The following is a 243,793-nucleotide window of genomic DNA, read 5'->3' on the forward strand; positions in this document are numbered from 1 at the left end:
ATGCTTCCTTGAAAGATAGAATGTTTCAACTTCAGAGGACATGGATTCACAACAAACAAAAGAAGAAGTTTCTTCTCATATGACCCCTGTTTATGTCAACTTGACAAAAATCTAACAAGCATGTTAGTCACAAAAGCAAATCAAGAAGGAGCTCGACAGCTGCGCACAGCCTCCCTCTGTGTGCAACCTCAGTTGAAATTCGCGTCTTGGTTTCATTTTGTGAGACAGGATGACTCACTGATCCTAAGACTCACCATTTGACTTGACTAGCTAGCCAGCAAATTGCTTGGTTTCATCTGACTCTACCTATCAGGGCTGAGGTTGCAAGCCTGCAACTGTGACACCTGCCTTCTTTTTTCCTGGGGTGTGGCCATCCTGACTCAGGTGGCTCTGCTTGCACAGCAAGCACTTGAGTCACCGAAGTCATCTATTTCCCCAGCCCCAGAAAAGATTTCAAATTCTAATTTTCCTCCAAATATGTGTGGATGACTAGATGATAAAAAGACATCACAATAATTATGATCATGAGATGTTGATATTTTCCTCATTTCCATAGTTTATTTTTAATATTAAAATATTGTTTCTGATTTCACCTTCCTAAAACCAAGCCCTTCAGTAAAGACTGGCTTCTGCTTTGCCTCTTTCAAGATTTCTAGAGAGTTGAGAATGCAAAGAAGTGCCCAAGCCACATGCCACTTGCCCCCACTTGAGTTCTGGACCTGGTTTGCAATGTTATCCACTAACAATTGAACATCACTCAGTGTGACTCACAGCAATATTCCTTTACTAAAGTTAGTTTTCGTTCCTCCCTGGTCACTTTGGAGCCTTTTTGACTTTATGTTTCTTACCCATTACTAGAAGATCTACCTTGAACCTTGGTTTCTCTACCTATGAAATTAGTTCACTGGTTCATGCCACTTGACAAACTATGTTATTTTTGTTGTTCCGACCTAAATGCTTCCTGATTAAGGAGAGTTTTCCAAAGCATAATGCTATACAAATGAGAATCTAAGTTAATTAAATTCGGTTACATTAAGCTAACCATAAAACTCCCAATGTGTACAAAATGATTCATTCCAGCAAGCCCTATTTAATAACACTAAATTGTAAAGGGTTATGAATTAAATGCTGTGCCAAACAATCTGAAGACTAACGAAAACTGAATTGCAAAAAATGATTATTTTTTGCTTATTCTTCCCAAAGAAGATATTCTTAAAGTCTTGGGATTTTTTTTCTTCTCGTATATTACAGGAAACTGCAATGAAAGAATATCTCAAATTGTTGTAAAATTTGAGAAGTGGAACAGATATTAGCATTGCAGTAGGAAACTGGCCTCTGGATTGATGTCTTCCCAAAACCAGGACTGGGGCTTGACTAGAGGGTGAGGTGAAGGCAGCTTTCCTGTAGATGTAAATTGATCTTACCTGTAATGAGCTCATAAAGGCTTCAAACATGAAAACACATTTTTTCCATAGCAGTCTCATGACTGATGAAGAATCAAGAAATATATAAACAACATGTTCATCACTTTCTGCTTACAGATGTGTGCCACCACTTTGAACAACAGTAGTCACTAGAGCGGATACTCAGAATGGACAAGAAATAAAAGTGGAAATAAACAACATGTCTTCCCACAGGAGCATAAAATTTGAGACAACCTTGAAGATGATTCTGCAGCTTCATATTGCTGCCATTGAGAGAGGTTGAGACATAAGGCTTAGTAAAGAAAGCCATGTCCAGAGCAGAATGCTCAGTGTCAATCTGTATACAGCACTATGTATTAACGAGAAGTTGTAAAGCTTTGCAAATAGAGATAATGAAATTCTACCAGATTATAAACGATATACTTATGAGGATTTTTTTTCATTTGCTGATCTGTAGTTTCTAAATGTCTACAAGGCGTAAGGATTTCTTTCTAATATAACTTGAACGTGAAAATTTCAAATAGTTTGTTTACAATTCTAAGTTCTTGTAAGAATTACCTAAACATTTTCCAAATAACTGTATAAATTGCAAAACTAATAAATAAATGGGCAGATAATGTGGAGAAATGTCCCAATCACAACACGTCACAGTTTTACTCATACAGACTCCACTAAGAACACTAGGAACTCTAATCAAAATATTTGAAAATGAAGCATTCTAAGTGATTTCAAAAGACTGTCTACTTCTGAAATAAATATAATTTGATGTTTATTTCATAAAAGTTAGCATATAATAAGTCCTTATTATTGGTTTGATTATGCCAAGCATCTGTTCTGCATCAATTAAGAATATCATCTGATTTTGTTCTTATACTGTTTGTTATTATATTTATTGATTTATATATGTTGAATCTACCTTGCATTTGTAGGATGAAACTTAGTCACTATGTATCAACTTTTGAATGTCTCAGTTTGTATTTCACTGAGTGCTTTCATCTAAATTCATTCAGAAATTTGGTCAATTGATCACCTTTTTTGCTATACCCATATTTAGTTTTGTTATCAGAAGATTACTGTCTTCATAGAGTTTGGATAGTGTTCTCTCCATCTTGACATGGAGCAGTTTGAGAACTACTAGGGTTACAGCTTTAAAGTCTTTTTTTTTTTAGACTCAGTCTTGGTTTTTGTGCTGAATTTTTTAATTATTGTCTCAATTTTATTGGGTGTTACTCTATGTCTACATATTTCTATTTATTTTTTGGTAGATCATTAATGTTTAAGACACATATATTTCTTCTAGGTTTCCAAGACTTAGCAACATGAAAGTTTCCAAAATATTGTCTAATTATTCTCTGAACGTCAATGGGTTCCCCTATAACATTCTGATCAATTCTATGGATTGTTTTGATCTCCATTCCATTAATTTTGACCCTACTCTTTTTTATTTCTTAGCATCGACTACAATTGGATTTGGTTTTATCTCCTGTTTGCTTATTTATCTGAGGTCTTTTAAGCATTTAAACGGTGAAATTTCCTCTTCGAACTGTCTTAGCTGCATCGTAGATGTTCTAGACTGATCAGTGGGTGAAAGGTGGGAGGGGGAAAGGAGTCAGGCAATGACTGGACACTTAGAAAGGTAAGTGCCCTGGTGACAAAAGTCTCCCTGAGGCCATCCCCAAGCAGATGGAAACTTGTCAGAGAGAAATGTCACTGAATCACAATGAAAAGGTGTTCATTTTCATGTGATGGGTGCCCAGTAGGGTGAAAGAAGCTGACTGGCACACTGGTGTCAGTGTGACTTTTGTAGGAGCAGTAGGATCCAGGAGCAGAGACAGAGTCAGAGGGAGAAACAGAGGGAGAGACTCCAGTGGACCAGTGAGAGAGACAGAGACTGATCACTCACTCTGAACTGGCACTTTTTAGAGTAGACTAGGAGAGACAGGGATTTAGAGCAGACGGAGGAGGAGCAGCCAGAGAGGTGAGCTCCAAAATTTGGAGTCGAATATGATGGGTGGCAGAGACCAACAGAAACAAATGATTTGAACCTTAGAGTCGAACACACACCTTTAAATCACAGCATTCCAGGGGCAAACGCAGGCAGATCTCTGTGAGTTTGAAGCCATCCTGGTCTACAGAAAGAGTTCCAGGATAGCCAGGACTACACAATTGAATCCCTGTCTCGAAAAACCAAAAACCAACCAAACAAAAAGAACAGTTTAGTTTTCTTATGAGAGCCCCAGTCCCTTGGGAATGGCTCATTGTTTCCCTCCTGGGTTTTTGGTACCAGATATAAGCAAGGAATCAGAAAAAAAAAAAAAAAAAAAAAAGACCAAAATAGTTGGTCGGGGAAGGTTTTATTGTAGAAGAGAGAGAGAGAGAGAGAGTGCTCAGAGGCCCCTGGTAGAATTAAAAGCAATGAAAAAAAAAAGAATAAAAAGCAGACTGGACATGGTCAGGACTGTCTTCCGGAGGAGCTAAATAGCAGGACTGGTGGGGTGGGGCGGGGTGGGGATGGGGCAGGGTGGGGTGGGGCTCGGCACACACACCTGTTGTAAGGGAATGAATCTGGGAGGAAGGACGCCTGTGAGCTGTAACAGCTTGGGAGCTAGCGTGGTGAAGGAGCAGAAGGGCCAGGTGGATCACCTGGACTTTGAAATGCATTGACAAATATGTGTAAGTAGGCATTAAAGGAGCCTGGAGGCCTACAAGGGGTTTGATAGGCAATCACAGGTGGAGAAGGAGCCTTTTTCTGGCAGGCAGAAACCTGCTTCCGCAGGTTCCTGGGGAATGCTAACCATGGAATTTTATCTAAGTGCCAACAATTCCTTCTATAGCCCAACTTGAACTGTATCTAGAGTGTATTTTTGGACATATGCACTTCCCTTTGGAATTTGGGAAACAGGAGTTTCCTTTGAAACTTATAGGTGTGTTATCATTTTTGTTTAACTGTAGAGAAACTTATCATTCCTGAATTTTCCTCCATGGTTTCTTCAGTGATGAACTCTTCTTCCAAGAGTGTATTGTTCATTACCCGTACCTGTTCAGTTCCTCTTGTTGGCAATTTTTAGTTTTAGTTTTACTGCTCCATTAAAACATACATCTAATTTGATTCATTTGTGTTTGTTAAAACACGCTTAGTGGTCTACATTGTGATCTTTTAGAATGGTTCTGTGGGCTGCAGAGAAGAAAGTTTATGTTCTATGCCTGTTAGGTGGAATATTCTGTATCTACCTAATAAACATAATAGATCCTTAGTTGTTTATGTCTGAAGTTTCTTAGTTGCTTTTTATCTGTAGTATATATCTAACAATAAGAGAGACAGTACACTTTCTTGAGATCTACTAAATCATGCACAATGTCTAAGAGAAAAGGAGCCTAAAAAAAAAAAAGAAAGAAAAAGTCACTAGTAAAAGACAAGAAGATATTGTATCTTATGAGGTCATCATGACAGAACCATTGGACAGGTTTTGATAAACATTGCAGAGCTGTGGATCATTGCAGGAGACAGTCTGCACGAATCTGAACTCTTGCCAAGAAAAACCTGTTTTAAGGAGAGAGTACCATATAATAATATAACTAAAGCTTGATGAACATAGTAAAAGGAAGTCAGGGTGAGTCCTACTGTTCACTTGAGACCAGTCCTTTCAAAGGATCCTTCCTCTTTCCTGTTTTCAATTCAAGACTAGAGTAGGGTGGTGGCTCTCTGAGTCATAAAGAAAATGTATACTTCAGATATTTAAGCAGAGAACAGGAATAAGGAGGTAGTGGGTTTGCCTCATTGCACCCTACTCCAGATTGTTGAGAGACAACAATTTCTGTTCCATCCCCACTTCCCACTTCTTTTCTTCAGGCCTTTAATATCATAATATTAAATACGTCTTGTTCTGATTTTTTTCTGTGGTCTTTCTCTTATGTACATTTGTCAGAGAATTCATCTGAATAGGGTAGATTATAACTAGAAAGGGTCACCTTGGGCAAAATTTTATGAACAAAAAAATATAAATGAACAATTTCCATAATATTATTCATACTCTCTTTTATGTAGGAAATTGTCTTCTATGTGGTCTCTACTTAACCCAATGCAGGATTCTGTGTATTTAGAAGCCATGCCCTTAGAATAGATAACTGGTCAGGTTTTAAAGTTGTGAACATTTTACCCTAAATTGGTGAAAATGGAATTTAATATGTAAGATGAGTAAACAGAGAGATGCAAGAAATAATTAATCCAAGAGGTTAACAGGAATGTATGGGAGACATTGACTTAGGCATAGACCTTGCTCAAGGTCCCAAAAGGTCAAGCCCTGTGGTCACCATCATTCACATAAAGTTTCAAGTCTTCAAACTAATGCTAAGTTGTTTATCTGTCCTTATAATAAATTAGGAGAGAAATGATAGCCAAGGCCATAAGCAGGCCAATCAAGATAAGGAAGTCTACTCTGCTTTCACTCTCTTTCATAAGGAAAATAAGCTGAAGCCACAGGATACCAACCAATACGACGTCTGTATTGCACTGTTTCCTTGTTCCTGTGCCAGCCACTTCACAAACACTAAGTGTCCTGTCATGAAAAGTGGAAATTTTTTTCCACATCTGAAGATGAGAGTCCAATTAATGAATTTCCATTAGGTGAAATTGTGTGGGGATGTATAATTTTTAAATGTTTGTTAATATCCTATTTGTACATAATGCACTGTTATCACATGCACCCCCCCCACTCCTTCAGCTGGTCCCCTCCTACCCTCATGTCTCTCTTGTCTTCTTAGGATTTAAAACATTTTTCTTTATTTCCTTTTTGCATTTTTGGGGAGAGGGCCACACACATGTCACTGCTCCTGTGTGTTCATAATCATAATAGTAACGTCATACTCTGGTGACAGCACTCCTCAACGCTCCTTCCCACGTTTGGTTTCTGAAGACATTCCATCATCTCTTCTGTGATGGAAGGTAGTCTAGTTGTCTCATTTGGGGTCAGACCCTTATCTGTGAATGATTCTCAGCACTTTGGCCAATTATACGTCTCCACTTTGAATGTCACCTACTGCTAAAAGAGGATTTCTCTGACCAAGTCTTCACTAGTCTAGAATTTCAAACAAATCCAACTTGGAAGTTGTTGGCTACCTCAGAACACTCATGCCTCTACTGCACCAGTGGGCATTTCACCAGGTAGTTCAATACTGTATCACATAAGGTAGATAGCCAGGAGTAATATTTGATAACTTTTGTACACCAGTAGCCTGCATAGAATCTTCAATCACAGTGAGTGCTAGTCAGCAGAAAGGGAGCTTCTGGCTCTGGTGTGGGAAGTCCTTCTGTCTGTGTGTTGATTTTATTAATAAATAAAGAAGCTGCTTTGGCCTGTGATAGGACAGAATAGAGCTAGGTGGGAAAACTAAACTGACTGCTGGGAGAAAGAAGGTGGAGTCAGGGAGAAGCTACGGAGCTACCCACAAAAGATAGTGATGCTGGAACCTTGCCAATAAGTCACAGCCATGTGACAATACACAGATTACTAGAAATGGGTTAATTTAAGATGTAAGAGCTAACCAATAAGGAGCTAGAGATAATAGGCTAAGCAGTAACTTAATTAATACAGTTTCTGTGTGATTATTTCGGGTCTGGGAAGCCAGGAACGAATGAGCAGCCTCCAACAATGCAGCTCAGTTCCATTTTGGTTTCTATGTCCGGAGTGTATGCAATCATCAGGAGGAGACACTTGCTGCCTGGTTCTGCTACGCACCAAGAACAAAGACAATAGCCTGTATTATTTTGTGAGTTTCTACAGGCTCCCTGACAACAACCCATAGGGAAGTATTCCTCAATTGGCACTGGGCACCCGGATTTTGTTTTAGAAACCTGTGACTTCTGGTATTCACCACCAAATCAGAGTGTTTCCAATAATGCTCATTTAAACAAACACCATTGTTTTAGTTAGTTATGAAATGTTTCTAAATTTCTAAAGGTTTCTAAATTTTTTTATACATCCTCCGGTTTAGTTGGTCCCTCCCCCAATTTGCATCTTTTCTTCTTCTCCTCCCATCAGCTCTGAACCTTTCCTCATCGAGTGTCCTCCGTGGCCCCTTTCATGCTGCTTGTATTTTGCTAATCATCCCAGCCAGACATCTTTTGATTAAGGAAAGTGGTCATAGGTATTATCTTTCTGAAATTAAGGTCTCAAAAATAATCATTAACTAAGGGTTACAACAAAACATAGTCTCATTCTACAGTGCAGACTGGCCTGGACATCACTTTGAAGCACAGTCTAGCCTTGACTTTACAGTGATACTCCTACCTCAGTCTTTTGGGATTTCAGGTGTGAGCTACCATGTCTAGTTCCCATTAAATAAAACTTAAACATTATACAACTGTTTCTAAAACTCCCTTTCTAATGTGGAAAAATATCTGATCTTTACCTCGGGAGAACATTTGTATCTGCTTTTACTCAGAAAGTCACTTTCCATTCTGCAATTCTGTTTTCTTTGTCCTAGAAAACTAAACCCTCTTCCAGTACGGAAGCCACCTCTGAAAGTTCCTCTTCTCAACAAGTTCGTTTGAAGCTACAGTCCTTTGAGACTGAAAATGTGCCCTTTCCTTAATTATTCCATAGTCATTCATCTAATTTTGATATCATTTCTACAAGAATCTACTTTCTGAGTCCCACACTTGATCATTAAATTGTCTGTCTCACTTCTCCACTTGGTTCTCTGATATCTCAAATGCATGACCAAAATGGATTTTTCAATTATTTTCTGCATTAAATTTCTAAGCTTACTAAAGTCAAGGATCATCTATCCAGTACTTTAAAGAAGAGAGTGTATCTATTAGTAAATTTTACCTGTCTTAGTCCTGGATCTAGCTCAGTTTGCTTTCCTCATTTATCAGGTTTCAAATCAAGTCTAAACCAGTTACACCTATCTCACCTGGACTATAGTGTTCTCCAAATAGTTTTCCTTTTTCTGTTTCTCAGTTCCTTAATTTGTTTAACCATATTCCCTAAGAGTGACCTTCAATGTAGACAGGTTCTCACCAGTCTTTTGTTCATAAAGTTTCTGTGACTTCTTAGGTCATTGAAATGTACCTCCTGACGACCTATGATCTGTACACTGAATGCCCCCTCCTTAACACGTCTTCATCATAATTCTTTCACTGGGCTCCAGTTACTCTGGTCCTTCTCTTCTTTCTTGTTGGCTACAAACCCTCTCTCTCCTCTGTGTTTCTGTTCCTACTCTTTCCATTTGGCAGACTGTTTTTTCCAGTCTTCCCTCAGCTGTTTCTTCCTTTACTTCTTCAAAACGCTTTAAATTGGCAAGCACTCCCTCAGCCACCTGCTTAGGTTCTTCCATTACATATTAACATTGATATTGCATAATATGAAACACAGTCTGTAGCTATATATTTACTTGCTTACTGTCTTTGCTTTCATCAGACCATGAAGCTCACATGTGAGGATTTATGATCATTAAGATTCCTATGCCAGGAATTACATTCACTGATGGTCATCCATCAGGACTGTATTCACATATGAGGCCTTGGGTTATACTGCAACATTCCCAGTACCTAGCACAGTGCCTAGTCTAGAGTAAGTTTCTGCTATTGGATATATGATTAGTTGTAATAGCACCTTCATATGATTTCATGTTCTGAACTTTCTCAGTTGAGCTGGCTTTAAATACTCTCACTAGTTATTTCATTTATTTCTATATCACACATATACATATTGCATTAAATCAGTGGGGAAAAATAATTATGTGCTCACTTTCTGAAAATGTTACCCATTTTTGCTATTATAATTAGCATTATAATTACTGTAATAGAACTTTGTCATTTAAGGAAACTTACAGAGGTAGGAATCCCAGGATTGTAGCTGCTGAACATTTTGTCCCAGGGGATCACAATGTTTCCTTTGGAAATATAACATAGTAACTGCAAAATAAGTAATCTTAGATAAATTAGTCAGACCTTTTCATTTTTTAAAGAATTTATTTACTTTTGAGATGGAGTCTCCCTACATTTCCCAGGCAAGGTTCAAGAGATCCTCTTGCTTAGCCTCCTGAGTACATGGGATAAAGGGACAGGACACAGACACTGACTGGGTCATACCCTGTCAATGCTTAGGAAAGAAATACTCTTTGTGAAGCCCAGTTTCTGTCATGAAGCCCCTCTCTGGGGTCAAAGACTCCTTTTGTGAGCTTGACACTATTGACACTATTGAAGTCTAATTTCTTGCCTTAGAAATATTTTCCATTATATCTACTATGTGTTGAGATTGTCGGGATCCCAAGATGCCCATTAGAAGATATGTTTATTGTACATATGACATCTTACATCTAATTTGGGTCAAAATTTTTAATTGACTCATCTATCAATGATAGTAATAAAGTAACCAGTTCTGTCAACTTAAGAGTGGCAGCCAGAAACTCATTTTTTTTTTTAGTCAGAGATTTATTATCAGTACTTGGGTTATGAATTCCAAGGAGTTTTCAAAAAATAAATTTATGAAAACCCAGATTCCTAAAAGATGGATTAAAAAATTTTTTAAAGTACATTTTTATTTAGAAAATAAGTGAAGACATTAACTCTAAATGAGGAATAGACATGAACAAAGAGACCTGAAGCACAGTCAAGGCCATAACAAACCTGATCTTACAGCTAGTAAGAAGTTGGCTTTGGGCAAGATGATGTTCTGAGAGTATGACAGGATTTGAATAATCAATACTGGCATCTTGTGGAAAGCCAGAGCTGCCCACGCCCTCAAGTATATCAGGGCTCTTCTAGAGCAGACATGACATGGCGCTTAAGGATCTCTAGCCAACAGGACTGTCCATGCCCTCGAGTAAATCCGGGCTCTTCTAAAGTAGACATGGCATGGTGCTTAAGGCTCTCTATCCACAGACTCCAGACTGCTGTAAGGCTCAACGTAGGTTTCCAGAGTTATTTTCTTTACCTGTGAAGAGCTTCCTTTTCTCTCTCTCTTCTTTCTCTCTTCTAAGTAATTCTTTCCTTCAGTCTGCCTCAGTCTGCTAACTAGCCCCTGTTCCAGGAAGGTCTCAGCAATATTTGCTCCAAGCATGCATACAGGCACAGAGTGAGCCAAAGAAGACATAGATAGAGGTGAGGGGGTGGGGAGGATAAGGGCTCTGGCTGATACAATCAGTATGGTTTTTCACAGAGGAGACATTGCAGATAGCTCAAAGTAAGACAGGGTAGGATTTAGCTATACAAAGTCAAGGCCTGGAGTTTACCGTTAGACAGGACACCAAGGGCAAAGAAAATTGATTTTGCCTTTAAGGTGCTTTTTGTTCTGCTCCAGCCCTTCTCCCCTAGGTATTCTGGGGCAGTGCTTTTTAAACTTTCATGTATACATGGATTAGCCGGAGAGCTTGTTACAGTGTAGATTCCAGTCCAGCAGGCAGGTCTGGGGCCGGCAGAAGAGTACATTCCTAACAGGTTCCCAGGTCATGCCAAAGCTACCAGTCCAAGAGGAGAATTTCATACTGTACAGTACAGTAGAGGGCAATCACTTCACCCCTCCCTCCTACTTCTCCTCCCGGACCTCTTCCACCCTCACCCCACCCACCCCCAAACTTCCTCTTCTCTGAGAAGTATTCTTTAAACAACTATGTCCCAGACCTTATGTTTCCAAGACTAGACAAGAGCTCTGAGGGATTTCAGGGTGTCTGCATGTGCAGCCCCCTTGGGTCTGAGAAGCTGAGCTCTGAGGGATTTCAGGGTGTCTGCATGTGCGAGAAGCGGAAGTCTGAGGGATTTCAGAGTATCTTCATGTCCACCCTTCTAAGGACTGAGACTCTTCAGGGAAGCAGGTGGTGTGAGGTTTTTTTCACTGATATTCCTACACCAGATTCAAGGAGCATAACAGAAAGGGAATTGCTGCCATGAGCAGCATAAAGACCTCTCCCCTGTCTCAGGTTGAGCATGGACTGTGTTGTCCTGTCATCTCTAAAACTTGTGGCAGAGAAATGCTGAGACAGTATTTGTGTGGCTAGTGACTCATGTGTTTCCTGGCAGAATCGGAACTTCTTTGTTAGAGCATAGTCTAATGACTCTTGTGGATCACCGTGGGGACAGCGTTGTTTATACTACAACTAGGAATCAGCAACCAGCATGGTTCATTTACCAAATTGAATTTATGTTACAAGCCATGTTCATGCTAAGGTGAATAGTTCACATAATTTTTTACAAATTTTAAGTTTTCTGTTACACACTGTTCCCTCAGACTTTTAATTCAAATAATTCAAGAAATATTGGATGACAGATGTATCTCAGTGATAGATCAGTTGCCCACCATGTCTGAGGCCCTGCTGTTAGTGGGGCATGTTTGTGGAAAGAGCCATATTTAACTATTGGTTACCAAAATTTAGTAGTTCCTGTTTAAGATTAACTTATGGTAGAGAAGCAGTTTCTTACAAGTCTTCATTGAGTCAAAACCTAATAAGCAGGGGGCTGGAGAGATGACTCAGTGGTTAAGAACACTGATTGCTTTTCCAGAAGACCTGGGTTCAATTCCCAGCATCTACAAGGCAGCTTACAACTGTCTGTAACCCTAAGATTTGCCACTCTCACATAGATTTGCATGCGAGAGAAACACCAATGCATATACAATAAAATAAACAAATTATTAAATAAAAACTAATAAGTACAGATGCTAAAATCACTATTGTCAGAATCTGCCTGCTTTGGCTATTTATTTATTTATTTATTTATTTTTGAGACAGAGTTTCTCTGTGTAACAATCCTCCCGACTGTCCTGGAACTTGCTTTGTAGACCAGGCTGGTCATATACTCACTGAAATCCCCCTGCCTCTGCCTCACAAGAGCTGGGATGAAAAGGCGTGTGACACATCTGCTGGCTGGCTTTTCTCTTTAAATATAGTAACAGGTGGAGACATTGGGACATCTGAACCGGAAAAGTGGAATATTCTCAGAACACTTTCTGGGTATGTAAACTTGTTTTTATAATGTCATGATTGTCTCTGGTTGATAAAATAGATGGCAAGTAGCAGAGGTAATGCTTCTTAGAATTTCCTTGGAAGAGAAACTCCAACTACATGATTGATTTCCTCTCTATTTTCTCAGTAACCAAGATAAATGGTTAGGATATTGAAGTAGCAATGCTCATGTAGAATTCTGTGTGCCAAGTACCACACTAAGTGTATTATATATGTTCTCTGGCCCAATAAGCCACCTGTGGATAGTAATATGAATACTTCAGAGATAAGAAATCCCACAGAAAATTGAATTTGCCCAAGATTCTGAAGAGCTGATCCAAGTTTCAAACTCTAATCTGTCTGGTATAAAATCCATGCCTTCCCCATTACAGCATGCTGCTTCTGCACACCAGTCACTGGACATCTCTTCTGAAGGAAGGACTGCTGACTTCTGTGTCAGCAACTTCAGGAAGAAAGGGCTTTCGTGACTCATGATGGCAGGAATGTGAATGAGCCAGTCCCATTGTACCCGTGATCAGGAAGCTGTGAAAAATGAATGTTAGTGTCCAGTTTACTTCATTCATTCTTTTATTCATTCATTCACTCATTTATTGATTTTTCAAGACAGGGTTTCTTTGTAGCTTTGGAGCCTGTCTTGGAACTAGCTCTTGTAGACCAGGCTGGCGTCAGAATCACATAGATCTGCCTGCCTCTGCCTCTGCCTCAACCAGTTTCTCCTTCCTCCATTCCTCCCAACTTTTTCTATTTTATCCAGCCTGGGACTCCAGTCCATGGAATACTGTTGTCCACATTCAGCATGGCTCTTTACACTTCAGTTAACTCCCTTACAGACAGGCCCAGGACTTGACAATCAAGGTTAATCATTACAGGTAGTACGAAGACCTTCAAATTCTCTCTGAAGCTTTTTGTACTTTCTGTATACCTTCTACCTTGGTTCTGCTTACTATGGCTGTGGTGAAATGCTAGGACCAAAGCAAGTTAGATACACTTGCACATCACTGTTCATCATCAAAGAAAGTCAGGATGGGAACTCAAGCAAGGCGGGAACCTGGCAGCAAGAACTGATGTAGAAGCCATGGAGTGGTTTTGCTTGCTCATTGTGGCTTGCTCAGCTTGCTTTCTTATCAAACCAGGGATGAAACCACCCACAATGGGTTGGGCCCTCACCCTTAAATGACTGATTAACAAAATGCTCTTCAGGCTTGCCTATAGCCTGATCTCATGGAAGCAACTTCACAGTTGAGGCTCCTGCCTCTCTACTGACTCTAGCTTGTGTATAATTTACATCAAGTTAGCCAGTGCACCTGCCCAGTAAAGCGCACGCTACTTTCTCTGCCCAAAATTCTATCTTTGCTATTTTTTGGCTCAGTTCACCATTGTTTCTTGAAAAATTCTTTTCTTTGTTTACCATTCTACTCTAGACTTTTCAAAACCTGGTGTGCTTTTTGACTGTAAAATTTATCGCAAAAGTAATTTTATATTTGCCTATACATTTAAATATCAAATTGCTTATCTCTAAAATTAACTATCTTTGATCTTTAATGATACGCCTTAAAAGTGACATGCAATTGTAATTTGTTGCTGGGCTTCTGTCTCTGTGCTAGGCATTGTGTGAGGACAATTTAAGGCCTAAAAGCTTGTTCTCAGCACTTGAGGAAATATAAGTCTGTTTGAAAAGAAGCAGATAAAAGACAATTGTTACAAAATAACCAAGTTCAAAGTACAAACATGTCTTCTTTCAAGATAAAAATTTGCTTTGCTTTCATCTCCCTTCTCCCAAGGTACTTTCTCTGTCTCTAGTTAGTATTGGCCTCCGCCCTACACTGGCATACGAACTCTGATACATCTTAGAAGATAAAGCAATATAATCAGAGAAGTAGAAAGGACTCTGCAGAACAGCGGAAGACCCACTAACCTGTGAGAGAAGGAAATATAGAACTCAAATAATGGCCTGGTCCTTCAGAAACTGGCCAGAATGGTGCACTGAAGTTCATAAAATTTGATGTCAAAAGTCGATATTTATTGTGGTTCTTGAAAGCACAGAAGGAATGAAATGATACCATGAGTACAATGGCATCAGAATACTGTACCATGAAACCATAAAAAAAAATGGGGACAAGTTACAAACCGGCTAGGATAGTCATGGTTAGATAAAACTACAGACTACGATTAATTTCTCTGAGAATAGAACAAAATCTGAAGCACAAGTCTATCTCAACTCTGAAAGTTTCTTATATTCCAGCAAATAGATGTCACTGGATGTGAAGGATTTCCTTACCGATTTACAGGAAACGAAACATGTACCCACAATAGCCACCAACCTGTCACTAGCCGGGAAGCCTCCTGCTACTGCCAAGAGAGCCACTCTGAAAACAAAACAGAACCTAAAAGGTTAGGAGAATCCGTAGTTTTGAAAAAACAATAACAAAGAATCAAAGTATAAGCATGTGTGTATATTTCTTGTTTTGTGCACCAGAGGCTCAAACGTAGGGCGTTGTGTATGAGGAGCAGTCACTCTTCCGCTGGACCCCACACGACAGCTTTTTTTTTTTTTTTTTGGCCATGTTTCGTCCTCTAAGTATTTATTATTTATTATTATTCTCTGAAATAATAAATTGGACTTTTAATCGTAGATGTCTTAGAAGAGCAGTCAGTTTCCCACACAGAAGCATAGGTTAATCTAACAAAGTTATTGTATTCAGTTCTCAGTTGTAATACACTAAAGTTGCATTGATTCTTAGATATGGGGAACAATAGACAAACTAAGTGAGAAAAACCAAGGAAAGAAGGAGGGGAACAGCTGAGTGGAGGGGGGAGGAGAGTGGGTGGATGGGGAGAAGGAGAGGAAAGAGGGTGAATGGGAGAGGAGGGAGGAGAATGGGGGAGGAGGGAGGAGAATGGGGAGGAGAGTGAGTGGCTGGGAGAGGAGGGCAAGAGAGTGGGTGAGTGGGAGAGGAGGGTGGGTGGATGCGTGAATGTTGCAGGGGAATGGTAGGAAGGCAAAGAGAAGAAGAAGAAGAAGAAGAAGAAGAAGAAGAAGGAGGAGGAGGAGGAGGAGGAGGAGGAGGAGGAGGAGAGGAGGAGGAGGAGGAGGAGGAGGAGGGGGGGGGGAGGAGGACTACATTCTTCTGACTCTGACCTACTACTTCAGGATCAACTAAAGTCCTGCTTCTGTTCTCCCACGGAGAGGAAGAGGGACATTTTCCTCTTCCGTGTGACTCCCAGGCACACTTGGTACCACTTTAAAACTGAGAAACTTAATAGATTTCTTGGGGCTAGATTACTGACATCACTTTTGTAGGAAAATGAGCAGCCTAAAGAATAGATTCTTTGGCTACTGGAGGGTAGCTGATAGCAGCAGATGCAGAGACCCACAGCCAAGTTGAAGTTGAGATCTCCATTTGGTCTCTCTGCTTGGAACTCAAGAAATCCTTGGAAGAGAGAGAGGAAGAAATGTAGAAGCCAGAGGAGTTAAGGACATCAGGAGAATATAAGTGACAGACTTCAACCTAGTAGAGCTCACAGGGGCTCACAGACGGAAGTGACCATCATGATGCCCGCATACAAATAACTTTAAAAAATAGATACTTCTAGGTCTACAAACACTAATTTGAAGGGATATAAAAAAGCAAAATTGAAGCCAGTGGTGGTGGTGCACGCCTTTAATCCCAGCACTTGGGAGGCAGAGGCAGGGGGATCCCTTTGAGTTCGAGACCAGCCTGATCTACAAGAACTAGTTCCAGGACAGCTAGGACCATTACATAGAGAAACCCTATCTTGAGAAAAAAAACAAAAACAAAAACAAAATTGAACCATATGAGATTTCCAATATTCAATAGTTTATGCTAACAAGCATGGTAGTTAGATACTGTTCAGCTTAAGAGTTAGTAAGTTGATAGATTCCAAAGTTGTTTTTTTTTAATCTAAATTCATACCATCCAAATGAAAATTTGAGAAGGTATTAACTATGCAGTATAGAAGAAGGTTTTAAAATGTAGAGATTAGAGGTGTTTTTAGTTCTATATGTATAGTATGATTTATTGGCACCATTATATATTAAATGAAGATATTAAAACATTGTCCTGTAACAAGATTAATAAAGACCTATAGACAGAAATTGGGGTTCAACCTGAAGGTCAGAAAAGCAAAACAGCCAGCCACTGGCTCTTACCTCTACCTCAGTCTGAAATGGTGATCCTGCCTCCAGGAATCTCAGAATGAGACTGTGTGTGAGAGCTGTCTCCTCCTGTCTTATATTCCTCTCTAGGGCTGGCCTTAAAAGCATGCACCTCTACCACCAGGTTTCTATGGCAAAATAGTGTGAGTACTGGGATTAAAGGTGTGTGTCACCACTGCCTTGTCTGTAATCCTCACCAGTGTGGCTGTTTTACTCTCTGAACTGCAGGCAAGATTTATTTATTAAAATACAAATAAAGTATCACTACACTGTCCTATGACATTAATCCCACTTATCAAACTGTGACCATGTCAATTCATTCTGTGTGTTTGTTTATTGGCTTTTGAGATATGGTCATGTTATATAACCCCTGAACTCATGGCAAATCCCCTGCCTCTGCTTCAGCTGTGCTAGTATTAGAGGCAGGAGTCACCTACTCAAATCTGTTCAATATTTAGACAGTGCTTCCTCTACATACATCCTTACAGGACCTACAACATAGACTGAGGTTCACAGTGAGCGCTGGGGCACTGTAGATGAAATCATTGTTTTGCATCACTTAATACCCACAAAAGGGTCTGGTGTCTCCTTGCAACCATGACATTGCCTGTCCCACAAAGGAAAAAGAAAAGGCCCCTTTTATGTCTTCCCTCTTTCTCACAATGCTGTCAGTTAGAAGAGTTTTAACTTGGCAGTTTGTTGAACAACAGTGTCTTTTTTATTACTTTCATTTCAAGATTAAACTTCAAAGACAAAAATAAGATCTGTGCTTGCTGTCATCCACTCGGCCATTTCTGTAACTCTGTGCAAGGAAAAGACAATGCTATCTTTCTACGGGGTGGGAACTGGCTTCACTCTGAGATGAGTTCCTTTGCCATGGGTTTAAAAAATACCATTTGACATTTACTCATACAAATTTTAAAATGTGATCATTTTAATATTTAAGCTGAAAGACAAAGTGCATGAAGCAGTTATTTCAGTCCCTAATGCGCACGCTCACGGTGCACACATGCATACACACACATTATCAAACACAAGCAAAATATTTTTCTTGTGAGCCCCTCCCTATATAAATGTTTACATCCTGTTCTTGTTCTTGATGACATTATTATTATGACTTTTAAAACAATAATTCTTAGGAACTAGCGGAGGTGAACAGAGACCCGGAAGATTTTGATGATGGAAACTTTTCTTTATTTTGTAAATATTTATAACTACCTGTTTGCGATAGGTCCTGGGCTAGGTACTTCCTGGTTTCCAGAACTTCTGGAAAGCTTCTGTGTAAACACTCAAGCATTTTTTTCTCCCTCCTTTGAGAGTTCTGCATGCTTAAAATACTTCCAATAGATAAAGGGTAGTCTGTTCTCCTTGAAAGGAGCAATTGATGAGCTCCTCTGTAAAGAGACTCACCACAGGGCACCGAGGGAAGCCCCAGGTGTCTAGCTGAAGCAGACACTACGCTGACAAAGTGTTCCAGAGTTAGAAGGCGCTTTGTACAGAGAGCACAGTCATCTTATATTGACCTTCAATACTGAGGCGGAGAGGGATTATCAGCGGATCTTAGTAAACAGCTGAGCTCCTCAACAACTGATTCCAGAGTTTTATTAGTAAATTCAGATTTTTTTAAAAAAAAAGCTTTTCAAATGGATGAAATTTGCTATTTTAGACAACTTTTGTACTGCAGCTAAGACTTCTTATGTTGAGTCTAGCTTTATTTATAATGATCACGGTCAGTGCTTTCCTATTGCATAAACTCTCACTATTAAAAAAAATCAAAATCACATATAACTTCTTCTAAAACCTCTCATAAATAACAAGAATTGTCTTCTAATTCACAGCTGAGGAAAAGAGCTTGGAAGAGAAGCCAATTGCTCACCATAACTCTTGATGGAGGCATGCCTGGGACTGCGGCAAAAACACCGTTTATCACCTTTTGGTGAAAAGGTAACCCAGCCATGTCTTTCTGAGATAGGCAGTATGTGGATGGCTTTATCAGGGAAATGCCTCTGATATTCATAAAACAGTGACCATGTCATAACCAATTCCCATTCTTCCCCTCCCACGAACATTCCAAACTACTGCTCAACACATCTTCCCAGAAGAGTTATCTTTGGATTATATAGCTTCCCCCACGCCCCAGCATCTCAGCTGACTCCAAAACATTCTACCAAATAAAGTGCTGCCATCACAGATTGGCAGTCAGGACCTCTGAGCCCATCTTGTTCCATTTCTCTGAATGTACTACATCCTGCTGCTTTTACTCCAGCTAAGTAGGGTCAGGCCTGGATGAGGTAGGACACAAAATGGAAAGGCTGACCAAAGAACTCGGCAATCAGTTTAAAGTTTTAATGCAGTATTTAAAAAGAAAGAAATCAATGCAAAAGTGCATGATAAAAATATCAAAATTTTAAGTAAAGGCAGGACTGGTACTATGGGGGCTTCCATTTGCTTCGAAATCTAAAATGCCTTGAAGGGGCTCTCTGGCAGCTAGATTGAGTCTAGCTTATCTTGCAGTGGCCTCCCAGTCCGATGTCCGTACTCCTGAAGCGTCCTCACAGTTAGTTCTCAAAGCCCCTTTCCGCACTAGTTACCTCTCTGAATGTGCCAGCATTTATCCTTAGCTTGCTTCTGTCAGGAAAACCTATTTCCCCTTGCACTTTGAAGGCAGTCTGAATCATCTTGGATCCTTTCCAGCACCTTCCCAAACCACCCTGGGCAGGCCCTTAGCATCTCTTTGTAGAACTCTGGTTCAAACTGGCTGAGCAGCCACTGGACCCAGCCATGGATTTTTGGTCTAGACTCTAGAATGTTGTTGTTATTGTTGTTGTTGTTATTACTACTTAATTCTATGGCAAGATTCAGTAACCGCAATATTTTGCATGAAAAAAGCTATATGTCGACCAATTATTTATTTGTTCATAAAATAAAATCCAGCAAACCCAGGTCTAATCCTTTCATGATAGCAGTGGGCATTTCTAGCAGGACAGCTGCGCTGCCTGGGGAGCTCTCTTAAACTGGCCTCCTCCTTCCCGCTTCCCTCATTTACTGGGCTTGCCAGGCCCCATTAGCTCTTGGATTTTGTCACCCTTGGTAAGCTTGGGACCGAATAAAACCCCACCTGCTGGGCCCACATTCCTGTAGCCTGTATTTTAGTTGTCCTTTAATACCGGCTGGCAGAGGCTCGCAAAATCAGCCCACCTTTCCAGCCCACAAACTTCTCACAACCCTGCGACTCTCACTGCCTTGCTCTCGCTGACCCGCGCCCCTGGGCCCGCCTCCACTTGTCCCCTGGGCTCCGAGCCTGAGGCCCATCCCCCGAGCCCTCTGCCACCGATCTTTGCCCCGGGCCAGGGCGCTCTGGCTCGCCCACGGCCGCACTGGGCATGCTCATAGGCAGCGGCGGGGGCAGGTTGGCTTTGCTAGCTCGCACTCGCGGCAGCGGGCTGGCGCGAGGCTGCAGCTGGAGCTCCGGTGCCGGGACTTGGAGTTGCCAGGAGTTTCCCCGACCCCTCCCTCCTCGCTGCGCGGCAGCAGGAGCCCGCGCGGGAGCGGCAAGCAGCGAGCAGACAGCCAGCCTGGTCCGCAGCCCCGGTCTCCGCGCGGGGCAGCCACGGGGGAAGCAGTGTCTCCGGTTGGGACGCGTGCCGCGCACTAGGCACCGCCCGAGCACGAGCCGGGCTGCACGGTAAGCTCGGGGACGCGGGGAGGCCAGGCCACCCGGCGTACAGTGGCAGCTACCGTAGCTGCCCGCTGGGATGCGCGCTGCGGGGCAGGCGCCGAGGGTAGGCGCGCGGGAGAGTGGCGCGAGCAAGTTGGAGGGCGGCGGGAAGAGGGGGCTGCACGCCTGGCGCAGCTGCTTTGTGCGCGCGAAAAGGGATCTGGCTCGCTGATTCTCCCCGAACCCGGGACCTGGAGTGCAAGAAATTTTGGTCTTAGCCTGGAGGACAGTTTCCTTTGAGAAAGTTGGTGGCAGAGCGGAGCCCTTAGGTTTGCATGGCAGGCTCGACAGAACGGCCCCCAAGGGTGCCGCCTGGAGACTTTGGTTATGGAGAACTCTGGGTCGCTGCGCCCCTAGTCAGAGCTCTCTCAGCTGAAATTAGCGAATCACCCCAATCTATGAATCCTGCTGTCTTCTAGGAAGATCGTTGCTGCCAAAACTGAGGCAGATACTTCTTGCGGGACAGGCTTCTGGCCCCCATATCTTTTTTGCTCCTGTGCCTAACCTAAGAAATGGTCAGGGGGCTAGGTCAAGGCTTCCTCTGAGCTCCGGTTTTTTTTTTTTTTTTTTTTTTTTTTTTTTTTAAAGAATGCTCCAGAATTCGGCTCAGGCATGTGGCAGGTCTGGGGTAGAAGTTAGCTTGCTTCCCCCTGCCCCCCCCCCCCCGACTTTTCCCAGGTTTACATCATTACAGACCCCAGGACCCAAAGGTCAGTTAGAGAGTTTAGAATGGTGCCCAATTCTTCAGGAAGAGTGCATGGGAGCTTGTTTGCCTTGGACTTCACAGCAACCCTCTCCTGTTTCTAGCATTCTTCCACCCGGACTTTGTGGGAAGGAGTAAAGCCGGGGCAGAGGGCTGTCTGCTTCATTACATTGGCTCCTAAGGTCTTTTGGGAGGCTCAAGGGTCTGAGCCTGGTTGTAGCATAGTGCAAGGATGTGGAGAATGTCTGTGTTCGTTCGTCCTGGGTCCACTTTTTTCACTTTTTGTTTTGAGTTTTAGGGTTTTGCCTACACACCAGTCAGAGCGGAGTTGTCATAACAGGGTGGGGTGTTGGGAAGGTGGAGGGGGGGGGGCTGAAGTGTGCGGAGGAGCTTCAGCCTGGGCTCTCAGTGGTTGTTTGCCTTGTCTAGGAGGCTGCTATGGGAGGAAGCCCGGAATGATTATGCAGGCTAGAAATAAGCCTCTCTCTCTTTCTTCCTTCCCTTTTTGATTTTCTCTTCTACCTTTCCTCGCTTTTGGCTGAGCACCTTGGCTGGTTGGTGTGTGAAGTGTGTAAAGGGGCCCTGTGAGGAAGTGTTAGTGTTTTAGGACCACACCGTTTCTGCTGTATGCTTTTCTCTTGGGTTCTCCCTTGGGGAGTGCACATTTGGGGAGAATTTCCAGATGTCCGGATTCCATTGGTGGGGCTATGCCACACAGGTTCTATAGTCAGACAGACAGACAGACAGACCAGAGCCCCAGATTTCCCCGATGCCAGGGCTGGTGGGCAAGCTAATGCCACTCTGAACTTCACGGCTTTTCTCATTTTGTCTTTGTAACAAATAGGAGATGGTGGTGACACTATTGCTCTCCGTGGCATTTGTGAGCCTTAAATGGGGCCGTGGAAATGGAGAGAGCTAAGGAAACAACAAGGCGGTGTCTGCACCTTCCACATTGTCCCTCCGTACTGTATCCAGCTTTAAAAAGTCTGTTTTTTCTTGATGATGACAGAGCCAAGCCTCCTCCTGCTATGCAGTCTTCACTACAAGGTTTAGCTGCTGACGATTTGCACACCTTGCCCAGCTTTTCTTGGGTCTATGGGTTGGAAATCCCTCTTTTCTGTCTGAGGGAGGCAGTGTGGTATAATGGAGGAGAAGGTGGGGCCTGTGTTAACACTGCTCACAGGCCTGGGGCCCCAGAATTGTCTGTGTCAGCAAGGCTTTCTTTCCTTTGTGATTCGAGGCTGGTGAGGAAATCAGCAAATCCTGCCTTAGAGCTCTCTCCTCATAGTGACCTTGAACTAAGGACTCAACCTGTCTTTGGTAAAAACAGTCTGTGAGATTAAACACCAATTTAAGTGGCAAGGACGGGAGAGACTGCATGCCACCCAGTTAACACGGATTTAATGAGGGCCCTGAGCTTCCCTAGAAACACACTCTGAGCCGAGAGCAGAGCTTTCCAAATATGAGCATTAGGCCTTGCTAACCCGTAGATTGCTGGTTTCCACTTTCAGTCTCTAGGTTTAGAGCAGAGGTACAGCAGTTTGTGTTTCTAACTAGTCTCAGATGGTGCTGGGCTGTTCCCATGTCTATAGAATCACGTATTTGTATAGGAGGAGAAAGAGATGAGGGCTGTTCCAAATTGTCAGGATTTTAGTTCTTCATAGTAGAAGCAGGGTTTCTTAATTGCTGTAAGCATTTTAAACTCCAGGACGCGTGCCAGCTTCCCTTCCTCATTTTACTGATTCTAGTCCCTTTTCGGATGCACTATTTTACGAAAAGATAAGATTGCCCCTTTTGGTAGACATGGTGATCATGCTTTGGTGGAGAGAGATTGGTGATCCTTATATGTATACAAATCTCTGGGACAGTCTCTTGCTTATAATTGATGTGGGAGGCTCAAGTCCAGTGTGGGTGGTAGCACCCTGAATGGTGTTCCTGGGTTCTTTAAGTAAGCAAGTTGAGCAAGACATGGCAGCAAGCCAGTAAGCAGTGTTCCTCCAAGGATCCTGCCTATGTTCCTGCTTGAATTCCTGCCCAGACCTCCTTCAGCGATGAACTGTGATTGGGACACGTAAACCAAATGAACCCTTTCTTCCTCAAGTTGCTTTTGGCCATGACATTTCCTACAGCAACAGAAAGCAACGTAGCACGACAGGTTAAGTCCAACAAGTATTCTGTTTCTCTTTTTGAGGCTCTTGGCATTTAGTTTGCACACAGCATTGGTGGCTGGAACGATGTGGTTTAAGGGACAGCTAAAATGACCAGAATGCACATTTAAAAAGGAGTTTTACTGATGCTTTCTCTGAACACACAGCTTGCTCGGGCCTTCTAGAAGTGGGAAGTGGACCCCGTGCCAGTTGACCCATGGTGATCAGACTGACTAAGATCTTCCATGTTTTCTGAAGGATGATGGCCTTGGCAGTGACCTACAGCTTTCAGAGGCTGCTATGCGTTATCAGCAGGGTGCCAGAGTGAATTAGCTTTTTAACATTGTTTAGACTCAACCAATCCAAACCATTTTTCCTTGTCTTCCACACTGTGGATGGTCATGTGCAGGGAGATCTTACTATGACTTGCAATGACTTGTTATGACCTAGATAGATTGTGTCTGCATTTTTAACTAGTTTGTATCAGAGAGTCACCAGGAGCCTCCTTGAGGCAGGACGGTTTCTGGGGAAGAAATGAAGTTTATATAATACAGCACCCAAATCTGGGCATGTGACATCAGTTAGCACTTTCACTACTACTTATGTTGCCAGGCCAAATGGAATCCCGGCTAGCCCGCCCTCAGCTTTATCTTAGCTTTCCATTTGTGCTTTGTTTTAGCATTAAAATGATTAACAGTGGGGAAACTTATCAGTAGATCAGAAGCCTATTCAAAAACTCAAGTGTGCCTCTCAATGTTTTAGTAGATAAAACTGAAGGCCCGAGCCTGCCTTCCTGACTGCAATCAGCACCTAGAGAAGGAGCAGTTGCCAGTCTTAAGATTCAGTGGTTCTCCTAGCACGAGCCATGCTCCAGCTTCAACCCTCCTCCCCATAACTTGATGTGTGTATTTTGGGTGGTACGCTTATTTTTGCTGCTATTCTGATTGTTTTCTTTCAGGAGTGTGAGTAGTCCCTTTCTTGACACTGTTGTTGACTTTGCTCAGCAGGAACTCCCTGGTGTCTTTGTTTTCTTAATACGTCTATTGTGCGACAATCATTATCATATTTCATTTCTCCTTGGTTGTCACTGTCGGTGTTGGGTCACAGGGAGTCAAAACCCAGCACCATTCTCAGCTTTCCTGAGGGCGCTTTAAACAACAACAAAAAAGTCCCTGGAACACTGTACTAGCTCAGTTCTAAAATACATTTCTGTGTTATTTGTTCTTCATTTCAAAACTTCTTTAAAAAGCAGACAGCATTTACACATTATGCGTCCATGTGTATTCTTTTTGGTAACATGCTAAGAGTGTCTACCAGCAGATGACATTAGAAAACAAAGCAAATAGACTTTATTGTCTCCATATAAAGTGTTTTCCCCTCAGTGCTGTCCTGCTGATAGAATTGAGCAATAATTGGATTAGCTCAGCAGTTCTGAGTGTGTTGGAAGGATGCTGTTGGGGTGGATGTTAATAGGTGTGTTCTTCTAGAGCACATATCTGTTTGGGGAACCCTAGCTATTATTTTCCTCTCATACAGAGACGCTCAGCGTGTGCACCGTCATATCAAAGAAACTGAGGGGTACCCCATTGAATGCTGTCAATAGATACTCCCTCATAGTCATTCTAGACAGGATTTCCCATATCATAAGGCATTATTGAGTTTGTTTATGAATCACAGGGGATGTTCCACTAAATTAGGAAGTACTAACAATTCCAATATGCTCTATAATACTAGTACGGATGAAGTGGCCTCACCTACTATATTCCTAAAATGTTAGGGACATTTTCTGGATATTGGTTGATTAATCAGTTCTGTAAGGGATGACTGGCTTATACTGCAGAGGGAGAGTTTTAAGCCATGGTAGCTAAGAAAATCTCCAGAAAAAGGCAGAAGTGTGGTAGTGTGAATAGGGAACCCTACTCGTCTGCACACGCAGGACATTTTGGGTTGGTGGTATGATGCAGTAGGACCATGGGGACAAGCAGTTGTGTCTGTGTGAATGATGGTCAAGGCGCACAAAACAAGAAATGGTGCCTTGCTCAGCATGAGTCTTAGAGACCCTGTGGTGGTGGTCCAAAACACCTGTTCTGTGCTTTCTCGATTCTGAAGGAAATTCACTAAGGTTACAGGTAGGTTCTGATGATGGCAGGAGAGATGTTTGTGGGCGGTCGAAGGAGATTGCAAAGTGGGAGGACTGGTTCAGGGAGTGAGAGTGGAGTTGATGATGGAACACCATTGTCCTTGCACAGTGGAACTCATGCGGCAGCTCCATGGAAGAATGCTGGGTAATGAGAAGGACTTTCCAGGAAGAGGGTTTCTCCCTAGAGTTTCAAAAATAGCAAGAAAGAACTCTCACCATTCAACAATAAAGAGGCAAATCACCCAATTTGAAAGCAGATAGAAATTTGCATAGCTATTCCTTTAAAGAGGACTGAAAATTTGCTCAGTGCCATTAGTCAGCAAGGAAATGTAAATCAAAACCACAAGGAGACACCTCCCATCTATCAGAGTGACTGTGAGAAGACACAGGGAGTAATCGGGCCTTCACGGAGAGTATTGGTGGGATGTGAACTGTGCATGCAGTTTGGAAAACAGCTGGATGGCCCTTCAAAACGTAAAACATGGTCTACGAAAAGAAGCCCTCCCCTCCTAAGAATATTCCCAAAGGAAGTGCAAGCATGTCAAGATAAACTCTTAAGAGTGAATATTTATAGCAGCATTAGTCATAGAGCTCAAAGATGGTAAGAACCTTCCTCCATCAACCAGCAAATAAACAAGACAAAGTATGTCCCTACAGTGGCAAACAGTCTTTCTGTGAAGAGGAATGAAGTTTGGATTCATGCTACAGCATGGCTGAGCCTTGAGCCTACTCTGTGAAGAGCGGGCCCCAGAATTCTTTCTGAACTGCCCAGAAGAGAAAGCCCAGAGTGTTCGAAATGAGTGTGAAACAGGAAGTGACTCTGGTGAGCTTGGGGTTTTTCTTTTGGGGGTGATGCAATGTTTTGGAATTAGATGGTGATGGTTACATAATTTTTCGTAACTATTGAGTTGCATACTTTAAAAGGGTAATTTTTGTGGTATATGAATTACAGCTCAATTTAAAGAATAGAAAAAAGTGTGTGGTGGCCTGAGAGTTTTAAAAGGGGCCTAAATATCAGCTTCTGCTACTGGAAAACCATCTGGCTTACTTATTTCTCCGTATCTGTGGGACCTCTAAGGTCCTCTGTGAACTTTCAGTAAACTCCCCTCCCCCATATTGAAAGGATTTTACTCCTTCACCCCTGGGTCCCTGGTGAATGCCTGTTGTCTTCCCATCCCCTCCTGTTTCTAGATTCCCCTTCTGAGACAAATTCCATATTTGGGCTCCCTGATCCTCTTCCAGCAGAGGTTCTAATGATCTGGCAGCTCATACGTAGCGTCTCCCTTCAGATTTGACTCTGGTAGACATTAATGTCATCTACGGGTTCCTGGAATTCCGTCAAGATCTCCCTCCTCGATTTAAATCAAACTGTATTCAGACCTCCATGGGCTAAATCCTAGTGTGTGAGCATCAGTGTGTCTGAGCCAAGAGTTATGAAGCTCTAAGTATGTTTAACACCACTGGGGCTGAGGCAGTTGTCCTGTGGGCGGAGACACTCTTCCTTCTATCCTGGCTTGGTGGAGCAGTGCTCAGCAGAATGCTGGAAGTGCCAGGGGATCATGTTTGAATGCTGACTCCCGCTCAGCCAACTGCTGTGGCACTTGAGATTCTGCAGTTCTGTCCAACCAGGAGTTGACGCAGATGCTGTTTCCCCATGTGTCATAGTTAAAGTGAAGCTGATATCCTGCAGAGAAGGCAGCTTTGGGATGGGGTGGAACTGACTGTGAATCACAGCTCTGCCCTGTGTCTGCTACGGGACCTTGGCAAGTTAATTACCACATGGGCCAGTTTTCTTCCACATCACAGTAAGACAGAACTCACAAAAATGTGCTTAGCATAACGTCTCAGATTAACATTTCTTTTTGCTTTTTCCTTTCTCCAAGGGCCAGGAATTCCATGGTGAAAACTAAGGCCAAACAAAACAGTATATATATATATATATATATATATATATATATATATATATATAAAAGAACGAGTTGTGTGCATGGGTTGGTATAGGGAATGGCATATGAGATTTAATCTCAGTCCTCAGGGAACAATTTTCTATTCATATTACCATACTTTGGGTGTGGTTTCTGTCACTCTCAGCTGAGTCTGGGTCATTTTAAGTCATGATGAGTCTCTAGTCGGCTTTTGTGGGTCGTCTTTTGCTGACCAGTAGGCCATCAATGACCGAGCTGTCAGTCAGTGCCACCATTCCTTGATAAAGCGCAGATTTGCCCATCTTTGTCTTGCTGTCTTCTGCCTTTCTTACTGATACTAATCTCTAAAGCAAGGGAGGCAAATGAAGGGAGCAGATGCACACAGGTGTGCAGCCCCAGAAGATGTTTCGACGGTTAAGATGGCAAATATTTGCTTCCTGGTGACCTTTGGAAAGCCTGGCTGCTTCACTGCCTTCTCTGAGTCTGTTCACCGTGGGTGGTTAGGTGGAATTAGGTTAGTAGGGAACAACCGAAGAGGAATCCAGAACTAAAGCCATCACCATAGTTGTAGCTGGCGTCTGTACTGGGTGCTGTGTGGAGTCTCAGTGTCCTGTATGGTTAATTGACTAGGAATAACCCCTTCTGGCTGTCCACATGGGGGTTTACCCAACAGTTACCATGTGAGTTGGTGATTGTGGACTTTTGTTCTGCTTCCGTCACCTTCACTGTGTGCAATAGAAGCGAATAGGAAATCATGTTTATATTTCAATTTATAGAGCTTGATTGCTTTCTTTTGGGAAACAAGATAGAAGTACGATCTTTAAGACAAACAAATCCAGTAAATCTAAACAGTTTCCAGTTGTCACAGTCTGAGGATCACTGCTTTTGTAAGGGTGACAAATGGATCCCATGAGACCCTGTCCCACATTCTGTTTGGCTCTTGAAAGTGGGAAGTGTCTGATTTCTGGGGCACGTGATGTGTGTGTTCTAGTTACTTTCTGTAGCTATAGGTATCTATGTTTTGTCTGGTAGGGCACAAATCAGTGAGGCTTTTTTGTTTTGGTTTTAGACTGCCTTGAAAGGTGTTGCCTCACATAACCTAAGGTGAAAGCTCATAGTTCCTGGTGATTGTGAAGTCAGTATTGTTCTTGATGAATTTAATCTACCCTATCATTAAATAGCAGCGAGGAAGCTGTCCTGCTCCTGAGGGGTGTAAATCTGGGTGTTCCTGAAGTCAGTCCTTTAAAATTAAATCTGTAGACAACTATAACAGTAATTACAAAACCAAGCAAGCCTCTATTTTGATGCTAAGATGTTGTGCTTGTGGAAGGAGCTCAGTGCTAGGAATGAGCATCTTTCTCCCCATTTTCTTCTGGTAAGTGCAAAATGAGACTGTCAGATCCCTTTCTAATATTGCCAGTTACACAGTGGTTTATCTTGTATTTAATTTTGGCAAAAGAATGAACCGAGAATTCTGAACTCAGATGCCTTTTTTGGGAACTGTCTTTGCTCTCCGGCCCCACGGAACTGAAGTCCTTCAGAAGCAGGAATAGGGATCTTGACATGTAGTTTGCTTGCATCCCTGCAGATACTATGCACATCTGGTAGACAGCAAAGAAACAGTAGTGTGTGGAACTAGACAGCTGCTTCCTTTCGGATTCCTCGTCACTGTCTAGTCTATTAATGATTCTGCCAGTGTTGCTTTCCTTATGTAACTCTTGCCTACAGATTATGTACGCCACGGTTTTGAATACTTTACAATAGATCCCCTTAAAACAGCCAGCACTTAGAAGTTTATAGAAATATGTAGCACTTTTATGTTCTATGCCTTTTGTTTTGCGTTTATTTTAATAGACAAGTGGAATCGTATGTGTCTATGGTGTATGACATGTTTGATATGGGTGTGCATTGTAGAATAACTAAGTCAAGCTCACCATGCATTACTTCCTGTTTGTGTCAGACAATTGAAATCTCTCACACAGTTTTCAAGTACACAACACACTGGTGTTGATGACTGTCATTTTGTTGAGTGAATCTCTTAAATTTATGTCTCCTAACTGAAATTTTTGTATCCTTTGACCAACATTTTTCATGTCCATTATCCCTTTGTAACCGCTATTCTATCCCATACTTCTAGGAGTTTGAAAGTATGACTTCTGACCCCTGGTTTTGTTTGTGAGATTTATCTATGTATGGTGTGTGTGTCACAGTAGCTTATTCATTTTCAACGGTAGATAATACTCCTGTGTATGGATATGCAGTAACTACATATGACAGATTTGAATGGTTTTCAACCCTAGTAAGAATACTGCTGATGTGAACGTTTGTGTTTATCTTTCTGGGTGACTATGGTTTGCATTGCTGGTTGAGTGTGTGTATATGATTGCTGCATCCTAAAGAGTTACGCGAGCTAGTTCCATGTCAACTTGTTGCACACTGGAGTTATCTGAAAGGAGGGAGCCTCAACTGAGAAAATGCCTCCATAAGATCCAGATGTAGGGCATTTTCTTAATTAGTGGTTGATAGGGGAGGCCCCTTCTCACTGTGGGTTGTACCATTACTTGGCTGGTGGTCCTGGGTTCTATAAGAAAGCAGGCTGAGCTAGCCATGATAAGCAAGCCAATGAGTAGCACTCCTTTATGAGCCACCGCATCAGTTTCTGCCCCCAGGTTCCTGTCCTGTTGAGTTCCTGTCCTGACTTCCCCCAGTAATAAACTCCGATGTGGAAGTATAACACAAACAAACCCTTTCCTTCCAGCTTGCTTTGGGTCGTGGTGTTTCATCACAGCAATAGAAACTTTTACTAAGACAAGTTAGTACCAGGATAGTTGGGTGCTGCTGTGACAGCTGCTGTGACAGCTGACTTGTTTTTGGAAAGATTGCGGAAGGACTTTAGCACTTTGGGCTAAAGAACAATTGAGTGTTGAGAGCTCAGTGAGCTGTTCTGTAGAAACTTGGAAGATAAGAATGTTGAGAGCAGTTCAGACAATGAAGGTCTCGGTTGTAAAGTGTAAACAGAGACTGCTTGTTCATTTCCCAGCTGCCCAGATCCGAATAATCACACAGAAGCTATATTAATTATAACACTGTTTGTCCTGTTAGCTCAGGCTTCTTATTAACTAACTCTTACATCTTAACTCATTTCAATTAATCTGTGTATCACCACAAGGCTGTGATTTACTGGTAAGGAAACAGTGTGTTCTTCTTTTTAGGTAGCTACACGGTGTCTTATGACTCCACCTACTCTTTCTCTATCTCTGTTTGGATTTCCCACCTGGGTTTCCTCTGCTAAGCCATTGGCCAAAACAGCTTTATTTATTACCCAATGAAAGCAACACAGAAGGACATCCCATGCAATCTCCCTCTTCTGTCTAAATAAAAAGGAAAGTTTTAACTTTAACATAGTAAAATTACCTATAATAAAATAGTTATCAAGCAAGAATTATAGTTACACTATTTAGTCCATTTACATTTGGCAAATTAAGGAAAATACTCTATCATTTATCCTATCTTTGTGAGTCTAAAGTTTTATATCTAATTTATCCTTTATCATAACTAAGGAAAACTATAACTGTAACTATCTGTCTTCAACTCTTCAAATACCACAGAAGGATATAATATTACCTAAGGAACAGGAAGTGCGTTGTAAGCAACTTCCAAAGTTCTAGAATTGACAGAGACATTTTGCTACCTGGCCAGTCACCCAGAGTTCTTCAGTAATGTTGGGGCATCCATCTTCAGCCTACAGGCCCATAGTATCTACCAGACTTTTCCATGAAGCAGGAAATTTGAAGATCTGTTCTGCCCTATAATGGCAAAGTTCATCAGTTGGTTTCTTCTGTGCCCTCAGAATGTCTGGCAGTTTCCTCTGTGAAGCAGGAATCCTGGAGGACCATTCTATTTTTTTTTTTTTTTTTTTTTTTTTTGGAAATTTTAGTAGTCTTGTTAAACTTTTCTGTGGTTCTGCATGTCCGGTTCATATAGCATACCATTAAGCTTTCCATGCAAGAGCAGTTCTTGTCCACATGGGTAGCCTTGTCACATTGAATGCACATTCCATAACGAATTTCTTCAGTGTCCATCAATGTCTCTGAAGTAATTGGTGCTGCCAGAAACAGACACGTCTCACTGTCAGTAAAAGTCTAAGTTCTTAAAACATTTTAAATGCTAAGTTCTGTAGGTCTTTGAAAGATTTGAAGAATACTCATCTGAAATATATCTCTGTTCATCTAGAAAACCTCACAAACATAACTACATTATAGATGACTATTAATCTGTATTTCTTACACATTACATTTTTTAATTAGCTGTACACAATACCTTAAACAAGAGCAGAAATAGTGTACATAGTATAACAAAATCAACCTCAAATATGTATTAAGATCCATACCAATGCAAAGAATTCATCTCTACATCATATCCTCCCCCCCTTTTTTTGAAATTGACTGTAACCATTAATCACTTTTAATCAACCCCTTTTAAATGAAAATAAACATTTATAAACAGTCATTTTGGGTATTTTGGCGGAGTTTTCTCCAAACTGCTTCCCGTTATTTGTTGGACAAATTATTTTAGGTTTCATGGATCTTTTGGGGAGTCTTGTTTCATCAAATCTTATTAGCCTTGAAGAACTCCACAGGTTCTGATCTTCTGTGGAAACAAAAGCAGAACCCCTTTTCCAAAGTAACATATCCTTAGAGTCAAAGTTTGAAGTCAAGATACGTTTATGTTGGTTTAACTTAGCATCCCCCAGAAACAAATGTCTCACTGCAGTCAAAAAAATTCAAAGAAAGTACAATAATTTGCATAATCTAGACTCTCTGTGTACATGGCTTATTTCTTTTTTACTCTCTTTATTCTTTTAATTTACTACTGTCTGTGCTCTTTCTTCTCTCTCCTAAGCCCATGTACTTTTATCCAACACTGTGACCCATTTAGAGGAATATGTCTTTATTGCTTGTCTGTAATTATTTTCTGACCTGAAGTGCTTTTTTTTTTTTTTTTTAATGCTAAGCAGGTGTGGCTTGGACCAACTCCACAGTCATGCCTGCTGGTTCTACTCCATCCAATATGGTAGAGGTATGTTCACTGCCTGTGTGAGTCGTGCTCACTGCCCCAGCTCCAAGGAAGTAGTGGTCTGTGTCGTGATTAAGCAACTAGTAGCACACTGCTAACAAACCCCATTTAAGTGCAGGACCTCCTGAAAGAGCCAGAGTTCATGCTGCCAGCATAAACCTGGAAGCTGCTGTATCTTAAAGAAGCCACACAAGTTTTTGTTGCTAATGCTGAGTCAGGAAGTCTTCTTTTAAAGGAAACACGCTTGCCTCTAGCAAACAGAGCCCACCTGAAAAAATGCTGCAACCAAGAAGCCGTGTTTAACTCTGTTCTTTTATGTTTAGAATTTCTTCCCAAGCTTTCTCAAGCTTTATGTAGATGTAGTTGACTCACTCGCCTAGACCCTAATAATCACAGAGAAGCTATGTTAATTATAGCACTGTTTGTCCTGTTAGCTCAGGCTTCTTATTAACTAACTCTTACACCTTAAATTAACCCATTTCTATTAATCTGTGTATCACCATGAGGCTGTGGCCTACTGGTAAGGGTCCAGTGTGTACTTCTCCTTTGGCAGCTATGTGACGTCTCCTTAACTCTGCCTACTCTATATATGTCTGTTTGGATTTTTCTGCCTGGCTTTATTCTGCTAAGCCATTGGCCAAAATAGCTTTATTAATTATCTAATAAAAGCAACATGTATACAGAAGGCCATCTCACATCAGTAAAGTTTCAGAGGGATAAAAGCAAAGAACCTACTGGACCTTTTGTGTGAAGAATCTGTTGTGTCTGGTTAGCTAGAGCTGAAAAGTTGGCTGTGATTTATACGAGTAAAAAGCATTAACTACTAAAGAAAAACTTGTGCTTTGCTGGGACAATGGATACTAGTCAGTGGGAGCTAAAGACTTTGTGATGATTAAAAGGAGACCAGCGTCACTGAGGTGAAATCTTCTGGGAAGTGTTTACTAAGGGTTAGCATGCATAATCTGTGCTCCAGAAGTGGCCAAGATCGTACCTCATTCTGGCAACCAAACTTGGTAGTATGAGAGTCACCCATGCGGTATGGGTTTTGAAGGTGTCAGGAGGTCATGGAAAGCAACTAAGACTTGTCATGTGACAGGGCAGGAGCTTCTGAAGAGAGGCCTAGAGAGGCTATTGGGGAAAGTGAATCTTAGTTACAGCAGAGACTCCAGAATTCAGTACCGTGGGGTGATCATGAAGAACAGCGGCAGTGGTGGAGTGGAACCAGTTGGAGTCCAGAAGACAAGCTGTGTGTGCTGCAGAGGGCAGAAGTGACAAACAACTTTGAGGATCCCAGAAGTTTCTGAGTGGATCCCAGATAATTAGACATTGAGTTATTTATGCTTTTGGAATTTGGTTTTGCTTCGTCCATATTGTGATTGTACCCTGATTCATCCCTCTGGAAGTAAGACGACAATATTTGATTTCTTTTGTTTGTTTTTATAGGACCTCAGAGTTGAGATGTTGAGTTTCAGAAGCCTTTGGATTTTACTGCTCCCCTGCTCTCTGAAGGGGATGTCTCAAGACAGGATTTCTCTGTTTAGCCCTGGTTTCCTGGACCTCACACTGTAGACCAGGCTAGCCTCAAACTCAGACTCTGCCTCCCCCCCAAGTGCTGTGCCACTACTACCTGGCTCACTCTTTGGGTTTTAGAAGAGTCTGGTGATTTTAAGAAGACTGAATTTTTAAGTGTTTGAATTTAAGACTGTGGGGCTTTTAAAATTTGGACCATTTATATTAATGTGTAATCTTAAGGAAGAACAAGAAAGGGTTATAGCTTAACAGCTATGTTAAGTTGACAAGGGATCAATCGTGATGTCTAGTTTTATGTCACATTGACCCCAGCTGGAGTGATCTGAAATGAGGAAACCTCAATTGACAAAATACCTCCATAAGATCTGTTTGAGACCTTTAAATTTTTTTTTTTTTTTTTTTTGTGAGATTGATGAGGTGGTGGTCATGGCTTCTGTAGGAAAAGCAGGCTGAGCAAGCCACAATGGAGCAAGCCAGTAAGCAGTCCTGCCTCCAGGGTTTTTGCCCTGACTTCTTTCAGTGATGAACTACAGTGTGGAAGTGTAAGCCAAATAAACCTCTTCCTCCCCAACTTGCTTTTGGTCCTGGTATTTGGTCATGACAATAGAAACTCTAATAAAGACATGAACAGTTTTCTATTATACTCATTTATACTTTATTAGATTTGAGTTTGAATTCTATAATTTTACCAACATTTAGCTTGGTAAGTCATTTTGGTTTTAGTCATTCTGATGTCTGTATAGGGCTTTATTATTATGGCATTGAATTATATTTCTCGTGTTACTGTTTGAAGCTTGACATGTTTTTATGTGCATATTAACAGTTGGATATATTCTGTGAAGTACCTGTTAAAGCTTCTTGCTTACTTTTCAGTTTGCCCACCCGGCAAATTACTGAGAACAGCCTCAGCATGAAGGTTCAGTGCCTAGTTATATCTCTTTATATTCTGGGAGATGAGGGCAGGGAGGGGTACGTAGAATCCTAAAACCCCTTTGTATGGAAAAAAACTCCCAAAGAGGTAGAGTTAACCTAGACAGTTATAAAGTTATGAGAGATTTAATCTATGGATGAACTTTTATTTTATAAGATTACTTTTGGAAGATGGGATAATATTGCTAAAGAACACTTTGTGTGTTCTTTTGAATAGTTTTCCTTGGTTTTAAAATGCTCTTGGAGCATGAATGTGATTTAGGGAAATAGCAATAGACTACACTCTAGATTAGCTCCATGGTACATTGGAATAACACACAAGACCATGTTCAATCTCTAGCACTGCGGAAACCAACAAAATACCACCTCTCGTGAATGTGGATGATCCTTCAACAGTGACTAAAGAAGGGCACTGTTCGTGTGACAGAATTTTTGTCTCTTTTGTGAGCACAAGGTATCTTAACAGAGTAGAGGAGCATTCCACTTCATCACTTCTGTAGTTGAAATAGCAACCAGAGGTGATTATGCCTAGAGAAGGTTTAGGGATAGAGAACATGATTCAGGAGTTGAGCCTAGCTGTGTTCCCATTTCCCTTTCCCCATCCTGCTTGTATTAGTCAGCTTTCGACTGCCGTGACAAAATGCCTGAGATCAGCAACTTAAAAGGAGACAAGCCTGAGTTTCCCTCTTCATGGCCGTCTATGGTCAGGTGGCCTTTTTGTTCTGGGCCTGTTGCATGGCATGACAGAATATCATGGCGGAGAGGGAGAGGAAGCCAGGAAGAAAAAGAGGAGAAAATTTCTTATTTTTGGATTTTTCGAGACAGGGTTTCTCCGTAGCTTTTGGTTCCTGTCCTGGAACTAGCTCTTGTAGACCAGGCTGGCCTCGAACTCACAGAGATCTGCCTGCCTCTGCCTCCCGAGTGCTGGGATTAAAGGCGTGCGCCACCACCACCCAGCTAGAGGAGAAAATTTCAAGGTTCCCGTATCCCCTTCAAAGGCCTGCTCTTAGTGACCTAAGTCCTTCCAATGGTCTTCAGGTAGCATGAACTTTTGGGGAACTCTTAAAGTGTTTTTTTTTTTCTTTCCCTTTGTTATTGATGTTGTTCCCTTGTTTTAAAAGAAAGAGTCTTGAGGTATATCCCAGGATAAGTTTAACCTCACTGTCCCCCACCCCCACCTCAGCTTCCCAAGTCTTGGGATCACTGCTATGTGTCACCATGTTTGGCCCATTGAGGGACATGTGAAATCTAGACCATAATATTGCTCCTCCTATGACAAATGAGAAAGGAATTACCTTTTAGCCAGATAGTCACAGTGAAATCTGTCCTTGTCCTGTCCTGTATAGTCTGTCTCAGGAACAGACTGAGGTTGAGTGGTGAGAAGCATCCTCCTGATACTCTGGCTTCAGGACACAGTGACTATGGCCGTGAAGGATTCTCAGGCCCTGTTGTTTGTATATGTTCTTCAAGGCTTTTCCATGTCCTGTCAGAACTGATTGGCTGGGCTGGAAACTTGGCTGTATCTGTTCAAAACTGGCAAATGCTACTCAGAAAATACTTCTGCCAGGCTAATAAACAAAGTCACAGTTGGAAACCATGTTCTATGTAGACAATAGTATTTTTCTACCTAGATATAAAATCTGACCATAGAGGAAGAGTATTGCTGAATTCTTTAATGTTTCTTCCTTACTGATCTTGAAAGCAAGTCATCCATTGCTCTTCCCTGAGATTGCGCGAGTTAATGTTTTTGGTGTGGAGTAAGGACTTATAGATATTAATACTATGTTCTGGGATAGTTTCTTTCTTATAGACAGTCAGCTGCCTTGATGTAGGAAGTGACTGGAAAAAGAGAATAGCCTTAACTATCCTTGGCTGGTTTTCACCCTTCCTGGACTCCTGAGAGCAAGGCCTAGTTGGAGTACTCCTAGGGCAAGAGAAGCCATCTGTTTTCTTGACTGCTCAGTGGGAACTCAGAATCCTGCAGAGTTCTCTGTAGACTCCTCACCAGTGAGGCAGAAGCCATGCTGTCCCTTTCTTTTGCCACACCTTTAATCTAAATTGCCTTGATTTTAAGAAATGATTTGTGCATATTTATAAAAACTTCCCTGGTAAGGGATTAAGATATATTCATATATTCTCTTCCTCTCTCTCTTCCTCTCTCTCTCTTCCTCTCTCTCTCTCTCTCTCTCTCCCTCTCTCTCTCTTTCATTCTTTCTCTCTCTCCCTCTCTTCCTTCTCTTCTTCCTCCTCCTCCCCTCCTCCTCCTCTTCTCCTTCTTCCTTTCCTCCTTCTCCCCCTCCCTTTCCTCTTCTTCCTTCTCCTCCTCTTCCTTGTCTATGTTTTTCTTCTCTCTTTCTTTCCTTCCTTCCTTCCTTCCTTCCTTCCTTCCTTCCTTCCTTCCTTCTTTCTTTCTTTCTTTCTTTCTTTCTTTCTTTCTTTCTTTCTTTCTGACAGGGTTTCTCTTTGTTACTCTGGCTGTCCTGAAACTTGCTTTGTAGACAAGGCTGGCCTTTAACTCTGATATTCTTCTGCCTTTGCCTGAACTTGGAGACCAAACCCAACGGCTTTTAGGTATAGAGAGATGTGCCTTTGCTGGGACTAAAGGCATGCACCCACCACTGATGTGGGATTCCCCTCTGTATGCTGTGAATATCATTGGTTAATAAAGGAACTGCTTTGGGCCTATAGCAGAGCTATAGTGGAACAAAGCTAGTGGGGAAAACTAAACTGAATGCTGGGAAAAAGGAGGTGGAGTCAGAGAGAAGTCATGTAGCCCTGCTGGAGACAGATGCTGGAACCTTGCCAGTAGGCCATGAGCCTTGTGATAAAATATAAAATAATAGAGATGGGTTAATTCTAGATGTAAGAGTTAGCTAGCAATACACTTAAGTAGTTGTCCAAGCAGTGTTTTAAATAATAAAGTTTCTGTGTGATTATTTTGGGGCTAAGCGGCTGGGAACCAACAAGCAGCCCCCCCCCCAACATACCACTACCTGCCTAAGAGATTTGTTTTTATACCACATTTAATTCCATAGAGGATTCCAGAGCAGGTGCAAAGAGGTGGGTGTTGCTAACACTTAACTGGTCTCATCCTCAATGGCTGTGAATAGCTGGCACGGGTATCCATCTAAACCACTTCCTTTATGATTACATTAACTTTTACGTGTGTAGATGTGTACATGGCAGAACTGGAGTGGCTGGCAGATGCCTCAACTTAATACTCATCTCCTGCCAAAAGAAAAATGAGAAAATAGTGCTCGGTATTTTTAATGTTGCAGTGAACAGAGGAAGCAGAAGATACACATTGTGATAGGCATAGTAAGGGCCTCTTGCATCCTTATTCTCTGGGAAGGAGTTAGGTCAGGTCCCAGTGATGGTGTTGGGTCAGTATGGTAAGCGCTGTTTCCCCGTAGATTGGCTGTGTTACTTTATAGCTGCAGTTGTCTACAGTTCTCTAACAGTTGTTTAAGCTCTTGGTTTGGGAATAAGGACATCACCCTAGTCACTGTGATATTAATTATATTAAGTACTTACAGTTGTAGACAGGTAGGTTTTAAGGACATTTTATGGATTTTTTGAATTCTATTATTTATATATTTTCTTTATAAACTTAGAAAGCAACACAAAAGGAGCTTGTCCTTTCATTCTTGGTTCATGTAGCCTTTAGTGTGACTCCTGAATTCCTTGAGCACTGTAATGTGCAGTCGTAGTAGTGAGCAACTGCAGAGTGTCATCAGAACCTGCAGCTATCACCCAGAAGTGTCTCTCAGTAGAGGCGTCAGACACGTATCAATAGGAACTATATTTCTAAAAGAAACTCCTACATTTTAAATCAGCTTAGCTTAGGTGAGGCATAGGAAAATGAATTCTAGTAGGTATTGAGAAAAAAACAGATTTTTCAAGAAGTCTATCATTGACATTTGAACAAGGGGAAAAGACAGTGGGTTTCATTTAAGGTCAGAGAAATATCTGTGGAGAGATACCATGTTTGTTTTGTGGGTAGCAGTGGTCATTTTAGCAGTTAGTATTGTTGGAGAAAAGTCTTGGAGCCCAACCCCAAGGCATGTAGACGTAGAGAGATGTGCTGCAGATCTTAGGAAACATCCTGAGGTCGTTCTGAGCCTTTAGTGTTTGAGTGCTGTTTTTTCTATTCATACCAAATTCAGCTTTCTTTAATCTGTAAGAGCAATGTAGTGACAGCAGTGCCTTAGGCGTCTGCCAGGGATACATATGAAAATTTGTGGAACCTGAAAGGTTTGACATGAATTAAAGGTGATCTTTAATTATATTTCTTCCTATCGTGCAGTCCTCCATACCACTAGTGGGCACTGTTGCTAAGTGGGCATAGCCCCCAGGATGACAGTTGACTCTTGGCAAATAAGGTCTATTTCTTGGATAAGTGCTCACCTATAGGTAAATTCCTACCTTCCTTCCTTGGTCCACATTCATCAAATATTATCTTTTATATTTATAAATATACAGTCCTTGTTACTTATCCCTTTGTAAGTGAATTAGTGGATGACTTTTGATTCATGTGACTCTGAAGACTGAAAAGGAGTGAAAGGGTCAGTCTGTTTTATTTTTTATTAAGAGTACGTTAGACTTCAGGGTCTGGCTTCCTCAGGTAAGTTTCAGCCTCAGGGTTGGCAGTGTGTCAAGGTTCTTGATTCTTCATAGAACAAAGAGGCCTGAGACCTGTAGCAGACTCCTGAACTGCCCTCTTAAGGTTCAAGAGTGACCCTGTGATGTATCTCTCTACTGTTAGAATGTTATCCTAAGTATGCCACAGCCGTGTTACTCTTTCTAGTTAATTTGAGATGAGGAAATCCTTGCTCTGCACTTTAAGACACACAAGACTAATGAACATACTGCTTGCGAGCTGCGTGCAGGAATCTTAAGAAAAACAATTGTAACACTCATTAAGGTAACTGAAGCAAATTTATTGGCCACTATCCTTTTATTTAAAATGTATTGATTTTAAAAAAAATGAAAAGAGAAATTTTTTCTCTCTACAGAAGATCTATTTTGTGAATATTATAAATTCACTGCTTTTAGCAGAAAAATTCCTCATGTATCTAATTAGATGTTTTAGTCTTCTCTTCTCCCCACCATTTTGTCTTTTTATGTAATTCTATTTTTTCCAATAGCAGCTGTATAGTTCAACCAGGACTCCACTTGAACCTAGGTAGGAACTGTAACTTTGTATAATTTAAAAATTTTCAAAGGTTCTTTATTTTATAGTCTGGTTTTCAGTTACCATCATTTTCTTAGACACTGTTACTTTGATTTTTAGTAACCAGATTAATTGTTTATGTATAAATAGGAAACCAAGCAATGACTTTGTCTTATTGTAAAATTAGTATGAAGATTTATAGCCTGATGGGTGTGGTGCTCCATGCACTTGAGAGACAGAGACAGGTTGAACTCTGGGAGTGTGGTCTACGTAGCAAGTTCCAGGCCGGTCAAAGTTATATGAGCCTCTGTATTAAAGCAAAACAACAAGGATTTATGGCTCTATAAATATTTTTGTTGAATTTGGCAATATTAAAAGTGTATCTGAATAAATAATTTGTAGTGTAAAATATTTTATGACTGTAAAGCATCAGTTATTTTGGTCTTTATGAGTTCTGTCCTTGGGACTTTTCAGTGTGTCTATCATACTGCTATGAATTCTCACAACAGTTCAGAACAGTTTTAACTCTTCCTTGGGTAGAAGTGAAACATTGATTGCATATACCGAGGAGACACCGATCTTCCTTTGAAGAGAGAGACCCTGAGTCATGCAGATGGACCACTGCTCTTCCAGAAAGCATGAGTGCTCTAGAGGCTCTAAGTGCCCCAGAGGAGGAGGGGTGGGGGAGGAGGGGGAGCCGATGACTCCGTCAGTCCTTGTTAAGCCCTGCTATTGTGGTGGCTATTGAAGCTATAGGAAATGTGATCTCTGATTGACATCTTTCTCTTCAGAGACTCTGCTCCCTGGCTCTGCACATTACATTTTGTTTTCTGTGCTGTCCACCGGGATGAAGAGCTCTCGAATGAATCACGTCTTGTCCTTAAGGTCATCGGGCTAGTCTCCTAGCAAGGCAAGAGACAAGTTTTCAGAGTTCACAGGGCCTGTGGTAAGAAGAGAAGGAGAGAGAATTGTAAATTGTGTTGGGAAGGAGTGGTCATACCTTCCTGTGCCTCCTCTGCCTGCTTGAGTGCCTTTCTAATCCTATCAAGGAGGGTGTTGTTCTGATGGCTGAGGTCAGGCAGGTGTGGTGGAGTGTACCGAGATGGATTTTTCTTCTTTGCTTCTATAGCCTAGTGGTCTGTCACTTTTTCATCATAGTCGGCACTTAGTACCGATCAGAAGTCCTTGAAATCATCCGCATCATTCATCTTTTGTCTATCATGAGATCTAGTTAAGGGTTTGCAACTTCTTTCAAATCATTTGTGAAAATCAAATGTCCACTCAAGGGAGAGGTGGCATGTATTACTGCTGTGCCATGCAGCTCCTCCTTATGTGTGGTTGTTTGTTTATATATCCAGACAACTTGGTTAATGAGACAGTAACTTGTAGTTTTCTGTCTTCAGCACACGGGTCACACCTTGAGTCCGTAGAAGGGGTTCGGTGGGTTAGTGGGTGCAGTATGCTGAAGGCACAGAAAGAACTCATTTTTAGCATGGACAAGAGAGTTGTTTTTGCCTTATCTTTCCTAACAATGTTGTATAGCAGAGGGTAGAGTATTGTGTTATGGAGAATGAGCATAAGACATGCTGTTTTTTTTTTTTTCAGAGTAGAAACTAAATGGCTGACAAGAGGTAATATCATAGTTATTTGGGATCTTTGTTGAAATGGCAAATTTCGCCTGTGTAAAATGAGATGATCATTTTGTGAGACATGTTTTAATTAATGTGAGGATTAACTGAGATTTTCTAGGTAATAAGCTTCCTGCCTGGTCTGCAATGAGGTCTCTTCGGGGTAAATCGTAGATTGCTATTAATGCTATTGGTCTCTAGTGTGTGATAGGATCAGATGGCACCTGCTACAAAGACCCAAGACAGCATTCTCCCTATTTCAGAAATAAAAATTCTTAAATTCTTGGGTAATCACAAAATAGGTGTCCAGGTGCTAGGATTTATCACAACTGAGGTCACATATCTTCTTCCCCCTTCCTCCGAATGCAGCTCAATATTGTTATGGGGAAGGCTGCTGGTTTCCTGGGCAAACTCTGCTCTTGCCGTCACCTGGATCTAAAAGAAATTTTTCACATGGGCTATTAACGTGGGAACCTTTCTGGTTGTTTCAGAGAACATAGGCTGTGCCTTCATCTCATTTTTTGGTACCCTGCAAACATAGATCTCTCTTGCAGTCACTCAGGGAATAGTATTGAGTGGTCATAGGTGGAACCTTGAATGGAGTATGACAGCTACTGATGAGCCACAGCCTTTGCTTTTCCTTGAATTGCAGAAGAGCAGAGTCACAGGGCAATGTGGAAGATGCTTCAAAGGCCTATGGAGTCCTGTATTTAAAAGAAAAACCGTAGCCTGGAATCTTATCAAGAAATCAGGGGCTAATTGTGGAAGAGAACATGATTGGGGTACAGCTGTATATGTGCTGTGTTTGAAAAGTAAACTTAAGGATAGGGTGCAGAGGAGCCAATGTCTGCAGGCTCACCCTCCAGCAATAACTTGTCTCTAAGTCTGGGAATGAATGGGATTTGTGGTTTAGGAAGTTTGACTTCATCACATGGGACTCCAGAGGAAGTCACTGCAACTTTCAGGGAACTGTCCCTTGAGATGTCTTACATTGGGTTCAGCTTGGGGGTTTCAAAATAACTTTCTCTTCCCTCAATTTCTTTTGTAGTGTCCCTAAGGGGTAGGTAGGCAATAAATGAGAATGGAGTTTCTGAATATCTGGAAACTTGATGCAATAGGTCTTATACTCAACAGTCTTAGAGCATGATGTCAAAACATTTAATAAGATGCTAAGAATGCTTAAAGGTATTCTCCAGTCTACCTGCCTTTTATATTCATGCCTACTGATGTAATTGCTAAATACCTTAAATTCCACACTTGTGGTGATCTAACAATTAAAGCTTGCCTCAAGATCAGAGTGCAGAGCTAGCCACAAGTTAGCCACAGAGGCCAGGCAGTGGTGACACACACCTTTAATCCCAACACTCTGGAGGCAGAGGCAGGCGGATCTCTGAGTTCAAGGCCCCCCTGGACTACAGATTGATTCTGTCTAAAAGAGAAACAGATCCAAGTGGTGGAGGCTCAAACCTTTAATCCCAGCTCTAGGCAGATGGAGACAGGAAGTGATATGGCTGGGCAGAGAGAGGCTATAAGGTAGGAGGAGACAGGAGCTCAGGATTCAATCTGAGGATTCTTGGAGACAGGATCTTGCCCCCTTGGGTCTGGGATTCAGTAGGGGTAAGAACTAGTGGCTGGCTGCTGTGCTTCTCAGATCTTTCAGCATTTACCTTGATATCTGACTCTGTTTTTTTATTATTATTAAGACCAATTATAATTCATGCTACACACATGCTACACATTGTTAACTTTGATATGGCTTTGATAGACGCCAGAAGCACAGTAGGCACCACCGGAAACTTACCAGCCTGTTTCTCAGCCAGCACCATCTCAGGGCTAGGAAAGGAGAAACGTTCTTTTCATTTTCATTTCACACGCACCTGTTGCACGACTTCTGTGTTCGGAACACTGCTCAAGGAACTGTGGAGAGTCCAAAATGGAAATAACCAAACTTATATGAATAGAATCCTGCCATGAATCAAGCCTGTCTTAATTCAGCTCTCATGTTATTAGTTCCTTAGCTTTTACAACAGAATTTTTACTTTTATTTTTTTTAGTGAATGTTGGGTCTTAAAATGAAAGGGCCCTTGCTCAGATGATGAGGGAGACTGAGCTTACACATTTGCCTTGCATTATTTTGTTCAGTAATTAGGTGTAAATTGGTACCTTTCCAAATGGTATTTTTGAAAAGACAAAACAAAGCAGCTATTAGAGGATCCTGTTTGTTTATTACAGAAGACATTTCTGCTTGATTAGAGGCCCAACAATGATCCTTCATAAATAACAATTGCTTGGGGTTCATAAACAGTCAGATGTGAGGTTTTTGTTTGTTTGGTTTTTTTTGCTTTGTTAACCTGTCCCCTACTGAGTTAGCAGTGAGGTTGGTAATGTAACAGCTTTCTTTCTACCACATCTAGTAGAATGCTTACTACAGAAGTATTTCTAGGAGCTAAAGAAAAGTCAAGTTCTTTCATTTATTGTACTTAAAAATGATTTATTTGTTTTCATTTTATATGAGTTGATGTTCACCTGCATGTGTGTCTGAGGGTGTCGGGTTCCCTGGAACTGGAGTTATACTGGAGTTACAGACAGTTGCTGAGTTGCCATGTGGATGCTGAGAATTGAACCTGGGTCCCTCTGAAAGAGCAGACAGTGATCTTCATTGCTGAATCGTCTCTCCAGAACTGAAAAATCAAATTCTAATTTTGTCTATTTTAGAATCTATGTTTTTAAAGGGATTTGCTGAACTGATTCATTAATTTTACCTGTTTATGAAAAAAGTTTTGGGGCACAGAGGGAATTCTATAGGAACAGGGGAACTAGACTTCCTAATGCATCTAGAGTAGAAAACAGACCCTGAAAGTTGACTGTTCTTCAAATTACTAACTGACTTTGGGTAATCTTTGAGACCTCTAGTTTCTTATTGTGAAGGGAGTTTTTCTGATTATGTTTTTCACAGATTCTGAGACATGTATTTTTGTTATGTTATATTGTAGCATGTCTAGAAACAACAGTTCACTGTATAGCATAGTTCAACTATGATGGCCGTTCCCTTAACACAGTCTTGCATCATGAATCATGTAGGCAGTGACTCTTTAGCTTTGTCAGAGTATGATAGTATTTGCCCAATCTCCCATGCTCTTATGTGAATTAAATAAGAGATAGCCTCTGGTTGTACTTAAAGAGCAGGGAAGGCACATTTGGGCATGCCTTGATGAAGTTTTTCTCTTTTGTGTTTGTTATGGATGCATTTTGTTTTTGTGCATCTTAAAAAATAAATGGAAAGGACAAAATTGAAAATATATGAATCCAAATACCAAGTAACTTTCTTGAGTATTTGAAATAGCAAATGAATTTCAATGGAATCTTAGAGTTGGTTTCCTGAAAGTTATTTTTTTTCTTCTCATATATTACTTGAGACATATTGGTCCTAATCGAAGGGATAGAGAACTCTGTGAAATATTAATGTATTTAAAGCAAAATAATCCCCATTAGATATTATACCTAGTAGGATATAATTTTTCCAAGTTAAAATATTAGTTTTTAACTATAAAAGAATCTTTTCATGGTCCTGAATTATTATTATTAATTTCTAGTGTTTTTATTAAGGTCTCAAAATGTTTTGGGGAAGCTTGCCATACTAGCATTTAGGTTAGGATTGAATGATAAATCCCTGGTTAAGATCACTTTTCCAGAGATAATTTAACTCCAAAGTAACACGTTGTCCCCTTATATTTCTCTTTCATCTTATAGTAAGAACTCTGAGGAGGGCCACTTTTAGGTAGGCCATTAGGTGGGGTAGTCAGAAGGTCATGGATTTTATTTTTGATAAATTAAATTTGCGATGAGTTTGAGGCATCCAAGTAGAGATGTTGAGTAGGCGTTGAGTCTGTGAGTCAGAAATAAAAATGTGGCATTTTGGTGTAGAGATGGTAGATGAAGTCTCAGTCCTGGATAAGATCACCTAGGAAACTAGGAACATTAAGGGGAGGTTAATGAGCCACCCTCAGCCAGCAAACTTGTTTAATTTTGAGTGTACAGTGTTTTAAAAATATTTGAATGAGTTGCTGCGGTGTGTGTTTATGGCTTTTTGGCTGCCCAGAATATATTCTCTGTGTTGTTAGCAGCAAATGTTCTTTTGAGACAATCTCCGACCTCTGGTTTCAGGCATTGGGCATTAGACACAGTTCTGGCTCTGGTTCCAAACGAAGTAGGTGACCCAGGGTGATGAGAGTGAGGGTGGTAAGATCTATCAGTAAACGGAGCCAACACGCCTGTTTTCTTGGTGCAAGCCCGAACTCCTGGGTGCTGTATGAAAATTCACAGGGTTGAACTTCTGGCAATTCCATTAATTCAAGTTCTTACTAGAGCCGCTAAAAGAACTCCTGGTTCAAACTGAGTTACACCCAAAGGAGAATTTAGTGGCTTATTTAACTAAAATCCCTAGAGCTGTGACTTATCACAGGGTTATTTAGAGTAATCTGCCCCAGCTTCCTATCTGGGGTCCTCTTCTTAGTTGTCCTGTGCTAAAGTAAACTGTCTATTCCACAGTGCCAAAGCATTTTCTGGGACCGCAAGTCCGTGTTCTGCCAGCTTTTGGCAAAACATAAATCTCTCTATAGATCCTCCATAGCCTTAACATTCTCTGTATTTGGGCTAACTTAGATTATAAGTCTAGTTTTGAACTGGACGTTGTAGGTAGGGACACTTGGGGTTGAATAAGAATGCCTTAGTGCAGAATTTGGTATGTCTATTATGTTTTTTTTTTTAATAAGGGAATAAAACTGATAAATTCACACACGCACACACACACGTATCAGTCAGTTCTTTACAGTCTATTAAAAGATAATTTAGTAGAGTAGCTTACAGGCACTGATTCCAGTAGTCCAACCATGGCTGCCCCTCAGTGGAAAGGAAAAGAATTAGGTAGTTTTTTAGTCCACTATACTGGATGTCTCAGTAGTACCAATCTGGTGCAGCTAAAAGAGCTAAAAGAATCCCAGAGGGCTCCTAGAGAGCCACTGGTCCTCAGTCTCTATTGGAGTCTGGAAGAGTTTCTGATGTTAGGGAAGAAATGCCTCAGCTACAGGATCCATAAACTTGGCAGCAAGAGTGGGAACAAGCAGACAAGAAGTAAAGGCTTCCACCTTCCATGTTCTTTAATGTGTGCTGCCACCAAAAGGTGTGGCCCAGGTTTCAGGTGGGCCTTCTTCCCTCAAATGATCTAGTTAAGAAAACCCTTCGACATGTGTCCAGCTGCTTAGGTTTTGATTACAGATGTAGTCAAGTTGGAAGCCAAGAGTAGCCACCTGGATGTGAGTGGTTGACAACTTAAATGGTTAGCAGAACAAAGGGGACATTGATAATGAGCCAGAGGAGGTGGAATGGAGTGATATCCCAAACCCAAATGGAGTTGTTGGCTTCAGACGAGAAGAGGGAGCAGAATCCAACAAACGGCAGAAGCTTAAGGTTGGTATCCATGTACCTTAGTCTAGTAACAGTGGCTCCTCAGAAAGATGGTTTTCTTTCTGGGTAGCAGTCTGAGAATGGGGTGGCAGTGTGTGTGTCAAAGGATAGAGGTTTGACAGTGGTGGCATCATCCAGCACTGCTGAGAGCTTATTTAGAGCTGCTACTCACATACGCTGAGTGACATAGGCTGTGAGTGTCTTTCTCTAGTGCCCGGGTGCTCAGTTCTAGACCCAGAGCTGCGGTTGGCATCACCTGATGCCAGAGTTGGGTGGAAAGTGAGCAAAGTCAGTTTAGGACATTTGGTAATAGTGTCATGGGAAATGTGATGTCAAGAGATGGCCTTCCGGAAGTAAGGTGGTAAGAATGGACATGAAATTCAGTGTCTAACGAGGCAGAGAGTGTGATTGCCGTGAGAGGGTGATGCCAGGGGGTTTGGATGGTGAAAGTGTCTCTGCTGACATTAAGACTAGGTAAGAAAGAAAGTGTCTGACTAGCATTCAAATGAAGTGATTGGGTGGCTGTTTACTAAGAATTTATTTTCCGTTTCTTCTAAACCTCTTGATTTTTGTTGTTAGTGAAGAGAAACATGGAAATGGTTTTGTGCCCACCTGTCTGTTTTTGGTGTGTATACTAGGAGCAATGTTTTCAAATGTGTCTTTAATCACCGTATGTTGCACTGCTAAAGGAACTATTGTTATATCGCGCTCAGTAGAGGATTTGTTACTTGATTTTGCCTTATGTGGTCATGCTGCTTCAGAAGTCAGAACCTCCAGAAACAGGGCCGGTTTTAGCCGAATATCCTGCGGCACTGACTGGGATACACACAGAAGGGAGAGTAAGAAGGAAGCCATGCGGAGACATCTGTTGTCATGTATGAAGTGCTTGCCGGGAACCGGAGCCAGGCAAGCCCCCGACTCGGGAATTTAACTGAGCTCAAATATTCCTCAGAATGTAAGCAACCCAGCCAGCACTGCTTACACATGAGAGGGGTTTGAAATAGTTAAAAAGGCAGAAAAAGAAAGAAAAAGAAAAAAAAAACTTGGGCTTTATACTATAATTCTAAGTTTAATTGTTTCAAAACATCTAGAGTGTGATGAAAATCCTCAGCATGCCAAAAACTATCATCAGGAAAAGAGACAGAAGATCTTCCACATGGAGTCTTTTAAACACTATTCAGCACTCATTACCAAGTCTGAAAGGGTTAGTGAACAACAGCAGTGGTGGTGGCGATGATGGCAGAGGCAGGGGCGGGGGCAGTTGTGGTGGTGGTGATGGTCTAGGTGATAGCACTCAGTGCTCAAGGTGTTTGCCGTACAGTGCAGTGTTCTGATGTTATAGGAGAGCTTTGCAGCCACTAGACAGTTCAGTTCGATCTGTGTTGTCTAAAGCTCTTTTTATTCTTCCTTAAGGAACTTTCTTGTCTGCCACTGATTTTGCTTTTATTTTTTCTTTTCTCTATCCTCGTACATATTCTTCTCCCCTCCGTGTCTCATTACCTCATCCCTTAAAAAGAATTAATCAAACGAAACACAGACATATGAACACGAGAAAAACAGAACCCCAAACACATTTTCTTGCATTTGTGTTTTGTGGGATTGCTGCTGTATTTTTTAATAGTGTCATAGTTTATTTGGGTTCTGAGAAACTATACTTACCCAAACTAAGATACAAATCACTGCATTAAATAATTCGACTTAATAACCTTTTTAAAACGATTTTAAATGATTTTTAATTATGGTCACTTGTGTGTGTTTGTGTATTGGTATGTGAACATGAGTTCAGGTGCTTGCAGAACCAGAGATATTGGATCTCTCTAGAGTTAGAGTTATAGGCAGTAATAAGCTGCCTGGTTTCCTGCCAGAGCAGTAAGTGTTCCTAACCACTGTGCCATCTCCCCACTCCAAAGACTTAATAATCCTGACAGCTTCTGCTTGCCCTGAGGTATTCAGCAGTCCTGATACCTGTATTCTGGGGCTTCAACCCTTTGGGGAGTGCTTCCGTTTTCTCCAAGGAGAAGAAGGAGTCGTTGATGAGTGTAGCCCTTCTGCTACTCTGTTTTTACTCATGTAATAGTGTCTGTCCCCAAATGGCTCAGTTGCCTGCTTTGTTCTTTGCATTTTCCTGAAGACATGTGTTTAGTCAGTTCTGGTCATAAGTAGCTGTTTATTCTTCTGTGTTTTCATGAGCATCCTCACTAAGTATTTTATATCCTGAAAAATGGTCATGTGAGGAGTAAGGCCACATAGTAATGCTTCTTGGCACCACCAGAACAGAAGGCAGCTGAGTTCAATAAAACCAGCCAACCCTCACTTTCTGAAGAGCTTTTAGAAAGTTAAGATCAAGATTAGGGAGACTGGGCATAGTGTCAAACACCTTTAATCCCAGCACTTTCAAGGAGGAGGCAGGCAGATCTCTGTGAGTTCAAGGACATCTTGGAATGACGTAGTGAGTTCCAGGACAGTAAGAGATTAACAGTGAGACCCTGTCCTGAAAAAACAAAACAAAACAATAAAAGAATAATGAGCATAAAACCCGGCACAGAGCTGTGTGTTAATTTGTGGTAGATATTCTTATGGGTACGGGTTGTCTGATCAGGAAGTGTATATAATGGAAATTTAGAGTTTTTGGTTTTATACTTCTTATTTATCTATTTATTCGTTTGTTTTTGTGTTTAAATTAGGATCCTATCTTTAAGGCTAGAAACACTGCTGTCACAGGAAAGGCACTGGGGGCTAGGAAGTTTGTGACTGCACCCAAACCAAGAGAAGTTGTTTACATTGGCAGATTATAACTAGGACTCAGGTGTTTGGAATTTGGAACCAGGTTTTTCTACCACATCAAGGTAAATGGTTCTGCATTTACAGAAGTCATCCTTATGTAGAAATGTGGAAAGATAAGAGGAAAGAGCTAGACGGTGTTATGTGTCAAAGAATGTTGTAGTCCTGGGTGGTGATGCCAATGAACAGCCTCAAATCTGTGCTCTGGTGTCCTGAGAAATCTGTGTTCTGGTGTCCCATTACTCTCCGATGGTTGCCTCCTGTATCTGGTACTTTTTAGCAAACTCTGTGTCGGTATCATGGAGAGTTTCTTCCAATGCCTGGAAGGAATCTTTTCTTCACTCTCTGTGAGATGCTCATAGATCAAGACACTTTTCAAAAAAATTGGTAGAAACATTAGGTAAGTTGGTTAAAGCAAAGCAGAAGAAACCCCTGTTATAGCCCTCAGGTGCTGTCTGATAATAATTCTTAGCTTTTTGGTTAGTTGGAAAAGCTAGTGGTTAGTTTATACACTCCAAGTGATTTAGCCAAGGGTAACAAAGCTATTAGTTCATATACAGAGGAGGGCAATAAATGGCTATTAATAGACCTGAAGGTGCCCTAAAACTTGTAACATCTCAAACTCCATATAACGCTGAGGCTATAATCAGTTAACCAGCCTTGAAGAATGTTCAGTTGAACTGCAGCTTCTTCTTGTGAATATTCATCAACACAGAGATCAGCCAAAAATGTGTTTTCTGGTTATACTAAGTTGGATGCTGTATATAATTGTATTGTTGCTATGGAACAGCCTGTTTTCCATCTTGCAGGTCTTTCCATAGGGAGATCTGTAACGACAAACATCTGGACAGAGGGAAAATTCAGGCTGGAAGCAGGAGCAGAAAGCAAAGGTGTGGAATTAGAACAAGCAGGTTGTTAGCTTAGAATCCATCCTTGATGAGTTAGATTCATCTCGGAGAGCTCAGCCACCTAGTCCCTGTCTGCTCCACTCAGCTGCCTGCTAAGATCCAAGGCCAGGGAAATATAACCAGTCCACAAAGTAGTCACCGGTCTAGAAGCTGCTTCTGTGAATGTTTGTTCATAGAGTCAGAAGCCAACTTCCTCCGACAGGCTGTTCTTTGATGTCCCAGGAGGAACTGCAAACAGGGAAGTAAGTCACAGGGAGGCACCTTTAGCCAATGAGTGTGCCTTGCTGGTTCCCGTAGAAGATCTAATCATTGAGTACACAACATCCTTACCTGACTTGTCATCTTTTCATCCCTGTGACTGTCCACTTTTTCTCAGGCCTCTACGACTTCCCCTCCTAATTTCCTGTCCTGACACCTTTAACTCACCAAGCCTAATCTTTTTAAACGTTTCCTAATCCCTTTCTTCTAAATGGATAATGGGAATTTAATATAACTAGGAAAGAAATCCCTCAAACAAAGAACTTTGAAAGTTAGGTCCCAAATTCTTTAGCTATCCTAGAATTTCAGAAATGATGTGATTTTGTGATTCTGGGTTCCAAAAGTTAAGAAACAGCAGCCATTCATGGCTAGGAAAAGCAAAGTAAGCTCTAACGCTGTCTTTATTCTTTCTTGAGAAAATGCTAGTTATTAGAGTGAAAGAAATCAAAATGTTGAGGTTTAAACAGCATTCACCGATAGAGCTTTATAAGCTTTTGCTCCCTAGGTTAAGAAAAGAGAGAAAGAAACGGGCTTCGGAGCACAGCAGAGCATAGTAGCAAGCAGGCCTTCCTCAGGATGCATGACCAGGCATTTGCGAGCCCCGCTACAACAAACCACATTACACCTCTTTATCTTTTATGGTGTGGCCGAGGAACTCAGGAAGGCCTTCAGTTTCCCAAGGTCACATGCAGCTACTAAATGACAAATCAGCAATTTTAGCCTGGACAATCTGACCCAAAGCTCACACTGTGACAAAACCAAGCCGCCTTGTAATGAGTCATTTGATGTTTTTCTTCATTGTGGGCAGCCTCTATAGTGTCTCTCAGTCAACAGGAAGATTGGCAGCTTCAGATTTTTTTCTTTTTTTGTTTGTTCATTTACTTTGCAGAATTAAAAAGGCGCTGTTTGGTCTAAATCAAGTTTAGTTGGAAGCACACGGCCAACGTAACAGTTGTCTATCCTAAATTTCTAACATTTTTCTTTTTTCCTGTTTATCATGAATGAAGAGTGTGCACGTTCCTAAGTAGGGCAATCGGAGAATGCATATGATTCAAAGATATTGAGTATATCTTTAAGAGGCCTTACCTAGAGGGATCATTTCCTCTCGAAAATAATAAGACCATTTTTCTATGAGAAGTGCATCTTCCCTAGGAGAGTATAGTATTATCAGGTGTTCAATCTTGGCAAGAAAATAAACTTCCTTCCTGAGCTGATGGAAGAAGAGGACTGGGGAAGGTGAGCAGAGAAAGCTTGTATGTGGAGGCAGCCATGCAGGACCCAGAAGCACCCCCTTCTTTAGGCCCAGACCTGTCCCCACTGTTGGCCTGAGCTTTGTGTGCTGACACTGAGGCTCCAGAAGAACCTGAGAAAAAATCCTCAAGTCTAGATTCTCCAAATCTAGTGTTTCTTTGTAAAGATTTCTCCTTAGTTTTGTCAAGGATAAGATAATATCTATCATCTACCTTCCCCAAACAAAACAAGGGTACTTTTTCTTTTATTATTTAGTTTTCAAGTTGACCAGGATAATTTGTTTCGGTTTTGTCTTTTTAAATATATTCTTTTATTTTGTTTTTGAATAAATTATCCTGTAGTCCAGGCTAGTCTCAAACTTAGAATCCTCCTGTCTCAGCAATGTGTTACCATATCTGTTTTCATAAGCACTTTAAATATTTCTTTTGTGTATGTGGGGAATTTGAAGTTAGATGTTTATGAACTGTGGTTTTTTTTCTCCGTATAAAATAGGATCTCTGTTCTCTCAAGGTTTATTATTAACTAAAGTTGAGAAGCTTTAAGCACTGCCCACTCTGTGACACATAACATTTTTAAGGGCCACTGAATAAAAGTAGACATTCATTTTCTTAAGAAGTTTGCCACTCAAAAGAGGAAAACAAATTCAGCCAGAGGGGCATGTACTGAAGCTTCCTGTGATGACAGAAAACAAAGTTCTCAATAGTTGGTTTTTGTAGTCACAGCAAGACGTCAACGCTAGCAGAAGCTCACTCATGGTCATGGCTAAGGATTTCAGCCAAGGAAAAGCCTGCATGGCCATGGAGTTGAGTGATGAATTTCCTACTCATTTTTTGAAGTCAGGGTCCAACAGACTGTTCAACGATGGTTCTTGTAACTACTTTATTTTAAATTCTGCATTTAATTGAAGAAAACTCTGGAGGAAAACATCCTGAGAGTCTATCAGTCAAAAAAAACAAACTAACAAAACAGTGATTTAATCATTGGCCTCTCATTTTTCCAGCACCTCGTGTTTCGAAAATGTGGATGGTAAAATCCCATAGGTTTTGTAGTAGCTGGGGCCTCAGGAATCTTTATCTTATTCAGTAGCCTGTCGTTTCATTGCCCTTCCCACTGCCAGTAGCTTATCTTGGCTACATTAATTTCTGTTTTTCAGGGTCATGGGGCAGTTTCCACAGTCAGAGCAGAGTCTGCTTTCAGAACAGCTGCCAGGGCCTTCAGAGCTTGTGCACATTGAAGAGAGGTTCGGTCTTATGTAATGTCCCTAGTACTTTTCCACGTCAATTAAATAGGAAATGTATACAAACAAATACATCCTTAAATTTCCTACTAAATTCTTTGAACAGATCCATCTCCACACAGAGAACATGTGGTATGTGTTGATTGGGTGCCTTGAAGTTATAGCTGGGGGATTCCAGGAATTTGGAACGCTGGTGTCACTAAGGAAAATGGCCCCGCCTTTCTACAGTTTGATAGCCTGTTGAGAAAGTTCTGCTTTTTCACTAGAGCCTGGAAGTTCCGGAAGGAAAGAAATTTTGTTTGTGGTGTGTTTTTCCATGAAGTGCACTCCTAGCTATAAAGTCTTACTAAAGGTAGTTAAATGCCTTATTAAGAAAGTTATAAATACACGTGGACTTTTTTATTTTAGTATTAAGTATATAGTAATAGCCCTCAGTAATTTGAATTAAGATTTAAAATTTGTATATCTTTTAAGAACAGAGAATATAAATGTCTGTCAATTAGAAATTGGAACAAATTTTAATTGCTGAATAGTTTTTTCATTTTTTTGTTTGTTTTTTTGTTTTGACACAGTTTTGGGGTAGTCCAGAAGTCTGTTTCTTTTTTGGCTTTTCTGGACAGGGTTTCTCTGTGGAACTAATTCTGTAGACCAAGCTGGCCTCAAACTGATGGAGACCTGCCTGCCTCTCAAGTGCTGGAATTAAGGGTATGTGCCACCACACCTGGCCAGAAGTCTGTTTTCAAGTGGGAAGATTCCTCATAAAGTGAGCTATACTTAACAATGTTTTGTGAGTGTCTTGGTTGAGATTTCCTCTGGTGTGAACACAAAATTCCCGTACTAAATCTGCAGGAGGAATCCACAATAGTAATGATTCCCATCAGACAAAGGCTATGACAGAACACGTGTGTCTAAGTGTGTTTCTGAAACACGAAAGGCTCTGCTCGGTGTGCACAGTGTCTTCGCGTATTCCAGAGTTAGCACACAGCTGGCACCTGTTCTGCGGAATCGTGGTAGACAAGGAACTGCAGATGAACAACGGAATACGTTCTAATCTTCCTTGCAGTGAGAATTTGGTCCTGTAATGCTGTGAACATACTGAAGACCATTGGTTTGTGCGTTTCATTTTATTTGGAGACAGGGTCCCGTTTTACAGTGCAGGCTGGCCTCAGTTGCATGGTGAGACCCCTACCCTGGCTTCTGAGTGCTGGGATGTCTGTGCAGCAACCTGTCCAGCACCTTGCACTCTTTCAGAGGATGGATATCATTTCACTCTGGAGAGCACCACTGCTTCTAGGAAAAGAGGAGGGATCTGCAGGTCCTGCCATGGTGTCACTGTTCAGAGTGTGGCAGTATGTCCTGTGGAGCATGTCCAGCATGTCCGCTTATGTTTTGGTGGCATTATGACTTGTTCTACATTTTTTTTGTGTGTGTGTGATCTCATTTGGTATGAAGAGAGGATGTTTGGGATCCGGTAACAGGAACCAGTGTAGCAAACCTGAGCCTCTCAGAGGGTCAGCATCGTGTAGGAGTGTCTCCCACTAGCACAGGCTACAGGGTACTTACTGCGTCGTGTACGTTGTCCTCAAACTGCAGTCAGTCTTCCTTCCTCAGTCTCCCGAGAACTGCAGGTTACAGTGGCTTTGGAGTGCCGTCTTTTAAATACTTTTTTATTTTAAATATTTTATTTAATATTCATATAGTCCTGTAATGTGTTTTGAAAACAGTCCATCCTCCCAGATGCTGCGAGTTCAGGTGGGGGAAACCATGCCATCCCTGTAAGATAGCATTCAACAACACAAACAAATGAGATTCAGAGGGGAAAGTCCTATGAAGATAAATGAAATCTGAAGCTGTGTGTTTAAATTTTAGAATACAAAACATCGAAGTGATAAGAATTCTGTACTTGAAGATTTCACTACTTGCTGACTTGTCTCAACTCTCGTATACTTGTGAAGTTGTGTGATACTTCTAAATCAGTCAGCACAAATTGCCTGGAAATGATGCTAGCTGTTCTCCAGGACAGTTGAAAATTCTTTATATGGAGTCCAGTAACTCTCGATAGAAATTTTATCTTAGTCTCTGGGTTTTCCACATCATCTGTGGGTTTAGTATATAATATGCACAGGCTGACTGGCAGGCCTAGTTGGCGGGGGCACTTTTGATAAGGAAACTGACTCATGAGACTCAAGACGAACCTTTTGACCAGAGCATGGTTGAAGAAAATCTTGAAAACTGAAAAGTGTGGAAGAAGATCTTAGAATAGCTTTTTTTTTGGCAATGAAAAGCCATTTTATGAATTATTAAATATTAATGTTTTCTGTTCTAAGGATTAATGGAAGTTCAAAGTGTTCTGCACATATGAAAACTTCTGATGTGTACAAAGTGTTTTGTGTAATGTATTGTCAAGCTTTAGTCTTTAATCACTATTTTGGTGGACTTATTTAACCATATTTGAGAGACAACAGAAGAGTAAGTAAATAGGATCATTATTGGCAAAAGATACTCTTCTTCATATGCCAAAAAGCTAACAAAGAGACAGCTCTATAGACAATAGCTTGGTGAATAACAGCATCCCATGATTATGGAATAGGCCAGAGTAATTTATCTGATCAAGTTCATGGGCAGTTGGGGAAAGCTGAACTTTTGCTGGAGCTACATTTTCCCCCCTTTTAATAAATTGTGACTACTTACCATGTGTAGAGTTAGGTGTAGTGTCTGAACTATTTGTTTATATGGGATTCAGATTTCTTCCTAATGTAAAGGAATTTCCATCTTTTCTCTCTGGCTTCATGGGGTGGGTGCTGGATTGGTCTGGAGAGGTCCTGGAGAGGACTCCTGGGGAGGACTCCCTGTGCTTTGTAGTTCTTGTTTGGTGACAACCACCAAAACTGTGTCCAATTCCAAGACTGTCCATTCTTGATTTATGTGCAGGCATTAAGACAATAACCTGGGTTTCTGGAAACTCTGCTGGAGGAACAAAAAGGAGTTTTAGTTTTCTGCGATGTTTGAGGGATTGAAAGACGCTGGGATGTGTTGTGAGGGTCACTTCTTTGTGACTGGTGCCTTCCACAAATGTTTACAGAGTACTTGTACCCAGAACTGCTTTGGACTGTACAGCATGCACACAAACCTTCACACACAGGGCTTCTGGTGGAGGAAACTGACACCCAGTATGAGCTAGAAAGAAGCAGAGAAGAAGGTGGGAATTATGCTGTGGTGAGAGGGGATGGGCTGCCAGTCTTGGTTGTGGTTTCTAATTGGACGTACAGGCATGAGGTAGCACAGAGGTAGGGCGTGACGTTCACGTGCTGTGACTGTTTATGCTCTTGGAGTGACTACTGCTGTTGTCTCAGTCAGAGCATGGCCCGACACCTGTGATTAGCAAAGCTGCCTGCAGAGTGACTCATGAGGGCTAAGTGTTTTTTGCTAAGATTGGCAGCCTTCGAACGGATACATGTAAAGAAGGTATTAATAAAGAGAAATCAACTGTCTGTGTTTATTCAGTAGGTGTTTAATAAATGATAGTCGGCACAAAAAACATTACGAGGAAGAGCAAAGCAAATCTCATGTCAAAGGAACATGTAAGTTATTATATTCATGGGACTGAGCATTGGACATCAGTTGTTTAATATCTGAGAGATAGGAAGAGTCTATAACATATGTTGATTCTTCCTTTTGCAAAGGCATGAGTTTAATTTGGATATGTTGGAAGGCCCATATGTAACTAATTTATCCAGTGTTTATCCAGTTGCCTGGTATCCACATGTTAATTGGCTTATTTTTGCCCCTTATTTGAAGAGAAACATTCATTCTTTGTGAAATATGGCTCTGAAGAAAACTACTTTCCAGTGTTAGAAAGTGCCAAGCCTAAGATGAAATGGATCTCGGAAAGTGCAGAACAAGATTAGATAGATCTTGGTTAGGAATAGAATTATGTAAGGCCCTCAAGGCAAGACTTACCACTTTTCTTCCTTTATGAGAGAAATGCTATGCTTTACTAACATTTGAGATCTGGAACATGAATCCTTCATGAACATGTTGTACATGGGGACCTGAAAAGGACCTTAAGGATGCCCTTGCTGGAAGCAGAGTTTCTTTGTTAGCTTTTTGTTCTAGATCCTAATCCCAGATTTTTCTTTCTTTCAGAAGTAGAGTATCAACTGTATTTGTGCTAAAGTCTTGGCATTTATACATCTGGGATCAACGTTAGCTATGCAGAAGAATAGTTACATACATTCATGTGCACACACATGAATGTACATGTATGGCTAAGAAAAATCTTCAAAGTGGAAGGAAAAGCTATAAGGTATAGGGAGAGAGGCTGTGAGCGTCTCCCTCAAATTCAGGTTTTCCTGCGGCTACAGCAAGAATGTATTCTTGCGTCTTTTGCAGTTATATGTAGCCTATGATTGATTAACCAGTCATGGTGCAGACAATATGTCCATCTGTGAATCTGTGAATGTGTGAATCTGTGGTTCCTCATGCGGAAGAACATCTCACTCACCCGCATTTTAAGAGCAGAGATATTAGACATTTCTGGTTTGTTTTGCCAGTGACTTTCTATTCCTAATACTGTGATGACGTGTGGTCAGCAAGAGAAGCGAAGGCTGCATTTCAGGAACTGAGCCTCAAGCCCGATTATTGAAGCTAGTTGTTTCAGCATGAAGGAGATAGTCCCTTGCAAGAGGGAGGTTATTGTACGCTTAGGCTGTGCAAATGTGTGTGCTGTATGAAGTATTAGTTAGGTCTCTGCTTCTTGCCAAACTAACCCCCTCACCTACAGGCATAGGGTAGATTCCAAGGAGCAGAAACTGATGCTTGGTTTTCTCTCCTTTTACTCAATTGTTCTATTGTTTGCCTCATAGGTAAATAATACCAGAGAGCATGAAATGAGGGGAGCATGGGTACTAGCCTGAAAGAGCTAACAACAGTATTAGCAAGTGAGACATTCAACTGGGGGTAATAAGTACTTAGTTTGAATTTCTCAAACAATAAATGATTTATTAGGAGCTACGTGATACCTTGACTTTAGGTGTTTTCCCTTTGAGTCATAATCTAATTAGGTTTATCTCCTACCTATTGAGGTGTCCAACCACAAAGCCTAGTAACAGCTCCACTCGGCAAGACCTTTCCCTTCCTCTATGATCTGTTGCACGTGTGACATTATCTGGAGCAGCGTGATGAAGACCTCATTTCTCCTTGGATTCCATTGAGCAGGACCTAGAAGAATCACTTGTGACTTTGCTGAGCATGTGAAGAGTGGGAACATAGAGACAGAGGCACTAGAGTGTGCAGTCTAAGAAAATCTTAGGCAGTTGGGCTTTCAACACACTTTTGCCCCCCTTAATTTGACAGTGAAAATTCAAAGATCAACCCATTTCTTCTCCTTTAGCTCTTCATCAATTTGCCCTTACGCCTTCATTGACTTATTGCTACCAATTTGTTTGCTGTTCCCCTGAGATCCTAAGTTGGCACATTTATGCTCTAGGGGTAGGCACCAGACTTCAGCCATCTTTGTGCTGTTCAATCTTCTGGTGCTGTGTTTTATGTGACTCAGGGAGTGTTTGCTGCATCAGCTGATTACTTACTTTTCTTATACTGGTGGAGCTTCTTGCACTAGTTTCATGTTTGGTGAATTGTTCTGTTCATGTTGAAAACTATATCCTTAGACTCATGTGATGTTTTATCTTGTTGTTTGCTTCTATGACACTGACCTGGCCTTGGTTGGTAGCAGGACTCACTAAGAATTAGGTTGAAGAAAGGAAGTGATGTTGTATTAAATGCTTTCTATCTAAGTGTGTTAAAGGTTTTATTTTTCCTAGATTTATTTTATGTTCTGCATCTGAGTGTATGTCTATACACCATGTGTAAGTTCGGTGTGCATGGAGGTCAGAAAAAGGCATCCCCTAGAGCAGGAGTTATATATGGATGTAGGCCAACATTTGGGTGCTGGGAGCTGAACCTGGGTCTCCTCCTGTAAGAGCACTAATTACTCTTAACCACTGAGCCATGTCTCCAGTTCCTAGCAGCTGTACCTTAATTTGTTCCAACATATGATGCTAGGTGCATGTCCTGGAAGACTCTTGACCACATTGCTTTTCTTTTCTTGGCAAAGAATCATCTCCATGCTACATGTACTATGTTGTCTAATTTAATAGAAGGAAGCAAACTGATATTTTCCTGCCTGTTAGTAAGATTTGTATCTTAGATCCACTTTGGTACACTGGAGAATTCTCTGAAAAAGGACTCATGTCATGTAATCCATAATTAGGCCTGTTTTCCTAATAAAAATTACAGCTGAAATCCTTCCCTTGGGGGCTTGTTATCCTTCTTCTGAAAGGCACATTTTAATTGTGATAATGGTACCAAGTGGCGACTTAGCAGGATTTAAGACAGTAAGTAGGGGAGATTGGGTGTCCTCCAGGAAGAGGAGCCTCTCTCCTTTGTAATTAGCTCCTCCCTGGCACCTCTGTTTGACCGTGCAAGAGTGGGGATATCACCCACCTATGTAGTGGTTGACCTTCCTTTCTACTCCAGATGAGAGACAACTTTAAAGAAACTGACCAGACCTTTCCATCCGATTCTCTTCCGGCTTTTGTAAGAATCTTTTCCCAAATGACAGGGAAGCAGAAGGTCATCTTCACATCTCTGATTCCTCCATCCCGACATTTAGTAATCTGCAATGTGAGTATTTCAGTGCTGGCTCATAAGCAGAAATTTCTGTCCCATCCAGGCCCATAGTCCTTCAGTCCCAACGAAACACACAGAGGCTTATATTAATTATACACCATTCAGCCTATTAGCTCTCCCACCTTAAATTAGTCTTGTCTATGTTTAGCCACATTGCTTGGTACCTTTTCTTAGTAAGGTTTTCTCATCCTGCTTCTATATCTGACTGGTATCTTTGTTTCTGCCTTTCCTCTTCCCAGAATTCTCCTAGTGTGGTTGCCCCGACTATACTTTCTGCCTGGCTACTGACCAATTAGCATTTTATTAAACCAAGATAAGTGACAAATCTTTACAGTGTACAAGAGCGTTATCTCACAGTTTAACTCTGGCCAACTTTGTGAAGACAGGGTATGATCATTTCTTTAACAGGATTTCCAAAGCCAGGATACAGTGGCATGGTGTTTACCCACAGAAGTTAACTTCAAAATATCTAATCATTTCTCTTGATAACAGGGAGCTTATTGTCTTGTCTCAGCAGAATCTGTCTGGTCACCTGTGAAGGAATTAAACACTCCCCATATCTAACTCTCTGTGTTGTGATACCAGCTGGGAGGTGTTTCTGTAGTGATAACTGCTTTTAGGAAACATGTTTAGAGAGCTATATCTTGCAGTATCAGTGTGCTGGGTTATAAACAAAAGTGAGTTTGTAATGTACGTAGATTATTGGTGCTCTCTTTTAACCATAACAGATGGCGTGAGTCCAACATTCATAGTAGCTAGAATTATATCACAGATGGCCCCTTGAGAAGCTAGTTTAGTATATGGCCATATCTCCTAAATCCACCTGGTCTTGTCTGATCTTGGAAGCTAAGCAGGGTGGGGTCTGGTTAATACACACATACATATATATGTATATATATATATATATTATCATAAACCTAGCAGAAGGTACATATTTGAGCAGAATAAACATATATAAGTTGAAACTTATACTTTATTGTAGAGGACACTATCATTCTTTGTCTTTGAAATTGCTATGAGGAAATAAATAAGAATAAACATAGATAAATTTAATAATATGTTTTATTATAGAAAATAGTGCTACCTTATCTCTTCATTGTAGTCATTGTGAAGAAAAATAAACTGTTATACTAGAAGTATGGTTACATCACTTTCTATTATGTCACATTCAACAAAAAAATATAAGATATGCCAAAAGAAAAGATAAAACCTCACAGGAAGGACAAAGTAATAACACAAAACCAGACTGTGTCCTGATGCAGATGTTGGGATTATCAAATAAAGAATTTAGAAAAAAAAGAATTCAGAAGACTGTGGTCTATTAAGGGCTCTAATATACACAATAAACGACTTTCAAGGACAAATGTGTGCAATAAGCAAGGAGATGAAAATTGCAGGAAAAGGTAGAAGGAAAGTGCTAGAGATAAAAGTGTGGTAAACGGAAATAATGAATTCTTGAGCATGGAGCAGAAGGCACATGAAACTGAAGGCCATTCTGACCACAACCCCATCCTGAAGCACTGGATCCTTGGAAAGAGTCATGTTATAGTCTAACTTCAGGTCTAGTTGCAAGGATTTAGACCCTTTGTTTCACAGTCTGTGACTTAGACTACCAGGAAGGAGTGAGAAGGCAGGGGTTCTTTTTCTGTTACAGTACTTGAGCATGTATCTCTGCCACTGACTTCTGTGGAAGATAATATGCCATGCAGACAGCAAAGAATCCTAAGAGCTCCATACACAAGGCTAACAAGGGTCCTTCATTACAGGGCATTCTGGCTCTGTGTCAATTATAAAAATAACCAGCCTTCTTCCAAATAATAACTAATGAAAAGGGGTTTTTTTGTTCACTACTGTGAGAGCAGGGAACATTTATATGCAAGACTTAAAAAGCTGCATATCCTCCACAGACAGCATTGTTTCTGTTCATTTTTGGAAATGGGTTAAGTTGAACTTTTTAACCTCTTAAGTATGACAGGTAGCATTGATGTTTGAAGACAATTCTTTGAAGCATTTCTTTATGGTAAAAGTAATATTATCTCCATATGGGTTTCTGTTTTACCCAGGAATGAAAAAAGGAGAACTCCTCAAGGTCAGGGCCTAGATCTCAGTAACATTTATGTCTTTAGTGTCTGCCAAACATTTAGTATTTAGCTATCCAGTAAATTCAGGTGGATTTGTAGAAATGTATGAGTCTTAACAAATGGGCCAGAGTAGCTTCAGAGTCCTATGCTAGAGACCAGCCCATGTCTCTAGCAGTGATGGCAGAGAGCTCAGTCAACACATCCTTTGGTTTTCCTTTAGATGAAGTAGAATTAGGGGTTCTATGACAACCAATGAGTGAGTTTTCTTTTTTTTTTTTTCTAAAGTTTATGTGATCTTTAGCCCAGTGGCTAAACCCAGTCCTCATTTTTTATCTCTAACTTATATATAAGAATATATGATATGGACATTATTGAAAAATGGTTTTTGTTTAAAGGAACCTCTTTTGTCTTCTGGACAACTGAGATGATCACCTTTTTATAACTTCGAAATGAAAAATTTTAATACCAGCTCATATTTTGCTTATCAGATTAGCAAAAGCCAGAAAGACTAATAATTATTAGTATTGAACTGGAAAAGAGCAATTACATACACCAGGGGAACTGTAATTAAAATTTGTGCTACATTATAGAGATTGGCCAAATCTATCAACATTCAAAGAATGCATCAGTTTTTACATAAATATTTATATAGACACAGCAACTGTCTTGTATCTTTTATTACTGAAAAGCTAAAATATATGAATATATACTATTAGAAAAATGGTCCTATTAAGTGACATATTTATATAAAGAAATAACATACTACACTTAAAAAATGAGGTATGTTCTCTCTTCCTCTCCATTTGCAAATAAATGTGTCTGTATATACATACTTATACCTTCATATACATGTTAGGTATGTATGTGTATATATATATATGTGTGTGTGTGTGTGTGTGTGTGTGTGTGTGTGTATATATATATATATATATATATATATGAGTGTTATTGTGATTCTTACTAATGTACCCCTGGAAATGTAAATTGTATATTCTCAGAAGTCTAGAAGATTACACAGTATACTTGCTAACAGTTATCTATGAAGGGCTGATTCTTATTCTGGCCGTTTGCTTCCATTCTTCATTTGTATTTTATAGTGTAAAGAATTATAAATATTTAGAAATATATGTGCACATGAGCAGAGATATCTGTGGACCCTTGGCAGAATTCAGGAGCATTAAGGGTTAGTTTGGTTGATGGAGGGAGAGAATTGGAATTAGAAATAAGAGAATAAGAAAACAGCTATAGAATGTCTTTGAATGAATATGTGATACTTAGATATTTTAAATAAACCATTTTATATAAAATATACATTTTATATAATAAATGCTTAAATATAAATAGAAAAATTGTTATAATGTATTTTATGTAATGATTTATATAAGTCATTTTCATCTTCAGCATCCTAATTTCTGAGAGTTTAGAGTGCAGGAATAGCCTCCTGGTCCTTTGTTTTCCTTTCTGTCCATAGTACCTGTCTCTCAGAGGACGTTTCCTTAAAACTAGGAGCAGGCAAATTAGATAAAGACAGAGCTCTTGCACTCTATGTCTTGTAGTTGGCAGGTAGAAGGTATCCCCACTGAGGGTTCTGCTGTGGCTCTGAGGCACGCCCAGGCCTTCAGGAGCTCACTAGTGTGTAACCACAGCATAGGAACATTCTCTCATTGTAGAAGATGGCAATCCTCTATTGGTGAGCTGGTGAGCTGACATGGCTTCCTTCAGCACTAGCGCTGTCTTGAGTTGGACCTGTTTTCTTCCTATCCCAGGTCTAGCTGCAGCATTCAGAGGACCTCTTTGCCTTATGCCCGTCATCTCGACATTCTCATCCTTCCCTGTCTTGTTCATTTCTTCTCTCTTTCCTTATTTTGTGTGAGCAGGCTGGATATTCTTGTCTGATAAAGAAAATTGTGATAGGTGACTCTTACTGACTGTGTCCTGTTTGTGTTGCTCTAACATTTTATGTAATCACTGTTCTCACACCCTCACAAGGTAGATGCTAATTTGTGGTCTTATGGATGAGGAAACTGAGGTAGACCGGACAAACAAACACTGTGTGAGGTCAAAGAATAGCAGAATAGTTGAACTGTGACTCAAAAAGGGCCAAGCTGTGTCTAGAGTTTTTCAGGAATTGCAGCCTGCGCTTGTCTCTTGTTGTTTGTCACTTTCCCCCTCCTGGTTATTACTTTGCAACAGAACAATCTCCATTGTTTGCTGTGCCTTGTGTGCTCAGGGGCTGTCCATGTCACCGCCCCACCCGCCTCCTCTCCCACTCCTAAAGATGAAATGACTAAGTCTGACTGAAAGTCACACCAGAAATGATTTTGAAAATGTTTTGAATGACCCGGTTATGATTCTAGAGATGATTAAGAACCAAAGGTTCAGGTATAGGAATACCCTATGAGACTGACATTTGCAAGTTTATCAAGTAATTTGGTTCTGGCCAGGAGAAAACAGGGCCCATCTTTTGATCTGTTGTCAAAGTAGAAGATAAGGGGTGATGGTAGAAAGTGGTGGTGATGTTCCAGCTACTTTAAGTAATATAGTGAGTTTTAAGAAAAAAAGTTTACGTTGGTTTATCATTTTACCCTTAAAATTAAAGTTATGGGAGAATTAAGTTATTTCTTTTATCTCAACTATTTGGGTTAGGGAGAAGGTAGATTCTAAATATAGAAACACACCTGCAATTAATACAGGAAATCTAGAGAGAGAGAAAAAGAGAAAAATGTTACCTTTCTGAAAATATTCTGCTCACTGAGACCTGAAAATCATGTTCAAACTTAGAGCACATGCGGTTTAAACCTTTTCTAAAACCTAGGGTGTGAGCTCTGTGAGAGGAGAACAGCGGGATAGCCTCACAGAAGCAATAAGCTCAGCTCACATGTCCCTCTTCCCGCAGAACTTACAGGCGAGCCTTCCCCAGAGGGCAGCTGGGACTAACAACATGGAGTTGGCTAGTATGCATTGGGTGGCCTGTGAAACCGCCCCTTCACTCTTTCCTTCCCTTTCCTATTAAAAAAAAAAAAAAAAAAAAAAAAAAAAAAACACAGGGGAAAAGAAACACTAACACTGTCCGTGTGCATGTGCAGTGGTTGCTGTGCCTTCAGTAGAGACGTGGTCTTGCTGTTGGCATTTAGGCAGCAGGACCAATGGGAAAAAGCTAGGGAAAGGTAACTGTGGTCACTTTCATAGCGAGGGACCTAAATGGTTCCTTTAAAAGAGAACTTCTGGGGTAATTATGTGAAATAGGGGAGGAAGTCCGAGTACACACATTCAAGGTATTATACCAGGGGCTGGGATTTAATAGCTCAGAATTTGGTTGGAAACACAGACCCATGAGCAGAAGATGAAAATTCCGAAAGTGTGCTTTTCACAGGGATGAAGTTGTGCTGAGGTACAAAAGGAGGGTGTATATTCTGACCTGATGAGAGACAGAAAGAGGAAAAATGTGCAAACTGAGGAGGTCACTAAGGACTTTCCATTCCATGTTGTTACTCTGTGTGTGTGTTTTGTTTTGGTATTTTTTATCTTGTTGATTTTCTTGTTTTTGTTTGTTCATGCTGATTTTTTTTGTTCTTATTTTTCCTGTTCTTTGTTTATTTGAAGGAGAGAAAAAACATAAAGTTGGGTATTTAGGGAGGTGGGAAGATCTGGGAGGAGTTAGGGGAGAACAAAGTATGTGATCAAAATTTATAGTATGAAAAAATTAAAGAAAAGTTTTATTTTGTGTATTTAAGTGTTTGTCTGCATGCATGTCTGTGCATCATGTCTGCCTCATGTCTGGATGCCAGAAAAGCGTTTAGACCCACTGGGATTGGAATTACAGATAGTTGTGAGCTGTCCTTTGGGTTCTGGAAATTGAACCTAGTTCTCTGAAAGAGCATTCATCATTGGAACTGGATGCTGAGCCATCTCACAAGCTCCCGTTTTCCTTTTAAAAACGTACTTAGTGTGAGTTTGAGTTCGTGAGAATTACAACATTGAATTGGTTGGTTTCCCTCTTACATAAAGTACAAAAGTCATCTTGCATTAACGTGTCTTTTGACTGGATTCATCTTGCCTTTGGGGATGATGAAAGCTAGGCAAGCTGAGCATCTGATAGACAGTGAAAGCTCTGTGTGTTTAAAACTCTGAACTGGCTGCCGTTATATACGTCCCCTTAATCGTGACAGATTTCTTATTCATGGTAACCTGTGTTCTCACAGTGACTTGGGCAGCTAGTAGACGTTTCCTCTATAAACACAGATTAAGAGACACACACTTGCAGTTTTTATCTTGTGTACCACTGAATGTTCTTGACTGTTAGATTCTTTTGGTTACATGTAAGAAACAGTTCTTTCTAATTACTGGAGCAAAGTTGAGTTTGTCTTGCATTTGCCCGTGAGCTGAGAGGCAGATGAGCAAGTAAGTTCTATGTGTTTCTTCTTCTTTTTAATTCTTTCTCTCCCCCCATCGTGCTGCTCTACCTATCTCTACCACACTGTCTTCAACTGGCAGGTGAACACTGTCTGTAATTTTGCACGTGTATAATTAGTCTCGTCTCCTTTCTTTGCTTTGTAATTCTGAGCAGATCTTCAGCTCTCACTACTGGCTTGCGGGTGGATGATGTGTTGTGTTTTCTGCCCATGGGTGGGATTAGTTGTGTTTCCCAGGAGTCTGATTTCAGAAGATAGGGCTGGCCTGACTTGTTTTTCCAAGTGAGGTCACACTGTAGATAGACTGACTCCTCTTGGCCACAATTTCTTTTCCCTAGCACTCAGTTTAGACTGAGAGGCATACCCAAGTGGTTCATAAAACAGGTCTTCCCCCCTCTTCAGAATCACAGAGTGAGACCCAAGGTCTTATGAAGCATGTCTTTTCTCTACCTATTGCATAACTCATTTCCTATTTGTGGTCCCCTAAATCTTCTCTAATACAATCGATCCCCATAGTAACACTGCATGCTTACTGCTCTTTATAAGAAGCAAGCAGTGATGATATAATCCAGTGATTGCAGCCAAGAACAGTTGGGTGGCTGAGGAAGGAGGTTTATAATTCCCTCTAAAATGGATTTAAGGCCTGTCTGAGCTACAAAGTAAGTTCAAGGTCAGTTTGGGCAACTTTGTGAGATCGCTGCCACTGCCATCCCCTCCTCCTGCTGCTCTTTTTCTAGGAACTAGAACTTGAACTTAGTCCATAGAATAATGATGTGTGTATGTCTGCCTTACTTACCTCGTGCTGTGATGAACACTCTTGATGCTGATTTAACAATCATGAGGAAACCTCACCTCTCAGTCTAGCTTGAGGAAGATGCACCATGCTTTAATCACTGGCTTAACATGTGCTCTGTGTAGAAATGCAGCCAGTGCCTAGAGATTAGCAAGCCCAGCTGAGCTTCTGAGGTCAAATGCTTGGCAATAGCTTTTCAGGAGGACCCTGACTCCTAGGTGCCCGCTCTTTCTCTGTCTCTTCTCCCATGAAGTGTTAACAGCCCCTTCCCACTGACTCTCTCTGGCTTGTATATTGGTCTGGGATTTTGGAAACACCTTGGAATCTTTTCTTATGCCTTTTCATTAGTTTCTCCTCTTGTGCCTTCAAATTGTTTTTGAAGATCTTTGTTGTTTCTTCTACTTTTCTTTCTCTAGAAGAATGTTTCAGTACTTTAATGACATGGCATATAATAAAATGGAATCTCAGCATAGTAGTTGTCTATCAAACCAGAATTTTTTTTTCCCCTCAGACTCCACTAAGAAGTTAGAGCATCTCAGTTTTGCCTTGGACCAAATAGGCATCCATCGGACACGGATTTTGTAATCAAACTTGTTTAGTTCTGGGCATTTGATCTTGGCCAATTTCCAGGTGGTTTCTAAGTTCATTGCTTAGAAAAGGGATGAAATATTTCATTTTCTGCACTGTGTTGTCATGGCTTTGACATTTAATCGCTTGCCTTCTCCAGCTCACAAAGTACGGCGAGCTGCCTCTACGTTTACACACCACTGAGAAGACTAGGATAGACGATGGGAACTGGAGTAGTAGCAAGTAACATAACCACTTCTCAGATAACTCAGCGTCAGTGCACCGTGCAGCCCAGAAGCACCCGGGCCATCAGCAAACACCAAATGACTTTGTGTTAATTAAGTCAGTGATTCTTTGCAGAGATGTGTCATGGAGGGCATTTATCAGCCTTAATTTGTTCTAAGTTATTTATCTTAATTTGGTGAATAAAAATTTCTGATCTGTAGCTCGGTTCTCTTTCTCCTTTTAACTTCCCAGCTCTACTGGCATGGGTTAGTTAGGCTTACCCTGTGGAACCTTCCCAAACGGGAGAGAGGTTTCTGTTTTATGGAAAGACACATGAAACACAGTCGGACCAAGTCCTAATGTGTAGCAGAAGGTAGTCACACAGGGACGAAAGCACACTGTCGTTGTCTTACATTGATCCTTTGGCATTGGTTAATTCATCACTCTCCCGTTATTTTTGGATAACCACTCAAATCTAAGACATTTGCTTCATAGGACTTCCAATACGGCTAGCTGCAAATAAAAAATAATAATAGAGTAAAAGGAACATAGCTTTCTGTAACCCGAGCCACCAGGTTTTAACCAGTGGTCCTTGGGATGCCAGTGCTTGTGCAGCCCCCCCCCCCCCCGCCCACAAGGTACCCTGAGAGCGTGACCCTGCTGGGCCTTTCCATATATTACTGGAGAAGCGGGGGTCTACTTGTAGCTTCGTAGTCTCATTAATAAAAAATAAATTAAGAAATGACTCAAGCCGGGCGATGGTGGCGCACGCCTTTAATCCCAGCACTCGGGAGGCAGAGGCAGGCGGATCTCTGTGAGTTCGAGACCAGCCTGGTCTATAAGAGCTAGTTCCAGGACAGGCTCCAAAGTCACAGAGAAACCCTGTCTCGAAAAACAAAACAAAACAAAAGAAATGACTCAAACAGAATCTCAAGGAGAATGTTACTAGGTTTTAGAAGGAAAGCCTCGAGGCAGGCAAGCTGTAATAGAGGAGAGAAGGGAGAGAAGCCATGCTGTTTTAGGTCAGCAGCACCACAGACAAGGGGATCTTTGGAGGAGTGAAGCCCTAAGTGTTAGGAAAACCACACCCAGAAAGGGGATAGAAAGAGGAAGAAAAAAGGAAAAGGTATCCTTTTTTGGAATAATCCCAAAAAGGAGTCCATAAGGTATGCCACAGTGTGGCTGTGTTATGCAACCAACTGTAAGGTCAGGAATTCTGGGGTGGAAAAGCAGATTATCTCATTAACATCACGCTTATTCCTCCCTTCTCTTTAGCATGACTCCAGGTGAACCTGCCTTCCTTAGGAGTGGCTCCTTAGCCAGGCTATTGACCAGCCACGCTGGAATGTTAAGCATCCACTCACCCAGGCCCGAGGTTGCATTCTCCTGCTAGAAGGAAATCAATTTCCCTTCATGGGCCTTTACTTCCACAGTGACACATGAAGTGGCTGTCCTATTTCTGGCTGAGATTCCTAGCACAGTCTTGGCACATAGTAGATACACAGTGACATGCTTGACTGGAGGGAGGAATGCATAAATAAGTGGAGTTTCTATGGAATGCCAGCGTTTGTGCAGAGACATTAACTAGGATGTCAGAGGAAGAGAACCACCAGGGTGGTATCTATAGTGCTCACGGAGATGTACCCTGGGGTCTGCATCTTTGCCTACTCACCCACTGATTTGTTCTGGAAAAGTATTTCTGAGCATATTTCTGAGCACAATATTGCTATTGTGCTGGGTGTACCTATTTGAAAGTATTTTTTTTTTAAATAAACATAACTGAAATGTTCTCCGCAAGTTTATACTAGTTGGCGACACATGAGTCTCCTGATAGTCCACATTACTCTCACCCCCTCACACATTTCATGATGTTCATCTTTGTCTCTCTGGGACCTGCACTTTTACAGCACAGCAGGCATGTTGGAAGACAGAGCAAGGAAGATGATTATATGATAAAAATATTTGCCATATGCTTGCTTTGTTATTATTCTTGCCTTCCTTTTATCCACCTAGAGGTAATGATTTTGTATCTCAGCTTCACTCTTCCATGATTCAGTGTTTTATGTTTGTTTGTTTGAATTCAGTTCTGATTTACTTTTCTGAAAAACTGTGTGCTTTGAATGTTCTGCATCCTGTTTACCTTGGTATGTATACCAGGCTCCACATCCTCAGTGACCAGAAAGCAAGAGACATACGAGTGGGCCAGTTGTTGGAGAACTAGCCAGATTGAAACCTGGAAGGCAGGCTGACTGAACAAGGAGATAGGCGGGCGTGGTGACTGGTCAGTATACGATCATGAGGACGGTGAAGAATACAGGCTTTGGGCTGCCAAATTCCCTTAACTTGCAAGAGAAACTGAAAATGTGTTTTACATAAAAATAAGTAATTTTTCTATGTTCACATACCAAGGCAATTTATTCTTGCAGTAGTCTTCATTTATACATTTGTAACCTTAATTCGGCCTTCCACCTCTTCAGTTAACCTCTTCACAAATGGGCATGAGTTATTTATTTATTTATTTATTTTTATTTTATTTTTTTTGTGTGTGTGTGTGTGTGTGTGTGCTGGAAAATAAACCCAGGGAGCCATATACATACTATGGAATAAGAATCTTATACATATTTTTTTCTTCCACACCCGCACCCCTTCAAATGATCCTCAGCACCAAACAGACATTCAAGGAAGACATCATGCTACTATCACACTGTCTTTTGTGATCACTTCTTTTTTCTTGGACTTTCTTAAGTATGTGGATTCTGTTCAGAAACTGCCCGATAGAGGAGTCACTGTGTTCTGCCCACAACTGCGATCTTCCTCTCAGGGCACACCCATGGCGCAGATCATAGGTAGAAGCCGTGACAGGAAATGGCCTACTAGGTCACTCATACAGAGCCAACAGCTTCCCCAGGCCTTCCGTCTGGCTTCCTACCGAAGTCAGCTGCCCGCATAATTCCTGCAAACTGGCCTGGTTAACTTCTTTCATTACATCTCAAAAATAGACTTAATAGAGCAAGTATTTCCTGACCACTGGTCTCTGAAGGATTAAGCTGGACCTGCCTCCTTTACCATGGAGCAGCAAATTCTGATGCTTACTTTAATCTGTCGCTTGCCCCTTTTCTCTTCATGTTTCTCCTTGACTATTTTATAGTTTGTCTGTGTTATCTAAACCTCACAAAAAGCCCAGTCTATAGTCATTCCTCAGAAAATGGAATGAAGAGAGTTCGTTCCTGTCCCCAGATGAGTTTGTTACCTCAGTTTAGAAAGGAATACTATATACTAGGACCAGAAACACTCATCAAGGCTGGGTAGATACCCAGTTTGAAGAACTTGGCCCCGAATTGATTTTCCAACCTGATAATTAGTAATGAGTGGCAATAACCCAGCTTTAGTCCTTTGCCTGGTCAGCTTCTCAGCTACTGTGTTGATTTGTGGTCTTGTTAGTTATTCTTGTGAATAAAGCCTTCTGAGAAGAAGCTGTGTCTGTAGAGAGGGACAGACAGGTTAAAATGTCAGTAGTGTGGAGTTTGGACTGTAACAATCCTTATCTTGGGCTAGCTTTAGCCCCAAGAATAGCCATTCCTTACTCAGCCTCTGTGTCAGAATAATGTCCTGTGACTAATAGATACAAACCTTCGGAGTCTGTTGACTTAGCAGACACACTGGCTTTCACCAACCAGAAGCTAAGAGTGCTGTTGATAGTATCAGGAGCCCACAGAGAAGCTTGCTCCGGTGTGCTGTATCCACCTCTCTGATCTCTCCATCAGTGTATTTTAAACTTGCCTTGCTCTATGACTTCCTTTGTTTTGTAAAACTCTAAAACTTAAATGGCTTCCACCTTGGAACATGGAATTTGGGGTAACCGAAATCCGTGTTCCTGAGCCAAGGTCACTCAAAGTGCTCCAGAGTTAGCTATCTTTTATTCTCTGTAAGAGGAGAACTGTGGCATTCGCGGTGACATTCTTCATACTCACGGGAATGGCAGCTCTCTGGATGGGAGAAGACTCCTTTGCTCATTATCTTCAGAATCTTCTGTCTCTAGAAAGGGCTGCCTCACCGAGTCAACGCGACATGTTCTCTCCCAGTTTTGTTCTCTGTGCGCATTTTCTTTTCACTTTTAAAAAATGTTCCTTCCGTTCTGCACCTTCTCAGGTCACAGCATTATTTTCAGTGTAGGAGATTTCAGCTGTGTGCTGTCAATTATTTTCTCTTTAGGCTGGCAATTTATACACCTAGATAAGGGCAGTAGGAGGAGAAGGCGGGCAGGATTGCTGGGGGCAAGACCCACTGTTTCCCTTTTTCTATCCAGGAAAAGTGAGGATATGTCCTCTCTCTCCTCACAGATGTGAAAGATGAAGCAGGGTGCTGCTTGAGAACAGTTCCTGTCAAATACATTGTGCGGGACACGTGTTGACAAATGCCCTCAAATATTCTGATGTGCCAACAGCCCGTCAAGGGCACGGCCCCTGAGGGTGGGAGCTGATTTCCACACAATACTTCACAAAAGTCCTGTGAAGTAGGTGCACTACCCTATTTCAGATATGCAGACACAGGACTCAGAAGTGGGGAGTTTTACCCCAATTCACAAAGCAAAAGCAAAGACTGGCTTAGATCCATGGTGACAAATGTAGATGCCTTTTTACTCTCCGTCAGCTGTCAGGTTGGGGTAGGAGAAAAGTTACCATTAGGCTTTGACCCCAGCTTCTTGATCACGTGGACTTGAATATCCTTCAAATTCAATTAAATTAAAAATGTCAATGAGAGACATTTTTAAATTTAGTGTTGAGTTCATTTTTAGGCAGTATTCAATTGAAAGATATTTCCCCCCTCATCATTATCAAATATTGTTATGGCTAGTTAGGTCAGAAGTTAGTTATCTTCTGGACCCTGTTGATTAAGAGGGATTGACATTGAATGACAGAACTGCCGATTGGATGGGGCAGACTCTGCATTTGCAAGTGGGCCTTGAGTCTGACCTGGATTTATAAATTATTCTGTAACAATCTGAGACAGTCATTAGGGCTCTCTCCCCACTATCTATTCCAACCACATAGAGATTTCAGTCTTTGGAAGCTGGATCCTAACCTCGGTATTCCAGCTTACTGCTTCTGGGGAGTATCAAGCGAACCTGTAAAGACTCTGCAGTTACCCAGCAGGACCTCATGCAGCTGCCTGTGGAAATCAGGGTAGTCCTACCATTTCTGAGAGCCTTTTAATAGAGCACTGATTACAGATTGCAGGCACCTGGTGCTGTTTTTGTATTGCGGCTGAAGGGTACCATTTCAAAGACAAGCACTGGGCTTGACTGATTCCTATTTCCTGCTCCATTGCTTGCCAGGAATAGGTACCAAGAAGCCCCTACAACAGCTGATCTGGCTCCCAGTGTGGAGACTACCAATGCCAAAGTGTTAATTCCCAGAATGATAATGTGCCCGTGAGTCGCCCTGAATGTACTCACCTGACAGTGGCTCAGAGCACCAAGGTTATGGAAGGACTTCTGCTAACTGGGGTCAGCCCAGAGATCTGTGGGTTGGCACTAGGCCAGAGTTATTCTGTGCTTCTTGGACTCCCCAGCATGGTCCACTTGGGCCTGTTCCACTTTAGACTTCAACAGCCAAATGAGTGAACGTAAACCGTGGAAATCCAACAGGAGAAGAGGTGCTGGCCTAAAATCAAGGCTTAAAGATCTATGGGCTTGAGTGAGGTATTGCAGGCTAGGACTTAGTTTGTGTCAATTCTCAAGGAAAAGAATGGACCTGAGCAGCATCGCAACTGTGCGGAATCACGCTTTCTCTTTGTCTTCTCTCCACTCTGCCAGCATCCCAACCTGTTCTCATGTCCACAGCCATGGGGCTGGTGTGATACTTTACACCCCCATATCATCCTTTTTAAATTTCAGTTGGAAGGAGCAGTATAGCGAAGTGGAAACCAGCATCTAGTCCACATTTTGGCTTTCTTTCTCCTTGGATATAAGACCTTGGAACTCAGCTTGTGCGTTAGATAGAACTGAATGGGATGGACAGTCACCAAGGTGATTCTGCTACTAAAACTTGAAGAGTCCAAATGTTCAAGATGCATTTGGACAGCATCTTTCAATCTAGATATTATTGTAGTTAGGTAGGAATGAGAAACACTGTCAAGGCAATGGTTGTAGGTCATGAAAGCCTTTCTGAGAGCCTCCTTGGTAAAGCAAAGTATATGAATACCCATGTGAAGCCTGGGGCATTGCTACTGACAAACAGGTTGCTTGAAGCATCACAGAAGAAGATAGACAGTGTAGAATGTAGGAGGGATGGCAACCAAGAAGGTCAATGTTGTGCTTTTGAAATGCCAGGAAGAGAGTCCAGTAAAGGAGCTCAAAGAGGAGTATCCCCCTGAGGACCAGCAGAAACCTTGGAAATCCTTGTCTTTTACAGTTAAGTCTTTTCCTCTTGGGAAAGTAGCTTACAAGCTTCACAAAACAGCCTCATGGCAACCATATGAGATCTTCTCTGGAACTGACTCCTGGATGGAATGAAAAGGAGGGAGACTCAGTGGGCATTGTCCTCTGCTGGCTCTAGTTGGTGGTCAGACCCTGGGAGAGTGGGGACTAAAAATGGCGGGGGGGAAATAAAGCCTCATGCAGTAGCCAACTTTATTCAGAGCATCAGATAATTTATGCTCAGAGTGTCAAGACAATCACTTGAGTAAAGTATACAATCACAAGGACAAGCCACATTTGGAAAAATATGTTTTTCCATAGAGGCCTATGAGTAACCACAGCCGAAGTGAGCTCATTCATACTGACTACACCTGGGAGGAGCCTGAAAACACATTCCAAGACAATTCTGTGTTTTGAAAAAATTGAGATCCCAAGATTCTTGTCTTCCTTTCTTGGAATTACTTGTAGGCACTCAGAACTCTCACACAGCTCCATGCTTGGATTGTGTTGTTTCTGGAGCAGGACACTATCGTAGAGTCTTGCTCTATGCATTATGCTCCAGTTTAAATTGGGTAATGAAAGTAAGTTATCTTAACAACACTGTGTGATAGTCTTTGCCAACTAAACTTGGACACATCCAAGATGAACTAGTAGCAACGAAAAATAACCAGAGCCTGATTTGTTATCTTTGTAGTTGCTGGACAAGGTTAACAACAGTGTCTTGTTCATCAGAAAGCAAAGCTGGTCAAAGGAAAGTCGTGAAATAATGAAGTTCGTTTTGATTTACCTAGAATGCGGTTCTGTGTCCCCCCTCCCTTCCTTTCTTCAGTACAAGGTGGTGCAGTTGAACAGATAGACACTCTTCTGTAATTGTGTTTCTAGCTTCAGATTCCTGCTTGCCCTTTAATGCTGTGGGTCTACAATAATTTACTTAACCACTTCTCTCATCTATAAAACAATTTCTCTTCTCCAGATATAAGCATATCTGTAAGGAATTTTAATACCAAATTCACATTTGTGCCTCTCGTGTCAGAATTTGTGGCAGTAGCATACAGCGGTGCTTGTGGGAGCTGGAGCAGGTCTGTCTGTCAACGTTCTCATTGAACTATACAGCCACAGAGTCATGAAGCCGAGCCCCGGAGACAGTAGTAAAGCATGGAATCAAAGCCTTGGCCGGATGATGATACAAAAATTGTTGACGAACCCAACTGTAATTTTCACTTAGGAAATTAGACATTGAAGGCCCTAGAATCTTGCTTTTTAAACCAACATGGTGAATATGACTAAAATGGACCCATGAAGTATCATGTTTTTATGGACTGTTCCCTTGACTGAGGAAGATTTCATGACAGAAGGTACCATTGGTGATATACAACTATAGAAAACACACTCCAGTTCTCATCCAAACTGTAAAGCAGGGGCATTTCCCAAACTGGGTTTTCTGATATGGAGTATTAGTGTAAAATTGATGATATGATGAAAGACTATTTTGAAGTAATTTAAAAGTAGTTAAAATCATACTGGTTTCATTCATACTTTAAGTATTTAGAAAGCTTGTATACATAAAAATTGGAAGTTAACTCTCAAAGTTTAGCTTTTTAATATTATAATTCAGGTGTATTTTGAAATAGAATTTGCTTAGTTGAGAAAACTTAAAATTTACCTACGATTGCAGTCAGTATCTGCTGTAAAAGGCGAATCCTATTCTTGCTAAAGATGTCCCCTTGTCTGTGTGTGTTTGTGTGTGTGTATGTGTGTGTGTCCGCATGTGTGTATGTGCATCCACACATGCGTGTGTGCTTAATCTAATCTTCAACACTTTTTTCTTTTTCTATCTTCTCTTCAGCATCAGTGAAGCAAGGGCAGTAATTCAGCAAGCATACTGAGTATAGCTCATAATTAAGTTGTTTGTGTATAGAATTGACCCTGTGTGGTTTTGACTTTGTTTGGACATGATTGAAATTGGCTTGGCCACTTCCCGTGTCCCTCATGTAGGTGATGGTTTCAGACCAAAGTACTGTTGCTGTTGTTATTATTAGTATTATATTTTGGTTTTGTCATACTGTTTGTTAATGTTAGCATGTGACAGTTTACAATACTACATCGTAAACAAATTTATAAACCAGGTCTGTGGCAGAGCAGGATTTATTTTTGACTATTAAACCTTTAAGAAGGATGGACTTAAACACATAAACAAGGAAAAAGGAGATGAAAGCTGTGTAGGTTTGTAACTGAAGTAGACATGAGACATAGGTACTGAGAATCCTGTGACTGTGTCTCCTACAGAGGAAAGTATATATTTAGGGAAAAGAAAGCCCACTCTCGTGCTTTAGTAGCCAATGATGGAGACTCTTCTCTCCTTAAAGACATCACTGTGGCCAAGGCTGCTGTCTGTGCTGGTCAATTGTCTGTGCGTACACTGTCCAAACATGTGTAGTTACTGGAGCAATTGGAAGCTGGTGGTGGCCAGGTGGTGACTGCTGCTGCCCAGAAGGAAATGTCCTCCCCCATGACAGTCTTCCAGCCCCTCGACCACTCACAGAATTAACCTTCCTCTCTCACAATGATTTGGTAATGATTGGAATCAAAGATAGTGAATCAAATCACTGAAGCCCAGTGAAGTGTGTTTTTATGGCTTTCAGGTTAGGGGGAGAATTGGTCTGAAATCACAGATCTTTATGGTAGCATTCTAGTTTAGTGACAGTGAGGACAGCAGGAAGATTCTGGCATATTTTCTTAGTTTGAATTCAAATAATGATATGAATTTAATAGAAAACGTGTTTCTAGATGTTTTCTGGGAAGAAGTATGTAAGCATGCTAGGCATGGTGGCCCACACCTTTAATCCTAGCACTTAAGAGGCAGAAGCAAGAGGCTCTCCATGAATTCAAAGCTAACCTGGTCTACAGAGGGAGTTCTAGGAAAACCAGCGCTACAATAGAGGCCTTGTTTTAAAGAAATCCAAATTGTTTTAAACAAAATCCAAATAAGAACAAAACATCAACAACAACAAAAAGACACAAGTGCAATTTTATATTCGGAAACTCATTTTCTGTTCTAGCTCCTTATTTTCATGCTGCACTATTTCATTCTTAATCTTCAAGTCCATATCTATGAGTCCCCCTTCACATTGTTCCATTTCCGTGTGTACGTGGTATGCATCTGTACACATGTAGTGTGTGAAGGTGCCTGTGTATGTGGGTGGGTGTGCACCTGGAAAATTATCTTGCCTCTCATTTAATGAGGCAGGGACTCTTAGTCAAATCCATAGCTCATTGATATGGCTAGTCTCCTTAGCCAGCTTGACCCAGGAATCCCATCTCAGAGGCTGGAATTATGGTGATGTGTGTGTGTGTGTGTGTGTGTGTATGTGGGTTCTGAGGATCTGAAATCCTGTCCTGTATGTTTGGCCCTAATTAAAATCAAAACATATGTGATGTTCCAATAGGTCAGTGGGCTTCAGTTCCTTTGTATTTAAGCAATGAAAACTTATGAGTGTTATCTTATCCATAAGGTGTTGCTTTTGAAATGAGCCTGAGGCAAGTTTGTGTCTATACTGCAGCGTACACGTTTCTCTGATAGTTGTTTCTGCCTCAGTGGGTTTCAGCTAAAACACTATCTCCACAAGAGGAAATTATAACACTTTCCCATAATCCGTAGCCCAAAAGAAATTGGCTAAAAATGGCATAATTTGCCATTATAAAAATACATATCTAATGATCCTTATTTGTAGACTTGAGATGATACATTCAGCAACTATCTTGACCTACATTTGGAATTGAATGTGGAAGTGTTTTGTAAATAGGGCTGTAGACACTTAAGGATTCCTTACTAGCGCCGTGCAGAGCATCTGCCATGGACACCTGCTCAGGAAACATTTTTATTAGTGTGTTTAACAAGGAAGTCTTTCAAGACAGGGGGTCACCGCCCCACCAAAAACAACAGTTCTAAACCTGCTTTTGCAGCAGAATAGACTGAAGACATTACATGCAAACAAGTCCTCTGGATCTCTGTGACTCAGAGACCCCAGATATAAAGTCTACTTGAACCCCCACATCCTATCCTGAAATGTTCCATCTCTACCAACTGCCACCATTCTGATTGAAGTTTTAGCTGGTGGTCAGATGACCCGTGGAAACCTGAGAATGAATTAGAGAGTTGTTTACAATAATTTATAGAATTCAGATGTGCAGCTGGATGTGAGACAGCTAAACAGTGGCTGGCTTGCTTCCTGATTCTTCTCCTTCTAGTCCACTGTACATTAACCTTCGCAGAATGACACTCAAAACATACATCTTCATGTACTTCAGAAAGCCCTGAACGAATAACGTGACACTTGACCCTAGATTGAAAATGATTCTCTCCCAGTAGTGAATTTTCAAGAAAGGCCTATAACTCCATTTTTGTGTTTGTGTAGAGGAAACCATCTATTTATGTGTGTTTATACATGAAACACAGCGAGGCTTTGCTAAGTAAAGCTGAGTATTATTCCTCCAGACATCTTCTGCTTTGCATGTGTACATTAATTCAATTTTTATAGTTCAAAAGATATTTAATAATTTGTATCATAATAGGAGTTAATAAAATCCTCCACCTTTAAGATTTTTTTAAAAAAAGTATTGAGTCACTGGAATGCGTGATCTGAGCATATTAACCTATTTAGCTCTTCAGGTCCTAGAGGGAGGTAAAGGCATCTCCATGTTGTATTAAGTCAGTGGTTCTCAGTCTGTGGATTGAGACCCCTTTGGGGTTTCACAGGGATTTCCTAAAACCATCAGAAAACACAGATATTTGTATTAGAATTCATAACAGTAGCAAAATTACAGTAATGAAGTAGCAATGAAATAATTTTGTAGTTGGGGGTGGTCACCAGAACATGAGGAACTGTATTTAAGGGTCGCAGTGTTAGGAAGGTTGAAAACCACTGAGCTAAGTAAACTGAGAGTCAGAAATGCTAAGATTTACCCATAAATTTCAGGCCTTATATCTTGGATCTGCAATTTAAATCTGAGCTTGTTTTATTCTGGATGTTATTGAGAATATGGCTTGCTTTCTTCCTTGGCTTTCTTTTCTGTGTTTCCCTGAGTGGGATACAAGAAAGACCTCAGAGCTAGAAAACTAGTATGTGTTTCTCTATTTAAAACAACCCCCCCAAAAAAACCCAACAACAACCCAACAAATCATAAAGCTGTCGTAGGCACAGACAATAAGACAGATGAATGCTGGGAGAAGTTCTTTTTGCCAGCTCTAGGGCAGTCACAGTGGCAGTGCAATGGAAACCAGGCACACCTGCACTATTTTCACTATGGCATAGCCAACATGGAGTGCAAAGACTGTTGTCAGAGAACAAGTAGATCAGAACATACATACATATATAATATGTAATATGCTTTATATATATATATATATATACATATATATATATTCTGTATATACACCTATTAGACCCATGATATATATCCTTAGTGCATGTGTCTGTATATCTTTTTGGTGCTAATAGAACCTGCTCTATTTCAGAATTAAAGAGAGAAAAAAATTTAAGCCAGGAAATTCCTTATATTTTTCCTACCAGGGGCTTAGAAATGTAGACAGGTATGATTTTGCCATTGGAAGGTATTTCCGTGGTCTTCCTTCATAAATCACTGGAATCCCAATGAAACTTTAAAATTATATTTATTATTTTAGGAGGTACAGCATGCCACAGTGATGCATGTATGGAAGTCAGATGCCAGCTTGTGGGAGTTGGTGCTCTCCTTCCACTCAGTGGGCTCTAGAGATCAAGCTAAGGCTGTCAGGCTTGGCAGCAAGTGCCGTTAATCATAGAGTTGTTTCTCTTGTCTACTAGTGAAACTTGTGATGTGGTCTGTAATCAACCCTTCTAGGCAGAGACCATATCTTGATTTATTATGGGATTCCTAATACCAAACACAAGGCATCATATAGCGGGAGCTTCTCTATCATGTGGTCAGCTTTTGGGCAGTTCCATCAAGCCTTTGAGCTACTGCCATGTCATACACTGTGCTGCCAGTCTGTATGCAGGATCTCACAGCACTCCACCCAACCTGTGTGGGCAGGACAAAGGTTTCTCCTGCACCTTCCGTTCTGATTGGTTCATGTGATGTTCATGTGTGTGCAGGTATGCGTGCATGTATATATGGAGGCCAAAGATCAATCTTAGATAACTTGCCGCAGGCTTTGACCCCCTGCTTCATTTTTAAGTTCCCTTGGCCTGTCACTCACTGCCTAGAACAGGCTGGCAGGCCAGGGATCTCCAGGTCTCACCAGCACAGCGCTGGGATTATACGTGCATGCCACCACAGCTAGCGCGTTTCCTTTCTTTTCTTATCTGGACTCTGGGAATCAAACTCTGGTTCTTGTGTCTTCATGAGCTTTCTCCGTGAGTCTAATTTTGAAGTTTTAAGTTGCCCGAATAAATATTGGTCAGAGATAAGTAAATTCTTACCTGTGACCACAAGGGTGAAGACAGTAGATTTGCCTAGGGCTCTGGAGCTGCGTTTATGTTCAGATTGATCTTGACCGAGAAAGACAGAAGCAGAATTAAGACCGTCAGGGAAGTACAACTTTGGGGAGCCATACGTAATGTGTGGGCTGCGACCGCACTAGTTCGTGTGCTGTGGAGGAACTCATGAACCATAATACACTGCTCCATTTTCTTCGCGGTTGCTCACCCACTACCAGTTTAACCACAAAGGTGACACATGCTGGGTAGCATTTCCAAAATAGTTAGCACAAGTCTGACATGGATTTAGAATTCCATGGCCATTGGGACTGCAGGAAAAAAGCGCAGATTTGGCAAGTGTCCAGATGGTGGTAGGTCTCTGCAGTGGAACATGGGACAGTAGGGCCCACTGCAGGAGTCCAGTAAGCAAGAGCTCCTTACATGGATGATGAGAAGTGGCTGAGCACTGGCGAAATCAATGCTCTTCTGTTTCTTATGTGGTGCTTAGGTAGAAGATGACATAATGATTTCCACTCTGAATGGAATTAGGAGAATGTATTTACATTGGAGTTAAAAGAGATCTGGAAGGAGCATAAAGAACTCCATTGAGGGGTTGTTAGTCAGTGGCAAGACTTCTCAACTGCAAGTGTTATTCCTGACAAGGCGGAAGAGGATGGATACTGTTGCCAGTTAGGTAGAGATTAGCAAGCCCCCTAGAGTCCACTGCTTGCTGTTCCTGTCACATTGGGCTGGGTGTTTCGGGTAGTGAAAAGCACATGCTCTTTCCCTTTGCATCTTTGTAGACATCCACTAGGAAGAGCTTGTTGTTAATGTCTCTGTAATTCGGAGCTTAAACTGCAGACTGAGCAACACTGCACCTGTGAACACTCCCTCCTCATTCCTACCAGCCCTACAGTATTGTCGGTTCCAACTTGCCTTTTCTTTTTCTTCAGAAAACTCCCTGCGTGCCCTCGTCGGTTTCTCTACAATGAGTGCCAAATCTGCCATCAGCAAGGAAATTTTCGCACCTCTCGATGAAAGAATGCTGGGCGCTGTCCAAGTCAAGAGGAGGACAAAGAAAAAGATTCCTTTCCTGGCGACTGGCGGTCAAGGAGAATATTTAACATATATCTGCCTGTCAGGTATTGAAAACTAAATATTAACATCAAAGCAACTTTTGTTTTAAAATGCTTCATCTAAGGCATTTGGTAGCGTCATGCTCATTTGGTAACATCGGCCTTTCCACTCTTTTCTCCTGTCTCCCATCCTTGTTTCCTTGTGCCTTCTCTGTTGTTGAGATGTCTGTGTACTGAAAAGATCCGGAAGTTCAGTCTTTCAGTCCCTGAAGAGTTTCTGCAGAGTTTGGCAGGCACTTTCTGATTCATTCCTTCCTTCAGCGGGAGTGGTCTGTCCTTTGGGAGTTTTGTTTTAGAATCCTTCTTTTGGATAATTGTTACCACTAGCAGACTGAGCTTCACTTTTTTTCCCTAGACCACTGCCAACAATTAGTAACAGTTTTTCTTGAGACAAATATTGCTGCTTTAAGGAGCAGGAGAAAGAAGATTTCCTTTACAAATCCTGCTTTGCCTGACAACCCCAGACATGTGAAAAATAACCATCTGTTTTCATAAGCTTAGAATTTGGTTGGATTATTATTTTTTCTTCCTGCTCGTGATGAGAGGAGGTCTCTGTGGGATTTACGGTGGATGCACACCAAGTTTTTTTGCGATAAAGTTGAGATAAATTTTCCATGAGCTTCCGAGTGATCCCAAAGCTAAGCACTGAGGGCATTTGTAATATTTCCCATGATATTTCTTACGATAGGAATGGATAAACTAAACCTACCACAATTCATTTCATCTTTTCTAAGATCTTTTTTGAGTTGTGGCTCGGGAATACAACTTTAATTTTAAAACCCATTTTTAGCTTTTAAGCAAAACTCAGCATCTGGTAAGTTAATCAGAATTAATTTTAAGGAATAAATGACTTTTCATTAGATAGATAAGGATTTATCACACTTAGATTAGAATAAAATGAGAACATAGCATTTTGATAAGCATGCCTTTATAATTGTTAGAAGAAAACTTTTATTCATTCAGAGAGTGTGGAAATCAACCTGGAAACACTATTCTCTCCTTCTTAAATAAGGATTAGGTTTGGAAAATATTTGTGTTTCGTTAGTATAATTAAGCAATGTCCAAATGGGAGTTAAAATAAGAAACAATGACTTAAGTTTTTTTAAAAAGAAAAAATCAGCCAGGCAGTGGTGGCGCACTCCTTTAATCCCAGCACTTGGCAGGCAGAGACGTGCTGATCTTTGTGAGTTCAAGGCCAGCCTGTTCTACAAAGGGAGTTCCAGAACAACCAGAGCTACATAGAGAAACTCTTGTCTCAGAAAAAAAGGAAAAAAAATCCTTTCTTTTCTTTATTGTGTGTGTTGGGGGGGGGGTATTTTCCTTGCCTGTATGTCTGTATGACATGTGTGCAATGGTAGCGTGTGTGTATGTGTGTTTGTGGGTGTGGGGGTGGTGTGTGTTTCTTCTGGCATGTGTGTGCAATGGTAGTGGTAATGAGAGGCCATCAGATCCTCTGGAACTGGGGATACAGACCTCTGTGAGCCACCATGTGGGTGCTGGAATGGAATCTGAGGTTCTGGAAAAACAGACAGTGCTCTTAATAATGGAGTCATCTCTCCAGCCGATAGGAACTTTCTCCATACCAGCCCAGGATTTTGTTGATAAGATCAAGGTATTAAAAGTACTTTTACATTTTAAATTTTGGACCCTGTTGGTTTTTTGGTTTTGTTTTGCTTATGAATACCAACGATGGATGAAGCGCATACCAGTGATCTTGTTTTGTATTTGGGTAAGCACAGACACATAATATTCTAACCCTTTAAAGCTTGTTTCTCTTCACTGCTCTGAGACTTCTTACAGGCACATAATTGAATGAACAGTGCACGGTCCAGAAGGCAAGTCGGGTTTTGCCAGGTATATACCTGTAACTGAAGGTCAACAATTTTCTTTGTCTTTCAGACTTACATTTTTATCTGCCTGATTCTAATCATAAAGTCTCCGAGAGTGGTAATGGGGTTCTAACAGGCTCATCTCAGGGAAGCGGTGTAACCATCCCTCACAGAGCTGGAGATAATGACCTGAGACTCTCAGCCGCATTCCTGTTACAGTTACCAAGTCCTTCAGGTTGGAAGTGTAAAATGACAAGAATTGTTTCTTCCTTGCATTCTAACAGAGGGGAATCCCTTGTTCTGAAAGTCTTCATCCTTATCATTTCTTTTTTAAATTGTGAGAAGCTACATAAAGTAGAGCTGACGTTTTGGCAGACAATAGAACGAAAACCAGGGCAGAAAACGGCCAGGTGGCTTTGACACACACATTTGTTACATTATGCTTTTTTCTTAAAGAACAAAGTAATAGCTGCCTTTATTTTCTGATTTATGTACAACTTGGAGGCATTTCGGTTCTGATAAAGTAATGCTTTAACTAACAAGTTAATATGTTTTATCTTTTATATGCTGAGTGTCCTGGGGGCTAAGGATACAGTTATAAGAAAAAAACATGTAGGCTAGGTGGGCTCTTGTGGATATTAGTTGCTTTTAAAAACCCACATATTAACATATTATAAACTATGAAGAAGGCAAAAAGGAAAAATGCAGATATGCATGTCTTGGGGAATTAGTCCTGTGTGGTAGATTGGGCTTCCATGCTTTGAACTGAGTTGTGGGTGGGCAGCACTCAGGCAGAGCAATGGTGGTCTCATCAGCATGCACGTGGTCCCTGGTTTCTCCCGTTTCCTCTGAGCTACTACGGGCAGCTCTTTGTAGCTGACCATGGGTAGGAGGCTTGAAATAAAAGCCCCTTCTTGCTACTAGTGTAAATTACTATGCATTCTGGGAGGTCAACCCCTTCACCCATTATAGCATGAAAATTGATGAAAAGCACCTATTCATTTATCAGAGCTGAATTTTGTATAAATCAGTGCAAGGTCTACAAATAATTTTTAACCATCCTTTCAGTACCATGGAGCATTAAATCAGAGGTTAAAAAAAAGAAGCTTAAAAATATGCACCTAGGCACTGATATATTAATATATTTTAACTAGTGCTTGTTCAGTTTCTTTCTGTGTCATGAATAATTTGTAATATGAGAAACAGAGGTGTGTGACCATAAAGATATCTATCTGTCTGTCTGTCTATCTATCTTTGTATCTATCTAAACTTTCCTGGATTATTAAGATATTATTTTGGAAGGAAAAAGATACTCAATCCAACTTACTCACAGTGAGATTACTGAGTTTGATAGTTTCCTCATGGTCACCCAGGTCTAATATTTTTGAGCTGGTCCATATCCTTAATCCCAGTACTTGGGACAATCACAATACCATGTGCATAGTCATACCCTCAGGAAAGCTCTCACAAACAATTGCAAAAAATCACTGACTTGTTTCTGCTCATGACAACCCAATATCATGTTTTTGTGCTTTAAGGAATTATGAGCCAAAACCTTTTTGTCTTTAATTACACATATGTCTTACGCATGGTACTTACTGTTAAAATATCAGTAAATCTTAAAAAGAGTAGTATGATGGTGAGTTAAAGAGCATACTTAGAGCAACAGACATTTTCCCAGCATACAAGACACTTCTTACACAGCAAATTGGACAGAATTTTCTCACCATCAAGTCTCACAATATTTAAAAAATTAATTTACTTTCATTTAATTTTTTTTCACTCCTACTCTGTTGTCCATAGCGGGCCTCAAACTCCTGCCTTCAAGTGATTCTCCTGCCTCAGCTTCCCAAGATGTTGGATCTATAGCTCCTGACTTTGTGCCTAGCTTAATGTTTTATAATTCTTGCTTTGGTGTATACCTGCCCAGCTGTTCAAGTCTCTCTCTGTGAATCAATTTATACTGTTTTTCCTTACTGATTTTTTCAAATTAAATTCCAACATAGCCACAAATATACTTCCCCCAGAATACAACAGAATACACATCATTAACTAGAGTTCAATATTTATTTACATTTTCTTTTTGTAGCTTTCATCTAGGTAAACTCTGAAATGGTATACAAATGCTTCCATTCTAAGATAGCTCTATAGTTGACATTTCGAACACATCAGTTCCCATTTTTTTTTCCTCTCAGTAATGATACAATGAAAAAGACCTGCGATAAAAATGAACAAGACCAGTAATGCCAAGTGGTGGTGAGCATGTCAAGGTGTGTAAGCTCTAACAACTAGGAAATCTGAGAGCAATGTAACTAGGTTGGCTGGAAATTTGGCAGTGTTCAGTGAAGTCAGATATATATATATTCCTATGCTAGCCATTCACATACAAGAAGTAAAATCCCAGGTCCACATAAAAGCTTGTTATGAATGTTCCTGTGTTTTACTCATCACCAGAAAACCCAAAGATAATTAAAATCTCCACCCACATGTTGAATGAGTAAAGCAATATTTTATATATAGGCAATAGAATTTATCCAATTCTACTAGTGAAAAGAAATGAACCACCAATACATGCAGCAGCCACATGGACAGGCAAGTGTGAAAAAAACCTCACTAGACTGTTCAAAACTAGAGCTGATATCCTCTTCTCGGTTCCTCATGGCACCGCCCACACTGCTGGCTAACGTTATGTAGTATGTGTTTATGGGAGACTGTTGTCTGGATTTATGATTTGCTGCTTGCCTGATTAGGTTATAGACTCAACTTGGTACTATTAATATATCCAAAGCATAAAGACACGACTTAGCTTCCCATGGTAATTTGAGTCTATGAATTAAATATTACTTTATTATTAGAATTCTGTTGACTGCTAAACATTCTGTAATTTCATCCTCACAACGTGTTTATCTAATCCCATTTTATTTTGGTATGTATAATATTTTATATTAGCTTTCATATTCATAAATGGATAAACTCTTCCTCTGGCTGCTACTTTGTCTCCACAAATGGGACACATGGAAACCAATTTTTGTGATCAGCACATTCTTTTATATATCTGTTGAAACAGAAAACCTTGGTTCTTTTCAAAATTATTGTTGATTTGTAGAAAGAACAAAATTGTCCTGTTAAAAAAAAGTTCTGAATACACTGTGATGAGGTAATTTATGTACATATGTTCCGTGGTAGGCTGTAGTATGGAGTAGGAGGATGGGAGCTGGTGATCCTGCCCTGTATCTCAGCAGTTCCTAACCCTGGGCGTTACTTGGATGTGGCCCCTTCCAGGATGCTCGGGAAGAAGTATTAAATGTGTGGGACTCTCGACTAAGGTGGAAGCATTTTCACTATGTAAGGGTCTTATACTCTGGATTGTCCACTGGAATATTTGACATAATGACTTATTTGGGGTACTCGATATTATTTTAAAAAGTGCTTTTTTGTTCCCCTACTTTCTTTAGCCCTGGTTAAGGTTCTACGGTTTTATCTGTAGTTCAATTGAAAATATATCTAGGCTGGGGCTATAGGCCCCCCACCCCTCTGACGTAGCTCAACAGGAGTGGTGTTGGAAAGGGCCGATTCTCCTGTTCATGATGATAGAGAAGCACCACTTTTCACACACTGAATCTTCCTACTTGTGTCTAAGGTGTGGCGCAGAAGGCTTATCTACAGATGTTGTAGCTGTCAGAGTAAGTTATGTTATGGATATTCGTATGTGCCTTCAGCCGTAAAATTAAGAAACTCTGGAAAGCAATGACATACCAAACTAAGTTTCCCTACTGTCTTATTTCTGTCACTTTCTTTGTGGTCTTTTTAATTTTTATAAACCTTCAATTTTCTCTGTCAGAATGATTATTGATAAATACTAGGCTAAAGTAGCAGTAGTGGCCATTGGTTATGGGGGATTAAAAGAGAGGACCTTCTCCTCGTACGCCTTCTGGGACTATAGACTTAGCCACTGAGATCACACATAAAGGCCTCTCCGAAGATCCTGCTGTACCTGTGTCAGTGGAGTCCCTGTAGTAGACATGGTTACATCCTTTCCCCTGCATTCACTCATTCTGCCCTTAATGCTAGGAAGTAGTTCTTCGTAGGTGAGGAACTGAGGACAGACATGAATTAGCTTGCTTACGATTGCTGACACAAGTACCTGGATTTGAACATGGGCAGCTTGATTCCAGTTTGTTTTCCCTCAGTGTCTGTGTTTTTTCCCCCCTTTTTTGGTAGGTATAAGAGTTGTGTGAGAAAAGAATTTGCAAACCAAACATCCTTCCTCACTGTCTATCTCAAGCAACTAATGGCCATTTCTTGGCTTTGCCTTGTTTCGTACAGGTGTATGCCTTTGGTTTTGGCTGCATGGTAAGATTTGTAAGCCAAGCCATTAAACCTGTGAACAGTCAGAGATGCTATTGGCAGATCTATCCGACTCTTAGAAAACTGATTACTTAGGGAAATTCACTATCTCCTCATAGGGACTTGTCTATGTACAAACCTGGTTTGTTCATTTATGTAACAAAATGGTCTTAGGATTCTAGATCATCTCTTGTGAAAATTGATGGTAATATCTTTTCTCAGGCCCATTGAGCAGAGGAGCCCAGCAATAGATAACTAAGAAGTGAATATGTACCCTCTCAGTTCATCTTCACACCAGCTTCTGTTATTTCTACTCTACAGATGGCCCAGCCAGGGCTAAGTGGATAAGTGCCCTGCACGCAGTTGAACAGCTAGAGAACACAGTGCTGAGACCACACGTGAGACTTTCTGCTCCAAAGTATACATACTTCTAAATATTTTTCCCCCAAGACAGGCCTAGGTCTGAGGAACAGGGTTCTCCCATTCCCTCAACACAACACGATAATGTTCGTTGAGCAGAATGTTTTGGTCTCTGGGGACTTAGAGGAAGTGCTGGCAGGCACTCCTGCTTTTCTAGTGGTTTAGCACGCCGGCAGAGTTTTCTTTTTCCATTCTCTCTTGTGTGTGTTCCAGGACCCAAAACCAGATGGAAACAAGGGAAAGCTCTTGACAGAGGCCAGTGCCAAAACTTTTCATTTAAAAAGGAAACGCCATCTGTGCGCTCCCCACCACCCAGCCCTCTGCTTCCAGGAGCGGGTTTCACAGCCAGCTCACTCACTCCTTCTGCTGTTGATGAGCTCGCACTAATTGCAGAGGTAGTGCAAGTGGTTCAGGCGTCCGGAGGCAGAGCTCCCTCTGGATTGTGGCTGACAAGAGCTGTAGAAATCTCTGACAGCGGCTGACCAAGCAGGCATTGTCAAATATGAGCACGGTTCTTTGTTTGGGGGGATTTTCTAAGTGTGTGAGCTTTGCTGTGGCGTGGAGAGTCTAACATCACCATCTGTGGATTATTAGTACACGGTGGGCAGAGACGTAGGCACTAAGGGTCTCTCTTGCACCTTATATTTCTACCCCTGCTATTGTAGAGCAACAAGCTGGGCATTCTACTGATGCCTGCTAAAGCATTGACGGCTGACTTTGTGGCCACCTTGCGGCTCCGTGTTCTAATCTCAAAATGGGAGTGATTTCTGTACTCAGGGTAGCCTAAAAGGCAACTCAACTCTGTGTGTCTGTACAGTGCCTGGTACATGGATGGGGTTCCACATGCGCAGTGCCAGGTGTGTCCTAGGCAATCTCTGTTAATCTGTGACAACATCAGTACGTGGGTCATGTGAAGCACTGTCACACAGCAGCTCGGATTCACTTACCTGCTGCTCCTCTGGGCCTCCCTGCTTCGGCCATCGCTCGCTCTCCTCGCCGTGGCCGTGGTCCATCCAACAATCCCTGTCTTTCCGACCCGTGCTTTTTAAGTCAGCTTCTCTTAAAAATCTTTACCCAGCCTCCCTCTTCCAATTCCACTACTAGGCAGCTTCATATATATTGTTCTATTTCAGGAATTTGGGCTGAAAAAAATATGTGGATTGCTGGGTATGTTGGGCATTGAAGTCAATTATGTTCAGGCCCCTGTGTCCACCTATGTCGGGAGTAAGAACTGGCTTAGTCCCTCAGGTTCCTGTCTCTGAAATGCGAGATGTTGTTTGCCTACACCTATCTTCACTACATCAAAAGAAAAATTCAAACAAAATAGAACAAAACATTCTCTGGGGTCAGTCAAGTGCAGTGTTACTCAAACAACTCAAGTGGGAGAGGCTGATATGGATGCCTCAGGCCCAGCTTTTCAGCCAGCTCGGGTTCTTGTTTATGTTTCTGCAACTTTTTCCTGTTACTCTGTGTGTGTGTGTGTGTGTGTGTGTGAGAGAGAGAGAGAGAGAGAGAGAGAGAGAGAGAGAGAGAGAGAGAGAGAGAGAGAGAGAAAGAGGTTTGACATTTTACCCTCGTTAGTTGTTAGTCATGCTAAGCATATACAGAGTTCTCCAGAAGATACTACAAAGGAACAGAGCCACAGTGCACTTGGCATGTTTTCTGGGACCATAGAGCTCAGGGCCAGTTAGCCACAGCGCTCTGAGCACAAGCTCCACCCAGCTCCACCCCGGGGCACTCAGCTCTGTTCCTATCAGCAGGGATCAGCAGGTGCTAGCCTCTCACAGGGATGGGCTGGTAGCAGTGATCTCTCTGCCCCCATGGCTGTGTTCAGGGTCCTCCCTCAGATCCCTGAAGCTTGAGGTGGGGATGGGAAGCTTTTTTTTTTTTTTTACTCCTGCTGTCTTTCTGGGTTCCACAGTCCGAAACCTGAACTCAGGGCTAACTCTGAGGTTTAAGCTGGATTGTGACAGAGGGGGGTTTCTTTGATTCTTCACAGAAATGGCCATTTCTCACGGTGAGACGCTGCTGCTGGTGCTGGTGCCTGTCTCTCAGTGTCCTTTGCATTCATTGAACTGCTGAGCAGAACATTTTATTCCACCTAATGGCCCAGTTACCACGAAGAAAACAGGGAAGTTTCTTTAGACTTTTAGAGGCATTCAAAATGAGCAATTTATAAAAGTTCCATTGTGACCCACGGTACAAAGCTGTTAGCTCAGAATTTTGAAGTACCTGAGTGTGTTACCTGAAGAAAGACTTTATATTATGAAGAATAAATGATCATTTAATGGACACTGACTACATCAGACCTTCTCCCAAATGCTCTTTTCTCACAGGAATCGTTTTCAGTCTGCCTTTCCTTCAAGAGGGCTATCAAGATTAAATGGAGACCGCATTTTGTGTTTTAGTCCTGACCTTTTTGATGCTGTTAATGCTGTCATTCCGGCACCCCCCCTTTTCAGCACACGTTATTTTTTTCATCTACCATATGTGGACCCCATGTGACTGAGGTTGTAAACCTCAAGTTAGACTGCATGCTCTGTTCATATCTGCTTAAGGAACCACACTGCTCTGAGAAGCCATGAGCACTTGGAAGTGGATTTAACATGCCAAGCTTGTACCTGACCTTTAATCCTTAAGATACACATTTCTGTTTTCATAAAGGAAATATTGGAGGGTGAGAGTGGCCTTCTTAAGCAGCAGCCACACAATTCTGACTTATGGTAAGAGTTTTTTATCTGTTAGAGAGATTCATGAAGTTTAGCTCATTTTTTTGAACAATTGTGCATGCACACACACATGTACATGTAATATACATGTATATGTAACATATATGCACATGTTGTGCTAAGACAAGTAATATACACTAGACAGAAAGAAAAATATCTGGTGGGAAACATGTACAAATCCTAACATTGGCTTTTTAATGTTCATGCTTTTCAATATTCCTTCATTATGATATTCTAGATGTGGGGCCATCCCCTGGAGTGTGGTCAGCGTATAGGAGTCACATACTAAAATTCTGGCTCTGTTTCCCCTGCAAGCCATCAAGTGTCCATAGCTCCTTGGTTAGGATGGGAGCCCATGAAGCACCCACCCTCATGCCAGACTCTTGACTGGCTTGGTCTTGTACAGATAACCACAGCTGCTGTGGACCTTCTAGTACCATGAAAGCTAGTCAGGAGGGAAGACGTTTCTAGTTGGGTACCAGCTCGATTCTCCATGTTCAGTAGCATAGTCGAGTTTTGCTTTCAGCAATAGAGCCTTACCTTCAGGTTGTGGAGAGTAACTAATAGCCTTGTCAATAGTGTGTGATGTTTAGGGATTTAGTAATATATAATTCCTATGTATTAGGAAGCTTCTATGATAATAGGTTTCCATATGACTTTTCAAGTGATCTTTGGTGTTAGTTGGCCCTTTCCATGTTGCCTCCTTTACCTTGCCTTCTGTGAGGTGTGTGTGTGTGTGTGTGTGTGTGTGTGTGTGTGTGTGTGTGTTTGAGAAAGGGTTTTCTGTGTAGTCTTGCTGTTCTGGAACTAGGTCTATAGAACAAGGTTGACCTCGAACTCACAGAGATCCACCTACCACTGCTTCCCTAGTGCTGTGATTAAAGGTGTGCACCACCACCGCCCATTACCCTGCCTTCCAATTCTCCCTTTTTAATACTCTTATTCTTATTTCCCCTTTCTCTCTCTATAATATTATACTCCATCTCCCTTTCTTTGGAAGATCCCCTTATTCTACCCTAGTCCCTTTATTAGCTACCTATAGCCTCTGTGATTATTCAGATGCATATCTAAAACTTAAAACCATACACACTAATCTCAGGAACCCACAAATATGAGACAACATGCAATATTTGTCTTCTTTAGGTCTGGTTGCCTCAGTCGGGATGATTGTTTCTAACCCTGTTCGTTTAGCTTCAAACATCCTAATTTCATTTTTCTTAACAGCTGGTTAATATTTCATTGTATAGATGTAATAAAAACTGAACATCAAGAAAACAAATTACCCTATTTAAAAATTGACGACAGAAATAAATGGAGAGTTCTTAAAAGATGAAACAAAAGTGGTTGGACTGAGAAATACTTAATGAAATGTTTAATATCCTTAGCCATAACGGAAATGCAAATTAGGACTATTTTGAGATTTCATTTTACTTCAGTCAGAATAGCCAAGATTAATAAACAAATGACAACTCATGGTGGATGATGCAAGGAAAAGGGAATGCTCATCCTTTGCTCGTAGAAGTGCAAACTTGTACAGCTGTTGTGGCAATGCAGGAAGCTGGGAACAAGTCCACCTCAAGACACACTCAAAGGACCATACAATCCACAATAGAGATACTTGCTCATTGCTTCTCTATTCATAATAGACAGAAATTGGAAACAGCCACATTACTCATCAACGGATATATGTATTTGAACTTCTTGAATGATTCTTACTGAAATAAAGTAAAATAAAATCAAAGTTCCAGACTCCTGACTAGAGTTCTCAGAGGTCGTAGTCTTGCCTACTGTACTAAAAACTCCTATCCAGTGCACTATATTCAATCTGTAAAGGCTCTGGCTTAAAAAGTAGATGCTTGATGTGGTGAGCATGGAAACACAAGGAATGCCCATCGTGGTGGCTAGCAACTAGTGTCTTTAAATGATGGTGTCAAATAATTGTGCCCTACTTCAGGTTGTCTGTTTTTCTGAAAACTGTCTGATATAAATTTTTTTGTTTCAGTTTTAATGTTTGTTTTAAACTGCGTGCAAACATCTGCAGCTTTGCTTTTGGTACCTTATCATCAGATTGGGTTGGAATTTATTTAGTTCTGATGCTTCTTGGCTTTTGTACAGTTTGTTTAAAAAAAAAAAAGGAAACCTGCATTTCCTTTCTGGACTTGCTTCTTATTGATTCATACAAGGGAGCCTCCCCTTTTGCTGATACAGCAATGTCCTTGGTTGCTGGATGGGACATTCTCTTGGGCCTAGTGGTTTTCCTTATTTGTACATGATTATATGTCTCTGTTGGTTGCTATACTTCATACGTATAGATTGCTTGTTTTAGGGTTTCTATGCCAAACTTCTTTAGGAAAGACTTTTTTTTTTTAACTTAAATTCCAATACAGTGGCCCCATACCCACATCCCCAGCTTATACTCCAAGATGTATTAGATATGCCATTCTCTCCAATGTCCCTATAATCCAGTTCAACTAATAAACTAATACAGTGAGAGATAAGAAAAACAATAATAAAGAATTATAACAGTATACTGTAAGAAGGTATTGAAAACCTGAGTTTATTTCTGGAATTTTCTATTTAATATTTTTTAACGGCTGTTTACTACCGCTAGCTGAAACCAAGGGAAGCTGACTCAGATGGGGAGGACCGCTGCAGTGTTTTGTCTGAGACGTTTAGTCTTGCCACATCTCCTAAGGAAAAAGTAAGTCACAGGCCTCTCTTTTTCCCTGGATTTTGGAGCTGCTACAAATGCCACTTTTTCTCTCTCCAGAAACACAAGAGTTGGCCCCGAGGTTGAACTCTATTTCCTTTCTTTTTATGCATTGGGCATCAGAACAGAGCCGTGTGTGTGTGAAGCAGACACCCCACCACTGAGCTGTGTCCTCGGCTTTGGACGGGAGCTTTTGAGTTTTAGGTTGTCAGGGAGAGCCAACCCTGCTCTGCCTGTTTCTCCAGCTTTCACTGGCTGCTCAGATGCCCTTTGCTTGCCAGCGCCTCTGCAGCTCATCATCCAGTCTGCTACTTCTTTATTCTGAAACCCCTCTTTCCCTTTCCTCACCAGCTCTAAAAAAATTCAGCTGCACACAAGGTCTGATCTAAGATGTTAGTCAGGGAACATTACAGCTCACGAGGCTTTTGCAAACTGCTATGTCGTTACTGATGGGCACATTTCCCCACATTTCCCCGGGGTTTGTACCTGTAGTAGGTTACTTTGGAATGTAGTGGTGCCAACATTTTGCATTTATGGAACAATGATTATTATCCATTCTGTGCTTCTCTAAAGTTTACATTTGGGGTTGGAACACACAATGACTAACGCCTAGATTGCCATTTGATCGTTGTACTTTTGTTCAGAACTTTTTGTATGGTGTGAGATTTACCTGTAATTTAGAAGGTAGCCTACTGGATGGACTTTGCATTTCATTTAGCTTCTTCTTTTTTATTTTTATTTTTATTTTTTAGTGTGTGTGTTTGTGTGTTTTAACAGAAAATAGTACTGAAGAAATAAAACTTGATGCCAAAGAGCCTTGAATTATGCATTTTTATAGATTGGCTCACCAACACCAAGAGCAATGCAAATGCCTCCTTCAGTTTCAGAAGCAATGTTTGTGTGGTTTTTAAAATCTCTACATAGCCAGGCTTACAAATAAATGTTCTCTTGCTTAGCACTGTGATGATAGGAGTCTTATTGCCAAGACTCTCAACATAATGTTTCAAACTTGCTTCCTTCCCAAATCTCATTTTATTTTGAGCTATAGCATAACTCTGTGAACAGTAAGGTCAGGAAAAAAAGGAACCTTTTTCTCTGTTTAATATATTCATTTCTGGAAATAGCAGGTCACAAGCAAGAGGAGAGTTTTGGAGAAATGACTTTAAATTTCCTTCTGACCACTTTAATTTTTACTTAGATGTAAGAATAGACCAGCGGTTCTCAAAAATCTTCAGAGGATGCTGCACTTGGTTTACACAAATCATCCAGGTTTTTACAAGGTAATTAACGAATTAGCATCACAGCCAGTTCTAGATTAAGAATGAAATTTGTCTTGAAATAATTCCATAGATTTAATTTACTCTTTAGATAAGTAGACGGAATCAACTATTGCTCCTGAGTCTTGTTTGTGGCTGATAGTTTGTGGAATATCATTTTTCTAAATTTTGTGTGGGTCACAGACACAGAGTTGTCTGCATACACTAGTAACTAGGAATACTATGTGAGTGATAAGCCACTTAAGTTAATCTCCATCACTGCAGCAGTACCGGAGTGGAGAAACATGTGGCCCAGTATGATTCAAGTAATAGTTCTGTGCCCATGATCCTTGATTTTCCATTTCTTGGATAGCAGTAGCTCAGGGAAGTAACCATATAAGAAGAGCAAGGACTTGGAGGAGAGAGAAACATGAACTTTCTTACTATAAATTCTGCGATGTTCACAAGGAATCCCTTGGCCATTTAGAGCCATAACTTTCACATATATAAAAACTGATTGTGAAACTGGTGTTTGGTGGGCACACCTGTAACCTTAATATTCAGAGGCTGCAATAAGAGGTTTTTTTAAGTACAAGTCCGGTCTGAGGTACACCGTTAGACCTGCCTAAAATGCCAGATCAAAAAAATTTTAAAAAAATATGTAAATATTTGAGTGCTATCATGAGACAAGCAGTGACAAGCTGATGGAGGCTAACCTGAATGAGGCTGGATGTGTGGAAAAGCTGAGGATGGTGGGCGGTTAGGATGCTGCACCAAGTGATGGTCCTACATTGACTGTTTATATCTCAGCCTCATCTCTGTAGTTCTGATCACAGAATATGCTCAACCTGTGTGAACTACTTTACTCTCTTGATAGTTAAAACACCTTTTACCTTGTGGACTTGGTGTGGAAGTTGTAGGAGACTACCAGCTCCTAGCCTGGTGCACCACAGACCTCAGTCAGAGCTAGCTGACAGTGCTGAATGGTGTGTGCTGTGATCTGGTGAAGAGTGCAGAACCCTGCAGAATGTGGTTCTAGTCTCAGGCATTTGAAGATCCACAGAAGTGCACTAAAGGCTAATGTGTAAGTGCAGAAGGTAGTGAGACACACCACTTGTTCTGTGTCTGTTACCTGCTGACACCCAGAGTGCCCTGCCCTGACCTCATCATGACAGAGGGTTAAGTTTTTAGCTTTAAAGGTGACATCAGTGTGTTGCAAAGCAAGACAACACAAATAGCTGCCTTATTGTTTTGTATGAGCTTTAGATTTCTTTTACTTTGATAACCAGATAAACACCTACTGTCGTGATTTGAATTAAAATGGTCCCTACAGACTCATAGGGAATGGCACTATTAGAAGGTGTGGCCTTGGAGTAGGTGTGGTCTTATTGGAAGAAGAGGTTTCAGAAGCTCAAGCCAGGTCCAATAGCTCACTTGCTTTTCCTTTGGATCCAAATGTAGAACTCTAAGCTACGTCTCCAGCACTATGTCTGCCTGCATGCCACTATAGTTCCTGCCATGGTGATAATGAACTAAACCCCTGAACTGTAAGACAGTCCCAGTTAAATGCTTTCCTTTATTAGAATTGCCATGGTCATGGTATCTTTCCAAAGCAATGAAGCCTTAATGAAGACTCCTAGCTTCCTGCTTTGTGTTAGGTTTTGTTTTTTTTTTCACTTTGTTTTTAAGCTGTGTGCTGTCAGTTCTTAGTTTCTTCTTCAAACATCTTTGTGGTATAGAGAGTCTTAAGCTCCAGTAAGCGATGAGCTACTGTACATCCAGTCCTCAAGTATCTTGAATTTCTTGAAGCTTGATAACATTCATTCAGGATATAAAAGAAACTTCCAAAACCAATTTCTGGCTTAACTTTTTTTTTCCATGTTCATTTTTATGCTAATGCTGTTTGCTCGGATTTTTTTTCCTCTTCAAATGAGGAGTTACTTTACGATGTCTCAGTCCTGGAGTGTGTCCTGCATATCTCCACATGCAGTGCACAGCCCTCCACTGCAGGTGCATCAGCTGCTGGATCAGGATGCTGAATTCCCTACTGAAGTCCTGTTGTTTACTATAGAACTGCAACCAAAGAAATACACAAAAGTCTATATTAATTATAAACTGATTGGCCTATTAGCTCAGGCTTCTTATTAACTCTTATAACTTATATTAGCATAATTCTTGTCTGTGTTAGCCACATGGCTTGGTACCTTAATTCTGACCCGTGTGACCAAATCAAAACAGGCAATGTCTTCTTCATGTTGCTTTACCCAGCTACCTGTCAGTTAAAAACCAAACTTCTCTTGTGCTTTGAGTCAAACCACCATGGCAGATTCTTAGACACCACCTGCGTGCGTCTTACACAGATACCATTGAGACTGGTTACTTCCCCTTTGTGTGCTGTTTCCTTAGCTCTGAGGCTGATTGCTGTAAAGATGAGAGGTAGCATGTGTGGGGCGTCTTACTTTTCTTCTGGCACCTGGTGATTTCGATTGAATAAAATCTGCTGCTATTATGGCTGTTATCTGCTCAGTTGGTTTACTGTTGTGTCGTTGGTCACTGTAACCTGCTGCAGAAAGCAGAATCCTACCCCCAGGTCACCTCCAGATTGCCAGATGCACCCCCACTTTCTCCGTACAGCTACCCTGTGCCACTGTTCATCACTGACCTGTGCCCAGGTGTACGGGTTATCCTAAGGGCTCAGACTCTGATCCCAGTTTACGGTGTCAGTTTAAATGTCCTTAAACATTGCTGACAATGAAAGCCCCATGCCATTCCGTGCTGGTTAGTTGGAACTGTCACCTTGACAATGTAGAAGCACCTGGAAAAAGAGTCTTAATGAGGACTCCCCTAGATCAGGTTGGCCAGAGGGCATGTCTGCGAGGGATTGTTTTGATATTTAGCCAGAGAAAGATGGGTGAAGAAAGCTAGCTGAGAGCAAACAAGCAAGTGGGGAAGCATCCATGTGCTCGTTCCCTCTCTGCTCTGGACATGATGTGAGGCTTTGAACACCTACTTTAACTGCCTACAGTAACGGAGTGTAAACTGAATTAGAACCAGATAAACCTTTCTTCCGTCGTGTTTCTTTTGGTCACTGTGTTCTATCACAGCAGCAGAAAGGAAATTAGAACACAAGCCTAGAGGACAGTGCACGGCAGACAGGGACTTTATATTCTGTGTTACCTGTTTCTGTCAACAAGGACAACAGCCAGGAGTTTGGGACGGAGGACAAAGAAAGGTGATGGGTTCTTCCTTGCTGCACTGTGCTGAAGACCCAGAGGCTACAGCAGGTGAGGGAACGGCATGAGTGGCTTGTGAATGAATGGTTTGGCATACCACAATCTTCCTGGTCAAGAGAGATAGCAGCTAGCATTTCAAGTGGCCACCTCATGAATCCTTCTATTATTTGGGATGGGGTAACTGTGTTAGCCATCCTCCTTAAGAAAGTTGTTCTCTTTTCCTGCCATACATTAATTATCGCGAAATACACTTATACATGCATGTATGGTTATGCACATGTGTACATGCACATAAACACAATTTTAGGGTCCAGGGCATGAAAGAATATGTAGTTTAAGATTTTAAATCTATGTTTAGCTTAGTTTGTAAAAGCTGATTCCATGGGAAATTCAAGGCTTAGTAAGATTGGTTATATTGTGTTCTTTAAGGAAAGTTAAACTTAGTACACACACAGTAGGGTAACAGATTGGGTACATTGCTTTAAATGGTCTCAGCTTGTTTGAAAGCCCACGACAATGCCCAACTTGTGAAAAACCTATTCCCACAGTAGGGTATACTTTCTTATTAGCCCTCGTCGCCATCTCCTCCCCTCTTCCCCGATCTGTTAAGGAACATTTTATGTGCAGTCCATGTCACCTCATCTCAGTCAGGTCCATTTTCATCGTGAAGATGTTGACCCCTGCTCTTAGTATCAACCTCTCTAAGCCTTGTCACCACCACTTAGTCTGAGTGACCATTTATCCCAGTGCTGTGCTGCCTTTGTTTTCTTAGTTGTGTAGGATAACTTGAAATCAGGTATGATGATACCTCCTGTAGAATTATTTTGACTCAGGATTGCATTGAGTATCTGGAGTTTTTTGTGTTTCTATGTGAATTTTAATAACTTTTTTCCTGTTTCTGTGAAGAATGACATGTGAATTTTAATGAGAGTTGCATTAAAACAATAGATTTTTTCCAGTAAAATAGCTATTTTCATAAAATTCTTCTAATCTTTGAGCACAGAATGTCCTTCCATCCTGTGGTGATTTCTTCAATTTCTTTCTTCAGTGTTTGACAGTTTTCATTGTAGAGCAATGTTGCTTCCTTTGTAACTTAATAACTTCTCTAGTTATTTAGTTACTTATTTCCTTATTACAAGATTTTTCTTTTGAGGCAGCTGTAGATGGGACTGTTGGCTGAATTTTTTTCAGCATATTTTTTATTAGTATATAGGAAAGCTAATGAGTTCTGTATGTTAATTTTCTGAAAGTACCAATCAGCTCTAAGAGTTTTCTCATGGCATCTTTTTGTTTAAGTTTGTTTAATTCGTGTGTGTGTGTGTGTGTGTGTGTGTGTGTGTTCACCAGCACACAAATGTCTTCTGGGGCTAGAATAGATTGTCAGATCCCCTGATGCTGGATTTATAAAGGAACCATGAGGATGTTGATATGGGTATTAGGAACTCAATTTCAGTCCAATAATGACCAACAAATGCTCTCCACAACTGAACCACCTCCAGCTCCTGGTACATGTAGGCAGAGGCTGCTCGTTCATTCCCAGCTGCTCAGAAATGAAGCACACAAAGCTGTATTAATTAAAACATTGCTTGGCCAATCACTTAAACATATTTTTAGTTAGCTCTCATATCTGAAATTACCCATTTCTATTATTTTATACTTTACCATGAGGCTCGTGGCTTAATTGGTGGCAAGGTTCCTACTTGCAGCTCACGTCTTTCTCTTCTGGAGGCTACATGGCTTCTCCCTGACTCTGCTTACTCTCTTTTTAAATCTCTGTTTGGATTTCCCACCTGGCTTTGCTCTGTTAAGCCATTGGCTGAAAGCAGCTTTATTCATTAACCAATAAAAGCAACACATAGACGGAAGGACTTCCTATACCAGGTACAGTCTTTATGATCCCTTTTATATGCAGTAATATCATCTGCAAATGAAGATACTTAGACTTTCTTCTTTCCTATTTGTATCCCCTTTATTTATACTTTCTCATGTATTATTACTCTAGTTAAGAGTTTCAGCACTATAAATAAGAGTATAGAAAATTGACATACTTGTCATGTTCCTGACTTTTCTGGAAATGTTTTGAGTTTTCCCCCCATTTAGAATAATGTTAGGTTTATGTTTGTTACATATAGCCTTTACTGTACTGTGGTAGGTTCCATTCATCTTTAATCTCTTTTGAGTCTTATTGTGAAAAGATGATGGGTTTTGTAAAATGCCTTTTATACATCTGTTGAGATGCATCTTGGTCACTGTACTGATTGGCTTTGTATGTCAACTTGGCAAAAATTAGAGTCATCAGAGTACGGAGCCTCAGTTGAGGAAATGCCTCAATGAGATCCAGCTGAAAGCCCTTTTCTCATTTAGTGATCCACGGGGCAGGCCACAGCTCTGGGTGGATGGTCTGGAACTACTGGTCTGGTTTCTATATGAAGGTGAGTTGAGCAAGCCATGGGAAGCAGGACAGTAAGCAGCACCCCTCCATGACCTCGGCATCAGCTCCTGCCTTCAGGATCCTGCTCCTTTTGAGTTCTTGTCCTTACTTGTTTCAGTTATGAACAGCAATGCTGAAGCCAAATAAACTCTTTCCCTCCCAACTTGCTTTTTTTTTAAACCACAGTAATAAAAACTCCAAGACTCTGCTGATTGCTGGTACTGGAACTTGATTCGATCACGTTTGTACCAGCTTTCTATTGTTGATGGTTTCCTTCACTAGTTAAGCTTTTAAGTCCTCTCCACAAGTTGGCAGCTTAGCTGGGTAGGATCTTGGCCTGAGGTTACCACTTCCATCATTTCATTGAAAATCAGGCTTTTTCTTAAAATTTTAGTCTCCTTGAACACAAGGCTTAGCTCTAGTACCCTTCCTGCTGCTTCTCTTCTCTCCATACCATACATTGTCTGTTTTTCAATGTTCAGCTTGCTCCTTTTCATTGTAGATATGCATGAAAGTTGATCACTAAATAACCACATGACAGGGTCAATACTAGGCTGTTTTGAAATATCCACTGCCAATGCCATAGATACAAACCTCTTCAGTTTAGCCCCAAGGAAAGAAAGCAGCTACATTCTTTGCCAAAATGTCTCAGGCATCATCTCTAGGTCAGTTACTGATATTCTTCTTCTGAAACTTCTTGCACTAGATCCCCACAGTTCAAATTTCCCACAGATCTGTCTTGCATGCTTTTACTATGATGGCCTATTAAATCCTGCATAAAGAATTCAACTACATTTCCAATCAAAGCTCCCAATGACTGCATTCCACTAATAAGCAACATATTCAGGCCTGTCAGAGCAATTCCTGTTACCCACTTCTGTCTCTGACTGTGTTCTGTTTATGTGAAAAGACACCATGACCACAGTAACTCTTATAAAAGAAAACATTTCTTTGGAGTTTCTTAATAGTTTTGGAGGTGTAGTCCATTATCATCATGGTGGGAAGCATGGGAACGCACGGACAGACATGTGCTGGAGAAGTAGCTGAGAGTTCAATATCTACATGACCAGGCAGCAAGAAGAGAGAGACTCTGGGCTTTGAAGGGGCCTTTTGAAACCTCAAAGGCCATGGCCATTGTCACATTTTCTTCAACAAGGCTACAGCTCATAAACCTTTCAAATAGTGCCACTCCCTGGTGATTGAATATTTAAATCAATGAGCCTATGGGGGACGTTCTCATTCTTACCATCACAAGATGATCATGTGATCTCTTTCCTTGAGTCTATTATGGAATGCATTTCATTCATTTATTTGTTTTTATTGAACTAAACCCATATTTGTAGAATGAAGGCAACTTCATGTTAACTGATTTCTCTGGTGTACTTTTGAATTCAATGCATAAATATTTTATTGATAATACTTGAATCTATCTTCATTGGGGGAAATTAGGTAATAATTCTTTTGTTGTTGTATCTTTATATGGTTTGTGTAACAAGGTAACATTTACTTCATACAAATGAGTTTGGAAATATTTCTTTTATATTTTGTAAAATAATTTGATGAATATTGGTGTTAACTTGCTTAACAGTCTGGTAGTATTTAGCACCTGATATGTCTGGATGGTTTTAGTTTGGAATTTTTTTTATTTTTATAGGTTCGATCTAACTATTTGTTAAAGATATTTTGAAATGGTTTTTTTCATGCTAATTTTGGTAGTTCATATTGATTCAGAAATTTATCCATTTCTTTTTATTTTAGATTTTTTAAGATAGTGAAATATAATTTTTAAAGATATGTCCTAATCATTTTCTGGATTTCACTGGTATTCACTGAAACATCTTTATTTCTGATTTTTTTTATTAGGGGTTTTCTTGTCATTCCATTGGTTAGTTTGGCTAAGAGTTTGTTGATCTCATTTACCTTTCCAAAAATGAACTCTTTGTGTCATTGAGCCTTTGTATTTTATTTCCTTTGTGTTAATTTCTTCCCTGACCTTAATTATTCTTTCCATCTATGAATTTGAAAATTGCTCTTACATTATCCAAGGCCTTGAGGTATATCATTAAATTATTTATTTGAAATCTCTGACTTTTAATGGTACAATTTTGACTTTGAATGAGATGACCCTAGATTATCATGCAACCAGGCCTTAAATTCCAACAAATGTGTCTTTATAAGAAAAATGTGATAATAAATGTCACACATAGAGAGTAGACGGTGATGGAGATGGAGATCAACATATTGCCACCAGAAGTCCTAGAATTTTGTCACTTCACAGAATCTGAAAAAAAACAAGGAACAAATTCTCCCCTAAACACAGAGGGACCATTGCCTGCTGATTTTTGATTTTGGACTCTTAACGTCCAAATCTGTTGGAAAATGAGCATATTGTTTTAAATGATTCATTGTGTAATAATTTGTGATAACACATTAACAAATTAAAGGTTGCTCCCCTTCAAGACACATAATATATCTTTGGACATAATGGAATCATTTGAAAAGTACCAAAGATACCTGCACACTCATACGAGCCAACAAAATTTTAACAGAATTTAAGTAGACACATTTGTATTGAGCATTTGCATATGCTTGCAAACAAGCAAAGAAATAAAATGTGTTTTGGGCTATCTCCTTATTTTTATAAGCTTCCTGATACGGTGTCTTTGTCTGGACCCCATTGCTTTTGAATCACATATTGTGGCTTTTGTTTATTTGAAAATTTATTGGCAGCATTACACAAATGAAGAAAGAAATCAACATTCCAACTTTCTTTTTTCTTTTAAGCTTAGTGAAATGATGAGGTGCTTATTTTATTGTGTGTGTATAATGAATATCAATAGTTTAAAAATATTTCAACCTAGAACCTTTGTTCTAATGATAATGAGTTTTAATTGTGGGGTTGGAAGGAATATTTCATCATGCGTAGTATAAAATGTCGCTTGCAAAGCGTGGGGAGTTATAATCTGTCACTTCAAAATGTGGTTTTATCTACAACTCTAAAAGAGAAATATGAAATGTTGAAAATGTGGTTTTAGTAAGACTTCTCCATCTCTGACTTTGAAATAAGATTATTATTTGACTCGATGGTATTTTATAAGGATTTTTAAAAATCTCTTAGTGAAAATTTTGAATGTACAGTCGTGGGGGGACGAATTTCGCCATCCTCCATACACTTGCTATTTTATTGCTACTTACTTCTCACTTTAATGCTTTTATGTAAATCACCTTTTTATTTATTCATATTTTATTGAGTCTATATTTAAATATATATTTAAACAGTTTTAAATGTAATCAAATTAGCAACATCTCAATAAGAGACTCAGTATTCAGCTTTCATGATTACCCTATGTGTATTTATATCTAAGAGACTCAGTATTCAACTTTCGGAATGCTCCATGTATATTTATATCTCATAAATATAATTAAATAAGTCAAATTTGATGAAACTAAATATTTGTTAGGTAAAATGTACAATACTCAAAAGAATAAAATCCATTTTATAGCAGAAAAAAACTGAAATATAGAAAGGAACTTATGTCTCTTCAATTTAGCAATTATATAAAATAAATAAAAACACAAAAATAAAAAAATTAAATTTTATTAGATGTAAACAATTCTTCTTCATGCCATTATTCCCCAGACAATATAGTATAGCAACTATTTGCTTACATTTTACTATGCTAGATGATTAGTTCTCTATAAATGCTGTAGAGTGTGTGGCGGGGGGCTTGTAGATTATAAGGAAGAACCATTGCCATTTTATTTGTTGATGTTAGCATTCCTGGATCTTGGTATCACTAGGGTTCCTGGACTCCATACCCTAGGATATCCAGGGACTACACAGTTGTGTTGACAAAGGTACCGTTTTCTTGATTTCTAGCCCTATCATTTAGATTTGCATTTTTATGGCTTTTCCTTAAGTATATACTGTTGAGTACTTGGCTTCTTCCTCTCATGGTTCATGAGATTCATTCACTCCTGTTGCGTTGTGTAGCTATAGTTTCTCGCTGTCATTGCTAAAGAGTGTTCGATTATACAGGGTTTCATTATGCTTCATGATAATGTTGATTGACTTTTAGAGGTGTTTTGTTACCAGTTTGGACTTTACAAGTTATGTTGTTCTGCTGTGCCTCTTTAGCTTTGTAGACACAGATATCCCGCTGTGATACTTATTATACTCTTCCCTAGAGCATACACAGCTCCAGTTATCTCATAGGTATTCATTTTTTAGTTTCAAATTATTTGAAGGTCATGGAAGTTAATGCATTTTACAAGTAGGTTATGATTTTTCTTAAGCTAAAATGTTAAGGAAATAGATTTTTGCTCAGATTAAAGGCTTTTTGTTGTTTGAGAAAGATTTTCTCTGTGTAACAGTCCAGGCTGTCTTAGAATTCTCTTTGTAGATCAGACTAGCCTTGAAGTCACAGAGACTTGCCTGCCTCTGCCTTTCGACTGCTGGGATTAAAGGTGTACGCCACCGTTACCTGGCAATTAAAACCTTTTTAATGTGTATATTCTATATGGACTATATTTTTATCTACAAATTATCTTGGGCTCATTTGTTTTGTCTGTCTCTGTCCAGGAAGCTGAGAAGGAAGAATTTGCCCCAGTTCCTCTGGGACAGTCTTAGAAATTTAGGTTGGTGTTGAAGAACACTCTTATGCTCCCAAATTCAGGAAGTCTACAACTGTCCCACTTCTAGAGAGTCTGCAACTGTTCTGGAATCTTTTTTAGTTTTTGTGTATATGTGAAATTGTGTAAATTGTGGAAAACTTCAGAAGTATTGAATAATCATTGTTCAGTTTAGAGGCAGAACTTCTTCAGTCCCATGCTTGTTAGACTTTTAGTGTTTATAAATAGATATTAAATGTTAAAATGGTGGCATCGTGATAAGGTGTCCAGCTGTTGTGGGGAGCTGCGGGCTGTGTTCCTGCCACCCCAGCTCCTGGTCGCCTAGATAGCTTATGCCCCAAAATAACAACACACAAACTGTATTCTTTTAAACACTGCTTGGCCCATTAACTCTAGCCCTTACTGGCTAATTCTCATATCCCGATCAACTCATCTCTAATAATCTGTGTAGCCTCAGTCTTACGGGGAAAGATTCAGCATGTCCGACCTGGCGGCTTGCTTCATTGCATCTGCTCTGGAGAGGAGCGGCACCGCATCTGCCCCAGAGAGAAGAGGAAATGGCATCTGAGCTCACTTCCTCTTCCTCCCAGCATTCTGTTCTGTTTACTCCGCCCACCTAAAGGCTGGCCAATCAAATGGGTCAAGGCAGTTTCTTTATTAGCCAATGACCTTCCTCCATCATCCAGCTCTAGACAGCTTTGTTTGCAAGATCAAGTACCTTCATTCTAATGTTACTTATCCTGGTCTTTTTATTGAACTTAGTCTCAATTCAGTACCTTTATGTCTTTTCCATCATACCATCATAGTTACTTTTGTTCTATCCTCACCTCTCTAGCCTCTTGCCCCTTTTATCTTCCACTGATGCTATCAGGTATGGAGGGGCTTTAGGATGTATGCAAAGATATTACAGAAGAATTAGGATTTGTTTTGACTGACTAAATCTTGCTCTCCATTTTCTGCTTCAGAATATGTTTCAGCAATATGGGGGAAGTCCTCCTCCAGTACTGTTATTATGTTATTAATGGTTAATTCATCACCAGTCGTATGACCTCTGTCTTATTTATATACAGGAAAGGATAGTGACATTTTTTTTTATTCCTCTTGGTGATAGGATACATTTTTTTCCTACAGAATTTGTTATTCATTTAGAAATTCTTGTGAAAGTTATATACTGTGGTTTATCAGTCTCTGGGTAATTCAGAGAAGGTCTAGTAGATAAAAGTCATTAAAGATGTTACCTCCTACTCATTGCCCAAACACAACTCTACTTGCTGCTTGTTAGTTGAAAGAAGGTCCATGAGCTCAGATGGCCATCCATGTGAGCGCCATGTCAGGAATTCCCCCTATGGTCTGGTGATAGCCCCATGCCACAGAACTGCTGGGTGCTGTGCCCCATCCTCAGCTTTTGCCACTTCCTAGAGAGTCTTTATATAAAACACCAGCATTCCAGACATCGGCAGGTAGGTATTCATTAAGAATATAAAGTCAAGACTTCTCACAATTGTTGGTGCTTCACTTGAGAATTCCTTGGGTCCAGATTCTGGACAATGCCAATGTCAAATAGACTCAGCCCCAGAGAACGATTTAACAGTTGCCACTATGCATTCCAAAATGGATCTTTATGAGTGAGTTTAGGGCTATGTCTCAATTATAGGTCCTTTTCAAGCATTCTTGCTTTCTCCATAGCCAAGTAGAGCTGGGACCCTTGTCCATTATCATCTTCATGCACATAGCACTATCCGCCTTTTGTGTAAGAGTAAGGTGAAGGATATCACATTTGGAGACATTTTTATTAATATTTTTGTATTACATTCATATTTCTTTCCATATTGGAAACTGATCTGACCTAAGAAGCCAGTAACTATTAGTAAAAATTGTAGTGGTATTCTTCAAGGCAGAAATCAATCTGTAAAGAAATGAGTTAATGTGAAAAGAAAATGCTTCTGAGTGTAGATCCTTGGTTGTTAAAAGTACATTACATTCTGAGAAATTGGAAACTGGCAAGATGTTTCTTTGACTTTTCAAAGTATAGCTACATAGAGAGATATGTAGGATTTGGAATTTTGGTGATTAAATTCTAGATATAATGTTACAAATTCTCATCTAGTCCGTTCCTATATACAATACAGTTGACTTTCCTACTCTCCAGCCTTTCTTTGTTCTCACTTACCTCCCTCCTCTGTATGTTAATCTTCTTAGTGTCTAGAAACAAATGCATTGTTTGCAGAAATGTCTCTGTTTGGGATATCTGATGAGTGAATTACATTCTTCTTCCCATCCCTGGCTTCTTCCTTCTGTGTTTGACAGTGGACTCTTGATGGTAATAATTTTTCTATGTCATTCTTGGGAGTATGTGGGCTGAGCCCACATATGGGCATATTTCAGTGGCATTCCACTGAAAAGGTCCTGGATGTCCTGGTTTATTTTTCTCTCTCTGCTTCTGTCATCACATTGTGCTCCTCGGTCCCTTGGCACACACAAAGCCATCTGTGTTCCCTTCTGTAGTTGTTACACCATGGCTGTCGGTACTATGAGAGTACAAGCTACTCAACCAGAGAGGCAAGAACCTATGAATTCTTTGTTTTCTTTGTACAGATGCAACTTTGGATTAAAATTGTCTTTCTCCTTGTTTTCTTTCTAGAAAACTTATCTCACTATGTCAATCAGGATTAAATTATTTAGGGGAGAATTTTTTTTTTACTAACAGATGGTCACTTTAATTCATTGGTTGCTAAGCCCTTGACTCATAGAAATCAACCACGACTTCTGCCTTTGTGCTCTTGGGTTTTCTCTTCTGAGCAATTTCTTAGGTCTTCATTTAGGTCTTAAATTTAAAAGTTTTGGTGTTTTGATTTAGCTGAATGAAGTCATGGCTGAAATCATTTTGGTTGTATGGCTTCTTTCTAAGGCTAGTTCTTCTGTATTGCACACCTTGTGCTTTCAAAAGCACTGTGCTTCTCTGGTTATCTACCATCCAACACTCGGTAAAATTGTTCCCATGTGCATATCATCAGCACTGCTGTATCCCTCATTGAAAAAGTTATCCATCCATTACAGACTGTCTCTGACTCACGTCATCTTCTCCTACAATCACGAGTACCTCATTTCCTCTTCTACCTTGTTGCTTACTTTGTTTTGTTCCTATTGCAAATCTCTAGCACCTTTAGCTCTTAAATTTGCAGACTCCTGGGTCTCTGTTTTGGGTCATCTTTCACATTCTTACATTTTTAGTAGGGAATTTTGCGTTTTTAAAGGCTACAGGGTAATGCTTCTAGTACTTTTATATGTAAGTTAAAGGGTAGTGACAACGGTAATATGAAAGTTTTCATAAATGTTCCAGAATACTGAATATAATAAAATTGTTCTGTTGGCAGAAGTTTCTGTCCCACCCTATCCCACAGTCGTTCAGTCCCAAAGAAACACACAGAAGCCTACATGAATTACAAACTGGTTGGCCTATTAGCTCAGGCTTTATTATAAACTAATTCTTACATCTTACATTAATCCATAATTATTGTCTATGTTAGCCATGTAGCTTGGTACCTTTATCAGTCAGGCATTCTCATCTTGTTTCCTCTACAGACTGAGCCTTTCCTCTTCCCAGAATTCTCCTCTTCTGGTTGCCCTGCTTATAATTTCTGCCTGGCTACTGGCCAATCAACATTTTAGTGAGCCAATACAATTGACAAATCTTTACAGGGTACAAGACCATTGTCCTACAGCACTGTTCTGTTGCTTTATGTTTTCATCTAATTTTCCTCAGTTTTTAAAATTATGGTCAAATTTTTGGTGATAACAAGAATTGTTGAATTTATCCTTCTGCTATTTTGTATGTTAAACATCAAAATTTTAATTCAATATTACTTGCTACATAGCCCATCTAAAATTCCATATATTCAGTCTATCAAACATTGGTGTAAATATTTTACAATAATTTTTGACCCATTTTATCATTGCTGACAAGCTCTTTTGATCACTTTTACGATCAAAATAGCTTAATGGTTGACTTGAACTCTCTTGAATTAAACTGTTTCAATCATTTTTAAGTCTGTTGTGTATGTGTCTGAAAGCCACCGGGTGACTAATTCTGGAGAAAACTTGTTAGATTATTTTTCTAAGTAAGTTGTTTTGGTGAAGAATTCAATGAGCTAGTAATCCCTTAGGACAGCACATAGCACAGTCAGTGTTCAATAATGGGTGCTATTATTTTGCAACATAGGAAATTCCTTTAATGAAGAGCGCACTCATTTATTATAAGTATAATGAAATCTAGCCTGATTCTCTACCCTACAATATTTTTTTTTATCTGTAGTTCAATGTCTTGTGAGTTCAGAATTAAGCAAGACACTCAGAATATAGAAAATTATTTTTTATTAATTATGTGAATCTGCAGAGGACAAAAGAGGACGTCAGTACCCTAGAGCTAGAGTTCCAGGCCATTGTGCGCTGTCCTTTATGGGTTCTCAGAACTGAACTCCATCCTCTGAAAGAAAAGCAAGAGAGTATTCTCAGCCACTGAGCCAAGCCAGAAAAAAAAAAAGGAAATTTCTTGCCAACCCTGTTGTAGGAAATACGTATAGGTACTCTTGAAAACAAAATTTTCTGGCTCATTTCTGTATATGTGAATGCTTGAGAATTATTTTTATACTTAATAAATCATGAGTCCTTGGAGGGAGATCTCTTAAACTATCATGTCATTCAGCGGCGACAGGTAGAGACATAACTCCAACTGTCATCTTCACCAGCTCAGTGAGTTGCGCTGACCTCAGCGTAGACCAAACAGAGATTTCTGGCTTTGATATGGAAATGTATTTCTGGTCTAGGCATTTTAAGCAGACTTGGAACTTTTTATTAAACATAATTTAATATAGATTTTTATCTCTAGAATTAGGAGAAAGGGATGGCCAGCAAGGAAGAAATGCCCAAGTGTGGCTTTCTTAGGTGTGTCGCAATTAAGTATCCTAGCATGGGTCATACATGCCATTTTGGTGTCTCTCATGGTAAGTCTTTAAACGAATGCTAAGAAACCTTCTGTCTCCCGTTTCCCTTCTCTTTGATAAGAGAGACAAGAGAGATGGTTACACAGATACTGTGGATAGAATGATAATCTCATACAAGAACCATAATCTGCTGGAGTTACACAAGGAACTTACTACATGTCCTTTCCCTGTAAATGGAGTTAGCAGTTTAATTCTAGAAAATGTGGGGTTTGCATCAGGGATTGTAAAAGGCCTTAAGCACTTGTTAATTGTGCTAAAAGCAATACTTTTCTAATGACACGAATTTTCAACCAGATTCCTGGGTGGGGAACTCCTTTTTTTCTCCTGTTTCTATAATCTTCCCTGTCTTTCTATCCTGCCTAAAACACTTACAAAGTGGTTCATTGAATTAAAGACCTTACATAGTCTTTTGTCCTTACATTGCCAATAGTAAACCAACCCAGCAAGAATCCCATCTCCAGTCATATCCTTTGGAAGTAGCATAGTCATGACAGGTCAGTAATCCAGCTCAGGTGACATTTGGATGCACCTGCCATTAAGCAGTGTATGGGATAGTCTAAATGCAAGATGGAGAAGATTCTGAAGTACTAATCGAGGAACAAAAGGAAGACTCAAGAGGAAGGTGATTGAGATCTGAGAAGAAGATAGGTTTAAGACCAGAAAGTATAGGGTATCAAGAAAAGAAGGTATTTATTAAAAACAAACAAACAAACAAAAAACACAGGTTGGAAAACTGGGGTAAGAATATAGTAGTCCCATGTTGGTTCATGGTCTAGAGTAGTGACAGAAAGGCTAGCTTTGATGTTGGTTTAAAATTCTTTGACAACTTAACTAGGTAGGCATGGAGTAATGAAGAGGGAAATCCCAGTGCCCCCCCTCAGTTTTGATCTCAGGACGATGAAGGCACACTATACTGTAGTCTTTAAAAATATTCACATTTTGAATGGAGCAACACTAGGGCTCCAGAGAAAACCCTCTCATGATTTATCATGCTCCCAACAAAGTTCTGGCTGTGCACACATTCAGCTGATGGGTTAGGACGGTGCGACCCTGATACGGTTAAAAATAACTTTAATTAGAATGTTAACCCTTGGATGTTTTAAATCCAGAAGGACTGATGTCCATGTTGCTCGGACTCTACCAGTAATCTGGGCTGTCCTGCCCCAGCTGCAATTGTTAGTGTGTTCCTTCTGTGGAGGTTAGCATGGCTCCTCACCTCAGAGATCAGCTGACGAAAATTCCTCATCTTGGTGTTTGATGAGCAGGCTGACTGCTGAAGAAAGGTGGAGAAATGCAAGGTCAGAAACAAAGCAGCAAATTCACCAAGACCCGACTGAAAACACAGACAGAACTCAGTGCAAGGTCATGATTTCTGTTTTAAATCTGTTTGGGGAGAAAGCAAAGCATTTGCAAGTTCAAGACAGTTAATACCAGAAAGCAACAGATGAATTCCAGTTAGAGCATAATCTGCCACTATTTTGAGTCACCAAATTAGCCTTTTTAAATGAGAAATTGTGTATTCATTCCAGGTTCCTGGTGCTTTAGAATCAAAGCCAGAGCTTGTACTGTCGGGAGTTTGTAATGAATTATTAGCAGGTTATTCTAATGACCGAAATCAGTTTTTACATCTCTATGGATGTTACAACCCAATAATACAGCATTACATTTGACTGAACACTCAGTTTAGTGCTGAATAAAAGCCAGCTTTCATTATTGGTAGAAATTACAATTTTAATGTCCTCTAGTTCAGAACGAAATCTGGCAGCTTCCGTTTAGTTTGCCTTTTAAAGGAAGAATTAAGAATCTAATTATGAAATGATGTAAGAATCATAAGACTGCTGGAAAATACACAGATTTTTAAGGTAACAACACTCATGGAGTATTTAGAGTGACTAATTTATCACCTAGGCTCCTCTTCTGCTAGCCTAACATACCAATGGCAGTTTAAACAAATCCAGAGCGTGTTTCCCCTTGGGCTCCAGTGATTACCATGACTCCTTTGCCGTGCTATGCTGTCTACCTTACCTGAATCTACAGGCCTTCCTTTGCTGGATTCTCTGTGAAGCCAAGGTACTTCCGCTGCCAGAACTCTTTCTTAAGGGCACCCTAGCTGTTAGTGAGATGGGGTTGAAAACAAACTGTTGATATCCTGTGTTTCACATGATCACCAAAATCAAGGTTCTGTTAAAGAGGAGATGGTGTTCTCTAGTAATGCTGCCCATCTCTGGTTCCTGAGGTTATCTCACCCTAGAAAGCTAATTTCCACGCTCCAAGACTTTCATTTTTCGCCTGCTCTACTCTATGGCACTTTTCCCCTACCAGGCACTGTGGGGAGGAATTGTTTCCTCCAGTGGTCTGGAGCTGTACCATCTACGCCTGCAGCCACAAGCTATCACTGTGTGGCTATTGATCATTTACAGTTAAAAAATAATCCCAGTTAAATGGTGCCGTAAGTCTAGACCTGTCCAATTTTGAAGATTTAGTGTAAGAATAAGAATATGAAATGATGTAACAAAATTTTTATTTTTATTGCATACCACATTAAAATAAGATGTGTTAGTGTTGCCTGTTTCTTTACAGCTGTTCATATATGTTTCTGTTAGAAAAATGACTTTCAAGTTGGATATTTTGGTACACACCTGTAATTCCAGCCCTCAGGTAGCTACAGCAGTGGTATTGCTATGGTTCAAGGCCACTCTTGGTACCTAGTGAGTATCAAACTATTCAGAGCTATATATTTGGCTGAAGAAAAGAAGGAAGGGGGGAAGGAAAGACAGATGTTTTTGTTTTTTTCTCTTGAAAACCAATGGTCTGAAATTTGTGTTTAAATATGTAGAGATACCTAGTATTCATGAAGTACACATCGTAAGAGTCCAGTAAGCATATGTTGAAAACTTAGACTAAAAAAGAATGGTCACTGTTAACAGAACAGCAGAAATTCCTGATTTTTACCTCTCACAGTTGACTATTTAAGCTATAACTTCAGAGAAAAGAGTATCACATTGAAATATGACTGAAGATACATTTACAGCCCCATGTAATTGAATCTGTTTCTGAAGCCTTCCATTTACTTCTGTTATTATAAAGGAACCTACCACCTTTTAGAGTGCCAAACCGCGCAAGTGCGATTGGAATCAAGACTTCGTACACCAGAATAGAAGGCGGGAAGATACCCAGACCCCCAAAGCTGCATTTTTCCATATGTCCAGATGGTTTGCCAGGCAACATGTTTGTCTTGGCCACCAGTGAACCACGGGAATGAAAGCTTTCAGTCATGGCAGAAAACTTTTTGGTGCTTGACTTGATCCAAACCAAATATTCCTCCTGAGATGAGACAAATGAATGCCTCATGATTTATTTTTTGTTCCTAGAATATCAAGATAGAATAAGAATTTATTTTCCACTCTCTTGCTCTGACACAGCATCTTCCTTTCTGTGTATGTGACTGCTTTCTGTGTGTTGGAATAGATCATATATGCACTATTTTGGTCAGCTTCCAAACACCAGCCCTCTCCCTTTGATATTGTCCCTACAAGCCTACTTAAACGTGGTAAGGTCCTTAAGACAGCAAAGGGACTTTTTAAATAGAAACATCCAGGCAGACAGAAGAGAACTGGATGTTAAGGAGTAAGGTGGATCCTTTTGAAAGCTTTGAGGCATGAGTCAACAGGGAGATACTCTCTGTTCTGCTACCAAAATGGCCAGGCCTGGTGTGCCTCCAGCACAGTAAGCAAATAGTTCTTAAACACCCAAACATTCACATAAGCTGACTTTTTGTTTTTGTTTTTTCTTATTAAAATGTCAAAGAATCTTTTTTTTTTCTGAACAGTCTGGGAAGAGATCTAGTATAGTTGGAGTTGGCCTAGAACAGAAGAAGTAGCTTCTGCTAATACAAATGAGGGTCTTAGGGGATTTCACTTCCTGTTTTAGCTTGACGGTAATACAAGGATCAGAATTACTGGGGAGAAGTAGAATCTCATAAAAACCAAATCTTTGGAAGACTAAGATTTTTAGAAGATCAAAGATTGTACGCTTAGCTGTATTTATAACAAAAGGTTCTTGTGGGGTTTCAGTGCTCACCATTCTGATAGCCACATTCTACATTTTCAGATCAAACAGCCAAATACCAGGATGTGGTTATTATATATTTAATTAATAAAATCAAGGTCTCTGACCAGTATGTGGGGGGCAGAGGGGGGATGAACAGCAGTGTTGAAAAAGTAAGTAGCTGGGACTGGAGAGTTGGCTTAGCAGTTAAGAGCCTTCACTGCTCTTCCAGAGGACCTGATGCTGTTCCAACTGTCCACGTCAAGTGGCTCTCATTGCTTATAACTACAGTCCCTCTAGGTCCAGTGCTGTCCCTGTCCTCTTCAGGTTTCTGAGTGCATGAATTGAACATCAACTTACACAGGAAAACACACGTACAAATAAATAAGTTCAGTTTTTTCTTTTTAAGTTTAAGCTGTTAGACTTGCCTATGGCTCTATGACTGTATGATGCCACGCTAACCTGGCACAGGGCCTTAGGGAATGGGGCGAGCCTGTCTCAGACACAGACGCACCTGACCTTGTCAAATTTCAGTTTGCAGTTTTAAGTCATGGAAATGTTACATACGCCTTGTGACTATACACACTATTCTGTTTTTCTCTAGTTTTTTTTTTTTTTTTTTTTTTTTTTTTTTTTAATCTTGAGCTAGGTCTCCTCTGGAGAAATAGGTACCAATAAGAATCACAAAATTACTTATATCCGGTCTCTTTAAGGATGAAAAATTATCTGGAATATCTTCATTAGAAAAAGATTATTTCCAAAATTAATATTGTACCTGAGAAAAGACTTGAGGCTATCCTCCAATTTCTGAAAGACACCAAAGACAAAGCAATGTAATTTAGTTGGAAGTCTGCATCTCCACTGTCATTGTGCCATCTACAAATGAAAATTTTATGTGCATTTGCTTTCTTATCTTACAGAATATGTGTATTTTGTGCACAATGCCCATCTGATTCACTGTAATGACTTCATTTTATCACACATATCTTTATTACTTCTATTTTCCTTCCGAATTCACTTTGCTCTTCTTTTGACTTAATTTCCTTTTTGATTTTGGTGAAGTGTTTTATTTGTATTAGTCATATACACACACACATATCTTTTCTCTGGTTTTTGCTTTTCCTTTGTTTCTCTGTTGTTTTGACACTTTTATTTTCATTTCATTCTCAACTTTATTTTCTACATCTAATTTTTTCTTCACTGCTCAAAATTCATTCTTTTTTTAATCTTTAAATTATCTTTGATTACTTTTTTCATTTTTTTAACATTTCTTTTTATTGAAAAAAAATTTTCCGCTTCCTCCCCACCTCCCATTTCCCTCCCCCTCCTCCCGCCCCTCTCCCCCTCCCCCCAGTCCTCTTCTCCTCCCTCACCAGTCCCAAGAGCAGTCAGGGTTCCCTGCCCTGTGGAAAGTCCAAGGTCCTCCCCCCTCCATCCAGGTCTAGGAAGGTGAACATCCAAACTGTCTAGGTTCCCACAAAGCCAGAACATGAAGTAGGATCAAAACCCCGTGCCATTGTCCTTGGCCTCTCGTCAGCTCTCATTGTCCGCCATGTTCAGAGAGTCCGGTTTTATCCCATGCTTTTTCAGTCACAGTCCAGCTGGCCTTAGTGAGCTCCCAATAGATCGGCCCCACTGTCTCAGTGGGTGGGTGCACCCCTCGTGGTCCTGACTTCCTTGTTCATGTTCTCCCTCCTTCTGCTCCTCATTAGGACCTTCGGAGTTCAAGGGTTGGCAAGAGACTTGAACTTGGAGTGGCTACCAGGTGCCCAGGGCAATGTCCCCAGTTAGTTCCTTGGGCACCTGAGGATAAGGAACCTGAAATGAACCTATCCTATAGCCATACTGATGAATATCGTGCATATCACCATAGAACCTTCATCTAGCGATGGATGGAGATAGAGTCAAAATTCATTCTTTTGTGTAATTTGGAGATTCCTTATTACACATTATCCAATGAACTTTGTCTCCCATTCGGAGTCTCTGCAGAACAGATTGCTGGTGAAATAATTTGTTTCACTGAGAAGCTGAATATGGGTGATAATGCTGTATCTGCCCTCTCACATTTTCATATTTACTACATGATATTTATTCAATAAAATGTTAGAATAGAACCAGGTTTCAGAATATAGAGCTCTAAATGCTATGAAAAGAGAAGTCTCACAGAGAGATGTCCTTCTACTATGTGAATATGGACATATATATATATATATATATATATATATATATATATATAATAAGCCAGGATTTTTCTTTAAAGAAGAATACCTTATTATTAACTAAGGTTTCTAAAGGAACTTTCATGGAAGCCAAGCAGTGATAGCATACTCCCAGCAGTTGGGAGGCTGAGGCAGGAGGATCTCCGAGTTTGAGGCCACCATGGTCTTTCTACAAAACTGGTTCCAGGACAGCCAGAGATATTTGGAGAAACCCTATTTCGGAAAAAAAAAATATTTCTTGGTGTTATTAATACTCAATATGTCTGATATTGTTTTTGATCCTTTAGTTTTCTTTTTAAAATTTGAATATTCCAATTATTTAAACTGCTTCACTGTAATGGTTTGATACAAGTATATAATGTAACCTGATCATATTCTCTGATTGTGATAGTTCATCCTGACTGTCAACTTGATTATATTGGCAGATGCCTGAGGGGATGAATGAATCACACCATTCTAGAGATAGTTTGATCATGAGGCTTGGGATTTAATCAGTGATGTAATCAATTGATAGAGTCAAAATTCAAATAGACCATTTGGAGGTAGGAGAATTGTAAAGAGTGGGTTCTGCCCTGGAGGCAAGCCTTGAGGATACAGATTGATTTGGCCTCTCCCTGTTGTTTTCTCTGCCAAGAAGTAAGGAGGTTTTCCTCTGCCAAGTTCTTCGGCCACGGACCCAGCCATCTTTGGACAAAAGCTGAAATAAAAATCCTTTCCTAATTTAAATAGTTTCATTCTGGTATTTAGCATAGCAATGAACAGTCTCACACACTTTTCTTGAGGAGTTTTATATTGGAGAATGATCTTATCAGTTTAATAAACAGTAACACTTACCAGAATTACACTCTTAGACTTCCTAGCTTTATTAATTGTGGGTTTTTTTTTTTTTTTTTGGTTTTACTCTGTCAGGGACTATAGTGGGTACATTCTATTCTGACAACATGTTGTTTTCCAATATTTTAGTTTGGGTTCTATATATCAATGAGTTTGATGTCAGTTCTAAATCTTTTTACCATGGTCTCTTGGTTTCAGAGTTTCTCTTCTTGCACAATCTAGATAGACTACATTTCCTCTTGGAGCATTCAGTGATTTTTGTCAAGAAGTTATGAGCTTGTTCCTCGGGTCCCTGTGTTCTTTTGTGTTGATGACAGTGTGCTTATTCTGTGGACATTTGGACTTTTTCCCCACCATAGCTATGTGACTGCTGCAAAGAGAGGCTGAGAAAAGAGCTCATCATTATTTTTGCTCAATCTCACATTAGAAAAGTATTTTTACCCTCTATTTTTATATTCTGAAGTCTCTATGTTTATTTTTCTTCATGATTTCTCCATTATGTGTATTAATATTCTGTGTTCCTTTGGGGAGGGGGCTTTTAAAGTATCAACTGCCTTGTGGAAATCTTTTGGGATTCTGTTACTGTCTCTTGTAACAGATCTTTCTTTCTTACTACCAGATTCCAAATACTGATACAGAGACTTTTTATTAAGTATAAAAGCTTTCCTTTAGCTTAGGTGTGTTCCCAACTAGGTCTTAAAACTTAAATTAGCCCATTTATATTGACCTACATTCTGCCACATGGCTCATTACTTCGCCTCCATATTATACACCCAACTTTCTCCAAGTTTCACAAGCGATTGCTGTCTCTATTCTCAGAGTTCTTATCTCTGCCCAGAAGGCCCACATATATTCTCCTGCCCACCTCTTAGTCATGTAGATCTTGATTGAAAGCAATCAGGGGGTGCCTTAGCATTGGCACATCTTCACAGTGTACAAAAAGATTATCCCACAACAGTTCCTGTCATGGCTTTGATATTTCTACCATTATGTTTACTGTCACTTTTTTTTTTGTCTTTGCTTGACCCAGGTTCAATGGCTATTAGTTTTTTGGACTGTGACTGCTCTGTTACCTTGGGGAGTATACTTACATCCATGAAAAATACAGGTTTTGTTGTAGAAATAAAGTTAGTCTTATATTTGGATTATGTACCTTTTGACTTTTCAAAATTGCTACATTAAATATTATAACCATCTTTGATAAAATATAAGATACAATTGAAATTTTCTAAATAAATTTATTTTTAAAAATTTAATAATGTCATGCATTCTTTAATATTCCATGAAATTGAGTATTCTGCAAAGATAGCACTATGCGATGAAACTCGATGAACTGTGTTCTTAGATTTTAAAGAAAACCCTATTTTAGGGGTAAATCTGGATAGGCTATAAAAGCATATAGCTAAGTTCTGTGGAAGCTCAAAAGATAGGGAGAAAAACAGGAAGTAACTCTTAACATGAAACTTTTTCATACTGGTAGGGCTAAATAGTAGCTTGTGGAGGATACAAAATATACTTAATAAAATGGCAGTCATTTTAACATATTGCTGCTTAAGAAACAAAGTAATGTTTTGGAAACTTATAACACAGTAGTTCTTTAAACGCCTGCAATCATAGAGGAGGAACAGGGAAACAATTAGAGGAAAGTAGTCATTCTATTTCATTGAACAATGTCCTAGGTGAAGTGGAGGTCACCTGGCCATCCTCTGTAGGGCCTTAGTTCTCTACCTAGGCCGTTAAAGCTAGAACATTTTGGTGCTGATATAAATTTCCAATTGGACGGAATTCCTCTTGTGTTATGTTTTCTTTTCTATTGAAATATCTAAATGGTAAAACAGACAAATGCTTATTAGCTTCTTTGGGAATTCAACAATAAAACTCCCTGAAGCTGCTGATGTGGGCACAAGGGCTCTTTACTACTGTGGACCACTGCTTTAAATTTCTGCAGACTCCTGGGAGAGACCAGATCATCTTCTGTAAGGGTACTGTCTAAGCTATGCATGGCCCCAAGCATATGCATGGAGACTTTCAGAAGTCTGGGCTTTTGCTGGAGTACAGTATGCCTTGAAGATGCTGAAGATACAAAACAATGCATGAAAAAGGAGTTCGTCATGTGGGCCAAATATCTGTGTAAGTGGAAGGTTGAAAGGCTTTTTGGGTTGCCTAAAGTTCTTAAGAACTTTATCTATGAGAGCCAGGGCTTTCCCAAGAGAATAACATCCCACAAAACTTCAGGTTTTGTTTGAGGTAGCATGTCCTGCTTGGGAACAGGCACAGACATTTCAAGAGTGGACTTTTTAGCTTGCAGCTTTCAGGATGTTCTGAATTGCTGTGAAGGGTTTTCCCTCCGTCCCTGCATTGTGCTTCCCTCTGTTGCCGTCATCATTCTTGGTCTTGTGAATTGATCTACTGTCATTTTTCTTAATCTGACACATGTTGAGATTTTTTTTTTTTTTTTTTTTTTTTTTTTTCTCAGTAATATTTCTTTTTTTTTTTTTTTTTTTTTATTTTTTATTCTTTTTTAATTAAAATTTCCACCTGCTCCCCGTTTCCCATTTCCCTCCCCTCCTCCCAAATATTGCCCCCTCCCCCCACTCCCCTCCCCCTATCCCCACTCCTCTTCTCCTCCCCCCACACCATTCCCCCTCCCTCTCGATACTGAAGAGCAGTCCAAATTCTCTGCCCTGCGGGAAGACGAAGGTCTTCTATCTACGTCCAGGAAGGTGAGCTTCTAAACAGGCTAAGCTCCCACAAAGCCAGTTCATGTATTAGGATTGAAACCTAGTGCCATTGTCCTTGGCTTCTCATCAGTCTTCGTTGACCGCCATGCTCAGAGAGTCCGGAATCAACCCATGCTTATTCAGTCCCAGACCAGCTGGCCTTGGTGGGCTCCTAATAAATCAGTTCCACTGTCACAGTGGGTGGGTGCATCCCTCGTGGTCCTGATTTTTTGCTCTTGTTCTCCCTCCTTCTGCTCCTCATTTGGACCTTAAGAGCTCAGACCGTTGCTCCAAATTGAGACTCTGTCTCTACCTTGATCCATCGCCAGATGAAGGTTCTAAGGTGATATGCAAGATATTCATCAGTATAGGATAGGGTCATTTCAGGTTCCCTCTCCTTAGTTGCCCAAGGTACCAGCTGGGGACATATTCCTGGACACCTGCGAACCCCTCTAGAGTCAAGTCTCTTGCCAACCCTAAGATGGCTCCCTTAGATAGGATATATACTTCGCTGCTCCCGTATCCATCCTTCCTATATCCCAACCATCCCAATCCCCCGAGCTCCTCCCATCCTCCCCTTCTCATATTTCTCATCCCATTTCCCCTTTGCCCCATGCCACCTCACCCGCAAGTTCCCATTTTTTGCCCTGCAATCTTGTCTACTTCCCCCTCTCCATGCGGATGACTATATGATTTTCTTTGGGTTCACTTTCTTATTTAACTTCTATAGGATCGCACATTATATGCTTAATGTCTTTTACTTATGGCTAGAAACCGATTATGAGTGAGTACATCCCATGTTCCTCTTTTTGGGTCTGGGATACCTCACTCAGGATAGTGTTTTCTATTTCCATCCATTTGCACGCAAAATTCGAGAAGTCATTGTTTTTTACTGCTGAGTAGTACTCTAATATGTATATATTCCACACTTTCTTCATCCATTCCTCCATTGAAGGGCATCTAGGTTGTTTCCAGGTTTTGGCTATTACAAACAATGCTGCTATGAACATAGTTGAACAGATACTTTTGTCATTTGATGTGGCATCTCTTGGGTATATTCCCAATAGTGGTATTACTGGATCTTGGGGTAGGTTGATCCCTAATTTCCTGAGAAATCGCCACACTGATTTCCAAAGTGGTTGCACAAGTTTGCATTCCCACCAGCAATGAATGAGTGTGCCTCTTTCTCCACAACCTCTCCAGCAAAGGCTATCATTGGTGTTTTTGATTTTAGCCATTCTGACAGGTGTAAGATGGTATCTCAAAGTTGTTTTAATTTGCATTTCCCTTATCGCTAAGGAGGTTGAGCATGACCTTAGGTGTCTTTTGGCCATTTGAATTTCTTCTGTTGAGAATTCTCTGTTCAGATCAGTGCCCCATTTTTTTATTGGGTTCATTAGCATTTTAAAGTTTAGTTTCTTGAGTTCTTTATATATTTTGGTGATCAGACCTTTGTCTGTTGCAGGGTTGGTGAAGATCTTCTCCCAGTCAGTGGGTTGCCTTTTTGTCTTAGTGACAGTGTCCTTTGCTTTACAGAAGCTACTCAGTTTCAGGAGGTCCCATTTATTCAATGTTGCCCTTAATGTCTGTGCTGCTGGGGATAAACGTAGGAAGTGATCTCCTGTACCCATATGTTGTAGAGTACTTCCAACTTTTTCTTCTATCAGGTTCAGTGTGTTCAGACTAATATTGAGGTCTTTAATCCATTTGGACTTGAGTTTTGTGCATGGTGATAGATATGGATCTATTTTCATTCTTCTACACGTTGACAACCAGTTCTGCCAGCACCATTTGTTGAAGATGCTCTCTTTTTTCCATTGAATACTTTTAGCTCCTTTATCAAAAATTAGGTGTTCATAAGTTTGTGGGTTAAAATCAGGGTCTTCTACTCGGTTCCATTGATCGACTTCTCTGTTTTTATGCCAATACCAAGCTGTTTTCAATACTGAGGCTCTGTAATAGAGTTTGAGGTCAGGGATGGTAATGCCTCCAGACGATCCTTTATTATATAAGATTGTTTTGGCTATCCTGGGTTTTTTGTTTCTCCATATAAAGTTGATTATTGTCCTCTCAAGATCTGTGAAGAATTTTGATGGGATTTTAATGGGGATTGCATTGAATCTATAAATTGCCCTTGGTAGAATTGCCATTTTTACTATGTTGATCCTCCCTATCCAAGAGCAAGGGAGATCCTTCCATTTTCTGGTATCCTCCTCAATTTCTTTCTTCATTGACTTAAAGTTCTTGTCAAATAGATCCTTTACTTCCTTGGTTAGGGTTACCCCAAGATATTTTATGCTATTTGTGGCTATCGTGAAGGGTGATGCTTCTCTGATTTCCATCTCTGCTTCCTTATCCTTTGTGTATAGGAGGGCAACTGATTTTTTGGAATTGATCTTGTATCCTGCAACGCTACTAAAGGTGTTTATCAGCTGAAGGAGTTCTTTGCTGGAGTTTTTGGGGTCGCTTATGTACACTATCATATCGTCTGCAAATAATGAAAGTTTAACTTCTTCCTTTCCGATTTGAATCCCTTTGATCCCCTTATGTTGTCTTATTGCTATTGCTAGAATTTCAAGCACTATATTAAAGAGGTATGGAGAGAGTGGACAACCTTGTCGTGTTCCTGATTTTAGTGGAATAGCTTTGAGTTTCTCTCCATTTAATTTGATGTTAGCTGACGGCTTGCTATAAATAGCTTTTATTATATTTAGGAACGACCCTTGTATTCCTAATCTCTCTAAGACCTTTATCATAAAGGGATGTTGAATTTTGTCAAATGCTTTTTCCGCATCTAATGAAATGATCATATGGTTTTTTTCTTTCAGATTATTTATATGATGGATTACATTGATAGATTTTCGTATGTTGAACCAGCCCTGCATCTCTGGGATGAAGCCTACTTGATCATAATGGATAATTTTTCTAATGTGTTCTTGGATTCGGTTTGCCAGTATTTTATTGAGTATTTTTGCGTCGATGTTCATGAGTGAGATTGGCCTGTAGTTCTCTTTCTTGGTTGTGTCTTTGTGTGGTTTTGGTATCAGAGTAACTTCAGCTTCATAAAAGGAATTTGGCAATGACTTCTCTGTTTCAATATTGTGAAATACATTAAGGAGTATAGGTATTAGGTCTTCTTGGAAGTTCTGGTAGAATTCTGCATTAAAGCCGTCTGGACCTGGGCTTTTTTTGGTGGGAAGGTTTTTTATAACAACTTCTAATTCTTCGCGACTAACGGGTCTATTTAGATTGTTCACCTGGTCCTGGTTTAACTTTGGTATATGGTACTTATCTAAAAAAGTGTCCATTTCTTTTACATTTTCCAATTTTGTGGCATACAGGTTTTTGTAGTAAGATCTAATGATTCTCTGAATTTCGTCTGTGTCTGTGGTTATGTCTCCCTTTTCGTTTCTGATTTTGTTAATTTGCGTATTCTCTCTCCGCCGTTTGATTAGTTTGGATAGGGGTTTATCAATCTTATTGATTTTCTCCAAGAACCAGCTTTTTGTTTCATTGATTCTTTGGATTGTTTTCTGTGTTTCTATTTTGTTGATTTCAGCCCTCAATTTGATTATTTCCAGTCTTCTACTTCTCCTAGGTGAGTCTGCTTCTTTTCTTTCTAAAGCTTTAAGGTGGGCTATTAGGTCTCCAATGTGTGCTTTCTCCGTTTTCTTTATGTGGGCACTTAATGCTATGAACTTTCCTCTTAGCACTGCTTTCATAGTGTCCCATAGGTTTGAGTATGATGAGTCTTCGTTTTCATTGAATTCAAGAAAGACTTTAATTTCTTTCTTTATTTCTTCCTTGATCCAGGTGTGGTTCAGTAGTTGACTGTCCAATTTCCATGAGTTCATAGGCTTTCTGGGGATAGCATTGTTGTTGAATTCTAACTTTAATCCATGGTGATCTGATAAGACACAGGTGGTTACCGATATTTTTTTGTAACTGTGTAAGTTTGCTTTGTTACCGAGTATGTGGTCTATTTTCGAGAAGGTTCCATGAGCTGCAGAGAAGAAGGTATATTCTTTCTTATTTGAGTGGAATGTTCTATAGATGTCTGTTAAGTCCATTTGATTCATTACCTCCCTTAATCCTCTTATTTCTCTGTTAGGTTTCTGTCTGATTGACCTGTCCATTGGTGAGAGAGGAGTGTTGAAATCTCCTACTATTAGTGTGTGTGGTTTGATGACTGCCTTGAGTTTTAGTAACGTTTCTTTTACATAAGTGGGTGCTTTTATATTAGGGGCATAGATATTCAGGATTGAGACTTCATCCTGGTGAATTGTTCCTGTTATGAGTAAAAAATGTCCATCTCCATCTCTTTTGATTGATTTTAGTTTGAAGTCAACTTTCTTAGAAATTAGTATGGCCACACCTGCTTGTTTCTTAGGTCCGTTTGCTTGATAAACCTTTTCCCAGCCCTTTACTCTGAGTAGATGTCTGTCTTTGTGGTTGAGGTGTGTTTCTTGTAAGCAGCAGAATGTTGGATCCTGTTTTCGTATCCAATCTCTTAGCCTGTGCCTCTTTATAGGTGAGTTGAGTCCATTGATATTAAGTGATATTAATGACCAGTGGTTGTTAACTCCAGTCATTTTTCCTTTCTTTCCTTCTTTCCTTTGGTAGTAGAGTTTGTGTGTTTCCCTTCTTCAAGTTGTGCTGGTGAAGGGTCATTAGATGTCTGAGTTATTGTGGGCATTGTTGGACTCCTTGGTTTGTGATTTTCCTTCAATTACTTTCTGAAGGGCTGGATTTGTGGCTACGTATTGTTTAAATTTGTTTTTATCCTGGAAAATTTTGTTTTCTCCATTTATAGTGAACGAAAGCTTGGCTGGGTATAGAAGTCTGGGCTTGCATCCATGGTCTCGTAGTTTCTGCAGTATATCTATCCAGGACCTTCTGGCTTTCATGGTTTCCATAGAGAAATCAGGTGTAAGTCTGATAGGTTTACCTTTATAGGTAACTTGACCTTTTTCCTTTGCAGCTCTTAATATTCTTTCTTTATTCTGTATGTTTTGTGTTTTGATTATTATATGACGAGGAGATGTTTTTTTTTGATCCAGTCGATTTGGTGTTCTGTATGCTTCTTGGACCTTCAAAGGAATATCTTTCTTAAGGTTGGGAAAGTTTTCTTCTATAATTTTATTAAATATATTTTCTGGACCATTGAGCTGTAGATCTTCTCCTTCTTCTATCCCTATTATTCTTAGGTTTGGTCTTTTTATTGTGTCCCAGATTTCCTGAATGTTTTGTGATGAGAATTTGTTGGTTATGCTGTTTTCTTTGATGAGAGTGTTTATTTTCTCTATGGTATCTTCAGTGTCTGAGATTCTTTCTTCTATCTCTTGTAATCTGTTGGTGGTACTTGTCTCTGTAGTTCCTGTTCGTTTATTCAAATTTTCCATCTCCATCCTTCCCTCGGTTTGTGTTTTCTTTATTACTTCCACTTCATTCTTCAAGTCTTGAACCGTTTCCCTTACCTGTTTGATTACTTTTTCTTGTTTCTCTTGGTTTTCTTGGGTATCTTTGAGAGATTTATTCATTTCCTCTACCTTTTTGTTTGTAATCTCTAATTGGTTGTGGCAGTTTTTCACCTCCTGTTTAAGGTCCTCTATTATTTTCATAAAATTCACTTTTGAGTCGAATTCTTCTAATTCTTCTGGATTAGGGTGTACACTTCTCATTTCGGGATTCCTGGATCCTGGTGATGTCACGTTGCCTTTCAAGTTGTTGGGGGAATTCTTGCATTGGCGCCTGCCCATCTTTTCCTTCAAATGGAGCCAGGAGAGGCCTGATGTCTTGGACCAGTCTTTGCTGTGACTAACTCTCTAGGTGTATCTCCTCAGTGTAGGGGCAGGAACCGTTCCCTTCCAGGTGAACTCCTCAACACCAAAACATGGATGCGTGGTATTCCAATGACCCGCGTAAAGAAGGCCGAATGCAAGGGGTCGGGCGGGGTCAAGTAGAACACAGGCGACACTGCAGTACAAGCTGGAGGTGCCTGCGCTCCCTTTCGGGGGTTGCTGAGGCCTGCCCGCTAGGCAGGCACTCACTGCTCTGGTTGGGTATCCTTAGTGTAGGGGCGTTTGTGCTCTCTACCGGGACCGTCCGCCCCAGGATAGTACACACTCACCCGTCCCGATGAAACTTCTGGCACCTACACAGGAACTCCTGGATGCCCCAATGAGCCAGGGACTAAGGGAAGTAGGGCGCAGGCAGAGCAGGTCCAGGAGATCACAGCAGAGACTGCAGCCCCAGCAGCAGGGGCCCGCTTTCCCTGGCGGGGACCTTGAGGCCTGCCCTCTAGTCAGGCACTCACTGGTCTGGGCTGGTAGCCTTAGTGAAAGGGCAGGAAACTGTTCCACAGCTAAGGACCTTGCAGACAAGGCAGGCTTGGGGGTGGGGGTGGGGGCGGGTGTGTAGGAGAGAAAGCCTTGCAGCAGGAGCTGGGGGAGGGGTGTTTGTGCTCTCTACCGGGACCGTCTGCCCCAGGATAGCACACACTCACCCGTCCCGATGAAACTTCTCGGCACCTACACAGGAACTCCTGGATGCCCCAATGAGCCAGGGACAAAGGGAAGTAGGGCGCAGGCAGAGCAGGTCCAGGAGATCACAGCAGAGACTGCAGCCCCAGCAGCGGGGGCCCGCTTTCCCTGGCGGGGACCTTGAGGCCTGCCCTCTAGTCAGGCCCTCACTACTCTGGGTTGGTAGCCTCAGTGAAAGGGCAGGAAACTGTTCCACAGTAAAGGACCTTGCAGACAAGGCAGGCTTGGGGGTGGGGGTGGGGGGCGGGTGTGTAGGAAAGAAAGCCTTGCAGCAGGAGCTGGGGGGGGGGGGGCGTTTGTGCTCTCTACCGGGACAGTGCGCCCCAGGATAGCACACACTCACCCATCCAGATGGGACTTCTCAGCACCTATGCCCACATGTTGAGATTTAATAGAATTTCCAACCTAACAATGGCTTGGATTGATATATAGTGGTTTGTTGTTTTTGTTTCCCCTCAGAGAGTTTTTAGAATTAAAAGCTGTCTTTTCTTCTTAATGCCAGTGAGGCAGATTATTAGAAATATTCCAATTCTGCCAGCACATGGTTGTCCTGAAGTACCTTTGGAGTGAATAAATTGAAATAAACAATGATTAGGTATGACAGCTGCAAGTGCCGTTGAGCCTGTGAGTTACTGACTGCATGTTTTTGCTTTAATCACTGAGATGCTAAATTATTTCAGCTATGTGTTCCTTGCTTCTATATTTGGGGTTGTCAGGATCTGAAGTGATTACTAAAGCGCTAGAAAGTGGTGTCAAAAACTGGGTAGGTTATCCAATTCTAATTTGTTTTCACAGTGTGAAGTTGTTAATAGACTCCTAAGCTGGTGGAAGAAGAAGTAATGTGCTTATGATCTAGAGACACTATTAAAATTGTAAATGAACAGATTAGCACATGGCTATGATGAAAATGAAAACAAAACCGAGAAGATAAAAACAACAAAGGAAAAGGAAATATTGACAGAGTGTAAGGTTAATGAAAGGTGAACTTCAGTCTTTCCACCTTCTAGAATATTCTCTCTCTTATCTAGATCTTTCCACAGTATTGCAAGTGTCCAGACACTCTTCTTTCCCTATATTCTTTTATATAGTTTGGGCTTGGTTGATAAGGAACATGAGAAGAGTGATCTGACAGATTAATCCAGTAGGGGATTATTATTCTAAATTCAGCTGGACTATTTTGCTATAGGCAGGGTATCAGGAGGCCCCTTTATGTTTCAGTTCTCTGCTGTCTCTTCACCATTCCCTCCACTCAATTGTCTTTGTATGAAGAGGTCTAAGGTTCATGAAGAAATTGAGAAGTGTGGTCTGGTAGATTAATCCAGTAGGGGATTATTAGTCTAAATCCTGGTGGACTATTTTGATATAGGAAAAGTATTTGAAGGCCCGTTCTCTGGTTTCTCCTTTATTTTCCTCCCCCTACCCAGTTGTTGATGTGTGCAGAAATGTAACCGGACCAGAGAGTAATTCAAAGGCTATCTGTGCAGTAAGCTAAGATAAATGAGAATTTGATCCCTGGTTGATTATATGTTCCCCAAAAATAGAAAGGGAAAACTTGTTATTAAAGTTGAAGACATAAAGGTTTAGGAATTTTTCACTCTAAATGTTAACATAGATTGCTGAGTGAGTGGAGGACCTAATAAAGAAAAAGAACCTCAAACATATTTGGAGCACATTTATGCTAATTTCTCCCAAAGGAATGCTTCTGTGTTGTGTTTCTTATATGAGAAGAACCGAGGAGACTAGAGTCTGTTGCTGCATAAACTTACGGAGAAAGACAGCATCAGAAGTGATGGCAAAGGAGCCAAATGTTCCTTGAAGATGTCTTTAGAGGAAAGGTTATTGGAAAGTACGACAGTAGTAGACGTAGAACCTATGATCTCATTGCTTGTAAACTTTTGATTGAGTTCACAGGACCAAGCATATATTGTCTCCTGTGGAAAGTGCCTCAAATCCCAGTCATAAAGCAGTTGGTTCCCCCCAGCACAATCATGCTGCTCTTGCACCAATGGATATATCTTGTCTGGAAGGTTGATATCATACTATGCAGGTCCAATGCCTGCCGAGACTGTTGATGCCCCTATCTCCGCTGCCTGCATAGCACCTTCAGGCTCTATGAATATTAACTGGGAGGGAAGAAGTTTTCTTCTCAGTCCCAGCTTGATGTCTCTGTGACTTGTGACTGAAGTTTGTGGCTCTTCAGCATTAGAGCTTTATCATGTAGTTCTGGTGGGCAGCTAAGGAATGACAACAGCCTGCATTCCATAAACAATCTTCTTGAAGAGTGGCTCCACATGCCTTCCACATAAGAGCATCTGCATATCATACAGCATGAGAAGAACATTAGACATTCACCCCCTGGTAAATCTCTATAGCTCAAATTTTTAGTAAGGATAGTCTACACACAAGATTTTGCTTAATTTTGTTCATCAAAAAATTGTTGATAGTGTTATTTTCTATTTACAGATGATCAATCAAGCGAAGAAAGGTCCATTTACCTATCCACATGTGCATAGACTCCTAGGTATAGGCTGGGATATGGGCATGCTCAGAGTTCTTCCATAACTCTGCTGGAAAATGCTTAGCGTCTACATTGAAAATATTTTAAAATTATAATCCATGACTTACTTATTATCAATATTCTCTTCTGCTGTAGTTACAGATGTTCTTAGCAGATACGAAACAATAGTAACCAAACAGATTGGAGCTTTTCATCCTATATATTTTTTCCATAATACAAGGAATAAAGTATGTAAAAGCTTAATTATTTGGCATGCTTATCATAAGGGATTTTTTTTTTTGCCCCAAAGGGTGTCCCTGATACTAACTCCGTGTGATGTATATGTAGAAAGATAGCTGTGTGAGTAGCCAGGGAGGTGTGAACATCTCCAAGACTCCAAATAGTTGTTTAAAAGTGGTTGCACCTCTCCTGAGCGTCCCTTACTTCACTGACACCCACTAGTTCCTTCGGGAAGGCTTTTTCTTTCGACAGTTTTCCAGGAGAACATTTTAGACTGATTAGACATCAAATAAATGCTTATTTATTCATGTAAAGAAGAATTAAAAGGAAAAAAAACATAAAATCCATTGCCAAAAGTTAACTAAAACTAGGCAGTCAGCAGAGCAAGGACGTGTCAGTGTCTACACTGCATAATGCTTCCACTTTAATGATACTGCCCAAGCTCTGCTCTTATGTTCCAAGCATCAAAAACACTGGCCCTTTTCCAGTTTTCTTCCTTGGTGAGATATTTCAGGGACTTTTGGCAGAAGAAAAAATACTGTTTCTATTTTTATTAGAGGTGGAAGATAAATTCCATGTAAGTTAGAAGTAGTGTTCTATTTGAATTCTTCTTCCCTCCCATTTCAATGTAGGGAAGGGATGGAGGTTTAGGACATTTTCAGACTGCAAAATATTTTAAGATCTATTTTGTGAACTTGTTTAGGGTTTTCCAAAGACAATTAATTAATTGATTACTCCTGTCAGACTGTCCTGTGTCTGTGTTCTTGTTCATCTTAAACAGTTGAATTTCTGGTTTCTGAGAAGTAGTTCAGGTAACCTGTAGAGATGGAAGGTATCTGACTGGAAAAATGCTATGGCTTCTCCTTGACATCTACAGGAAGAGTAATTGCTGGACAGAACAGGATGAGCTCGCACACACACACACACACGCACACACACACACACACACACGCCTTTCTGCATTACGATCTCACGCTATGTTTTCTGACCGATGTTACTTCTTTTGTATTTTACCTTTCATGGTTTATGCTTTGGGCAATATCAGGCTCTTTCAGTTTCACTAGTAATGGGGGGAAGGGTTCTGACCCCCAGCACCCTAGCACCTCTGTGTTGAACCGTTTACTGCATGCTTTGTGCTAAACTGGGAGCTGAGCCAAGGCTCTGCTCAGATTGATGTGTCTTATAGTGCGCAATAGAATCACAGATTTTGAATAAGTAAATAAAAATGTATTCAGAAGTCTTCACCATTTAGTGCAGTTCAACATGAATTTACGCATATGAATTTCATTATGGGTTTTAGTCATTATTCTATTGCTGTGAAGAGACACCATAACCAAGGCAACTCTTACGAGAGAAAGCCTTTAACTGGGGCTTGCATACAGATTCAGAGGTTTAAACCATTATCATCAAAGCAGTTAACATGGCGGCATGCAGGCAGGTCCTGGAGCAGTAACTGCAAGCTACATTTTGATCTATAGGCAAAAGGAGAGTAGACCACAGCCTGGCTCCAGTGACACACTTCCTCCAGCAAAGCCATACCCCCTAATCCTTCTAACCCTATCAAAGAGTTCCATGCCCTGATGACTAAGCATTCAACTATATGGGGACCTTTGGAGGACATTCTTATTCAAACCACCACAATATCTCTGTATTAACCATTAAATATTAGAAGATGTGACTTTATTGCTTACTAAATGCAATTATTATCCTTAAAACAGTACTAACTTATATTTTTTTTATATGCTCGCCACCAAACCTCAGACTGCAGTGAGCTCTTGTCTCCTGCCTTATATAAACCTCTCTCTGCCCAACCCTATTATTCCTGTCTCCATCTCCCTAGTGCTGGGATTAAAGGCGGGTGACTCCCAAGTGCTAGGAACACCTTTGTGTGAGTCATATCCCCCCCCCCTTTTTTGACAGATTCAGTCTCATGTAGCTCAGGGTGACCTTGAGTTCTGGGACTAAAGGTGTGCACCATCACTCCCTGCAGTGTGATCTCCAGGCAAGCTTTATTTATTAAAACACAAATAAAATATTACTGTAGTGTCACACATTTTATATGAAAGCAGCAATGATTTTTTTCTGTTTGTTTTTCCTTTATTGGGTAGTAGAAACTTATGTGTTTGCTATTTTTCTCTATATCTCTTTGTCAGAACATTTTGCTATAAAATTTAAAATATCGGCAAAAGGCAAGAATACCTCTTTAACAATGTAGCAACACAATTAAAGATTAGAACTTTGAATCCAAAGCAGTGGGAATCCAAGGCGTTCTTTTACTTAAATCTTTTAATGACCCAGAAACTCTATTACAAGGTCTTAAGCATATATTGGGGGTAGTGATAGCATACCATGACTCTTTAAAGGTTCCCCCTATTATGTAGACAGTTCTTAAGGTGGAATAAGCATGAACTATTTCCCAGGCAGATATAAAATAAAGGGCATGTCAAGGTCAACGAGTGGAAGGATTCATTTATCCAGCATCAGGGATTCTGTTGGAATGTGCAGTATCTCTGTGTACTTATACAGCTCGGTAAATTGCAGATACAGAAGAGTTTTGAAGTAAGCAGAAGTCCAGCTTCCAAGATTTAGCAAGGGGAAATGAGATTACGTTCACAGCAATGCTAGCCTGGTCATTGCAAGTAGAAGATATGCCTTTGGCTGTGCATTTTAAGATAGCTCGCCGCAGACTTTTCTTAATTCCATAGAAAACAGAATTTATTTCTATCTTCATGGAGATATGCATGACATTACATGAATTAAAAACATCAGAGAAATTTCTTTTCAGTCCTCAACCCATCCCTCTAGGTAGACATTTTACAGATGAGAAAAATGAAGTTTAAAAAGATTATGTGTCATTCTTATGAAACTGAAATTACTAAAAGTTAAAGAGACTCTACATTCCTATCTTTGTGCCCGTGGGTTTGTGTGTCTTTCAGTCCTCATTGGAGAAGTGTCTTCTTATAGTGATCAGTTCTTAACTCGGGAACTCACAGCTGGTAACAGTGCAGAGAAAAAGCATTTGTGGAGTGCTCAGACACATCTGGCCCTGTGAGACATCTGTATTCCATCCCCTTCTCTAAGGCTCAGAGACTGTCTTAGAACGGGGCATGAGAAGACTGTGAGAGCCTGAGACGTGGAGGATTGAAGCGAAACTGTCTCTGCTGAGACTAAACAAGATCAGTGCATCGTGATCTCCCAGCAGCTGTGGTTGCCTGCATGAGATTCAGCCAGGGAATATTCTAGTATGAAAGGCAGGAGTAAGACCCACCCCTGGCTGAGCCACCATGTATGGCTCCTGGAAGAGGCAAAGTCAGTTTTGTTTAAGGATAAAGGCTCTGGTAAGCCAACTACACTGTGGTGGTTGGCCCCAAACTCTGAAGTCACTGGGCAGCGTAACTTGGGACTGCATAGTATAAAAAAGTAATGGAAATAGAGTTGAGAGGGACTGGTGGTAGATCTGGGAGGACTGAGAAGCAGAAATATGGAGGTATATATGATCAAAATATATCACATGCATGTATGAGCTTCTCAAAAAGTTAATTTTTTTTTAAGTTGAGGCTATTTGAAATCCAGTTTGACATTTCTGGTTGTCACGCCCCATTTACTAAATAGCTAGTCCTTGCCATTGACATCTGTATCTTTCACACTGCCAACAGCTCATGCCATGCACCAGACTTCAAGGTTTCATGTTGACATCATGTTGGGTGGTCTTAGCATGCAGTGAATTCCCAGTAATAGAACCCCTTTTACTGTTTCCTAAAAGTTAGTGATATAGGTAACAGTCCTCACGAAAAGATGCCCTCCACTTGTCCACAGGAGTTTCTTGTGTTGTGGGAGAGATAGACCAAATTTCCTAAGGTTCTCTGTGAGCACCAACTCTTCTGGGGCACAGAACTTGCTGAGTAATAAAACGTTTTCAATTCATGTCAACTGTAGTGTGTTTTAATAAGGAGAACTGCCAAAAGCGTTTATTTACTCAGGAGCCTTGGGCTCTACTTTTATCAAACTAGGTAAAAACCAGTTTAAAACATCATCAACAGGGAAAAAATAATATTGCCTCCAAAGGAATGCCTTCAACTTTTTGAGCTGGAAATGAAAATATTAGATAGTATTGCTGAAACATTGACAATAGTTGAAGGTTTTCATGGGCAAATATTTTCATATTGTCAGAAAAAAAAAGCCACTGGAAACATCTGAGTGGCAGTGTCATAGCAAACGGCTGCACTGATGCATCCTTTAGACAGATGCATGATGTGGCGGGTATGTACCTTCTACCAGTACAAGGAGTCCTGAGCCCCTCTGACCCAGCTTTCCTAAGGACACCACCAGGCCCGTTGCTGAGCTCCAGGGTCCATTGAAACAAAGAAAGAGGTAGTGAGATGCAAGGCATCTGGGAGAGTTTAAGCATAAGAAAATGAGAAGTGGTGAAAGTTTAGTTTGTGGTAAATTTTGACACCTAGATGTTTAATGCTCCGTTCATTTACAGTAAGAAGATAAAAACTTGCTCATGAGAGTCATAATGACTAGATGTGAAAAAAGTCTGGAACGCCACACTTTCCCCCAAGGTTTCCTTCCTCCTGTTCTATTTCACACTCTAGTAGAGTGTGGATGGAGTTTTAATCTCCCAGCCTGTCCTTCCTATCAGCTCTGTAGCTTGTTCTCCATTACAGGCACATTACTATGATTTAATCTTAGAAACTGACGTTTTCTGAGAACTCAATCTTACAGCACTGTCCTAAGTAAGCACCTGCCCTGGTTAGTACTTCTCAGCTCAACACAAGTTTGGGTTATCTGGGAAGAGAGTCATCAATTAAAAATGTGCCTCTGTTAGATTGTCCATAGGCAAACCTTTAGGGCATTTTTTTGATCAATGATTGATGTGGGTGGGCTCAGCTCAATGTGATAGTGTCTCCCCTTGCTTGTAAACCTGGCTTGTATAGGAAAGCAGGCTAAAAAAGCTATGAGAGAAAATTCAGTGAGCCGTGTCCCTCCATAGTCTTTTCTTCAGTTTCTGTCTCCAGGTTCCTGCTTGAGTTCCTGACCTGACTCCCTAACTGTATATTATATGTTAAAATAAACTCATTCCTCCCCAGGTTGCTTTTGGTCATGGTGCTTTATCACAGCGATAAAACCCAAATTAAGACAGTGCTTATGCAAGTATATTATATACGTGTTTACCCAATCTTTCTCATCGCTTCCTCTGTTAGCAAATATGCACATATCAAATTCACTTTGCAATAAGAAAATTTTCCATTTCACCAACCCTCAAAATTAATGTACAAGGCAGAGCTACAGGTGCGCATTACATTCAAGGATTTATTAAAGCCTTTGGAGACATGAGGAGGGGGTGAAACAGATCTTTTTTTTTTTTGATTGCTATTTTATTTTATTTTTTACTGATTTTTAATGAGCTCTACATTTTTCTCAACTCTTTTTTTATTGATTTTATTGAGCTATACATTTTTCTCTGCTACCCTCCCTTTCTCTCCCTCCCCCTTCTACCCTCTTCCATGGTGCCTGTGCTCCCAATTTACTCAGGAGATCTTGTCTTTTGCTACTTCCCATGTACATTAGATCCATTATGTCTCTCTAAGGGTCCTCTTTGTTGTCTAGGTTCTCTGGGATTGTGATTGGTAGGCTTTATGTCTAAAAGCCACTTATGAGTGAGTACATATGATATTTGTTTTTCTGGATCTAAGTTACCTCACTCAATATGATGTTTTCTAGATCCATCCATTTGCCTGAAAATTTCAAGATGCCATTATTTTTTTCTGCTATTTAGTACTCCATTGTATAAATGTACTACATCTTCTATATCCATTCTTCAGTCAAGGAATATTTAGGTTGTTTCCAGGTTCTGGCTAATGATGCTGCTATGAACATAGTTGAGTACATGTCCTTGTGGTATGATTGAGCATCTTTTGGGTATATACCCAAAAGTGGCTTTGCTGGGTCTTGACGTAGGTTCTGCATTCTTGAAAAAGCTGGTGTATCTTTTTATTGATAGAATGCTCTTCATGTATTTTAGATACAGCTTCCGTCATCAGGTATGTGGTTAAGGAGTATTTTTGGGGGGGCTGTAGAGATGGCTCATCAGCAGTACAGGGTACTTGTTGCTCCTGCAGAGAACTCAGGTTTAGTTTCCAGCACCGACATGGTGCTTGACATCCATCTGAACTCCAGATCGAGAGCATCCAACACCCTCTTCTAGTCTTTATGGACATCAGGCACACATATGGTGCTGAGACATGCTTGATAGCACAACAATCATACATTTAAATAAAATCTAAAAAATATTTGATTGCATTATGTATATTAGTGGCAATGTTTCTAATTTTATGAAATTCTGTTCAACCTTCCTTTTTGTCTCTTGTGCTTTCAGTTTCATATCTTAAAAAGCAAGTTTTGATTCAAGACTCACAAAAGGTCATGTCTGCGTCCTTTCTTTAAGATTCTTAAACTTTTATCTCTTATGTTTAATCCTCAAACACATACTAAGTTTTGAAGCAGTGTGAGATAGGTGCCTCATATATGCTTTATGTATGAAGGTGAGTTCTCTCAGCATTGGCATGCAATATTTCTAAATGAACATGTTGAGTTCCAAGAGATGCTCTTTGAGTGCGGATAGTGTTCCTGCTGCCTTGCCTCAGAGAGACTGTGTTGTACTCTGTGTTTGCTATCTGCCATTTCGGCTATAGCTTCTTCTCATACCCTTTCCACTGAAGAATGTACAAGGCTGCTGCTGTCTCCCTGTCAGTTTCCAGTACCTTGTCAAATCATAGGCAAAGTACAGGGGCTAATTACACCCTTCTCCTTCAGCTTTTCCCATCCTTTCATCTAGTTTCTGTTTTTGTCTTTTATAAGGTTTATCTACAAAATCTTTATATGAATTGATGTGATTAAGAAAAATTGCTGGGCATGGTGGTGCACAACTTTAATCCCAGGACTGGAGAGGCATAGGCAAGTTGATCTCTGTGAGTTCAAGGACAGCCTGCTCTACATAGCAAGTTCCAAAGTTACATAGTGAGACCATATCAAACAAAAGAAAGTCATAATTGGAAATGGATTTTAGTATTAATAATTTTGGCTCTGTAGTATGGAGTTGCACAACACTTTGACTCTCTTCAAATGCTGGAGTGTATCAGGTGCACAATACTATTAATTTCTTTATTCTATGCTTCCTGCACAGAATATGTGCACACATTTTTTCATGACATGATGCTCGTAGAACGTATGGTCTAGGAAAGGTCATATTTTCCAGACAGTTAAGCAACTGTAATTTCTTAGGTCTTCACTCTGAAAAAGTCCATCACTGTAAGTTAGCAAACCATTATTTCAAACTTGAATATGCATGCCTATCAGTGAGGAGTTAAATTGCAGATTCTGATTCATTATATGGGTGGAGCCTGAGGTTCTGAATTTAAAGCAAGATCCCATATAGTACTGATGTCTTTGACCTCCTCACAGTCTCACACTTTAAGAAATAAATATTCTCTGATTGTGTTTGGCTCTTTGAAGTCATACTAAACAAGAGTCAGTTATCTATAACTTTTCTTTAAACAAACCAACAAACAAAACACTTCCAAAAATATAACATAATGCTTCCCTTGCACCTGAATGGAACAAATAAATCCATTCAAATATACATGCTAGTAGCCACAATCAGAAAATGTTAGGTTGGTTAAAGAGATTTAAATCTCTCCCTAGAAAAATCTGTAGACATCTTACTGTGAACTCCATAGCTGAAATGGCTGTGTTTAATTTTGATTGGCTGGAATTCTCCTCTGGTCTTTGTGTTCTCCATGTTGCACCTCACTCAAAGAGATGTTGCATTATCTGTGTTTAGATGAACAGAGTATCTAGATTTCCCTATCTGGTTAAACAATAAAATGGGGTAAGAGTTGGACTCCCTTTACCTGCTCAGTGTTACAAGCTTTCATAACAATCTGTCAACTTTGTGTGTCATTTTTCTTTGTAGCAAATTTGGTTTGTTATACAGTGAAAACTACTTACTCTTAACTGTCAGAGTTCTTCTGATGAAAACTATGGCAATTCTCCTAGTAGTCACTTAAAATTCAGCGTGAATGACACTTGAACATTGTTTCTTTCTTCTTTCTTCTTCTTCTCCCTCCTCCTCCTTCTCCTTCTCCCTCTTCCTCCTTCTTCTTCCTCTTCTTTCTCTTCCTCCTCCTCCTTCTTCTTTTTTTGTTTTTTTGGAACAAGGTTTCTCTGTAGCTTTGGAGCCTGTCCTGGAACTAGCTCATGTAGACCAGGCTGGCTTGCAGAGATCCTCCTGCCTCTGTCTCTGGAGTGCTGGAATTAAAGGCGTGTGCCACCACCATCCAGCGTGAACATTGGGGGATGAACACCTGTCTGTTAAATCCTGCCTGTACACCACTGCTGAAATGCTACTGAAGTTCTCAGGGTAAGACCACATTTCTTTTGGTTCTTAGGATTATTTGAGTTCTGTTTGTTTGGTTGATTTATATGACATCTATTGTGGTCTGTATACTTCAACCTAGGAAAGGAATGGGGGATTGAGTGATCAATAATGCATTTATTAATTATACCTTCACTTGATAAAGATTGTTTATTTTGTAATTCAGTTGGAACTAGTGCAGTAGATTTTGTGCTCACTGTTAAGAATAGAGTAGAAAGATGTAAACGTACCAGAACCTCATGCTTTATTCTAATTTCTGTGACTTAAAACACAAATATTTTTAGAAAGGTTTTCCTTGCCATAAGAAGTTAGAAACATCCCTTTGCTGGAACATAAAAAACAAAACTGCAAATAAATTATATAAATTCAGAAACAGAACTCAAGTCCCAATTCATCTAACAGTACTGCTGAAATTACCTCTAGTGGTAGGCCTGTTCTTCAGCTTTTGATTGGTTAAGACCAGTCCCTTAGTAAAACTAGGATAAAGATCAGCCCATGTTCTTAAGTTCCAGGGGATGAAGGAGCTCTCCCATTTCTTTGTTGCTGCTCTGTATCAGTCCCCTCTTGGTGTTTCTGTTACAAAACACCACCGGACAGCATGGTATGATGATCATACTTTGAATAGCATTAATCTCTTCTATTCAGTTGTGGATGGGGCTGATCCATGTGTTCTTACTTTTTAAATAAATTGGCCTTTAAACCACAACTTCTTAAACTGTAGGACATAACACCACAGGGTTATATAATTGAAACAGTAAGAGATTTCTGTATATCCATGACCAAAAATTAATTTAGAGTTGAATAATTATACGTTCAAGGTTCCAGCAGCACTTCCCCATGACTTATGACTTCTTTGCATCTGCCATTCTGAGCACACAGCACACACTTGGCACTGAGCAAAGCCATACAACAGCAACCCATTCTGCCTGGATGTCTCACCCCAGCCGTGGCCCAGAGCAGTCTGTTTCCAAAGCCTGTATCTCCTCCCTGGCTGTTCCACAGTTCGTTGCCAGGACACACTTGGCGGTTGTTCAGCTCAGTCACAGGAGATGTCCCATTCCTCTCCTCATCTATAGTGCTGGATCCTTGCCAAGGTGTCTTCCAACTTTGAGAAGCAGATAGTCAGCAACTTTTGTCATCTGTGATGAGGATAACCCACTGCTATGGTTCCTGTTGTTTAACTGTGAAGCAGTATAGCCATACAGAGGAGCACATGTGAAGTTAAGGTCTGGCAATATTCAAATCCTCCCTCCATCTCTCTGTTTCAGATACAGCTAAGTGCATGCTCCCAGCATTCCATCTCTTTTCTTCTTTCTCCTCCATATGTGACCTCTAGTTCTTCAAGAATCCCTGTTCTGAGATTCCCTTGTCATGAGAAATGTTGCCTACACTCTCCAACCTTTTCCCAGCCTCCAGGGCTCTGTGTGGTGGATCAGTGTCTGATGCCATAAGTTAAATTAGGAGCAGAATGTTTGATGATTTTAATAAGACTTAAGATGTCATCTGTGCTCTAGGAACTAATTATCATATATATGTGTTTCCTAATCCTGTGATCTTCTAGCTGATGTAAATTTATGAACTACAACATTTATTGAAAACACATATTTTAATATGGGAAATGTTATGCATTACTTGTCACGTGGAAGACATACCAGGACAGGATTAGAAGATTATATTCAAATAATATCACAAGTATTTGTACAAGTAACTCATCCAATGCTTTGATCCATTTGTTAGGTCGGTATTCAAAGGATCTGCTCTGTGCCACCATAGACCCTAGGCTTTGGAGGTACTAGCAAAAGTAGATAGCCTTGCTTTTGTGAAGCTTATAGCATATTTGTAAATAAGCAGATGAAAAAAACACACTAGACAGTAAAGATATATGTAACTGCATAGCAGAATAAGTGAAGGATTGGGGGTGGGGTCCCAGTTATATCTTGGACAGTTAGCAAAGACGTCTAATCAGGGAGCATGTGAGTAGTGACCTGAAGGAAATGGGAACAAACTACAGATGTCAGCAGACAAACATGTTAACGATTAGATTCACAGGACATCAAGTGGAAGGGTGCCTCACATGGAACCTTACACTGCTCCTTCATACAGTTCTGTGGTGTAGCTAATGGAGCTGCCATTTTATCCGTTTTGTACGTGGTGACATTAAGGCAAAATCATGACTCTCACAGTACCATGCTTGATAGTTGGTGACAGAGCCAGCAGTAACCGATCTTCTGTATCCTAGAACATTCTAGTTTAGAGGTACTACAATTTACTCTTTAATGTGCCAGGATTTGCAGTAGCACCATCTGGGATTACCTTTATAAATGATTCTTTTGTGGGATTACATAAAATGTTGGAACACCAGTCCCCATAACTATAAAAGGGGAGATGTAGCATCTTGCATTGAGAACCACAGGACAGTTGGGGCAGGCTCTGTGAGCTGTAATGCACTTGTACACATAATGTGCTGTCAGAAGACAACATTCCTGTGGCAAGGTGTCTTACTGGCCAACTAAAATTTGTAAATTTAATCTATTCAAGACAAAACTATATATCAATGTGTAATACTTTATATTTGTGATGTCTTAAGAATCAAAGGATAAACTTAAATATAAATTCAAACAAACCCAATGCCTATATTTTCTTTCCTGCTTGTCCCTACAGATAACATAGAAATGTAAGTAGGGCTTGATGTATTTAGCTGGCACTAACTCTACTACTATATATCTTACCTTTTCTATTTGAGTGCATTTCCTATTGTAATTTCTTGATTCCCTTTATGTTCTGCCAGTTCTCATTAACTTGTCCTTGAGCTGTGTAATCTTGGGCTTAGCTACTGGAGGATGATGGGGCTTGCCTGAGGTGAGATGTGACTACACACGGTCATCAGTCATTTGCAGTGCTGTGACTCAGCCTGTCCTCTGACTGTTTAAGGGATGTTAGATTTGGAAGAGAGAGCTTTGTATGTATCAGCACCAGCTGTGCTTTATGAAGAATCTGAAATAAATTCATCTGTTTCCATCAGAGTAGTAGAAGGAGGACCATTTTAGAGACAGAATTGAGAAAGCTTCCCAAGCAGAAAGGCCCAAAAGACCCAAAGAGTGATCTAATTGAGGAGCCAAAGATAGGCCAGAAAATATGGAATGGAGTGAGACTAGAGAAGGAAAGAAATTGAGGAGGTAGGTGGGTCTAGATCCTTCAAAGACAGGTCTGCCATACTCTGTACCGTTACTTTTATTACACACTTAGTAGGACATAGAAGATGGTTATTGCGTAAAATGTTACTTGATGCATTTGACATTCTGAGTGCCATAAAGATTGGGCACAGAGCTCTCACCTGGGAGCCTTATACAGATGTTTACTTGACCGAGTCTTATGCTATCTAGATGCCACAAGAGTGAAGAAGATGAGAGACATATTTGAGTTTCAGTATGGTGACAGACATCTATAATCCTACCTACTCCAGAGACTGAGACAGGGGGACAATTTGAATTCATTAGTTCGTAAACTAACCTAGGCAGCATAGTGATGTCCTGTCTCAAAGAAAAAGGCAGAAAGAGAAGGACAAGAACTATATGCAGCGTATACTGAGGTGGCACAAGTTTGCTAATGATTGAGTTGTGTGAGATGGTTAAATAAGGAGATTATAGGTAATTTGTAGATTTTCAATATAATCAACTGAGTTAATTAGTGATATTACTTACTGTAAAGTTATAAGACTAGAAAGGGTAAAGGCAAGAAATCAAAAATGCCACTGACTGAGTTACATACAAGAGGCCCGTTGCAGACATCCATGCAATGATGCTGGTTAGGTGGCTGTGACCTGGAGTCACTAGTAAGAGGGGCAGTAGATTTGCAGTGCTTTAACTCAGCCAATGCTCTGAAATGCCTTAGTCTTCTGCTGCTATTTGAAGCCTGGACAAAGAAAAACTTAGAACTCTTATCAGAGAAGGAAAGACAAAGGACTACAAACCTAAATGCAATGGTGAAACTTAAAAGAGGGATTAGTATCCACCTGTAGTCCATGGGCGAGTTGCCTATAACACTGTTGCCTCAATAGGAAGATTCAGGAAATTGCACGTCTGTGTATTCAGACATTTCACTGTGGTGACAAAGACCTGAGGAAAGCAATTTAAAAAAAGAAAACTTGAGACTACAATAAAAGCATATTGTTCTTACAATGGATTAGAGTTCCTTTCCCGTACCCTTGTCATACAGCTCAGAAGCACCTGTAACCCCAACTCCAGGGCAAGCCAGCCTTCCTTGGCACTACACATGAGTATACAAACATACATATACACATAATCACATTTTATGGAAGGAAGAATGATTTAATTTGGCTCACAGTTTGGGTATGAGTTAGCTAACTCTACTGTTTCCAGATTGTAGCTGATACAGGGAAAAGGAAGTTGCTCTCCTCATAGAGAAAATGCAGCCAGAGGCAGAAAGGACAGCAACAACTTATACAATTCCAGGGCATGCCACCTTCCTCCAAGCAGGCCCTACCTCCTACTTCCTATGACCCTCAAAAATGCCATTATACTATAAGTTTATCAAGGGATTATCTACTGAGTGGCTCAGAACCCTCATGATGTATCTTAGGGTTTCTATTGCTGTGAAAAGATGCTGTGACCCCACAACTATTAAAAAGGAACATATTTAATTGGCACTAGCTTATAATTCAGAGGTTTAGTCCCCTGTCATCATGTCAGGAAGCATGGCAGTAGGCAGGCAGACATGGTGCTAGAGAGGAAATTGAGAGTTGAACAGCAGACAGCAGGAAGAGGGAATCACACTAGGTGTGCCTTGAATTTTTGCAGCCTCAAAGCCCATCCGCAGTGGCACGCTTCCTCAAAAAAGACCACACCTTCTCCAACATGGCCACACCTTCTAGTAGTTCTACTCCCTATGGGCCTATGGGAGCCATTTTCATTCAAACCACAGTGTGAGGTGACCACCTCTCAGTGACTGGGGGCACAAGCTGGAGACCAAACTTTCAACACGTGAGCCTTGTGTTGGGGATACTGCATATCAGCGGTATAACTATTTTCACTCTTAAAAAGATATGATCATAAAAAGTATGAAGAGAGGAAGCAACCAAAATATTAACTTAGCATGTTTTTCCATTTTTTTCCTTGTGTCTCTAAGGCACTGTTTAGGTAATTTAGGTAATAATACAGGGATTTTAACAGCTGTGTATAATTTTCTTTATAGTCTCCTATATAATGGGAGTCATTTCCCATATTGCAAACTTTTAATTAAACATTTAATTCTTGAATATAAGTTTTTAAACTTAGTCTTTAAATGTTTCCAAACTTTTATCTTCACTATTTTTGTGTAGTTCCTACTTCCTTTGTTTTTTCTCTCAGAAGATAGAGTGAGGTAGGCTGTTCATCTCCTCAGTCTGATTACTATCCCCCTTCACATCAGTTTGTACAAAGCAAGGTAAAAGCTTGTCAGTTTGCCAGCTTGGAATTTGGATTTAGCGAGATTTCCCACAGTGAGGAGGACTCTTGATTTGAAATCCATACAGTCCTGCACTGTGTCTTTCTTTACTTTAAATGAAAATAGATGATGAATGTTCAATTCTCAGGTTAGGTTACATAACAAAACCAATCTTTTAAAATATCTAAATCAAATGACTTTCAAATAAGATGGCTACTAAAATAAACCAATGATATATATATATGTGTGTGTGTGTGTGTGTGTGTGTATGTATGTATGTGTATATATTATATATGTATGTATGTATGTATAATTATGAGATTCCCTAGGCATAGGAAGCTAAATATATTTTCTGTACACAAAAGATCATTATCAGTGTCAGTTGAGACAATGATTATTTTTGGCTTTTTCTTTGAATTGCATTATATAAATCTTTTAAATGGCCTCACATCTAAACCTAAGTAAAAGATAAATGCCATGCCAAAAAATAATTGATTTTGAAGTTTTTGTACTGCAGAGCATTATTATGTCTTTAGTTATGTGTATTTTAGCTTAAGACATTCTTGTCTAAGTTGAAAAATAATATGACATCTGTTTACTGATACAAGATGTGGATCGAGAAAAGACCATTCTAAGAACCTTCAAAATAGAGAAATACAATTGTCATTCATAAAGCCTTTTTAAAAATTAATCTGATTCTCTGGAAAAATAGAAACATATCTTCTATAAAGATTAAGTCATTGTTGTTAAAAAATTCCATTGCTAAAAATGGTAAAAAATTAGAGATAATCAATGGATGGTTCTATATCCACACGCAGGTCCTTTATTCTACTCTAAGTTTTACCCACTTTCTATACCAATTTCTTCTTGTAGAGGATAACTTTTCCTCTGGCCCGTTGAGCTCAGATCATACATGAGTGTCCCTTTGTATAGAAGAGCCTTGAGAAGCTCTCTGACGTGGGAACAAACATCTCAGGAACGTCTCGGAGAGCTGATCCAGTCTTGCTTTCACGCTGTGTACCACCTGAAGCTTCCATTTAGGAACTGGCTCACTGAAAAGTTTTAGATATTCCCTTTTCAAAGTCAAAGGATGAAGACAGACTGCTGCTTCAAAAGGCAACTGTGGATTGGAGTATAGATAGCACAGGACCTGGACAACAGCTTTCTTCTTCTGCCTCGAAGCTTTGCTCCTTAGTCCATGGAGCTCAACCCCGTGCTGTTTGCAGATCAAAAGAGCAGACTCCCCTAGAGGCTCAAGGGCTCCAAACCAGACAGGTGGGAGCAAAAAGCCAAAGACTAATAGAGTCTTTGGGTGGGAGCAAAGAAAAAGAGCCATATTTGACAAACCTATTGCGTATCTATCTGCTCTATTCTGTACACTGCAGTAACCACCTGTTGAATGTCCCTCCTGTAACACTGCCTTCAATAGATGGCATTGGGCAAGTGTTTGCATGAACAAGATAAAGCTAATATTTGTCCACTCCCAGGACTAAGGGTGCTGTATGTAAGGAAATCCTGAAACTTGAAACTTGGACAGACATCTCCTGGCACAAACACGAAGGAGATTTTGAGATAATTCAAAAGAGGAAATATTATTTTGAAATAATGCAAAAGAGAAGTTGAGTCAGTCCCATCTGAGATAACAGTGCCTGTCCTTTACTGTAGTGAGAATATTCATACAATTAGAGGAGATTTAGATAAGTTCCATCTTACTAGTAGAAAAGATGTCCATACTTATGGGAAATTGAGATGTATAGATGGCTAATGATTTTCTGAGCATCTCCTTGCTACTAGTAGTAAAGTCCAAGACTCTCCTTGTAGGCTGGGATATTTCAACATCTCCATTTTAGCAGGTGTGAATAGCATAAGTGATGGACCTCCCCCCTAAACACAACAGTAATAAATTCTAATGTTCTAGGGTCCGTCCTACAAGCCAGCAAGGTAATGGTAGGTCATAATAGCTTGTCAAATATTTCACTAATAATTATAAGAGAGGAGCATGAAGGCTTCAGATCTAAGGACATGAAAATGTTGATTGCCCTGCTAAGATCTGGGCATGCCAAATGTGTGTATTAAAATTATCACACTGGGAACGGAGTGTCTACTTGGGGTTAAGAGCCCTTGGCAGTCTTGCAGAGGACCAGAGTTTAATTCTCAGCACTCACTCGATGACTCACTACCATCTGTATCTCCAGCTCCATGTGATCTGACAAGTCTCTTCTGGCCTAGGTGGTCACCGGGCACAATGAGTGTGGTGCACAGACAAAAGATTCAGGCAAAATATCATGCAAATAGGAATTTTAAAAAATCACATTGTACCCTGAATGGATTTTACACATTAGTGATTAATTCCAAATGACCCATTATGCCTTGGTGTCACAGACAGGAAAGAAATAAAAGCAGTTTCTGTTCGAGTTATTAAGTGAAGAAGCAAGTCTAGTTTGAATTCTCTGCTTCATGCTTCCTGTGTCTTCTGTTTCCCGGGGTCAGTTGCATGGATCCGTGCCTGCATGTAGGCTATCTTGTGGTTCTGTCCCTTTGACTGTGTTTTCTGTTCTGTGTGTATTATGTGACTGTCCCTAACAAAGGGCTTTGTTTTGTATTTGTTGAACAGTACAGAAAGCTTCCCATGGGGGGAAGGAATGAGGGATTCTTCACAGAAATCATTAACAGGGATTAAGTCAGTGACTCCAAGTGATCCCACCTGACCCAGACAACAAACATCATTGTTTATCAACCAATATCCATTTTTAAAAGGTTGCTTTGAATTTCTGTATTTGCTGGTTTCAGAAAATGATACACTTTTCTGGATCAGGAACATGAAAGAGTACATAATTTAAGATTACAGCTATGCTTAGGTTGCAAGAATTGACTTCATGGGAAATCCAAGGCAAGTAAAGTTGACTGTTACCGATGTTTTTTTCTTAAAGGCAGTTTAAATAAACAGGCTGAGTACACAGTAGGGCAGCACTCTTAAATTTTCGGTGACTTCAAGGTTCTTTATGAACTGTGTCTGTGTGTTCTAGCAAAAGTTCTAATGTCTTAGAATGTAATAAACATTTTCAGAATATTGTATTGACTTGGTACCCCAATAGCTACAATTGTATATTAATCTCATTTTTTTTTGAAAAGAGGGAAAGTCTTCTCCAATAACCAGTGGTTGGATGTGAGGGCATTTTCTCCAGTACTGGCTGTAGTCAAGTACATTTGCTTTAGGTGATTGTTATTCATCTTTTTAGACTGCTTTAACAGTACCATAGAAACAACAGGAATTGCCTTTCTTACAATTCTGGAGACTGGAGATCAAAGTTCGGGGTAGCCGTGAAGAAAAGTTTGGGAAGTCTCTCTTCTGCCTTCTAGACCATAGCCATTGCTTCCTTGTGCATCCTCTCCACAGAACTCCCATGCCGGTCTCTCTTCCTCTTCTTGTCAAGACCAGTTATACTGGATTAGGGCTTTATTTTTATGACCTCATTTAACATGTATTACTTCCTTAAAGATCCTGATTCTAAATATAGTTAGATTAGAAATCAATCAGGGATTCGACATCTGATTTTGAGGTGACACTGTTGGGTCCAAAACAGGAGTATTAAAGCTGTGCCCCCTCATCACCTGAGAAAAATACTTTTTATAGCCATTTAAGTGTGAAGTTCCAGCTGGATGCAGTCACCCATTATTTGTTTGTTTGTCTAACCTGAGACAGCTTTGACTCTGTGTTTTGACTGGAAATGTGAACTCTTGAAAAGACAGTCCCTTCCAGTTCATGATGCTCCCAGATCTCACAGGAGCGAGTGGCAAGGTCACCCACAAGAAATGTGTCCCAGGGCCAAGCCACTGACTCTGTTCCCCTGCTCCCACAAGCCAGCCCTTGAGCTTTGTGATGAATGTCATTGTTCTCACTTGAGAGGGATGATAACAAAACATATCTATATTTTTTTCAGCCAAGCTTTCTAATGTGGCAAAAAGAACAGGGATGTAGCCAGGGTGAGAAGGGAGAGAAGCAGCAGGTGTTCGGTGGTATATGCGCCTGCAGGCCCCGACTGAAGTACGTGACTGAGTCCGGCAATCGTTCTCTGGCCTACCGTCCTCACTTTGTTAATAAACCTGAAAGTCAGTGGTCTTAAGTGGTTCACAGTTTTTAAAGGAACTGTGAAGCTGTGCTTCTGATTTGGGATTTTGCTTTGGTGTGCACACTCTTTGTGCTCAATAGCATTCAGTCCCTACACCAAAACACAGCTTTTCTATTTGGTCGATTGTCTTTTGACAATTAAGATGTTCAGAGTGTCTGTATGTAACTTTCAGGGATCTTCAAATTTAGTATAGCTCATTCCACAACATTTATAAAAAATCTTTATCCTCTGACATTCTGAACCAGGTAGTACAAAAAAAATCAAAATGTATTATCTCTCCTTAACTAACTTCCATTATAGATGAAAGTTTATTGATGAGAGAAAGTATGAAGTTTAGTGTGTGTCATGGAATATGTTAGTGACGAGGCCATCAGAGAGACAATTGCCATGCATACAGGCAGTTTAAGAAAAGGGTTGGGGATAGAGATGGCTTTGTTAAGACTGTTCTTTCAGAGAACCCAGGGAGTTCGTATCAGGCATATCTGGCAGCTTACCAGGTCACAATGGCCTGTCACTCAGAGTTAGGGTTGAGAAACCTGATGCCCTCTTCTGGTTTCTGAGGGCACTGTACACACATATATAGAGGTAGGCAAAGACATGTATATCTGTGTAGCTGATGGAGGTCCACTGCTTTAACACTCCTGTTTTGGATCCAGTCATGTTACCTCAAAACCAGATATTGAATCCATGGTTTCTAATCATATATATAGATAGTCAGACAGACAGACAGACAGACAGACAGATAGATATAGATAGATATAGATAGATAGATAGATAGATAGATAGATAGATAGATAGAATGTATATGTGTGTGTATGTGTATAATAAAATAAAGATATTTTTTAAAAAATCTGAAATACCTAAACATACCCATGCTACCTACCTTAGCCATCAGAAACAATCAGTGAATCCATGGTAAACAGTAGTTCTACAAGACAACAGAGAAGAAAACCCAACTGGACAGAATGGCAGCTGTAACCCATCAGAAAATTTTACTGAATAGTCTTAGGCACGTGTGACAATTCTCAGGTGTTTGATAAGAAAAGTAAAAGATAAATGCTATTAGTTGCTTGTTGTTAACTACATTTCAATGTGATTATTAGCCAGAGTTCAAAGGAAATGTGAAATCATATTCAAAGACAAATGTATTTGAAAATGTCTTGCAAAATTTATCTGCGCATTGGTGAAAGTATGTGAATAGCTTCTTAGACAAAGAGTTTTAATTCAATACCTGCCTCTATGCTGCTGTTCATACAATGAGTCATGGAATTTCCTGCAGGCAGAAGTGAGCTAACGGAAGCAGCAGCACTCACCAGAAACTCTGCTATGGCCTCGTCATTAACCTCTCACTCTAGGAGACAGTATGAAGTCATAGTTCTTGGTTAACTTTCTCACGTTCTCTCTTATATTGGGAAGTGAGAGCAATGGCACTCAGTTGATCCTGTAGTACCTAGTGAGAGAGATAAGTGAAAGGCTCTTCCAGTCAGTAGGTACTCAAGCTGCAGTTTACTCCATGGATGTCTGCTCGTAGGTCATCAGGTGTGTCTCCACAGCTCAGTGAGAGTGTAATAAGGTGGCCTTCTTGACTGAGGTGTTTCCTCAACCATCTATCAACCATCCGTTGAGAGAAGAGTAGTTACCACATCTTCAGTATAGCCATACTACAAACTAGGGCTTCAAGACACAAGTTTTACATACATGTGTGGACACACACACACACACACACATACCACTCTTGGATTTTTGCTTAATCTTTTTACATCTAAGGAGAACATTATTGCATCTTAATTTAGTTCAAGTATAGACTGACAGAGTTTTTCTGTGTATCAGCCCTCGCTGTTTTAGAACTCACTTTGTAGGTCAGGCTGACCTTAAAATCACAGAGATCGACCTGCCTCTGCCTCCCGGTGCTTGGATCAAAGGTGTGAGCCACCACTGCTCTGCTAGACTTTTCACATAGGTATGCACATAGTCACTTAGTTTTGTAGATGTAAGTGCCTTTTCTTAAGTTTTGACTATAAAAAATAATTTGACAGGGAACACCCTGTTCACTGAATTATTACACCCACGCCTTCATCAGCAACATCAAGTAACTTCATCAGAGTTTATATATATAGTTGTGAAGAGACACCATGACCACAGCAAGCCTTGTAAAGGAAAGCATTTAATTGGAACTAACTCACAGTTTCAAGAGTTTTGTCTATTAGCATGTCAGGTAACATGGTGTCATGCAGGTAGACCTCTTGCTGGATATGGAGCTGAATTCTACATCCTGATCCTTAGGCAGGAGAGAGAGTTCCTCTTTTTATCTATTGGTCATTTGGTTGTTCTTGAGGTTAGGCTTTTAAATTTAAGCTATAAACACTACTTAGTCTGTCCTGGGGTAATGCAGTTTATGTAGCTATAAGCAGAATTCTTCCTTCTCCCAATTATGCATATATCCCAAGTTTTATTGCCTTCATCACTGCTTTAGATTTTGCTGGTCAACATTTATTTCTAAAGTTTAATCCAAAATGGGCTGTTGGCAGTGTGCTTTCTTCTGAGAGGACAGACGACGTACTTTCCTTATGGGACAGGAAACGCTTCAATGTCAGGCAAAGAGGTCATTTTTCTTCATGATTTTTATAGCAACCTCATTTGGTCCTGTCATTTTCACAGGTGGATACAAACCTCATTTTCTTGTCTTTCAATCCTAGGCAGATAGCTCAGAAACCTCTGCATACCACACAGAAAAAATCATGCTGGTCTGAATCACAGTAGCTCAGTGAAATCGTTTTGTGGAAATCTCTTGCTCCTTAGCCCAGTTGCTATTTGATATAGAGTGCTGTCAGCATCTTTCAACACGGACCTGACTCTTTGAAGCTACATCAGATGCCACGAGGAAGTGCGGACTTTACTTTGGACTCCGTGATACATTAGAAGATAACCATCCACAAAATCCCCCTTTCTTTCTGTGGCAAGCGGGTTTTTTTGATTCCACTCTTCACTCTGCTCTCTGTAGTTCAATGTTCTCTTAGAGTGCTATGTTCTGCAGAGCTGGGGATGGTACTGAATGGGGCAGGGAGATGATATGGCTTTACCCGAATGGAATTGTGGATACCCCAAGGAAGATCTTGATATCTGATAGACCATGGGTTTCAGGGATGTAAGACATGGAAGTGTAGATTTCCATTATGAAGACTAAAAAGACAGAAAAAGAAAAAGTTGAATTTTCAGAAACAAAAACTGAGCAGATACAGTCAGATTGTTTGCATGTATTTCAGTCTTGATCAGAGTTGGGACACTTTGGCCTCTTTTTAATTCCTCGCCATGTGCAGTTTTGTAATTCATGCAGCCTCTCAGATGGTTTTCTTCTGTTGTGAGCATTGTCAGTAAAAATGCTCAACAAACTCCCATTTCAGAGAATGGTGAGTGGTGTGTAGCACAGGGTCCAAGAGCACCACCCAAGGGTTGGCTAGTAGGCTAAATTCCTCCTAAGCTTACAGCACTCAATACCCATTATAGAATGATAATGCCATCTGACTCACAGAACTGTAATCAGATTTCAGGAAGGTGAGGAAGTCCTTCTCATTTCTCCTGCACAGTGTAGGTCCTCCGGAAATTTTCCTGAGTGGCATTTCATTTGTATTTTAATAAATAAAGCTTGCCTGAAGATCAGAGAGTAAAACAGCCCCACTGGTCAGCCTTACACACCAGGCAGTGGTAACACACACCTTTAATACCAGTAGCCACACTAGTTGCCATAGAAATCAGGCAGTATGTGCCTCTAATCTCATTGGTGCACGCCTTTTATCCCAGCCCTAGAGAGGATTATAAAACAGGAGGAGACAGCTCTCAGTCACAGTCTCATTCTGAGATTCCTGGAGGCAGGATCGCCATTTTCAGACTGATGTCGAGGTAAGAGCCAGTGGCGGGCTCTTTTGCTTTTTTGACCTTCAGTTTGAACCCCAGTTTCTATCTCTGAGTTTTTATTAATCATGCTTTAAGCTATATGTGAATTATCTCTGCTAATTTGAACATTCATGTCTTCTAGCATTACTAGAATAAGAAAGACCAATTAGCATCGATTTTCTATTTAATGTGATAATTACTTTCACTAAAATAAAATTCTAAATAAAATCAATTATGATCTCTAAAGATAGTTTGGGAAAAATCAATGGTCAAAAGAAAATTAATTATCTACTTGTCCACCACTCAGATCATTTTATGTAAATGATGCTTTGACTTATTTTTTATTCAGAGATGAGCTTCATTTTTTACCAACTTGTAACCATCCTATAAAATTCGTTTTTATTTTTACTTTTCATCTGTTCATTTACCGTATAATCACAAGGTTTCCCCCATTTTTCTCTATGTTAAACAAAGGATATCTCACTGTTCCTATGATTTTGAACAGTTCTTTTATGTTTAGTGGATTGTTGAGCAAGGGCAAAGTGGCTGTTTATTTTTTCAGTGCTGTAATATTGATTGAATAATTATCATTTCTTTAAAGTTGTTTCACAAAGATAGAATTACAAAGCTGAGGAATATGAATGTTTTCTTACCTGCATGTTATTTTCTTAGAAAACTTGTCACACCTGCAACCCACCTTCCAGAAATGAAGATTTTCTAGAGAGATCCATGCCAGCCAGATCAGCATGAGACCTTGGCCTAAGCACAGAAAGAGAAACCTGTGCTCAGATGTTATGAACCCTTCCCCAGGAAATGCATGGGGTGTGAATGACTGAAACAGATTCCACATGGAAGACTGTGCCTGAAGTCCTGGATGAGGGTAGCATAAGGTTCAGGATGCTGTGTCCCAGCATAAACAACAGGTCTGTCTGGAAATATGCTTGGTGCTGCTCCGGTAGCCTGGCTAGTTGCAGAATTGAGGGAATAAATATGCCAAGTGTAAATAAAAGATGGGCCCAAAAGCTAGTAGCGTCTACTATTTCTGGAGGATAAATAAGAATTTACAGTACTTTGAATTTCCCTTTATAACCTGTTTCTATGTGTTTCAAAGGAATACATTAAAATAAAATTTCCTTTGAAATTGCTGACCTTTTGCAATCTAGTTTTTAGTACAGCTTGTTGGGAAACCCCAAAGGATCAAGTTCTTAAACTCCTTTCTCTTTATGACTTATTTCCCGCCACCTCGAAAGCTTCTAAGGCTTGTCTGTCCCAGTGCCCTGCAGTTTTATAGTGACACGTTTTCAGGGCTTCTTTTCATGTATTGTGTTATGGTTCATGGGCACCTGAGCACTCTTCAGGTTCTTTCAAATAGTCTTGATTCACTTTCAATCCATGAACCCTTTCTACCCTCCCCCCACTCTCTAGTTTTCACCCCTCCCCCTCTCTCCCTCCTTCCACCATTTCTCCCTCCCTTCCTCTTCCTCCAGGGTCTTGCTGTATAGCCCAATGTGGCTTTAAAGTCATGATTCTCCAGCCTCCACCTACCAAGTTCTGAGATAGGCATATGCCCAGCCAACACAGTGTTCTTTCTGTGAGTATTTTTTTCTTTCTGACATTTCATTACTTGGGTGTAGATGATCTTTTGACCTCAGACATGCTGAATTATCTATCTCACATCCACTGCAGCTTTCTCTTAGTTTACCCTTGGGTACCACCGAGTCTGGAAGCTGTTTTATAGCTCACGTGGCAGGCATCATTTAGATTCATCTGTACAGGTACTTGTCCATTAGCAGGTACAGCAGTCCTTTCCCTGGGCGGCATTTTGAGGCATCACAGTGTTGAGCCACTGGCTCTGTGAGAGGCAGCATGCTGCATGTCCTGTCTTTTAGTCATATGGATTGTGACAGGTACAGCTCCATGGCCCGTAACCAAAGCTCTCACAATGATTCTGGAAGGAAAAGCGCTCTTTGCTTCTGCAGTTGGCACTGATAGCAACAGCTTCTGCTTCAGGAGAATCGATCTCTTGATAGGACTACCGGGTAAGAATACTCTGGTTTCGTTTTGGTTTGAATTTTCCATGTTGTCCACTTAGGTTTCAGCTTTCTGTGTTTTCAGCGTGGGTCACTACCATCTCTCCGTGTGCTCTCTAGCTTGGCATGCTTTGTTGGTATTGTATTGGTCTTAGCTAGGGTTTGTATGGCCGCAGTGAGACACCATGACCAAAATGCAAGTTGTGGTGGAAAAGGTTTCTCTGGCTCACACTTCCACGTGGTGCTGACTCACTGAAGGACTGGAACAGGGCAGGGACTTGGAGGCAGAAGCTAATGCAGGAGCCATGGAAGAATGCTGCTTATTGGCTTCTCCATCATGACTTGCTCATCCTGTTTTCTTTTAGAGCCTAGGACAACCAGCCCAGGAATGGTACCACCCACAATGGGCTGGACCCTCCACATAATCGCTGATTAAGAAAATGCCCCATATTTTGCGTACAGCTAAATCTTATCAAGGCATTTTCTCACTTGATGGTCCCTCTTCCCCTTTTCAGTTCACTCTAGCTTGTGTTAAGTTGACAGAAAACTAGCCAGAACAGTGTTTCTTTTAAGGGTGCATGTATGAAAGTTTTGCCTGTGGTTATATGTGTGTGTGTGTGTGTGCCTCTGTGTGTGTGTGTGTGTGTGTGTGACAGAACATTGCAGTCTTGATCCAGAAATGGTTGATTTCTGTGAATTTTGAGACACAAAGCTACTATATGTTTTCTTGTCAACATCTTTACTTGACTATTCAACTTGACAGTATAGTGTATGCCCTTTGGGTGTGTATCCATGTTTAAAGTAGAATAGAGAATAGCTAAAAGAAAGAAAATACACACTCATGCATTTCTGTTCCTGCCGTTGGGGTTGTGGTAAGCTTTTCTAGCACCAATATTCATCCTTCACACTGATTGGAAAGTACTTGATGGGAAGTATCTGCAGCCAGCATCTTTGCACAGGGCAAGAGTGTTCAAAGTGTTAAAAATCTGTATTTTCCATCCAAGCAACACGCATCTTGGTGGTTCCTGTTGTGGAATTATGGCCAATCAGAACGGATTTGCTTGAGTTCTGTGAAGCCTTTCACATCAGCACATTCTCAGTATTCCTCTTTGCTCTAGTGCCTCCAGCAAAGATTTAATAAGCCCTGTTTGCAAAACAGAAAGAAAAAGCCTAATGGCTGAGTAGAAAACCCCATTAATGTTTCAGGCTACTGACTGTTGAATCCAAATATAGATTTTAGGAAGAAGCAATGAACAAAGTGAATTTCTTTTGAAGTAGAAAAAGAAATTTCTTTCTTTTGCTGTAGGGAGAGAGATTAAAGTTAGTTTCCCGTCTAAGTGGGAAGAAATTAATAATGTCAGTGTTACCTCAAATATAATGTTTGGTTTTTATTTGAAATTATTTAATTTCTAGTGATTTTAAATGAACAATGTTAAGATTTTGTTTTGTGGTAAGCCACCTGCCTGTTGTTGGACTCTTGTACTCCTGCCCATGGACTCTTCTACTCCTGTCCAGAGGTTGGTTTTACAAAGACCCCATGTGCTCCCTCCTCCTGACCCACCCCCAAGGACACACCCCTGCTCCAACTCAGGCAGATCTCCCCTTCTCAGGAGCAGGTCACATCAGGTAGAAGAACAGCCCCCAACTCAGATGGAGAACCCGCTGTCTGATCAGAGACCACTCTAGCTACCAGAAGTCTCACGTCCAACTCAGAAGGAGACAGCCTGCTGGACCAGAGGCCACAAAAGGTACCAGAACTTCAGGCAACAAAGATCAGAAGACCAAAGAGAAAACAGAAGATAGAAACAAAACATCCATGATTTCAAGCTCTACTACAGAATTATAGTAGCAAAAATCCCATGGTAGTGGCATAAAAACAAACAAACAAAATTGATCAGTGGAATGGGATCAAAGACCCAGACATAAATCTACATGCTTATTGACCCCTAATTATTGATAAAGAAGCCAGAAATATACAATGGAAAAAAGAAAGTACCTTCAACAAATGGTGCTTGTCTAGTAGACCTGTATCAGTCACCCTGCACAAAGCTCAAGTCCAAGTGGCTCAAAGACTTAAAAAGAATGACATCGTCAAATTTACAGGCAAATGCATAGAACCAGGAAAAATCATCCGAGATATCCAAAGCTTCCCAGAGATGATTTTTATTAAAATACGCAATATTTATTGAGTGCTTTCTACATGCCAGCGCCTCTACTAATGATCAAAAAGCACATTATTGCTGGTCTTTCAAATAATGTGGATTTGAGCCTACTATTATTGCTCTATTATATAAAAGAATGTTGAATCGTGATTGTTTCTATCGGAGTCATACAGACAAGAAGTAGAAAGCTGCTTGCAGCTGGTTCTGCCTAACTCCAAATCAAGATGTTTAAATACACCACTGTAGCACTGCACAGCCAGCATCTGCTGGAATAATGATCTAGTGTAGTATACACAGTGATTTCTTCCTCTTTGTTCCTCCTCCTCCCCTTTCTTCTCTGGAAACAGAGTCTCTCTGTGTAGCCTAGGCTGGTTTTGAACTTGCCATCATCCTGTTTCAATCTCTCAAATGCTGGAATTTCAGGCACATGCCTCTAGTTCCTTTATATCATTTATTAAAATGACTCATCGCATCATATTTTTTTAAAAATAATATTCATCAGACAGTTGTGCCCTAACTAAAGCAGTTAGGGAGATGGCAACATTTAAACTGGAGGGGAAGCAAAGCACATTTGTACTGCAGCCTGGCAAACTCATTAGGACTGAGCTCAAATATCTCAGCGTTCTCAAGGAAACCAAACCATAATCTTACTCATTTTTGCATGTGAAGGTAACTCTCAGGAGAAACGATTTCTTTCCTTTCGTAATGTCACTGTCCATATAAAGACAGAAACCCTGTCAAGGCATGGTCACAAGTTTTCAGATTCTGTGTTTTGAGTGCACCTTCAAGAACCAGTACTGGAAAAGTCTGTGATAATATGTAGTATTCGCATCAGATACTATAGTTTTACACTCCTCGGTGACACACGCACGCTTTTGGACAGCTGCCATGTGAATGCCTTCAAGGCTGCGGTATTCAGACATTACTTAAGGAAAACCACTGGGTCATTTTTACTCTTGACTGAGCTGGGGAAAGTTCTCAGTTTTTGTTGTTGTTGTTCTTGGCAGAACTGCTAATTTGGAATTATCGTCCATTGGGAAACTTGTCGGTATAGAAATCCTTCAATGTGCCATTTAAAATCCCAGTGAAATTTAAAATGGCAATGTGATCATTCAGAAATGGAGATAATGGTACTGTTTGTTCCTAAGTTCTGCCATGAATGAGAGATGTGGGTTGGACACTGCAGCTCCTCTTTGAGTGATTTTACCTCAACTTTATAAATATTGTGATTTCAGATATAAGTGTGATTAAGAATAATAACATTATTCTGAGTTTTTTTCACTTTTACAGATTAGGTTTTATGGTAACCTGCCCCCGCATTCAGAAAGTAAGTGACTGATGGATGTGAATCCATCTAATCTTGTGACTTAGTTCACTCTCCCTTTTCTTCTGAATAAGGTGTGCCCCTTTGCAAAGATGGGAAGAGAGTAACATCCATATGAGTGCTCTTGAGGTTTCTTTTGAAAGGCAAGGGAAAGTAGCCTGCAGGCAAAGAGCTTGGGGGTATTTTTTGTTCTCAGCACAGGACTGTGTCCTTTTGTTGGCCAATTATTTAAGAGCTTGTGCTGGAGGACAATTTCTGACTCAAAACATTTTTATAAATCACTCTTCTTGGAGAAGGGTAGTCTGATTGTTTCTATTAGCTCTGGAAGAATTCAAGGGCTGGACAGTGCAGAAGAACAAACAGTTGGCTACTAACTCCGACATGACTCTCAGCAACACAGTGACTTCTGAATCACTAATTCCAGGCCAGTGAGTGCAGCAGGTTTTTTTTTTTTTTTTAATATATTGAATATTTGGTCAGTTTTTCACTTCTACTAGCAGACTTTCAAAACGTTCTACCTGAGGATCATAGGGAGTGGGCTCACTTGTAGAGACATTTGACTTTGCAGACCTCTCAGCAGCTGCAGCCACTCGTGGACGCTGTTATATCAATGATGTAAAATTTTATGATTTCCTCTATCACAACTTCTGACATTTATATTTTTATTATTAAAATATTAGTGTTATTGATGGAATCCTAGAGTAGCAAAGACACAGTAATTAAGGAAACCCAAATAGAGTGTACACTTTATAGTAAGGCCTCGATACAGATATGTTTTTCATAAAGCTCAATGTGTTCTACATTAGAGAGTATTTATTTTTTAAAGAGAGTTTGTCTATAGAAACTTCAGGAAGTTTAGAGGCACAGTGTACAGAAGAACACATTTAGGGTATATTTGTGCACAGTTAAGCACATGACTTTTATAGGATAAGGGGGATATACATACCATGTCTTAAAGTTAGTTTTTCTGGTATAAGAGAACACACACACAGCTTCTAACATCCTTGACCATCTTTCTATATCATCGTATTTTATAACATTGGTTCATGATATTCAGCTCTATGAAAATATTGCAGTCTTTAACCAATTTCATCTTGTTGGAAACAGTTACTCATTTCATTATTATACAAAACACCATGCTGTAGCTTTGTATTAAGCTTCATTAATATCCATTAATGGTTCCTCAGGAAAGAACATTGCTAATTCTATGAACAAATGAATGTATGGTATACTGGCAGTCTAGAACTAATCAGGAAGTTGGGAGGAAGGTATTGGTTATTCTGTTTGAAGTTTTGGTACCCATGACTAGAGGCAGTGTGAGGACCAGAAGGGATAACTACGTAAACACCACTGAGGCATGGGAAAAAGAGCAGAGTGTGTGCTGCTTTGTACAGACTTGGCACAGAGGAGAGCTTCATGGTTGCTCAAAACATCCTTCTCCATTTGCTGGGTATGAGGTCACAGAACAATTTTGGCTAATTAACTTAGAGCCAGGTTTCTAAGTATGAGAACCCCACTTACATCCCATCACCCAGAAGGGATAGGAGTTGTGGGCCACTTTACAGAGGAGCCTGACTTTACAGTTTGTCACAGCTGTCTGTTGGCCTTTTGCATCCAATTTTCAGCAAACTGAGTGGATATTCCTATGAAGATACTCATATGCCTTCCCTGTGCAGAATCATCCAGTTGGCCATGGCTCCTCCTCTCTTTGCCCTTACTTTCAGAGCTGCACAGAATTATGTCAGCTTCCATCTTTTAATTACCCTTCCCTGCACATGCCAGCCACTCAGGTTACCTGCTTTGAAAAATGCATCCATGCCAGGCACAGCAACCACACCTGTAATCCCAGAGCCCCTCAGGTTACCCGCTTTGAAAAATGCATCCATGCCAGGCATAGCAACCACACCTGTAATCCCAGAGCCTAACAGAGGAGGCCAATGAGGTGGAGGTCAGCCCAGACTTCTACTGAGTTCATCATCTGCCTGGGAAATATAGCAAGACCTTATCTGAAAAGCAATGAAACAAACAACTCCGTGTCATTTCTGTGAACAGTGCTCCCATGAGTTTCCTGACTGTGCTTCTGCTGCCATGGTGTTCAAACTCCGCTATAGCCCAGCTGTTTCCTGTCTTAAGGAACTGTAAAAGCACATTGATGACCTTGAGAATGGCATCTGTGTTGTTTTACATTTGTCATTCGTTGTATTTCGAGTGTTTTCCTCCTGCGAAGCGTCTCCTTCAAGATGTTTTGAGTGTGGCTCAAACACTGACTTGTGTTCTTTTCTAAAGTCCACTCCCTAAACAGGGTTTTCTTTTCTCTTGTTCCTGAAAGAGTGTTCCAATGTAAACTTCATCTGCTGGCTGGAACTCTGGCCACCCACCACAGCCTGGGAAAGACAGAAAGATTCACAAAGCCAGAGCCCCCAAAAGGTATCCAGAATGCTGCCCCCGAGTCTCACCCTTGAACTAAGGGCGTGCAAACACTGAATACAATACAGGAAGCCCCTGACACTCCCTGAGCTGCATTCTGTTAGATTACAGAAAAACCAGAAGGCTATGAAACTAACTCACCCACAAAATCCAGTCTGTGGAAGAAAAACATGGATGCGACTGAAAAGACTGAAAAGACGGCAGAGGTGATGCCTGAAATGATACGGGTGACTCTGGACGAGGACCCTTGTGTAGATTTTTTTTTTTTTTTTTTTTTTTTTTTTTTTTTTCGAGACAGGATTTCTCTGTGGTTTTGGAGCCTATCCTGGAACTAGCTCTTGTAGACCAGGCTGGTCTCGAACTCACAGAGATCCGCCTGCCTCTGCTTCCCGAGTGCTGGGATTAAAGGCGTGCGCCACCACCGCCCGGCCCCTTGTGTAGATTTTGAGGCAGTGAAAAAAAAAAAAAAAAAAAAAAAAAAAACACTCCCTATGAAGTGTGACTCTTCTAATCTTCTGAAGTTGGAGCTGCCCTACAGTGCCACCAGTCACCAGCGCACCCAGCTTCTCTGTCCTCCAGCTGTCTCCACCCCACTCCTTTTCTGCCCACAACCGTGGGAAAGAGATTTAGATGTTCCATAATGATTGGCTCATAGCTTGTCTGTATCACTGGGTATACACTGTTTTGGGTTTGATGTTTGCTTTTTTTTTTTTTTTTTTCTAAGCATCTCTGCTATAGATGAGCTCTCCTGTGACCTGAGCTAATTGAAGATGTTTGTTCCTATATCCCCTTTACTTTTCCTTTTACATTCAGGTCCCAAATCCCCAGCACCGCGTGGTGTGGTGCAGTTACTTACATCCCTAGATTCCTTGTAACTGCTTCCAGCACAAAGAGCTTTTTCCTGTCTGAAGCCTTTGATGTGCTAAGCCTCAGTCATACCTGTAGTAGAGGACACCATATCTGATATAGCCTATGGATGTGAACAAAATACCCATGTGCCTTTAAGAGGTGGCAATAGGTTTTACATTCTTTGAGAAACGTTAGAAATCATTCACCTGTCTCTTGTTTTGTTCATTGGTTTCTTGATTGGTTGGTTTTAGTTTTTGTCTTTTGCCTGGCATGCCTATCTTGGCACTTAAAAAATGAAAATAAAAAAATGCCTGGAATTAATTCATACTATTTGATTAACTAAGAAAACTTTTTGGTGGCTTCTCTAGGGACTATTATGAACAATATAATAAATAAAATCTGTTAATTAACTTTTTCCCCCAGGATACTGTAGCAGAGATTAAGTTAGAATATGGTTGGGAGAAGCAGTGATTACTGGTCAGTCACATGATCTCTTAGTTTTTCACTCACAGCTGTGCCCAGACACTAGTCAGAATACACAGGAGTCAAGCCTGCTGGTGCTGGTGGTTCTCCATTCAATACAGGAAGAGAGAGTGTGCACCAAGCGAATGTGAAGAACAAGAAATGTATCAACCAAGGATTGCTCCCATGTCACTGGCAAGTGTGAAGCAGGTGGTTTCACACACCTAGCTGAGCACTAAGTGACCCCAGGACACAAGACACCTTGGTGCTGCTGGGGATCATTTTTAACACCTGGGTTTTTATTGTTAAGAGGGGCCAGGTCTGCCAGCAAACTATCCTGCATGTATTTCATTCAGTGATGTCTGAAGTTAGATCCATATATGTCTCTCTTAGGGTCCTCATTGTTGCTTAGGTTCTCTGGGATTGTGAATTGTAGGCTTGTTTTTCTTTGCTTTTTGTCTAAAAGCCACTTATGAGTGGGTACATATGATATTTGTCTTTCTGAGTCTGGGTTACCTCACTTAATATGATGTTTTCTAGATTCATCCATTTGCCTGCAAATGACATAGTTTCATTCTTTTAGCTGAAGAAAACCCCTCTGTTTTTCTTCCCCTATTTTTAGGCTTTTAGGTGGATTCTGTAACTTGGCTGTTAATCTGTCCAGTCATTGTAAGCATGTGTGCCATATTCATCTTCGCTGACGTAGCCTCCCGTGGGTCTGTTCCAAGTGTGATATGGCTACATCTTATTATAGTCATAATAATAGCTTTTTGAAAAAATTCCATTCTAATTTTCATAGTTGGGGAACAACTTTATATTCCTACCAACAAGAATGACCAATATCCCATCGTTGACATCATGTATTATGGTTTATTTTCTAGATTATTGGTGTTTGCTATGTCTTGATTTCTTTTTTCTTTTGGTTTACATGTTTTATTCTTGCATAAAATTCTTAGTCTCCTTACATTTGAGGCACATGATTGTCTGTGCCAAATACTGTGTAAGGAGAATGTTAAGCACCTGGGTTTTAATAATCATCCTTTCTTGCCCAGAGTTTCTCTGCAAAGAGAATGAGCATGGACATAAGTTCCCTTTGGTCCCTTACTGTTTTGCATTGTTCACATGAATTGTGCACACAACTCTAAGGCAAAAAGAAATTTTTGAACTGATTGGGAAAGAGGTCAGCAATAAGAATGTGGAGTGTCTTGCGGGTGTAGATCCCGACAGGTGTTCTGGAAGTCAGTTTTAGAAAAGGTCACTAGATACTTGAATTTGGGTTTTGTCTCAACCTGGGCTTGGTTATCTGGTCGGACTTAAGCCTACATGTAGAATTTGTGTTCAACATAAATGAATAAATAAATTGGTCTGTGTTAGAGGTTGTGTCTCCAGTCTGTGAGAAAATGTTGAACTGTTAGTAAGCAATATAGAAACAGTTGCCATCTGTGAATTTTTTTTTTTTTTTTTTTTTTTTTTTTTTTTTTTTGGTTTTTCGATACAGGGTTTCTCTGTAGCTTTGGTGCCTCTCCCGGAACTAGCTCTTGTAGACCAGGCTGGCCTCGAACTCCCAGAGATCCGCCTGCCTCTGCCTCCCAAGTGCTGGGATTAAAGGCGTGCACCACCACCGCCCGGCTCATCTGTGAATTTTTAATTGAGCTCATGTTAGTATCATATTTTTTCAAATTTTATTAAAATAGTATTGCATCATTTTCCCCTTCCCTTTCCTCCCTCCAGCCCCTACCAAATCCCTCCTCCAATTCTTTCCATGACCACGCCTGTCTCATATTGGTAACTCCTTCTTCCCTGTTTAATCCCACTATATATCTATGTATGTATGTAAGTGTATATATATATATGTGTGTGTGTATGTATGTTTGTGGTAAGTATAAATGTGCATGTGTGTATGTAAGTATACATGTGTGTATTATATATGTATATATGTCTATGAATATGTACAAAAATAAAAAAAACTCCCAAGTCCATTTTTGTTATTTGTATGTATGTGGTTTCAGGGACACCCAATTAGGAGACTCGTCTCTGGGAGAGGCTATGTCTCCCTCTCTCAGGAGTCATTGGTTGTCTGTAATTACGAACTCCCAGTAGGTGCAGAAGCTAAACATAAAAAAAAAAAAAAAAAAATGCTTTTCAAACACACTTAGAAAGGGGTTGGGATAAGGAAGTTGAGATAATTCCTGGCTTGCTGAAAGTCTTGAAACCATAAAATGACAATTGGTATAAGAATATAAAAGAGCATAACTGTTAAAATGCTGCAACACAGAACATCATGGTCAAGAGCCAAATGGCAAAGGACGGTCATATTAGAGAGCTTATTTCCTTAGAGTAGAAAATTACCAGAGATAAGAAATACCATAAATAAGGAAAGATGATTATCATGATAGAAAAATGGAAAAATACACGACCTACGAATTGGTCCTAAGCGTATGAAAGCCTTGTCAATAGTTAGACAAATGCAGAGGTAAAGTACATTATGGTGTCATCTCTTATCTCTTGGCTTACTGCTTCATCGTGCCCTGTGCCCACGTGCATGTGAGAAATAGATATAGGTTCCCAGTGGGGGAACTTAGTGCCATATGCCAGCAGAATGCTGATGACAACATAGTTAAAATCACTTATGCCCTTGCTTGTTGATACAACAATTGCATCTAGATCTGGACTGTTCTTGAGGTATGCTTGCAGAATTATTGGATGTAACATTATTGATGATTAACAAGAATCCACTATTCATCAGTGGGGGAGGCTGGTTCAGTAACCCATGTCATATTCTTAGGACTAAGCATGTATTTTGAAGCTATAAAAAGAAAGAGTTCAGCCGATAGTACTTGCATGCCTTTACTTATGTGCGTATTTATACTGACCAAATCATAGAAATAGCCTGGGCCCCATCCATAGATTATTAGATGGGGAAAAATGTGAAGTATTGCTTAGCTATAAAGAGGAAATTTTATTTCATTTTCAGGAAAATTTATGGAGCTAGAGATCATATCATGTGAGAGGTGGAATAAGCCGGACTCAGACAAGTGCAGCCTTTTCTTTCATGTGGAGTGTAAGGGAGAAAAATAATCATGAAAATATGAAGGTGAAGTTCTGGGGGTGGCAAAGTGGGCTCGGGGAAGCTGGAGGAGAAGTAAGGGAAAGTGGTATGGTGACCAACCATGTTATATATGCACCCATGAAAGGCTATAGTGAACCCAATTATTTTGTACAATCAGGGCATGATAATAAAAAGAACTTGAGAATATCTATCTGGATGAGTCTCCGAAGGTTTCCATGGTTCTGTGTTGTTTAAAACTAGGAAAACCTTCCACCTTTCCTCGAGTGGGGAGGATGGCTAGAATGCCTGTTCATGTGTGTGGTTTCCACATCAAGAAGAGGGGAAGGGGCTGAGTGAGGTGGACACAGATGCAGGCGTCATGCCTTGGTATCTTACTTTTAAATCATGTGTGTGTGTGTTACCTGTTTAAAATAAGGTAAAATTTACAAAGAACAATTAATGTATGGGCATTGGCTGAATTCATAAGTGTCTTTGGGGTCTTTGGGAATAGACCATCATGAAGAATCAACGCTTTCAAGGGAACAGATCTCAGGCTGAATGCCAGATACCAGAGTGCACAGGTGCTCACAGGTGTTCATTGTTGCTTCCTTACGGCGCTGAAGGTCATTCTTGCCGTTCCCTGGAGAAACTAAGTATTATCTAGTAAACAATTGAGCAATGAGCAGAGCAGTTTTCTGGAGTAGCAAACTAAGAAAGTAAAATGTTCCAATGACCCCTGCCACAGAGAAGGTTTAAGAAACTCAGCAGCTTCACACATCCTTGGCACTGTGTGTGTTAAACTAGTGCCAGAATCCAATCGGCTTTCCACCTGCATCCAAGTCATCATCTCTCTAATTTTTAATGTTCTCAAACATTACCTGTTGAAGCTGTTAAATCCGGTAAGTACTTTCACATACCCAATTAAATACCCAATTACCAATTTGAGACTCTTGACTTATGTCTTAAAACGAAACAAACCCGCCCTGCAGCTGCGTTGTTAATGGGAGTAGATTTTGAGGTAAGCAATGCTAGCTGTTCTCTAGCATTGTAAGCAGAAGTATGATGTTGTGCTCCTACATCATGCCCCATGAACTGCCCACACTGGTGTTGGCAATAATTTTGTGCCTCTCAAGGGGAGGAAGAAGATTGGGGAAAACAGTAGTTGTCAGGGCCCAGGCTGGAGTCCTGGAGCAATCCCCTTTCCACAAAAATCATTGTGCCTTTGTATTAAGGCCAGGGAACCAGACCAGGAAGTATAGAGCTCTAATTGTGAATATAAATATATATTTAACAAGATTACTTCCTAAACATTTAGCTTGGACACAGAGAGTGCCTTGGGTCCTTGGCCAGGATGTGCGTCATCTTCAGGCTCAGCCCAGCTCAAGGCAATCGGAAAGGAGGAACTTGTAGACATGATTGCATATCTGTACCTGCTTGTCCAGTGCTTTCCCCTTAGTGAGCTCGCCTGTTTCCTTGTAGAAGCAGAAAAGTGGCTTGGGGAAAGAAGCATAGCTGTGTTTTGCTTCCCGTGAGCTCAGCCCACCTCTCCACATCACCATTCCTTTCAGTGTGTGTTCTTCCCTCCTACGTGATCATATGAGATGATGGTAGTGAGAAGTGTGCCCTGTGGCATCTTTGATACCCTGCCTGTATTCTAGCACTCAGGGATATCCCTCTTCTTCTGAAGTACATCTCCTAAGGAGTGCAGCTATGTTCTGTCACCTGGCTACTTCCTTGCATCATCTTCCATCTCCATCACTGTCACGTTACTTTCAGGATGCACACAGTAAACATTGTTTGAATGCATGTTATTTGTGCCTTTAAATTTTCTGGGAGAGAAAAAAAAAGTCATGCTGCTTTATGATCCAAGTGTTGGCAGTTTAACTTCCTCTTAAGTGACAGAAAATTTACATATACTTCCCATATCTAGCTGTGATTCTCTCTAGGGGAATTTAGGAGAGAATTATGAGCATAGGGTTTTGCTACTCCAAGCAGGAAAAAAAAAAAAAAGAACCTTCTTATAACATGAGGCTCATTTTTTGCAAAGAGGATTCTCCAACCCTGCTCTCAGGCAGCTCCTCTGAGCCATGCAGAAGGGATGGCAAGGATGGTCTTCCCTTTATGCATCTCTGATGAGTCTTGAAATAGGGACTCTACAAGGAGCTGAAAACAGCCTGAGTGTTAGACATTCAGAGTATGTATTTCTCATGTCCTGCTTGGATTTGCAAAGGTGTAGAGCTTTCTGCATTACCCAAGAAGTCCATTGCTGTGTTTGTTTCTCATTCTGTTAGGTCCAGGTATCTGGACCTGAGAAGATGGTCCCCACAGTGTCAGCATGCATTCATTTCTGTTACTTTCGGAGTCAGAGAATGTTAAGACTAGAAGGAGTGAATAGTGTTTCCCTGGCCCAGGTTCAATCTTAAAGTTGATAATAGACTCAAACAGGAAAGGTCCGTGTGCATGGGCAGATAGGCAGCATGTGTCCTGTTTCCCCAGATTCCCAGTCCCTGCTGCTCCCTGAGGCCATCTTCAGGTTAGTATTGCTGCTTTTGTTTGCATCCAGCAGTGGTGCACAGTGTTCATTGCCAGGGGGAGCATCCTTCCCATGCGACGGGATGCATAGATTTTAAGTCAAATCCTGTGCCGTTATTGTTGTTTTGCCATCTGATGAACAGGAAATACACGATCATCAGACAAAAGAAACATTGTTCTGCACTAGAAAGCTACTTTAGTAAGCTTGTCCATTTGGCAGAAAGCAAAGAGCATTAGTTTTCTCTTAGGGGCAATAGGCTTATCTGTAATTCTTTGAACACTATAGATCTGGGACTCCATAAAAACATACCTTTGTGAGGCTCGCAACAAGAAACTTTTTTTTTTTTTTTGATTCTTAAATAGACTTCCCTTTACTTTGTTCTAGCAGCAAATAAACTTTTCCATAGGAGAAAAAATAGCTTTAGTCTTTTGAATAGAGGTGACCTTCCACCTGTCATAATGCATGAGCTGCATAGTAAAGACTTTAATGAACAAGACAGCATGGAGGGCATGTGGCCTCCTGTGTAATGAGGTTTGTTTCAGTGGCTAGAACTGGAACAGGAGTGTTGATGATAATCTTTTGTCTTTGGAAAGCAATGCTTTTAGCTAACAACAAAGAATGGATTTGATCTGATGTCACTTCTGCGTACACCCCTCCCCCATCTGCACTTCTCTTCTGAAAAAACCTGTACAACCCTCTGTGGTAGTGTAGACTTAAGATGGAGACCAGTGATATGATGAATCCATCATGCTACAAATTTGGACCTCTGATCTGAGGCCTGTTCCTTCAGCTCTTTTTGCCCTTCACTTTAATGCACAACCCAGCAGCCTTCCTCCCCAGCCTCTGCCCTCATTCAGCATACAGATTCTCAGACAAAATCTTTCCATGAGAGAAGAGTATGCAATTTACCAAGGCAAAGATATTGCCTTCAAAACTCACATTGCTTAAGATTTGTAAGCTCCTATTTGGAGTGTTCAGTGTATTTTAATTTTAGTTTGTAATCAAGAGCATCCATTACCTCATTTCTAGGACAGAAAATTGGGGGATTCTGCATATGTACATCAGCAAACTTATGCTCCTTGTCTATTGGAGCCAGGTGTGGTGTTATATGAACTGTCAGATGCGTCCTGGGGAAGACAGAACTGGAGTTTGGGCACATAGAGTCTGCGTCTGTTATGTTTGGGCGCTGTTCCCATGCTCTGCCGCCACATCCTCATTGTTCTCAATCAAGGAAGAGGGATCCAGAGGGTGGACTTCCAGCTGCAAAATAAATCACCTTACAAGAAGTCCTCAGTAGATGGTGGGAGCAAATGGAAAAGAAAAACAATCAAAACAAACACCACTGCCGAACAGCAGTGACCTTTCCTGTCCTTCCTTCTGCCTGGCTGTCATGGTCCTTCCAGCCCAGAAACAAAGTCACTGTGGTCCTATCCCTTTGTTACCAATCCCAAACCAGTCACATTTGGCCGTCTCTATCTTTAGTTTCTCCCCTCTGAAAATGTGATTTAGACATTGTTTATTCCTACACTTAAACAAGTGACTATCCATAGTATTTATCCTACCTTTTGGAAAGATATTGTTTCCTTTCTGAGTTCAAGCCCCAGTTAAGAATTCAACTCCTTTTAATGATTACCTTAGCTTTTGAAAACCTCTACTTGAACTGAAATATAGCTACCATTGTGTGTTGGGGTGTGTGTGGGGGAGGGTGTGGAAGGGGGAGAGAGAGAGATTGAGCCGAGGGCCTTATGTTAGTTAGGCAAGTGCTCTACCATTAAGCTCCATCTCCAGCTATGACTTGCCTTTTTTTCCCCTCTAAACATAATGTGAGATCCCTGGGAAGTAAAGGATCATATTCAAAGTTCCTGGACAACTACTACACGCATTACAGTACAGCATTATCAGGGATGTTCTCAACTGAGAGAGTTTCATGCATTCAAAATTTAAATTTTTTTGATCATTATATCTGTGTCTATCCTGTTCATTCTGTTCTCACAGAGAACCTTCATTAATACAGGAGTGAACTGGGTGCCTTTTACCTGTTTATGATGATCCTCTTTGTTTAAAGAATCAACATTATTTTCTAATATAGCGTTGTAGTCTTTATCAGTAGTCCATACTTAATGATGAGATCTTCTGAGTAGTCTTATAGCTAAACAAGTGTGCTCGACCTGTGTCAAAGCAGGTTGACAGCAGGTTGACTCATACCAATGGTGTTTGTAGACAGAGAATCAGGAGACAGGGAGCTTGGTGTCAAGAGGTCATCATTTAATATTTGAGACAGACAGTGATATCCCTCCATGAAATTCTCAGTTGCATAGTTACTGCCTCTGTCAAATGGGGAAGTGTCTTAGTTCATGATCTTTAGCAATGATATCTGAGTAAACTGTAATTTCAATTAAAGGTAAGCATCAAAGTTTTTGATGTTAGCAATCTTTTGCAAAATTGGATCCAGTTTTAAACATTTATTTACTTGTTTTGCGTATGTGGTGGCTCATTGTATGGAGAGGAGAGGATAATTTAGAGGAGTTGGTTCTCTCTCTATCATGTCGTCCCAGAGATCATACAGGGGCTAGCTTGGTTGAAAGCACCTTTACTTGCAAAGTCCAATGGGATCATTCTTATCACAAGTCCTTCAAATGCCATTCAGCCATGGACCTTGAATGGCAGTAGGAGAATGCAGACAAGCTACACTGGATAGGAGATTTTTGGTCATTTGCACTCCAGGTAGTAAATGTTCACCTGGTTGCTGGTTGTGAGAGTTCTTGTGACCTTTAGATCCACTGATGACATCATCTGACACATTCCCAGAATACAGCTTGACAGAAAAAGGCCCACAGCTCCTGTTTATCTTGAACATGGAAGTTCCCCAAACTGTGACAAATGCCTATATAGATAGGGATGGTGGCAGAGTTTTCTGTCTTTCTCTTTGTACCTTGGAATCATCCCGACATTTTGAACAGCCTGTCTACTTAATGCCCATAACATTCATTCAGTGTTTACTCACTACTGATACCATCTATTAGATACATTATTTGTCTCCCAAAGGGAGCTCAAAGTGGGCTTTCTTTCACTGTGGAACAATACAATGAGATATAAAATACTGCTATAGATTATAGACAAAATAAAAAATAAGCTTTCAAAGTCAGTTGTCTCTAAATTCTTTGAGAATGTGGTCAAAGAATGAACCTCTAAACTGGTATAGGAGGTCCTTCTGTTTATGTGTTGCTTTCATTGTTTAATCAGTAAAGAAACTGCTTGGCCTGATAGGGCAGAACTTAGGTAGGCGGAGAAGACAGAACCAAATTCTGGGAGGAAGAAAGCAGAGTCAGAGAGCCGCCATGGAGACGCCAGGTCAGACATGCTAAATCTTTCCCAGTAAGCAACGACCTCATGGTGAACACAGATTAATAGAAATGGGTTAAATCAAGATGTGAGAGTTAGCCAATAGGAGCTAGAACTAATGGCCAAGCAGTGTTTTAATTAATACATTTCTGTGTGGTTATTTCAGGTGTAAGCTAGCTGGGCAGCCAGAACAATGGGCCCCGCTCCCTGTAACACTAAACCATCACTCTAGATAACAAGATAACCATAGATATGTTGCATCATTAATTAAAAAAACCAGTGTACTCAAATAGGAGGTCAGATAGGGCTGGTGCCGAGCATGTGCTTATGCCACATTTGACATTTTTGATGTATTTTTATACTGCTAATATTTTCTTCTGTGTCTGAAAATGAGAAATGGGAACCTCAGTAGGAGTCAGTGATGGACCATGAAAGGAGTGGGTGATGTGTTATGGATGGGTAGGACAATGCCTCATATTATACACTACATAGGAAAGTTTTGGCAGGATTATTAAAAAATACTGGAGACAATTTAAATAACAACTCTTAGGCTGTGAAAATGTAAAAATGGAAATGACGATAATTATATTCTATAAAGAGTTCCTTGTCAACAAAATTTTTTAGTTGTTGGCATAAGTTATAAATTGCTTTGATGAGAATAAGTTGAAGGAACATTTATACAATGTGTCTTAGAAGACTGTAACCAAGGGAAACATGAGTGGGGGAAAAAAACCTTTTGAGATACCTTTCCTGAAGGAACATTTATACAGTGTGTCTTAGAAGACTGTAACCAAGGGAAACATGAGTGGGGGAAAAAAACCTTTTGAGATACCTTTCCTGATAGACAGACATGCAGCACATACATGTATGATCTGTAACACAAACTCTATGTCAGATTGGTGTGATAAGCTGAACAAAACTTTGGCTTATACATTGAAATAATGGAAAACATCACTTCCATGAAGAAGAGTTATAATTTTATTATCTTATGGATCTCAGGACTTTCATATTTGATTTTTAGTTTACCTTAAAGTCTAGTACAGATTGCTTTGCAATAGAAAGTGGTAATTTCTGCCACAAATTTCGGTTGAAATAAAGTAAACAATGAGGACCCTAAAACATGCATGGATCTGATATACATGGGAAGTAGACAAAGACCTGATCTCCTGAGTAAATTGGGAGCATGGGGACTATGGGAGAGGGTTGAAGTGGAGGGGAGAGAAAAGGAAGGGAGCAGAGAAAAATCAATAGCTCAATAAAATCAATCAATTAAAAAATACACAACTCAAAAAAAAGAAATAAAGTAAAATTTTGTATCAATCCAATATCATGCAAAACACTGGAGAATTCTGGGAAGCGTCATGCTTTAATAAATTTATTCTCTGTCAGATATAAACCACATCTGTCCATTATGTTACCTCTGCTATTCAGTTTTTAGTGTGACACCTTGACCTTCCAGTAGAAGATTCAAGGTGATAATCACTTTCTGAAAACCCATTCATTCCCTAGTGTAGGCACTGAGAGGTTGAAGAGGCATCTGAGTATTTATTTATCTGAATGTAGGAGAATCAAGTAAGTTACTCTCGTTAGCATTTACAAAAGCTACAGCTTCTCTCTCTGTCATGGAGTAATGGCTCTTTATAGTGACTGTTCTCTGCTTCAGATTGGTTTTATCAAATGTGGTAGTTTGAGAATTGCTAACATAGGCTCATATATTTGAAACTTGTCCCTGCACCAGTGGTTAGAATTGGTAAGGATTAGAAGGTATAGCCTTATGAGAGAAGATGTGTCCCTGGGGGGGGGGGGAGGGTGGGCTTTGAGCCTTCAAAAGTCCCCACCATTCTTAGTTAGTCTCTGTGTTCTCTCTGTCTCCTGTCTCTCTCTCTCTGTGTCTCTCTCTCTGTCTCTCTCTCCTCTCTCTCTCTCTCTCTCTCTCTCTCTCTCTCTCTCTCTGTCTCTCTGTCTCTCTGTCTCTGTCTCTCTCTGTCTCTCTGTCTCTCTCTCTCTCTCTCCTCTCTCTGTGTGTGTATGTTTCATGCTTGTGGCTCAGTTCTCAGCTATTGCTCCATGTCTGCCTGTCTCCACCATACTCATTGTTGTGAAGGTCATGGACTCATTCTGAAACTGTAAGCCCTAATAAACTCTTTTGTCTGGAAGTTGCCTTGGTCATGGTGTCTTATTACAGCAATAGAACAGTAAGACATCATGGGAGTCTCTCTTGTAGGTGCTGTAGCTGAGGAAAAGGAAGAAAGGAGGGGCCAAGCACATGGAAGATTACATGCATTGTGGCCAGCTGAGTTGAGAAGTGTGGGTTTAATGATAGTTGTGTCTCATTTCCTTAGGACAGTGCATCCAGCAATTATGTTGTAATTTATGTGGAAATTAAATATAAAACTGAGCATATTAATACTCATTCAGCATTCATTCCTTTTGTTCTAAATCTTCATCACTATAGTACTTTGAAAAGACCCCAGAGACTTTTCTTAGGAAGAATCCGTTTAACACGTGTGACCTCATTTATTTCAAAAATGACTCCTAGGCTGTTTCAAAATGGTAATGGCATGCATAACAATATGTTCCACCTTGGAACTTGCAGCAGGAGTCACAGAGATACAGAGGGGTGATGCTGATTTCCGTGTGTGAGGCAGCTCTTTACCATATGGAATAATCTGCTAGTCAGGTGTAACTACTTAGCCTCCCTAGCATATCTGCTTCAAATGAGTCCAAATTTCAAAAGTTTTAAAATAATAATAATAGAGACATGATCGATGAGCGTAGAGGGTGAAGTGTTTGTAACCACAGTGATCAGTACATACACCTGATGGCTATTTCTAATGGTGTGGAGATGATGTGACCTTCTGCAGATTGGAATCAGAACACTGAGTCCACACGCCACCAATTACTTTGAAAGAATATATTCTCAGGGTATTTATAATATGCCAGATAAAACAACTCACAAAAATACAAAATGGACGGTGATATATCCACTAGGGATCTGGCTATGAAGATAATGGTTATTTGGTAACTGACCTTGAGGACTGTTATTTTTGTATTATAATAATTTCAATCTTACATTGATTGAAATTTCTATATCGAGCCTCAACAGCTATGTGATTAGAATATCCACTGTATCTCTGTTTTCACTTCTATCATCTGGTCTCAGCTGCTTTTTGCCATTTCTTCCTTGGACTATAGGAACCCGTGTTGCAAGGGAGATCCTGCTTTAATGCACACTGCTGCCATGATTATTCAGTGCAATAGTCAGTATAAAGATAAAAAGTCTAATTACATCTTGATTCATGCTCATAAGGCCTTTTATACCAGGCTCTTAATGACTTGCCCTTGTTTTTGTCCATTATCTTTCAATTTCTTCTTTCCTCATAAAGCTTTATCATCCTAGACAAAGAAACTTGTCTTATTTGAGGTGTTAACTCTTTTACATCCCTATGCGTTGCACTAACTATCAGACCCCAAAAATCTTTCTGTACTTAAAAATTTCTTGGGATTTTTATCTTTAGTTGTCTAAAGAAATAGAACATGTAAGGTATATACATGCATGCATATGTATTGTATATATACATGTTTGTGTGTAATGCATATATATGTGCTTATGCACATATTATATATATGTGTGTGTATATATGTATGTTATTTTTGACAGTATTCCATCACTGCGACAAAATATCTGAAATCACCATGACAAAATATCTGAAATCACCATACTAGAAAAGTTCTGCCCAAGCTTATGAGCCAGATGGACAAAACATTCAGAAACCACCACAAGCCAAAATAAACCCTTACTCTTCCACTTTTTTTGCCATGTATTTTATTGCAGCAACAAAAACCAACAACTACGAACGTTATAAGCAAATGCTGTCACTCTCAGTGCTTGCAGATAAATGTTTGACAAATGTCGTCTTCTACTTTAGAGACTGATTTCATTCTCATGGAATTTTTTTGAGAGATTGTGTTTTGATTTGCGTAATCCTTCATTCGCTCATGGATTATACTTTTATATTACAGTGACATGTTTGTGCAGCCCAGTGTCCCAAGTATTTTTCCTATGCATTCCCTTCTAAGTTTATATCTGTTGGTGTTTATGATACTTGAATATCATTCAGACGGACTTTGTGGATAGTAATAAAAGATTTTGTTTTTGTTGCACCCAGTTGTTGTAGTATTCTCTGTTCTAGTACTTATGTTTTTGTTAAAAACCCACATGTGCATCTATGTGCTAGATCTTTGCCTTGGGGGCTCCCCTCTGTTCCTGCATTTATGTGTCTGTTTTTCTAATGTAGCACATTGTCTGGGGTTGATTTTATCAAAAATCTTGTAATCACATCATGTTAGTCTTCCACTTTTCACTCAATGTCTGTTCCTCTAGCATTTATTTCCATATGAATTTCATACTCAATTTCCACCAAAATGCCCAGTGGCATTTTTGGTGAGTATCGATAAATCTGCATATCAATTGAGGAGACTGACGTATTAATAATGCAGAGTTTTCTAGCCTGTTGCCTCTGTGACTCTTTAGATTAATTTGGAGATTTTTGCCATTTTAGCCATACTGAATCATTCATTTGCTTAAACATGAGATAGTTTTATATTTGTTTAATTCTTTAATATCTTTTAATATGGTCTTTAGTGTGCAGATCTTTCACTTCTTTCATCAAATCAGAGCATATATTTGTGTGTGTGTATGTACTGTTACTTACCTGTAGTAGATACTACCTTGAGTTAACCAAAATAACCTCAGCAAGCTTGAATCCCAGCTGGCTTTTATAATGTGATAGAGGTTTTGTTTGAACCAGAATGTTTTGCTTGATTTTATATTCCAGTATCAAGCAGTAAAGAATTAACATGTCAGATTCTGAGTGACATCACTCACTTTTTTAGACAATCAGTGATGCACGTCTTTATTTAAAATCTATGTAATTAGAGGTGTATCCAGTAAGTGGTGGTAAAGCAGAGAGCAGCTATGCCTGTCTTTGCTTGACTGATAGTTGTAATTATATTTGACAGCTTGTGTTTGCTAAGTAATAAAAGCTTTGATTTTTTTCAAAATACTAAGGATATTAAATATTTAATAACTATTCCATTAGGAAATTGTGTTAATTCTGACTCTTCAAGTTTTAGTCACCTTCTTTTATTTTCCTCTCCCTCCTTTCTTCTCTTGCTTCCTCCTGCCCATGATCTTGTCACAGAAGGAGACCCACGGTTGTAGGAAACCCTCCCATGTTTTATTTGTACCGAATATGTGTTGTGAAATACTATCGCCAGTAGTGACGCATGGCTGAGGGTGTAGCTGGGAGGAACTAAGACCCAGAACTACATCTCACAGTGGTCAGCATCCGTCCTCTTGCAAAACTGGAAGGGAATAAGTTGTCGCCACCCTTCTCTCTTGTAAGATGTGTTTTCTCAGCTTTTCTCAGCTTGCCAAGTTATAATAGATACTGAATTTCTGCCAAATACGGTGCTTTCCTGAGGACAGTTACTACTTCACCTATATTTCCAATATGTAATATTACTGCTGAAAGAAAGTGTAACAAATAAAGGACACTGTCTCATATTCAGTGATCTTATCTTTCAGCTTATTGTGGAGAAATTTAATTGATTCTTGGGTCAGGTAGATGTGGCTTTGATTCTTCTGTGCTATGATTTACTGTAAATCTCTTCTAAGAATAGATAAAAAGCAATGCTTACATTATTTTCCAGAGGAAATGAGGAAGTAAGAACAGAGCAGACTCTCTGTCTGTAGTCAACCCCTTCTGTTTCCTTGTTGTATATTGTGTATTACAGTCCTTAATAGTTCCTGAGTTGAATCTCCTTCAAATTCCATCATAGTTGTTTCTCTGAGCATTTCCTTTTCTTATTTGGCTGCTTGACTCAGTTCATTCCATGAATCAGGAATTTCGTATATTTCCCAGAAAGGGAACAGAAACGAATATTACTTTTGTTTTGTAATTTGTTTCATATCCTATTTCACCTTCACCCCAAATACATTGAAATAGATTTGTTCTCCAAGTCTATGACAGATTGTGTAAGGAAGTTAAACCATCCAACACATTGACAATGGGTCACATCTCACGGCTCAGGTCATGTTTCCAGGGATTTGGAAGCAAAAGAATTACTTGCTAAGAAGGCTGTTCAAATAAGGTTGTAGGAAAAAATAGTGTAAGTGGTTTTAATGCTGAAATTCCTCTCCTATTTCTCATGATGTTTCTGTAATTTCTTGATGTTTACCCTTCCTTATCACTCAAGGTCCTAGGATAATCCTCTTTTCCAATAAGATGTTCAAGTCTGGTAAACTATATCTTGATTTTTGAATCCTGGCAGTTAGACCTGAAATAAGTTTTTCTGTATTCCTAGTTTTTGATGGGCACAGAACTGTTCTTTATCTCAGGGAACCAATCAACCAGTGACTAATTACCTTGTTTATACACATACAATTTGTACTTGTGTCAACTTATGGAACAGAAGACATCAGATCTCATCGCTATTCTATTGCTGTGAAGAAACACCATGACCAAGGTAACTCATAAAATAAAGCATTTAACTGGGGGCTCACTTACAAATTCAGAATTTAGTCCATTTTCATCAGGGCAGGGAACACAGTGGGATATGTGGTACTAATGGAACAGTAGCTGAAAACAATATCCTGATCCACAGACCAAGAGAAAGAGAGAGACACCGGGCCTAGAATGTGAGCCTTGCAAACCTCAAAGCCCATCCCTAGTGACACACTTCCTCCAAGAAAGCCGTATCTATTCCTAACAAGGCCATACCTTCTAATATTCTGATCCGCCTCAAATAGTGGTGCTCTCTAATGACAAGCATTCAAATATATGAGCCTGTGGGGGCCATTTTTACCTAAACCACCCCATATCATAACCCTAGTTTGGAGAGCAATGGAACTCATGTTTTTAGGGTTTACACTTCTTTTCAGACTTAAGATGTAAAGGCTCAAGACCATTTATGCTGTACCTAAACCCAGTCATCTACTTGAAATAGATGTGTTATGACCCTGGAGTGCTACATTCTAACAGCATACTACATCCTCACTGGTAATTTGAAAACACCAAAACAAGAAGTACCTCGGCAAAGTTCTACGAAGTGGGTACTTGCTCTGTCAGTAGATAGATACATATTCTGAACTTCCCTGGAGAAGACTTAATGCAAGATACCATATCCTAATTATTTATAAGAGAAAACATTTTTTATATAAATGGCTCTTTTTTTTTCATATCGTTTTGGAGAAACTTTGTGGTTTTTCCATTGCTACCACTGCCACCATCATCGTCACCATTTTTCTCCTCCAGCTTAAAATAGTGATACCAAATAAGGAATCTTTTGTATAGAAGACTTCTTCCTTTCTGGTTAGACCCCATGGAGACCAAAACCATATATAATGAATATCTACCTTCTTCACTTGGAACTAAAGAACAGGAGTGGCTTAGCAGTGTTTGCCTCCCATTCCCAGAGTTCCTTATTAAAACTTGCAAATGGAAGAGTACTTGGGCTTAGTGAGGGTCCGCAGAAGTCTTTACAGAGAGCCATAGTTTCTAAGATGGGAAGAAAGGAGGACTGATCCCCAAAGCCATATCTAGAAATTTGGGAAAATAATCTAAACCCAGGGTCACCACCTTCTGGACTTCAAACATATATGAGGTCCTAAACAAACACACCTTGATATGTTGTATAACAAGAAATGGACGATATATAGAAAACCGTATGTCCCATCTCCCACTAACTCTTGCAAAGGTGAGGGTTCCCTACTCTGATTTTGGTGGTGATTATTCAGGAATTTTTGTTTTTCAGCTCTATAAACATTCAGCAACGTCACCTGACAAATTTGCTGATGTAGCTCGGATCTGAAGTGTATTTCTCATGCACATTATGAAGTCTAATGATAATACATCAGAGTTTTAAGAGCCAGAAGGAAGCCAGTTTCCAATAAATACCATTTCTTTATCCTGCTCATTTGCATGTTGATAACCAGAAGCCATCCTTAAGTTTGCTTTGATGTCCTGAACCCATGTTGCAAATTTCTTTTGTTGTGGTTGCTATATTTTATTTTCTTTGTCGGTCACCCCCTGGCACAGTCAAAGAGCAACACTGGTAAGATTACAAATACCACTTTAAAAAATATAGAGAGTTTCTCATAGAAAGCCTTGAAAATAAAATGTCAGGCCATTAGACCATCTGGGCTGGAACCTGAGCTATACCACTAACACTGAATTGCTCTTACATGAAGACTTACAATAAGACTAATGATGATGCTGTTTAAAGTATTTAAGGTATGCAGGCATGGTGATTCTCATGGTAGTTCCCTATCCCTACATGCCATGCCTACGACATGCTGAATAGTTCCTCCTCCTGTCTCTTCTTCAGTACATGATTTTACTATGTAGACCATGATAGCCAGGAACTTACTACATAGACCATGCTGGCCTTGAACTCATAGTGATCCTCCTGCCTGGGCCTTCCAAATGGTGGAATTAGAAGTATATATCTCCAAGCCTAGTTTATCTGTTGGTTTCTAATTAAGTGAAGTGTTTTCTAGGTGGGTATAATTAAAGTTTGTTATCTCCATCCTGTGATGCGATTCTGATTCTATTTTTGTATGAAAATAGAATGTTTCATGGAAACACCATCTTCTGAGACACATTTTGAAGCTTTAGTTCATGAGATGGAGATAAAATACAACTTGTGTAACAGCGGTAATGATAATCTGGACACAATACTTAGTATCACTGTTTCTTAACTATATTTAAGCTATAGCCCAGAATCTAGGACCATGCTCTATTACGATTAAAGAAAAATATTTAGCCATTTTGTTTTCTTCAGAGCTCACAGCAAAATGACCTGGAATTGATTTCCGCCAGGTTGTGGTCTTTCTCCAGTGACCATACAGGAATCAGTGGCCACTAAGAGTGGAAATAAGACATCTGGAAATGTTAGGCCTGGATACCTTCAAAACATAATGAATGAGTCTTAATATGTACAGTATGGACCCCAGAGGAGCCATTTGCAGATGTTTTGTCCTATCTAGGCATACATTCTTATTTTCATGTTAAAGACTAACACCTGTCTTAATTGCTAATCATCCATTCACCAAAGCCTAAGTCTCAATGCTAAGCTCTCTCTAGTTGGAAATTAATAGTGCATACATTTTAACTATGTTTACCACATTGCTTTCTGTTTAAGGAAAACAAAGCTATGCGTATTTGTGACTTGAATTTATTTTGTCTTTCATTAACTTATTTGAGTAAAATATTTGTTTATTTAAAGGGAAATATTAAGGAAACCATTCAGGAAACTATAAAAATCATAGTAAGTATCATTAGAAAGAAAGGCTTCAATTAATCCTTACTTACTGAACATCCCATGCCAAGTAAAATGTGACATTTGACATTGCGGCAAGAATTTGCAGTAGAAAAAGCAATGACTCAATGTTTCTCATGTATGTCGTGGGTTTACCAGTTATTAGGTGTGACTTTGTCAGTCAGCTCTTTCTGTGCTTCAGTTTTCTCATCTATAAAAATGGAAAGCATAGTTTTTGCCTAAGTCACAGAGAATAATCAAATTGTACCAGAGTGTGGAAACCTATGTCACACACTAATAAGTGGTGGCTTAGATTCATGTGGAAATATATCCATCTCACATATGTTTGCGGACTCAGCACAAGCCGTAGATCTGATTTGATTCTTCACAAACATCTTAGAGAAGCAAACATTGGATATTGTATCCAGGATTAAAATAATCTATTTTTCACACAAACAGAGTTCAGTGTCGAAATGTGCTAAGTGAAACCTACATAGATGAAACACATCTACAGTTGATAAGTTAACCATAGATGTGTCTTTCTGGGAAGTTAACCTATAGCCTAGAATATGAACAGTGAGCAAGAAACACTGAAAAAGCAAAGGAAATGACTTATCTACCAAGGGTGTGTCACGTGCTGGAGGTCTGGAGGACAGACCTTGCCAGGAGCAAATGACAGCCAGAGCTTAGGGGACAGAAAGGGAAGTGAAATGTGAAGTCCCTAGCACCCAGGGACAGGTCATCTAAGGCTTTGTAGGTCATGGTAAAAGGCCTGCATTTTATTCTAAATGCTTTGAAATACCACTTCATTTAAAAAACATAATTCCCAGGGTTGGGGGTTTAGTTCAGTCATAGAATATTTGCCTAGCAAGTGCAACGCCCTGGGTTTGTCCTCAACTCTGGAAGAAAAAAAAACATAATTCCCTATTCTGTGTAAACTTAGCTTGTCATATGTCATAGGCCAACTGGGAAGAAATTGAGTAAAAAATCATGAAAATCCATGCCAGGGATGATCGTACACCGCCAGAGATGCTGTCTCTTTGCAACAGCACTTTGACTTTTCTCCAGTCTCTGCTTTAGTCCTTGAAGACTCCCACATTATTTCCTCAGATGACTTACACATCATGGGTCACCCCGACCCCATTCATTCATGCCATCCCCATGTTTGTATGCTGTGCTGCAGAATTTTCACCCCTCGTATTGCCACCTGGGTTCTTGATCAGAACCCCATCTTACTAGTCCCAGAATTACCCACAAAACATAAATATTTGTTAAATTGATAAGGATATGTCTAGTGGTTCCTGGCAGTCGAACAGCCTGGGAATTAACTGAGTAGATTTAAAGTGTGTATGTCAGGGCCATGTGCCCAGAGGTTCCCATTCACACAGCTCATTGTGTTTGCTGCAGAAGCTTCTGGGTGATCCTGATGCTCAGTTATTGCTGAGAACCAAGGAGGAGGACGGTTACTGCTCTATCTCCTGGGACTGTCGTGTGCACCTGCTGCTTTCAATGCCTGTTCCTGTCTGTCCTGCATGGTTATTGAATGTACAACAGAAACTGCAGTACTTACTTAAAAGCTACTAAAAATAACTAATTGAGGATTATAGTTTATATAGATAGTGAAGAACACAGCACTGTGACATTTATTTTTTAATATGTTATTTGTTCTTTGAGAATATCATACATATATACAATGTATTTTGATCACACACACGCACACACACACGCACACACGCACGCACACACACACGCACGCACACGCACACACACACACACGCACATACACGCACACACGCACACACACACATGCACACACACACACTCTCTCTCCCACTCCAACCCCTCCTAACCTTCTAACCCATCTTCCACCCAACCTCATGTCCTCTTTTCTTTATCGCTGAGTCCAATTAGGGTTTCCAGTATGGACTTGGCTTTCAGTTCAGCTGCTGAAGCATGGACAGCCTATCATGGGTCATATCTCTGAAGAAAACCTCTCTTCCCATCCATGTTGTCTGCTGTTAGGGGTGGGAAATGTTGACTGGCTTGATGTGAGTGCTGTGATATTTTTTATTCAGGCAATTAGTTTGCATTGAAGAGGTGCTTTCAACCATCTTCCTGGTAGATACTCTCTTCACTAGACGGGTGAGATTTGAGAGCTTTATGTATTTATTCATTCATTCATTCATTCATATCAGCTATGAACTCCAATATCAGGAGGGAGTTAGATCACATTTTCTTCAAGTTTTGTATTCAGAAAGTCTGGAGTGATATAACTGCTTTGATTTTGTAAGAGGAAATTTTTGTTTAATTCTATAATAATGTGTATATAATAACATGATTTTAAGACACCTGCTTCAGACTCAAAACTTGGATGTTGGAGATAATAACAATAAACAAAAATCAAACTAAACCGGGCTTGGTGTCCAGGAAACTAGCCAGATGACTAGAACTGGGAGAGCAATAAATTAATTATGGAAATGAGGCAGGAGTGGATAGAGCTGTAACTATATGCTTTATAGCATGATCTCTGCTGTGGGGTTTTGTGAGGGCTTTGGTCATTGCGGGTGGGGTTCCTAACCAATTAGTTCGTTTCAATGACAAACATTCAGTGGAATTTGCCTCCCTGACGTGTGTCTTAAACATGCCAAGAACATAAGGTGTTCCTTCATTGTGTGAGAACTTTTAAAATGCTACAAACTCCTTGGAGAGACAAATAGACCAGAAGTAAAAAACAGGTGTTCATAACAACTTTAACTGAGGTCAGAAGGAAAACCTAGAGTTTCCCAGGATGCTGGTCTGCCATATGATTTTCATAAATGGGAGGAAATCCTCCTGTGTGTCCAGGGGTGTGTCTAATGCACATGTCTAATACCCATTTCCTGTTATTGAAAAATAGTCTTTAATATGTTCAACACATTTTCGGGCCTGCACATAGTCCAGGCGTGTTGTTTCTTTTAACAAGAAAGTGTAAGCACAGAGCACACTATCGGAGAGGCCCATTCAAGTCTCTTTCTCACCACAGGAGGTGTGTGTTGAATGAAGAAAAGTAATTAAAAAGAAAGAAAAGGTATGGTAGAGCAGAAAGTTTATTGTAGGTTAAAGGGAGAGCCTAGGTAGAAACAGGGTTATCTGGGAGAGTCCAGAGTGGACATGACCAAGCTGAGCTGGACCGTGTAGAGAGATGGGGAGGGAAAGAGAGAAGGGGAACCAGATGCAGCAGCTAGGAGGCCAAAGGTACAGAAGGACAGGTAATCAAAATGTCTGGATTATATAGGGAAGAGCCTCTAGAGGAAGGCACACCGGTCCGTGGGCTGGAGAGTTCAGGGTACAGGGTGGAGTCTACCAACCATATCCTGTAACAGCTAGGGACTAAGGGATGTTAGGAGAACTTGGCATCAGGTAATGATGTGTTAATTCGGCACCACAACCATTTGTCCTGGGTATGAGACTTAACACATAACGTGTGTGTGTGTGTGTGTGTGTGTGTGTGTGTGTGTGTGTGTGTGTGTGTGTAAAAATGCTCATTCCCAAAGGTTACAATAGTCTAGAGCAGTGGTTCTCAACCTTCCTAGTGCTGTGGTCATTTAAGATAGTTCCTCATGTTGCAGTGAGCTCCAACTATGAAATTTTCATTGCTACTTCATAATTGTAAGTTTGCTAGTATTATGAATTGTAATATAAATATCTGTGTTTTCCAATGTTCTAAGGAGACACCTATGAAAGGGTTGTTCACCCTCCCCCCTCAAAGTGTCATAACCAAAAGGTTGAGAACCCCTGGGCTAGAGGCTGAGAGGCCATTGGTGATCTTGTAAGGGGGGTAGTGAAGGAATGATGACTTCCTAACCACAGAAGAAAGGGAACTGGTGTGAAATGTTCAGAACATTTTATCCAAATATAACTGAGCTAATAAGCAACAAGCCAAAACACTATTTGATGTCTAAAATTATTTGCTAAATTCAGTTTAGGAGCAAAAGGAGGTTGTACTAAGGCCATAAGGACAGATTCCATGCTGGACCTGGAGACTCACCACAGCTGAAGGCAAAATCACCTTGTTGACTTATCTCTTAGGATCTCGACTACTTCAGTAATGAGCTGCAGGATACATGAACCATAGAGGCTTTATTTTAAAATATGTGTTTGTGTGCGTGCGTACATGGAGCTGAAGTTACAGGTAATTGTGAGCCTTCCAGTGTGGGTGCTAGGAACTGCTAAGCTATCACTACAGACCTATAGAGGCTTCTTCTCAGCAACTATTAGAGCAAGTGTTTTCTCTTGCTCATCCCTCGAAACTCTGTGCCACCTGCTAAGTATCTGCATAGTTATCAGAAACACAGGTACAATATTCCCCAGATGCACATTCTTCCTTAAAGCTGCAACTGGCATCAAATGCATTGCTGTCAGCACTTTTTGGCACTCTCCCTGGCTCCTTCATGATGTCTCATGATTTCGTGTGGCTTCCCTGACTTCCACAGACATGACATAGTGCCTCATTGGGAAGCCTTGTCGAGATCTCTGATGACCTCTTCCACCATCCTTGAGACTTAAATTATCCGCGGAACCAAATGCAGGAATGTTTTGACATGCCTGTTTACAGAACCTGTGCTTGACTTTGCCTGAGAGGTGATGCTGCCCACCTGTCTGCAGCACAGAAGATTAAAAGCTACTTAGGGGGGAAGGATTGTCCTGGTCCTCAGGTTAGGGACTAAAAGAATTCCTGTTGGAGCTATGCCCAGAATCCTAGCCAGACAGTCTTAATCAGAAGTAAACTAGATACAAACCGGGTCATGCTATAAAGTCAAGTCCATCACGGAAGCTCCAGTATTTACAGTGAACTATAAAACAGGAAACAGGCCTGGTAACTACCCCCAAGGAATTGGTAACCTTTCCCGCACTTAAAATTCAGCCTTCCTAATGAGTCCTACCTGAGGCCTGCCTGCCCTGCATACCTCTTTCCCTGAGAACTGGAATTGTGCACTTGTAGCCTCCATTAAATTACTTAGTGTAATTCAGTTAAGATATTTTCAGTTCAATTGGATGAAGACATAAATGAAGCAACAATCGCATTATAAACTGCTGTGAGGCAGGGGGAGGTTATAACTTTATTTTCTCTTGCATGCACTTCTCCCTAAAGGCAGCTCCCATCTTCTCTCCATGCATGTGCACATTCGATGTCATGTAAAAATAACGCTGATTGAGGAAATCTGCCAAATTGTCTGCCCACTAATCTTTTTTTCCTCTTTGTTTAACAGTGACAAACAAGAAACCCACACAGGCATCCATCACAAAGGTCAAACAGTTTGAGGGCTCCACATCTTTTGTCCGAAGATCCCAATGGATGCTCGAGCAGCTTCGCCAGGTTAATGGCATTGATCCTAACCGGGTGAGTGAAGTTCTCAATGCTAGGCAAAGGAGTTCTCTTTACAAGACAACTCTGCTTGAGCACAGCAGGGGAGATGGTAGCTAGAGCCATTCTTATGAGGCTATTTCTCTTTTTTTTTTTTTTTTGGTTTTTCGAGGCTATTTCTCTCTTTCAGTTGTGTGACCAAAACTCCCCAGTCTATGCTCCTGTCTTAGGGGAAAATATACATTTTCCATGTTTGATAGGGAAACCCAAGAGATGGCCCATAGGACACTGCTGTCTCAAGCATGTTTATCAATGTAGGGCAGAGCTTAAAGAATCATGTCCCTAGGTATGAAAACCCCAGGTGTATCAACATTTCATTTGCCTCCTAATGCCAATAAATTAATGGCGTTTTAAAATAATGCATTAAGATTTCAACAGAAATGTGTCATGATGTGAGTATGTATTCAAAGGACCTATTTTCTTTGGTGCTCAGACTTCACTGTCCCCAAACATCAGTGAAGTACTGAAGGAACAGGGGAATTCCTTCCCACCCTTTGCATAAAGAAATTAAAAAAAAAAAAAAAGAATGTTTTTTTCTAGTAATTGGGCAGATACTACAGTCAGCTTTCTGACACATGAGTCTTGACTACTGCAGTGCTAGCCTCCTAGACACATCTCTAAATATAAAAATATTTGGATTTATTTGCTTGACAAAGACTTGCAGACTCTCCACGAATCTGGATCATGGTAAAGATGAATGTTAGGTCCTTTTTTTTTTTTTTTTTGTGGAGTTTTTGTTTTAGCTTTTGTGCCTCTTTTGAAAGGCCAGAGCTCAAAGTGGAAGTTTGTGTTAATTGCGATCAGCAGTTACTTCACTGTCTTTTCCAGGATTCTGCAGAGTTTGACTTGTTGTTTGAAAACGCCTTTGACCAGTGGGTTGCTAGTACGGCCTCAGAAAAGTGCACCTTCTTCCAGATCCTCCACCATACCTGCCAGAGGTACCTCACAGACAGGAAGCCAGAGTTTATTAACTGCCAGTCCAAAATTATGGGAGGTAAGTGGGCACTTGCAATACTACAGCCATCCCATTTCCCGATACTCATTTTCATATAAGAAGCTGGGCGTTGAGCAACATAATTCAAAACAAACAAAAGCATCAAAATGCTCAGAACTAGTTGACCTTAAGGCATGTGTTGTGTGTATGTATGTATATGTGTGTGTGTGTGTGTGTGTGTGTGTGTGTGTATGTATATATATGTATATGTACATCTGGAGGCAAAGGCAGGCTTTCATTCTTCTACGAGAGCCGGTCTTATTGTAAAAAATTGTCAGCATAATTAGAACAGTTTGTACTATGAGAACAAGTCTGTCTCTTTATTAGAAATCCTTCTCAGTTTGATCTCTTTGCTGCCTTTGCAATAGATCTATTGCAAAACACTCTTCTGGGTTCTTCCATTTTCCTTCTTAAGTTTCTTCAAATTCCTCCTAATACTGTACTTATTGTATTAATTTTTATAAAATCACTGTAATAGGATACATGACAGAAACATCTGATGGGAGCCAGGATTTGTGTTGGCTCACAGTTCAGAGGAATACAGTCCACTCATGGTGGGAAATGCACTCACAGGGAGACTAGAACAGCTGGGTCTGTGGCCGAGGGTGCTTACAAAGTAACTTTTTAGGAAGTGCACATAGTCTGTAGCCTTCGCTCTTACACATCCCCTAAGTGTAAGCCCCATGTTCAAAAGGTTCTGCAACCTCCAAAATCAGTGCCCCCAACATAAACCTGTGGAGGGCATTTCATATTCAGACTGTAACACTTTCTATCAAAAGCCTTTCTTGTTCTTTCAGAAATAGCATCCAGAGGTGAGTTAGTATTGTAAGCCAGGCTTAAGGGGCAAACATTGGTGCTGGAAACATTTAAGGGTGCCCACATCTATGTTTCCAGTGGCAAGGCCTTTCAGGAAATCCATGCTGACAAAAATGAAAGCTTTTTGATCACTTGAAGTTGGGGACATATTTTAGAACATTGATCTTTCTACTGATCGAGAAAAATATTTTTAAATGTACCAACTTTGCCATCATCAAATACTGAGAAGATCCCATTAGAGATGATGCATCATCCCCTTGGATTCTATTTATCTTTCATATGACTATGGGGCAGAATGTATTGCTTTGTACTAACAATTGATCTACTCATACTGTGCTATTCCTCCATGAGACGTTGTATTGAGAATACACTGTCTGCTTCATTATTTCCTCTGTGGCTATTTATATTTTAGAGACCTTAGGAGGTCTTTCTTATGCATCAAGGGAGTCCTATAATATAACTCTTCTGTTTAGTTCTAAAATATTTGGGATGATTCATATATATATATATATATCATATATATAAAATACATGGTAACGTCATACTGCATGACTCTGAAAGATGAGTGTAGAAGGGAAGTATTAGAATAGGGTATTGTTCCTTGCTATGCCTTTGCCACTTGGAAATCTTCAAATTAAACCTGCATTAAAATCTCATCCTTATCCAGTTCGTTAAATGGGCAAACTATAGTTTTTGGAGCACTTGCAGCTATTTTCGGTGCACAGTACGTTGTCCAGGAAACCAAGCATTTACTCATTCTTCATCAGATGGGATTTTCTCTTCTGACCTAACATCAGATTGGTTTCTGCTGTAAGCCATTTTCTTCGTTGAGGTTGGTATGTCCATTAGCTTGCTGGCTGGCTCTCTCCTGTGGCTCTGCGCATTGCTTCTCTGTATCCACACCGAGAATGGAGAGTCCAGAGGAGACCCGATGTCATGGGAGACATCTTTCACATGTTCTTCCTTCACCTGGAATATACTCACGTTCCTCACAGGTCAAACCCAGCTGTGTCTATTGGTCATTTCTGTTACCTTGTGAACACCAAAAATGCAGCACTGACATGGATCCTCATATTTCTAATGCTAAGCAGTTGGTGTGTATGGCAGATAAAACTAGATTGCTTTCCTCTAGTCAGAAAAATAATAAGCTAGTGAGATTGGACACCAGAACTAATTTTGCCTCCTGTGACTCTAGGTATTTCTCTTATTTATTTAGTTTTTCTTTTATTTTCCTTCAGTTTTCCCAGGAATAACACCTCCTAATAGACTAGAGGATTTCTGTTCTGTCATTGTGAGCAGCCATAATTCCTGAGGCTTAGTTTATTGTCAAATTATTTCTTGACTAAGGAACTAAATAATTTACTCTGTTAAATATCGACTGCTCCCACTTTCCTTGGGAGAAAGAGAAAGTTTGTATTGAGCATGCTGTAATTTGCTGGCAGCGTATGTGTCCCTAATGAATGCAATTTTTCTTGTTCAAACAGTTGTCTGTCCTTGATAACAGTTGTGCCAACACAGCCTAATGAGTTAGTGCTCTTATTATCTTCCTTTCTTTCACTTACACAATTCTGAAACTTAAAAATGGTGTTTCTTGGATGACTCTAGTCTGACCCTCTTACTTTTGTGAATCTGTTCCACCTTGAGCAGATTAAACTCCACATAATTTCTCAAAATCTTTGCTTATCACCTTCTATTCAGGTCACAAGTTGTAGATGCAAATGTTCGTTTTACTTTGAAGTGTGGACGTTTTGTGATTTTTTTTTTTTAAAGAAACTATTATCGTTGTTGGTTTGCTACCCTCCAACAATCTCTCTACATATGTTATCTTACTTGGCATGAACGCAGCCTTTGGAAAGACAATTTATTATCTCTGCAGAAAAGAGTAAAATCCAGGGATATTAACTAGCTCAGGAAGGGCCATGTCCCTCGTCAGGAGTGGAGATAAGAGTCCAGCGATGGCTTTCACAGCCCTAATGAGATAAGAGTCCAGTGATGGCTTCCACAGCCCTAATGGCATCTTACTTAGAGAATGTGACGTGGCTTACGTGTGACTGATGCTCCCTGGAGTTCTATAGGAATTGTTGAAAACTTTTTACCCAGAACATTCCTAGTTTTTAAAAAGCGACTGGATAGGAGAGATGGACTAGAGGTTGTGGATACTTTTAAACATCTTCCTTGCCACTTCTTGTGTATGTAATTAAGATGATTATCTACTTTTTCTCCTAAGAGCCATAAATTCATCAAAGACCTTTAAAATCATCTGACTTAGAATTGTTTATTGTCTTTGGGGGGTTAAGGAGGAGTCAGAATTTCAGAACAGTTAAAAACACAGGAAAGATGGTACTGTCGTGGCCTCCCAAAGATTCTGAGTGTGCTCCAGTGCTGTCCTTGGAAAAACTGAGATCCAGTGGTTTTAAGTGATTTTATCAATGTCACAGAGATCTGTGCTCTGAATAACACTTTCTTTAATACCACTCCAACATAAGGTTATCATCTAAATGTCAACAACTCCATGTCATCTTACCCCTGCATTTGTCAACTATGCAGGCCAGGTGTGATTCTATGCTTCTTTTTCTCATGGGGAAGGTCAGTTACAAAGAAATGAAATTTTTTCTTTGACATATTCAAAATTCTCTGCTTTAAAATGGTATTTCCATAGCTCCAAAGGAAAACAGGCATTTAGGCCTCCTCACCAGTAGTTCATGCTCTGAGAAAGAAGTGAGGATGTCTTTGTGGCTAGTTGAAGACCTTCATGAAATGGAAGCAAAGCTATGTTCTCTCAGAGATGTGAACGGGGACCTGCTGGCAGTTCCTCATTCTTTCATAACTGTCTTTTTATCTCTAGATAGCTGAAGATGATTGACCCAGGACAACATTCCCAATCCCATTCCTAACCTTTATATCCTATCCTCTCATGTACTAAGGATGATTCTCTTCAAAATTAAATCCATCTTTCAGTTTTCTGATTCTCCAAACTACCTAGCAACCTGGATGGATGAAGCCATTCAAGCTGCTGCAAGGTGACGTGGTATCATGAGTGGGATCCCTGAAGGTGAAGTGTCAAGTTCACATGAGTTGAATATACTTCTGGCATCATAGCTTTTATTTTTCTCTGTATTTGTTTTACACGGAGATGATGACAGAACATTATACTCCTGATAACATATGTATGCTTGAATTTTAGCTCCTGAGAAGATACTTTTCTTTTAAAGAAGTACAGTTAGCTCCAAATAGAGCATTCCTTTAGGTAATGGGAATTCTATTTCATATTAATTTGAGGTGCCAAGTCTGGCTTTGTTATCTTGCTTGCTTCATTACTCTTAGTAAAATGTGAAACTTTCCCAATGGCTCCTACCCTGTGTTTATGACTTCACCTTTTATAGTGATTGCTGCTGACATATTTGGATATCTGGTATTTGAGACTCCAGTTTTTTATTTCTAAGTATTTGAATAACATAATGAGATATCTTTTGAGAGGATACTCAAGTCTGAACGCAAAATTTATTTATGCTTCATACACAGCTTATGCACAGAGCCTGAATGTAGATAATAGTCTTGCTTAATAGCTCTGAACATGAAAGAAAGTTTTTCCACAGAGGAAATGACTGGGTGAGTCTTTTCCCTTACAGATCCTAAGCAACTCTTAGCTTACCCCTGTTTTTCTCTACAGCCCATCATGAAATCAAACTGGAATATTTCACATGTCTGTGCCCAGAAACTTTTAGGTTTGGAGGTCATTTTGGTTTGTAGACTTTCAGATGAAGGGTATACTAGGAACTATGGACAACTTTCTGGATCCTGACTACTTCTGTGTTGAAACTGCAAAGTCTGTATTGTAATGATAATTTCATTTTCAGTAAGTGGCATAGATTATAGATGGAATATAATGATTTATTCTCGAGGTGAGCATGGAATAAAGTTTATCTTAAGAGTTTTTCTTGAACACCAAGGCCGAAGGCCTTGACTCATGGGATTACTTCCTAATCTTTAGGTTCTTGCTGTGCCATCCTCCAGTGGCTGTATGAAGTTCAGGCATGCGCATCTTCTCTTGTCACTGATTCCATGGGTGATTCCTCAGCCCTGCCCATGTGTCAGGCACTGAGTTATCCATTTATGTACACCCACAAAGTGGGCACTTTCACCACCTTAATTCACCTTCCTGGTAGGCATCAGACTTAAAAAGCAAACTGCACATTGGCAAGGTAATGGTCATGCTGCATTTTAAGGGATGGCTAGCAGCTGACAATGGGGCAAGATGAAATAAGTTTTTTCTTATTCTAGCAGTTAATCCAGACAGTTTGATTTCTGTTAACTATATTCAGAATTTAAAACGTGGCAGATTTCTTTCTCTGGGAAACAGCCTGTTTTGAAGAGCCATATATTTGATCAGCAGCAAAAGGTATTTCGGACACATTGCCCTTGTGCACTCTCTTCTTCAGAAGATGGTATAAAGCCCAGGATTCTGAGCACTATTAGAATGCCAGAAACACAGATGCCTCTGATGTCTCCTTCATCCCAGGCTGCCCTTTGTCTGTCCCTGCTGATTGGTATACTAGAAAGGAAGACCAAAGGACTCTACTCTCTTCCCCACGGGTGGGCAGAATGCAAAGACTGAATCACAATGAGACTTTGTATTATACTTCTTTTTCCACAAGCAAAGCAAGGCCATCCTTGTGAAGTGTGGGAATAGACTATGTCACCTTGTGAATGTCACCAGCTCAGATAGTGTAAAGTAAGACAACACACTAAGTGAGGAGAAGAGGTGGAGATGGCTCAGTGGATGAGAATGCTTGCCACTCAGCGTGAGGGCCTAGATTCAGATCTCCAGCAACCAAGGAAAATCCCAGGTGGAGCTGTATATCACGACCTCCACCATTATTAGAAAGGGTACAGGTACAAGGTACACCAGTGCGTCCTGGCTACCCAGCCCTCTCCAGTTTCAGCGAGAGATCCTGCTGCAAAGGCATATGGTGGAGAGTAATATATGAGGCGATGTAGCCTCTGCATGTGTGCACATAGGATCACAGGTCTGCACTTACAACATATATACATCATTCACATATGCCACACACATGTGCATGCATGACTTCTTTTTTAACTTTACAAATACTCTTCAAATTAAAATAAAATTACATTATTCCTCCCCCACCAACCCTTCCTATGCAGGCCCCACCCACACACCCCCACTCTCCAATTTGTTGCCTCTATGTCTTTAATTATTATTAAAATATACAGCAAAAAGCTGGGCATGGTGGCTCACGCCTTTAACTACAGCACTTGGGAGACAGAGGCAGGCAGACCTCTGTGAGTTCAAGGCCAGCCTGGTCTACAGAGTGAGTTCCAGGACAAGGAAAGATATACAGAGAAACCCTGCCTTATAAAACAACAAAAAAGAAAATATACAACAAATATATATATATACACATGTATATATGTGTGTGTTTGTTTATGTATAGACATGTATATATGTATGTGTGTGCACATACACATTATATTTATATATATATATTCCTTAATATAAAAATGCAACCTGCTCAGTCTATATAAAATACTTGTATGTATATGATTTCAGGATAACCAATCTATGTACTCTTCCTTGGGGAAGTCGATTTATCCCACTATCAGCATTCCTTACTTACCTCTAGTTCTTTTTCCAGGGTTGAGATCCCGAAAGGTTTCCCCATCTCTTGTTTGCCTGTGTTTTGGTGTCATTTTTTTCACATCTTGTTTACATGGCCTTATTGGTGAGGTTTCGTGAATGTAGCTTCTCTGACCTTTTAGCAGACACAATCCCACAGAAAACTTCCTGTTCCTCTCCTTATTACAATCTCTCCATCCTCTCTTCAGCTACGACGAGTTTCGGGTGCAGGAGTTGGATTGTAGATGTTTCCATTGTTGGGACTGGCCACCAGACGATCTCTTGTTTGTTTCATTTTGGTCAGTTGTGGCTTTCTGTCTGTTTTATGGGGGTGTTTCATTGATGAACTACACTTACCTATGTGTATAAGCTAAGTATTTACAATGTAGTTAAGAATTATGCTGGTTTAGAAATGCAGCAGGAATAGGTTCTTCGTGGAAATCGATGCTCTAACTGGCTCTAGCCAGTTGGCTTTCTGGTGCTGTGAGAGCTTGTCCTCAGGGAGGAGATTTTCAGGTCAGGTCCAGCTCAGATCCTCCAGTTCTTGGGCGTGCATGACAGCCTGTGCAATAGGGACTTCTCTTTAACCTCTGAGTAGCAGCCAAGGGCAGCAGCAACATGTTCCGGGGAGTCTCTTGGAGAACTTTGAACAACAAGCCAAAGGTGCTTCTTAAGCCTCATGTGGAGATTTTTGTTAGATAGTCCATGGCTCTTGAAGGGAACACTGTCAGTCCTGATGAGGAAATTTAATTTAAATTATGTATATATGTGTATATACTGACTTACATGTGTTATAGGCAATTTTAGGTAGATAGATAATATGATTCCTAATGACCTTTTGAGACATCCTTACTGTTATTTTACCCGCTCCTTCCTTATATATTAATCTTGTTCTTTGTGTGCTGTAATGAATCCCTTGTTCCACCATTCCCCTCTTCAAATCACGTATCCTGCTGTTCCCCTTCCTATTGCTCCTTCCCCCCCTCATGATCCCTTTACTTTCCTGGTTTCTGCAGTTGCTCCAGAACACATGCATGCGTTTATGGGGGGAAATATGTGATCAATATAATCCCAAATTCCAATTTATTAATATGGTTCTTCAAAGGAACGTGTTAATATTTGCTATAATTGTTAGATTTCTTCTATTATTGAATATTTTAATAAGTAAAGGTTTTATGGATCATGGACATGAAAATTCTACACGTGTTCTGACCAAGAACATTAACATAAATTGCCTATTTTTCTAGAAAGTCTTGTGTAGTGTCGCTTCTAACTGAAACTCAGTACACTTGGGAATATACACCCATTCCCCAGCCCTCCATCTGCCTATCCTTACCCCCCACCGTACTTCACAGGTAGAATCAACTTGTTTTAAAGGTTCCGTGTTGTTTCTTTATATGTAGGAACAGACACAGAACAAAAGAAGACGAGCTTCACAAATAAATCCTAGTTATTGCAGAGCTACAAAATGTCTCTTCTGGTCCTTTAAATCAAGAGGACTCCTTGTCAGAGTTCCCTTGGTGATTATTTTTGTTGTCGTTGGAAAAGTAGTAGCAATCTTTAGTTATCCTCGCCCTTGGTGCAAATGAAGAAAATGACTTGCGAAACACTTACTGCAAATCCCAGCAGTATTAAGGAACAGAGCTTGTGTTTGAATTGAGATCTGAGTCTTTTTCCCCACCCATTAAATGGAGACAAAGACTTACAAGGCCCCTTCGTGGACAAAGGGCTTCATTTCTTTGTATTGATTTAGCTTAGAAGAGGAAGTAATACGACTTTAACAAGTTCTTTGTGAGACTTAAATTAAAAATTGTGTTTATACACTCATGAATGACATTTAATTGTGTTAATGTCCAGATAGAGAGACTTATTCCTTCCATAAAACCATTTTCATTGCTGTAGCCAACACATCTTTTCCCTGACAGCGTGTTTTATTTCAGACTTACCTCAGAGAGCTTGAGGGTACAGTATGCGTACTGCTCTCTGTTCAACCCCTAATACTTGAAGAAAAAGAACATCACAGAGAACTTGCTGGAGACAGGAATAAACAATGAAAAATTTTAGTGAATTACTAAAAATAATGATGATGAAGTATATAATTGGAAAATCCTATTTGAAGGAGATACTTTGTTTTTGTTATTGGTATTCTACAATTGTAGCACTGCAAAGAAAAGAAAAGTAGGAAAAAACATAACCGTGGGGCTGGAGAGATGGCCCAGTGATAAAGAACACTAAACTTCTCTGCCACCGGACCTGGATTCAATTCCTAGGTCCACATACAGGCTCGCTGTAGGATTTTGTTGTTGTTGTTTTTGTCTTTTGGCTCTTTGACTCTTTTGGGGGCCCACCACCCAACTCCCAAGTAAACCACACACATGGAGTCTTACTCTTTCTTAAGAATACCTGGACTTAGCTTGACTTGTTTCTAGCCAGTTTTCCTTAACTTAAATTATCCCACCTACCTCTTACTTCTCGGTAAGAGGATATTTCTTATTCCATGGCTTGCTGTGTAGCTGGGTGGCTGCCTCCTGGAGTTCTCCTTGTTCTGCTTCTCAATCTCTCCTCCCGAATTTCTCCCGTTTTATTCTCTCTGCCTGCCATTCTCGCCTTACTGTTGGCCATTCGGGTCTTTATTAGACCAATCAGGTATTTTAGATAGGCAAAGTAACGCAGCTTCATAGAATTAAACAAGTGCAACATAAAAGAATGCAACATATTTTTTCATCATTACACAAATGTTCCACAGCATAAGCAAATGTAACACATCTTAAAATCATTGTCTACAACAGCTCACAACCATCTGTATCTCCAGTGTATGGGGGCCAGCACCTTCTTTTGGCCACCAAATACCTAAGCGGTACACATACATACATGGAGGTAAGACACTCATACACATCAAATTTAGACTGGATTTTTTTAAAAAGGCACAGGTGTGTTTCCCTTACTACATGGTCCGTTGACATAGTTCTTTGTACCAGATTCATTTATTCCTGCCTGAGATGGTATCGCTCATTAGCCCTGTGACTTTCTCTAAGCAATTTACATTATACTCAGTCTCTCTGCTTTACTATATTATGGGGCAGTAATGTGTACCTTAAAGGAATGGCATGGATGTTAACTTTAAAATATTCAGTCAAATGAGTCTCCTGTTTTGAACTGACAATTATATATATAATGATTTATTCATACTATATACATATATTTATTTACATATAAATATATGCTTATATGTGTAATACAGTTATATACTATATATAATCAAATTATGTTATCTGCATGTCTAAAAATTTCTAAATGAGACCCTTATTTATATAACTGTTATACATTAGTAAAAGCCCAAAAATTTAAATGTGCACATTCATATTATTGCATGTTTTTCAGAGTATTTATCAAACATTTTCTTTATAAAGAAAATTCCCCAATATTCTTAGTCATGTTTGCCATGCAAATAGCTGTATAATAACTTCTTTGTTTCAGATAGGAATGAGCTTGCTGCATTGTAGATACTTCAGATGCTTGGGATGCTGAATTATTTACCTTGGTTTTATAGAATGCTGAAAGTGTTGCGTTTTATGTTTGACATTTATGGAGTGCCTATGTTACTGCTGACTTAACAAAACAATGATGTTCAAAATATCAGCCTGGTCTACAAGAGCTAGTTCCAGGACAGGCTCCAGCTAGGAAACAAAAAAAAGTTCCAAGGCATGTTTTTGCAACTTTACAAGAGAATGAATATATGTTTGCCATAAAAATTTTTTCATGACTCCACTTCTAGTTCCTCTGCCAAAAATGAAAATACATGAATCAGATGAGGCTGCTTTATAATTAGCATTTCATCCACAGAAACAGACACCCTGTGCCATTCACATGCTGTCATACAAGAGCATTGTAAGGACCTTTGAAATCTAGCTCTCCACTTGATCTTTCTATCCTGTGATGGACTAATGTGTGCCATCTCTTCAGCAACAGAATCTTATCTTCAGATTTTGGTGAGCAGCCAAGCGCAATAGCCTGAACTATTTTAGGGGCCTTTGGGATATTCCTCACAAACAACTCTAGGGGAGATGTTCTATACTTGCACTGGACTTTTGATTTGGCAACCTAGAGCTTCTAGGAAGAACATTATTCCTTGTGTAGGGCAGTTCCAGTTGAACTCCTTAGATACACACATTTATACACATGCACACACACATTCATACATATGCACACGCACACACACACACACGCACACACACACACCTCCCGATTCCCTCCTCTTCTCTTCTTCCCATCCCTTTCTCCAGCTAAATCTTCCCCTGTTATTTCCCATTTATCCTTATTATCTGTACCTCCCCTCAGTTAACACCCCTCACATGCACACACACACATACAAGCACACACATGTGTGCATAAATACACAAACACATGCTCTAGTGTTCCAGTTCTAGTTTTCTGGATCTAAGGGTGCTTCATTTAAACACAGAAGTCCGCAGATTGCAACATTTGTCTCTTCTATCTGGGTTATCTCACTCAGGAAGCTGCTGTGTGGAGTTCTCAGGTGGGAGATCATCAGTAGTCTTCATGCAGCTATGAATCTTATAAACTACAGTATTAAAGTGCATGTCAAGATGCATGCATGGGATGAGAACAATCAAATCTTTTCAATTGGATTTAGAGCCCATTTTATAGGCAGGCCTCACAGTTTAATCTACATCCTGCTCAATGAATATAGATAGTATCAAATGGCACTCTAAGCTCATTTCCCTATGCTGCTAGATTAGGTCAGATCTCAGCTCTTAGACGAGAAGTTTCTTTATGCAGTGGATACTCGTTATCCAGAAACTTCCAACTAGTCAAAGTACAGAGAATAAGTTTAGTGAAGTGATCAACCACAAATGGGACATCTGTATTGCTGCCTCCCCTGACAGACCATTGTGGAAGAGGACAAGGAAAGGCTGTAGAAGCTTGAGGTCAGGGAGGACCGGGACAGAACAATGTCTTCTGGTCATAAAAGGACTGCTGCATCCTTAAACTCACAGCAGCTGTGGTTGCCTGCACAAGGTCAAACCAGTCAGCCTGGAAGCATGGAGGAGGAGGGCTCATAAGTCCCAGCTGCTAACTGACGAGCTGTTGAAAGTTCATGGTTTCTGGGGAGGATATGTTTTCTTTAAGGGTTTGGAACGTGGTAAGTTGTTCACACATGTGGATAGCCTTACACCTCTGAGTATATGAGCAACACAAATTGAACTTACTGAGCTACTATTTAAGGGGGGAGGGGGAATGCAAGAAAGTCAGAGGGAGTAAGGAGGTGGATGGTAAATGATAGGTGATAAGGTTAGGAATCAGGGGTTATTATAATTAAAATACATTGTATATAATTCCCAAAGAATAAATTGAAATAGTATATTTTTTAAAAAAAAATAAAAATGTTACGTACCATCTGTTAAGTGGAAGATTTTAATCCCTCCTTATTTCCAAATGCCAACATTACTGTTTCATTCAATGACCCTTGGACTTACAATGGTACTTGAGTACTTTCATTGTTCCTGATAACAGGACAAAGAAAGTGACCAATAGATCGAGGTCTTGGATGAGAGATTATCCTATAAGAAGCTACTGTTCCTGGTGGTCATGGTATTTATGAAATCGAATTTTAAAAAAAAGTTGCTTACCCTTTTACTATTCATGTCACTATTGTACTCAAGGACATATCTTGCCAACCATTAGTATAGCTCCACAGGGCTCACACCTACGGAACACTGTTGGTGAGTTCTCCCCCAGCAGCCTACATGGCTCCTTCTGGTGTGATGAAAATAGGAAGCTTCTTGAGCAGTACCAACTTGATTTCTCCAAATTCTGTGACTAAAATGTATAGTTACTATCTTCAGCAATAGGGTCTTGACATCAAATTATGATGGGCAACCAAAAGCAGTGGTAATAGCCTGTATTGTTTTCTGGGTACCTGAGACACTTGTGATCAACAACTCAAAGCTAGGTATTCCAGACATGGCAGTGGGTTTTTTTTTCTTTTTTTTTTTATTCTTTTTTAATTAAAATTTCCACCTGCTCCCCATTTCCCATTTCCCTCCCCTCCTCCCAAATATTGCCCCCTCCCCCCAGTCCCCTCCCCCTATCCCCACTCCTCTTCTCCTCCCCCCACACCATTCCCCCTCCCTCTCGATACTGGAGAACAGTCCAAATTCTCTGCCCTGCGGGAAGACGAAGGTCTTCTATCTATGTCCAGGAAGGTGAGCGTCTAAACAGGCTAAGCACCCACAAAGCCAGTTCATGTATTAGGATCGAAACCTAGTGCCATTGTCCTTGGCTTCTCATGAGCCTTCATTGTCCGCCATGCTCAGAGAGTCCAGTTTCAACCCATGCTTATTCAGTCCCAGACCAGCTGGCCTTGGTGGGCTCACAATAAATCAGTTCCACTGTCACAGTGGGTGGGTGCATCCCTCGTGGTCCTGATTTCCTTGCTCATGTTCTCCCTCCTTCTGCTCCTCATTTGGACCTTAAGAGCTCAGACCATTGCTCCAAATTGAGTCTCTGTCTCTACCTCGATCCATCGCCAGATGAAGGTTCTAAGGTGATATGTAAGATATTCATCAGTATAGGATAGGGTCATTTCAGGTTCCCTCTCCTCAGTTGCCCAAGGTACCAGCTGGGGACATCTCCCTGGACACCTGCGAACCCCTCTAGAGTCAAGTTTCTTGCCAACCCTAAGATGGCTCCCTTAGTTAGGATATATACTTCACTGCTCCCGTATCCTCCCTTCCTATATCCCAACCATCCCAATCCCCCGAGCTCCTCCCATCCTCCCCTTGTCATGTTTCTCATCCCATTTCCCCTTTGCCCCTTGCCACCTCACCTGCAAGTTCCCAGTTTTTGCCCTGCAATCTTGTCTACTTCCCCTCTCCAGGCGGATGACTATATGATTTTCTTTGGGTTCACTTTCTTCAGTGGGTTTTTTGTGGTGTCCTGTGACTTCAGGGAGGGATATTATCTGCTATCTAGTGCAGCATCAATTTATCTCTGTTATGTGAGAAAGAAACATGTGTGTATGTGTTTGAAGCTTATAAAATATATTCACTTCTGTAAGACTTTTGCAAACATTCTTAGTGTTCATTATCCTTCCTTCCTTCAGAAAGGTGTGCTCACAATTTTCAATAGCAAGTGGAAAAACCAACAGAAAAATAAGTGAGAACTGAAATTATCCAAAAGAAAATGAAAAGAAAAAAAAAGCAGAAATCTGAAAAAGAATTTAAAATAACTATATTTAAGGTGAATGAAGCCAATAATAAAATAATTCAAAATTTGAAATTCACTGGAGTAATTCATGAGCTTCATTAGTCGCAGTTTGTTGATATACAATAAGAGGAAAATTTATTCTATACAAATCTGTGGATAGGTGTTGGTGGAGGCTGCTCATTCGATCCCAGGTGCTCAGACCTGAAATAATCACACAGAAACTATATTATTTGCAACACTGATTTTTTTTGCCTTATTTGCCAATGACTCTAGCATATTCATAGCTAACTCTTATATCTTAAATTAACCCACTTCTATTTATCTGTTTATTGCCACAATGCTGTGGCTTACCCACTAAAGTTTTGGGCATCTATCTCCTCCAGTGGCTTTATGGCATATCTCTGACTCTTCCTACTTTCTCCCAGCATTCAGCTTAGTTTTTCTTCCCAGCTCTATTCTGCCTTATCACAGGATAAATCAGATTCTTTATTCATTAACCAATAAAACCAACATATATACATAAGTGCTTCCAACATCTTCTCCCCCTTCTATCTAAATAAAAAGGAAGGCTTTAACTTTAACACAGTAAAATTACTTATAACAAAACAGGTATCAAGGAAGACTTGTAGTTACAATACTTATATCTATTTTGTCTTTTATCATAGCTAAGAAAAACTATAACTATCTATTCTTCAACTCCATCAAACATGACAGAAGGATAAAATATTGCCTAAGTAAACAGGAAGTGCACTATAAACAAGTTCTAAAACTTTAGAATTGACAGAGACATCTCACTGCCTAGACAGTGACCCAAGGTTCTTCTGTAGCGTTGGGGCATCTATCTTTAGCCTACAAGCCCACAGTATTCAGTAGACTTTTCCACAAAGCAGGAAATTTCAAAGACAGGCCTGCCTATATTGGCAGTTTGTCAGTCACTTTTTTCTTTATCCTGAAGAATGTCTGGCAGACTCTTTCTTGAAGCAGGACTCCTGAAGGACCATCTCACCCTTAGGCAAGTTCAGCAGTCATTACTCTATGAGTTCTGCATGTCCAGTTTTTACAGTGTACCTTGAAGCAGTCCAGGCAAGAGCAGCTTCTTGCCAAAATGACTAACAAACTCCATAAGAAGCCTCTTTGATGCCAATATTCCTCTTGAAGTTATTGGTGCTGCCAGGAGATGATGTGTCTCGTTGTCATGAAAAGTCCTAAATTCTTGAGACATTTAAATGTCATATTCCATAGGTCTGAAAACTTTGAAGAAAACCTATCCAATTGAAATATACCTCGATAGATCTAGAAAACCTAACTAACATGACTAGAAATTTGACTGTTATAGATGATTATCTATTAACCTATATTTCTTAATATTATCAGGAATGCTCAGGTTCTAATGTCCCCTCTTTGAATATGAGCTGTGAGCTCAGATAAGTTTTTTATATGACCCTTAGACTTCCCATTTTCAACATAAACCAACCTTATAGAATTTCCCAGAGGATTAAGTGAGTTTTTACAGACCACTTTGAGCAGCATTTTATCTGACATACCTAGTCGAAGTGTATTAGCTAGTAGTGCTGTTATTTCTCAGGAATGGAAATTTGTAATAGAGATGGTTGCATTAGGAACTAGGGACTGCTTCTTTAACATTGAAGATTGGTTTTGTTTTACAGGGCATAGAATTAATGCCTCATCACTCAGTTGTATTTCTATTCTTTTGATTTGCAAAATATGAAGCATGATGGATTTCAAATTATCTTTTGAGCATGCCTAAGTATTTTATAAGAAAAATCAAAATAATATGTTGTATAGACTTTCATGTTCTGATACCAGCCAGCTGTATTGACTTACTTCTTGGAACACTAGGGCAGAGGTCTGTAAACTGCAGGGCTCTGGTCAAATCCAGCCTATTTTCGTAAATAGAGTTATATTGGAACACACCACACCCCTTAGTTGCCTGTAATCTACAGTTCCAAGATATAACAGCAGCTGTAACAGGAGCACTACCACTTGCAAAACCCAAAGTACTTATTAATTGGCCACTTACAGAACTGACTCTTCTGAATCCTGCCTGACAGATTTTCAGTAAGTCTTCTTCAAAACCAGTATTTTTGATACATTTCATAAGGGAACTTACTATATTTAGAAAGTATAAAGGACAATAGAATTATAAAGAATTAATGGTAATAGGGATCCTGTTCCCAATGGTAGTGCGTGGCGTGTGCGTGTGCATGTATGTGTGCATGTACATGTGTGTTTACCTAAAATTACAAGAAGAGATGGAATTCATCTACTTTCTTGGTGTGGGAAACGTCCCATTTAGGGCTGCTTGCTGCTGATCTTTCTGTGAAGGGATGCTGTCAAGGCCAATATGTCTAAAATTAGAGCACAGAGCAGGAGGGCAGACAGGGACAGACAATGCAACTTTCACTCATCATCGCCGAAGCCGGCTCCCTGTGGATTTCCCTGGCCAGGCTCCCAGTTGGGAGGGGAGGATCTTTGTAATATTTTCAGTGTTCATTTTCAAGGCCTGTTGACCTTTGAATGATCTGAGCCTTTTCTTCTCTGTTCTGGTTTAATTGTTTATAGTTTTGTTTGCTTTTACATTTGTTTAACTTTTTAAGAGAAAGAACTACTGTATAAGTTTGTTGAGAATTTCATAGTATAGAAAAGATAATAAGCACCAGGGAATGAAAGTAGGAAGATAATTGAGTTGTCTATGCATATAAGTGTTGATGCTCACTCTAGCGCAGTCCCTTGGGATATTTCTAAGAGATGCATGTCGAACGTAGCTACTTATAGAATATGTTATCTATCAAAAATATCTGCCATTTGAAAATGTTTGTTCCCTTTAATTGCAAAACACAGACCCAAAGAAGTACTGTTGTGCCCATTTTGCCAATAAAGTTCTGAGTTAAACAGTGCAGACATTTGACCAGAATGTAACAACATGGAAAAGATTTTGTTTGTGGCTGAACCAGGAGCCTTCATTCGTTGCTTTTTCGCGGTGGCTGCTATTTGTAGTCACCTACGATTCTGCATGGCTTTTCAGATAAACCAACCTACAGAAGACAGTGTCTGGAAGACATGCCTCAGGGTGAAGTGCAAGGGAAAGACTGATCTTAGTCCTGTCCTGTGAAAGCTGAGCTGTGTTCCTGACCTCCCTAGATTACCAGCAGGGTTGTGTGCCCGCTACACTTTTTGACGATTTTATTGTCAGTTTCACAAAGCTTATTTTTGTCCTAGCCCTTGCTAAAATGAACACAAGTGCCTGTGCGGCTAACTCCAGGTGACTCTGGTATTGTGCATTCCACATATCCTCAGCTCAGACCTGGAACATAAAGATTCCAGCCTGTTCAGTCAGTCCAGTCCTCTAATCCACTACCAAAAAAGTCACAGGACAGGATTTCATCAGCTCTGGCTCCTGATCTTAATTCAAACTCATATGCCAGTCTCCAGGAAGTATTCAATATTATTTGAGACATGATCTGCTGTAGTTACATCACTGCAAGTGCTCAGATTTCACATGTGCATACGCTTCTGTTATTAAATGTAAGCTAATAAGCTTCTGTTATTAAATGTAAACTAATAAGCACAGATATCACTAGCTTTTTTGTTGCGAGTTTGTTTCTTATTTTTTGTTCTTTAGAGACAGGATTTCTCTGTGTAACATCCCTGGCTACCCCCAAGTCACAAAAACCTGCCTGCCTCTGACTCCTGAGTGCTGGGATCAAAGGCATGAGCCACCATGCCTAGCTCACTGCTGGCTTCTTACTGAGGTGTGAATTTAGATATTTGGTAGAAACAAATGCCAAATAGACCTTCAAATCTGCATCCTGAGGCCATTTTTTTTATCTTAAAAAACATCACCTTTTTTATCTTAAAAAACATCACCTTTTCCAGACTTTGTGACTGCGCCCCACTTTCTCTCCTCTTTCCTGCTGCTCCCACCACTTGTTCTAGACCATTGTGTCAAGTACATGTATTCAAAATAAGCAAAGCATTCAATTACCTAAAAGGAGAAAGGGGGAAATTGCAGTGCCATATATACCCCGTAACCTCTAATAATTATGTCTGGATCCACTAACATACAAATTAAAATATGCGCGTTCTGGATGTCTTTCTCATCCACAAAAGGAAATGATTACTACGTTTTGTCAAACTCATGTCAATATGATGAGATGTTAGAGCGTTCTGCCAGCAGCTGCACGTTAGCCATAGAAGGGAAGGCTTTAATTATAGCTCCTTCCTGCAGCAAAATGTGTAATTGGACTCATGTAAAATTTTACTTGAAACAAGATTTTTTTTTTCCTGAAGATTCAAAGAATTAAGAAATGGTTCTCTTTCCCCATTCACCATTCTGTTGACCTGGTTGACCTTTACACCTACATTCTGCTGTCTCCCTATTATAAGAGTTAACAAGAAGAAAATTTCATCTGTCAGTTGATAGCTTTTGGACTGATGTTTGGTTTTCATTTCTGAGTTGTGAATTCGCAAGTGATATTTATCTTTGGTGTGTAGAACAATTATTTGGTATATTCCTGCAAAGCCCCTTTCTGTACTCAGTGGAGTATGAAAGACATAATGCAATCATCCTATCATTCAAATGTAAATGTGTATGATTTCACACACATGGAAGAGAACTCCTTACTAACAGGTGTTGCAGACAACTTTCTCAAGGCACCACACAGAGTGAATAAGCAGCCACTGTGGTCTCCAGTCTCTCTGATAGTGAATGTGATCTCAGTGTATCATCACGCCTAGAGTCTACAATATTTATTACTTATTGTCATTTTGTTCTTTAAGTTTACCCAAAGGTAGATTTTTAATGAGACAATAAGTGAATAATTTTGCTTTATTCACACTGCACAGAAGATAAAATGCACTGTGGGTGTTGTCACCAGGAGTTAACATAGCGTCGCTAAAAGTTATGGTCACAGGATGTTTATATTAGTGTATTAATCTCAGGTCTAGGCCTGTTTATTTTGATCCATAAAATAGGTTTCTTAGTACTTCTTTTACAAAAACACCTATTTGTCTTTAATGACATGATGGAAAATAACTTTTTATAAAGTAAAACATAGCTTTCAGTTGCATAAGCCATGTTTTTTTTTGTTGTTGTTGCAAAACAACATTTTTAAGGGATTCACTTAGATAATTTCATTTACTACATGCTTACCAGATATTTAGTATTTCCCCTTCCCACCCCCAGAAACAGTAAAACAACCTATTGACTCCATGTGTTTTAAATTAATAAAGAATTTTCACTGGGCTTTTAAATTTGGGCACTCTCCTCAGAATGTGTTGAAATTGTCATCATCAACCTTCCACAGTTCAGAATTCAGTCAATACAATAGCAGTGCTTCCTTCCTTCTTCATGCCGTGTGACTGGAAGCCTTCCCTCAAACAGTTCATATGTTAGCAACTGAGGACTCAGTTTGTGTTGGTCTCTGCCCTTCCGGAGTCAGTTCCACAGTGGAAAAGAGAGATGGAGGCCCGCCACAGGGCTTTCATCACCTCAGCCCCAGTAACACGCATTGCCTCTACTGACAACACACTGGCCATATTACCATTTTTACTGCAGGAGTCTCCTTAAAATACATGCTTAAACGTGTGTGAGAAAGACAGAGTAGGGAAGGAAGAGAGAAACGAGACGCTATTCTGTGGATCTCTAGCATTTATGTCTGCCAAATCGTTCATCTGGATCATAAAGGAAAACCCTTGGGAAGCACTGCTCTTTAAATCCTTCAGATGGTAAGCCTGGTCTGATAGTTATGTGATACGGAAGAACCTTATATGAATGAGGATCATTCTTTCCTCGGTACATTTTTCTAATGCCGCTTGTAGAATATGATGCATAACCTGTAAACTGTCTCTCTAAACTGGCATATATCTTTATCACTAAGTTGTGTGATTTTTTTTCCTTAACATTTTAATCTTATAATGACTAGGGAAGGAATGTATTAAAGTTTGTTATTCTAAATGTGGTTTTCAGTGTTTAACCCTTTTTCTTTTAAAGTGTGATATTTAAACAGTGAGGTGAACAACAAGCCTTCATTTTCTCCAATGAAATAAACATAGAAAAAAGCAAAATCTATTTTGGTTTAAACTCATTTTATATGTCATATTTTTTCCACCTGATCATAGTAGTTTTGGAAACAGCAATGTTTCCAGTTAAGATGTGTCTCTATATATCAAATAGCTTCAATTAGATGTATTTTATACATGATTAGATCTTCAATAGAGTAAAGAAGTCCCTAACAACTTGGAAAGCAATATTAACCAAATTATAATTTTTTCACCATGTTCAAAATTGCACTCTTCTTTGTACTAGCCATATCATAATCTATGATGAATGGCAATGAAAATCGGATTTAGACATATATACTAACCATAGCATGTTTTTATGAATCCATACATCTGCTATTTCTAGTCAATTTCCCATCCATTCAGCAAGGATCAAGGAACACCTACAAAAGAATACATGTTGTTCCCGGAGATGCCGGAAAGTCAGAGATGGTGCTGTTCTCTAGAAAGAGGCTCCAAGTATGACAAATGGACAGCTAATGAACACCAGTCCATCAGAGAAATACAAGGGGGCGGGGTCTGGGAGCATGAGTAGCCTTCCTTACTCGGCTTCAGTGGACCAGAACTAGATTCCCAGAAGAAATGTGGTTTAGGTTGCCAAGCTGATGAAAGGGAATATGGACAACAAGGAAAAATCCAATCTTGGCACTTAGATTCTGCCTCACAATACCTTTAAATATGTGAAAAGTCTCATAGTATAAAGAAAATGGTATCGAAGTCAACCATAGCTGATCAAATCAAGATTTTATCACAGGCTAGTATAATTTTGTGTGAGTTTCGGCAATTCACTGGGCTTAAGAGATCATGATATATATCTTAAACAGTAACTATTATAATATAATAATGAGTATGAAGCATTTAATGTTGTGCATCACATGTGGTGGCCCTCGGTAAATCATAGTTTCTTATAATGACATAAATGGCAATGAGCTGCATTTGTGACTCTGGTAATACACATCCAGGTTTACAGTTGATTGGCCACTCCTTTCAGTTCGCATCTTGTTAATATGAATCGAGAAAATATTAATGGCTAAAAATAGTACAGTGTATATTAGTTCCTTTCTGTTAATTGATCATAATTGGGTTCCGCTGATGATAATTGTAGTGGATTTTAATGACAAGTTGTCAGTTCTCAGAAAAATTCATCTTAGGAAGTAAAAATTTATACCAAGAATTCATTAGTAATCAAACAAAATACCATAGAATAACTAATTAATAGTCATGAAACACACTATGGTTATATAATTTCAAAATTGCTAAGTACCAGAAAAATTGTAGAAGTGCCCACTACTGCTGCCAGCCCAGGCAGAAATGGACTGACATTGGTTAGCATGGCCATATTCTGTGCCTTGTCTTTGACAGGAGGTTTTCAACTTTATATTCACCAAATTAAACTCTGAGAATTGATTTCCAAGTTCATGTAAAGGTCAGCATGGTCTGAGAGACTAAAAAGATGAGCCCAAAGCAATTTCTCCTTCGATTGCTTGTGTCAGGGATTGTGTGACAGCCATGAGAAAAATAGCTAATGGGAGAACTAACTCTACTTATTACCTTCTAAATGATAGGAGTGAACCGTATAGCAGTAATGACTTAGCCCACTTGGAATGTAACCTTGGTAACTACAATAGCAGTTTCTCCTGCTACACTCAGCGTATTTCAACTAAAATTTAGCACCACTGTCACCTGTACTCTGGAGACTCATTCCTCTCATTCCTGTGATTCTTATGCATTGCTTAATCCTAAGCACATCATTAGTGGTTTCCTCACAATGATTTAGTTATGTTAAATTAGTTAGCCATGAAAGATGCTAGTGATAGCCTTGAAGTAGCCCTCTTTTTTGCCCTTTTGGGTTTTTTGATTAGTAATTAAAGTGTTTCCTGAAATTATAAACTCTTGTATGTGCATATGCTTAGTGGAATGAACTTCTCAGCAAGTAAAGACTTGATATTTCCCAAAAGGAATGTGTATCGATTGGTTTAAGAAAAGCAGGTGTTGGAGTCTTGACTTCCATGGTTTTTCTTTTTAAATTCTAGAGCTCATGCAAGCTTAAAAAATTGATGTTGGTTAAGACTTCTAGAATCTGATACTCAGAAGTTGATTTTAGGCATATTTGAGTACAGTGCAATTTTGGAAAATATTTTCTGGTGATAATTACCACAGTAAAGCTCAAGGAGTGAGTACATCACTTTTTTTTTTTTTTGCAAATTACATGTGACCTCTTCCACAAGAATAGGTTCTATAGCTTAAGGGCCTGGGAAAAGAGTCTGGTATGTTCTAGGTCATTATAGAGGTCACCAAGCTCCAATGTATTTGACACATCCCTTAAGGCTGGATTCTATTGACTGAGAAGAAATCATCAAGATAAAAATCCAGACAGAGACAAAATAGTCGGGGGATTCTGGTATGGCCCTGCCCTAGAGATAGCACAGATTCCCAGGCTGTTAACAACATCCACTCCCAGTTCACTTCAAGGAAAACTGCATAAGCATTCATCCACCCTTGCTGAAGAGATCAGCCTGTGTGCTTAACATTCCTGGTTTCTCCAGTGTTTGCCTGTGAGCACAAGGACCTCTGTCTTCCTCACCAGGCTGCATCATTCCCTATACCATGTTAGTAAACAAGCGTTCATATGTTTCTTCTCCTTCGTGAACATTCTTTATGTGTATACCCATTAAATTTTTCCTTTTTTTATGTGTTTGTTTTCATGTAAACCACATGTTGTATGTAATGAGTAGGCCCGAGTTAGGGTTAGGACTGTTTGATGGCAAGTGTACAAACGAAGATCAAACATGGGAAAGGGAATTTTGAAAAATCACAGCCTGATGAGCTAAACAGATGCTTAGCTGCAATATAATGTGATTGACTGACTATATTAATAAAGGCATGAATATAGTGCCAAGGATGCACAGACATGGAAAACTTTCTGCTTAAATTTTGGTGACATTGAGGCTGAGAAGATAATGTTTGCTGTGCATCCAGGCCACCCACATCTGTCTCAAAATGTAAGGGGGACAGCAACTCAATGTTGACACCCAATGTCAACCTATGGCCTCCACACACTTATACATACTGACATGTACACACATAATTAATGAGGTCTGCTTTACCTACGTTTTCTGCCACTTGGACTTTAGTTATTACGTCTAAGAAACCACAACTTGAACTATGGTCATAATGATGTACACTGTTGTAGGAGCCTGTTTGTATGTTCCCAGCTGCTCAGCCCCAAAATAATCACACAGAAACCATATTATTTGCAATACTGTTTGGCCAATACTTTAAGCATATTTCTGGCTAACTCATATCTAAAATTAACCCATCTCCATTAATCTGTGTACCACCATGTAGCTGTGGCTTACTGGGTAAAGTTCTGGCATCTGTCTTTGGCAGAGCTACATGGCTTCTCCCTCACTCCTTCTTTCTCCGAGCATTCAGTTTAGTTTTCCCCACCTACCTATATTCTGCTCTGTGCAGTCCCAAGACAGTTTCTTTATAAACCAATGATATTCACAACATACAGAGGGGAATCTCACATCACTATACCTGCTTCCTTCTAAGCATTGTACAATTTTAGGTATTATTGTTAGTCTTTGACCTGTTTTAAGTTTTGCATATGAGCAATGTAGAGGCCAAACTTCAGTCTTATATGTGTATCTTCAGTGTGCACAGGAGCTTTTGACATAGAGGCTTTTTTTCTGCATCGAATTGTCTTGGCATTCTTACAGCCACCTGTTTGATACATTTTTCAACTTTCCATTGAACTGGGTTTTCCTCTACTTCTCAGTACATTTTATTCCTGCCCTTCACGGGCATTTTTAGTTTTACCGTTCATGTTAAAGTTTAAAATTCTTGAAAGAAATGTTTGTGAACCCTTCCCTATTGTCTGCTGTTGAACCCTGGGCCAGCTTTTCCCATTCTCTTCTGAAAATGTCCAAATTTTATCCTCATCCTAGACTTCATTACAAAGTTTCTTACTTTCTTTACTTTTTTACAGGCTGCACATGGAAATCTTACAGGCACTGTCAAAATAACATTAGAAGTAAAATACTAGATTCTCATCTTTCATCCTCCAAAGAAACTTGTTTTTCTTGTTTCCATCTTATAACTAGTATTCCAGTTTCCCAAGCCAGATCTGTATTCCTTTTTATTCATAATTCATACCCTGTCCCTCCATATGTGTCTTTAATATTCCCCCCATTTATCTTCTTCCCACTAACATCATCCCAGTATTTGGCCAACATTATCTCTTATGTGAAATCATTGCAATAGCTTCTTGACAATTCTTTCTGTTTCCTCCCATGCTTCTTTCTCAAACTACAGGCAAGTAACTACTTCGAAAATCTTAGTCCATGTTATTCCTATTTTAAACACAACAATACCCCCCAGTAGCACCTAAGATCCACCCATAAGTCCTGGAGAGTCTGACTCCTGTTTGTCTCCTGCCTCTTTCTCTTCATAAGCCACAATCCCATCTGAAGCTACATCAGTCTTCTTCAGTTCCAACAACATTCAAGTTTTTCTTCTTTCAGGTCTTTGCATGTAGACTTTGTTCACTTTGTCTCTTCCACAGAATAGTTTAACCCATTACCTCTTCAAATGCTATTCCCAACTGACCCTAACTCAATGTTCTTCCCCTTCATTTACTACTACAGCAAATTACTGGTGAACGTTTAAATTGCTTGTTAACTGCCTGTCAGTGTTTTTAATTTTTCAACTGTTTACTTGCCTAGAAATTTTTAACTGTGTTTTAATAGTTTCATTTTAATGGTAAATGTATTTTTACATATGGATGTCTACCTCTACACATATTTTTGACCTATGGGCATTCCACTCTCTTACTTTAAACTTGCAGTTCCTTTCTTGACATTGATGAGGGGTGCTGTGTATGAGAACACAGCTGTCTTGTCTGTGACCCTATTTCCAACCTGATGCTGTACCTAAATAATAGGTAACCCCCAAAATACTTCAATGAGTGCATAAAAAGCCATCAGGGAAATTTACAAAGGTAGAATTAAGTCTGCTGAGTTTGAACTGTTGGATGAAAGAAAAAGACAGGGTGTCATGGAGTTGAATAAACAGAGTATACAAAGTCTCAAAGCAAGAAAAGAGGCTGTATGTGCATATAGGTTGATTATATTCCTTCAAGACTATAAGGAAATTCAATTCAGTAAATATTTCTATTAAACATAACTTGTAAAATAAAATTTTATTAAACTTGTAAACATTGCTTATGAAACTTAGCTCACTGAACAATTTAAGTTGCAAGCAAACCTTAAATGTTTTGTATAGTTGAGATAATGTAAATAGATTAAAATATGCAATATTCAGAATTTTAGTACTTAGAATATTTTATTTTGTCCTTTTATTTAGACTAACAACATCAAAAGTTTGTATCTTAATTATTGTGTAACTTCTTCACAGATCTTTCAAATTTAATGAAAGTGCTTGTTTTCATGTTTTTCTGAGCCTAGAGGAATTGAGTTGTCAAACAGTTGTTTTTGGAGGGGCACTGATTCTGCTTTCTTCTCTTAGTGTGATTCCCTAATAATTATTCCACTGGCAGCGGTACTGAGCTTAAGCTGTTCACCAACACTCAGTATTTTCAGTCTAATAGATCTCCCAGAATGCTTTACTGTTTGCTTTTTTTGGCCAACATTACATAGTCTTCCAACTGATCACAAATCTGGTGTGTTAAGTAACAGACACAAGCAAGTGCCTTTTAAATATCTTACTAATTTACAAATTATCAAGATGTTTCTCCCCTGGTGGAAGGGGATCTACTGTAAACAGCTGAATTTCTAAAGAAGAAACTATCATGCCTATGAACCACAACAACAACCAGCATGGTGCAGTAACCTAAGAGTGCAATAGTGGCACAATATTTTGGCAGTAACCAGTTGGATTTAGATGCATTCAATAAGATGTAAATCATCTGTGGCACTGGAAACCTAACCAACTAGCAAGGGCTGGTGTAGTCATCAGTCATGGAGGAGAACCTACAGCACTACTTTACTACGTGTATTTGTCACCCTTCATCAAGAAAACTTCTCTCTGCAACAGATGGAGATCATTACAAAATACCATAAGTCTTGACAGTTGTTTCTGTCCTGCCTGGTCCCTTTTTTATTATTTAAATCACTGTTTGGCCAATCACTTAAGCATATTGCTAGCTAGCTCTTATATCTTTGGTTAACCCATTTCTATTATTTTATATTTTACCATGAAGCTTGTGACCTACTGGCACAGTTCCAGCCAACAGCTCGTGTCTTTTACTTCTGGTGGCTTCATGGCCTCTTGTGACTCCACCTTCTTTCTTCCAGCATTCAGTTTAGTTTTCCCCTCCTAACTCTACTCTGCCTTATCACAGGCCAATGCAGATTCTTTATAAATTAACTAATGAAAGCAACACATAGACAGAAGGACTTCTTACATCAAATAACCAATTAAAATACAGAATTGTGACCCCCCCCAGTCTTAACGGATACATCCACAAATTAACTACTGCACCTAAGGTTCAAGGAACTTGCTGAAGAGGGAGAAGAAAGATTGTAAGAGCCAGAGAATTGGGGAGTTAGCTATGAGATGTGTCTCCTTGGAATCTCAAAACATACATTCATAAAGTCTCACCAACATGACTGTTCAACATAAGATAAGCAAGGACAACAACAATAGACATGCTAAAATAGAGGAAAGATCAAGAGGCATCAATCATATGCAGAAAAACTGCAAGTATCTAAGGAATGCTGAGAGGGAGAAATGGTCCCTCCCAGGGAAGAGCACACCAGCATGTTATCAAATACAAAATTGTCAACCATAAAAATACAGATATACAGACTGATCAGGCTATATTTAGGGACATATATGTTTAGACATATGCATTTAACAACAAAAAAATGAAAAAAAGAGGCCATGAATTTGAAAGAGAACAAGGAGGGGCATGTATGGGGATTTGGAAGGAGGAAAGGGAAGAGTGAAATGATGTGAATAAATTATAATCTCAAAAATAAAAGAAAAAACAAGAAGAAACAGTCTGACTTTGGAATATCCACTGTCACTCTGGTTAGCAGTTATATTTTATCATTAAATTTATTGTCAGCCTTTGTAATAATTTCTACTCTTCCTGAAACACTTTGGCTTTCTATATTTACTGTATTTTTCCATTGCCATCCACACAAATTCAGACAAATACACGTTGTCTTTCTTTGTTTTCTACAGCTGTGATAAACACCATGACCAAAAGAAATTTAGGGAGGAAAGGACTTATTTCACCATATAGCTTGTAGTCCTTCATTGAAGGAAATCAGGACAAGAACTCAGGAACTGAGGCAGAAGCCATGAAGGGATGTTGCTTATGGGCTTGCTCAGCCTACTTTCTTATACAACCTAAGACTGCTTGCCTAGGGTGGTACCACCAATGAACTGGCCCCTCCCACATCTATCATTAACCAAAGAATGCCCTACACAGTCTTGCCTACAGACTATCTCTGTAGGAAGTGTTTTTCTCAATTAAGGTTCCTTTTCCCATATAAATCTAGCTTGGGTCAAGTTAAAAACCAACCAGGATAAATATTCTTCTATACAGAGAAATAGTTAAAGGAATGAAATAACCTAATATTAAATTATCTGTTGCTAAATAAAATTAATCAAATAAATGAAGAATCCAGTTTTATTTTGTATAAGCATCATTAGTATATATTTTATATGAACCCTTTGTCTTATTAGCATTAAAATGTTATGGAGATTTTTAGATAAAGCTAGTATAATTATATCATTGCTATAACTTTTATTACTGTTGGAATTCTAAATATCACAGCTTGCCTAGAGGAATCCTCATTAAACTAGCTTTTTATTTCAGTACCACCCCTACATTTGAAAGCATTCTCAATGTCTGGCAATGAGATGCTTCAGAAGTATCTGAGTGTTTCTTGCCCCGACTCATAGAATCTGCTTTTCAAAGAACTTCCCTTTCTCCTACCATAAAACTAATAGACACCAAAACCTGACTACCAACTGCATTTGAAGATGGACTGATGCCACCAAAAATCACCTGAACGCTCTACGGCTAAGGTTAGGAACAAAGACGGACACAGTTTTCCTTATTGATCTTTTTATTCACTTTGCTTTTCCTTCAAAACTCATTTACTACATGTGTTTCTCTATAGTAACACACTATAACAACTTAATAACTAGAAAAAATAGTGGGGCAATAGATAAAGGCCAGAGAACCATGACAGGCTGCAAGTAAGTAGCCTGGGACTAGATCAAGAGACAGGTCTCCCTTGTTGACTCTGTCATATCATGAGTGTGGGCCAGCACATTATAGAAACAAGAAGTTGCCTGACCCACATTGGTTGTGAAGAAACAAGGTACTGGAGTCCTAAAAAGCAGTGGGAGGGAAGTCATGCAGGATGCTGATTGGGCCAGACAGAATCTAAAGTTCCATAGTAATAGAAGTAAGTGCAGAGCTAAGTGCCCTTCTGAAGGGGGATGTCCCAGACTTAGGTGGGATAATAGAGGTTACAATCAAAGATGTTGGCCTGAACAACATTGTGAATTCAGGTAGAATGGTACAGTTAGAGGAAGAAGACAAAAAAAAAAAGGACTAAGTTATTGCCAAGGTATGATATGCGATGCATGTAGGGCTGGTTATGTGTGCAATACATGCGTTCTGTGGTAAGTGGATTGCAGAATATGTAGTGAGCATTTTGCTAGGTATATATTACCTTTACTTCTTATAATAGACACTGGGAAACAGGTACTTCCATCCCCTTTCTACTGACAAGAAATTATAACCTCAGAGTAACTTATCTGATACCACAAATGGCAATTTGGCAGAGCCAGAATCAAGCCCAGTTTCTAGTTTTATTTCTCCAACAAGAAAAAGATTAAACAGTGTCATCAATATGAGTGATAGAAAAAGGAAAGTGTATTCTAGAAGGAAAATAAAAGAATGACTTTAGAAAGGACCAGTCAATGAGTTTGTGATCCAGTGGCCAGGTCACTGGTAAGTCTGAGAGTAGAACCGCTCTGTGTTGGGGACAGGAGGTTCTATGCATATGTAAGCACTTGTACAAATTTGTGCACATGTGTATCAGCCAAAGGAGAACAAGGTGTCCTGCCTTATTTCTTTTACTCTCTGCTGTATTTCTTTCAGACAGGCTCCCTCCCTGAACCTAGAACTAACCGTTTTTCGGCTAGGTTCTCTGTCCAGCAAGCCCCAGTGATCTTTCTGTGTCTGCCTTCATCCCCAACTCTGGTGTTAAAGGTGTGTGCAGCCACACTTGGGGTTTGTGTGTATGTCAGGGCCCAAACTCGGGTCCTCATGTTTGAATACCAAGTGCCCTTTACCCACTGAGAATCTTCCCACACCTGAGAGAAGAATCGTCATCTAGTCAGTCAGAAGGATCACATGAGTGTTCCAAATGTTGAGGAAAATCCGAGAGAGAGAACCACAGAAGGCTGGTCACAATGGTGGGAATGTGAAATGAGAGATGAGCAGAGTTGGAAACCTAGCAGAAAGATTTTCATGCCGGGTTATTTTGTTAATACTGATGGTTGACTATCTGCAGCTTGCACCACTTGTACCTCGTACTTGGAGATAGCTTCCACCATCCATTCTTGGGGAGGTACCATACTGAACTCCTGATAAAGTAATTAAACTGCAGCACAGAGGGGAAGGTAACTGGTTCAGTATTGCATGACTAGGATGTAGCAGAATGTACATGTTGAACTGAATTTGCCCACAGCATTAGGTAAAGGTATTTCATATTATGTGTTCTTGAAATTGTAGTTCGTAAAATAAAAGCCACTACCTTACTCCTCTATTAAAATCAAAGACCTGCATGGCATAACTTGATCCTTACCAGACTTAACGTAAGAGACAAAAAGCATAATCCATTTTTCTTGTTGAGAGTCTCTTAAGTTTTTAAACCTCAAAACAAGTGTGGTTGTATGGGGCACTTGTGAAGTGTTACCCTTTTGAGAGCCTGACACTCTAAACGGAACCAACAGATGTGGGCTTGCATTCACTATTCTCATACACCATAGCTCATGAGAACAAACCCCTAGGAACCAAGACTCAATTTTTGATAAAGGTATTGATTTGATAAAGGTAAATGTCGAAAGGGACATGGATAAAATCCTAAATGTTTTGTCATTGAGGATGCTGGAATTGAATTATGAAGTCATATTTACCTATGAGATAAGGAGAGAAGTAGAGAGCAGAGGGCTTTTTCCCCTAGTCTTAAGAGTTTCTCTAAATTACCTTGACATAGCCAACAGGGGGCATTTGTTTAGTAGAACGGGCCAGTTTCTTCTTTACTAACTCCATCAAAAGATCCCAAGGCCTCATGCAAGTAGGCTTTGAAATTTATGGGTTTACAAAGTATTCCTGGATTCGGAGTCCACTTTTCTGAGTCATCTAGCTCCAGGCAACTTGCAAGTTTCATGGTCCCTGAAATTAGCCACCAAACTGAAACAAAAGATAATTCCAGAACTGCCACTCAGTGTGCTATATCTGTTTTACTGCCTCTATAAAGCAAGCCCTTTGAATATAATTACATGACTTGTCTGTCCGTTACTAAATTGATGGCGACAGCCCAGATTCACAGCCTTTTCCCTTTAACTTAGGAGTGAGTGTAGTTTCTTGCAGAGCTTTCCAGCACGAGTTCTGCTTCAGCACACTGTCCAGGAGGATCCCACAAGCAACTCTGTTTGAAAAACTGCACACCATACTTTCCCTCCATGCTTACCTCATTTAAATGTGTGGATTGCATAATAAAGGGTTATCTAAAATTTGGTGACAAAGATCCTGATTAGATTGTATTTTATAGCTATTTTGATATGTCATTTTGCTTTCTTTTTGCCATGTATTTTATAGCACAATTCTTTATTGATTCTTCGGGAATCTCACATCATGCACCCCAGTCCCTCTTGCCTCCTCACTCTGGTATCCCCCTTGCACCACCACAACCTCCCTCCCCTAAAGGAAACCCACCCATGTAATTAAAAACAAGCCAACAAACAAAAAGCATCTTGCTCTTCCGTCTTTCCCTTCTCTCCAGCACCTCTTCGTCTGTCCTTATGGCATTAGGAACTGCAGTGTGTCACACATCATACCATTTGTCTAATCAGCCCCATGCGTAAATGTTCATTGCATTGAATCATTGGTCTGGTTCAAGGCCTCGGGCACACCACCATCACTAGACCCTCACCAAAATGCTTCTCGAATATCCTGCTGTTACCCTAAGTCATGGAGATCCTGCAGCTATCCTTCCACAGACCCAACCCCTTCACACACTCCAGCGGGTCATAAATGGGGAGGATGTTAGGGTAGACTAACCTAATGCCCAGGATGTGGGTCTGGGTGATAGCTGAGCTGGTCATTCTAGGCCACTAGGACCAGCCCTTCCCTTCTGGGATAGCTGCCCCTGCCCCAGATGAACACTGCAGCAGGAGAGCTGCCTTTGCCCTCGTGAGAGAGAGCTGGTCCCATCCCTTACCACAGACATGAGGGAGCTGGCCCAGAAGGCATGGGCCTACGAGAGCCATTTATTTTTCTTAGTGCAAAGAACCACACTGGGAAACAGAATGGTGAAGAGGTTTGGAGTTAGTACAAAGGCTGTTCTGGACTACTCCCTATTTCTGGAACTGTAAGATGAGGGTCAGAATGTCTTCTTTTGAACAGTGACCCCTTACCAAGGTACTTCTTGCCTTGTAGACATTCATGAATGAGAGCTGTTCGATGATTGGCTCACATTCATATTGCATCTGGTCCCAGCATGGGTTAATGCTCTTTCTTTTTTTTTTTTTTTTTTTTTTTTTTGGTTTTTCGAGACAGGGTTTCTCTGTGGCTTTGGAGCCTGTCCTGGAACTAGCTCTTGTAGACCAGGCTGGTCTCAAACTCACAGAGATCCACCTGCCTCTGCCTCCCAAGTGCTGGGATTAAAGGCGTGCGCCACCACCGCCCGGCTGCTCTTGATATAAGCACTGTTTTTAAAAGATGTATATGTGGTCATCAACACGAAAATACAGGTAAAATTTGCCCTTTAGAAGAACCTTCATCTTAAAGAGGGCACTCAGGGCTTCCAGCACTGACATGCACTGATGTGGTGTTATTTGGTTAGCCCATATAATCTACAAAGACCTTGCTATTGCTCTGAACCTTAATTGATGGAGTCTGTGAATTAGGAACCAACTTATTTTTCTGGATAGGTCTTTGCATCTCATTACTCATTTCATATAGATAATAACTAGCCTCTTTGGCACTTAAATTGTATTCACTTCTAAGATGTTAAATGCAGGTCACATGGCTAAGTCTGCCTTAAAGTACTAGGGGACTGAAGGACCAACAAGGGGTAGGAGTGGAACTTCTTATCACAGGAAAAGGACGGTGTAAGAAGACGTGAGCACTTTCAGTAGCTTTCCCAAGTCTCGGGGAAACTTGGTTTTGCTAGAGGTAGACTGGAAGTAGAAAAGAAGGAAAGATAAGCATTGGAGATTAATCCCGCATATTAATGTCCATTTAAAGCAGTGTGTATGCTACTAAACCAAGCCAGACTTAATTGTACCTTAAACCTTACCCACAGAAGTGGTTTTGCTAAGAGAGTTAATCCTCTAGGTGAAAATTGAATAGAAGCCATTTAATCTACTTGGAGAACAAATTATTATCGAACAGTTTTAGCATGCACATGAGAGAATTAATTTTTTCGGTATACTAACGGATTTATTAAAATAAATCTTCCTGCCAATTTTTGTGAGGTGTTTTGCTTTGTTTTGTTTTCATTTTGGAGAACCCAAATAGTTCAAACAAAGCAAAACTGTTTTTAAAAGTCTGGCTAGAACAAAGTCCTGGTGGCTAAAAGTTCTTACAGCTTTTTCAGATGATCCTAGTTAAGGTCTCAGCACCTGTATCAGAACTGCTTATAACTCCAGATTTGTGGGATCTGATGCTCTCTTCTGGCCTCCATTTGAAACTGCAGTCACTTGACATAGATGCGCGCGCGCACACACACACACAAAAAATAATAGTAATAATAATAATACAATTTATAAAAAAACTTTTTAAGAACTTCTTTCATTAGGTGAACATATTTGTCTTCTCATCTAGATGAACATAATTTATCTATCATTTATTTCTAGATGATTTTCTTCATTTCCTAAAAAATATGAATAATGCATATTTAAAATATATATGTATTATATATAGATGAAGTAGCTATTGAAGTTTTTCAATTACCTCTTTAATCAATATAGTATTAAAAATTTTAGCCAGCAGCATATAGACTGAGGTCTACAATCATCCAGTTAATTCCTGTTGGTGTCTGAGCTATTGGTATGATTTATGTACTTATAAAAACTCTGTTCTCTTAATTGTCTTCATTTATCACTTTCTGTGTGCTTTCCTCAGTCTCCATTCCCCTTCCTTGTTCTCTCTCCTAATTTGGTTCTAAGGGTGACTGCATACAATGATGAGTCTTCATCTCTTGTTCCTCTCCCACAGTTGTTTAAGTCACTTAACACAAAGGGAGCTAACATGTGTTTGTTTTAAGATGACATCAAGTGGAACTGATGGGAGACCACATCAGTGAAGCCAAACTGGTCTCCCTGTGCCCTCCAGAGTCTGTAATCAAATGGCAGTTGATTCTATTTGGTGTGGTTGACAGCTTCTTCTCAGACGGCTCGAATAAATTTGGGTATTAATATGCTTCCTGTCTATTTAGAAAGAATTATGATTCTTGCTGTCTCGGGAGATTGCTTCATTTCCAGATTTAACAGCACATGCCTTGACTTAATAGATGTGTGTTCATCTCCCCCTAAGCGAGACGCTGAGCTACACATAGATACTTAAGAATCATCTTTCATTAGTTACGAAACATTTGTCCCAGGTTAGAGGGAAAAGATGGGAAAATGTAATTTTGCCATTTTCTAAAACTTCTAAGGAAGGCGTCTGTGGCCTTCCTTAGGGTGGGGTGACGCACCCGCACTGCGTGCTATAGCTCCTTTGTCTCCATCATAATGTCCTCTGTAGCAGCCAAATGAGATGACAGGAACCACACTTTGAATGTAAAGAAACCGAACACCAGATAAGTAACATCAGGGTGACTACCAATTGCATCAGTTCAACAGTGCCTGCTGCAAGTAATTCTGAGTGTTTAATAAGAGCAATTTCCGCATATACTAAAAGCCTCAGAGAGTTTGTGCCATTTGAGTCGCCAACTTCTTTGGTAATAATTATAAGACATGTGAGTAATTAAAAAAAGGAAAAGAGTAAAGACTTGACCTCTGTGTGAGGAGCACGGGGATGGTAAAGAGCACAGTGTAGCCAGCGGTCGAGAATGCAGTCTTTGCTTGTGTTGGGGTAATGGTAGCATGAGAGCCTACACGCAACCCCTAGACTTCTGTCTTGTGTGATAAGATGGACAGATACTGGAGTCATTCACAGATCAGGAACGCTACAGAAAATACTATAGGGTCAGGTGTAGACATACTGGATTTGAGGTAATTTAGGGCGTTCAATTGGGGTCCACTAAGAAAGCACATGGGTCCAAGCTCAGAGAGCTACCTTATGAATGATGAAGATTTGGGCCCTTGAAACTGAACTGCATAATATTGCCCACAGGGAGAGGCCAGAGCCCTAAAATTAGTATAAGTAAGGGTTCCAGAAAGAAGGAAGTCAAGTGAACCAATCTAAGTCAAATATCATTACAGATGTAGCGAATGGTCAACAGAGTGAAGGAGGATGCTCACGAAGTTGATGATCCAGCTAAACGTGGTGCATAAGAAGCTGAAAACATGAAGTATGAGAAGAGCTTGACTTGATTTACGTACCATGGTTTCACTTGCTTAAGCACCCTAGCAGGACTTAGATAGCGAGCCCGATAGGAGAGAGGAGTTCCCCAGGCCCTTCCAATGCAGGCAGCATTGAAACTGGGAGAGGTCATTTCAACTGGAAGAGATTTTTTTCAAATTCATTCTTATTCCTGAAAATAACCAAAGATGGATTTCCTGTTGGCAGTGGTCATCAATGTCACCTCTAAACAATGAGTGCAGCATTTGGTTCCATTTCAGTTACACAATATATTTCCTTCTACAGCAGCATTAAGAAACTGGGTGTAGCATTACCTAACATCATGTACAAGATTCATCCCAAGAAAATCCTGACATAGAAGCAATGTGGCTTATGCATAGGAGATTCAGTCCAAATTCATAGGTGTATGTACCTTAGGGAGTCATATGGTTCTATTATAACTGGGAAAATATGGTGATTTGAATTTCACTGAAGTTACTTCCAGAGTTCCTTCTATTAGTAATACAATTGTTCTTAACCAAGATGTGTTAGTTTCTTTTCTCATTGCTGTGACAAAAATGGCTGGCCGAAGCAAACTAAGGTTCAGATTTGAAGCACAATCTTTACTAGCAGGAAAGAAGTGGCCAGGATGCGACTCTAGCCATGCAATCCAGAGCACGAGGCAAATGGCCATGCTGCATCTACAGTCAGGAAGGAGAGATGGATGCTGAAGATCTAACCACTTTCATCTTACCAGGCATAATATCATCTACATTCACATCTCTCTGAAAACACCCTCATAGACACAACCAGAGTGTATCTCTTAGCAACACTAAATTCTGTCAGCAAACTGAGAATTAAGATTAACCATCACAGGTACACCCCTTTTCAACTTGCCTCCCAAACACACTTCTTAATGTCTTGTCACCATAGATTTATGGCCATCTCATAGTGAAAAATGTAATCATTCCATCTTAAAATATCCCCATAATCTTAAAACGTGAAAACCTTTAAAAGTTCATAGTGATCTGTGGCAGAGGTGGCACACACCTTTAATCCCAGCACTTTGAAGGCAGAGGCAGAATTCCATGAGTTCAAGGCGTCAGCCTAGTCCGCAAGAGACCAGGATACCAAGGGGACGTGGAAACCCTGCCGCAAAAAATAAAACACAATAAAAAGGTCCATAAGAGTCAATCTAGGAAATATCAGACTGAGTAGGAAAAACACCAAATTCTGCCACTGATTCTCTGGCTTATGGGGTTCATGTCATCACCTGGGCTCCCACAACCTTTGGTCCCACTTCTCTCTGGTTCTGCACATACAGTCTTTCTTGATCTGGTTCCACTCTGTGCCTGCAACTTTCCGAGACTGACATCCCATAATCCTGGCATCTCTTGGGGTGTCAAGTGTGATGTGTACTTCATCCTTACAGCTTCACACAACAGCCTCATGTCCTTGTAAGGAATCCAACCATGCCACACATTGCCTGTCCTCTGTGGCATTCTGGAGCCTATAATCTTGGAAGTCTTACATTTTGAAGACCAGCATCATATTGGCAAAAATACCAACATCTCTTACTAGCTCTAGGTAGTAGTCTGGCCCCTTATACCACAGCTGTAGTTTTCCTCTGTGCACTTTAGCGGCTGAAGCCAGGAGAGCACTTTCCCTGGAGGCTAGTTTCTAGCAGAGAGTTCATCAAGGACGTCGTTCTCGATCCAGTTGCTCTCCTTCCAGATGAAGTTTTATTTTTACGAGCTGCATCATGATGTCTCCTTTAAACTCTCATAATGGCTTTCTAGGGCCTCTCTTGCCACAAATCCACTTTTCCATATTTCTCCCACAATCCAGTGGTCAGACTTATCACAGCAATGGTTCCACTTCTGCATTCCAACTTCCTCTATTAGTTATGTTTGTGTGCATGCACGCATGCCGGTGAGCACGGACACATGCTTGTGCATGCGCATGCGTGCGTGCATGGTGACCAGAGGTCAACCTTGGGTCTACAAGTAAAACCTCCTTGTGTTACTCTCCACTCTGTTTCATTGTGGTTTGAAATTTACTTTTACTCATGAGCATATGTTTGTCTATGTGTGTGCTCCATATGTGTGCAGACATCCACGGCTGCAAAAGATCCCTCCATCTAGATTAGCAGGCCTTTGAGCGCTGCCTGATGTCAGTGCTGGCAACCAAACATGGTTTCTCTAGAAGGGCAGTGAGAGCTCTTAACCACTCAGCTATCTTTCCAACCCCTCTACTTTATTTATTGTGACTGGCTATTTCATCAGGATCGGATACTTCTGATTTGGCTACACTAGCTATCCAGAGAGTTCCAGGGACCCACCAGTCCCGTGGCATGCGACACCACACCTGGTATTTTTACAAAAGTTCTGAGGATCAAATTCAGGTCCTCTTTCTTGTGCAGCAAACACACCGCCGATTGAACTGTCTCCATAGCCTTGTGTTCTTCGCTGATAAAGTTTAAATATACAATAAGAAGCGACTTAAGGGAAAGGGGATATTTTCTTTCTTCATAGTTTAAGAGTAGAGGCCATCATGGCAGGGAAGATGGCGAAGGGTGTGTGTGTGCAATGGGAGTGTGAGGCAGTTGGTCACGTGACTTCCACAGTCAGAAGCAGAAATGCTGGTATTCCACCTGTATCCCCCTTTTTAATTCTGTCTGGGGTCTGACCCTGTGGGACGGTGCCGCCCACTCTCGGGGTAAGTCTCATTTCCTAGTTCAGCCTCTTTGGAAATGCTCCCACAGACATCCCCAGAAATGTGCCTTCTGAGTGACTCCAAACCTGTCAAGTTGACAATCAATATAAGCGTTCACACCGAGAACTTACAGATTCCTGCCGCATCTTTTCTCCGTCCTCTTGTTGCGAATCTGTGGTACAGATTAGGAAGGATTTCAGTCTCTTCCTTCTTTGTGTCGCTTGGCTTGCCTTGTAACATTAGCAGTAATTATTTACTAAGAAAAACGCTTTTAGGGCAGAAGCAGTCTGGAAGTATCTCAGGAAATAACATACCAAAACACACACCTGCCAAAGCTTATACCTGCTCACACCTGCACCTGTATACCAGTCTGCCCACATTTCCCTCATAGGATTGCTACATCGTATCTGTGGGAAAGGAAAGGGCCATCTACACACACACAGAGGCCCCTCGGTAACAGCAAACATGTCACTTTCTGCTGTGATGACCATATGCAAGCTTTTCTGCTTGTCCAGTCTGCTGCCTCAGAATTTTGGACAAATGAAGTGATCTTTGTGAATGTTTTTTTTTTTTTTTTATGCTTGCGAAATCCTGTGTTAATAGCTGGGATAATAGACTGCCACTGTAGTCATGGGTACCATATAAAAGCATACTGGAACCAAGATTTCTTCTCTTAAGTTTGTTCCAAAGTCCCAAACATTCCCCTGTGCTCAATGCCATCTCCCTAGCTCTGTGTTCACCATGTACATATATAATATGTATATAGAATACGTGTGTGTGTGTGTGTGTGTGTGTGTGTGTGTGTGTGTGTGTGTGTGTAGAGGGGGAATGTGATTTTGGCTACAACTGTTAGTTAACCCTAATCCCCTCTTCTTAAGTGGGTATTAAATCCTTGAAAACTGGAAAGTGGCTCCTTCAGTGCTGCCTCCGGACCAGGTATTCTTTGCCTGAGATTCTTTCCCACAAGCTGCAAAGTGTTCCCACAAAGGAGAAATTAGGAAGCCTCTGTAGCCGAAACTAGTGAAAATTACATTTCTACATTTCTATTAAAAGCTATTTGTGGCTAGAAGCATCCAGTAAAATGATGTAATCAACTTATTCAAAGACATAAAGCTATTGTATAAAATGTCATTAAATATATTCCATTCGATGTTAACAAGAAAGAGGTATAATTTTTCCTGAGGTTGTCATTTGGCAATGTGCTTGTCCCCAGTGGCTAATGGGCCTGCATGTCCTTCACCAAGTTGTGCTGCTTGTCTTGGCAAGTTGGAGTATCAAGGATGCATGACCTTTTGTGATGCCGTTGGCTTCTACTTTCTCTGGTGTCATTCCTGAATTTGTAAATGCCAGATTTCTTCATTTGCCAGTTTCTGAAATGGTTTCCTACCTGCTCCCAGCGTACAGTGCTGCAGCTGTTTGTAATAATCTAGAGCTTCCACAAGGAAGCCCGACCATCACTTCCATAGCACAGGACTGGAGGTTAGAAGCCATAATATCACCTTAGCCACACACTGGGGAGTGTGGCTTACTGGCTACGTAAAGGGATAAAATAAGGAAGGAGAGATGTAGAACATTATATCTAGGAAATCCCTATGGCATAAATTTTACTGTGATTATTGAACTTAAGCTTCAAGTCAAAACAAACTGTGAAGCTGAGATACATCCAGTGGGGGAGGTTTTGCCTTGCATTCTCAAGGCCCTGAGTTCAGTCCTTAGGCCTGGAAGATGACAAACAAAATCCCCTCCTACAGGCTTTGTTGAGCACGGAATCCCACCACTTTTGGGACAGAAGCAGAAAGATGAACTCCCAGGCTAGCCTAAACTACAGAGTGAGATACTTGTCTCAAAAAATAAATAAGGCACTGAGGTGGCTGAGCAGGTAAGGCTTTTGCCACCAAGTTACCTGAGCTCAGCTGCTGGGACTTTGGCCTTTCAACAGTGCGGGAATCTGTCACTGTGGCTTAGACAAGCCAACTCGTGACACTCTTGCAACTCTTCCAGGAAACAGCATCCTCCATTCCGCGGCCGACAGTGTGACCAGTGCAGTACAGAAGGCAAGCCAGGCCTTGAATGAGCGTGGGGAGCGGTTAGGCCGGGCCGAGGAGAAGACAGAGGACATGAAGAACAGTGCCCAGCAGTTTGCAGAAACCGCACACAAGGTGAGCCAGCGGAGAGGGTGCCAGTGCTGGGTTATAAGAGGTCATAGTGCCGAGAAACTTCCTACGCCGAGAGAGGAAATCAGGTCCCATCTGATTCCATGATTACTAGAGCCTAAGCTTTTTCTCCTTGTACCTGGCTTTTGTGGTCACCATGTTGTTTCTAACATCCTCATCTCTTTTTGTGACCTTTGACTTTTAGGTATTTCAGGCAACAGGGAAAATCTTTAATTACTGTCCCAAAAATCAGGATCCAAGTCAGGTCACAGGAAGAGAGAGAAATGAGATCAGGACTCAGGATATAGCCCTGTCCTTGGCCACAATCGAAAGAACAGTGGGGCCCTTAGTCTTCTTGGGTGTTTTTCCCAGTCTGCCTCTTTCTTATTCTGCATCTGTCACTGTGTGTTGTTAGCTCTTCAACAGACGTAAAGCAAGCCCTGGCCTCAAGGCTGGTTTCCACTCTGGAAGTGGCTGGGTGTTGATTCAAGACCTATAGTCTGGATCTCTAATTCTGAGCACAGGTGGCACCAAGATTATCCGCTGGCCCTGACCTCTGAGGATGGTACCTCTCATATAACTGGAAACTTAGCAGGCATGTTCATCCTTTTGCTGAGAACCGCCTCTTAGAAGAGCACAGAACTGTGTACTGGCAGCTCCTATCTAAGGCAATCATAAACGGAAGGAAAGAGGAGGCCCACTGCTCCGGCGATAAGGGAGATTTATTACCATGCGTGTACTTCATATCAAAGAGTGGTTCATTTCTAGCTGGTGATTTGAATTTAAGTTTCTGGAAACCATTTCTACTGGTGACATATTGACCTGTCAGGCTCATGATCAGGGCCTTCAGATAGTTTTTAGTTGATCTTTGAGGGAGGATAATTCAATTTGCCTCAACAGAATATGCAACTTCTGCTGAGGAAACGGGAATGGAGAACCAAGAAGCAATGGGAAAGATGCATTCCAGTGGGGCAGAAGATGCCTCTCCAGGCCTCATACAGGAGACTGGCTCCTGCTGGGTGTTTATGCTGCCTTTCATGCATGGTCCCCTTTACACATAACTGCCTAAGTGTCCCAGTGACACTGTCTCTGCGACAGTGGTGTCTTAGTGCCCTTAGTGCACTGCCTCTGAAGCCCAGGCAGAGTTCCTTGAAGGAGAACTAAACAAATCTGTTTGAGAAAGTAGACAGACAAGCTGAAATCAGGAACTCACACCTGTGAGCTGCTCCAGAAGGAGGAAACTCGGGCGCGTGTTTCCCCAAGGCTTTGTGTACAGAGGAAATGATGGCGTGGAAATGTGACAGTTCCCAGATGCGCTAATCCGGAAAACAACTCCAGTTATTTGAGTGGGAGATGAACAGAAGAAACCTGGAGGGAAACTCCTTGTGTTGAGGTGGGGAAGAGAAAGCCAAAAGAATCCCAACGTCTGCAAAGGCTGGGTTGTCCAGGCGATTATCTCTCCTGCCTTCGCACAGAATTGAGCAATCAATGGTGCACTGATACGGCTCTGCTAAAACAGTTCTGGCTAATGATTAAACCATGAACCAGTTATCAAGGAGGCTGGGAAACTATTCTTCCTGATGTGGGGTAGACAATACCTGGATGTCATCCACATCGGCGTCCCTCTCAGGAGGGGCTGTACAAACACCCAAGTTCTTGGCCGTTGCAACTGTTTCCCTGAAACTGTGGCCAAGTTTGCTGGATGGTTGGGAAATGACATGGTATAGCAGTTAGCATCCTACGTTTGAGCCCAGTGACTGTCATTTACCATCTGGGTGACCTTGGACAAGGGCTAAATTTCTCAAAGCCCGTGTTTTCTCATCAGTAAAGCAGAGGGAACTAATTAAAAACAGCACCTACCTCCTTGGGTGCTGAGATGAGCATGCTCATAAATCTAAATTGTTTATGATTTATTTCAATAGACATAGCTTCTGCCAAGCCTGTCCCATTTGGTCACATAATGAGCTCAGTAATGAGGCTGGAGAATTATTACAGATGACTGAGAAACTTTAAAACAGCAGTATAAAAAAAAATGGAATACAGATGAAAATTGTGTGATTAAAATCAAAAGGGTGGGGCAGCAGGCAGTATAAGGTATCTGAGCCAAGAGCAGTCCTAACAGCAGCCTATGAGACCAGAAGTTGATGAGACTTCAATCAAATGCAAGGGGGTCTCCAGCTTTGTCAATGCAGGACAGTTGCCTGGTCTCAGTGAAGAAGGCTTAGGAAAGAGAGTTAGCGTTTTAATTGGTTGCCCCTTTGGAAGGTGTTCCCAGGAGAGAAGAGACACTGTAGAGTTCCGGGGAGAACGTGTGTGAGGGAACGTAAGACAGTGTCAGAGCTAGGCTTGCGGATTTCTAAAATGGGAAAATGCACTTATGAGTCACTAGCCTCGGCTGCGTTCCTAGTGAGGAGGCTGACCTCTTTAGATAAAATGTGGCTGCTTTCCCACGGGCAAGAACTGCTGATTTGTCCCCATTGGTATAGGCGTACCATGAAGATGCCATTTCCCTGGCCAAGCGCCAACCAGGCCTGCTGCTGGGAAGAGGGTTCAGAGGAGGAGCCAGGCCTTCTACCCTCCCCCGCCCCAGACATGTGTGGCCTGTTGACTCATGAAGAGTGGGGTATGTTTACAGGCGGAGGACACAGTGCACATGGCAGAGAACAGTCATCCCAGGTGACAGTTCCTCTGGGGACTACCAGCGTCCAGTGGAAAGTGTGGCCAGTCTCTCTAGATTACAGCAGGAAAGAAGCTTTGGTCTTCTAGTTTTTTCCAGGACACCTGCAATGGACCAGATGCAAGAGTGGACATACAACTACATCCTCAAATTGTGTAGGTGCTGGTCCTCTAACACCCTCCTCACCCCAGCTCTGGTTAGCCTGTCTTGAGGAAGTGTGATTCCTTCCTAAACTGTGTATTTGGCACAGGTCCAGCCATCAGGAAAGAACAGCTCATGACGGAGCTGTGCTCACTTTCCCCTGCCCCCAAAAGCTCAAGGTTGCGGCAGCGTTTTCCAGGTTTTGACAGCCCACCATGGGTGTGAATCAGCAGGCAAGAACATTGCCCACAGTTGGCACCCTCAAATGCCATTTCTCACAGATAAGAGCACTGATCTGGTTTTCTGCACCAGCCCACGTTTGTGGGGGAAGGGATGGCAACAGGCATTATCATCTCTAGGAGGGGGAAATGTCAGTCTCTCTCCATTGTCTTCCATTGCAGTTTCTCCAGGCCAGAAGAATTCTTTAAAATTATCATTCTGTAAAATAGGTTACAAATCATGAAAAGGGGTTTCTGTGAGGCACTCAGTATATAATCCGGGAGGAAGCTGTAAATGAGGAACTGCAGCACCTGCGTTCATCTAGGGCCGTCTTCTGCAGGCATGGGAAACAGTGGGAATGCAAGGTATTCTTGACTTTGGAGCTCAGCTTCTCACAGCGAAGTTGTATAGTCCAGTTTCCTAATTTTGTCTAGTCCTACTGATCTTTCTGCCTTAATTCTGAGGCTTTTCATTCCCAGAGACTTAAGGAAGCCAGAGAATCGGTACTTCTTACCCAAATACCTATTATTATTCTGTTCAGGCTGCTTAAACAAACAACAAACTGATAGTTGCTAAACAGTGAATTTCTCACAGAGAAGACTGAGGTCAAGATGCTTGATTCCATGCCTGGCGAGGGTCTGCTTCCTGATCCTCTTACGGTGACCTTTGAGAATGTCCTATCATAGTGAAAGCAAGCGGAGTCTCTAGTTCATCCTGAGACCTCGCATCCTGATCCAGCCACCTCCCAAGCTCACCTCCTAATACCCTCTCCTGGCAGTTAGGTTTCAGCACATGGCTTTTGGGAAGGCACACATATTTAGACCACAATGAGACCTAAGTAGCAGATTGTTCTATCCAATTGCCTTTCTGTAAAGTACAGGAGGCCATGGCCCAGGGCCTGGTCTGAGCAGCAGCCCAGTCGTCCTGATGAGGAGTGACTGTGTGAACTGGCAGAAGCCCGTTAGTGGGGAGTTACGAGCTCAATAAATACCACGACAGTAGCCTTGATCAAATATTTATGGTTCATATTCATTACGCACAACACTTAACAGCTCTGTGTTTATTTGATGGACTTCATTGCTAAATAATGCATGAAAACTGGAGGCAGAACAAAAATGCAGGCCTGACAGTAAGGGGCCGAGAATGTGACTGAGGGCTGGGATAGGTCTGAGGCAAGCCCTGCCGCTGTCATCTCCCTGTGTTGTTGACTAAATACATGAATGTCAAGAATTATTAGGTAATACCACAATTGTTGGAAGCAACAACAACAACAAAAAAAAAGCTTTGGCACTCAATATAGAAGAATGGGTGTACTTAGAACTCACAAATTCTGCATCTGCCAGCTGACTAAACATCACTGCAACCAGCAGAAGTTCTGAGGAAGTCTTCACTGGCTGTGCCATACAGGGGTACCTACCACAGAATACCAGGATAGCGTCTAGCGTCTAGCATCTAGCCATCTTCTGTCACATGCAGCAACATTGATACTATTTTCCCAATGGGAGCTCCGGGTTCTAACCTCTCTCTTCCATCCACCAAGAAGATGACACCGTGACTGCCCCAGGCTTTTCTAGGAAGATGGATTATTGACGTATTTCAGGATGAGGCCAAGCACCAGTAATCAGAAGCTAAGGTCTATTCTTCATCCCTACTCAATAATACAATTTAATTGCCTGGAGCTTTGGGCCTGGTTGAAAATTCAGTATGCATATCATGGAGATGATTTTAGATTGTCTCTTAGCATGCTGTTGAGCTTTCACACTTAAATATTAACATCTCAAGAGTGTTGCTTCCTGACGTAACCAGTGACCTAGGCACCCCACCTGTCCCTAGGGTGAGTCCCTTGTCCTCCCTGGGCATCTTGTTTCTATTGTTCCTGCAGTGGGACGAAAGGACACCGTATAGCGTCCTCCACCAGCAGACACATAAACCAGCAAGGTTGACAAAGTGCAGTCTCCGGCGCACATCTGTCAGGATCCAGGGAGGCTGGTAATGGTGGCCGTCACCACACATAGACTCCGGTGACGCATCTCATCCTGGATGTGGGAGGGAGAGGCAGGGAGAGCTCCCTGTTAATCAGGTCTCATCTGTTCTCATCCTTCTCACTCTCTCTCTCCTTAGCTTGCCATGAAGCACAAGTGTTGAGAAGCTGCCTCTCCTGGTGAACCTCTAGAGAAAATGGAAGAGTTTGCTCAGCCGTGATTACAAGAATTCCAGACTGCTGCTTCTTTCTTTTCGTTGTTGTTGTTTTGTCTGTTTATTTGTTTTTCCATTATCTGGACATTGAGTGGTTTGGATTTTCATCTTCAGATGTTAATATGAATGAAAATGTGTTGTGTTCATACATTTCGCTATCTTGCTAAGGAACGCTGCAATAGCATCAACTTCATCTTTATTTTTCCATTTTGTGTGTGTGTGTGTATTTTCCTTTTGAAGGAAATTTTTTGTAGTTTGAATATAAAATTCAGACTAAATGATAAACCAGGTCTAAACTAGCAAAAAAAAATTTAATTTCACCCTTGGAAACTAAGCAAGAAAACAGTTGAATATGCTGGCATCAGATGATGGTCCTGGGTAAAATTAAAAGTCAAGCAGTGGATTCACTTACATTCCTGGCTCTCTTCATCTGAAGAGCAAAATTAAAATTCAGTATCCTGGGATTTAAGTCTGGGCTGCAGAAAACACGCTTATCAGGAAGAGGAGCGGCATTGGGTTTTTCTCTTTGCATCTTAATCTTTTTGCATGAGCCATCACTAGCATTCACAAAACAAGTTGGAACCACAAATAGAAATCTACTTTCTGGGCTGAAGCATAAACATTTCTGCTCCTTCTTTTCCAGTCTGATTAGTAGGAATTTTCACATGAAGGGTAAAAATTTGGGTGTAGAGACCTTTACGAACAACCCTCCTTTAAAAGCTCCATGTCTTTATGGATGTTTCTCTCTTTTGTCATTCTCTCAAATTATAGTAGCTGACTTGGGGAGGGGGGTTATATTTCTAACAAAAAGCAATGTATCTAGGCTCAGTGAGGTAGCACAGTAGATGAGGTGTTTATCCCATAAACCTGGTGACTGGATGCCACAGAGTTGACCTCTGACATCCATACATGTGTCATGACACACCTTATAAAACACATACACAAAAATAATAATAATAAATAAATAAATTGTCTAGATAAAAGTCTGTGTAAATCATAATGTGAAAAGATGCTACTCTTTTTTTCTCCTTTTGCAAAGTTATGCCCAATGTTAGAGGTACTCTCACAGTAGCCTTTGGAAAGGACCCCAGATTTCTTGGTATCTGGGTTTTGGAGGTTTGGATATTGGTTTTGTTTTTGGTTTATTTTGTGTCGTTTAACATGTGCTTCGTGACAGATTGCATATGTGTCCATTTGAACTTGCCTGTTCTGGTACAGACAGCATGGTTACAAGCCTTTATGTTGCCGTCAGAATGAACAGAATCTCTTCCATACCTTTGGACTCTATGTTGCTCAGGATTCACAGCACTTAGACTGTGGATGTTCTGTTTTCTGGAGGATTAAAAACTAAACATAAAAAAAAAAAACAATCTGTGCTTGTTCCTCATAAAGCAACGAGGCAAGCAACACATGTCAGACACTCACTGCAATGCATGGAGTTTTCAGCTGCCTGGGTCTTAGGACCCATTCGATCTTTTGTATCCACCTGTTTGTGTGTGATGTACCTCTGAGGCAGCAGCATAAGATGACTTTAGGTTACTAATGTGATTTAAATAGTGTAAGTTCTCCTAATAATACATACCAGGGAAAGAGCACATGGTTCATGGAATATCACAGGTATGAGGTCAGGAGGATGGAATTTGCAGCAAATAATCCTCTCGGGCAGATAGTCCAGTTGAAGAACATACTGGAAAAATGTCTACTGTGGTCTAGGAATGTTTACTATACCTTATACTTTTCTTTAGGTGTCTTAACATTTTAAAGAAGCCGGGAACATGCAATCCACTGACTACTGGAACTATCTGATTTCTAAAACGATAAAAACAAAAAGGCCCAACTTATCACCCCAGATAGGTTTCATCTGCAGACTTTAGCTCAGAAAACACACATGCTCATCTTCCAAAACTGGATTCTCGTTTCAGAGAGTTAGCATACATAGTTGAGAGAGGTGGTCTTACTTTCCCCACACCACTCAAGAACAAAATTGGTTGTCTGCTTTGGAACAGCTGATTCAGAAGGGGCAGAGGGTGGGCCATATGCATACTGCGAGAGCTGAATCTTCCTCCTCAGCCTAATTCTTAGAGTTCCTTTTTCTAAGTGTAAGTGCCATTCCCTGCCCTCCTTCTGTTCTTCCTGTGGATCACACTAGGCCCAAGTCTTGTTAGAAACAGCCTGAACTAGAAGAGAAGCTCACCGGGAGTTACATTAGCTGCCTCTACTGGTCAGTCAGCATCCAGGCCTTCACCGTGGTCTTCACCTGCTTGTCCTCCACCAGATGCGGGTCTGTAACAGCTGTTGCTGCCCCTCTTCAACTGTCCATCAGCCGTCCAGCCTCATGTGGAGAAGCCCCCGACAGCACATGTGAAATTCTCGCTACCCTTTTGTAGAAGGTACTGAAATTTGCTCAAGGGACTCCTGTCATTTGGGCCCAACCCATTTGGTTGAGCTTGCTGGAAGATTTCACAGGCTTATTTGATTTCTGCATTTCGCTGTGAATTTTGGAAATGCAGTCTTTCTCTGAAGGACTTTGCATATCACATTGACAATGCATAGAGAAAAGGAGCCAGTGTTTCCTCTTCTTCCTGGAGTGCAGCCGTCGAGTTCTTCACTGGAGTGGTCAGATTTCTATGTACAGGAGCTATGCAGTTATTCAGGCTGATGTTTCATCTTAAAGAATGTATTTGTAAAATGCAACAAGATCAGTAGTTCACTTTTTTTAAGGTCCGATAAAAGCAAGCTTATGTGTTAGACTTAAAATTATAGTGAAATCTGTCTTACCCTATTGTGAGTAGAAAAAGGTTATGCATTTCTGTAGAAACGTTTACAGAGTTCCCTAAATAACAGAAACTAGTTGAGATAAGTTTCACCCCTGACTTTCAGAATTGTGATGCTGTTAACGTGTGTTGTTCTTGGTTCCTCAGAAATTCTCTCTGACATTGAGCCCCCTTTGCGTTTCATTCAGAGACAAGTAACAGCTGTTCTGTGGTTCGCAATTACAGCTACTCGAATGTTGTCATTAAACATTTTAACTCTGGTGAAAGTTTCTTCTCTCAGTTATTTGGGAAACCTGTGCAACGCCACCAAGCAGGTGAGCACCGTCACGCCTGTCATGCTGGTGGGGAAGCCTACGTGCCTGCAGGAGACCTAAGCACTGAGACCAGCATGATGGTGGCATTATGGGAAAGTTTGAAGTATAGAAGATGAAGGAGCTAAGCTCAGATGGAAGAGCGTGCCCGGTATTCAGCGAGAGTGGGGTCTTGTTTCCGTCTTTGTGAGTGAAGCAGTTAGGCTCGTCACTGCATGCCCTCATGCTGGTATCAGTAATATGTGCTCAGTTTAACAGTCTCTCTCAGTGTGCTCCATGACTCAACAGACCAGTTCCCTGCTCCGTCAGATGGTGAGGTAGACTAGATCAGATCGTGTCCACTTGCACACTTATTTCTGTGGCAAAGCAAATGTCACTCCATTGGTTTTCAAGGGAAGTGGCCTGAGTAACTTTGTCAGCAAAATGGCCATCTCTGGCAGGCACACACAGGAAAGGAGGTAGACTCAGAGACTCAGAGACTGTGGTCCCCGTTGCTCCAAGAAGAATCAATGGTGATAGAGTTTGGTTAAATGAGAACTTCGAGTTAAGGTAATGGTGCACTTAAAGACACTTTCTCTTGTGAACAACATTACAGCTTACCTGGTTGACCTTAGAAGATTATTATATTGTTATTATAAATTATTTTATTTGTTCTCAGTTATACCAACTGATAACAACTCGAATTTACCAACCCAAATTTTGAGAGAATTAATACGATAAATTGATAAAGACCTTAATCAATTGGCAATCTTCCCTCTGTTACCACCAGGAATGTGCTTTTAAAAAGTGTGTGTGTGTGTGTGTGCGCGCGCGCATGTGTGTTTGAGATACTCAAATGTATGCAGCACCACACCAAGAAAAATAATTTGATGTCTTATCAACCTTATCTGTATAGATAAGCAATTTGAGATGGGGAAAGTTGGAAATGAGAAGAAGGGCGATGGGGAATTTCCTTGATGTATTTTGAACCAAAATTCAAATAAGTGGATTTCTTATTGATAATCCCAGTGCCTCTCACTGGCACAGGATAGCATGGGTGGCAGGCATGGCAAGGATCAAGGACACGTGCCTAACTGGTCAGCACTTCTCTCCCCTGTGTGTATATACAGGAACTGGACGTAGAGAGGGGCTTAGGTGTGGGAGGAACGGGTTACAAGGAGGGGAAAACAGGAGGCCGTAGAAAGGCAGACATTGCATGCTTTCTTTCATACAGACATTGCATGCTTTCTTTCATACAGACATTGCATGCTTTCTTTCATACAGACATTGCATGCTTTCTTTCATGTGGAGTCAGATTTACCACGTGTATATGTGGAGAAGGAAAGGGCGAGAGGGCACTGGGCTGAACTTGAGCAGAGTGTAATGAGATGCTTGAGGACGTCAGCAATGGCCCGAACTCTGCATAGTAACGAGTTCAAATCCCACACGTGCCCACGGGTGAGTCTCAGCTCAGAATGAGAATGCTGACTCACCAGCAAGGTGCTCCCAAGGAAGGCTGTCCTTGGCTCTTGTTAGAAATTCGGAAGTTGTTTCTACGTTCTACTTGACAAGAAATGGTGCAGTCACTCTGTTTCAATGGCTAGTAATTGTCGAGAGTCCGTCCATTCTGTGACGGTTCTCGGTTATGTAACAGTACACCACAGTGGTACAAAACTGATCACCTTGTGGCCCAAAATGAAAGTAGATGAAAGTCTGGGTCCCACAGGCCTCCTTAAGAGTGCAGTTTCAGGCCGGGCGGTGGTGGCACACGCCTTTAATCCCAGCACTTGGGAGGCAGAGGCAGGCAGATCTCTGTGAGTTCGAGACCAGCCTGGTCTACAAGAGCTAGTTCCAGGACAGGCTCCAAAGCCACAGAGAAACCCTGTCTCGAAAAACCAACAAAAAATAAATAAATAAATAAATAAATAAATAAATAAATAAATAAAGTGAAGTTTCAATAACTTGAAAATCCCCCCTTGGCCTCCTCCCAGTAGCCTTGGAATGATGATGGACCAATGTTCACCAGGCAGAACTTTTGAGCACATTATAAATCCAAACCATAGGAGCATGTAATTACTTTATGTGGGAAGCCTTCCTGATGCAGAAGTTACCTTCAAAATGTCACCAAATGTCTCTTCTGTCCCGACCCTTCTGGTAGGTCTGCTTAGTACCTTCTTCAGCGAAGCTTTTCTAAGGGTCACCTGACAGCAACGTGTGTACTCACCACGGGTCACAGCTATTTCCTTCACCCCGACTGCCTGTTATAGCCAATTGTAGTTTTCTTAGAATGTTCATGTTTACTTTTAAATTTGCTGTTTCGCTGTCCCTGATAATCTTTCCTGTTTCTAATAAATAAATAAATAAATAAATAAATAGCTCCCTCAGGACCCAGATGGTGGGCACCTGGCTTTCCCAGATGCTGACTAGATTTAAACCAGCAAATAAAAGCTGCCAAGAATATTCAGTATACGGTGTACTTACACTGTGTTGCTGGTGGGTTAGTCTTTTGCCTTGATTCTCATATTTTCACATTTGAGCCTCTTCTGAAACCTCTGGATTTCTCAAATCCTGTTTTCATTCCCACTGCCTCCTCATATGGCATTTTCCTGGGGAGATGTGAACGAATGTTTGCTCACCCCAGATAGAGGACCTCAGAAAGTCCAAAGTAAGATATTATCAAAGCCCAATGTGGTAAGTCATGAGTTTCCTTGATCTTACTTATGAGCATATATGTGAGAAAATACTTCCAGGAGCAGAAAAGACTCCCAGGAAGCCTCGTCACCAAAGTCCACTCCAGAACAGGTGACAGCTCACAAAAGCTGGAGACCTGGAGCACCCTACCCAACCTGAACGCAGCTGGTCAGATTGGAAACGGTCCTTTCCAGGTGGCTCTACTCTTCAGGAAGCTCAACTGGCCTCTTCCTTTTCTAGGCAGGAAATCATTATTCTGATAGAATACTTTACATAGCTTCAGAATACCCCGTGTCTTCCTGCCTCCACAGTGGAGGTTTGCCTCAGAGGAAGTGGCTATGGAACATGTCTTCTCTTCAAGTTTTCTCTCAGAGTTCTTTCTGTTTGCTGAGTCATGACTAGACTTCATAGGGCTTCAGGGTGACTACACCAAAAGTCTGTCCGATCCCATGGCCCATCCCATGGTTACTATGGACTATGGTATACAAACAGGACTCGTGGCCATGCCTACTGGATTATGATTTAGCTAGCTATATGTATCACCATTATTCTCATACTCCCTTTATTAGGCATTTTAAATGCTATGGGTTCTTTCAGGTGGGAGGAAAGTTTATTTTACAGAACATAATTTTTCTTTCAGTCTGCCCCAGGTGGCAAGTTTAAATGTCACACAAGTAGACTTAGGGGTGTGTGTGTGTGTTTGGAAAAGGGAGCCCCTAGTTCTTTGAGTCCTAGGTATCAGTTGTCACTTGCCAACGTTAGCTATGGATGGAGCCTTGGTCCCATGACATTGTATCACAGTTGCTCTGCCATGTGACTGTTTGCCACGGGACACAGAGGTGAGAAAACTAAGACCGTGAATTCCTCAAGCTTTGCCATGAGCACGAAGGCTGGAGATCACAAACTCTGAAGAACCTGCCTGTGTACGCACTCATAGGTGCATCAAATGACCTGTTTAATTATGACTGCATCCTTCGTAGCTGACACATAAAGTTTTCCTTAAAAACAATCCCTTCTTTTCCTGGTTTTTGGAGGACAGAGAATAGATTTTTATTGGAGAATACGCCCTCCTTTTGTCCACAACACAGAGGGTTCCCTCTGAGTGTTTTCGGCTCCAGCCTGGCAGTAACACCCAATATTTGGGGACATACTTACATCAGTCTGCAATGTTTCAGTATTAAAGAAGCCTTGCAATTTAGACAGAAAATGTTCAGGGATATAGCTGGGGAATGCAGTTATGCAGTAGAGGGCTTGTCCAGCTGGAGGCCCAGGTTCCATTCCCAGTACTGTGAGAGAAAAAAAAAAAAAAAAAAAAAAAAAAAAAGGAAGAAAGGAAATGTGGGTGGGAGAAGAACGTAGAATTGTAACACAGGCTCGCACGCACTCCCCTCCATAAAAATAAACCATTGCCTTTACAGTGTGATGAGTTGGCACAGGGCACCCCCTTGTGGTTACTCACAGGAGTAAGCATTTCAGGATCCATGGTCTAACCATCTGTCCTTCAGAATCCAGCACCAGCTTTGTCATATATGCAGATGACTAGGATGATAGCAATTGGATGACATAATGACAGCCCTGTACCTGCCACCTCCACGCTCAATGTATATCAGGTCTGTCAGTCTTTCCTGCGATGGACCCCAAAGCAGTGACTTTGCAGGATTTAATGGCTGCTGAAAATGGTGGCGCTGATCCAGGGCATGTGGAGCAGATGTTATTCAAGTCTCTCTGGCCTTATGATCCGTCTACATTGCATAGACAGACACTCTAGCAAATGAGAGATAGCAGACCTAAGTGACCAGCCACTTGCTGAAAGAAGCATCCAAGAAGGCTAAGAAATTCAACTCTATTTTCTTGGGCACCAACCACAGGAGTAAAAATGAACAGTTTGCAGTCTGGGAGATGTTCTGACATATCCTTTGAGAAAGAATTTATGCCACTCTTTAAAGAATAAGTTCAAAGTCGTTCTGCAGATGCATCTGTGTGGTGCAAAGGAGGAGAAGATCTTTCTCAGACTAATTCCCCAGGCTACTTAAAAGAACCATAGGCTGTATAAATTGAACTTAGCCTAAAGTGGAAAAGCCTTAGAGAAGATGGAAGCAACTATATCTCACTGGTGATGGCATCTCTTTCTGGAAGCATGTGATGTATTCTACTAAAAGATAGTCTCAGGAAAATTATGGTGATGGCATACTATTCCCAAACAGCTATAGTGTTTTATTTATAAAATGGAAACATGGCTTTATTAATAGGCCATTTGTAAAATACCAACTGGGCAAGAGAGGTCAGGGCAGTTAGAAGAGTAGACCTTCCCCAACCAGAATCTCAAACTTCATCCCTCTAAATAGTATATTGTTATTTTTCCCCAATACAAACTATATAGAATTTCTTCTTGACAAAGTGGATTGATTTGGATCCTCATTAGAAAACCTCCTGGCTTTAACATTAGTGCTGTGTCTTTAGACAAGTGGCAATTTTTTTCTGTATCTGGCTCTTCATATCCCAAAGTAAAATAATCTCCAGTGTGTCGTCCTCAAGCCAGGTGGATGAAGTGGTATGTGGGAGAGCTGTGGAGAGTGCGTGGTACAATGGAGTTAGGGATTTTCCAAATCCTACTCTTTGCTGTCCCCACCCAGGGCCCAAAGGTTCCCTCTGTGTCCCACCACCTCTCTCCCTGTGCACCAGTCCTAGTATCAATGAACGGTATCAAAATTTTCTTCCTCAAAAGGAAAATAAAGACCCCCATTACCGTTGTCATTATGGAATGTTGAGCGGGAAACTATTGGGCATAGTCACAAATTGCTCATGGTAAGAGGCAATTGGCTTACAAGCCATTCCTAGGGGGTAAATGACCCCGAGGTCAAGGTACTGCATTGTACAGGTCACTTTGGAAGCAGTGCACCCTAAGACTGCTGGTAATGCTGGAAATAGTGCACCCTAAGACTGCTGGTAATCCTGGAAGTAGTGCACCCTAAGACTGCTGGTAATGCTGGAGGGCCCTGGCGGCCTCTCAGAGAAACCGATGTCTACCCACCAAGAAAACATTTAAAAACTACAGCAAAGTTTCAAAAGACTCCAGGGAAGTCAGACATTCATGTTCAGGAGCTGATCTGAGACCCCTTCATCCCCTCACTGGACAGGACTGTTATCTGAGATTAGTGTCTTAACGTTAGCTAACAGAAGGGAAGCCACAGAAAAGAGCCAAGTCTTGGAATTCATTAAGTAAAGGGGAAGGGGATGGTGGTTAATAAGTTATCTGACAATCAGGTTCTGATAATGGGAAGACAACTGATTGACGGAAGACTCAGCTTCCCTCATCTGAACCCGTGATTGCAGCACTGTTACCCCATGGAAAGTGGTAAGGCTAAAATCAGCTGTTGTAGTTTGAATGTAATTGGCTTCTATAATCGCCTAAAGAGTTATGTTATTAGGAGAAGTGACTTTGTTGGAGTGGGTATGGCCTTGTTGAAGGAAGTGTGCCACTGTGGGGGCAAGCTTTGAGGTTTCCTATGCTCAGGATACCTCCCAGTGTGTCAGTTGACTTCCTGTTGCTTGCAAGATGTAGGACTCTCAGCTACTTCTCCAGCACCATGTCTGCCTGCATGCACCCTTCCTCCTCACCATGATAACAATGGACTGAACCTTTGAAACTGTAAGTGAGCCACCCCAATTTAATGTTTTCCTTTATAAGAGTTGCAATGGCCATGGTGTCTTTTCACAGCAATAAAAACCTAAGATACCAGCTCAGTTTCTCCTTGAGGACACCAATCTGGCCTCACTTTCCCCTCAAAAGCAATAGGAAAAGGGATTAGAAGTGATATAAGTGTCCCTGCCATTCAAGTTTAAGGTTGAGCTGGAGAAAGCTCTGACCTTATGTTCTCATTTTTCTGGGTTCCTAGTGACCCTCTGTGGAGGGGGTCAGCTTCTCTTTTCAGAGACCTTCATCTGCCTTTTACTCTCTTCCCCCTCAGGTTCTATCTATGCTTATCACCCCCAGATATGCAGGAGGAAATCTGAGGACCTTGCAGGGAGCATAACCTATATTCTGCCCACTGGATTCCCTCATGTCTGCTCTATTTTATCTTTCCTCTTATTCTGTGGAATAAAGCAAGAGAAGAAATGGAAGAGAAGGAGAAGAGGAGAGGAGTGGGGAGGAGAGGGAAAGGGAAGGGAAGGGAAGGGAAGGGAAGGGAAGGGAAGGGAAGGGAAGGGAAGGGAAGGGAAGGGAAGGGAAGGGAAGGAGACTCATACACAGTTCCCAGATCTGCTCACACTCAGAGAGCCAAATCTCCCTAAATTCAACCAGGGCCATGAGCAGTTGCTACCTCATTAATCGCTGGCTGTAATTGCCGGGCCACTTCAAGCATGTCAGGCTCTTTTGCACTTGAGAACCTCCACAAATGCTGCGTCTGCTGCCAAGAAAACCTCTTTTCCCCGCGTGGCACATGCTGACCATTTTTCATGTCCACTAAACTGTCTGAGAAAGACCTTCCCGGACCAACCCCTTGCAACATCTTTCTTCATGGAGCCTACATACAGAAGTGTTTGTCCGCAGGTAGTTCATTTCTTTGTTGTCTTGTACACATGCTATTGAATTCTGAGAAGCCAGGAGCCATGCGACTGTGATCTGGAGCCTAAGATTTAGCAGAAATTTAATACATTCTTGGTAAAAGAGTGAAACTGACCTATTAAAAGCCTCCAAACAAATGGTATGAATAGGCACTTACTGGGGAAAAAATAAATCCAGTGAGTTCCAGGCTTGCCAGGGCTATATAGACCCTGTCTCAAAAAAGCAAAAAGCTAACAGCAACAACACCAAAACAAACAAACAAACAAACAAACAAAAGGCCAACTAAATTTACAAGATAAATAATGCAACTGAATGGGGGTTGAACTGAAGCCACATCTTAGAAGCTGAGTGCCAGCATTAGCATATGGCTGCTAGTCTCATCCTCAGTCACCTCTGACCTGGACCATGCTATGAGTTCTATGTCCCCAGGCATGTGGTGGTTTAAATAAAAATGGCCCCCATAGGCTCATGTATTTGAAAACTTAGTCACCAGGGAGTGACTTCATGCTATATGAAAGAATTAGAAGGATTAAGTGTGGCCTTATTTGAGGAAGTGTGTCACTGGATATGGGCTTTGAGGTTTTAAAAGATTCTGGTCTCTCTCTCAGACTGAAGATCAAGATGTAGCTTTCAGTTCCTGATCCAGCACTACGCATGCCACCATGTCTGAAGCTGTAAGCAAGCCCCAACTAAATGCTTTCTTTCATAAAAGTTACTTTGATCATGGTGTCCCTTTGCAGCACTACAACAGTGGTTAAACCAAGGCAGAGGGTTATGAATAGGAGCTTATTGAAAAAAAACCAAAACAATCCAAGCAATGAGTTTCAGGTCATCCAGGCCTAAATAGACTCTGTTCTTGTCTCAAAAAATCAAAATAAATAAATAAATAAAACATAATAATAATAATAATAATAAATTAAAAGATAAATAACACTTGAGTGGAAATACAAGTTGAGGCCACGTCTTAGAAGTCAAAGAGCCAGCACTAGGATTTAGGTTGCTGGCATCTACCACCCTCTCTCACCTTTGGCCTGAACTACACCACAAGCTTGGTCCTGGCTTTCCTATCCACAGACATAGTGACTTAGGTTTTTTTTCCAAGAGCAGAAAATGCATTTAAAGTTTCTTCAACTTCTGCAAGGCATAACACAGTGACCAAGGGTCCCAAAGTCCCTTTGCATTGGTCCTTCTTGATACTTCACATTAGCTCGTATTGCTCCTTCATCCAACTTCTGCAGCCATGCATGTTTCTGGGTCCACAGCACTTTCCAGTCCGCCAGGATTCTGAGTTTGGAAAAGAAACAGAAATAACAGAGGCTCCTGGAGCTTCCTGAGAGTCTTGTGCAACTTTGTTTCTCTCAGGTCTTTGTTCAGCACATCTTCTTCATTCAAAATACCTCCTACCCTACATCACTCTCAAGCAAGCACAGGCAAACTCTGCTTTCCTTGGTTTTCTGGAGCATTCTGCTATTTATTACAGGTATGAACTGTATCATTCATAGACAAGAGAGCTAAAACTAAATCCCAGTGATATATAAGAACACACATGAGTAGCACAATAGATGTGTGTTTATGGACTAAATGTATATATTAACACAATGTTTTAGCCAAGTATTTATCGTTTCCTCTCTCAACCTAAGCAAAAATAAATTTTGAGTATTTTTATACATATATCCTTTTGTCATCTCTATGTAAATACTGATTTTTAAAATATTTTTCCCTTGAACTAACCTCTTCTGGACAATATGTATATGCTTTGCATGTGTGCATTAGCATATGTGTACACACATTAGAAGAACCATTCCTTTCTCATTCAGTATCAGAGTAGTGCTTTCTTGTTGCTTTCTGGTCAGTTATTGGAAAGGAAAACTCATGAAATGAAATGCTTTATGTTAATTCTTTTTTAAAATATTTATTTATTAGGTATAAAACATTCTTTCCATGTACACCTGCACACCAGAAGGGGCACCAGATCTCATTACAGATGGCTGTGAGCCACCATGTGGTTGCTGGGAATTGGACTCAGGACCTCTGGAAGAGCAGCCAGTGCTCTTAACTGCTGAGCCAACTCGCCAGCCCCCTTTATGTTAATTCTTATGGTGACAGCACACTGTAGGCGCTCAAGGCGTGTTAACTTTATCACAACAGTGCTTACATGTTTTGCTATAAAAATGTCGAAGTCCTCATTTTCACGATAGAATGAATCTGAAAGACTATTGAAACTAGACACCCAGAAGCATAAATATCTAACTTGTCATTTAAAAGAGTGTGCGAGTATAAAGTACCAGGAAGAGAGCCTGAAACAGGTGACAGAGATGACAACACAGGTGCCAAGGTTGAGGGCAGTGGGGAAGATTGTTTTATTCTAGAATAAAGAAGCTTTGAAGCACATGGTGTTTCCTGTCTGGAGAAATGGTAATGGGATGAAAGTGGGGCAGAGATGAAGAAGTAGATTTGGTCCTCTACAGAACATAGATGTAGGGAGAGAGGACTGGAGATGTGCCCTTACATCCCAATATCTCTACTATCTACTGAAGGCTTCTGCCTACACTTGACCTCCCCAAGCTGTGCAGTCCAAAAGCCAAAAAAGACGTGAGTAGGATGTTCTGAGTCCTAACAGGTAAATGTCTAAGTTGTTTTAGAAAAAGGTCTCTTTTCTTTGACTCAGAGGCCCATTGGGAAACTTACATATCACATGTCTTTATTCCTTCTAACTACCTTTAAAAGACAAGAAGAGCACATCAATTTTAGTGATGGGAAAATCGTCCTCTCTTCAGGTGGGCTTAAATCAGGCTTATGAGAAACATTGTTGATGGCTAGGACTGTTGGAAGCGATGAAGCCCCAGATCCTGAATTTCTTGTAAACAACTTGTTTTCCCTTGCTCTGACTGCCTACAGCTGCTCTGAGCACAAGACCCTCAGGAGTTCCTGATGGCAGGAGAATGGTTTCTGGTGCGTTTGGCTGAGGCGTGGCTATCCCTGTATAAGCTGCCCCTGAACACAATAAAGGGGGTATTCTTGGGGCATTCCTGTTTCAAGGATGACCTGTGTCTCTGTCTCTCCCTGAACACAATAAAGGGGGCATTCTTGGGGCATTCCTGTTTCAAGGATGACCCA

General features: G+C 40.5%; 1 protein-coding gene across 2 annotated transcripts; it reads left to right on the top strand.

Annotated features, from left to right (window-relative positions):
* The first annotated feature begins 19,958 nt into the window (after positions 1–19,958).
* On the top strand, positions 19,959–233,388 carry Stxbp6 (syntaxin binding protein 6). 2 transcript variants are annotated; one of them, XM_057782927.1, is made up of 6 exons: positions 19,959–20,248; positions 82,029–82,217; positions 184,552–184,682; positions 185,535–185,700; positions 224,970–225,127; positions 230,280–233,388. In XM_057782927.1, exons 2-6 carry the CDS (start codon positions 82,064–82,066, stop codon positions 230,301–230,303), a joined length of 633 nt encoding a protein of 210 aa, XP_057638910.1. In that variant the 5' UTR covers positions 19,959–20,248; positions 82,029–82,063; the 3' UTR covers positions 230,304–233,388. The 2 variants fall into 2 exon arrangements, with proteins under 2 accessions (XP_057638910.1, XP_057638911.1); XM_057782928.1 differs by lacking the exon at positions 19,959–20,248 and adding an exon at positions 25,917–26,094.
* The last annotated feature ends 10,405 nt before the right edge of the window (positions 233,389–243,793 follow it).

This window comes from Chionomys nivalis, chromosome 10, assembly GCF_950005125.1.
Source record: "Chionomys nivalis chromosome 10, mChiNiv1.1, whole genome shotgun sequence".
In the NCBI taxonomy this organism is placed as follows: Eukaryota; Metazoa; Chordata; class Mammalia; order Rodentia; family Cricetidae; genus Chionomys; species Chionomys nivalis.

Coding starts and splice junctions, on each gene's coding strand:
- Stxbp6 (XM_057782927.1), top strand. CDS start 82,064: ATGAGTGCCAAATCTGCCATCAGCAAGGAAATTTTCGCACCTCTCGAT. Junction 184,683..185,534: donor ATGGCATTGATCCTAACCGG/GTGAGTGAAGTT, acceptor TGTCTTTTCCAG/GATTCTGCAGAGTTTGACTT. Junction 185,701..224,969: donor CCAGTCCAAAATTATGGGAG/GTAAGTGGGCAC, acceptor CAACTCTTCCAG/GAAACAGCATCCTCCATTCC.